Source organism: Chelonia mydas, chromosome 25 (genome assembly GCF_015237465.2).
Source record: "Chelonia mydas isolate rCheMyd1 chromosome 25, rCheMyd1.pri.v2, whole genome shotgun sequence".
In the NCBI taxonomy this organism is placed as follows: Eukaryota; Metazoa; Chordata; order Testudines; family Cheloniidae; genus Chelonia; species Chelonia mydas.
The window spans coordinates 1,179,725-1,468,082 of record NC_057858.1 but is presented as its reverse complement, the minus strand read 5'-3'; the positions used below and the strand labels follow the sequence as shown (position 1 = coordinate 1,468,082).

Below are 288,358 nucleotides of genomic sequence, written 5' to 3'. Positions count from 1 at the left end.
GCAAGTTTGCAGATGACACTAAACTGGGAGGAGATGTAGATATGCTGGAGGGTAGGGACAGGATACAGAGGGACCTAGACAAATTAGAGGATTGGGCCAATAGCAATCTGATGAGGTTCAACAAGGACAAGTGCAGAGTCCTGCACTTAGGATGGAAGAACCCCATGCACCGCTACAGACTAGGGACCGAATGGCTCGGCAGCAGTTCTGCAGAAAAGGACCTTGGGATTACAGTGGACGAGAAGTTGGATATGAGTCAACAGTGTGCCCTTGTTGCCAAGAAGGCCAATGGCATTTTGGGATGTATACGTAGGGGCATTGCCAGCAGATCGAGGGACATGATTGTTCCCCTCTATTCGACATTGGTGAGGCCTAATCTGGACTACTGTGACAAGTTTTGGGCCCCACACTACAAGAAGGATGTGGATAAATTCGAAGACGTCCAGCGGAGGGCAACAAAAATGATTAAGGGACTGGAACACATGACTTATGAGGAGAAGCTGAGGGAACTGGGATTGTTTAGTCTGCAGAAGAGAAGAATGAGGGGGGATTTGATAGCTGCTTTCAACTACTTGAAAGGGGGTTCCAAAGAGGATGGATCTAGACTGTTCTCAGTGGTAGCAGATGACAGAACAAGGAGTAATGGTCTCAAGTTGCAGTGGGGGAGGTTTAGGTTGGATATTAGGAAAAAAAATTTCACAAGGAGGGTGGTGAAATGCTGGAATGCGTTACCTAGGGAGGTGGTGGAATCTCCTCTCTTTGAAGTTTTTAAGGTCAGGCTTGACAAAGCCCTGGCTGGGATGATTTAATTGGGGATTGGTCCTGCTTTGAACAGGGGGTTGGACTAGATGACCTCCTAAGGTCCCTTCCAACCCTGATATTCTATGATTCTATGAATGTTCCTCCTCTGGATTAAATCTGTCCATGGTTACCGGAGGAGATACCAGTCAGTCTTGGAGAGATCTAGGTGCTGGTGGATGGTACCAGTAAGAACTTCTTTAAAAGAGGCCTTAGTCTTTAAAAAGTCCAATTTTGGTACTGATGGGTCCAAAGATTGGGGCTCCTGAACAGCAGACTTCTTGGTACTCAGATTCTCTGTATCTGGTTTCTTGGCTTGCACCTAAGAAGTCTTTTACAGCCATGCTGACACCTTCGTACCATGTTCAGTGAGAGCCGTGGTGGTACCTGCAGAGGGAGGTGGGGTCTCCCTGCTTCCAGATCTAAGTGGAGACTCCTCTCTCCGTTTAGACTCTGTTAGGAGAGTGGGGTCTCTTATGTTTGGTTGCTTTCAGCAAGACCAAAGTTGCCCCCTGATTTCTGTAGGTTGAAGCCGGAGCTGATGACGTCTCTGGAGAACTTTACATAGCTCAGTCTGATTTACCTGCAGGTGGGGCATGGCAACTCAGATCCTGCGGGTCTAAGGGAATGCTCCATGAGGAGCGGTTTCAGGTGGTTTACCCTCCATTTTCAAGATCTGCTCTTAAAGAGACAGCAGATCTTACACTTGGACAGGATGTGAGGACAGCAGAGGCAGCTGGAGTGCCCATCGCTGAGGGGAAAAAGACCTGTGGCAAGTCTAGCAGGGCTTGAAACACGGGCTCTTGGCCAGACTGCTAGGAAAGACAAACAAAAAGGCCTGAGAGAGAAAGGGGTGCCTCAAAGAAGAGGGGGAAAGCAGGAACGGAGAACCCCCCTTTCAAAGCACAAACTGTGCTATAAAAATAAACTAACAACCAAAAAACCTAATTATAAAACAGAGTAAAAGGTGCAGAAGAATAACTGCATCAGCTAGATACTGGATGTTACAGAACTCTTCAAGCTGCAGGTCATTGAGAAGGAACTGGAGTGGCACAGGTCCATTCCTCTTTATGTGCGCTCTCATCAGAGCACAGGGTGCTGTATGGAGCAGGCACAGACCCGAGGGTACTACGAGCAGAAAAATCTCAGAGTGCACGGGCACGCACACATCCTCAAGGGGAGCACCCATAGGGGCGATAACTTGGAAGATATGAAACGTTAGGTGGTTTAACTTGACATTTCCTTACTTTTGTGAGTTCATGTCAGGTATGCAGTGCGTTGCTTCACAACAAAATGTTTTCTGTATTATTCATATAAATCCTTTCAACCTCATCCCAGCCTCTCTTTGGTTTATTCTCAATCCTCACTTTTTACATGATACCTACATTTTTATTGTAAGTTCTTCAGGACAGGGATCTATTTTATTTTGCAAGGTGCCCAATGTATGAGATAATATTAACTACTCCTGGGGGAATACTGCACCACTGCGCATGCGCATAATTCACAGGAAAAGGTACAAAAAAGGGCAACAAAAATTATTAGGGGTATGAAACAGCTTCCATATGAGGAGAGATTAAAAAGACTGGGACTGTTCAGTTTGGGAAAGAGAAAACTAAGCGGTGGGGGGAACATGACATTCGTCTTTAATATCATGAATGGGTGGAGAAAGTGACTACGGAAGTGTTATTTACCCCTTCCTGTAACCAGGATCCACCCAATGAAATTAACAGGCAGCAGTTAAAACATAAGGAAGTACTTCGGCATGCAAGCGACAGTCAGCCTATGGAACTCATTGTCAGGGGATGCTGTGAATGTTGAAACTATAACTGGCTTCGAAAAAAGAATTAGTTCATCAGCCATGATGGTCCGGAATGCAACCCTATGCTCTGGGTGTTCCTAGCCTCTGACTGCCAGAAGCTGGACATGGACAACAGGGTATGGATCAGTTGATAATTGCCCTGTCTTGTTCATTCTCTCTGAAGAACCTGGCATTGGCCACTGTCAGAAGACAGGAAATTTGTCTAGATGGACCATAGGTCTGACACAGTATGGCCGTTTTTATGTTATTTTAAAAGACGGTGGGGGGCTGGAATGGATTCTCCAACACAGAGTCAGTGCCTTCCTGTTCCTCTGCTGCAAGAGGTATTAATTCCTCTGCATCAGTGACTATACAGAAATCACACTCCCAGTGCTTCCAAATTACTCAGCATGGTGCTTTTCATAGAATCATAGAATATCAGGGTTGAAAGGGACCTCAGGAGGTCATCTAGTCCAACCCCCTGCTCAAAGCAGGACCAATCCCCAATTTTTGCCCCAGATCCCTAAATGGCCCCCTCAAGGATTGAGCTCACAATCCTGGGTTTAGCAGGCCAATGCTCAAACTACTGAGCTATCCCTCCCCCACACAGGAATGGAAGCGACACCAGCTGAGCGACTATATGGGTAGTTGTAGGGGTCTTCATGCTGAGGCTAGCGTAGCAAGTGCTGAGGCCTACTTCTGAACTGCACGTACTCTCCTCAGGTCAAATAACACCCTTACTATACCAAGAGGTGAAAGAGCTCTATGCAAGGGCCTCTGCCTACAGCTACCACCCAGGCAATCTCAGCACCACCCAGGGTAGGCAATGCCTCTTGGAAGCAACACCTCATCAGATGAGCCAGAATTCATCACCAACATCTTGCAGTCTATTTTGAGACAGAACTAAGGTTGAAGTAGAGGTAACAGCTGGCAGGATCAAAAGGCACTTGCTATGAGAAGCTTTGTGTCTGGCTGGCTCCAACAAGGAGTTTGGGGTAAGGTTCTGGTAGGGCTATGGTGTGACAACTGCTGGGGCACAACTGACCAGCAAGGTGAGGGTGTCTCACGCTAGCCTTTATTACCTCAGCGAGCCAAAAATAATTTGGGGTAACGTACTTCTGCCTTGCCCATATGGGGAGCACAAGACCCAAAGGTGAGAATCCCTGGTATCTTGAACAGAAGCTACTTACTTGCTTTCCAAAGATATAAACTGCAATAGAATCACATGCATCTTCACTTTTCCCATTAAGTGAGGGATACATGGTGGCAAGGGTCCTTCACTCAAAAAAGAATTAACAGCTGTAGCTCTACTGTCTGCCACTCCCGCTGAGCAGGGATGATGTCCATCACCCGCTGCTCTTAATACTCTATAGCTATGGGAATTGTTGCTGAGTTATGTATTGCAGAAGAATTGCTCCATGAATCTATTACATCATATACCTTAAAAGAACAAGAACTACAGACAAGTCGTTTTCTTTTCCCAAACATCCTGGTGGCTGCCAGAATGAGGATGCTGCTGAACCCATTTCACTAAATGGCCCATAATGGGTGGCAAGACTATTGCAGCCCTTTTAGAAGGCCGAATTCTGATGCAAATATCTATTAATCCCAGTTCCTGCAATCTTCTGGATAAAAAGCAAATTAAGCCAGCTTTAGCAACAGTCCCACAAACTGGAGAAAGACTGGCTTTTCCCTGGTATACTCTTTGTCCTTCTCAGTCAGGGGCCTAAGAAGAATCACCATTCTCTTCCTTGCCTAACACCCTCAACCCAATAACTCCTGATCCAAAGCAGGAGTTGGAGATCAGATGATCAAGAAGGCATTAGAGCTAGTTACATCAAATCCACCATTACAGATAGCGACACTAGTAACTGTCAGGACTGGTGCAATGTATAGTGAGGGTGCTGAAGTCCAGATCAAAGGCTCCTACATCAAAGACGACAGCAGCACAATAGCACTCAAGGCTACAACCTGCCCAGATGGCATTGAGGGTGTGTAAAAACCCAAGACAAAATTGAAGACATATGCTGATGAGATCAGATAGGACAATATCTCCTGCTGTTGCCTTTGAGAAACCCCATGTTGAGGTAACATCAGACATAATTCAAAGCAGAGTAATTGGAGGACTCAATAGGGGAATACAGAAGTGCTGAGGACAGCATTAGCCATGAATAAAGAGATGACTGATGCCCGCTTGGTGTAGACTGAGGTATTTAGTAGATGATGCCACAACGAAGTCCATTTTCTTAAGTCACCTGTGTGGCTGGTGGATGCACTGAGGGTCAACATGACTCAGGGACATCAACGGATGGCGTCATATGACAGCAGTTGTCATGAACACAAACCTTCAGTGTCTTGGCTAAAACCTTAACTCTACCTGGTTGGGACTTGAAACTCTTGAGGCTCATTTGGGCCAGCCATAAGTCAACCTTAGTTAAGCTAATGCAGGCAGCCAGAATGCTCATTCTGGGATTCTTCGAGCACATGGTGCACCCCAGTCAGTTATGTTCTGTGCCACAGCAGATGAAGTCAGTCAGGGTCACCATTACCTTCATGGTACTTCTGGAAGTTGTTGGGTTGTCTTCCTTGATCCATTCCTGCGGTAAGAAAGGATTAAAAAATTAAGACGGTCTAGGCAGCATTGGTAAAAATAGAAAGGGTCAAAGATAGGGAGAAGATGCCCAAAAGAGCCGAAAATAATTACGTTGAAGGCTGCCAACTCCCTGAGGAAACAACAGAACTTTCCTTTATGGGGCAAGGACATGGACAAAAGGGAAGCCCCAAGAAAGTAATGACACTTTCCAGTGAGTCCCTTTAAAGCAAACTCACAGAAAGGTTATTTTTCTGCACCAATTAGTAGTTATTTTAGAGCAAATGCGAGGAGAGGAGGGATTTTAAATATTAATTTTAATTAACATTAATTAATTTTAATTAAAATATTTTTTAAAAATATTTAATTAAAATATTTAATTAATTAATATTATCCCACTGCCAATTCTCATTTGACATGCTCATTAACCAACACTGCTATGGTGTGAGAAAGACTGACTACAATAGCTGAACCTACAGAAATAAAATAGGATTTTTTAAGGATATACAGTATATCTGCGGTATCCTAGACTGAGCCTCCTGAGAGACACCGCACAGAACAAACAGTCTGGGAGAAAAAGTGATAGGGTGAGTAGGGAACACACATTTTCGAATTCAGGGCACCTGCAGACCAGAACTCTCTCTGAAGCTAGAGTAGCCCAAACAGGCTGCTCTAATTTACAGTAGTTTTACCCAGGCTGACCTGCAGCCCACAATCTCTGGAGTAGCGAGTGTTACAAGCACATGCTTTCTTTCCGTGACTCCTGACATCACCCTATACCAGGGCCTCGGAAGGGGGGCAGCCTTGGGCTTCTTTTATTTGCCCTATATTGTTCCTGTGCCAATAGAATTCTCTTCTGCATTCCTGCAGCCCCTTCATGGTCTTTATATGATGCCCAAGGAGCATTCAGATGCTGTAACAGGGGCCACAACTTATTCCAATATGTTTTAAAGGAGGATCAATTGCAATAAATGAAGTTAAAAAAAATTAAACATTAACAGATAGCTACATAAATAGCAACAGATTGAGGAATGCCCCAAATCCTATTTTTTTTATTAGTCAATAACGTCTTCTATAAATTCTAGTTTAGGGTGAAGCAGCACATTCTCTTTATTAAAGTGCTCCAGCTAGAGCTCCTGTAGAAATCCAAAATCTTATCTCAGATTTTATTTTTTTGCCTGCATAGTATATTGTTCTGAATTTACCATTTTAACTGAAACAATCTAATTTTAACTAAAATGTGTCAAGTTTAGTTTGAAGAGTTTTTATTGTAAAGAAAATCTTCTCCAATGAGCTGTTAGTAGAGGAGTGTGGTGAAGAAATGGAATCAGATTTCTGTTACGCTAATTTAACAGCTTCTAAACCAGGCACAGGAAAAAGGTAACTGTAGTGGGAAGTGAAGAGAAAGAACACATCTACTCCTCAAATTAACAACTCACTTGTATTTACAGTAAGAAAATGTGAAAAAGTTATCCTACAACACAACACTTGTTCCCTTTCTGCCTGATTTTGGAAGCAAAATAATAAAAGGAGAAGGTGTTTAAAAGAAAAGAGGTACTTCCTTAAAGTAAAGAAATTGGAGAGGGGAGAAAAATCTCTCTTAAAATAGAAGAAACTTCTCTAAGGCAGACCGTACTGCATGGGATTCCAAGTGAATACTCAGAAAAAAAGACACCAGGAGACTTGAGAAAACAAAAATATTTACCTCCCTTAAAACAAAGAAAATATTTATATATCTATACACACACGCGCGAGCAAGGTGACAAGAGCAATCAGGTGGGCAGGACCAGATGGAAATGTTCCTCAGCTGGTTTCTGAAGTAGCATTGGGTAGGAAATTAGTGGAGCTTCTATTGCTGTTCTCTTAGGGTCCTCTGGGCTAGAATCTAATGGAAGATGACCCCAGCTGATTCTCTGCAGTAGCTCAGATGGCATAGGCTCTGAAGAACCTAGAAAGGAGAAGCATGGCAAGTGTCTCCCTCTTCTGGGAACCCTGTATCAAGAGAAACTCCATTTTGGAGTTAGCCTCTTTATCTAGCCTAGAAGTTGTCTCTTCTTTGAGTCCAGCAGTACGTTGTCATTTGTGTGAGGAGGGGTATATTTGGCTTAACTGTTTTGTGTTAGCAACTAACGAGCAAGTAAGGTAAGTCATCAGCTCTCTGTCCTCCATGAATTTTTCCATTAAAAAAGGGCAGAAAACTCATCAGTTAAAATCAACCTGAGGAAGTGGAGTTTACTGCAACACATTGAACTAAGCTTGTAAAATGAACTGAGGAGGTAAAGAGAAGAAACTTAGCTTAGGTTCTAAGCAGGTAAGAGCTCAGGGAAGATCTAAACCCCATTTAAATATACCACGCCCAATAAATGGGATTTAGATTGGTTTCCAGCGTTGTCTTTGTATAACTTAAGTTGTATTCAGTATCTTGTTACTCTTTGGTTGTCAGTAGTAAATGCTTTCATAAGCATAGTGTGAAAAAGTTAATTTCAGCATGATCTACAGTTTGCCACACTAATCTGATCACCATGATAGGCAGAACAACTCTGAAATCCATCTTCCAAACGGGTCCAAATTATCAAAAGCAACATGCCTGATTCTGTGTGTCCCTGCACGTTGTATAGTCATTAATACAAAGTAAGTATAAAACAGTAAGATTCTGATGCAGCAGTGTTTTACACCCACTTTGCACTGAGATAAATGATTACACAAGATGCAGGCCAATGGAGATTCAGAGTCCATGTCAAATGCACAGGTCTCAGAGAAGAAAACATTATGTCTCAGAAAATCAAAAACAATGATTTCTCTGTCTGAAAAGCAACGTGAACGTAAGATGTATGCCAAATCTCACCAGATGCTGACTTCAAAGGGCAAGGCTTTCTGGCAGTGAAGTAATAAAAAAAATGACTGTTCCAGTTGAACACACAGTATGTTCAGAGAAAAAAATGAAAGCAGGGTGATGTGACTTAACTGAAAAGAACACACACTGGTCTACTCAGTGAACCAAAACTTTCAGGGAAGACTGTATTAAGTGACCCCTTTGGAAAGAAAGGCCATGAGTGTGTAAAACCTAGATGTTACCACTGCCTCAAAGAAAAGGCAACATTTAGAAGTGAGGCAGGGAAAGGGATCAATTGAAGTTCACTTCACCTTCCCATCTGATTTGAAGACGGGGTGGAAGGTTCTCATTTTCAGGTAGAAAGCTCCTCAAATTTTCAAACTTAGATTTGCAATTCAGACTATGATCTGGTTAAAATAAAAATCTTTCAGCCAAGGTAACTGCCATCATTTGGTAGAAAAACAACAACATTTTACCTGAAAAGTAAAAAGTAAACCAGGTGTCTTATTTTAATTCCCACTCTGTTGATAACATTACAAGTACTAAAAATCAAAACTGTAGTAACCCTGATTATCTCATTTCATGAATGAACATAATTCAAATGCTTCTGAAAAATGTCACTATTCCAATAAATTAAATTCATGTACAGTGTACAACAATAACCCAATTCCTGTGGAGAAAACAGGTAAGTATTTGAACAATTCAGTAAATATTACATAAAAGCCTTAATTGTGATTTTATATTTGAAAATACATTAGTTTTCATTCCAGTTCACTTACTAACATAATGAAAACATTTTGAACAAGGGTTTAATAAAAATAGTAATGAACATGTGGTAAAAAAACAAAAAACCCTGTTACAGATTATTTACTTAGTATTTTTAAAAATTCTGAAAATGGAGTAAAACATTTTTGTGTTTTGTTTTTATTAATTTTGAGAATACCATTTAGAAAACAGAATGCTGGTAACTCCACCCCCACGGTTCCAGAAAATTGATTCTTCTTTCATAGGTCCTTTAAAGATTCAATGTTCTTGAATATCAAAACTCAGTTGTTTTGTTGTTTAAAAAACATTGCTAAGAACTTCCAAGAATATGAATCAAAATGCAAACAGAAGTTGGACTTTGCACATTTCTGCAACTACTACTAAAATAATTACATAAACGCTCTCAAAATAACACAATGGGATTCAACTTCATTTTAGACATTTGGAAAGCAGTGTCATACTTTATTTTAAATAAACCCATGTAAAAACAAAGTTAAAATGAAAAATGGTACCTGAAAAATAAATTATTTGATATAAAACAAATCAATAACTTAAAAACATACTAATATACAAAATGATTAACGATATAGCGTACAGTATGGGAAACAATTGATAAAGCCTTCTGTCCCACAAACAGATTACTTTATAAACAAAAGGTTACATAAGTTAAGGGAAATGAAATCAGTAAATAGACTAGAAGTACAATGTTATTCAAACTTACTGGTCAAATAAAGGTTTATCCCAACTTATGATGCTTCAAATGTCTCAAGTCATTTTCTTCTTAATGACCAAGTGAAAAAGTTTAGCTTTATCACTGAAAGGTTGTTTAAAAATGTTTAAAAATAAACAATAGTTAATATGAGAATGAAGTTTCTAAAATGTGAACATAGTAACAATATTTCAAGATTTCAGGTGGCTGTTCCACTATTACTGAATTTCCATCATCAACAAAAGAATTTAGTGTTGAAAATTCCACTCAACAGAAAAATATTTCTAGTTAAAATTGTCCTTGTAAATTGTTTACCACGTGTGATATACAACAGAGAATTGCAGCAAGATTGAACAAAGCAACAACAAGTTTTAAAGGCAAAGCCACTCACTGGATGCTTTGTGTTCTGTTTTAGAGATCATAAAAGCTTTAACATCAATTGTGTTTTTATCATGCACAGGGAAAAATATACACCTAACTTTTTATTAAATATATTTTACTACATATGAATGCTACAAAAAACCGTACAGAAAAAATAATGCTGTACCTGATTAGAACTAAGACAAGAAATTTAGAGAGAAGTTAAACTTCAATTTTCAATTCTATTGGTTATACCTTGGACACACTAAGTTGTGCATTACACAAGTACCTCAACTTAAAAATGGAAGTGGGGTCATTGTGTTTTCTTTGAAATCCATGTATTTTCATAATGTAGCAGAAACCCAGTAGCATATACTATAGATCACAATGCTTAGCCTTTTGATCGATATATTCCTCTATCAATCCTACGGTGCTGGGATTTCCCAGCATTAACAGGAAGTGCAGACATAATGTTCAGGAACCTGCCTTCAGCACAGCAGAAGACTCTTCTGCCAACAAATATAGAGATTAAAGAAAATGTGGTACACACTAAGTGACAAATTCGGTCCTTGACTAAATGAATGCAACTCCACTGACTTAAAAGGAGATGTGCCTGTCCATAGTAGGCGTGAATTTGGTCCCTTCTCCCTAAAACTAATTGTTAGGAGCCCCCTCCCCCCAAAATTGAAATGGTGTAATAAGGTGCTTGTTCAACAACAATACAAACTTCCCATTTTGGAAGTCAAAATTCGGTAACCTTATATCAGAGGTAGTATTATGACAGAAAGCCCTATGTGGAAGGTGCTCTGTGTTTTACTTTTGAGAAGTACAGAAAACCATGACATCATCACCAATATTTCATTAAAAAGTTGTGCATTTTTTAAAAAAAGTTTCCACAAACTAACATTTTACAGGTAATTCTTAGAAGTCCTAATTCCAATAAGCAAATTTTTGTTAGAACTAATCAAGTACATTTGGGGACATCCTTATAAAATTAATTAGAAGTACATATTATGCAATTATAAACTGTACATATTTAACTTTAATCATTCCAGTTTAGCATATACGGAAGCCGAGACCCTTTTCTGAAATTTTTGAAGAACCTCCATTTTATTGCCTAACCAGAACATTAAACATAAAATTATGTAACTGCTTATAAGAAGGCTGGGAAATATTCACATTTGAAATTTAGCATTCACAAAGACTGGATTTCATTTTTAGGAAAAAGTGACATTTTAGTTGAGGCTTAATTCAATTGCTGAAAGCTGTCTCTATAGTAACAGCTACAGTATCTTATTCTAAAACTTTGAATTGCTTTGTAAAAGTAACATTGCTACAACTTTGCATGCTCCTATAAAAACAATGTTAAAAACAGCTGACTTACAAACCTTTAGGAGTAAAGGTATTCAAACCCATTTGGTCACCTGCAATAAAGTAAGTGACCATATACTGACCACCTACAATTAACTGCAGTGAGAAATTCATATCCTATTCCAAGGACTTGAATACCTCAATATTTTCAGTGTGTTTTCTGATACTATCATGATGCGGATGTGCTGAAAAAAAACCAAAAACAACCAAGGGGAAAGAAAAAAGTTTAGACATACACCACTGAGGGGATATTGCCCTGGAGAATGATGCCTTCTACTCTTCCCCTTCCATCCCCAGCATGATCTTGAAATCCTTCACAGTCCCAAACCAAAAGAATTGAAGAGGAGGGGTTGCCATAAGCTCAGGGGCAGGAGGCACCATGACTGTTTTGGCTCAGTACCACCCCCCTCCAGACCTCATAGTGGAGTGGGGGCACAGGATCATAAATGAACCAAAAATCTTACGATGCAACAGCTTCAAGGATAAAGATACCCTCCTGCTTACTTTAGTGCATGGGAATAGTTTGCAAATAGGAGAATCAAGGGGTCAATATATTTGGAACAGACTAAAAACCACTACGAGAAGTTGCTTTACTTCATCTCAGTTCATAGCTTTCATGATTCTCGGTATTATTTTGTTGCTGCCAGCTCATGTGAAAGAGTTGTATTTATTTTTGCATCTTGTACAAAAGCACATAGCAGCATTATAATTTTATGTATTTATTTTTTGCTTTTAAAGTGAAATTCCCTGTGCTACTGACCAACACAAGCCTATAGTGAAGGCTAAAGTGGCACGCGGGCCTTGTTGTTAACCCTTCTACACAAGGGTGAATGCCATCCATAATGGGATCTTGTGAAGCAAACAAAAAGTGAATTGTTGCAGGGTTTAAGAAATATTACTTATATTATATTAATATAAATAAGACGGACTGGGAAAAGCCAGTTTCTGAATACTTTTTCAATTCATTTGAAAACATTGAATTTTACCAGATTAAAATATTTAATCTAATACTTTTAAAAAATGTCTTAACAATAGCTAAAGCCCAGAACATTTTAATGGAGTTTTAGAAGTCATTCCATGGTTATAATTAGGATAGTTTTGCCCTACCTATAAAATTGTCTCATCTTGGAGTGAAACTCCACCAGTCATGCAAGAACTGCCAGGTAGCCATGCCCATACCAAATTCTGGAAGAAGCCCTATGCAGACAATGTGTTTAGTATCCAAACTCTGGCCCTACAAGAGCCTGATTGGAGCAACAGCCCCAAGAAATGCTTGGAAAGATGAACAAATACAAAGAACAGGTAAACAGAAGGAATGATGCCAGACCATCCAACTGAAATTCCAGGATGAAGGACAGAGTGGCATGAAGAGAAGTGTACACATCTATGGAAGAGCATTAATGCAAACAGCAAGATCAGTCATCCAACTCTGAGGGAAGGTCTTCCATGCCCTCTGTACGATTTCTATCAGCTGAGATGAGTACCCAAGGTTCTGAAGGATCATCCTTGTCAGTCTCCAAACAGTCAAAAGAGTGTTACAGGAGCAAAGGCAAACAACTGTGCTTGATCAATAGGAAAAGGAATCCACCTTCCAAAACCCAGGAACCTCTGTGTTTGGGGAAGAATGGAGGTAGCTGAATATTGTTAAATGAAGCAAACAGATCCACTTGTGGGTAGACCCACATAAAAAAAGGTCTGTAGCATCACTGATTTGTTCTATTGATGTTCTCACTTGTCAATCCCTTTGAGTATGCAGGTTGCCTTGAACATAGGTGGATATGAATTAAAAATGGGCTCATTTTTGGAGATTATATAAACTGCAAAGATTCTGTTTTCACATTCAATCAGAATGGCTGGTGAGTAGAGGTAATGAAGAAAACCCTGTGCCCTCCAGACCTATTGTCCTTAGTTCCATGAAATTTAGATTCTTAGCTTCTTTGAACTAGAACCCTTGACACAGTCTGTGACCCAAGTGCACGCTCCATCCTTTGAAACCTTGTAATTCTGGTGACAGAATTATCCTGGAAACAGATTACTCTAATAGCAAATTGCCCTTTAATAGGGATTTCTTATGCAACACCACTGGAGTGATGTCTGGACCTGGAGAGAAAATACATTAAGGATCCCAGGGAGTCTTTCCAACTATCTCAGACAAAACGAAGGCCAGAAGAATTCTTATATGTAGTGCTACTCATTGTAGTTTGCCTGCTATAGAGACTGATCAGGATAAATTGGTTCAGCAGGCACGACCTGACAGTTTCCTTTATCTTACTTGCCTTCTGTGTCTGATGAGAAATGTATCATGCCTCTGGTGTGAAAATAGGCCCCTACATTAACAAGGTTTTGAGAAGGAATAGGGAAGTTCATGAAGCCAGAATCACGGAAAACAGACAAAAGCAAATGGAAACATAGATGTGCCATCTGAAAGGTATCTGCATTACTTGGTCATCCAAATAATGAAATCCTTGAATGCCCTCTGTCTTAGGGATGGGTATGATGATAGTTATGATTTTTGTACACTCCCTGAGGGATAAGAGGCCAAAAAGTACAACTGCAATGCTGGAAGTGGTTGGTCCAGGTAGAAATGGAAGCATGTGGTAGGCTGGATGACTGGGCACACCAAGGCATGCACACTTCTAAGCCACCAAGCAGAAGAAATCATTGATTTATCTTATTAGAATGGAGAGTGTAAAGAGTGCAGGATTCAGGATGGAAACAGAGGGACTGAGAGAAAGCAGGTCTGGTACGGGTCAGAACTAGCCATCCGGTTAGTTATCAAAAAGTAATGTGAACACATGCCTCAATTTCTCTCCACCTGGGGAGTCAGATTGGAGTCGTTACGAACAGTGACAAAAAAGGACTTTGAGAACAGTCTCTCGCCAGATATAAAGTGGCCCCTAGACCTGGAGGACTGAAAGGGAGACTTGTAGCTTTATCTGTCTCGCATTATCCCCGGAGGAATTAAATGAATGTACCTCTTCCTGATTTGCTCCTGCCTAGGTGAATGGTAGTTTGCTCAGGTGAATGGCCTCATTGAGAGATTAAGGGTTCCCCCCAAAATTGCTAAAGGAAACTTGGACCAGATGGGTTCTAGAAACAGTGTCTGCATCCCCAAGTGTGAAACCAGGACGTTGTGCCTCAGTCTTACTGTGCAGAGGTGTATGGGAAGGAAAAAATCGTTAATGTTGTACGAAGCAGCCAACAAAGGAGAGCCATGTCAAAGTATTCGAGGATAGTGCAAAGAGTTGCCATTACTCTGTTTTAAGAGCAAGGTTTGGCAAGCTCACAACAGTGAAGCTTTTGATGTGGCTGCATGGGCCAATGCAGTTTTAATGATTTAATACCACAAAGGCATCAATCTCATTTTAAAGACTGGTCTGTGCAACTATCTACCATGCCCTTTACAGCAGCAGCCCTGCTCCCACTAAAATGTTTCTTAATGAGTCATGAGATGAAGGGAACTACAAGGAAGGTTCTTGGATCTTTAAAAAATGCACTCTCCTGGAGGAGTCTAGGGCTGGTAAAAGAGTTGATGGGACACAGTGAGAGGACTTTATTTAAATAAGAACCTCAGATCTAACATGGAGATATGCGTAAAGTAACCCTGATACAGCTGCTGAACCCCCCAAAACTAGTATCTCGCCACAGGATACAGGAAAAGAAGGACTCACTGGAAGGAAACATGAGTGATGGAGAGGAAACACTGGAAATAGCAGCCTGCCCAAGGAGGAGCTCATAGAGGGCCCACTGTCTACCTTTTACCTGGTGGCAGCTGCTGGTTTTGGAGGACATTATCCTACAACTGTCTGATGCTGACTGTGCTTCTCAAAGGTTTGGGGCATGGAATAAATGGGAATGGCAAAAATGGAAAGATAGCACACATTAGGCAGCAGAAAGCACTTTAATATACTGCACTAGAGCCAAGGCAGCTCACTCAACATTGCTAGAGCTCTTGGAAAAGAGCTCTGCTCTTGCTGGGCTCTCCTGAAGCCAGCAGAGAGAGGCTGTGTACAACCACAAACAGCCAATCATTAGGGCAGTAAATGACCGGCTGCTGACAGCAAATAGTGCATGCTGCAGATTAAAGGAAAGGCCAACAGCTGACGGAAGAATGAGTAAAGAACCAAACAATGAAGTATAGGAAGGGAGAGCACAGAATTCCAGCGCCAGCACAGGATTGAAGGCCCTGATGTTGAAAAAAGAGAAATCATAGTTGTGATGTAAGATAGGATCTTAAACAGCCAATGTTTGGGCACCATACAAACAAAAACAATTCTGCATGGGACTGCCTCCAGAATCTGAAATGACTACTCATTAGCTCTTTGGGATTGGCACAGGTTCACTCAAAAGATAATTGCTGACAAGTTGTCCCAATTTCTGCATTTCCTCTGAACTCTGGTGACAAAACACAGATAATATTCTTGCAATAGTTTGTCAGGTGAAGTCCCTACTCATGCTCACTAACTATGTACCTACATACCTTACATAGCACATTTTTAATAAAAGAAATATTGTTCAGTCTGTCTACAAAGCAACATGTGTGTGTTTAACTCAGTGTCTGGCACATACTTTCTATGCGACACATTTATTGTAATGCTTTTGTTTTCACACAAATATTTTCTCCTACTGATCTGTCAAAAGGACAGATTAATGGATTTTAATTTTAATGAAGACCTGTAGTACTTTAAAGCAATACTCTTAATATTGGACACTTTGTGCAATACTTGGCAAAAAAAATAATATAAAATAAAAAACAAAACAAAATTCGAGCAAAACAAAATCAAATTTAATGATCTTAAATGCAAAAGTAAAAACAAACAAACAAAAAACACAAAAAAGCAAAAGAAAATTAACAAACAGAACAACTCAAAGTTTCAAGGCAGTCTGCAGAAAACTTGGGGGATTAATCTTTAAATCTACAAATCAGTTTTTTGTTAATATCTAACTTGCAAGTAGTAAGTACTTTTCTGCTGAGTGTTCAATAAGTAAAGCTAGTTGTCAAAACAAAATCCTATTAAAATAGAAAAATCTAGCACTCGTTAGAAGGGATGCGAGAAATACAATGCTCAAATGTTTATAACTGTTTTTACAAAATGGAACTACCCTTAGGAATTCAAACTATAATGATCTTTGAAACTGAATAATTATCTTGCTGCATTACAATGTACCAGTAAGTAGTGCATCATGCATTAAATATTTGGACAGAAGAAATTCAGTTTGATAAAGTAAAAAACATATTCACACTGTTTTTGGAGTTTCGTTTTGACTCTGAAATCTTCCGAGTTTCTCTGAAACTCTTTGGTCCATTCCTATGAAAAACTGGGCTTAAAATTTTTTGTAAAACCTTTTGATTTGACAACTTGGCCACTGTTCAGTGCGCAACTTACCTCATCAATGGTGTTAAAAGTTATGCTGGCATGCTACTACTTACAAGACCTGCATGTTATGAAGTCTAATCCTCAACTAGATGTAGCAATGAAAATCACTTTAAAAAGCAATGTACTGCCAACATCAGTATTTCTCAACCTTTTTTACCAGGCTATTGGGGACTGAGGGGAGGACCATACTAACAGCGTCCACTTGATAGTTTAAAATAAAAAAAATAAAAAAAAAAACTTCCAGTTTTTGCAGACAACGTTCAATAGAACAAATGTTAGTCTCATAAGTGAAAGCATGCTCCAATTTTACCACCATCCAGAGGGTCTAGTTAATGTAATCTACTTAAGATTTTATGGTTTTTTTAATATATATTTTTAATGAAATAACTTAAGGAACTTAAAATTGGTCTAACATTGTGGGATTTCAAACATTTGAACATGTCAGTTGCATCCCAGAGTATAAAAACCTTTTTCACTTCTCATTTAGACTAAGACAAACACTTGTGAAAATTGGCGCAAAATGAGTTTTACACTAACAAAAATGTTTTAACTTCTGTCACTCAATTATCTATTCCATACAAAAAGCACGAGCAAGTTATTTGTGGGACTTGTTGGTTTTGAAGGAAACCTGTAAGATTTTGTCCCCCAGGCGGTAGCCATTAAGACTTGCTATGGCCATTGCAGCTTCTTCATAGTTTGTCATGGTCACAAAACCAAAACCTTTGCACTTGTTGGTGTTGAAATCTCGAATAACTTTCACATTGGTAACCGCACCAAAGGGGCCAAACATCTGCCAGAGGATTCCCTCATCAGCATCTTGACCAAGGTTGTAGATGAAGATACACCAGCCAGAAGATGCGTTTCCTGGAACATTTACACCAGAAAGCCCACTCATGTGATCTACACCCATAGGAGAGAACCTAGCAAATAAAAAGCACAATATTTCATGTAAAAGTTCAATACAATCAAGCAAATTAACTTGAAAGGGAAGCAACTGAATATTTTCTATATAAGCATCAAAACTTCTAGTCAGAGTAAAATGTTTCACCTTCCCCATTTATCATAGGACAATCAAACTGGCAGCTGATGAGAGAAGAGTTAAATTCAGCAATGTGTCTACATTAATGGGTAACTGCATAAGAACAGATAGGCAATGAAAGAGTTGCCTGGTGATGTGACAATCAAACAGGATATACAAGGCTGGTTTAGATACTCACATACACTATTAGGGATGACTTAGAGCAGCAATATGGAACTACTCAGTGCTTAAAAATAGGCCAAGAATCCCTCCCATACGCCCCAACCAGCCTTAAATCAACTTATCTTTGTCTACAAGGGGCTTGTGCCCAATTCCCTCCTAGAGCTGATCCTGCCTTTACAGCAGTGTCTTGGGGTCTCGCCAGACAAAGGGGTTTCTGTGGCAGCAGACACAGCTTGAACCCTTCTCCACCATAACGCAGCAGCGAAACACTCCTGCTTCCAACTGGCTGCTAGCCTGACGACAGGCAGACACCTCATAGTCCCTACCACAGTAGGCAGGGAACTACTAGAGTTTCCCTAGAAAGTGCACGTTAGCTGGAATAACCCCCAATTCCTAGGTACACCGTTAATGTCACTTCCAGTGTATTCTGATTTAATTTTGGTAACACATTTGCATAACTGATTATGTTTAATTCCAGTAACAAATCATTTCTAATTTATTAAATAGCCACTTCTGTTTTTAAATATTGATTGTAAAGTTTCTTCTGCCAAATATAAATTATCCATGAATGTATAATTTAAAAATAGTACTTCTTTTTTAAAATGTAAATCCAATGGGGTTGAGTCTACTTTCATTTACACCCATTTTACACGAGTAAAACTCCAGTGACTTCCCTGGAGTGGACTCCTGATTTACACACATATGAGAAGAGAACCAGACCCAATATGCCTGTCCTTCCTCACCCCCAATATACATTTCTCCCCTTCTTTCTCTCCCCCAGAATCCGGTCTTGACTCCTCCTGCACAATGAGCCAGAGGTGTCTCAGAATTTCTGAACCTTTGCTCTTTTCTGTTTTGCTTTTTTCTTATTTTTTTCTTTCCCTCCCCAACCAACGTCCCACACCTGTAGCTATTTCATCCCCCACTTCTATTCTGACGACCTAGGAAATTAAATCAATAAAATTATTTTAATGAAGCATTAGGGTTGCACAGTTAAGCACTCAAAAAATCAGCAAGTGTCAAAGTTAAGGCCAAAGGCACAATTTTAACGGTGATCCCATGCACTTATATATTTAACAATCTAAATTTGTGGTTCCATGTGACTCCAGAACTACTGTGTAGTATTATGCTATAGCTGAGAAAGTTGTTAGCCTACTAAAAGCACACTGAAGCATGCAAGGCTTCTGTACATTGGTAGTCCACACATTAAGTGCTCAAAACAAACTTTCTGATATACAAAAATTGCACTTCTTGTACAATTCTTTACTGAGCAGATCCAAGTGATCTGATGACTAACATCTTATATCCCATCAAGCAGTTCTCACTTTAAAAAAATAAAATAGTTTTTGTTTTCTTGTGTGTGTTACGTTTCTGGTTCTTCGAATGAAAACCTTGAGCTTTCATTTGTTTATCCAAGTCTTACTTGGAAGGAGAAGCCTATTTTCCTATAAATCATTCTTTGAAGATACACAATCTTGGGTTCCTGCAGTCAGTGCTTTATTGCACCTCTTGCTGTCAAACTCAGATGCCTCCAGCCCTCACCCAGCATTCTAACCGTTGGTTATGGTCATGGCAACAAGTGAAAATACTCTAAAGAGGAGAAAAACCAACTTCCAGTGGTGAACAGGGTGGATAGGCTAATGTGTATATACAATAATACCCAGCTCAACAGATTCCTCACTCTTGAGACTAAAAAGCTACAGGGATGTTCCTAAAGGAAACTACCAAGAGAACTGCAACAAGCATTTTCTGTAAACAAACATGGACAACACGTTTAAAATTAAGAAAAAGCAGAGTGGGATACGATGCACCCAAAACCACAAGAGAGTATAAACAGACACATTGCCAAACAAAGGCTATGCAGTGTTGTTGTAGCCGTGTTGGTCCCAGGATATTATAGAAACAACGTAGGGAAGGGAATATCTTTTACTGGAACAACTTCTGCTGGTGAAAGAGAGAAGCTTTCGAGCATACAGTGACCTGCTACGCTCACAGCTTTAATATTCTGTGGCCAAGACTTCCACCAGTGTACAAACAAGTATTTCTTTTTATCAGCGTTAAATTTGCTGGCTTCTAATTTTCCTGGTTGCTCTCTTGTTCTAGTATTATGAGGCAGGATAAATATTAAAGCTTCACTTACCTTCTCTATACCATTCACTATTTTACATACCTCTGTCATGTCCTCTCAGTCTCGTTTCTAAACTAGAGATCTAATCTTTTCAACACCAACATCCTTTCATACTTGCAAACATTTTACTTGTCCTTCCCTAGATCCTCCTATTCTAGTTGCATCCTTTTTGGGATGACATGACCAGAACTGTATATAGCATTCAATGTGAGAGTGTTCCCTCAGTTTACATAATGATGATACGATGGTTTCAAAATCACTCTACTCTTTTATCATAATTTAATGACTAGTTTGTTTTGACCTCATCTGCACACTGAGCAGAGGGTTTTATTGAGATGTCTCCAACGTCCAGATCTTTTCTTCTGAGTAGTTACAATTAGATTCTAGCCATGGATAGGGAGGACAGTCCATCCTTTACCAGATGGGTGTTGACAAAACCTTCATGTTGCAGGCTTTCCAGCCTGAAACAGTGAACAATGGGTCAGAGAGCAGTACCAAGTGAAATAAGAGCATTCAGTAACAATGTGCTATTGCTTTGCCTAGACCAGCAGTTCTCAAACTATGGGGCGGGCCTCCCAAGGGAGGCACGAGCTGTGTGCTTTTTCTGATTTTTGTAGAGCTCTCGGTCGGCCCCAGGGTGGCTGGGGTTTATGCAGAAGGGCTGTATGCTCCTGGGAGGTGGGGAAATGGGACAGCAAAGGGGCTAATGGGGCTCTCCTTTCCCCCGCCCCACTCAGTCCCTCACCAGGAAGTAGCCCAGGCTATGGCTCTCTCCTCCTGCCCCCAATCCCTCACCTGAAGGTGGTGGGGCTCCAGCTGAGAGCCTAGGGTGGCAGCAGCAGCCGCGCAGAAGTAAGGGTGACAATGGGGCACTAAGTCTGCTGTGCAAAGTGATATTGACGAATATCACTTTTCACATTGCCAGCCTTACTTTTGTGCTGATGCTGGCATGGCGCTGCCTTCAGAGCTGGGTGCCCGGCCAGCAGCCGCTGCTCTCCGCTCTGCCTTCAGAGCTGGGTTGCGGTATTTGTACTTGTGGGGGAGGGGAGGGGCCTAAACGACTACAGACAAAGAAGGGGAGGGGAGCTGATCAAGTAAGTTTGAGAACCATTGGCCTAGACAGACCAAGTTCTGTTGAAGTGAAGCTCTTCTCTGTGGGCTCTCCATTCCACGCAAGATGCATCCACAGTAAAAAATAGTTACTAACCTCGCATAACTGTTGTTCTTCGAGATGTGTTGCTCATGTTCATTCCAATGTAGGTGTGCACTCCCCAAGCACTGCTGCCAGAAAGTTTTTCCCTCGGTGATATCTGTTGGGTCAGCTCTAGTGCCCCCTCATAGCACCAGTATATAGGACCCCGCAACCCCTTCAGTTCCTTCTTGCTGGCCAACTCCAACAGAGGGGAAGGTGGGGTGATTTTGGAATGGACATGAGAAACATCTCGAAGAATAACAGTTACAGGAGATTAGTAACTGTTTTTTCTTTGAGTGCTTGCTGACATTCATTCCAATGTAGGTGACTCCCAAGCAGTTGTGCAGGTGGAGGGATCAGAGTTGGTTGGCACGCTGATTGTAGCACCGCTCAGCCAAAGCCTGCACCATCTCTAGGTTGCTAGATGATGATGTAGTGTGATGCAAACGCATGGACTGACCACCACGTCGCTGCTCTACAGATAATCGGAACCTGCATCAAACACAGTAGATGATGCCTGAGTTCTTGAAGAATGGGCTGTCAACTGAGGAGTTGGGACCTTCACCAGGTCATAGCATGTGCGGATACAGGAAGTGATCCACGATGATATTCTCTGGGCCAAGACCGGACGCCCTTTCATTCTGTCCGCGATGGCTACAAACAGCTGTGTGGACTTCCGAAAGGGTTTAGTCCTTTCTATGAAAAACGCTTGTGCACATCTCACATCCAGTGAGTGGAGTCTCTGTTCATCCCTGTTTGCATGTGGGTTAGAATAAAAGACTGGCAGAAAAATATCCTGCTTACTATGAAATTATGAGACAACCTTTTGCAGAAAGGACGGGTATGGCCACAATTGTATCTTGTCCTTGAAGACGATGTAGGGTGGCTCAGAGGTAAGAGCTCGGATCTCTGAAACCCTTCTGGTAGAAGTAATGGAGACTAGGAAGGCCACCTTTCAAGACAGATAAAGCAGAGAACACATTGCCAGCAGTTCAAATGGGGGTCCTGTTAGCCTTGCCAGCACCAAATTGAGGTCCCAATGAGGTAACGGCTGGCATACCTGTGGGTATAGCCATTCCAGCCACTTAAGGAAATGGCCACAGACTGAGTTTGAGAAGACTGACTGCTGTTCACCCATGGGCGAAAGGCTGAGATTGCAGCTAGATGGACCCATATGGATGACACCATTAGGCCATGCAGCTTTAGGTGGAGATGTTCCAGAATGAAGGGCGGTGATGACTTGGTAGGTGAAACACCCTTTTGTGCTGACCAGATAGAGAAATCTCTTCCACTTTGCCAGATAAGTGGCTCTATTAGATGGCTTTCTGCTCCCTAAAAGCACCTAGCAAACAGGCCCGGAGGAAGCCAGTTCTGCTGAGTTCAGCCATGGAGCTTCCATGCCGTGAGGTGAAGAGATTTGAGGTTCAGATACATAGATGTCCATGATCTTGAGAGATCAAATCTGGAAACAGTGACAAGCTGATTGGTGTATCCACCGAGAAATCTAGGAGTGCGCTGAGCTAGTGTTGAAGCAGCTAGGCTATCAGGATCAGATGTGTCTTGTCGCTTCTGGCCTTTAACAGGACCCGGTGTATGAGAGGGATGGAAGGGAATGCGTAAAAGAGCTGATCCAAGGGATGAGAAAGGCATCTGCGAGCAAGCCTGGGCTTAGGCCTAGGAAGGAGCAGAACTGAAGACACTTCCTGTTGTACTTAGTTGTGTACAGGTCTAACTGGGGAGTTCCCCACGTCTGGAAAACAGTGTTCATGACGTCTGGGAGAATTGACCACTCGTGATGGTTGGAAAAGGATCTGCTCAGATGATCCGCTAACTCATTCTGCGACCGTGAGAGGTATGAGGCTTCGAGGTGGATCGAATAGGCTATACAGAATTCCCACAGCCTCCTGGTATAAGGGCGAAGAGTGCACTCCGCCCTGCTTGTTTATATAAAACTTTGCTGTTGTGTTGTCTTTGAGGAACACCACGCAGTTGCCCTACAGGTGGGACTGGAAAGCCTGGCAGGCTAGGCGCGCCACCCCCAGTTCCCTCATATTGATGAGCAACGAGAGTTCTTCTGGTGACCAGAGGCCTTGAGTTCTGAGTGTTCCCAAGTGAGCCCCGCATCCCACTAGGAATACCTTTGTGATGAGACACACTGACAGTGGGGATCTCGAGAATGGAATTCCCGCACATACCATCCCTGGGACCAGTCAGCAAATGAGGGAGGAAATCACTGACAGGGAAAGCGAGAACATCTTGTCCAGATGGTGTCGACCTGGTATGTATACCAATGTTAGCCAAGATTAGATCATAGAATATCATGGTTGGAAGGGACCTCAGAAGGTCATCTAGTCCAACCCCCTGCTCAAAGCAGGACCAATCCCCAGTTTTTGCCCCAGATCCCTAAATGGTCCCCTCAAGGATTGAACTCACAACCCTGGGTTTAGCAGGCCAACGCTCAAACCACTGAGCTATCCCTCCCACCAATAAGAAGAGACCTCCAGATACTTTCCCAACACAACACATGACTGTTTATCACTCACCTTTCTTTTACAGCTTGTTTTCAATCCATGTGACTGAGCTCACATCCAGGCCAACTTGATTCCATTATGTAAGTAAGATTTCATAGAATCACAGAATATCAGGGTTGGAAGGGAGATCTAGTCCAACCCCCTGCTCAAAGCAGGACCAATCCCCAATTTTTGCCCTAGATCCCTAAATGGCCCCCTCAAAGACTGAACTCACAACCCTGGGTTTAGCAGGCCAATGCTCAAAACACTGAGCTGGAGAGGTCTGAGTCGCAGTCTTGCGTGTTGTACTACGTAGGTGCACGATGCCTTATGCCCCAAGAGCTTTAAGCAGTTTCTTACAGTGGTGATGGAGTGACCTCTCAGACTCTGAGTGTCCCTATAGCTCTGAACCTGTTTTCCTGGAGAAAAGCTCTGGCCTGGATCAAGTCGAGGACTGCCCCTATGAATTCTATCCTTGGAACCAGAGAAAAGGTGGATTTTTGCATTTTTAATCAACAGTCCCAGGTCCTGGAAAGTTGACTTTACATTTGCCTGCACCTGGTCCTTCGTCCGACCTCTGATCAGCCAGTCGTCTAGGCAAGGAAAGACCTGAACCCCTTGTCTCCTCAGAAAGGCTGCAACGACTGTCAAGCACTTCGTGAACACACAAGGAGCTGCTGACAGGCCGAAGAGAAGTACTGTAAATTGGTAGTGTTTGTAGTTTACAACAAACCATAGGTACCTTCTGTAGCCCCCAAAAATTGCAATATGGAAATATGTATCCTTCAAAGGGAAAATTCACAAGCTAAAACAAAAGATAACCTAACGTGCCTTGCCTTGTTTACTTACACTTTTTGTAAAATCAGAGACTCGTTTCAGGATTGTTTGGAGGAGATGGATTTCCCTGACCTGGTGTCTCTCTGCCTCCTGAGAGAGCACACAGAAACACAAACAAAAACCTTCCCCCACAGATTTGAAAGTATCTTCTCCGCTTATTGGTCCTTTTGGTCAGGTGCCAACCAGGTTATCTGAGCTTCTTAGCCCTTTACAGGTAAAGGAGAGATTTTATGCTACCCTTAGCTGTATGTGTATGACAGGCGGGTGTATGCAGTCCTAGGGATTTAAGGATGACTATAGAGTCCTTTAAGCTACGCAGTTTCAAGTCTGTTTGCTTTGAAAAGAGCAATTTGCCTTCAAACTGAAGGTCCTCAATTATCTGCTGTACCTCATAGGGCAACCCAAAGACTGAAGCCACGAGCTTTGCCTCTTGATCACTGCAGAAGCCATGGAGCAGGTTGCAGAGTCAGTGCTTCCTAGAGGGATGCCTTGACCGCTAATTTCCCCTCCTCCACTCAAGCTCAGAACTCACCCCTGGAACCCTGCGGCAAGAGCTCCCTGAATTTTGCCATTACACTGCAGGAGTTGCAGTCAGAGCAGCCCAGGAGCGCCTGAGGGCTGGCGATCCTGAGCTGGAGATCTCCTCTGGTGTAGATCATTCTGCCAAAAAGGTCAATTTTTTTGGCATCTTTAACCTTGTGAGTTGGCCCTTGCTGTCCCTGTCTCTCCCTTTCATTCACTGCTGAAACAATCAGTGAGCCCGCTGTGTGTGTGTGGGGGGGGGGGAGGGGGGGGGAAGAGCGGAGAGGTGGGGGGGTGTGGTATGGTATGGTGTGGTCTGACCAAAATTCATACCCCTTGTCTTCATCCTCTTAGCAGTAGGTTGGCGGGATCCAGGAGTCTGCCATAGAGCATTTACAGGCTCCATGATGGCACTGTTCGATGGCAGGGCACCACCCATGACGGCCCTGAGGCTGCTAAAATATCCACTAGGGCGTGGGAGGATTCAAAACTCCTCTGCCTGGATACCCATCTGAGGATGGGTTTGAGCACCCATCCTCAGGAGGCTCCTGGTGCACCCTGTAATCATCTTGGGTGGACGCCATAGCTCCACCTCATCTAGAAAGCAGCAGCAGCCTGCACTGGCCCCTGTACTTCTCCCTCTGCCCCAGATGGGTCCCGTGGGGGAGAGTCCTGTAGTTCAGTACGGGCTCAGCACCAGGGACTGATCCCCGTTCTGATGGGGATGGCGGGGAAGCTCTTGACTCATTCACCAGAGCTACCTTCTGGACTGGGGGCCCTGGATTGGCTGGAAAGCCCAGGGATTCCAGAATGGGCACTGCAGTGGCATTTTCCACTGTACCAGCGGCCAGGCTATTGGCAGCATGCCCTGATTCATGTCAGCGGTAGGGTGCTGCTGTTCGGAGTGGTGTCTGCTCCCGCACAAGGCATAGGACTCCACTTCTGAATTGGATTCCGAGGAGTCATTTCTCAGCGACCGGGATGGAGCAGAACCAACTGGTGCTGAAGAACAGTGCCAGGAGGGAGGGAGGGATATCAGCTCTGCGCTATCATGACTGGCTTGCCCTTCAACAGTCCTTGTTTCTAGTGCTATTACTGAATGGCCGGTGATGGCAGCACCAGGACGGATAGTAAGTCACTTGCTGCCACAAATGCCCCCGGCCTTGATGGTAGTGCCAGGGCTGTTGAACCCCAATGGCCTCCCTTGGCAGGGAATCCAATGGTATCGGATTCAGCGGCTCCCTTCCCGGGGCCAGAGTCAATGGTACCGTTTACCCTGCTAGCGTCTCTGAGGAGCCCAGCACAGGTCGCACTGTCAACATCTCTATGGCCCATAGACCTTGCAGTTCGAGAACACCCCAGTCTCTCTCTGCTTTTTCCTTGGCATCAGCGATATGAAGCAGTGGCAAGAGTCCCGTGCTGGAGTTGACTTCCTCGGCGCCGGTGATGCGTTTGTGCCGGGAGTCCCGGGCCATCCGTGCGGAGTCCTTCCTTGGTGCCAGGGAGGTGGAACAGCACTGTGCTTCCCTCAGAGACACCAGAGTACGTTTCACCGAAGTTTGAATGCTTGATGCTGAGTCCCCATGACTTGGCTCCAAAGGGGGACTGAGCGCTGCCTCCATGAGGAGGAACTTAAGCCCTGTCCTTTTCTGTTCTGGGTCTGAAACTCCTGCACGTGGGTGTCTCCCAGACACACAAGGCAGCTAGCATACGGATCACTAACTGGCACTGGTTTGTGGCACGATGCACATAGTTTGAACCCTTGGGACCAAGGCATATCCCGGTGCTCAGGGAAGGGCTAGCCCTGCTAAGCTGGGTTCGCTGACTACACTACGAAACGAACTGAACTGAACTCTGAAGCGTAACTATTGACAATTTCACAGAACCAGTTCACTCAGAGCCGGTATTAGCAGAAGTTCCAGTGACCATCATGGGCGGGCAGAAGGAACTGAAGCGCTGGTGAGGCCCGATATACTGGCGCGACTCCAGGGGCCAGAGAGCTGACTCGATGGAGATCCCTGAGGAAAAACACTTTCTGGCGCCAGCATTTGGGATGAGCACACACCTACATTGGAATGGACATAAGCAAGCACTCAGATAAGAACTACACATTTGTTTAGACGAATTTGGAAGCTCTGACCAGATTTATATTGTCCCTAGAATGGTATCAAGGACAGATACCCTCCAGGCCTATGTGGCTTCCCACTGAGGTTGCGAAAACCAGTGTGTATGAATACTAATGCAGCCCTCAGTCCCAGCATTTATAACAGTTCCAGCCGATACTTGCTGGCTAAGGAAAACTGTTACACTTACAAGGTCATGCATCCCATGTTGGGACAGGAAAGATCCAACTCTAGAACTCAAGTGAAAGAGAAACAGATTCTTGGATCCCTTTCATAATGTTTTTTGATCAGATAATTGTCAATGCAAAAAACAAACATGCACTCTCATCCTTATAACATTTTGGGCCCAACCAAACACCTACTGAAGTCAATGGAAGTTCTTTTATTGACTTTAACAGACATTGCATCAAGCACCATGAATGTACTCTGCATCAAAGGCAGCTTGTATACTCAGAACTAGTACCATTATTCTCCTAGAATAACTTTGATACAAATCTAGTGGTTGAGATGTAGCCCCTTTGTGCAACTACATATCCCTAAGACTTTTCAACATACTCTATAGCCATTAAATTAACATGTCTACAATTAACCTGAATCAATAACTAAAGCTAATACTTCTGCAATTGAGGAACTACAGAACTTTACTGGCAATGTTGTTGTAGAAAATACTGATATCAGTGGATCTTAAGAGCTTAACAGAAATGCCAGCACCAGCCCCTGTGAAAGCTGCTGCTTATCAGACTGCCAGGATTAAAAATGAAGCAACAGGATGGCCAGCTAGTCAATAATTCTATTAGTTCCTGCTCTCTTTTTCTTTAGGTCCTTTTCCATTTTTGTTCTTCTTCTGTCTCTGTCCTAGAATTCTGGTAATGCTGGAAAGTGCTTTGAATGAAAGAAAATTTACCCTAATTAAACGGAGAATGCAAATACAATTAGAAAAGGAGTACTTGGGGCACCTTAGACTAGACTAACAAATTTATTTGAGCATAAGCTTTTGTGAGCTACAGCTCATTTCATCGGATGCATGTAGTGGAAAATACAGTGGGAAGATTTGAATATACACAGAGAACAAGAAACAATGGGTGTTACCATACAGACTGTAACAAGAGTGATCAGGTAAGGTGAGCTATTACCAGCAGGAGAGCCGGGGGGGGGGGGGGGGGGGGAGAGGAGGGGGAGGGAGGGAACCTTTTGTAGTGATAATCAAATCAGCGGCACCGCTATGGGTACCCACATGGCCCCACAGTATGCCAACATTTTTATGGCTGACTTAGAACAACGCTTCCTCAGCTCTCGTCCCCTACTGCCCCTACTCTACTTGCACTACATTGATGACATCATCATCTGGACCCATGGAAAAGAAGCCATGATTCCACCATGATTTCAACAATTTCCATCCCACCATCAACCTCAGCCTGGACCAGTCCACACAAGAGATCCACTTCCTGGACACTACGATGCTAATAAGCGATGGTCACATAAACACCACCCTATACCAGAAACCTACTGACCGCTATGCTTACCTACATGCCTCCAGCTTTCATCCAGACCACACCACACGATCCATTGTCTACAGCCAAGCTCTAAGATACAACCGCATTTGCTCCAACCCCTCAGACAGAGACAGAGACAAACACCTACAAGATCTCTATCAAGCACTCTTACAACTACAGTACTCACCTGCTGAAGTGAAGAAACAGATTGACAGAGCCAGAAGAGTACCCAGAAGTTACCTACTACGGGACAGGCCCAACAAAGAAAATAACAGAACGCCACTAGCCGTCACCTTCAGCCCCCAACTAAAACCTCTCCAACGCATCATCAAGGATCTACAACCTATCCTGAAGGACGACCCATCATTCTCACAGATATTGGGAGACAGGCCAGTCCTTGCTTACAGACAGCCCCCCAACCTGAAGCAAATACTTACCAGCAATCACACACCACACAACAGAACCACTAACCCAGGAACCTATCCTTGCAACAAAGCCCATTGCCAACTGTGTCCACATATCTATTCAGGGGTCACCATCATAGGGCCTAATCACATCAGCCACACTATCAGAGGCTCGTTCACCTGCACATTTACCAATGTGATATATGCCATCATGTACCAGCAATGCCCCTCTGCCATGTACACTGGCCAAACTGGACAGTCTCTACGTAAAAGAATAAATGGACACAGATCAGACGTCAAGAATTATAACATTCAAAAACCAGTCAGAGAACACTTCAATCTCTTTGGTCACTTGATTACAGACCTAAAAGTGGCAATTCTTCAACAAAAAACTTCAAAAACAGACTCCAACGAGAGACTGCTGAATTGGAATTAATTCGCAAACTGGATACAATTAACTTAGGCTTAAATAAAGACTGGGAGTGGATGTGTCATTACACAAAGTAAAACTATTTCCCCATGTTTATTTCCCTCCACCCCTACTGTTCCTCACACGTTCTTGTCAACTGCTGGAAATGGCCCACCTTGATCATCACTACAGAAGCCCCCCCATCTGCTGGTAATAGCTCACCTTACCTTATCACTCTTGTTATAGTGTGTATGATAACACCCATTGTTTCATGTTCTCTGTGAATATAAAATCTCCCCACTGTATTTTCCACTACATGCATCTGATGAAGTGAGCTGTAGCTCACAAAAGCTTATGCTCAAATAAATTTGTTAGTCTAGTCTAAGGTGCCACAAGTACTCCTTTTCTTTTTGCGGATACAGACTAACATGGCTGCTACTCTGAAACCTGCAAATACAACTGTAAACCTGTTTCTTACCAAATGTTTTAACAAAGCAAGCAGTGTTTGTTTGTTTTTTAATTACTCTATGATCCAAATTTTTATCTATTAAATGCAGACAATTAACACAAGAGTGGCTTGTGTCTCAGATGTCACGTGAATAGAATTTTTTATCTCCAATACATTTCCTCTATAATAATGCTGAATCTCCATCTGACGACATAATGAAAAAGACAGTCATGAACACCTTCAAGCATCACTTATGAAGGCAGATGCTCTTACTGTCATACTGGTGACATCAAAGGACGCTCGTATGTAAGATCCAGCTACTCTTTGCTATAGCCCCTTCCTGCAGCCCTGCTCTTGAGGTGAGGATGGAAAGAACAGTTACTGACATCTAGAGGCAGAGATATGTTCTATGTACCTGCCTTTGACAAAGATGGAGCGCTGGAAGGAAGCGAAAATACCTCCTTTACTTCTGTTCCTAGAAGGAGATATCTTCCACTGTTGTTCACAGTGTTGGCCCCAGAACATTAAAGAGACAAGTTGAGTGAGCTAATATTTTTTTAGTGGACCAATTTCTGTTTGGGAAAGTAAAAAAACTTGCAAAGCTCTTGTTCAGGTCCTGTGTAAGCTCAAAATTGTGTCTTTTACCAACAGAAGTTAGTCCACTAAAGGATATTACCTCACCCACCCTGTCTCTAGAATAAGATAGAATTGTCCAGATACCATATTTGTAATGCGAGCCATCTTTAGGTATCTCAGTTTGAGTCTTAAAAAGCCTCTAACAATAAAGGGGGTGGATTTAACCTCGGATCCTCTTATGGGCTTTGTTACCTCTCTGCTTCACAGTGAAGATACACTGGTCTCAAAAGATTCCTTCACATCCCTTAGCCGAAGTTAGTCCTAATTGTTTTCATCCAATCCTTCAAATAGGTGCCCCATGTTATGATGTCAATTCAAGAGGTGGAAGCACTGAAGCTTCTGGGGCATATGTCCACATTATCATCACCAAAACCATGACATGCCATTAATTATTAAGACCAGTTCCAAGTGCAGTGCAGAGGAGTGCAGGAGCTTTGAGAACATGGATGACTCCAACTACTATTTGCGTCAAGACATTGCTTCATTACACTGGACTGACACAAAAACTTTAGTCCTGGACATAAGAGAAGAGGACTAAACTGAGAACAGCCTAAACACACAAATGTTGTTCAACCTTTAAGTAACACAACCTTTAAATAACACAATTATAATTCAAATTAGAAACTCTTTAGGGCAGGGATCATTCTTTTATTAAGTATTTGTACCGTGCCTAGCACAGTGCTATTCTGGTCCATGACTGGGGCTCATAGGTGCTACCACAATACAACTAACTAATAAAAATTGTTTAATAGTTCTAAGTTCAATGTCCTTGAGGGAAGGATCACACCAAAAACTAGTACAGTAACACTACATTTGAGGAGGGAAAGAAGGGAAATGTACTAAAAAAAAAAGATCCTTAAAGAAACCCGCAAAAAAATTAAGGTTCTTAGACTCAACATAAAGGATACTTAATCACCTCTCAAGCAAAGGTAATAAAATAAAATGATAAAATAGTTTCTTTCCCAGAAGTAACTAAGGAAGATGCTTCTACAATTAAGCATTTTTAAATCAGCAGGTGCAGATAACTTGCATTTAAGAGTTTTAAAAGACTAGACAACCGATGTTAATTTTTAATAAAAATGTTGTAAAACTGGAGAAACTTCAGGACTGTCAATATTTTTAAAACAGAAAACAGGATGACTGATAATTATGGGCCAATTAACCTGACAATGATTCCCAGCAAAATAATGAAATGACTTATTAAGGATTCTAACATTAAAGAATTAGAAGATCTAAGTATAACTAACACCAGTCAATATGGTTTCATGAGAAACTATGTTGTCAGACAGACATGATATAGTTCTTTGACAAGATTACAAGTCTTGTTAAAATATCAGCCTGCCAAGGTGTGATACAATGACAACAGAAGTTGGTCCATTACCCTGGGACCAATACGGCTACAACAACACTTCATACACTTTCTCACTATGTACTACTTTGTGGAACTAGAAACTTTACTTGATTAGTTGCAACACAGTTTTCCATATAGGTTATTACTTTGATCATACTCTACTTGAGCAATTTTTAGATATATACACACACACACACACACACACAGACAGAGAAATACACAGTGCATTATTATTTATTCACACATGCTAGGTCAAAGATATTTATTACTTTACAGTTGAAACAGTGCAACACTTTCCCCAGTGGAAATGCGCGTGACAGAATAGGCCTTAAATGGATTATTCTTCCTAACATACCTGAATCTTTGCGCCTGGTGATGAACTGGCCCTCCAAATCGTCTAGCTGGTGAATGATACAGCTGTGATAACAGTGCCACATTTTTGTTCTGGTTAGGATTGGCTGCAAACTTCACAGTAATGGGTTCAGAGGAACCTGGGGGTTTGTGACCATTGAAACTTGTAATTGCCTCTTCTGCTTCTGACCTTTTGTCAAACCGGATAAAAGCGACCCCTCTGGACAAACCTTTTAATCAAACAAACAAACAAAAATGCATTAAGGATAAGCTCAAAACAATTTTCCAAATGAAAAAACAAAAATTAAGTACTTCTAAGGTCATGGCTTTAAGTTCTACAGTTTTACTGGTGGTTCTTCAACAGGATGAAATCAAAACATTTAAAAATAATTACGAAATTAAACACAAATGAGCACATTTACTTCAAATATATAATGATGATGGTGGAGCAAAACACATTTATAACATGTTAGTTCATAGTCCAAAAAAATCAAAAACTGTACAATGTACAAGTGTTCTAGGAAACCCACTGTCAGCTGACATTAAATGAAAAATATTTCAGATCAACTAAAATGTTTTCAAAGGAGAAATGCAAAGTGACTATTGGCCTAAAATCATTTTTTATTTTTGCTCAGTTTTGTTACTCAAAACATCAAGAGACCTAAAACTGAAACATAATTTCCAAACAGGAAATGAATGCATGCTGATGACACACACCATTTCACAGATTCAAAGGCCAGAAGAGACCATTGTGATTGTCTAGTCTGATCTGCTGAACACATGCCACAGAATTTCACCCAAATCAAGTGCATTAGCTGATGGCCATATTTGGGGTCGGGAAGGAATTTTCCTCCAGGGCAGATTGGCAGAGGCCATGAGGGTTTTTCGCCTTCCTCTGCAGCATGGGGCACAGGTCACTTGCTGGAGGATTCTCTGCACCTTCAAGTCTTTAAATCATGATTTGAAGACCTCAATAGCTCAGAAATAAGTTAGGGGTTTGTTAACAGGAGTTGGTGGGTGAGATTCTCTGGCCTGCATTGTGCAGGTCGTCAGACTAGATTATCCCTATTTGTGGTTAAGCTAGAGCATCTCTTAAGACATCCTATTGTGATTTAAAGACCTCAACTGATGTCAACTCCATCACACCCCCTCAGAAGTTTTTCCAATGGTTAATTACTCTCTCAAAAGTTTGCACTTAATTTCTAATTAGATTTTGTCTACGTTCAACTTTCAGCCACTGGAGTTTGTTAGACCTTTGATAGATAAAAGAGCCCTGTACTATCAGAAATCTTCTCCTAACACAGTAATAAACTGTGATCAAGTCATCTCTTAACCCTCATGTTGGTAAGCTACATTGAATGAGCTTCTTAAGTCTCTCACTTAAGGCAGGTTTGCCAGACTTAGAATCATTCTACTGGCTCTTCTCTGAACCTTCCCCCTAACCCCCCCACTTTTTTTTTTAAATAAATGTGCACAGGTATAGTAACAATAAGAGTCTGAAACATTTATATAGCATTTATTATATGCAGACTGGAAAATGTTTTTAAAAAGGTGGGTATGCATTATCTCCATTTTACAGATGGAGGATACGGAAGCGTAGAATGTTTAAGTGATGTAATCAAGGTCATGAAGCAAGTGAACGTGAGAGCTGGATGGAATCCACATCTCCTGCTTCCTAGTACAGTTATGGTTACATTATTCTACTTGATGCATTCAGAGCCTTTCTATTCAGGAGCTTTTGCCGCATTCATTGATGATTTTAAGTACATGGGACTGAAACAGAGCATGGCCCTTACCTTAGTCCCTGCACTAAGGAAACACTGTGTAGCTCTGAAGTGCCTGAGTTAGGTATATGTTCTTGTTCTTTCCCTAGCGTAAAGACTCCACTTGGGTAGCACCAACAATGACACTAGCCTCTCCAGTCAGCTGTGAAGGAGCAGTGCCCTGAACATGTTATGTTACTCTATGATCTGACATTTGGGGGTTTCCTCGCACCTTCATGCATCTGGTACCAGTTATTGTCAAAAACAGGAGACTTGACCAGATGGACCACTAGTGAGATCTAATTTGGTTATGTTCCCACATACCCCCTGCACAAGCCAGAAAAGATATTCCTATGCTAGAGGAGGAGGAACACACTATATCCTCGCAAAGGGGGTCACAGCAGCTGCATCTCCTAGCTTCCAGCAGGCACTATACCACAGTCTGATGCACACAGTCTCACTTCTCTTCTACTCTGTGCTGTGCTCCTTTAGTCCTCTCTCCTGCCCTACCTAAGTTACCATTTGAAATAGATCACCTATAATTTACTTACTGTATAAAAGCAATTGGATTTTTATTATTTTTAATACATTGTTCAATTTCCCTTTTCCCTTCTCTTGTTTATCTTCATATTACATGCTTGTCTAATTCAGTTTGTAAACACTTCAGGTCAGGGCCTTATCTTTTAATCTCTAAAGACCATGTAAAGTTATGGCACTATATACAGGTTTGCTAAAATTAACATTGTCCATACTGTTCTATGGGACATAGGAGAAGAAACTACACAGGAAAATTAAAGAATTACATCCTAAGGGACAAGGTCTTCTCATGAGAAAGATTAAAAATTGGTTATGTGACAACCAAGTTTAATACACAGCTGTTGCTTAAAGTGCAGAAAAGTTATTAATGGGGCACTATAAGAGCCAGTATTTAAGACCAACACGACAACTGCAACATTTATAACAGCTATAATTGAAAAGGCTGGTCATTTCTATGAGAAGCCCCTGTTTTCAAATACTCAACTTTGAGAAACTTTCACACACTGGAATGAAGTTTTCTAGGACTGGTCTCTATTTCAGGGGATGTCAGATTAAATAGTTTCACTGTCTTTGTTTACAAGGAGAACGAGTGCATGGGGGAACCTCCTCCATTATCAAAATGTGACTATTTTTGGACAGATCTTGCTCCAAAACAACTGGGAGCAGAAAGCTGGAATTTGGCAAGAGAATGAGGAGCATCCGACTACTCTGATGAAAAATTACTTTGACTGGTCCAAGTTGAGGATCAGAAAACTACATTTTTGTACAATTGTTTAGCAAAGGTCTGCACGTGTAATTTTTACCCGTATTTTAAAAGGGAAGGAAGGCTGTGCTGCACATGGCATGGCTAACTTAGCTGTACAATCTGTACAAGATATTTCCTGCGGCAGCTATACAGTTAATGTCATTTAGGGTTCAAACAGTGCACTTGGGTAATCTTTCATGAGTTGCCATCTCCAAAATTCAACCTAGATGGAGCTACTATAAGATGAATGCAAAACTGGTTGGAAAACCATTCTGAGAGAGTAGTTATCAGTGGTTCACAGTCATGCTGGAAGGGCATAATGAGTGGGGTCCCGCAGGGATCAGTTCTGGGTCCAGTTCACCTCAATATCTTCATCAATGATTTAGATAATGGCATAAAGAGTACACTTAAAGTTTGCAGACGATATCAAGCTGAGAGGGGTTGCAAGTGATTTGGAGGATAGGATTAAAATTCAAAATGATCTGGACAAACTGGAGAAATGGTCTGAAGTAAATAAGATTAAATTCAATAAGGACAAATGCAAAGTACTCCACTTAGGAAGGAACAATCTGTTGCACACATACAAAATGGGAAATGACTGCCTAGGAAGGAGTACTGTGGAAAGGGATCTGGTGGCGATAGTGGATTACAAGCTAAATATTAGTCAACAGTGTAACTCTGTTGCAAAAAAAGCAAACATCATTCTGGGATGTATTAGCAGGAGTGTTGTAAGCAAGATATGAGAAGTAATTCTTCTGCTCTACTCCATGCTGATTAGGCCTCAACTGGAGTATTGTGTCCAGTTCTAGGCGCCACATTTCAGGAAAGATGTGGACAAATTGGAGGAAGTCCAGAGAAGAGCAACAAAAATTATTAAAGGTCTAGAAAACATGACCTACGAGGGAAGATTGAAAAAACTGGGTTTGTTTAGTCTGGAGAACAGAAGACTGAGAGGGGACATGATAACAGTTTTCAAGCATGTAAAAGGTTGTTACAAGGAGGAGGAAGAAAAATTGTTTCTTAATCTCTGAGGACAGGACAAGAAGCAAGGGACTTAAATTGCAGCAAGGGAGGTTTAGGTTGGACATTAGGAAAAACTTCTTAACTGTCAGAGTGGCTATGCACTGGAATAAATTGCCTAGGGAGGTTGTGGAATCTCCATCATTGGAGATTTTTAAGTGCAGGTTAGACAAACACCTGTCAGGAATGGTCTAGGTAATACTTAGTCCTGCCATGAGTGCAGGGAACTTAAGGTTGTGTGAGCAACCCTTAACTTTGGCCATTCCTGACCTGAGTGTTGAACTAAGCAACGCTTATCATAGAACATTAGGGTTGGAAGAGACCTCAGGAGGTCATCTAGTCCGGCTCAAAGCAGGACCAACCCCAACTAAATCATCCCAGCCAGGGCTTTGTCAAGCCGGGCCTTAAAAACCTCTAATGATGGAGATTCCACCACCTCCCTAGGGAACCCATTCCAGGGCTTCACCACCCTCCTAGTGAAATAGTGTTTCCTAATATCCAACCTAGACCTCCCCCACTGCAACTTGAGATCATTGCTTCTTGTTGTGTCGTCTGCCATCACTGAGAACAGCCTAGCTCCATCCTCCTTGGAACCCCCCTTTGGGTAGTTAAGTCTGCAATCAAATCTCCCCTCACTCTTCTGCAGACTAAATAACCCCAGTTCCCTCAGCCTCTCCTCGTAAGTCATGTGCCCCAGCCCCCTAATCATTTTCACTGCCCTCCACTGGGACTCTCTCCAATTTGTTCACATCCCTTCCGTTGGGGGGGAGGGGGACCAAAATTGGACACATTTATCGTAACTTTCTCTCTTAAATCTCATTCAGTATATTCAGAAATGACAAAGAAAACAGTTAGCAAGTTTGTGAAGCTTGTTGCTCAAAGCTTTTGGTTAGCAGTAACTGGAAAGGACCTTGAGAAACTCCAGATATACGAAAGTGCAATGAGAAATCATGAAGATCAATTTCAAGTTGATTACATGTGTTTAACGAACAAGTTATCCTCTCACATAAAATGATAGCTATTATTTAGCAGTAAAATCCAGCCTATCTGTGAAAAGTGCTTTCTTGCTTCTCCTTGTCCAGCAGCTGGGGTCGGCAGTGCAGACTCACAGAGTGTGATTGGCACAACTTTTGCAAACCAGATGGCCACATCAGATGTTCTTGGGTTGAAACTGGAGTTTTCATTCTCTTAGGCAGGCTACCTGACACACCTGACAAGCCCCCATTGCCCAACAGAGGTACAGAGGTGAAGCAACATGCCTAAGGTCAGCTGCAGAACTGGGAATAGAACTCAGGGCTCTGGTATCCCAATCCTATACCCTCTCCACTGTACCATGCTGCCTCCCCTGTGAAAAAGTAAAGGTAACAAAATCTGCTTCAGGTTGCAAGCTGATCTTCTACAGTGATGAAATACTGCATAATCAGATAGTTGTATTGTTCTATGTCAAGCACCAGGCATGGACAATTGGTGGGGGCAAGATACTGAATTTGGCAGACCAAAGATCTGATCTGGTATAGCAAATCCTGTGTTTTTAATACCATTCTCAATTTACAGAGAATAATCTACAAAATGGACTAAGTCATGTGTTTCAGAAAAGCCCCCAAAACAGGGATGTTTGCCATTCTAGTTCTATATTTCTGGGACATAGTGATCAATACCAAATTCAACAATTAGTTTCTGAACATATATAAAAATTACCTGGAAAATTAAAAGTTAATTTTAAGCACCAATAATCTTTGAAAGAATGAACATTTCTGTGTATCCTGTATAGTCAAGTTTCTAATATCTAACATCGCTGTGCATACCTGTAGTTTGATCCACAAGTACACGCGAGTTGATGATGCGGCCAAAGCGTGAAAACATGTCTTCTACATCTTTTTGTGTCATTGTCCTTGGTAGTCCACTAATATACAAGTTAGCATCTTTGATAACTTCAGAACTTGGACGAGCGTACGACACCTTCAAGAGAAATTTTTTTATGGTATGTGAAATTACATGAATGATTTGCTGTGTTATAAGACACCCACCTAAAATCCTTCTTTTGTAATATAGGCAATTTTCCTATAGTAGTTTCATAAAAGGAAAAAAAGATTGCCAGCATATAAAAAGCAAGCAACAAAAGTGTTTGTGTTTGATTTAAAAAAAAAAAAAAAGAAGAAGAAGATACACAATCCTCTTCACTATTCGACTCTACTGACAATGAAACCAAGGCCCTGTCTACACTGGGAAGTTTCTGCACAGTAAAGCAGCTTTCTGCACTGTAACTCCCGAAGTGTACACATTGCCAAGCCACTTAGTGCGCAGAAACTGCACAGTTGGAGCGCTTAAAAAAAACAAGCACTCCAACAAGAGGCGCAGATCTTTCTGCACCGGAGACAGCACTGCGGTGCCACTGTAGACACCATGGTTGATTACAATGCTGCGACTGGCCTCCGGGAGGTGTCCCACAATGCCTGTTCTCACCTCTCTCGTCATCAGTTTGAACTCTACTGCCCTCAGGTGACCAACCCTCATCCCCACCCCATAAATTCTTCTGGTCTTAGCGCATCTTTCCAAGTGGCCATGCCTGCTCCATGCACCAGGGGATCCCCCGCTTGGTACAATGCTGAGCTGCTGGACCTCATCAGCATTTGGGGAGAAAAGGCTATCCAGACCCAGCTGTGCTCCACTCGTAGGAATTATGGTACCTATGGACAGATTTCACGATGTATGACAGAAAGAGGACATGACCGGGACACGCTGCAGTGTAGGGTAAAAGTGAAGGAGCTGCAGAATGCCTACCATAAGGCGCAGAAGGCAAACCGCCGCTCCGGTGCTGCCCCCACAAGCTGCCAGTTCTACAAAGAGCTGGACGCGATAATCGGCGGTGACTCCACCTCCACTGTGAAGACCATTGTGGATACTTCAGTGGGTCATGTGCCAGTCGAGAGTGGACCGAGCCAGGAGGAGGAAATCTTGGACAAGGACGTGGAGGGGGACCCAGAGGTAGAGGATGACTAGGAGGCCAGAGATGCATGCAGCCAGGAGCTCTTTTCTACCCTGGAGGAGGCTAGCCAGTCACAACTGTCAGAGACTGGCAAAGCACAAACAGGAGAGGAGGCCCTTGGTAAGTGGATCTGATTATGGGAATCGCTGAAGCGAGTTGTTGGGGGCAGGAGGGTTGCAGTAAGCAGGCTTGTCTCCCACCGCATGCCTAGTCTGAGCTGTGGAACAGCCTGTTGATTGACTCCCTCACTTCATGGGAATCTGCCTCAGATCTTCAGGAAACTCTCGTGGAGATACTGGGCAATCCACTGCCACAGGTTCTTCGGCAAAGCTGCTTTGTTTCTTGCCCCATTAACGGTCACTTTCCCATGCTCTGTGCCGTCACAGGGGGGGCGGGGAAGTGGGGACCACTGCTGCACACAGGCTAGCTGCATAGGCGCCAGGGAGGAAGCTGAATGCTTGGAGAAGACCCTCCCTTGATTCCCTGCTCACCCTCAGCAGCGAGATATCTTCCATAATGATCACATCCTGTGGAAAGTGTGGGGACAGGAATGATTATCAGCCCCCGCCCCCACAGGGCTGGCTCTCCAAGAGCCATATGCCCAGAATACAGCAGGTCCAGGAAGAATGATTTACCCTGCCCCTGCGGCTACTCACCATTCTGGGAGTCTTGTGGCTTGGCTTGTGTGTGCTTGCCTGGGGTCAGCAAGTTAGTGACAGGTGTGTGAGAGTACTGGCTGTGTTTTAAATCACTGAATTAGTGCTGTCTGTGTTGAAAACAATACTGTTTCTGTAAAATGTTCCATTTAAACTTCACAAAGATGACCTTGGGAGCCTAGCCTCCCTCTTTGTTATTGGTGGCTGAACGGCTGCACAGAATTAGAAAGCAGCCAAGAAGAACTAAGGAAAATTTTCTGCGTGATGTTATGATGCACTCCACCGCCGAGAAACAGGAATTGAAGGAGTGGTGAGACAGCGAGAAGAGGGACCAAAAGGAGAACACGGCACGCCAGAATGAAGCCGCGGAGCGGCTCTGAAACATTATGGAGCACCAAGCAGACATGCTCCAGGCAATACTAGCTCTGCAAACCGAGCAACTCTGCACGCACCCGCCCTCCCCTGCAGTTGCTGTCGCAAAACTCTTTCCCATGCACTCCCCAGACATCGCCAACACACTCTTATCAACCTCCTCGCTCAAGTCTATACCCGCAGCATTCCACTCTTTCCCCTCACAGTCCAGCACTGTGGACTCCCACTACGCACAGCACTCAAACACCCTTCCCTCTGCAGTTTGGCCCTGCTGAAGTATAGCACCTACTTCATTGTACTCCAAAGGAGAAGGCTGGATATGATCCCTGGACATACACAAATCTTTAGCTGTCCTGGGATGCCTCTTCCCCCTGGGACCTTCCCTTCCCCCATCCCCCTCACTCCTAATTTTTGTTTGTTTGACTCTTCTTTTAATAAAATAATTGTGATGGTTTTAAAGAAATCTTTATTCTATTAACTGAAAGCAAAAAGAGCACTGCAAAGCAACGTACAATTATGTTAAACCCCCTTATTGCATCATGTGCATTAGTCACCTCCTAGCATTAAAAGCATTACAAGCACTGCAATCCTGAGCATAGCAACAAACAGTGTCTTTCAGCTTCAAATTGCTGCCTCAAGACATCCCTGATCCTTATGGCCCTGCACTGTGCCTCTCTAATAGCCCTAGTCTCTGGTTGTTCAATCTCAGCCTCCAGGTGCTGAGCCTCTGTGGTACAACCCTCAGTGAAGTTTTCACCCTTCCCTTCACAAATATTCTGGAGCTGTGATAAATTAAGAGGTGGGGGGGGGGGGGAGAGGGGGGGAGCTCCCTTTTATGAACACCCAGCCAACCAGTTAGCTATTGAGTTCCTCTTGGTGGCTGTTCTCTGCTTGCTTTACCTGTAAAGGGTTAACAAAGTCCCCCAAGTAAAGGAAAGGGAGTGGGCACCTGACCAAAAGAGCCAATGGGAAGGCTAGAATTTTTTAAAAATGGGAAAAAAGCTTTCCCTTTGTCTCTCTGGTTGTTCTCTCTTGGCTGAAGAGACAGGGACAGCAGGAATGCTGTGTAAAGTTTGAACCATGTATGAAAAATTATCTTCCATACCTACAAGGATTCATTGGGACAGGGAATGTTTAGATAGAGAAATAAACCTGATCGCATCTATTTTGGGTTGTGGATTTCCTCTGTGCTAAGCTCAGATATTTTTGTTTTCTTTTGTAACGTTAAGCTGGCCCCCAGGGAGCCATTCCTGGTGTTTAACCCCTTTCCAGTTGCTTTATAAAAATCAAGCAATAGCCTGATTTTCCAGATGTGTTTCCTTTCTTCTTTTTTAATAAAATTTACCTCTCTTAAAAAACCTGATTGAAAAACATATGCACAGACCTTACCTTTTAAGACACAAAACCAATTAGCTGGTGGCAACAGCTGGATTTCCCTTTTGTTTGTTTTCTCTCTCAGCTTTCCCAAGGGAGGGATGGAAAAGCCAAGGGGCCTTAGGGAAAACTTCAAATGAGTTTTTCCAGGATTTGCAAGAGGCAGTTTTTCACTTGGGTGGTGGCAGCGTTTACTGAGCACAGTGTTTACAGAGCAAAGCTGTAACCTTGGGAGTTTAATACAAGCATGGGGTGACAGGTATTAATTTTTAGAATCCTTGCGGGCCCCTACCTTCTGCGCTCGAAGTGCTAGAATGGGGAATCAGCCTTGACAGAAGCGTACAGCACATGGCTATAAGCATAGGAATATTGTCATTGGTCAGGTACAGCTTCCCATAGAGGCAGCGCCAGCGGGCTTTTAAATGGCCAAAAGCACACTCCACAGTCATTCTGCACTTGCTCAGCCTGTTGTTGAACCGCTCCTTGCTGCTGTCAAGTTGCCCCATGTATGGCTTCATAAGCCACAGCATTAAGGGTAGGTGGGGTCTCCCCGGATCACAATGGGCATTTTGACCTCCCCTACAGTGATTGTCTGGTCTGGGAAGAAAGTCCCTGCTTGCAGCTTCCTGAACAGGCCAGTGTTCCAAAAGATGCGTGCGTGATCCACAAAAGCGCCTGGAGAACCATTGAGAAATACCCCTTGCAATTAAAGTACTCGGTGGCTGGGCAGTCTGGTGCCAGAATTGGAATATGCGTGCCATCTATCGCCCCTCCGCAGTTAGGGAAGTCCATTTGTGCAAAGCCATCCACAATGTCATGCATGTTATCCAGAGTCACCATCTTTCAGAGCAGGATGCGATTAATGACCCTGCACACTTCAGTCAACATGAGTCCAATGGTAGACTTTCCTACTCCAAACTGATTAGCGACCAATCACGAGCAGTCTGGAGTAGTCAGCTGCCACAGTGTGATTGCCACGCACTTCTCCAATGGGAGGGAAGCTCTCATTGTTGTGTCCTTGTGCTGCAGGGCTGGGGCGAGCTCATCACACAGTCCCATGAATGTGGCTTTCCTCATCCGAAAGTTCTCCAGCCACTGCTCATCACCCCAGATGTGCACGATGATGTGATCCTACCATTCAGTGCTGGTTTCCCAAGCATAAAAACGGCATTCCACTGTGGTCAGCACCTCCGCGAATACCACAAGCAATCTCATGTCATAGCTATTATGCGTGGTGAAATCAATGTCGCACTCCTCTTGCCTTTGTAGTTTAAGGAATAACTCCCCTGCCACTCATGATGTGCTGGTCAGAGCAAGAAGCATACTGGTCAGCAGTGCGGGATCCATTCCTGCAGCCCAAATAGGCAGGGCGTGCAGTACACAAACCATTGAAAGATAGTGTCGAATGCAGACGGAAGCACAGGGATTGCTGGGATGCGAAGCAATGCATCACAGGTCACTGGTACAGGACCCAGGATGCCCCACACCCCCCTCTACCTTCCCACAAGTCTTAGTAGCAGAAAAGAAAGAGGTGCTCTGTGGGATAGCTGCCCAGAGTGCACCGCTCCAAATACTGACGCAAGTGTGAACATGCTACTGCGCAGGCAGCTGACAGTGTGAGCACTCTCTGAGCGGCGCTGTAACTGCCGGCGCTGTAACTTTGCCAGTGTAGACGTGCCCCTAAGTGGCATCATTACTCTGATGAGCCAACTACAGGCCCAGCACTGATCCTGCCAATTGACATATAATACACTGAGCAGCCCCGATGTGAGCTTTGCTTCGTGTATCATATCTGTTATTTTGTAATAATTTCAGTGCCTACTAAGAACCAGTAACTATATTCAAGCACAGAACATACCAATTGAAGAACTCATGACATCAATTCAGGCTTTTAGCACCTGAGTTAGGGACAGTTAACCAACAAAAATACACCTTTTATCCTTCTTCAAGCCTTCTAGTAGAGAAAAAGAAAGTTACAAGCAAATATTTCAGCTGATCTGAGAGTCTATCCTTTTCAGGACAATGGTATATATACATTGTGCATGTCTTTCCTTTGTTTTAAGGCAGAGCTCATTGAGTACCTGAGATTCACATGAGTTCAATCCAAAAGCCAGGCAACAATCTGGAATAATCTTACCTACTGTGCACAGACACCACAGTCGTCACCATATGGCATTGAGATAGAACCCATGACCTGCCAGTAATTATGTACACCAGGGGTATGTAAATTGGCACCTAGATACTATAGTGATGGGTGCTCTAAAAATGGAGAGAGAGAGAGAGAAAGAGAGAGAATCTTTGAAAATAAAGCTATTACAAAAGCTGAGGTGTTTGACAGCTCATTCCACTGCACGGTTCCCCTATAAACACCCTGTTCCCAGTTTCTGATGCTCTCTGATGCACAGCATTCACTCAAGAAAAGCAAATGACAAAACAAATATTTATCTGAGCATGGAATCTAAAACGTCTCAGACTTATAAGAACTTCTTCCAATGTAAGTTACCAATATAATTGACAAATAGATTTGCAAAACAAATGGGCATGATTTGAGCTGCCTACTTGGGGTGGCTATTGTGCTTTAGAGTGGTATCATCAAAGAGACAGATACTTTGGGAACTCCGAGAAAAAAGTGCTGAATACTTGGCAATCCACACTTAATTCAGGGGCAGCTGCTGGGTGTCCAGCATTTATGAAAATCAGTCCAAAAGCCCTCAAAGCAGTTTTAAGACAGTAATGAAACAACAAAATGCTAATTAGAAGTTTTCAAAATAATTTATCTCACCAGCTAAGCTTTTCAAACATTTTCTTACATCAAAAGAAGCACTGCTTTAAGTTATGCAAGATGCTAAACCAACATCCATTCTTGAGCTTTTAACCTGGCAAGGCATATAGAAGTCGAAAAGGAATTGGGGAGACAACTTACTAGGAGAATGCATTAAAGTTTTAGAAGACAGAGTTCCAGTTAACTGTTCTTTATGTATAAGTTACACTTTTACAATATTAAGCTTTAAAATCCATGCTTGTTACCTTGATTGTTTTTGACTGAAGTCTCAGGCCATTCAGTGTGTTTATTGCTCTTTCAGCATCTTTAGCACTCACATAGTTCACAAAGCCATAGCCTAAGCTGTGTCCTGCATGAAAGAACATTTTTTTACATTAATCCTGACAAATAAAAAGGTGTCACTGGTGAAATACAAGTAAAAAAGTATTTGGTCTATAGATGACAAAACTTTACCTAAATCATACAAAAACTTAAGAGCTTTTCCAACAACTCCAGGTTAAGTTACTCAGGCCTGTCACATATCATGTGGGGTGTCTGATGTAATGCTCACCCATTTGTCACTTCAGACATGTGTGTTCTTGAGGCTAGTGCATCTCAGATGGCAAATGGAGAGCCTCAACAATACATTCAAGTATGAAACAATGACTCAGGTACCCTGTTTCTGCAATCATAATCAGCAACTATTTTGTCACCTGGAACAGATCCTGACATGCAACATTTTCAGATTTCACTTCTTATCTTCTCCCCTCTACCCTTCAACAGGGTGTTTCAAAATCTGTGAGAGAACAGTTAAACTTCATGCAAAAACAAATGAACCAAGTGCTAAACTAAGTTTATAAATATACAAAGTTTTAAAAAAAAAAAGTAGCAAGTGAGAACGTTTGGCAAATGACCGTGCACCAGAAAAGTCACAAGATTATCCATTTCCCTGCTGCTGCAGCAACTCAATCCTCCATTCCTGGAGGCAAGAGTAGAGAAAGAGGGCTATCTTTCACACCACTCTTATTATTTCGTTAAATTTGTCATACTCTGTACGTAAGGGTGGAGAAAACCTTAGGTCCAAGTTGGTTCATGCCCTGTCTCTTAAAACAAAAACAGCCGTACTTCTCTGCAGGTATATTACTGGATGTTCATGTCCATCCTTTTCTTAAATTATTCTTCACTCCCTCTTAAGTGTTTGAGAATAAAAATTCAATCTTTAAATCATCTCAGACAGTTACTCTGAAGAAATGTTTCAGACTAGCAGCTGTGTTAGTCTGTATTCGCAAAAAGAAAAGGAGTACTTGCCACTGAATGCATCCGATGAAGTGAGCTGTAGCTCACGAAAGTTTATGCTCAAATAAATCTGCTAGTCTCTAAGGTGCCACAAGTCCTCCTTTTCTTTCTGAAGAAATGAATTCTCAGACAAACTTTCTTTCTCCAATTTCCCCAAATGCCAGCTCCCAGCTGAAGTACCAAGTACCAAGCCCACTTTAGGGTGCAACATCCTTGTGGTTAGGGACTGCCACCAGATATATAACACTGTAGTGGGGCATCTGCCCCACTTCTGGAGAACAGGGGTTAAAAGCAGCCAAGCTAACCTGATTGGGGAAGCAGCCACAGCTGTGGCCTGCTCAATTAGGGCCCAGCTGGTCCTGATAAGAGGGCTGTGGGCAAGAAGCTGGAGGAGTCTCACTCTAGCCCTGGAGTGGGATGGGCTAGCTGCCTGAGAGGAAGGTACCTGAAGCAGAGCAGTATTGGGGCAGGGCAAGAGGAGCTAGGGAGCTCCAGCCTGGTAACACCCCAGGCTGCAGGCCTTGTTGAAGGCCTACGAAGAGGTACTGGGGCCTCAGAGGTGCAGCCTGGGAATAGGCAGAGGCAGCTGGTCCTAACTCCTTGCCAATGATGAGTGGCCATTACAGACTGCTGTCTGCCCCAGTGAGCGGGAGCTAGATGACGACTGGCAGTAGCCACTGAGGCAAGGCGGGTTTAGAGGGTTGGGGGTTCCCCTGGGATTGGAGACCCAGAGAGTGGGGGTACTGCTGGGGCAGAACCCTGAGGTAAAGGGGCACCGGGGTCCAGGAGCGGGGACAGCAGAGCAGCTCACAGCAGGAGTTTGCCTGGGACTGGTAAGTATCCGAGTGTGTGTGTTTGCTTGCTGAGGAAGTATCCGAGCGTGTGTTTGCTGGGAGGGCAGGGAGAGAGCCTGAGTGAGTGTCTGATTGGCTGCTAGCCTGCAGGGGGCGGGCATTAGGGTGTCTGTGTGTTTGCGTCAGGGAAGCCTGGCTGTTTAAAAATAGCCAGAGCCTCGCGAACCAGCTGAGCAGCGGGGACAGCAGAGCAGCTCACAGCAGGAGTTTGCCTGGGAGTTCGCCTGGAGTGAGCCCAGTGAGGCTTACATCTTGCCAACGTCTCTGAGGAAGCTCATAGTAGGTAGGTGATATGGAAGGGGGGGGTTCAGCTGTTGTGACCTGCACTGGATGTGCCATGTTTGTCTTTCTTCCACAGGACAGAAGCGACTTTGTCTGTACAAAGTGCAAGCTGGTGTCCATATTGGAAGAGAAGATTGAAGGTCTGGAGCAACAGGTAACGACCCTGCGTTGTATACGAGTTATGGCAAGTCAACAGGGCTGCTCTTTAATGGCTGTGTTACTTTTTGTGGCAAGATCCTGAGGGCTCTTTCATGTGAAGTACCGCAAAGTTCTATGATGTCAATCAATGAGCATGCTAAATGAGTGGCAAAGTAATATGGCCCTAAATATTTCAATATATTGATGATAGATTTTTTGCCATTTCCTACAGCTCAGAGTGTGAAGTTGAGCATCTTCCCTAGCTCTGGACAAGATTGGCTATGGATGAGAGTGAGCTGGATGAGACCTATTACAGATAAAAATGGAATGATTATAGTGAGTTAAGGGAGGCAATTGGAAGGGGTGGCTTACGTCAGATCCTCTGAAGGTGTCTGGACATAATTGGTAGTAAAATTAAAAAATTAAGGGTCTGGTTAAATTTCCAACTGCTGCTAGATGCTCAAACAAGAGCAGTGACCAAGACACCCTTTTCCTACCACTGGCAATGTCTCAGATGAAGTCTTTGCCACTATAATCCATGCCTTTGTCACCTTTAGATTGGACTTCTGCAATGTGCTATATACATAGGTTACATCTTAAATCATTCACAAGCTAAAGCTAGTGCAGAATGTTGCAACTCGTTTGTTAAATGGAATATCTTGCTGCAAGTACATGATGACAGTGCTCTAGGACCTATCCCTTGGCTCCCAGTTGCTGATTTTGAGTTTTAATGCCATAAATGGGTTGGGATCATCCAACATAAAACACACTTCTTTCCTTGTGCAATCCTGCAGTAGTTGTGATCAGCAGAGGCATATGAACTAGAGCTCCCTGGGTACAGAAAAGGGAGCTGTTCACGGACCACCCGCTCTGAGGGGAGCGAATTACAATGTCAGAAACCATCTCCTAGTTCTAAACAGCCCAACTTAACTGACCTTTAGGGCATGCTGGAAAGTATATTTTGAGCAGGCATTTGGGGAGAGCTGAAGTGGTTAGGGAAAGCGTTTATTTAGGGGCAAGGAGAGGGATGGGGGACAATTTATTTAATTTATAATATGTCTGCAGGTTGGTGATAGTGTGTATGATATGGGGGAGGGGAGAATGACTAGAACGGAGAATACACTACTGTATTGATTTTGTAATGGTTTTCATAGTCTATTTGTAGTTGATGGAAAGGATAACAAGACTCTGGATAGACCATCTTGTGTGTATAATTAAATCCAAATACATTAAAATTAAATAAAAAGCAAAAGCAAATATGCCCTTTCTTCAGCTGAATCATTAGCCAAGCAGAGCATGCACAAAAGTTACAATTTTAGATAAAGTATTACACTCACAGACAACACACAGAATATCTTTTTTGTTGTTGTATTCATAACAAACTCTTTCATAAAGTGTCTTTCCTTTTGCTACATACAAGTTCATTCCCTTCTACCCTAGGTATGCTGTCTAGGTACCTGTTTCTCTCCTCCCCCTCTTCACCCCCTGCTCTTCCTTGGATGTACTGCTTGAGTTACTATGTTCCTTCTCCCTTTTATTTTTCTCTCCTGCTGCTGATAGAAACTCCAGTCCCACAGGTGGCTCCAACAGGGGAATGGGGCTTGTGTTAGTTTTTCCTCTTATGTAGCAGAGGTCCCTAATAGAGGCATCTAGCTCAGATCCTTCTCTGCCCTCCTCCTCTCCATTTGCTTTTAAATGTCTCCTGGCTTCTCTCTTCAATGAGCAGCCTAGAAGTAAAGAGACAGTAGGACTTGTGACTAACCAGTTCTTGCCAGAGCATTTGCCCAATAGTTCACGGGCTAGTTTCGGAACAGGTGATACAGAAGTCTGGTAGTGATGCTTCCTTTAAATTAACAAAATGTTAATGTCAGGTTTCACAGTAACAGCCGTGTTAATCTGTATCCGCAAAAAGAAAAGGAGTACTTGTGGCACCCTAGAGACTAACAAATTTATTTGAGCATAAGCTTTCGTGAGCTACAGCTCACTTCATCGGATGCTTATGCTCAAATAAATTTGTTAGTCTCTAAGGTGCCACAAGTACTCCTTTTCTTTTTGCAAATGTTAATGTGTGTGCTACATTAGTCATGAGTCCCTAACCAGAGAGAGCTCAACAGTGATGGATTTGTAGCTACCATTCGCTCTTCACCATGGGCCTCACGGGGTACATCCACACTGCAATAAGAGACTGGGGGCATGGCCGCGACTGGCCCAGGTCAGATGACTCAGGCTGCGGGGCCATAAATTGCAGTGCAGATGTCTGGGCTTGGGCTGGAGTCCGAGCTCCGAGACCCTGTGATGGGGGAGGGTCTCAGGGCCCAGACATCTAGGCTGCATTTTTTAGCTCCACAAGCGCAAGTCCTCTGACCCAGGCTCAGAGACTTAGTGCTGTGGGTTTTTTTACTACAGTGTAGACATACCCCTAGTGGTTACAAGTTCTGCTGGCAAGCATCTAACCAGCAGGAGTACTAAGGGGCAGGACTCACAGCTCGTCCTCCCTGTTATCTGCTCTTCTTGCCTCAAGTGAACCATAAGAAATATGACACTAAAGGCAATATTTGGAGGTTATAATTAATTATAATTAAACCGGTTATAAAAATAGGACTTACAATAGGTGCAGAGGAAGAAAATGTAAAATTTGTTCTATTTGACCAAACCATAAGCCATAGAAAAAAAAACAACACAATTTGCGCAGAAGAGAGTCTGCCCAATGCTTACTCATTGTTTCAACCACTACAGCTTCATGTAGGACACAGGCAAAAATAAATGCTGCCCACACTTGCCAACACACCCTGGTAGAACCAGAACCATAGATACTAAGGTCAGAAGGGACCATTATGATCTAGCTGAAAGCCAGCAACTAGGAGCTATATACTCTTTACTTCCCCCATCAACTGGTATTAATAGTTCACTGCATTTTGTAACCCTTAGCATTGGGAAGGTCTCAGCCCCCTACCTTGGTAAGGAACCGTACTTGTGTCCCAAACAATTGATCAAGAAAGAATACCTGAGGGCCAAAGCAGTTGCACAAGGTCACTTCCGACAGAGCCAGGAATAGAAAGCAGGTCTCTAGGATGATGGGACTAAAGAGACGCAGACACTCTCTGAATAAATATTCCAAATCTGTGCGCTTTGGTATGCTGTATGTAAAAGGGAATTACTCACCTATAACTTTCAAAAAGTGCTTTAACAAAACACAGCATGCAGGAGACCTAACTCTCAGTCTCCAGTTCTAACCATTAAGACCCTCTCCCCTACCAGAATCAAGAATGTGGGCCGAGGAATTCTGATACCTTGTATTCTACTGCTAGCAGACAGATGTACAAGATAAAATATTTGTTGTTTCAGAGTTTTTTTTAAACCTACAAGTTTCCATACCAAGGAACATTAACAGGGTTGCATAGTGAAGCTCTCTAAAAAGTTAAATACTAAAATTAAGTTAACCTATGCAACGTTACTTATGCTTTCTTGAGTATATCCATTACCATATCATATTTAGGTATTTAAGACACTGTTCCCACAAGCAAAATTATTCCATAATTGTCCATTATAGGGATTCTAACTAATTCTCTTGAACCATATGGTATTGGCCACTGTCAGACAGAAAAACAGAATAGACGGACCATTTATTCTGATCCAGTATGGCAATTCCTACATTTCTGAATATCAATTTCAATGAACAAACTCCCCAGAAATGACCATGTGCAAAAGCATTAGCTTCACTGGGGGGGGGGAGGGGAGGGGAGGATACTTAAGAATTTGTTCATCCCTTGGTGGTTCTGGACAGGTGTGAAAAGCCTAAACACTGCCTTTTCAGTCTCTACTGCATTTAGAAACAGCAGCACTGAAGTGCTTCATTCAGAGACTCCTCCAGAAATCAAGATCATCTTTAACTGGCCCAGTCTCCCAGTACCCTCAGGTTAGGCATTAGAGTTCAAGGCTTTTCTAGAAAGCTGTTTCATACAGGTAACTTGAATAAAGTTAACTTGATAGAAACAATAGCTTCTGGACAAACAGGAAACAAAATACGTAATTTATATCAGTTTTTCCTGTCAACTTGGTAAAGAAGTGTTCACATATATGTGGTGGGAAAAGGATGTGGATAGACAAATTAGTCCAGGGAATGGGATTTGACTTGGGGAAAGAATCAGCAATCTTGATTTGTAGCACAATAAAATTAAAATTTAAGTTTTTAACGTATTTTAAGACTAGAGTGGTTATAAAGTTGGGTGGGAACAGGTTTTGAAGAAATTGCAGTCAAAGAGGTGAGAAATATATTATACACTTAGTGAACATATCCAATTATTAGACTATAGGCAATTCATAACAACCAAATATTTCAATATGGTTACATATTTGGCTGAGTGTAAGGCCTTGCTTTGCTCAACTCAATGGCATTTTGCTGTTTGTAACGTGATAACTTTTGAAAACTGCACTGGCTCAATTCCAAAATGTCAGGGAACGTTCCAGGTATCAGTGTGCAGAATCTTACCAATTTTGTCAAAAGTCAGAAAAGCCTGATTTCCACTGATCTAATAGTTAGGATTATTCAGGCTCTCGATACAAGGGTGAGGTGAATGCCCTGAGGGGTTAAGGTGAGATATTTGGGCTCGAGAACTCTCTGCAGCACCAAATGGGCATTCTATGGGCTTAATTTAAGTGAAAATCACACTTGCTGGAAGCCTCTCACATATTCACCCACTGGGCCCCTCACCTCCACTCCAGCCAGGTCTGCCCCCAGCTGTGACATTCACCCTGGGGCAGGAGCTGGCCCTCAGGGGGTTGAGGATCCAGCTGGGTATACAGCTCCACCTACATAAACTTTAAGTATGCAACCCTCTAGATATTACCAAAATGATTCTTTAGGGCTTCCGAGTAAAAAATGAAAAAGTGAACACTGAATCTTATTATAGTAGCCGCTGGACAACTGGCAACTTCTCAATGGAGAGGGAAATTTTTTTTGAAAATCAGTAGGGCTGTCAAATTATTTAAAAATAGTCACAACTAAATGCAATTTTAATTGCACTGTTAAACAATAATAAGATACCGATTTACATTTATTATAAATATTTTGGATGTTTTTGTACATTTTCAAATACACTGATTTCAAATACAACAGAATACAAAGTATACAGTGCTCACTTAATATTTTTGATCTTTTTTTAAGTTTACAAATATTTGTAAACAAAATAGTATTTTTAATTCACATCATTCAAGTACTGGAGTGCAATCTCTATCGGAAAATTGCAACTTACAAATGTAGAATTTTGTACATAACTGCACTCCAAAAAAAAAGTTTACAACTTTAGAGCCTACAAGTGCATGCAGTCCTACTTCTTGTTCAGCTAATCACTAAGACAAACAAGTTTGTTTAAATTTATGGGAGATAATGCTGCCCACTTTTTATTTACATCACCTGGAAGCGAGAACATGCGTTCACATGGCACTACTGTAGCCAGCCTTGCAAGGTATTTACATGCCAAATATGCTAAATATTCGTATGCTTCCATGTTGACGGGTGCTGCCTGATAATACCCAAAGCAGTGCTTAAATAGTGACTTTTTTTTAATCTAGTCAATTTGTTTTACATTAATCCCTTGCATTAACTGCGATTAATTTCACAGCCCTAAAATTATGTGTTGCTGTAACTGAAGGGTTAACTCATCAAGTACATACCTATACAACAATATACACAAAGTAACATACTTAAATTTTTGGTTAGAATTGGATACTCTCGACACTACAATCACCTGCAAATGATTGAGCATTTACAATTGTTTCTGAATATCTTTAAATACATTCACTTGCTTTGATTTGCTAATATAAACAGAAACAGATTAGGAGGTTACTGATCATAGAATCATAGACTATCAGGGTTGGAAGGGACCTCAGGAGGTCATCTAGTCCAACCCCCTGCTCAAAGCAGGACCAATCCCCAACTAAATCATCCCAGCCAGGGCTTTGTCAAGCCTGACCTTAAAAATATCTAAGGAAGGAGATTCCACCACCTCCCTAGGTAACACATTCCAGTGTTTCACCACCCTCCTAGTGAAAAAGTTTTTCCTAATATCCAACCTGAACCTCCCTCACTGCAACTTGAGACCATTACTCCTTGTTCTGTCATCAGCTACCACTGAGAACAGTCTAGATCCATCCTCTTTGGAACCCCCTTTCAGGTAGTTGAAAGCAGCTATCAAATCCCCCCTCATTCTTCTCTTCTGCAGACTAAACAATCCCTGTTCCCTTAGCTTCTCCTCATAAGTCATGTGTTCCAGTCCCTTAATCATTTTTGTTGCCCTCCACTGGACTCTTTCCAATTTTTCTACATCCTTCTTGCAGCATAGGGCCCAAAACTGGACACAGTACTCCAGATGAGGCCTCATCAATGTCGAATAGAGGGAAATAATCACCTCCCTCGATCTGCTGGCAATGCCCCTACATATACATCCCAAAATGCCATTGGCCTTCTTGGCAACAAGGGCACACTGTTGACTCATATCCAGCTTCTCTTCCACTGTAACCCCTTGGTCCTTTTCTGCAGAACTGCTGCCAAGCCGTTCGGTCCCTAGTCTGTAGCGGTGCATGGGATTCTTCCGTCCTAAGTGCAGGACTCTGCACTTGTCCTTGCTGAACCTCATCAGATTTCTTTTGGCCCAATCCTCTAAGTTGTCTAGGTCCCTCTGTATCCTATCCCTACCCTCCAACGTATCTACCTCTCCTCCCAGTTTAGTGTCATCTGCAAACTTGCTGAGGGTGCAAGCCACGCCATCCTCCAGATCATTAATGAAGATATTGAACAAAACAGGCCCCAGGACCGACCCTTGGGGCACTCCACTTGATACCGGCTGCCAACTAGACATGGAGCCATTGATCACTACCCATTGAGCCCGACAATCTAGCCAACTTTCTATCCACCTTATAGTCCATTCATCCAGCCCATACTTCTTTAACTTGCTGGCAAGAATACTGTGGGAGACCGTGTCAAAAACTTTGCTAAAGTTAAGGAACAACATGTCCACCACTTTCTCCTCATCCACAGAGCCAGTTATCTCATCATAGAAGGAAATTAGATTAGTCAGGCATGACTTGCCCTTGGTGAATTCATGCTGACTGTTCCTGATCACTTTCCTCTCCACTAAGTGCTTCAGAATTGATTCCTTGAGGACCTGCTCCATGATTTTTCCAGGGACTGAGGTGAGGCTGACTGGCCTGTAGTTCCCAGGATCCTCCTCCTTCCCTTTTTTAAAGATGGGCACTACAGTAGCCTTTTTCCAGTCGTCCGAGACTTCTCCCAATCGCCAGGAGTTTTCAAAGATAATGGCCAATGGCTCTGCAATCACATCCGCCAATTCCTTTAGCACTCTCGGATGCAGCGCATCCGGCCCCATGGACTTGTGCTCGTCCAGCTTTTCTAAATAGTCCCGAACCACTGCTTTCTTCACAGAGGGCTGGTCACCTCCTCCCCGTGCTGTGCTGCACAGTGCAGCAGTCTGGGAGCTGACCTTGTTCGTGAAGACAGAGGCAAAAAAAAGCATTGAGTACATTAGCTTTTTCCACATCCTCTGTCAGTAGGTTGCCTCCCTCATTCGGTAAGGGGCCCACGCTTTCCTTGACTTTCTTCTTGTTGCTAACATACCTGAAGAAACCCTTCTAGTTACTCTTAACATCTCTTGCTAGTTGCAACTCCAGGTGTGATTTGGCCTTCCTCATTTCACTCCTGCATGCCCGAGCAATATTTTTATACTCTTCCCTGGTCATCTGTCCAATCTTCCACTTCTTGTAAGTGATCTGTAACTAGATATTTTTTGAGACGTGGTACCTGCTTGTATTCCATTGAGGGTTTATGCATGTGCATCATGAGCAGGAGATTTTTTTCCCCCCCAAGAAGTGATGTCTGTTGGGCTACATATGAGCCCTTTGTTCGCCTCACAGTTTCGTCCAAGGTGATTGAGGGTGGGGCAGACTGATCTTGTCTTCAATTCCTTCTCCACCGTGAATTCAAGATATCTGCAGCAAAGGGGAAGGAGGGCAGGAAGTGGAATACAGATAGGGACCACAAATCTTGAGGGCCCTCCAGTTACAGGCAAGTAACCACCTCCTCTTCTTCGAGTGATGGTCCCTATTATATTCTACTGAGAGTGATTAACAAGTAGTACACTTAAGTCGGAGGATGGTGCAAGGATGAAGATGGAATGGTTTAGCAAAGGACAGCCGTGCCAAATGAGGCATCCGTTGCAGAATCCTGCATATATGCATGGCAAAGGTATGTACTGAACTCCACGTGTCCACTCTACATATGTCCCAAAGCAGCACAATGTGGAGGATGGCCGTGGTCGAAACCTGGGCTCTCATGGAATGTGCCCTCACCCCAGGGGATGGAGGCAGTCCTGACAACTGATAGCATAGTGAAATCCACTTGTAGATTGCATGCCACTTAACCCTCCTGGATATTGTTTATCTCAATCTAGAAGATTTCCTGATTGGTCTTGTCCTCTGCAGGTAGAAGGCCAAGGCCTGATGGACGTCAAGGGAGTGAAGTCATCCTCCTTCTGAGGCTTCAGGAAGAGAGTAGGTAAGCAGATGGGTTGGTTGACATTAACTGGGATACGAACTTTGGCAGAAACTTGAGATGTAGGTGCAGGGAGACCTAATCCTTATGGGAAAGTGGAGAAAGTGATAGCCACAAGGAAGGCAACTTTAAATGGAAAGGAGGGACAGAGTAGGAAGCTAGAGGCTTAAAAGAGCTGTTTCATCAGTGCTGATAAAACTAGGTTAAGGTCCCATGGGGGGGGGGGGGGGGAGGAATAGGTGCTATGGTGAGAAGGTTCTAATGAGGCCTTACAAAACCTAGCAGTCAACAGGTGTGTAAATAAGGAGTTTCCTTCCACGGGGCGGGGGGGGGGGGGGGGGTGAAAGGTGCTAAATTGCTGCTACATGGACCTTGAGAGTGTTGAGGACGACACCTGGTGACTTCAAGCACAGGAGGTAATCCAAAAGAAGGGGAATCTTCACCTCTTCTGGGGAAAAGTCCTTTCTGTTGGGCCAAGGTAGCGAAGCGGTTCCACTTGGCCTGGAAGGAACACCTAGTGGACTCCTTCCTGCTGCTCAAGAGGTTGTCTTGCACTTCTGATGAACACACTCATTCCAGAGAAGATGCCCGTCTAAATACCACACTGTGAGGTGAAGTGTCTGCTGATCAGAATCTCTGATCTTCCTATTATGTTGCGTTAACAGCTCAGGGAAAGTGGGGATGGGAAGCGGAGGGCAAGCTGACCTGGTTTCCCAACCTTCTCTGAAGAACTGTCTGGGTCACAGTGGGGCAATCAGGATAACCACTGCTCTCTCCTGCCCGATCTTGTGGAGTACCCATGGCAGGAATGGTGGTGGGGAAGATGTAGTTGATCTAGTCTGACCAGCAGAGAATGAGTGCATTGCAAGTGGAAACCAATACCTCTCCTAGTGCAGTATGTGCCTCGGGGGAGGCAAAGAGATCCCAGGCTGCAGTCTCCCATTTGTTGAAGATGTCGCTTACTATGGTATCGTGGAGTTCCCACTCGTGATCGGTCACGAATGGTCAGCTGAGCGAGTCTGCAATCACTTTCTGAGTCCCTCGAAGATAGGCTGCAGATAAAAGGATCTTGTGGACGATGTACCAACATCATAGACTGACCACTTCACCACAAATAGAGCCGTTAACTTCATGCCCCTTTGTTTGTTGACGTAGTAAACAGTGGCGGTGTTGTCCAGCATGATAAGACCATGATGGGAGCAAATGGATAGGAGAAATGCTTGGCATGCCTTCCTAACAGCTCAGAGTTCTAGAATGTTGACTTGCATCCTGAATTCTTGAGGGGTCAATGTTCCCTGCGTTATACAATCTCCCACCCTATGAGGGATGTGTTGGTAATGACTGTATTGTCCGGGGAGGATGGGAGAAAGGGGACCCTCACACAGACCTGTTGGATATTAGGTAAACCTTTTTCACGAGGAGGGTGGTGAAGCACTGGAATACGTTACCTAGGGAGGTGGTGGAATCTCCTTCCTTTGAGGTTTTTAAGGTCGGGCTTGACAAAGCCCTGGCTGGGATGATTTAGTTGGGGATTGGACTAGATGACCTCCTGAGGTCCCTCCCAACCCTGATATTCTATGACCTGTCGGGGTCTGTCCACCACTGGAGGGAAGAGTGTACTTCAGTAGGAACCATCAGTATCAGATCCATGGGTGAGTAAACTCTCTGGAGCCACATCTAGAGGCAGCAAAGGTGGAGGTGAGCCAAGGCAGTGATGTATGTGCCCAAGGCCATATGGCCAAAGAGAGACAGGCAAGAGAGAAGGACCAGGAGAGAAGGACCACTGACTACTCGGGCTACGAGTTCCTAAGAGAGACTACTCGGGCTACGAAAGACTGGAATACGTTCCTTGGTAGCTATGCTCGTGCTATGACTAAGTTGATGGAGGCCCCTATGAATTCTAGGGACCATGTGGGGTCCAAAGTTGATTTTTCAACATTGATGATGACCCTATGGGTTGAAAGGAGTCTGAGTAATATGGAGGTAGAAATCGGGACTTCATCTCTGGACCACGCTGCTAAGAGCCAGTCATTGAGATAGGCGTTATGGGGTCCTTGTATTCCCCAGAGATAGGCCTCCCTGATGGCGAAAGCTTTTCCACTGAATGCATCCGATGAAGTGAGCTGTAGCTAACAAAAGCTTATGCTCAAATAAATGTGTTAGTCTCTAAGGTGCCACAAGTCCTCCTTTTCTTTTTGCGGATACAGACTAACATGGCTGCTACTCTGAAACCTGGGAGCAGTGGTGAGTCCAAATGGCAGGACCCTGTATTGAAAGTGCTGAAGGACTACCGTAAACATCAGGAACCTTCGGTGGGACAGATGGATTTTTATGTGAAAATAAGCATCCTGCATATGGAGAGCCATAAGCAAATGCCTTCTTCTAATGATGGCTGCTAAGGTGACCATATGAAACTTGGGTTTTGCAGATGAATCAATTGAGATGATAGAGATACAGGATTGGGCTCCACCCATCCTTCTATTGGGGTATCAGGAAGTAAGTTGAATAGAAAAAGTCCAGAGGAACCCACTATCGCCCCTCTTTGTAGTCAAGAGGCCACCGCCAGGGCGAAGTTGCTGTCATGAGTGGTCCCTGAGGAGGGATGGGGAAGGGGGCTGTGGATGAGGTAGCATAAAGAACTCAATCGTATAGCCATAGTGGATGACATTTAGCACCCACTTATACGTTATTGCACTCAAGCTTGTAAAGAGTGCTAGACGACACTCTAATGGGGTGGTGTGGTTGTATGGCAGCAGGCAAGGTGGCTGACAGCTCTCGAGTTCCTCAGAAATACCTCTTCTGTAGGGGTTGCATCTGGGAGGAGGAAGACTGAGGGTGGTCCTGGAGGATGAGATTTTTTTAATCTTCTGGAATCAGGTCTGGTCCTGTTGTGGAAGTTCCTCGGCAAAGTCCTTAAATTTTCTTGCAGGTTTCAGAGTAACAGCTGTGTTAGTCTGTATTCGCAAAAAGAAAAGGAGTACTTGTGGCACCTGAGAGACTAACCAATTTATTTAAGCATGAGCTTTCGTGAGCTACAGCTCACTTCATCGGATGCATACTGTGGAAACTTCTTTCCACAGTATGCATCCGATGAAGTGAACTGTAGCTCACGAAAGCTCATGCTCAAATAAATTGGTTAGTCTCTCAGGTGCCACAAGTACTCCTTTTCTTTTTAAATTTTCTGTAATTCAGGAAATTGTATTTGGCAAATAATGCCTGATCATCTGAAATCCTGTATTGAAGGCTGGCTGAAAAGAAGACTTTGCAGCCTGAAAAGTCCAGTTGCTTGCCCTCCCTGCTGGATGGGGTGGAGCATGGATGCTGTTGCCTAGCCCGTTCTGTCACTGCATGGACCACAAGTGAATTGGAAGGTGGAGGTGAGAACAGAAGCTCAGACCCCTTGACTGGTACACAGTATCCTTTTCTGCCCCCTTTGGGGTAGGTGTACATGTGGCTGGCGTATGCCAAACTGCGTGAGCTGGCTCAAGGATGGCATCATTGTTCGATATTGAGGCCAAGCAGAGTCGACCTAAGAGAAGTATATCCAGCAGCTTATGCTAAGTGTCTTGGATCTCCTCCTGGGGAATGTGAAGCTCTCCAGCCACTCCACGCAGGAGATCCTGGAATTCCTGGTAGTCATCACAAGACGGGCAGGACATTGAAACCACTGCTGCATCAGGAGAGGATGATGGGAATTTCTCCTGTTCCAGCAGTACCTTCTGAGCAGCTCATCTTCCATTACAGGTTCCAAACATCAACTCAAAAGCACCTCAGGTGGTGAAATAGGTGAAGCCTCCCTGACAGAATGGACAGGTTCTGAGGGAAGGTATTAGGGCCATGATCCCCAATAGGGACAGCAGGATGGATCCAAAGGGTGCTGAGGAGGGCCCCACGGAACAAGGAAACCAGTGGCAGCTGGAGTGGAGAATATGGTCACAATATAGAAGGCCACAGTGGGTACTCGTAGTGGCGGGAAGGGATGGATGGTCCCTAACCCTCATCTAAGTCCTCTGAAGACAAAAACTTGGGAGACCAGTTCCATTGGCAGTACCACCGGAGCTAGCAGAAGCATGTGCACTGTTGGAGTGGTGGGCTAGGAGTGCCTCAGATGTGGCATGTCTGATGCTGGAGATAACAACTCCCTAGAAGTAGAGGGCTCCAGAAAGCGTGGGGACCTTGATTCTCCCAGAACAAACACTTCCTGGGGCTCTGGCACTTTTCCCAGCCTCCCTGGCATCAAGAGCGCTTTCTCAGTCCCTGGAACCAGAGCAGTGGTCTTCCTTGGAGGTTATGGCTCTGTGGTTCTGAGCGATGCTGATGTTGACTGTGTGCGTGTGTCCACACTTGGTACAGGCGGATCAGTCTCTTCATGTAGCTGCTTTTCATGTTTGTGCACTTTAGGTTGCACTCCGTCCCCATGATTAACTCATGGAAGGAGTCTCTCCCTTCTTAGGTTTAGAGGAAGACTTACTGCCATGCTTCCTTACCTCCTGACTAGACCCCAGCGCATGGTCCACCATGGTGGTACTGCTGGTGCCAGCCTCGGACTTCATAGTTGCAGGCACACTGCTGGTAGCCTCAGGTTGATGTACAGGGAGGTTGCCTGGCCAGGGTCAAAATGAGGTCTCATGGCAACTTCCATGACGTACTTCCGGAGATGGAGAGTCTGGGTATGGCTTGGGAAGAACTGGCAGATACTGCACCTGGATGAAATGTGGGCTTCTTCCAAGCAGTAGATGCAGCGTTGATGTTCGTAGCTGACCAAGAAGGAACATGGGCAGGAGGCACTGATTTTAAAGCCTTGGGTTCTCTGCATAGTCCAGTACCCACACGGGGGGGGTTGGTGGAGGGGTTTCCACTGGGACTAAAACATCCCAAAAAGGAACCCCGATTCTACTAACAAACTAAACTACTATAAAACCAGCAGAAATGGTAACACTCTGTAAAACTCTGTTCAGTTGTGTTTGTTGTTGCTGTAGTAGTAGTAGTAGTAGTAGTAGTAAGTGCATCACATGCAAGAAGACACTAACAGTTCCGATCCAGACCATGTTGCAGTCAGAAGGAACTGGAGACGTGATCAGTTCTGTCCGCCCTTTATCAACTCAGACAAAACCATGAGGCAAGCCACAGGCGCATGTGCAGATCAACGAACACTACCACCTGAAAAAAATCTCCAGATCCAAACACATGGTGCACATGCATAAGCCCTCACTGAAATACAATAGGGTGCACCACTCGAAGAAGAACAGTCTTTTCAGTTTAAAGCAGAAAAAAAGCCTTTGATGACAAGGAGGTTCACCGATGACTATCTTTGTATAAGTTCTCTAAACAAAATTAATTTTTTGTAATTGTTAATATTATACTTGTGGTAGAGAGATTTGTAAAATTGCAAAACTACTTCCTAAATAAAGAGTTATTTTAAGGGGGAAATCATTTAAACTTGCCATAAAGGCTGCCCCTTCTTCCTTAATTTTGCCCCAATGATATGACCACATGCTATTTTCTTGCCCCACAGAATCTGGGCCTCAATCAATGCCTAGAATACATAGTAAGGCTATATCTACACTATAGCTTATATTGGCATACCTTACGTCACACAGGGGTGTGAATAAACCGCCACCGAGCGACATAAGTTACACTGACGCAAGTGCTCATGTGCACAGTGCTATGTTGGTGGGAGAGCTTGTCCTGCAGATATAGCTTCTGCCGTTCGCTGAGGTAGTTTTATTGACAGAGCGTCTTCACCAGACACGCTGTAGCAGCATCAGTCCAGCTGTGCCGTTGCAGCGCTGAAGGTGTAGCCATGCCCCCAATGAGGCAGTTATCTGAAGCCCTCACCCCACCCCTGCCTCATTCAAAGGTGTGTAACAAATAAAGCAGGGGATTGCAGGAAGAGAAACGATGGGCTTGTGCTTTAGGAAGTGAATTGGGGTTGCTTCTTCAGGAAGTGAGCAAAAGTAAGATCATCCTAGACAGACATTGCCCTTGTCTTCCTCCTCAGTGGATATTTACATAGCTTTTGAGGAATCAGCCCATCACACTCTAAAGAGTCATAATCCTTTTCAGCACTATCCCTTTGCCCCCAGTCAGGTGATAGGCTGAAGCATTGTTAAGGGGGGCTGGGACAGCCTATGAACCTTGGGCAACCATTGACACGAATTATATCAAGACAAGGGTGTTACATATCCACAAACAGCAGCACAAAACAGGCTACAGGTACAGTTTTCTGCATGAAACCAGGAGAAATATCCATGGTGTCCAACCTTCCAACCAAGCCAGCCACCAAGAGCTCCAAGTGTGATGTGACAATCAAACAGCACTTGGAACCTCAACCTCCTTTGAGGAGTTAATCAACCAACAAAGCAATGCAAAGGCTCTCAGGACAAAACCCTCAGTCCAGACACTCCGCACATAAAGTCAGATGATTGCTTTGAAGCAAGCACAGAACCATAACCACTCCATCAGAATACAGAAATTCAAGATGAGTGCTCCATCTAGTTCAGTATCCTGTCTCTAAAACACAAAAGATGGCCACAAGATACAAAAAAACCCTAACAGATATGGGACAACCTGCTCCCAGGGAAGAAGTTTCCTCCTAAACCCCAGAAGTTAGAGGTTCGGCTTATGCCCTGAAGTAGTGGTTTTAGATACTAGTTACTAAAACTTTGGAAAGTAACTCTGGATGTTCCCCTCTAGAAAAGCAGTTTCTTCTCTACTTGGGCACAAGTAGCTTAAAAGCCATTAACCTCCGGGAAAGCGTGGCCATTTTGAAAGAGAAAATTGCTTAAACACTAATTTCTTCAACAGTACATACAAGGATAACTGGCAATGATTTTTAACTATATGGAAAAATGTAACTAAAGACAACCATTTGTTAGTAAAAATGGTTCAAAAAAAGATACTAAACAGATTAGTTATTTATAGAATTTTATTTATTTAAGGGACAAAGATGCATTCTCAGCAAAATAAAGAGTTAGCAGATGCCTTAGCAAAAGTGACCATGATCTATTTGCTGTGTGAAAACAGAATACAGTCCCAGCCAGTAATATAGACTCTTAGGAATTGTAAAAGGGCCAATTTCTCAAAGCTAAAAATAATTATATGCAATACTGACTGAGAGCATAATGCTTCAGTTAGAGGGGCATCTTGGCTGAGAGCATATGAAAGATAAGTCAGCATGCAGCAATCAGCAAATGGAAAAAGGGGAAATGGATTGCAATGAATATAAACTAGAAGTTAAGAACTGCAGTTGACTCAAAGGAAGCTGAAGGTACCAATGGAGTATCAATGGCTAACAGGTTAAAGGACAATATGGAAGAATATTTTTAATGAATCATGGAACAAAAGAAATCCTAACACTTATACAGATCTTCTTTACTAGATTGAGATGGTAAAATAGTCAATGATGCACAGAAGGTAAAAGCATTTGGTTAACGTTTATTCTGTATGAGGAACAAAACTAGATAACATATCCAACTCATAACAGCACCATTCCAGCAGTAACCAAGGAGGGTGTTAAGCAGCTTCTACTAAAGTTAAAAACTTTTAATCAACAGATCTGGAAATGTTGCACCCAAGAGTCTGCAGGTCACTAGTGTTAGTTCAATAAACCTTGGAAAACAAATTCCAGAGACCAAGAAGAAAGTCAAAGAATAAAACAAGGTAAGTAGCTAATTATCAGCTAGTTTGTTTGGCCTCAATGTCAGGCAAAAATAATGGAACAGATGCTGTGGGACTATCAATACAGAGAAGACAGAAAAATAATTAAATGACAATCAACATAGCTTAATGGAAAATAGGCGTTGTCAAGCAAACTTGATTTTTTAAACAACATTACAAATCTGGTGGTTAAAGATATCAAAGTATATTCTATCAAGTTATTTGTAAGGCATAAGATTTAGTACCTCAGATTAATAAATCTGCATTTCATCAAATCAGTATGATACTTGTTCAATAAATTAAAATAGGCTAGCATCTCAAAATGCAATTGTTAACAGAATGATCAAATAGTGGGGATACTTCCAGAGCAGTGATTCTCAAACTTATTTGATCTGTAGTATCTGTAATAGTATCTGTAGTAGTTTATCCCCCTCACCCCAAGTACATATACTGCCACCCAGTTCTGAAAGCAGAGCAGAGAGCAGCAGCTGCTGGCCAGGCACCCAGTCCTGAAGGCAACGCTACACCAGCAGCAGCACAGAAGTAAGGGTGGCAATGTGAAAAGTCATATTCGTCAATATCACTTTTCACAACAGACTAAATAAAACAAAAAACCCCCACACAAACATACACAGAGCTTGCACCTGCCTTGACCCATTCCTGCTCTTCCCTTGGAGACCTGCCTCATAGTTTGAGAAACACTGTTACAGAGGGCTCCTGCCTTGTCTTTCTCAGCCTTATGCCATTTAAAAAAAAAAATTAATCAATGACCTGGAAGAAAATATAAAGTCTTTGCAGATACAGTTTGCAGACGACTGAAAAATTGTAGCAGTAAACAACTCACACAGAGTAATCTAATTGCTTGGTAAATTATGTAGAAGAAGTTGAAACCATGAATTTCAATATAGCCAAATGCAAGGTCATAGATTTAGGAGCAAAAACATAGGCCAGTATTTACAGGATGGGCAACTATTCTTGAAAACAGTGACTCTACAAAGTACTTACGGTCACTGTAGTAAACCACCTGAACATGAGAGGGATGCTATGGCGAAAAAGGCTAACAAGATTCTTGGATGTATAAACAGGGATCTAGTAAGAGTAGGGAGAGAGCATCACTTGCATATACAGTACTGGTGAGACCACTACTGGAATACTGCATCCAGTTCTGATACGCATACTTCAAAAGGAGACTGGAAAAAAATGGAGAGAGTTCATAGAAGAGCTATGAAAGTGATTCAAGGAATGGAATACATGTCATACAATGAGAAACTTAAAAAGTTCAATTTAGCTAGGCAAAAAAGTTAAAGGTCTTGATCATTGTCTATAGACACCTACTGAGGTAGAAAGTATTTGACACTAGGGGACTAATCAAGCAGAGAATGCATAACAAGATCCAATGCCTGTAAATTAAATTTATAAAAATTCAAACTGGAAATAAGACAAATTCTTAAAAGAAAGCGTAATTACCTACAAGGGAAGAAGTAAATTCATTCTCATTTAAAGTCTAAATAGAGAGGTTGCATATCTAACTCAACCACAAGTAACTGGGCCTGAAAGTATTCATTTATATAATAGGGACAACTAATTTCCTTCAGTATAGGAATTACCATATGAATTCTTCAGCCTGTGTTAAGCAGGTTAATTCATACTGAGAGTGATCACTTTAGATAAGCTATTACCAGCAGGAGAGTGGGGTGGGGGGGGAGGTATTTTTTCATGCTTTGTGTGTATAAAAAGATCTTCTACACTTTCCACAGTATGCATCCGATGAAGTGGGCTGTAGCTCACGAAAGCTTATGCTCAAATAAATTGGTTAGTCTCTAAGGTGCCACAAGTACTCCTTTTCTTTTTGCTAATACAGACTAACACGGCTGTTACTCTGAAACCTAACAATAAGTAGTTTTCCCTCATAAAAAGGTCTAGGTCATCATTTCTGCAGAAAACAAGATTAAATAAAAACTACCATCATAAGGAGCAAAGATCATCCTCCAAACGTTAACTGATGCCTAATGTCTTCTCAAATATGCCTGTAGCACCAATGTCTGTGCAGCTGCTGCTCATAGATTCCACCCCGTAGCTGCTTCGGAAAGTAATGAAACACAGTCAAGTATTGGAGCTATTCATAGCAAAGGATGATCCAAAAAACACAAGACAGATTAGGGGAATAGAATAGCAGAAACTCCACACCAGACCCTCCAGAATCGGATGTAGTGGTAGTGGAGAGGGAAGAAGGGAGGGAAAAAGTCTCTAAAGTTGCAAAACCACTTCTGGTGTAGGTTTCAGAGTGGTAGCTGTGTTAGTCTGTATCAGCAAAAAGAATGAGAGTACTTGTGGTACCTTAGAGACTAAAATTTATTTCTGCTGTAGTCACCTGTTCTCACATGCATGCTTTCTAAAATATTCACCTTTTGCACAAAATTTTACATGCTTCGTCTCTAGCAAAACTGACATTCTGTAAAAATATTAATTTTTATTCATGAGGATAACTCAGCCACTTAATTTTGAAGCTTCAGACTTGGTATGTAAATAGGCCTTAATGAACAATATGGGCTTTGCTAATTTTGAAGAAGAGAGTAAGAATCTTTGAACTGCAGGATTCACCAAGTGCTGTAGAAAATTCCACTAGGCTGTTAGCTGCATGCTTAGACATGGGTGTAGGCAAACATGCATCCACAGGCAGTTAGCTGCACAGCTACTTGGTTATAGGAATTTACAACCTCACCTGCTGAAGCAGGAGATTGAAAACTCAAAAGATTCTGAACAAGGATGAGCAGAACTTGTAAATACAGGAAACTGCTTAGCGTGTCAAAAATTACAGTACCTTTATACTCTAACCACCTCATCATTTCCACACCAAGAAGCTGATAAAGGCTCTGCTAGTGAACCTTGTTAGCTAATAAGATGAATAGGTGTATCAAGAAAGCTATGGCTCTGATGACATTATCTGAATTTCAAAGGACCATCAAATTCCACAAGACTAAGCAGCTCTGTGTTTGTTATTTTTTCCTGAGCCCCTTCCTGCCTTCTTCCTTAAAGAACTTGGGAAGTTAAAATGGAATTAGCATTAGAGCAATGTTAAGGTCACAAAATAAAGCACTCAAATAAGAAAATTCCTTAAGGTTTTCTCCTGCAACAATATATAAGGCACGTTGCACATGTAGCATTTTCTTGTTTTGAAGACTCAGATTGTTTGCACAGTCTACGTCTCAATTTATTCAATAAGGCCAAGTTAATATTTCAGAATAATTTACAGGTTGAATGGACCTGTTCACACCAGGGTCTGAATTAAGTTAATGAGTTGCACCTCCTAATCCAAGAGATGAATTTAGCCCCTTCATTTATGAAATGTCTTGGACTTTATAGTACTTTATTTCTTAATCTTAACATTGCATTAAATCTAGTTGTGCTCATTGCTGGTAGCTGCAGACAATATACACAGATATTCAAAATATCTACTTGAACTGCATTTAGTCGAGGGTTTGAGCAAGCAGTCTACCAAAAAGCAAAAATTTGTATAGACTAGATTATACCTGCAACTTTGTCCCGAATAAGTTTAGCAGATTCAACTTCGCCAATACTGCTAAATAGACTCCGTAACTCATCCTGTGTCATGTTTTGAGGGAGGTAGTTCACGATTAAATTTGTTCTACCAATATCATCCCTGCAATCTTCAGCCATGTGATCTTCATAACCATTAGACATTTTATAAAATATCTGCAAAGAGAAAAAAGTCACAAATAAGGTCTAAATCTTCATTTTAAAATAAATTGAACTTTCTCTGCCTGTATTCAATTGAAAGCTTCAAGTAACTATTTCAAAACTATATATTATCTTTAGTTCTTAAAGGAAAACTCCAGTATTTTTCAAAAAATTCCAGACTACTTCATTCTGTCAAGCTAACAAACCTGAACCACTGAAAAGAACCCCAGATGTTCACTTCAATAAATTTGGGGGGGAAAACAGGAGTGAAAATATATTTTAGGTACATTTCAATGTTTTTCCAAATCACATACACAAAACTATGTTAAAAAAGTTATTATAATGCATATGAGCAAGGGGCTGAACACAGACTGCAGGAGTGACAGCTTCACCCAATGTAACAGGAAATCTGTGGCAGAGACTGAAATAGAAGCCAGTTCTCTTGGGTTCCAGTGCAGTGTCTTAACTACAAGTTATTTTCTTACAAACCTCTGCCTTATACACTGTCCAGCCTTTATACAGAATGAAGCATGGGTGTTGTAGAACTGACAGCATGTGATCACATGAAGACTAATAATTCATAATACATACACAAGAGGCAAATTACATAAGATTGCATAAGAACCTTAATTCTGGCATTTGCTAGTTTAGGGCTTGACTTTGAAACTCAAGCATGCTTTTAACAGGAGTGGTTTTTTTATTATAATTTTTTAAGTTTAAAAAAACCTGAAAAAAATGCAGAAGTTTCATGTGAAATCATACTGACCTCCTCACCCAACTTAACACATTAGAAGGACTTGAATCCAGAACTTTTAAATCCACAACAGAGATGTACTTACCTGAGCTAAATGAATAACTGGTCACAATATCAGGCTGTTATCCACTGTGTGGGCTAGCTACCAGAAGAGCAGGGATTTACACAACTATCTGAGAATATTGAGAATCAGGATTGCCAGGTTCTATTCCTGGCTCAGGAGGGAAATGGGGCCTAGGGGTTCTGGAAAGCCCAGACACACACACAGGCCTGGCACATTCATTCTCAGAAACAAAGTAGCTAGATGGCTGAGACTTGGTCTGCAACATTAGAGACAAGAGTCCTTATGGCACCTTAGAAACTAAAATTTATTTGGGCATAAGCGTTCATGGGACATAATCCACTTAGTTGTTTTTACTGATACAGACTAACACAGCTACCCTTCTGAAATTTAGAGACTAGATTATTTTCCCAGCTGTTTGAAATGATCTTGTGCAACTCTCAGAGGGGGGAGATTATACTTCCCTGCCTTCTAAACTAGGTGTTACTGAGTTACAAGGCCACATACACAGGCTGTGAAGTGCACAGAATTAGTGGAAGAATGGGGACTAGAACTCAGAATCCCAGCTCTCAGCCTAGCACTCCTTCCCCTATGCCAAAAGGGCTGCAACAGCTCCTACTGAACAGGGTGATGCCTAAGCGGACGGTTATTTAAAAACAATGGGCATAAGTGATGGAGGTCCCTACTGTACACAGCTAAGAATTGGTGCACTGGCATAACCTTACATCTGGCCAATTACAACATTTTCAAAAGAAAATCTATGTCCATGAGCACACTCATACGGTTATTAAATCTTTGCTGTAGAAATTAAATTCCAACTTCAACTTACCAAATCACTCCCATCACCAGTTATATAAAGCAGAACCAGTCCCTTTTGGTCACTATATATTAGCACTCTTTTTTATAGCATCCTACAAACACATTTTGTAACAAGTTACATTAAAAAAAAGTTCCTGATTACACAAGGAACCCATCAGCATACAAGATTAATTTAACCCAGAGTGCGGTACTATGTTAAACTGGAGTTCTAGATGGAAATATGTACCACCACCACCAATTTGCAGGACCCTACACTTTGGACAGTATACAGATGCAAAATTTTCCACCCCTGTAGTCCTGCCAGGCTCCATATAAACTTATGAAACTACTGTACCTACAGACCTTCAACATTAAAAATTTGTGTTACGCTTGTCACCATGGAATCAGAGTACCTTGATTCAATACATTGATGTATAAATAAGATATGCAAACACCCACCCCGCAAGTGATATCATGCACTTCACACTAGATTTTTCTAATACCATCCTTCCTTCGCAGTATAACACCCTCATGCCAGCCACTGGAAGTGTTGAAGCCATTTTAACCTTTTAGCCACAGTGATCTTATTCCTTTTAACTTCAGAAATACTAAACTCCATACACTCTCCTAGTTTCGCTACCCATAGGCTTTGCATTCTTCAGTCTGAAGAGAAAGGTATACCACGATCGAATGGCTAGAAGTTGAAGCTAGACAAATTCAGACTGCAAATAAAAAGTGCACATTTTTACCAGACCAAATAAACATTGGAATAATTTACGAAAGGTCATGGTGGATTCTCTATCAGTGATCATTTTTATATCAAAATTAGATGTTCATCTACAAGATCTCTTCTAGGAATTATTTTGGGAAGTTCTATGGCCTCTGTTATACAGGTCAGACTAGATACAATGGTGCCTTCTGGCCTTGGAATCATAGACTATCAGGGTTGGAAGGGACCTCAGGAGGTCATCTAGTCCAACCCCCTGCTCAAAGCAGGACCAATCCCCAATCAAATCATCCCAGCCAAGGCTTTGTCAAGCCTGACCTTAAAAACTTCCAAGGAAGGAGATTCTACCACCTCCCTAGGTAACGCATTCCAGTGTTTCACCACCCTCTTAGTGAAAAAGTTTTTCCTAATATCCAACCTAAACCTCCCCCACTGCAACTTGAGACCATTACTCCTTGTCCTGTCCTCTTCTACCACTGAGAATAGTCTAGAACCATCCTCTCTGGAACCACCTCTCAGGTAGTTGAAAGCAGCTATCAAATCTCCCCTCATTCTTTTCTTCCGCAGACTAAACAATCCCAGTTCCCTCAGCCTCTCCTCATGTGTTCCAGACCCCTAATCATTTTTGTTGCCCTTCGCTGGACTCTCTCCAATTTATCCACGTCCTTCTTGTAGTGTGGGGCCCAAAACTGGACACACTACTCCAGATGAGGCCTCACCAATGTCGAATAGAGGGGAATGATCACGTCCCTCGATCTGCTCGCTATGCCCCTACTTATACATCCCAAAATGCCATTGGCCTTCTTGGCAACAAGGGCACACTGCTGACTCATATCCAGCTTCTCGTCCACTGTAACCCCTAGGTCCTTTTCCGCAGAACTGCTGCCTAGCCATTCGGTCCCTAGTCCGTAGCTGTGCATTGGGTTCTTCCATCCTAAGTGCAGAACCCTGCACTTATCCTTATTGAACCGCATCAGGTTTCTTTTGGCCCAATCCTCCAATTTGTCTAGGTCTCTCTGTATCCTATCCCTGCCCTCCAGCGTATCTACCACTCCTCCCAGTTTAGTATCATCAGCAAATTTGCTGAGAGTGCAATCCACACCATCCTCCAGATCATTTATGAAGATATTGAACAAAACCGGCCCCAGCACCGACCCCTGGGGCACTCCACTTGACACTGGCTGCCAACTAGACATGGAGCCATTGATCACTACCCGTTGAGCCCGACAATCTAGCCAACTTTCTACCCAACTTTCTACCCACCTTATAGTGCATTCATCCAGCCCATACTTCTTTAACTTGCTGACAAGAATACTGTGGGAGACCGTGTCAAAAACTTTGGTAAAGTCAAGAAACAATACATCCACTGCTTTCCCTTCATCCACAGAATCAGTAATCTCATCATAGAAGGCTATTAGATTAGTCAGGCATGACCTACCCTTGGTGAATCCATGCTGACTGTTCCTGATCACCTTTCCTCTCGTCTAAGTGCTTCAGGAATTGATTCCTTGAGGACCTGCTCCATGATTTTTCCGGGGACTGAGGTGAGGCTGACTGGCCTGTAGTTCCCAGGATCCTCCTTCTTCCCTTTTTTAAAGATTGGCACTACATTAGCCTTTTTCCAGTCATCTGGGACTTCCCCCGTTCGCCACGAGTTTTCAAAGATAATGGCCAATGGCTCTGCAATCACATCCGCCAATTCCTTTAGCACTCTCGGATGCAACTCGTCCGGCCCCATAGACTTGTGCACGTCCAGCTTTTCTAAATAGTCCCTAACCACCTCTTTCTCCACAGAGGGCTGGCCATCTACTCCCCATGTTGTGATGCCCAGCGCAGCAGTCTGGGAGCTGTCCTTGTTAGTGAAGACAGAGGCAAAAAAAGCATTGAGCACATTAGCTTTTTCCACATCCTCTGTCACTAGGTTGCCTCCCTCATTCAGTAAGGGGCCCACACTTTCCTTGGCTTTCTTCTTGTTGCCAACATACCTGAAGAAACCCTTCTTGTTACTCTTGACATCTCTTGCTAGCTGCAGCTCCAGGTGCGATTTGGCCCTCCTGATTTCATTCCTACATGCCCGAGCAATATTTTTATACTCTTCCTTGGTCATATGTCCAACCTTCCACTTCTTGTAAGCTTCTTTTTTATGTTTAAGATCCGCTAGGATTTCACCGTTAAGCCAAGCTGGTCGCCTGCCATATTTACTATTCTTTCGACTCATCGGGATGGTTTGTCCCTGTAACCTCAACAGGGATTCCTTGAAATACAGCCAGCTCTCCTGGACTCCTTTCCCCTTCATGTTAGTCCCCCAGGGGATCCTACCCATCCGCTCCCTGAGGGAGTCGAAGTCTGCTTTCCTGAAGTCCAGGGTCCGTATCCTGCTGCTTACCTTTCTTCCCTGCGTCAGGATCCTGAACTCAACCAACTCATGGTCACTGCCTCCCAGATTCCCGTCCACTTTTGCTTCCCCCACTAATTCTTCCCTGTTTGTGAGCAGCAGGTCAAGAAAAGCGCCCCCCCCAGTTGGCTCTTCTAGCACTTGCACCAGGAAATTGTCCCCTACGCTTTCCAAAAACTTCCTGGATTGTCTATGCACCGCTGTATTGCTCTCCCAGCAAATATCAGGAAAATTGAAGTCACCCATGAGAACCAGGGCATGCGATCTAGTAGCTTCTGCGAGTTGCCGGAAGAAAGCCTCATCCACCTCATCCCCCTGGTCCGGTGGTCTATAGCAGACTCCCACCACTACATCACTCTTGTTGCTCACACTTCTAAACTTAATCCAGAGACACTCAGGTTTTTCTGCAGTTTCATACCGGAGCTCTGAGCAGTCATACTGCTCCCTTACATACAGTGCTACTCCCCCACCTTTTCTGCCCTGCCTGTCCTTCCTGAACAGTTTATAACCATCCATGACAGTACTCCAGTCATGTGAGTTATCCCACCAAGTCTCTGTTATTCCAATGACATCATAATTCCTTGACATCACCAGGACCTCCAGTTCTCCACTGAAAGAATTCCACAACAAGCCTATGTTTCACTTACCCTTGTAGTTCGGATTCAAATCTGTGTTACCAGAACACTGAAGGTCAATTCTCAGGATGAATGAAAATTTTCACTCACTTTTTAAAAAGTTCAAGTACTATGGTTAAAATAATTTTTTTAAATATACATATAAATAAATAAATCAGTGAGATATCACATTTTGTCTAAAATTTCTATAAGACACAATGTGGGTGAGGTAGAATCTTTTATTGGACCAACTTCTGTTGGTGAGAGAGACAAGCTTTCGAGCTTACACAGAGTTCTTCCTCAGGTCTGGGAAACGTACAGAGTGTCACAGCTAAATACAAGATGCAAAGATTGTTTAGCATAAGTAGTTGCATTTTGATCCATTGAAATACATGCAACAAAAATGATTAGGGGTATTAACAGCTGCCATATGAGGAGAGATTAATCAGACTGGGACTTTTCAGCTTGGAAAAGAGATGACTGAAGGGGGATATGATTGAGGTCTATAAAATCATGACCAGCGTGGAGAAAGTAAATAAGGAAGTATTATTTACTCTGTCTCATAACACAGGAACTAGGGGTCACCAAACAAAATTCAAAAGCAGCAGGTTTAAAACATACAAAAAGGAAGTATTTTTTCACACAATGCACAGTCTTGCCAGAGGATGCTATGAAGGCCAAGACTATAATAGGGTTCAAAAAAGAACTAGGTAAATTCATGGAGGATAGGTCCATCAATGGCTATTAGCCAGGATGGATAGGGATGGTGTCCATAGCCTCTGTTTGCCCGAAGCTGGGAATGGGCAACAGAGCTTGGATCACTTGATGACTACCTGTTCTGTTCATTCCCTCTGGTGCACCTGACATTGGCCACTGTCGGAAGACAGGATACTGGGCTAGATGGACCTTTGGTCTGACCTGGTATGGCCATTCTTATGTTCTTATGATCACTCAAGGGGAAGTGGCCTGTGAACACTCCTCCAGTCACAGGAGGGAAAGGAAGGGTGGGGCGGGGGGGAAGAAGGCAGCTAGGAAGGGTGGTTAGCAGGTTACAGATTCTTGTAATAAGCCATAAAACCAGTGTCTCTATGCAGCCTAAAGAAAAGGAGTACTTGTGGCAACTTAGAGACTAACCAATTTATTTGAGCATAAGCTTTCGTGAGCTACAGCTCTGAGCTGTAGCTCACGAAAGCTTATGCTCAAATAAATTGGTTAGTCTCTAAGGTGCCACAAGTACTCCTTTTCTTTTTGCAAATACAGACTAACACGGCTGCTACTCTGAAACCTGTCACTTAGGTACAGTCTCTACATCTGTATTCCAGATGTAGCTACCTATCGCCATGGTTCTTTAATAATAAATAATAATAATAATAAATAATAATAATAATAAAAAACCTCCTTGAATTCAAACAATGGAGGATCACACACACACACCGTACGTACGAAGTCACGCTGTGCAGATGATGCAATTTTGTAGAAAAAATGGCATCATTCATGCTGTCTGGGATCCTGGGAGAAAAATTAAATAAAATGGGGCTGTGCTGTCAAAGAGTTTGGGAACCCCTGAAGTCCGGGAAATTTTGAAGACTTACAATCCTGTTAACTTCTCTAAAAAGAAAAGGAGTATTTGTGGCACCTTAGAGACTAACAAATGTATTTGAGCATAAGCTTTCATGAGCTTATGCTCAAATACATTTGTTAGTCTAAGGTGCCACAAGTACTCCTTTTCTTTTTGCGAATACAGACTAACACGGTTGCTACTCTGAAATCTTTTCAGCCTGTGATTTTTGGTGCCTAGAAGAGTTATCGATTCAATTAAATTCTTTCACAGTGAGGACACCACTCATATTACCACATCCCCATTGACACTCATAAGGAAAAAGAATTGATTTGACACCACAGAGCAGACAAAACCACACCTCTGATCATTACATTGATTACATCATGAAAGAAATTGACTGTGAAATCCTTAAAAAGCATCACATACACCAGGATCTCGCCACCTTTGAGAGGACAGCTATACAGTCCCTGAAGTCTAATCTGGTGATTAGATTATCTAACCACATAGTGATCAAACAATCTGACAAAAGGAATGCCATCATAGTCCTCAACTATGGGGACTACGTTAACAAGCTCTCCAAAACCCACATACTATAAAGCAGGGCTTTGGAGCGGAGCCCACGGAGCAGCTCCGGAGCCATGGAGCTGCAGGTTTTTGCCTGGAGCTGGAGCGGAACACAGCTCCAAAGCCCTGCTATAAAGAACTCAAAGCAGAGTCCATGCTGCAATTCACCCAGGAATTTAAGGACCTCAAATCCTTCCTGAACAACTCCAAGACAAACTCTATAAACTCATCCTCCCAAGAGCCTACCCCAGGGACCTTGTACATGCTTCCCAAGATACATAAACAAGGGAACCCAGGCAGACCCATCATACCTGTCCACAGCACTCTTATTGAAGGAAAAATCAAGACTCATAGAAACCATCCTGAAACCACTCATCACAAAAAGGACCAGCTTCCTCCAGGACACAAGTGATTTCCTCCACAAACTCCACAACATTAACAACTTCCCTCAGAACACCATCCTTGCCACCAAGGATGTCACTTTTCTGTACACCAACATCCTTCACAATGACAGGATACCTGCCTGCCTCAAATATTTCCAAGACAATAGACAACATGCAGCTATCCACCCCAAACACAATCGCCAAACTCATCTATTTCATCCTCATTGTTGTTGAATGTAAAATTGTTATCAAACACTTTGTCCAAACCATGGGAACAGTTCTCAATACTAGGATGACTCCACAATATACCAGCCTCTTCATGGCCAACCTTGAAGAACAATTTCTGGACAAATGCACTACAAAACCAATGATATACCTGAGATACATAAATATTTTCATCCATCATCCATCTATCAGTCTCTCTCTAGGACACTTCCACAGGATTATCAACTTCCTGACCACCACAATCGCCTTCAATAATGGAATCCTACAGACAACTATGTATTACAAACTTGTGGATCACCACGCCTACCTTCATAGATCCAGTAACTACCCCAAACACACCAAGAAATCTGTTCTGTACAGCAAGGCACTCAGATACCACAGAATATGCTCAGAGGATGAAGTCCTGGACGTGACAGGTTCGGTCACAGAGACCCCCTTGAGGCTGTCACCTGACGTGCTGGAATTACCTCTAAGCCCATTAAGCTTGGGACTCCAGAACCCTGCTTTGTTGAGCCAGACATGCCAACCTGCTGCAACACAGACCCAGGTCTGAACCACACAACCAAAGCTGCAGGCTTTAACTGAAAGCCACTCAGCAGGTTACCTAACAAACCCCCAAGTAAATCCACTTTACTCTGTTTAAAGTTTATACAGGGTAAACTCATGAATTGTCCATCCTCTGTAACACTGATAGAGAGATATGCACAGCTGTTTGCTCCCCCAGATATTAATCACTTACTCTGAGCTTGTTAATAAGCAAAAGTGATTTTATTAAGTATAAAAAGTAGGATTTAAGTGGCTTCACATAATAGACAGAACAAAGTAAGTTACCAAGCAAAATAAAACAAAAACACACAAAAGTCTAAGCCTAATACATTTAAGAAACTGAATACAGGTAAATCTCACCCTCAGAGATGTTCCAATAAGTTTCTTTCACAGACTAGACTCCTCCTTAGTCTGGGCCCAATCCTTTCTCCCCAGTGCAGTCCTTGTTAGCTCCAGCTCAGGTGGTAACTAGGGGATCTCTCTTGTTCTGTTCCACCCCCTTTTAGATCTTTGGCACAAGGCGGAAATCCTTTGTCTCTCTCTGGATTCTCACCCTTCCTTCTAAATGGAAAAGCACCGGGTTTAAGATGAATTCTAGTATCATGTGACATGTTCACATGTGAGACTTCGTTACCCACTGGCTGGCACACAGGTATATAGGAAGGCTTACAAGTAAACAGAGCCATTTACAACCAACTGTCCTAGTTAATAGGAGCCATCAAGATGCCAGGCCACCATTAATGGCCCATACTTTGCATAGTTACAATAGGAATTCAGAGTAATACTTCAAATTTCTAGCTTCGGATACAAGAACGATACATTCATAAAAATGGGATGAACACCCTAAATAGATAAGCTTTGTAATGATACCTTACAAGAGACCTTTTGCATAAAGCATATTCCAGTTACATTATATTTACACTCATAAGCATATATTTCCATAAAATCATACGGATTGCAACATCACACTGGATACATACCTTAAAAACACACTTAAAACTGCCTTCACCACACAAAGGACACTCCACCAGAGAGTAGACTGAATCATAGAACAGGCCACCCAAATACCCCAACAGAACCTGCATTCAGATGGAAATAAAACCCGCTCCAACTGCACACCCCTAGTTGTCACCTACCACCCCACACTGAAACCTATATGGGGTAACAAACAACTATACTTAATGGGGACCTCATCCCTCCGCCCCCCCCGCCAATCTGTCCTGAACTCCATCTTCTCGCCTTCAACCAACCCTCAAACCTCTCCAAGCTCATCATCAGAAGTAAGCTCCCCACAGACCAGGATAGACCGACTCAAAGGAGCACCAGACGCTGCCAGAACAATACATGCAACCTGCAGACATATCTTTATTGCTACAATGATTAACAAATCTGTAAGGTGCTCAGGCACCAGAACAACATGTACAGTATACCTACGCTGATTTAGTAAGTTATAGGGACAACAAAATTGGAGGATTCAAATGATTAAACAGGAAAAATTAGCACATTTGATATTAATGTTCAAGTGTCCACCACCAAAGCACAAAGAGAACTTTCATCCATCAGCAGAAAAAGCCAATAAGGAAAAGTCTTGTCAACCCTTTTGACAGGAAAACGCTTTGTAGTAAGTGGCAAAAATCTTTGTTAAAACAGTTAGAGTTGTCTGGTGATGCCTCATGCCCTTGCAGAATGTTGAGTTCAAAAAAACTCAAACTTCTGAAAATCAGGAAGTACAGAAAAAAGCCCACACATTTTAGTTTTCCCCCTGAAGCTGGCAATAATAGCTACTGGGAATTATCTAGATGCACTCCAAATGCATTCATTGTGCCAGGTGTAGCTTCACTGAATGGGGGGAAAAGTAAGTTGGAGCAGCTTGGAAGAGCTGTGATTGTGATAGGAGATCTGGGGCTGAGCCCCCATTGTGTGTGATCGAAGGAAAGAAGTGCATGTGTACCTTGAGGTTTCAGTCTCCATTATGTCAGTATAGGATTGTGTAGGTTGTGTCAATAGCAGGGCACCCTTACTAAGGGTACTGTCAGTAGTGAGGTGGGATATGAGAACAGGCTGTGGATTTATTGATGGGCTGGAGAAAGTATAGGGTTAGGCTCTATCTTATGTACAAGTGTAAAGAGGCGATGAAAGGATAGTATTCTGTTGAGGGAGTAGACTCGGTGTTTGAGCATACAGCAAGCACAGGTAGCTACTCTCCATTACAGTGAAAAGGCAGCATGGGAGCGTGCATGTTGTGGGTGTATTGGGGCATCACCCAAAGGGCAGAATTCAGGTTATGTGGGCATTTACCTTAACGCTGCTTCCTGGCTTTCAGAGCTTTGAATTTTACAACTTTAATAATACGAAGAAATTAAATGGGAAAAGCCTTTATTAATGCAGAGTTAAACAGAAAAAAAGTGTGTTGGTAGGAGCTAGTGGTCATTTCTAGACAGTCGGAGTTCTCACCTTTGGTTTGCAGTTGATATGCTACTGGTCTATGTCCCAAAACCTTAGATGACTTAGTAACTTTAAGCATGTGTGAGAAGACTGGTGTGTCTCTCCTTCACCCCCTGCCTCACCATTCCCCCCAGTATGTAGCCCCCCTATTGCCACACTTTCAGCTCCCCATCAAGCCAGTAGTTGGCAATACAATGCATTCATATGTAAGAAGTTGCTTCTTACTGACCCCCGCCCTAAGCGGCTGCATACACATATCACAAGGCAGCGGCTTACTGGAAGGCTGCATGCTACTTTGTTAGGTAGCATAAGCTGCACCTCTCACTTCCACTTCTTACCTTCAGCTGAGACTCCTGACCCTGCTGCAGTCAGTCAGGCTTCCCCAGCCATACCCCAGATCCACCCAGTCCGCCACTCCTCCAAAAAGAGCCTCCCCCACACACTCTGGCGGCCCCCCACCCCCCAGCATTACCTCCAGCCCCGGTAGCACCACACCTCCCACCCCAGATCCTCGTCGCATGGAGGGGCACAAAAAGAAGCTCAGACACCCCAAGAGGAGCAAGGTCCTCCAGGTCCCAGAACACACAAGCAGGCAGGGAGAGGGGCTCAGTCCCTCACAGAAATGTAGGGCTCCCCCAAATTCCAGCATACACACAAAAGGGCTCTCAGCCTTGTGAACCTAAGCACCCTGGATTCACCCCCTACATGCTACTGCAATGATATCTGTACAAACTATGCCTTGTAAGGTATCATTTGAAAACTAACAACATTGGTGATTAATATAATTAAAAATGTACGTATTGACACTATGAGTAATTATGAATACTCAATTATATTATGCTTTGAAGTCTGCATTTGGACAAAGTAGTAACAGGTCTGTCCAGGTCTTGAATCCAAATGAACCAGGGAGACCAGTGACAATGGAATTGCAATTTACATATACAGTAAACAAAACCATCAAAGCTCACAAGGTGGTTGGGGAGTTAGCATGTCTGGATCATAAAGAATTATGTATTCACTTGTCTAACCAGCCTAGTCCTCAGGAAGACAATGAAGGTATGTTTACATAAAAGGTAAACAAAGCCATCTAGCTAACAACAGGAAGAGATGACAAATCAACTAGCTATGGCAGTTGTTCTCAACTGGGGGTACATCAAGTCATCTAGATATTTACAACAGGCCACATAAAAAGCACTCGTGAAGTCTGTACAAACTAAAATTTCATACACACAATGACTTGTTTATACTGCTCTATATCCTATCCACTGAAATTAAAGTACAATATTTATATTCCAATTGATTTATTTTATAATTATATGGTCAAAACGAGAAAGCAAGCAATTTTTCAGTAAATCGTGTGCTGTGACACTTTTGTATTTTTAGAACTGATTTTGTAAGCAAATAGTTTAAGTTAGGTGAAATGGGGTATGCAAGAGAAACCAGACTCCTGAAAAGGTACAGTAGTCGGAAAAAGTTGAGAGCCATTGACCTATGGGGGATGGAGACTGCAAGCCCAGGAAGCCTCCCTGCTTCTTGAAGCATGGTCAATGAACTTTAAGAGATATGCTTTTCAACGATTTACCGCACTATAAAAAAGAGATGCAGTCAACCCCTAAGTTACCTTTCATCTTAAGATGCCAAGGGAAATCCTTTCCTACCATCCTTTTTCCTCCTACTCCTACCTCATCCCTCACAGCAGAGCCAAACCCCTTTCCCCTATTACCACCTACTCTTGCACCCCTAATCACCTCTGCCCTCTCAAAGAACATTCACATGTGCAAGTTACTTTCTTTTCAAAAATAGTTTCAGCGCCTTCTGAATATTTTGCTGTACTCAGATTACATTTCTCTGAAACAAGAAAAATTAAAAGAAAACTTTACAGATGAACTTTAGCAATATGCCTCCCAACCTTTTCCAGATTTCTGCCCCAGGTGAAACTTGAACTGAATGACTCTGACTCAGTGGGTAGGTTAAGAGGACTATTGCAGCAGTTCCCAAACTGGAGGCCGGTCACGTTTTGCTCCAAACGCAGTGATCTCGTGGTCACAATGGAGGATCACACACACCCACACACCGTAAGTACGAAGTCACGCTGTGCAGATGATGCAATTTTGTAGAAAAAATGGCATCATTCATGCTGTCTGGGATCCTGGGAGAAAAATTAAATAAAATGGGGCTGTGCTGGCAAAGAGTTTGGGAACCCCTGAAGTCTGGGAAATTTTGAACACTTACAATCCTGTTAACTTCTCTAAAAAGAAAAGGAATACTTGTAGCACCTTAGAGACTAACAAATGCTTATGCTCAAATACATTTGTTAGTCTAAGGTGCCACAAGTCCTCCTTTTCTTTTTGCGAATACAGACTAACACGGCTGCTACTCTGAAATCTGTTAACGTCTCTGTGCATGTTCAGTGCAATCTATTAGGAGTGAGACTAAGTACATGAGACAGACGACAAGCTTAACAGGAGAAGAAAAATCTTTTCCAAACATTTTAATTTGATTTTCCCTAGAGGGCTGGTGGGTGCCATGCACTCTGTTGGGGTAACCTTTGAGCAGTAGAAGCTCTGGTGTGATAATGTGGTTTCATCTCTATCCAAGAGCAACAAGGGTGCTAGAATCTCTCAACTTGGAAAAAAAAAAAGGGGGGGGGGGGAGGAGAGGAGGAAGGAGGGCTGTATCTCAGAAACCCCTTGGTCAAATAGCTCCAAACTGGCTCACTAACTGAACCCTCACTGCCATGAGGCACACCAAATTCAAGGCAATTGGAGTAACCATGTAGATTTTAAAGCACTCAGAAGAGCTGAGCTTTAAACAGAAACGTGGTCTTAACCTTAACAGTTCGACCCAAGAAATGCTGCGTGCCAAAGAAGATTGGAAAAGGGAACCCTTCGGAGCGTACGTTGCTATCCACTGAATTCTACCTCCTGTGTATTGTTATACACATCTGTTGGCACTGAAGGAGTTGTCTGTAAAGAACACCACACAGAAACTGGAGAATTGGTGCCCTCATTGCGCAAAAACCATAAAGAAAGACTTGATCCCTTCCTTTAAGGGTTTAAAGCTAGATTAAGACAAGAAACAAGTGAAAGTAAAAAAACAATAGGAGGGAATGGGAGAAAATCAGATTACACAGTCACAATGGTCAATGTACACAATTGGATTCTATAAGCTTTTTGCTAAACCTCTATTTTTTTTTCGAAGATGAGGTTAAGAATTTAATTGCATATGAATATCAGACACTAATATTTTCACTTTTAAGTTCTTACACAAAACTGTTTTGTATTCCACAGTTAAACATACCTAAGATATTTACATAATTTGACACTTGGGAGTTAAGTTGCTTCAAATTTTTGAACTTTTTATAACTTGAAAAGTAACGTATTTGTTGAAAGCTATGTTTTGCGGATCAGAGTTAAATTTTAATTGGATGTCTAATGTGAAATTTCACGTGACTATTTTTTTTTCAATGCTGAGTGGAGAGGAGAGTCAGGAAGCAGAATGACTCGAAGATGCTGCAGGTTACTTCTCCTTTGGAGGGGTGTACATGTGCAGGCAATGGGATAAATGGACAGACTGAAGACATTTAAGAGATAACTAGAAAGTAGGGAACTGAGTAAAAGAGAAAAATAGATAAAGTAAAGAATAATAAGGAAAGAAAGATAGAAGTACTGGTGGACAGAGGTAAAGTACCACTAAAAATAAAACAGTGCAGGAAGAAATACACCACGTAATGAAATGTGGAATGAAGAAGTTATAAAGCAGCAGATATGCAGTATGCTACACTTTATAAAATGTATTAATTAGAAAGCTAATCAACAATCTATGACTAAAATCCGTGCACAAATAGTACACCACCAATTACATTCCTTAAAACACTGAGCACAAATACTTTTCACTTTTGGTAGTGGGCTTGTGTGTATGCAGGTTACAGTCTTTAGATCAATGATATTCAGACCGAGGTTCGCAAGTGACTCTTTAATGCGTCTCCTGTGGCTCTTTGAAGCAAATGGTATCAAAACACTGATTTCATTATTAACCAATCCAAGTTATTAACTAATCAGTATGCTTTTACTATGTTATTAACCAATTGTAGTTGATAAAATAATAATACTTGGGTAGTCATTTTGCTGTGAGTATATATATAACTAAATATTTCCCCTCTCATACTGTTTAAATATAAATATATAGTACTATAGTCAATGAAACAATGAAGTCACACGGCTGTGGCTCGTTGGGTAATGTCGATCACTAATTTGGCTCTTCAACCACTGAGATCTGAGTATCACTGCTTTAGATCATATTCCCCACATCCCAGAACCCCAGCCTCATTTCAGTGCACAGAACGGACAAGACTCAAAAGCTCAACATTCAATATTTCTTTATCATCTTTTCAGTCTGTGGTCTCACACATTCTTTACTACAGACAGACCAAACTCTGCTCTGAATATGGAACTTAATTTCTTCACAGGCTTTTCAGTGACCTTCATCAGTGTAGTACCAGCACCTCACAGACATGAATTTGTCTTTACAACACCCTTACAAGGAAGGGAAGTCATCCCCTTTTCACAGATGGGAAACTGAGGCACAGACTTTGAGGTCAACGTTTGCATAAGTGTCCACTAATTCTGGATGCATTGCTAACCAAACATTCAACTTGAGACATTTGGGGCCTGATTTTTCCAAAGCACTGAACACCTGCAGCTTCCTTTGACTTCAACCAGAATAGAAAGCGCACCATACTGAAAATCAGACCTTAAGTGTTTCAGACACCCAAAACACAAGGAACACTTTGGGTACATCTGCAAGAGATACAAGCCCTGCAGCAAAGCTGTGGCTCACTCAGGTCAGCTGACTTGAACTCCCAGTGCTGAGGCTGCAGGGGTAAAAATTGCTGTGTAGACATTTGGGCTCGGGCTGGAGCCCAAGCTCTGGGACTCTCCACCCTCGCAGAGTCCCAGAGCTTGGGCTCCGACCCAACACCAAAATGTCTACATAGCAATTTTTTAGTCCCAAAGGCCAAGCCCCATAAGCCTGAGTCAGCTGACCTGAGCCAACTGTGGGGGTGTTTTTTTTGTTTTTTTAAATCTCTATGTTGATCAGCAGTTCTCAAACTTTTGTACTGGTGACCCCTTTCACATAGCACGCCTCTGAGTGCCACCCCCGCTTATAAATTAAAAACACTTTTTATATATTTAACACCATTATAAATTCTGGAGGCAAAGAGGCGTTTGGGGTGGAGGTTGAAGGCTCACGACCACCCATGTAATAACCTTGTGACCAGCTGAGGGCTCTTGATCCCGTTTGACAACCCCTGATGTAGATATACCCAGAGTTTCCAACTCTAACATTCTGATTTGATGTTGAATATGAAGTATATAGCAAAGCCAGGGACAAAGCCCAGTTCTGCTGGGTTTAAATCTAGTGCCTTACTGACAAGATCATCATTCCTCATTCACGATATACCTGCCAAGTTCTGCTGTGAATGAGGCAGGGGTCCTATGACCTAATTACACAAAATTTAATTCAGTCAACTGCGTGATCTGAATGAGTAAGAGTAATTCTGAGGGGAAAAGTAGTATGTGAAAATGTAATTAAAGTTGATTATGCACAGGCCCAAGGAGTTGAATTACAGCCACAGAGGCAACCTTAATTCTGGCATTTTCTAACTTTTGGGTGCTTGACTTTGCCATCTTAATGTTATTTCAGTCTAGAATTTTTGTACAAAATATCATTATTTTCAACTGAGGGCTTGTTTACACTTAAAACACTGCAGGTGCGCTGCTGTAGCGCCTCAGCGAAGATTCGGCCTATGCCGACGGAAGATCTACCTGGGGATTAGAAAGTACCAGAATTAAAACCTTGGTTCTGGGGTTCAGAGGTATTTGTTCTATAATCCCTGTGCTAACAATTGGCTGTACTTCCTCTGTTAATAGTCTCTCATGAGAAGAGATCCCACAAGGGAGGAGATGGTGGTGCTGCATAGTGATTGGATAAAGGAAGGGCTTTAAATTAGACATTATAGCCTTCCTTTACTCTTTCTAAAACATCTGTCCATAACTGTTTGGTTGGTAACTATGTGCATGTTTAAGGACGCAAAAGAAAACTATTCTCTGCCCAGGGAATCTAAGTTTCCCCCACCCCTTTATCCATGGGGGTGGAAGATTGAAAACCTGGCCTAGAGACTTTTGCAGTGCTGCTACTATAACCAAAGAGCTTGGAAGAGTGTGCACATTAAAACAAGAAAATTACTCCTGTGGGATTTGATATAAAATTTGTCCACCTTCTACAGACTGGTTGACACAAATGAAATACTACAAATGTGTGACATTAGAAGAGAACTTGAGACAAGAACAGCACTAAGGGAGCTGATAAATACAGAGCGATTAGCAAAAAGAACAAGAAAGGAATGAAGGTGGCTAAGGAGATATGGATTAAAAAACAATGCTCTAAAATTGAAGAGAATATTGATCATAAAAATAGCAAACGAGCCTTCCAGGTTGTAAAAGATTTGACGAAGGACAGATGGACCAAAGCTAACGCAATTCAACACAAAGAAGGGAACAGTCTTACAGAAGAAAGGGACATCATCAATAGGTGGACAAACTACTGCTCTGATCTATATAACCACCAGAAAAATGGAGATCCTAGTGCCTTAGACAGCCCAGATTCAACAGAGGAGGATGACTGTCCAATACTACATGAAGAAGTGGAGACAGCTGTGAAATGACTCAAGAACAGAAAGACGTCCCAGTCGAACTGATGAAATTTGGAGGAGAAAAATAGTAATAGATGTACTCACCAAGATCTGCAACAAGATCTGGCAGAACGGTGAGTGGCCCTCCAAGTGGACACAGTCACTAATCATCACTCTGCCAAAGAAAGGCAACCTGCAATTGTGTCAAAATTACCGGATCATAAGCTTAATTAGCCATCCCAGCAAAGTGATGTTGAAAGTCATATTGAACAGATTGAAGCCGCAAGCGGAGAATATCATCGCTAAAGAACAGGCTGGCTTTTTGTGCTGGAAGAAGTACCACAGAACAGATTTTCAACCTTCGTGTTCTATGTGAGAACACTTACAAACACCAACAGGACATCTACCATGTCTTTGTTGACTTCAAGAAGGCGTTTGACAGAGTACAGCACGAAGCTCTCCGGGCAACCATGAAGTACAGTGTTGGTTGTAAGCTTATTCTTACCATTAAAGAACTGTATGCCAAGGCCAGCAGTGATGTTCTTGTCAGTGGCACAATAGGAGAGTGGTTTCGCACCATTGTTGGAATCCGACAAGGCTGCCTTCTTTCACCCACACTCTTCAACATCTACTTGGAGCGCATAACGACTGATGCCCTAGAAGATCACATACACAGAATCAGCATGGGGGGTAGGGGGGGCAAGCGAACAATCTTAAATCTTCGGTTCGCTGATGACATTGACAGCCTGGCAGGCAGTGAAGATGAACTTAACCTTGTGGTTAACGATTGGATGAAACCAACTGGATGAAACCTCTGCAAAATACGGCATGGAAATCAGTGCAGAGAAAACCAAGCTGATGACAAACAAATGTGACGGGATCAGCTGATGTATCACTGTCAGTGGACAAGAGCTGGAGACAGTGAAACAGTTCAAGTATTTGAGGGCAATCACTGATGAAGGATCCAAGGCAGAAATTCAGGCAAGAACTGCGCAAACAGCAGCAGTGGCAAAGCTAAAGCCAATTTGGAGGAATAAGAACATCTCCCTGGAATCCAAACTGAAACTGCTGCACGCATTGTCATCTCCATTTTTCTATGCGTGAGAGACATGGACTCTTACAGCAGAACTTGAACAGAAAATACAGGTAGTAGAGATGAGATACTTCTATAAAATCCTGGGCACCTCCTACTTGGACCATGTCACTAATGAAGAGGTCCAATACGCTGGGTCATATGAACACCTCCTGATGACCATGAAGAAGCGCAAGCTGAAGTGCTACAGCCATGTAACAAGATCTGGCCTATCTGGCCTATCCAAGATCAGCCTCCAAGGGTCAGTACAGGGGAAAAGAAGAAGAGGTAGACAGAAGAAGAGATGGATTGACAACATAAAAGAGTGGACAGGAATGGACTTCGGAGACTCAAGCACTAAACACACAATCATCGGGGTGGAGACAATTGGTTGATTGCTCATCGATGATGGTGCCCAATGACCAGTGCGATGATGGGAGTTACGACGACGACACCACCACCATCACCAAGATGGTTTGGACCAAAGGAATTTTGCCAGTTGCTGCAGCCCTTCTAATATAGGCAAGGAGACTTTAGTTTTTGATATTATGGGATCGACCACCAAGGCTAGACATGAGGTCTCCTCCAAAACTGCCATATCAAACAATTCAATTTCATCAATTGGATCCTCAGATGGAGATGGTGTTGCTATGCTGATGCTGTAATTGGGATATGAGCCTCTCTGCAACATCACGTTGAAAGTCATCCTGTGGAGGTCCCTCTGGGTAATCCTCTTCTGAGAATATCTCCTGTTCTAATGGGGGGATGGGGAAGGAGAGGAGACTGTGCAATTCTTGGATCTGAATCTTTTCCAACACAGTTTACACATGAGATCTACCAGCACTGGAGAGTTTAACCTTCTAGTCTCGTAAGAGTAGAGAGAAGGAGTTAGACAGTATGGCCAGGACATCCAAGGCAGCATAGGCCAGTCCTGCCAACAAGTGGAATATGCAGAAAACACTCAAAGAAGAACCTTCAGATTTACACCTACAGGCCTCTACCACCTGCGCTAAGGAACTCCGTTAGAGAGTAGCAGTTGTAAGACACTATCTCTGTGGACTATCCACTAGCAGAAAGCTGAGACATTTTGCTAGACAGAAGTAGAATCCTGAGAATCAGGATTTCTAGGCTCTACTCCTAGCTCTGGGAAAGGAATGTAGTCTATTGGTTATGAGCCAAAGTTTCAGTCCATTCACTAGCTGCTATTTGTTAATGATGCGTTGCATTTATGCTTTCCTCTGTGGGCAAAGCATTTTGTGAAGGTGAGTATACTGGTGTAGCCCCATTTTACAAAAAGCATAGCCTAGGACAGGGATCGGCAACCTTTGGCACACTGCCCATCACGGACATCCGCTGATGGGCCGGGCCGGTTTGTTTACCTGCAGCATCTGCAGGTTCGGCCGATCACAGCTCCCACTGGCCGCAGTTCGCCGTTTGAGGCCAATAGGGGCTGCGGGAAGCAGCGTGGGCCAAGGGATGTGCTGGCTACCACTTCCCGCAGCCCCCATTGGCCTGGAATGGTGAACCACAGCCAGTGGGAGCTCAAATCGGCTGAACCTGCAGACACAACAGGTTAACAAACCAGCCCAGCCCGCCAGTGGATTTCCCTGACAGGCCGTGTTCCAAAGGTTGCCAATTCCTGGCCTACAACACAGATTTGGCATATTCATTTTGAGTTAATGTGGCAAAATTGATTAAATTTAGCTTTGCTAAATTAAAGATGTGGGTTCTCTACCAGAGCTGTCCCTGTGTAACCTTGATCTCAGTTACCTTTTCTGTAAAACGTCACACTCACTAATACTTGCCTCCCTTGCTATCAACATCAGCTAGTGGAAGGGGAAAGATGAACGCATAGCCTACCAGTTCCCACCCAAGCATATTTTGATGCAAGCAACCCATCTTGCTGTATCTTGTCTCAAACTTCAACTTGGTGCATATCATATGCAGGAGGCTTAACAGCCGTGGCAGCATGTGCAGTGCAGGTGGAATGTTCAGTAAATTAAGGAATGAGTTATGACAAAGATCTCTGTGCCTTTAAAAATGGTATGTTTAACAGTCAAATCTGGGTGAAATTTGAGGGTACAATGGAAGGAAGTTAGACTTGGACTTTGCCCAAGCCAAACACAGAGTTCCTAGTCTAGACTAGGAAGTTGGCTCATGATGTTAAAAATGTTTGGAAATTTAATATTGACCAAACTATTTTTCCTTAACCCCATTCTCAAACTGCTGAACCATTTTTATATAAAAAAAAAAAATTTTAAGTTTGACTTGTGGTACACGTCAAGAATGGAAAATTTCCAACCAAATGGTTAGTTTGACAAAGTCATAAGCAACCAATGAGGATTCTATCAAGTTTTAAAAGAGCATTTTGCAAATTGGCTAGGAACCCTAGAGACTGTGGTAGACTACATATGGTTTAAATATAAACTAGCTGCAATGCTTGTCTCCCTTGGATGAATGAGAGCAGCAAGTGTTCAGAATTCAGAGGCAGATAAAATAGTTATAGGAACTTCAATCTGCTCGTGTTTTTAAAGACTTGGACTGTCTAAGGTTCTGCCTGCTCCCCTTATGTCACGGAGATACATTTATAACCTTATTGCAATCATGGGGTTTGTCCAGGAGTTGCCTAATTTCAAAGAGGCTAACAAGTATTAAAAAGGTCACTTATTCCATCATTTGGAGCTATTTATTCCACAACAAATGAAGAAAATTAATTATCTCACACAGTACACAGTTGTGTTAACATCTTAGTGTGCTCCTTGCTAGAGCTTCAACATTTCCTAAATCAGTACATGAAAACTTTCAATCCAGTGCATTCAGCTCCAGGCTTTATCATCCTTTTAGAGTTCTAAACCTTTCAGCCCATTTCATTCAAGTCTGCAACTTAAATCCAAACATTTCAGTACCAGTGAAGTAAAGCCTGCAGTCCAGCAAGATCATCAAGAACAGTTCCAAGAATGCTCCCCACAGTTTCCTCACTGTGAAATGGGCTAGGCTCCCCCCCCAGCTCCATCCACAATCCTTGTCAAGTAGCCATTCATAGTTTCACAGAGTTTAAGGCCTGAAAGAACCATTAGATCATCTAGTCCGACCTCCTGTATATCACACAGCATTAAATTTCACTCAGTTTCCCCTATATAGGGTCCAAAGCATTTCAGTCAGGGTGGATAAATCAATTTTTTATTAACAACCCATTTTTATAGGTTTTTCTTTTTAAAAAACTGTTAAAAAGAAATCTGAATTGAACATAAAATATTAAGGCCTAAATTATAAATCTCTTAAAACATGTAAATAAAAAAAATAAATATGCTGAATCCATGGGCCTCAATCAAAAGACTGCTTTTCTATATAAAGAAAAAAATCAGGGAAAAAACATCTTATTTTTGAGGTCAAGCTTTATCAATATGGCACGATAGGTTACGTACTAAGGGCTTGGATCCTGTGAGGAACCTGGGGTAAGAGACTGTCAAAGTCATCACAGGCACTGGGACACAGCCTCTGACTCCAGGAGACACCATCATGTATCTCATCAGTTTCAGAGAGCAGCTGTGTTAGTCTGTATCTGTAAAAAGAAAAGGTGTACTTGTTGCACTTTAAAGACTAAAATTTATTAGAGCATAAGCTTTCGTGAGCTACAGCTCACTTCATCGGATGCATTCAGTGGAAAAATCTCCCCACTGTATTTTCCACTGAATGTATCCGATGAAGTGAGCTGTAGCTCACGAAAGCTTATGCTCTAATAAATTTGTTAGTCTCTAAGGTGCCACAAGTACTCCTTTTCTTTTTATCTCATCAATATCATTCACTGAGCCACCGGAGGGGTGCGGGGGTCTCATACTTCTATTTTATAGCGTCTCCCTACCTGAGGTCTGATTAGTTAGTTCTCAAATTATGAATATTACTTCACCCACCATGGAAACTTGCTCTTCAGCTTATGGGAAAAAACCCTCTGTTACCCAGTAACTACCTGCCCTCGCTTCTGGGCACTTCCAAGTAAATGGCCATGCTCGGTCACCTTGTAGCGTATACAGATATAGATACAAACAGAAAGCCATTCATTTCTCAACTGCCTCCCTCTCTGTCTGCAAATATACATAACACTGCAGCGCAAAAGGCATGTGGGTTACACAAGCAGAAGTCCTTGACTGTTAGTGCTTTTGTTTTTCTGTGGGTAGGGGAGTTATGTAATGAAGCAGAAGGACCAGAGTGTGCAAAAAGAAAAAGCAACAACATTGATGTCAAAGCAGGACACTGGGATGAAGGGACAAGACTCTTCAGAGTGCAGACTATAGTGTCGATTCCAACACTGGGAATTGGGGTGGTGGAAAAAAAACCTGTCATGGTTGCAGTTCTTAAAATGAGAATATTTCCAAGGAATTCCTGTACCTTTGGACAGAAGAGAAGCATACCAAATGTAAACAGTACAACAAAGATTTTGTCAGAATCAAATCACGTTATGAAAAATGCTCTTCAGAAGGCAATGACTTTGCTGACAATGTCCACATTGTCTTCACAATCTGGATCAGATGGTTACTAAACTTGTTTTTGCACTGCTCTTATGGACTGCTTACCATGCTAGTAAATGGTAACTTAGATCATCATAAATTTGTGTTTTGGGTTGGTAAATGCATTTTGAAATGCATTCATCTATAACTAGTATGTTAGTTTGTTGTGGGAGTATCAATTACATGTTTACCTACACTGTTGGACTGCTGAAATTATTTTTTATTGCTCAATATAATCAAACATCCTAGGTAGAAATTTCCTGTTTAAAAGTAAAGTTTTATTAGGATTTATGAATTGTAACATTTAAAAATAAATTTCCAAGCTATGTGGTAAGTGCAAGAGATAAGGGTTTAAACAGATTTAGATAATCCTTATGAGTTGTTAATTAATATCCCTATAAAACCGGGCTTAAAGTTCTCATTTAAACAGTGGTACAAAGAGCTGGAGTAGGAAGACTCTTTCATTTACAAGCTCATTTTCTTAAAGCAGGACACTGAGTAATAACTCAACGAGAGAGTGACTTTTTTAAAAAACACCATTTTGTTTCAGAGTCCAGCTAGGCATAACAAGTTATGAATGTCCATCACCGGCAAGCTCCACAACTTCAGAGCCATCTTCTGATACCACCAGTAGCGCTGCAACTAAAAACACACATCCAACAGTAAACTACCTGTATCAAAAAAGAGAGACTTAATCATCCAGTAAAACAGATGATTTCATAATCAGGACCAGCAAATTCCAGCCAGACCCCATAAAGGAAAAGATTGCTCAGTTCATTTATACAACAATTTCTCCCTTTTATCTTGTTGAGAACAAACATTTCGCAGGCATGGTTCAATCACTACAACTAGGGTACACTCTACCCAACAAAGCAAATGTTGCAGGATACAGCCTATGAGAAGAAAATCAAAAAATGTGCAAAAAACATTGACAGAAAGTTCATTAATCTGAGATGGGTGGAGCAATGTACACAATGATCCAGTAATATGTGACTGACAACAGAATATGGGGTTGTCTGTCTTACAGAACCTATTTATATATCTGGAATGCCTATACAGCAGAATACCTAAAAGAAGTAGCAGTAAAAACTATAACAGACTGAACAAAAACTCAAAGTGTCAAGTGAGTAGCTTTGTCAGACAATGCTCCAAATGTAGCAAAAATAAGAAGAAACCTAGAAGACAATTAAAGGAACCCGAAACTTGTAGCATATGGGTGTAATTATCATTTGATATATCTTTTAGCCAAAGACTTAAGTACAACCCCAGGAATAAAAGAAAATGTTGAAATTGCAAAATACTTCCATAACGACAACTTCACTTCAGCTTCACTGAAGGGAGCAGAAGGATCCAACTAATTTTCCCCCCTAAGATGTACAATGGAATTTACTGGTTGACTGTTTTGAGCTATTTTAAAAACTGGTCTATTCTGATGACAATTTATGAAGAAAATTGTGACAAAATAGATGGAACTACCATAGCCAAAGTAGCCAACATCAGGCTAAAGAGAAATGTAGAAGATAACTGAATATACTGAAACCTATTTTCCTAGCCTGGAACAAACTGAAGACAGATTGCTGCTCTATTGCTGATGCTGTCGAAATCTGGAAAGAACATCAAGAGACACTGAAGAAGCAAATACCCAACAACAAAGTTAAATTGCATACAGTAAAGAAACAGACAGATTAAGCACTTATTCCACCTCATTTTCTTGCCAATATTCTCAATCCAAAGGATAGATAACTAAGTGATGGAGAAGAAGATGCCGCTGCTATGGTTCTAATCACCACCCATCAATCACACCAACCATAATAAATTTCAGGGATAGAGGTGAACCATTCAAGCAGTACATGTTTGAAAGAAAATCACACCACTGAACTGGCAGAAGTCACTAGCTAAGTGTAATAGGCTGTACTCCCCACACCAGCCTGAAAGATTTGAATTGATAATTGGGCCCAACTGGCCTAATTATCCAATTAAGCTGCCAACTGATATAGGCAGAGAGCAGGGGAGAGGGGGCACTAATTAGAAGGAAGCTCACCTGTGAGGGAACAGGTGGGGCTTCTATAAAAATAGTAGGCTGGCAAAAGAGGGGAGCAGGGAGGAAGCTTGCAGTCTCTCTCCCTGAGGTAAGGGAGAAGAGGAGGAGAGAGGAACCCATGAGGAAAGGTTTGTCTAGTTGGCCTTTACAGAGGGGTTTGGCTAGGAAGGCTGATGAAGGAGAAGCTTAAAGAAGCATGACAGGAGGTAGTCCAGGGAAGAGAACAGTATGGCTGGTGAAGTCACAGACCTGAACAGCTCACTACAGGGCCTTGGACTGGAACTCAAAAGTAGAGGGTGAGCCTGGGTTCCCCTACCATCCACTGCAGAGTAGTATTGCTTGGAACAGTGAACAAGACGACTGCCTGGGTCACTGCTTGACTGACAATCAGGACAGTGAGCATGAGGACTGCCTAACACTGTTTGTGCAAAGGGACTTGGAAGGACTCCCACTCCCCACCCACCCCCAAGGGGAAAAAAAAAAAATCACAGTGGCTAGAGGGCCAAGTCACAAAGCAGCCATACTGCAACTCCGTGAGTAGGAGAAGGAGCAGCTGCAGCAGTGGAAGAAATAGGGTGCTGAACTGGGCAGAGCTAGTCTCCGAATTGCCAGAAGGAGGCGCCACCTAGCAGTGTGCAGAGCACCCCATGACACTAAGGACCTGGAGCCAGAGTTTGTTGAAATGCTAAACCAACTTTTCACAGCAGGAGCATCTTCTGCAGGCACAGAATGAATATTTTCCTCAGTTGAAGTAATACACTCAAAGTTGAGAAATCAATTTGGAGTTGAAAAAGCCAGAAAACGTGTCTCTTCCAGTCTCTGAATGAATAAAAATTAGGAGGGAGGAGAGGTGATATTTTAAAAATCTGAAGGACAGCTTAAGTAATTTAGGAGACTGTTGTCTCACTTTCAAGAGAGACTTATGCTCCAGTCACTTTCACTTGGGCATATTTGAAAATTTACCCAAGCTGATCTGAAATATCAGTTTAAATCACTGACTACAGTTAATCTGTTCCTTTAATAAATCATTTAGGTGCAAATGTGAACAGATTATGTATACAAAACATTTAATGTTATATGCTGCTGTGTTTAATTAAATTCCAGTTACCATCCTAATGCAGTTTGATATAAACTAGGACCAAAAAGTTAATTATCTAATAAATAAGCAATATCATTCACCAATTTCTAAACAAACTAAAAATGTACAATTAATAAGAATCTGAATATATTAAGTTAAAAAATGTCTTAAATAAAAAGGTACAGTTATAGCGTACACTCCTAGGTAGCAAAAGGATGTACCAAATCTAGTGTAAATGCTCTAGTATAAATCAACATGTTTTAATGGTTGTATCAGCCAATGAGAACACACCTCTCTCTACAAAATAAAAGTAGTACAAATGAAAAGTTGATTAAAATTGAGGCTTTCTGCTTGATGACTTAAAATTTAAGTCACCTTGGTTTAAATCAATCCATCCTGATTTCAGTCCTCACAGAACTAAACTGTTTTGTGCCCCAGGCAGAAATCAGGAGAGAATGAGGTACTACCAATGCCTAAGACACCAACAATCACAGGGAACTGATCAGATGAGGTATACCCAGATTATTCTGGCAGGCAAACCACACTCCATGCTGCAGAAGAAGGCAAAAATCCCCACCAATCTGAACTGGGGGAAAATTCCTTCCTGATCCCAAGTCTGGCAATGAGTAGGACCCTGGGCATGTGAACAAGACATACCAGCCAGGCAGTGAGAGCCACATCTGAGCTATGGCTCTCCTCATCTTGTGCTTACCTCCAGCTGTGAAGAGTCTGATGCTTCTGAAGACAAAGAAAAACCTAAAACATCTGGCCAATAGTGTATCGGGGGGGAGGGGGGGAGTCCTTCCTAAACCTACAAGTGTTATGATCAATACAGGTGATCCCATACTCCCTGGTCTATGGGTTTTTTTGGTCTTCCTCTGCAGCAGAGGTCACTTGCAGGTTTAAACTAGTGTAAATGGTGGATTCCCTGTAACTTGAAGTCTTTAAATCATGATTTGAGGACTTCAGTAACTCAACCAGATGTTAGGGGTCTCTTACAGGACTCGGTGGGTGAGGTTCTGTAGCCTGCAATGTACAGGAAGTCAGACTAGATGATCATGATGGTCCCTTCTGACCTTAAAGTCTATGAACACAGATTCCAGCGCTTACCCCACTCAAGATTATTCACCCATTTGACCTGGGATACAGGTATGGGAGAGAGAATTGGCCACCTCTCCAACTTGGGAGGGTGGGAAGGAGAACATTTTTGCCTCAGTACTTCAAGTAACGGGATGAAAAAAAAAATAGATCAAGGAATCCCTTCACCTTGATTTGGTAAGAGTAGAAAAATCTACAACCCTTCTCACCAGTTAAGGTGAGGGAGAGAAGAGAGACTGTTGCAGGAGGCCATTGTTCCAAAACAGAAGGGGGTGGGGGAGTGCGCGTGCATAGGCATGGCAGGTATTTCTGTGGGAGGACACTGAAACTGAGAGGAAGTGACATCAGGGTAGAAAAAACTAGAGGAGCGGGGTGGCAGAACGAGTGGAGTAGTGCAGAAGGGAGAAGAGGGGACACTAAATGATCAGAGGGAACATAGTGCAAGTCTAGCTGTTAAAAGTTTTTTTTTTATTCTCAGCAGCAGTGGGAAAGTAGAACAGCAGGTCCTCTACTATCTGTCACACATAACCTCCTGTAGAAAATAAAAGCTGCCCCTCAAAACGTTTCAACCAGTTCCTTTGACTGCACAGGATGCAAAACTTTATAAAGAAATGCCAATACAAGATTAACATAAAAATATGACAGATGGAAGAAAATAAAGATAAGACACCTTAAAAAAGTAGCCTTCAGAAAACTACACAGAAGGCAAGTGAGAATCCTGGAGGGCATCTTGTAAAAGGTTCTCTTTAGAGAAGCAGAATTACAGGCATGTAGTTCTCCCCTCGCTAAAATTATTATCCATGAGTCACACTCCTGCAAAGTAGTTTGTGGGATGTCCCAAAAGGAGCATAAGGGAAAAAAGAGTGTACCAAAAGACTGTTGAAGTTCTTTGTTAACATTGAAAGCATTGTTCACGACTCCATAGCTAGGGATAAGTCAAGTTTTACACTTCAATAGGACTAAACTCCTGGTTCACAGTTCAAAGAATTGTCTCCAAATATGACATAATTAATCTTCAGAGAACACGTGAATTTTTTAGGTCATCTTCTGCCTAAAGTTTTTCCAGAACAAATACTTAGGTTTGGTTTTGTTTTTTTAAAATTCAAACACTTGTTCCCTCTCATTACTTCTGGCCTGAAAGTATGTATACATAAATATTGAAAAAATTAAATTAAAGCACTCAATTATAACTGTTCCTATTGTTATGTGCTGAGGCAAATAAATGGGGCATCTCCACTTGATCTCATTCATTCTGGTAAGAGTTTGGGGTAGCTCACCAAAGTCGATGGAGTTAGACCAGTAAAACCGAAATCGATCTTGATACTTAAACTCCCACCCATAACAGTTTCAACTCAGTGATCATAAACACGAGCAAAGCTTCACGTAATTGCAGAGATACAGAAAAAAATTGCCATGTTTACATTCATTGAAAGGCAGATGTCAAAATTCCTACTTAGATAAATATTCTAAAGGCCATTACTCTTTTGAAGATTTTACTCCTAAAGTTTTGTTCAACAAAGGAGGCACATTTTTGGCATCCTGTTTTGATATAATATTTTAAACGGGTACACAAAGTGTGCATACCAGTTAGTTATGTCAAAAGAATGTTTAATCAATCTTTTAAAATCGAGCAGTACACCCATATAAATAGTTCCCCATCTTTTAGGCATGACCTGGCAGATTCTAGGGCTATGCTTGAATACTAGCCACTGAGTTTTGCTCTTCCATTAGATCACTGGCTTCCTCTTCTACTATGCCACCTGAAAGGCATGAATTTGTATTTGTTAACTCTGCTGTTTAAAAAAAACTACTTTGCCTAAGTTTGCTTACCAGAATTTACATAATGGCTAAGGAGGTAGCAAGCTAGGAACAGTGGTGCAAGTAAAATCCATTTCTTACGGGTAAGGGCAGAGGAGAGGGGCACCAGCTAAAAGGGGGCATGTGACCCTCCATGTGACTCCTCCCAGCCCAGAGCCCCCAACGCACTCCCTGTCCCATGTAACCGGGGGGGGTGGGAGGGGGGGAGAAGCGGTAGAGGATGACTGTGTCCTCCTCCTGCTGCGCCACAGACTTTGGAACGGCAGCGAGAAAAGGAGCAGAACTTGGGGTCGCTGGGCAGCCCCACGCCAGCAGCTCCTCCTGCGCAGTTCTACCACCCGCAGCCCCGCCCTTCCACGTTGTCTGCACAGCAAAAGCCCCGCCGGAATCATAGAATATCAGGGTTGCACGGGACCTCAGGAGGTCATCTAGTCCAACCCCCTGTTCAAAGCAGAACCCATCCCCAACTAAATCATCCCAGCCAGGGCTTTGTCAAGCCTGATCTTAAAAACCACTAAGGAAGGAGATTCCACCACCTCCCTAGGTAACGCATTGCAGTGTTTCACCACCCTCCTAGTGAAAAAGTTTTTCCTAATATCCAACCTAAACCTCCCCCACTGCAACTTGAGACCATTACTCCTTGTTCTGTCATCAGCTACCACTGAGAACAGTCTAGATCCATCCTCTTTGGAACCCCCTTTCAGGTAGTTGAAAGCAGCTATCAAATCCCCCCTCATTCTTCTCTTCCAAAGACTAAACAATCCCAGTTCCCTCAGCCTCTCCTCATAACTCATGTGTTCCAGTCCCCTAATCATTTTTGTTGCCCTCCGCTGGACTCTTTCCAATTTTTCCATATCCTTCTTGTAGTGTGGGGCCCAAAACTGAACACACTACTCCAGATGAGGCCTCACCAATGTCGAATAGAGGGGAACGATCACGTCCCTCGATCTGCTGGCAATGCCCCTACATATACATCCCAAAATGCCATTGGCCTTCTTGGCAACAAGGCCACACTGTTGACTCATATCCAGCTTCTCGTCCACTGTAACCCCTAGGTCCTTTTCTGCAGAACTGCTGCCAAGCCATTCGGTCCCTAGTCTGTAGTGGTGCATGGGATTCTTCTGTCCTAATTGCAGGACTCTGCACTTATCCTTGTTGAACCTCATCAGATTTCTTTTGGCCCAATCCTCCAATTTATCTAGGTCGCTCTGTATCCTATCCCTACCCTCCAGCGTATCTACCACTCCTCCCAGTTTAGCGTCATCCGCAAACTTGCTGAGGGTGCAGTCTATGCCATCCTCCAAATCATTAATGAAGATACTGAACAAAACTGGCTCCAGGACCAACCCTTGGGACACTCCGCTTGATACCAGCTGCCAACTAGACATGGAGCCATTGATCACTGCTCGTTGAGCCCGACAATCTAGCCAGCATTCTAATCACCTTATCGTCCATTCATCCAGCCCATACTTCTTTAACTTGCTGGCAAGAATACTGTGGGAGACCGTGTCAAAAGCTTTGCTAAAGTCAAGGATCAACACGTCCACTGCTTTTCCTTCATCCACAGAGCCAGTTATCTCGTCATAGAAGGCAATTAGATTAGTCAGGCATGACTTGCCCTTGGTGAATCCATGCTGACTGTTCCTGATCACTGTCCTCTCCTCTAAGTGCTTCAGAATTGATTCCTTGAGGACCTGCTACATGATTTTTCCAAGGACTGACATGAGGCTGACTGGCCTGTTGTTCCCAGGATCCTCCTTCTTCCCTTTTTTAAAGATGGGCACTACATTAGCCTTTTTCCAGTCGTCCGGGACCTCCCCCGATTGCCATGAGTTTTCAAAGATAATGGCCAATGGCTCTGCAATCACATCCGCCAATTCCTTTAGCACTCTCGGATGCAGCGCATCCGGCCCCATGGACTTGTGCTCGTCCAGCTTTTCTAAATAGTCCCGAACCACTTCTTTCTCCACAGAGGGCTGGTCACCTCCTCCCCATGCTGTGCTATGCTGCCCAGTACAGTAGTCTGGGAGCTGACCTTGTTCATGAAGACAGAGGCAAGAAAAGCATTGAGTACATTGGCTTTTTCCACATCCTCTGTCACTAGGTTGCCTCCCTCATTCAGTAAGGCGCCCACACTTTCCCTGACTTCCTTCTTGTTGCTAACATACCTGAAGAAACCCTTCTTGTCTTAGTATCTCTTGCTAGCTGCAACTCCAAGTGTTGTTGGATCATATTAAAGAAGTTCTGTATTAAAATCACAAATGAGTTTGATTCCCCATAGTTTAAATTTCAGGGTATTACTAATTAAGAGGTCTCTTGGTTTTTGGTACTGTTTCTCTCCCTCTGTGTGTGAAACTTGCAAGCTGCTAATTATGTTAGTACATTCTAAGAGAGAGTCTGTTCTCAAAGCAATTCTTTGTAACTACTACTCACACAGAGAGAGTCTCAAAGCAATACTCTAACAACAGAAACAGCACCCAGAGACTCCCCGCCCTTTTGTTGTATTCGTCTCACTTTGTTAACAATTGTGATTAAAATAGAGATAGAGGATGTACGTGGATGGATGCTTGATGTGGATAATAACTGAATGATCAGGGAGGTGCCAGCCTAAGAATCCAGTGTCCATCGGCTGAAGAAGGAGTCAAGTGGAAATAACCAGAGGACCCCCGGAGGGCAGACTGGAATCCACACAACAGCCTCAAGAATGGGAGAACCAAAGAACAAGATAACATCTGGCAGCACGGAGCCGTTAGGAATGTGCCATCTGCTGATAGATTCAGCAACAGCATGATGAAGCAATTCCCATAGACTGGCATAGGAAGAAATTCCTATTAAAAATGGACTCTAGAAAGTGAGAACTTTGGGGTCTGATTCTGCAAACCAACTTCCAGGGGCATCAGATGAGCATCTGACAAGGCCCTGCTCCCTCCTCATGTCCAGGCCACCTGGCCAGTGGCTTGGCATGAGCAACTCTAAGGCTAGTAACTATGATAACCTTACAGAACGTGTGTGTGTGTGTGAATAAATAGGAAATTGAATGGAATGTTATAGCTATAACTGATTATGATTCTTTCTGTATTCACAATAAATGTGGCATTTTGCCTTTTCCCCTTTAATAAGATCCTGCTGGTTTTTATTTTATTGGTATAACAGTGTGATTTGGCCTTCCTGATTTCACTTCTGCATGCCTGAGCAATATTTTTATACTCCTCCCTGGTCATTTGTCCAATCTTCCACTTCCTGTAAGCTTCTTTTTTGTATTTAAGATCAGCAAGGATTTCACTGTTAAGCCAAGCTGGTCGCCTGCCATGTTTACTATTCTTTCTACACATCGGGATGGTTTGTCCCTGTAACCTCAGTAAGGATTCTTTAAAATACAGCCAGCTCTCCTGGACTCCTTTCCCACTCACGTTATTCTCCCAGGGGATCCTGCCCATCAGTTCCCTGAGGAAGTCAAAGTCTGCCTTTCTGAAGTCCAGGATCCGTATTCTGCTGCTCTCCTTTCTTCCTTATGTCAGGATCCTGAACTTGACCATCTCATGGTCACTGCCTCTCAGGTTCCCATCCACTTTTGCTTCCCCGGAGTGCAGGGCTGGGGGCAGTACAGCCACTTGTGTCAGTAACGGGTGTGGAAAAAAAAACAAAAACGCCCCTGACCGACAAAAGTTTTAACAACAAAAAGTGCAAGCGTGGACAGTGCTTTGTCAGCAGGAGACACTCTCCCCCAAAAACAAAGCTACCACCCTTGGTTGGTGGTGGTTTTATTTTGTCGGCTGGAGAGCTCTCCTGCTGACAAAGAGCAACTACACTGCGTGCCTTATAGCGGCCAGGCTTTAGTGGCGCAGCTGTGCCGCTGCAAGCTGCAGAGTGTAGACATAGCCTTATACTGGTTAATAATTGAAGCGTTTTAATATCATGTGCTGCAAAGAGCTGCAGTAGACACATTAAAGAGCCACTTGCGGCTCACGAGCCTCAGTCTGAGTATCACTGTTCTAGAGCATAGAGAATGAAACAGGATCCCTCCTGGAGGCAAAAAATCCAAGAAATAAGGTTTTTAATGTGTGGCCAGAGCATCTTTTTAGTCGCTTTGCAAGCATCAGTGATGGAAACATCTGAGACAGACCATGACTGCAGCCCTGCCTTGAATTGTGGAAGTCACATGACAACCATTTCATTTCAAAAGAGACAGGAATACAAAAAACATTCTAACATCCACTTAGTCAAGATCCTCTTGGGAACAGCATTGGATAACAGACTAAAGCCCTTCGAGAATTTAAAAATAGAACCAAAGTACAGGAGAACACCAGAATGGCCACAGGAACTCTAACGAAGAGAGAAACTCAGCTAAGTCTTCAATACCTCTTTAGCTTCAGCCCCAGGTTTTTTTTTGTTTTGTTTTGTTTTGTTTTTTTTAAGGATAAAGCCTGAGCAATGTAGCTTCACAGGAGTCCCTGTGGCATGGGGTCCCAGGTAATTGCCCTGCTTGCTATCCCTTAATGCCGGCCCTGGCTTTTACATGCAGAAAACCAGTTATTGTGGCACAGGTGGATCATGGAGTTTTTATAGCATGGGGGGGGAGCGGAGGGGTGTTCAGAAAAAGGAAAGGTTGAGAACCCTTTCCTAGATCTGAGACCAAACTCTGCCAAAGCCAAATCTCATCAGGCTACCTACAAAAGATATGACGAAGGAGTTACCGACCAGTTACTAGAATTCTACGTTAGAGTCCTCTGACTTTGCCTATTCACACACTTGTGAAATACATGTCCCCAACCTCATTTCCTTCCAGCTGCACTTGTTTATGGACATAGGAACCCCAGTGTCGGGTTCTGATTCAAAACACCTACATTCTGTTTCTCCCAGTAAGATGGGGCATATTTACTGTTTGCCAGGAAGGATTAAATTTCCTCCAGGATCTTTCTTGTTAATGAGGAGCTCAAGAGCACTCATGTTTGGGGGAGTTAACCTTCAGTCTGTCCCTGTTTTCTAAAAATCTAATTTTGTAGTCTTATCAAACAGTGCTCAGGATTCTTGAGCAGAGGTGACCGGTTCACTTGAAGGGGGAGAAGGGGGATCTCTGCCTCAGGCAACAGTGTTCTGGCAGGCTGTTAATGATCCTATTGGGATCCACTGCTAAAGGATCAACCCCTCAGCCTAAGAGGGGGGTCCACAGGACCTGGAAACCAAGTAATTCCGGGGGACAACTAATGAAATAACAGGGATAGGAGTGCAGTCAAAGGATCAAACGAAGGGAACCAGATGGGAACACAGAGCAGAGAACCATGGACAGCGCCCACTGCTCCTCAAAGGCATCAAGGGAGTCAGTGGACGCTGCCCAGAGGAACTCTGCTCAGATACGCGAATGGACGGAGGATCGGAAATAGACCCCACAGTCACAGGAAACTCCATCGGCCAACCTCCTCACTCTGGTTTTATAGATGGCCATTTTAGCAAGGGCCAGGAGAAGGTTGACCAGGAGGTCCCGTGACTTTGTGGGGCCACGGATAGCAAGTGCATAAATAAAAAGGTGAGGGGAAAAGTGCAACCAAACTCTTAACAAGACATCTAAGAGGAGCCGGAATAGGGGCTGCAGCCTAGCTCACTCCAAGTAAGTGCGCCAGGTTTCCCGCACACCGCAAAAGGGGCAGGTGTCCGGGATGGGGTGAACCATGCCAAGTACACACCCATGCTCATGGCCCCGTGAAGGAGTTGCCAACTTATATCCCTGGCAGGCCTCGGGACCAAGGTGGAGTAAAGGCTGACCCACCGGGGCTCCTCACCCTCTAGAGGTGGCAGGAGGTCCTGCCACTTTGTGTCTGGGAGGGACGCGAGGGTGAGGAGATGAAGGGTATGGAGCACGAGCGTGTACAGATGTTTCCTTGGCGCAGTCTGGAAGCGGACTGGCTGCAGATCATGCAGCCAGCTCATAGTGAAGGGGTGGGGGGGGCGCCGGTTGGGTCCACAGGTCAGGGGCCAGATGAAAAGGTCTGGAGGGCCTGGGGTGGAGGGTGGATGGTGCATGCCCTCTCTCAGGACCCTGTTGAGGTAAACCCGAGCAGCAGGCGACAAAGTGGCCCTTACCTCCTGAAGTACGTGCCAGGGGTACGAGGCCAGGAGAGCCCCATGCGCTGAGCGAACGTCAGGGGATCCAGCCAGTCTCCCCCGATCGTAGCCCAGGAGATCTCCAGCTCTGGTGACTTCTGCCAGGACCAGCCTCTGGTGCGCGGAGTGGGACTCCGCCACCTGCACACAGAGCTGAGGGTTGTGTACCAGGGGCTCCTTGAGAAGATCTGCCCCCATGGACCTGGTCACTGAACAGTTTCCAGGTCGGAGGAGGTCCTGGTAGAAGACCGGCAGCCCGGAGAGGTCTCGCAGAAGACCTCTCGGATGGAGAAAAAGGAGCTGCCGGTCATACTGGAGCCCTCGGAAGCTGCGCAGGAAGTCGTACGCCAAGCTGCTAGTGATAGAAGGCAGACTAAATACTTCAGAACCCTTAGAAAAATCCTGTGTTATTTTCTGCCTGCAGAAATTTTTCTATCTTTGAACCCTTTGGCTTCTGCTGTTGAGTCAGAGTGCCCAGTGCAGGGGATACTGGGCTTCTTCCTTTTGAAACCAGCCATCAACATGAACAATTTCCAAAGGAAGCCTTTTCTTTTTCCCCCTTATATGAATGTTTGCCAACTGCTTGGTGCTAGGATGGTGAGTGCAAACCCAATAGTCACAACTTCTAGAATGTTTGAGTCATGCAGCACTTCGATGCCTGCAGACATTCACTCATGAGGCAGCACCTCTTGCCACTATATCACCTGCACCAAAAGTAGACTGGGTCTGCATCCTCATGAACTAGCTTCATAATGAATTAGCTTCATAAGCTCCTGGTATTCCTCTATTATGCTCTAATAAATTTGTTAGTCTCTAAGGTGCCACAAGTACTGCTGTTCTTTTTTCTTGGAGAAAAGAGGCTCAAAGAGGGTTGAGGCCTTCTTACCAAGATCCACCTGATCTCTGGCCAGGAAGATTTAGTAGACTGTGGCACACAGGTTTACTGGTCTGACTGAAACCACTTCTGATTATATCTCAGTGCCACCATTTAGGATTCTGAGGCACAATATGTTGAACAAAAGTTATTGTAATGGCCACCTCCATCACCAAGAGCTTGGAGGGAGGGAGGAGGGGGAAATCAGAGACTTAACCAGTGGCATTCTCATGGAGGATGAACTTTGTACAGCTACCTCATCTTGAAGGTAGTCAAAGGATTCATCACACCCTCTCCAGCTAGTCTAAATTAAGGTACCTCACATTTGAGGGACTGAGACACTGCAGAACCCTGGAGAGATTATAAATCACAATTTGGCTGTCTTAGACAACTGCTATAAGAATTGGAAGTAGGTAGGGTTCTTTCCTGAAGAGAGTCACAGTCTTGTACAGGCAGAGTCCTCTAGCTCATCACTATTCAAAATGCAGCTCCCATCACTCTGACAGTTAATTTACCTTCACTCAAACAGCTGGATTTGTTTAGACAACTGAGGGCAGGAGGGCCTTGTAGCACTCCAAGTGCTCTGCTAAGCACTAACACTAGCTGTCCTAGAGCCCTCAATGCAATTGTGCCAGCATCAAGGCCAGAGTTTCCTCTCTTTGGCTTTGGTGCAAAAAGCACTCTGACTACACTCAGATCTGACATCTGGTAACAGAGGGCAAGATTAATGCCTTAAAACTGGTACTGGCTTCATCGCAGGCTCACAGAACACCCAGAAGTGTTTGGGCAAGATTGAGGAGCACAGAATGGTTCCCCAAATGCAGAAGGGGCAATCCAAAAAGCTTAAAACAGGAGCTGCCTAGAATACAGGGTTTCAACTGAAACATGCTGGGGAGCTGTTGACTCTTTGCACCTTCACCTCTTATGTGAAGCTTCATCTTATCCAGCAAAGTGAAGCTCAGGATCACATATGACATATAACAAAGCCATTTGAGTGATGAATATTGGTGGGGGGAAGGGACTCCTAGATTGATACAGGTGGCGCTGGAACCAAGTTCTGATGGGTGAGCTATCATGGCCAACTTGAGTTTCAGCTCCAAGGGTTTACCCTTTTAAGTACACTGGCTGACCTCAGGAGTCTTCCTGGGCTGCCGAAAGGAGAGCTTCAGTCCTCTGCAAAGAGCTCCTCCTGTTTCTTCAGTGCCATGGTGACACTTGCTGACATGTCACCCATGCAAATCACAGAGGTAAACACAACCAACTTGGCCATCTGTACTAGACACTGTTCTATCACACAAATTTTGAACCTACTGAGCAGTCTTCCTTGGAGGCCACACCTGAAATAAAACAAGATAGACACTACTGCAAGACGGGAAGTGCCAGACCAATGAATAATCACCAGAGAGAGACTGATACTGAATCAGTGAGGTGCCTAGACTCCAACACTAGTGTGCCAAGAACAACGTTACAATCAAGCATGGCTAAAGGAATAAAAACCTCACACTGGAGTAGCTGTGAAAGTCTAAAACACTAAGGCACTTGAGTGCTGACAAATCAGGAAAAGCACTCACAGCAAACCCCTCACATATAAAAACAGGTCTAAGTGAGGCACAGGTGGTTCTGTGGAAAAAATAACGTAATCATAATTAAATATTTTATCAGAACATATACTCAGGGGGAGAATTAAGGTTACAACCATAATTCTGGCATTTACTAACAATTCAGTGCTTGACTTTAACTTTAGTGGTTCCTTTAACAGTTTACTTTTCATATGAATTCCCAATTAACATTGCAGCTATAACAGTTGTTCTACCAAGTTGCAGTTATGTCCCCTATGCATTCTCCAACATACATTGAGATTTCATTTTTCTGTATTTTATTTTTCATCTTATTCCAAAACAACCACCCTATCTACCACCTTTGTATGTTGGAAGTACCTGGATACGCCAGATTGATTGACTTCAGCTAAAGCTCATCTTTCCTTTCACAAATTATTCAAAGCCTACAAAAGTTCTCCCAGCTATTTTTAAAACTACTGAAAGAAGTTTGTAGTACAGTTTAAAAAGGGATACCACCTTACGTAAGTAAAACAACCACAATTGCTTTTGCAGCCTATCACCCAAAAAGAGACAGAACTAACACCAGGCCCAAATTGAAGACTTATTTAATGATCACAACAATCCCATCTCCACTGCCTCCAACCCTGATAGTATTTTCCTGGGACGCAATGTGCATATTCTCCACCAGTTGTGATTTTTCCTTCATCCCATTTCTCCCCCCTGTGCGCTGGCCTGAATCCCCCTCATGCAAGTCCTCCTCTTCAGGCCCTCCCATCACCAAACACATATCATATGCCTCTCATTCTCTTCCTGGCATGGATTCCTTTCCTTCTCTCTTCCCCTATCCTCCAGAGCCTAGACACACTCAACTCTTCCCCATCCTTTTCACAAATGTCCACATAAACTACAGATCAGTGAACAAAGAGACAGCAGCAGACGTATATATTTTAACTATCATATTTGACAAAATGCATCTCACAATCTTACTCATCATTCATTCAACTGGCCTGAAAACCATCACACATTGAAAGCTGACTGAAGAAATGGAAACAAAACATTCTAATAAGTGGTAAAGCTCTGAGTTGAAGAGGTGGATCTAGGATCACCGGATTTAACATTAACAAAAAAGAATCTATAAAGATTAGAAACATAGGAAGAAAACAAACATGGCTTGGAAAAATGCAAATAAATCTAAAATACATCCAATAGGGAAGAGAAACCTGGAAGTCAGCAATGCTGATCAAGACCTACGGGTAAGTGGACAGCAAATCAGATATTAGAACTCATCTACAGTATCATTAATTCTCAAGCCCTTTTATAACGTAAGCCCTGGTCTACACTAGGACAAATTTAGCACTGTTAAATCGATGTAAACCTGCACCCGTCCACACGATGAAGCCCTTTATTTCGACTTAAAGGGCTCTTATAATCGATTTCCTTACTCCACCTCTGACAAGTGGATTAGCGCTTAAATCGGCCTTGCCGGGTCGAATTTGGGGTACTGTGGACACAATTCGACGGTATTGGCCTCCGGGAGCTATCCCAGAGTGCTCCATTGTGACCGCTCTGGACAGCACTCTCAACTCAGATGCACTGGTCAGGTAGACAGGAAAAGAACTGCGAACTTTTGAATCTCATTTCCTGTTTGGCCAGCGTGGCAAGCTGCAGGTGACCATGCAGAGCTCACCATGATGGAGTCCCAGAATCGCAAAAGAGCTCCAGCATGGACTGAACGGGAGGTACGGGATCCGATCGCTGTATGGGGAGAGGAATCCGTGCTATCAGAACTCCATTTCAGTTTTCGAAATGCCAAAACCTTTGTCAAAATCTCCCAGGGCATGACGGACAGAGGCCATAACAGGGACCCGAACCAGTGCCGCGTGAAACTTAAGGAGCTGAGGCAAGCCTACCAGAAAACCAGAGAGGCGAACGGCCGCTCCGGGTCAGAGCCCCAAACATGCCGCTTCTATGATGAGCTGCATGCCATTTTAGGGGGTTCAGCCACCACTACCCCAGCTGTGTTGCTTGACTCCTTCAACGGAGATGGAGGCAACACGGAAGCAGGTTTTGGGGACGAAGAAGAAGAAGAAGATGAGGAGGTTATAGATAGCTCACAGCAAGCAAGCAGAGAAACTGGTTTTCCCGACAGCCAAGAACTGTTTCTCACCCTGGACCTGGAGCCAGTACCCCCCGAACCCACCCAAGGCTGCCTCCTGGACCCGGCAGGAGGAGAAGGGATCTCCGGTGAGTGTACCTTTTAAAATACTATACATGGTTTAAAAGCAAGCATGTGAAAGGATTACTTTGCCCTGGCATTCGCGGCTCTCCTGGATGTACTCCCAAAGCCTTTGCAAAAGGTTTCTGGGGAGGGCAGCCTTATAGCGTCCTTCATGGTAGGACACTTTACCTCTCCAGGCCAGTAACACGTACTCGGGAATCATTGTACAACAAAGCATTGCAGTGTATGTTTGCTGGCGTTCAAACAACATCCGTTCTTTATCTCTCTGTGTTATCCTCAGGAGAGTGAGATATCATTCATGGTCACCTGGTTGAAATAGGGTGCTTTTCTTCAGGGGACACTCAGAGGAGCCCGTTCCTGCTGGGCTGTTTGCCTGTGGCTGAACAGAAATGTTCCCCGCTGTTAGCCACGGGGAGGGGGGAGGGTTGAGAGGGGCAGCCACGCGGTGGAGGGAGGCAAAATGCGACCTTGTAACGAAAGCACATGTGCTATGTATGTAATGTTAACAGCAAGGTTTACCCTGAAGGAGTGTAGCCACTGTTTTATAAAATGTGTCTTTTTAAATACCGCTGTCCCTTTTTTTTTTTTCCTCCACCAGCTGCATGTGTTTCAATGATCACAGGATCTTCTCCTTCCCAGAGGCTAGTGAAGATTAGAAAGAAAAAAAAACGCACTCATGATGAAATGTTCTCTGAGCTCATGCTGTCCTCCCACACTGACAGAGCACAGACGAATGCCTGGAGGCAAATAATGTCAGAGTGCAAGAAAGCACAAAATGACCGGGAGGAGAGGTGGCGGGCTGAAGAGAGTAAGTGGCGGGCTGAAGACAGGGCTGAAGCTCAAATGTGGCGGCAGCGTGACGAGAGGAGGCAGGATTCAATGCTGAGGCTGCTGGAGGACCAAACCAGTATGCTCCAGTGTATGGTTGAGCTGCAGCAAAGTCAGCTGGAGCACAGACTGCCACTACAGCCCCTGTGTAACCAACCGCCCTCCTCCCCAAGTTCCATAGCCTCCACACCCAGACGCCCAAGAATGCGGTGGGGGGGGGCCACCGGCCAACCAGCCACTCCGCCACAAAGGATTGCCCAAAAAAAAAAAAGAAGGCTGGCATTTAATAAATTTTAAAGTTGTAAACTTTTAAAGTGCTGTGTGGCATTTTCCTTCCCTCCTCCACCACCCCTCCTGGGCTACCTTGGTAGTCATCCCCCTATTTGTGTGATGAATTAATAAAGAGGGCATGAATGTGAAGCAACAATGACTTTATTGCCTCTGCAAGCAATGATCGAAGGGAGGAGGGGAGGGTGGTTAGCTTACAGGGAAGTAGAGTGAACCAAGGGGTGGGGGGTTTCATCAAGGAGAAACAAAGAGAACTTTCACATCGTAGCCTGGCCAGTCATGAAACTGGTTTTCAAAGCTTCTCTGATGCGTGCCGCGCCCTCCTGGTCTCTTCTAACCGCTCTGGTGTCTGGCTGCGCGTAACCAGCAGCCAGGCGACTTGCCTCAACCTCCCACCCCGCCATAAATGTATCCCCCTTGTGCTCCACAATATCTGTGAGAGTAAAGCAAGCAGTAATAACAGTGGGAATATTGGTTTCGCTGAGGTCTAAGCGAGTCAGTAAACTGCGCCAGCGCTCCTTTAAACGTCCAAATGCACATTCTACCACCATTCTGCACTTGCTCAGCCTGTAGTTGAACAGCTCCTGACTACTGTCCAGGCTGCCTGTGTACGGCTTCATGAGTCATGGCATTAAGGGGTAGGCTGGGTCCCCAAGGATACATACAGGCATTTCAACGTCCCCAACAGTTATTTTCTGGACTGGGAATAAAGTCCCTTCCTGCAGCTTTTGAAACAGACCAGAGTTCCTGAAGATGCGAGCGTCATGTACCTTGCCCAGCCATCCCACGTTAATGTTGGTGAAACGTCCCTTGTGATCCACCAGAGCTTGCAGCACTATTGAAAAGTACCCCTTGCTGTTTATGTACTCGCCGGCTTGGTGCTCCGGTGCCAAGATAGGGATATGGGTTCCGTCTATGGCCTCACCACAGTTAGGGAATCCCATTGCAGCAAAGCCATCCACTATGACCTGCACATTTCCCAGGGTCACTACCCTTGATATCAGCAGATCTTTGATTGCGTGGGCTACTTGCATCACAGCAGCCCCCACAGTAGATTTGCCCACTCCAAATTGATTCCCAACTGACCGGTGGCTGTCTTGCGTTGCAAGCTTCCACAGGGTTATCGCCACTTGCTTCTCAACTGTGAGGGCTGCTCTCATCTTGGTATTCATGCGCTTCAGGGCAGGGGAAAGCAAGTCACAAAGTTCCATGAAAGTGCCCTTACGCATGCGAAAGTTTCGCAGCCACTGGGAATCGTCCCAGACCTGCAACACTATGCGGTCCCACCAGTCTGTGCTTGTTTCCCGAGCCCAGAATCGGCGTTCCACAGCATGAACCTGCCCCATTAGCACCATGATGCATGCATTGGCAGGGCCCATGCTTTCAGAGAAATCTGCGTCCATGTCCTGATCACTCACGTGACCGCGCTGACGTCGCCTCCTCGCCCGGTATCGCTCTGCCAGGTTCTGGTGCTGCATATACTGCTGGATAATGCGTGTGGTGTTTAATGTGCTCCTAATTGCCAAAGTGAGCTGAGCGGCCTCCATGCTTGCCTTGGTATGGCGTCCGCACAGAAAAAAGGGGCGGAACGATTGTCTGCCATTGCTCTGACGCAGGGAGGGGCGACTGACGACACGGCTTACAGGGTTGGCTTCAGGGAGCTAAAATCAACAAAGGGGGTGGCTTTACATCAAGGAGTATTTCAGGCAGGACTTCACGGAGGGTTCCAATAAGAAATGGTGCACCTAAGTTATTGTCCTTATTGGAACAAGGAGATTAGTATGGCCTCTGATTGATACATGGCTAGATTTACCTCGCTGCACCTTCCCTGTGAGTGACTACAGTGTGACCTAGAAGAATGAGTCCCCTAGACAGGGGAGGGGAGGAAGCAAATGAGTACAAAACAAATCTGGTCTACTTCTTGTTTTGATCCACTCCATCTATCTTTTACATCTTTGGCTGGCAGCAGACGGTGCAGAAGGACTGCATGCCATCCACATCTCATGGCTGCCCGGCAGAAGATGATGCAATACGACTGCTAGCAATCCGTATCGCCTGCCTGCTCACCATAAGACGATTCAATAGGACTGACTGCAGGACTAAAGAGAATGACCTGGTCAAGTCACTCCAAATTTAGTCCCTGCGCCCATGTCTGTCCAGGCTCTCCCGGCCGACGTGGCCAGGAGTACCTCGGACATGACGATGACAGCTACCAGTCGTATTGCACCGTCTGCTGCCACAAGGCAATGGGTTGCTGCTACTGTGTAGCAATGCAGTACCGCGTCTGCCAGCACCCAGGAGACATACGGTGACGGTTACCTGAGCGGGCTCCATGCTTGCCGTGGTATGGCGTCTGCACAGGTAACTCAGGAAAAAAGGCGCGAAACGATTGTCTGCCCTTGCTTTCATGGAGGGAGGGAGGGAACGGGGGCCTGACAATATGAACCCAGAACCACCTGCAACAATGTTTTAGCCCCATCAGACATTGGGATCTCAACCCAGAATTCCAATGGGCAGCGGAGACTGCGGGAACTGTGGGATAGCCACCCACAGTGCAACGCTCCGGAAGTCGACTCTAGCCTCGGTACTGTGGAAGCACTCCGCCAAGTTAATGCACTTAATGCACTTAGAGCATTTTCTGTGGGGACACACACACTCAAATATATAAAACCGATTTCTAAAAAACGACTTCTATAAATTCGACCTAATTCCGTAGTGTAGACATATCCTTAGATTACACGCAAAGAATCTTTAGCCTTTGTATCGACTCTCACTAACCATTAGAAAGCAAGGAAATATCCAATTAAGGGGTCATTCTTTAACATATCACCCTCATTCACACTTCACAACTCAGTATCATGCACCTCTAACATGTATACACAATATATAACACTACAAACCCACTGGACCTCAAAACCTGAACTCCAACTACATAACATATGCCTGTAGACATCTCTTTACTAAATTATTCTATTGCGTGTTATGTGCACATGAGGGAAATATGAGGTTGGAATCAAGCTTGTACATTCCATGCAAGTGTTATTTACAGAGAACTTGGTGTGGATATTGTGTGCCTGCACATTTTAGAGATGCACGGTACTTTGTGATTGATAGGAAATGTCAGAGCAAGTAAACATGAACCATGGGTGTTAAGGAAGGGTGGATCAGTAAGTGTTACATTTAATAAGTTTAGATTGCTTAAGGGGTTTTTTTGAGTGATAATTTCCATAGGTTTTATGAAGTGTGGATGTTTGACGGGGTATCAAGAAAAGGGAAAAACAAACAGTGGGGGAGAGGAAATGTGCACATCCCCTATAGACACCATGCAGTTGTTTCCCTCCCTTCTCCCATGCTAAGTAGGTGCAGGGTTCTCTCCTGGATTACTGCCCCACAGAGGAGCTCTTCTCTTCCATTATTTTCGTACCACATAATGCTCATTCTGCACACTGGTTCCTGGCACTATTAGTTTCCTTAGCAGGCATTCTAAGGAAAAGAAAAAGTGAGAGCATCAGAATAAAGACAGTGGACTTCAACAAAGCAGACTTTACCAAACAGAGAACTGGTAAGTTACCTCCCATGGAAAGAAAATCTCAAGGAAAAAAAAAGAGCTCAGCAGTTTCTCAAACAGACGATATTAAAGGCACATCAGCAAACTATACCAATGCAAAGGAATGAAAGGAAGAGGCAAATATGGCACCCTCAAGAGCTCTTTAATGACTTTAAAAAAAAAAAAAAGGAATCCTGCAAAAAGTGGAAACGCAGAAAATTGCTAAGGATGAGTACAAAAATTGGCACCACAGAGACTTGGTGGGATAATACGTGTGACTGGATTATTTGTATAGAATAGTACAGCTTGCTCAGGAAGGACAGGCAGGGGAAAAAGAGAGGAGGTGTAGCCTTGTATATTAAAAATGTATACACTTGATAGAAATAGGAGACAGACTTGTTGAAAGTCTCTGGGTAAGGACAACAGGGATAAAAACCAAGGGTGATGTCATGGTAGGGTGTACTACAGACCATCTAACCAGGAAGAAGAGGTGGACAAGGCTTTTTTTAAAAAAACTCCAAAGCACAGCACTTGGTGGTGATGGAGGATTTCAACTACCCAGACATCTGTTGGGAAAATGACACAGAAGGGCACAGATTATCCAACAAGTTCTTGGAATGAATTAGAGACAATTTTTTATTTCAGAAGGTGGAGAAAGCTACTAGGGGAGAGGCTGTTAAAGAGACTTTATTAATAGAACAAGAGAAAACTATCCCACTGCACTGGAAAGATAGGAAGTATGGTAAGAGACCACCCTGGCTTAAAAACAAGCTCTTCAATGATCTGAAACTCAAAAAAAAAAAAAAAAAAAAAAAAAGTCTTACAAAAAGTGGAAACTAAGTCAAATTACAAAGGATGAATATATATATAAAAAAAGTACGTAGGGACAAAATTAGAAAGGCCAAGGCACAAAATGAGATTAAACTAGCTAGGAACATAGAAGAGTAACAAAAAAACATTTTACAAATACACCAAAAGCAAAAGGAAGATCAAGGACAGGGAAGCCCGTTTTTCAATGAGGGGGGGACGGGGGGCAGAAAATCTGCCATTTCCATAAGTGCTAAATGACTATTTTGCTTCAGTTTTCACCAAAAGGTTTTCACCAAAAAGACTGAACATCTATCATAGTGAATGCCAGTGAAAATGAGGTAGGATCAAAAACTAAAATAGGGAAAGAACAAGTTAAAAAAAGTCTTCAAGTCACCAGGGCCTGATGAAATACATCGTAGAATACCCAAGGAGCTGACTGAGGAGATATCTGGAGCCATTAACGATTATCTTCAAAAAAGTCACAGAAGACGGGCAAGATTCCAGAGGACTGTAAAAGGCAAATATAGTGTCAATCAATAAAAAGGGAAATAAGGACAACCTGGGGAAATAGAGTCCAGTCATCTTAACTCCAGTACCTAGAAAAATAATGAAACAAATAATTAAGCAATCTATTTGCGGACATCTAGAAGCTAATGTGGTAAGTAACAGTCAACATGGATTTGTCAAGAATAAATCACATCAAACCAACCTAACAGCTTTCTTGGACAGGGTAACAAGCCTTGTGGATGAGGGGGGGGGGGGGGGGCAGTAGATGTGGTATATCTTGACTTTAGCAAGGCTTTTGATACTGTCTCACGTTACCTTCTCATAAACAAACTAGGAAAATATGACCGAGATGGAGTTACTATAAGGTGGGTGCATAACGGGTTGGAAAACCGTTCCCAGAGAGTAGTTATCAGGAGTTCAAAGAGAAGCTGGAAGGGCAAATCGAGTGTGATCCAGCAGGGATCAGTTCTGGGTCCGGTTCTGTTCAATATTTTCATCAAGGAATTAGATAATGGCATAGAGTACACTTAAAGTTTATGGATGATACCAAGCTGGGAGAGGCTGCAAGTGCTTTGAAGGGTAGGATTAAAATTCAAAATGATCTGGACAAACTAGAGAAACTGTCTGAAGTAACGAGGGAGAAATTCAATAAGGACAAATGCAAAGTACTCCACTTAGGAAGGAAGCACCAGTTGGCACACATACAAAATGGAAAATGATTGCCTAGGAAGGAGTACTGCGGAAAGGGATCTGGGGGTCATAATGGACCACAAGCTAAATATGAGTCAACAGTGTAACACTGTTGCAAAAAAAGCAAAACATCATTCAGGGATGTATTAGCAGCAGTATTGTAAGCAAGACACAAGAAGTAATTCTTCCGCTCTACTCCGTGCTGATTAGGCCTCAACTGGAGTAGTGTGTCCGGGTCTGGATGCCACATTTCAGGAAAGATGTGGACAAATTGGAGAAAGTCCAGAGAAGAGCAACCAAAATGATTAAAGGTCTAGAAAACATGACCCATGACAGAAGATTAAACAAACCCAATTTTTTCAGTCTGGAAAAAAGAAGACAGAGGGGATGTGAAAACAGTTTTCAAGTACATAAAAGGTTGTTACAAGAAGAAGGGAGAAAAATTGTTCTCATTAAACTTTGAGAACAGGACAAGAATCAATGGACTTAAATTGCAGCAAGGGCAATTTAGGTTGGACATTCTGAAAAACTTCCTGTCAGGACAGTTAGGCACTGGAATAAATTGCCTAGAAAAGTTGTGGAATCTCCATCACAGGAGATTTTTAAGAGCAAGTTAGACAAACACCTGTCAGGGATGGTCTAGATAATACTTAGCCCTGCCATGAATGCAGAGCACTGGACTAGATGGCCTCTCGAGGTCCCTTCCAGTCCTACGATTCTATAAATAGAATAATACAAGCATGTAGGGACAAAATCAGAAAGATTAAGGCACAAAAGAAGTTATACCTAGCAAGGGACATAAAAGGCAGTAAGAACTAAGAAGAGGTTTTTTAAATACATTAGGAACAAGAGAAAGGAAGGAAAGTGTAGGTTCTCTACTGAACAGGAAAGGGGAGCTAATAATAGAAGACGTCCCACAGAAGGCTGAGGTGCTTAATAACTATTTTGCTTCAGTCTTCACTAAAAAAGCAAACTGTGACCAGATACTTAACAAAATTAATATTAACAAGGGGGAAGGAAGGAACACAAGCCAAAATAGGGAAAGAACAGGTTAAAGAATATTTAGGTAAGTTAGATGTATTCAGATCAGCAGGGTTGGATGAAATGGACCCTAGGGTACTTAAGAAAGTAGCTGAAACAACCTTGGAATCATTCCTAATTATCTTTAAGAACTCACAGAGGACGGGGAGGTCCCAGAGGACTGGAGAAGAGTAAATGTAGTACTTATCTTTAAAAAGAGGGGGTGAAGGAAGAGGACCTGGGGAATTATAGACCAGTCAGCCTAGCTTTGATACCTGAAAAGATACTGGGACAAAATATTAAGCAATCAATCTGTAAGCACCTAAAGATAACAGGGTTGTAAGTAAAAGCCAACATGGATTTTGTCAAGAATACAACAAGCCAAACCAACCTAATTTCTTTCTCTGATAGTATTACTGCCCTGGTTGTTGGTAGGGGACGGGAAGGGAAGAAAAAAAAAGATGTAGACATGATATATTTGGATTTTAGAAAGGATTCTGACAGACCCACAGGACATTCTCCTAATGAAACTAGGGAAACATGGTCTAGAAGAAGCTCTACAAGGTGGATGCAAAACTGGTTGAAGGATCATACCCAAAGAGCAGTTATCAATGATTTGCTGACAGACTGGGATGGCACATCTAGTGGCGTGACGCAGGAGTCTGTCTTGGGTCCAGTACTATTCAGTATTTTCATTAATTACTTCCATAACAGAGAGGAGAGTATGCCTATATATAATCTGTGGGTGACACCAAGCTGGAATCTGTTGCTAGAACTTTGGAGGACAGAATTAGAATTCAAAACAACCTTGACAAATGGAGAACTGGTCTGAAATCAACAAGACAAAATTCAGGACAAACAAGTACTACACTTAGGAAGAAAAAAAAAATTAAATTCACAACTATAAAATGGGAAATAACTGCCTAGGTAGAAGTACTTCTGAAAAGGATCTGGGGGTTATAGTGGATCACTGCATATGAGTCAACAAGCCGCAAAAAAGGTGAGTATGATTCTGGAGTGTATTAACAAGAGTGTTGTAAAACACGGGAGGCAACTGTCCCACTTACTCAGCACTGGTGAGATGTCAAATGGGAGTACTGTTGTCCAGTTTTGGGTACCACACATTAGGAAAGATGTGGATAAATTGGAGACGGTCCAGAGGAGAACAATTAAAATGATAAAAGGTGTAGAATAGCTGACCTCTGAAGACACGTTTAGTCTAGAAAAAGTGGTAACCTGAGTTTTCCAATATGTTAAAGGCAGTTATAAAGAGAACAGTGATCAACTGTTTTCCAGATCCACTGAAGGTACGATCAGAAGTATTGGGCTTGATCTACAGAGAGAGATATTTAGGCTAGATACTAGGAAAAGCTTTCTAACTAATATTTAACTATCCCTATAGAATAGGCTTCCAAGGGAGATCATGGAATCCCCAACTTTGGAGTGTTTAAAAGCAGGTTAGTCAAACACGTATCAGGAATGGTCCAGGTATATTTGGTCCTGCCTCAGTGCAGGGGAGCTGAACTAGCTGATTTCTCAAGGTTCATTCCAGAACTACATTTCTATGATTCCAGACTGACAAAGAAGCTGTAGTTTGGCAAACCAGACTCCTCTCCTGGAAAGCTTCCTTATTTTGCCATCTGTGGACCTGGGTGTGACATAAGAATGGCCACATACATCAGAACAGTGGTTCTCAACCAAGGGTACGTGTATCCCTGGGGGTACTCAACTCATCTAGATCAGAGTTTCTCAACTGGAGGGTTGCAGCCCCCAGGAAAGGTGGGGAGGTCACAGGACAGGTTTAGGAGGATTGCAAATGCAGAGCTGGCATTAGGGGATGGCAAGCAGGGCAAATGCCCAGGGCCCCACACCACAGTGAGACCTTCAAAGCAAAGTTACGTGTTTCAGCCCTGCCACTTGGAGCTCAGGCTTCAGATTCGGCTCAAGTATCACACTGAAATGGAAGTACAATATCAATATTCCAATGGATTTATTTTATAAATACGGTAAAAATGAGAAAGTAAGCAATTTTTCAGTAACAGTATGCAGGGACACTTGTGCATTCTTATGTCTGATTCTGTAAGCAAGTAGTTGGGGTACGCATGACAAATCAGACTCCTGAAAGAGGTATAGTAGTCTGGAAAGGTTGAGAACCACTGTGTTAGACCAATGATCAATCTAGCCCAGTGTCCTGTCTTCTTACAGGTTTCAGAGTAGCAGCCCTGTTAGTCTGTATTCGCAAAAAGAAAAGGAGTACTTGTGGCACCTTAGAGACTAAAAAATTTATTTGAGCATAAGCTCACGAAAGCTTATGCTCAAATAAATTTTTTAGTCTCTAAGGTGCCACAAGTACTCCTTTTCTTTTTTGTCTTCTGACAGTGGCCAATGCCACTTGCTTCAGAAAGAATGAACAGAATAGGGCAACTATTGAGTAATCCATCGCATCATCCATTCCCAAATTCTAGCAGTCATAGGCTAGGGTAACCTAGAGGATAGGATTGCATCTCTGACCATCTTGGGTAATAGCCATCCAGGAACTTATCAAATTCTTTTTTAAACTTACAAGATCCTTCACAACATCCCCTATACAGATTGACTGTGCACTGAGTGACGTAGTACTTCCTCAGGTTTGTTTTAAACCTGCTACTTATTAATTTCACTGGGTGAGCCCTGGTTCTTGTGTTATGTGAAGGAGTAAATACCACTTCCTTATAAACTTTCTCTGCACCATTCATGTTTTTATAGACCTCTAACATATTTCCCCTCAGTCATCTCTTTTCCAAGATGAAAAGTCCCAGTCTTTTTAACCTCTCCTCATATGGAAGTTGTTCCATTCCCCCTAATCCTTTTTGCTGCCGTTCTCTGTACCTTTTCCAGTTCTATATTTATTTATTGGAGCCAGGGTAACCAGAACTGCACAGAGTATTCAAGCGGTGAGTGTACCATGGATTTATATAGTGGCATTATGATTTTTCTGTCTTATTTTCTATCCCTTTCCTAATGGTTCATAACACGGTTAACTTTTTTGACTACCACTACACATTGAGCGGATGTTTTCACAGAACTACCTATGATGATTCCAGGATCTTTCTTGAGTGGTAACAGCTAATTTAGACCCCATCATTTTATATATATACACACTTGGGATTATGTTTTCCTACATGCATTACTTGCATTTATCAATACTGAATTTCATCTGCCATTTTGTTCCCCAGTCACCCAGTTTTGTGAGATCTTTTTGTAACTCTTCGCAGTCAGCTTTGGACTTAACTACCTTGAGTAGTTTTGTATTATCTGCAAATTTTGCCACCTCATTGTTCACCCCCTTTTTCCATATTGTTTATGAATACACTGAACAGTACTGGTCCCAATACAGATCCCTGGGGACACCACTATTTACCTCTCCCCATTCTGAAAACTGACCATTTATTTCTATCCTTTGCTTTCTGTCTTTTAATCAGTTACTGATTCATGAGCGGATCCCTCCTATCCTATGACTGCTTACTGTGCTTAAGAGCCTTTGGTGAAGGACCTTGTCAAAGGCTTTCTGAAAGTCCAAGTACACTATATCCACTGGATCACCCTTGTCCACGTGTTTGTTGACCCCTTCAAACAATTTGAATAGATTGGTGAGGCATGATTTCCCTTTACAAAAACCACGTTGACTCTTCCCCAACATGTTGCGTTCGTCTGGGTGTCTAGTAATTCTGTTCTTTACTATAGTTTCAACCAATCTGCCTGGTACTGGTTAGGCTTATCAGTCTGTAATTGCCAGGATCACTTCTGGAGTCTTTTTTAAAAATTGGTATCACATTAGCTATCCTCCAGTCATCTGCTACAGAAGCTGATTGAAGTGACCGATTGCATACCACGGTTAGCAGTTTTGCAATTTCATATTTTAGTTTCTTCAGAATCCTTGGGTGACTACCATCTTGTCCTAGTGACTTATTACTGTTTATCAATTTGTTCCAACACCTCTATTGACACATCCATTTGGGACAGTTCCTCAGATATGTTACCTAAAAAGAACGGCTACGGTGTGAGAAACTCTCTCATATCCTCTGCAGTGAAGACCAATACAAATGATGTATTTAGTTTCTCCACAATGGTCTTACCTTCCTCGATCATCCAGTGGCCCCACTTCTGATGTACTTAAAACAAAAATTACTGTTAATTTTTGTGTCTTTTGCTAGTTGCTCTTCAAATTCTTTTTTGGCCTGCCCAATTATACTTTTATACTTAACTTGCTAGAATTTATGCTCCTTTCTATTTTCCTCAGTAGGATTTGACTTCCAATTTTTAAAGGATGTCTTTTTGCCTTTAACCGCTTCTTTTACTTTGTTGTTTAGCCACGGTGACAGTTTTTTGCTCCTCTTAATATGTTTTTTTTAATTTGGGGTATACATTTAATTTGAGAAATTACACCCAGTTCATAAAACCAGACTGCACGGTAGGAAGGCTGATGATAGGGTCCAGAAGACAAGACAGCAGGATGGAAGAGGCCACAGTCACCATCCTGATCTTCCCAATGCTGAAGAAATATGATGTGGAGGGTCAGGAACATCCCTCTCCTGCCCCCCCACCTAATAACTCCTCTAAGTGATTTCTAGGATTAAGAGGCCAACTTGGAATTCTGCAGCAGTTAGCACCAATTAGCACTGCTGCCATCTCCAAGGCTTCCCCCCAAAGAGTAGCATAGTCAGCAGAAAGAAGCAGGTTGTAGAGCTGGGTTCATATCTCCCCTTCAGTGCCTTCTATAGCACAGCTCTGCCACTGTGTCAAAGATGGTGATGCTTGACATAAGAGAAACCTTCAAGCACAGATGTCTCCTACAGGAGCTGTAGACAACTGTTGCCAGGCAAGACTCCCACTCTCAATATGGGACATTAAAATAAAGGGTTCATTGGGGAGAAGGCATATCCCGATCCATCCTATATCCTCCACTACTACTTCCCCCCGCATCCCTAATCAGCGCCTTTCTTGCCTCCAGCTCCACCCCGCGTCAGCGTAGGATAGATCGGGGACTATCTCTGCCTGCCAGATTCCAAAATTGCTCCCTGGACGTGCTCCCTCCTCAGCACAAATCTCAGTTGAAGAAACCTGAAAATCCAGTCCCTCTGCCCATGTGGTGCTCACAGCAAGGAAGAAAAGGAAGCAGGGATATGAGGGGTAGTGAGCAGCGTCTTTCCCAGCTGCACTTCTCTGAGTTCAGACTCAGACACCAACCTATCTTTGGATCAGTAGCCACTACTGTCAGACTGATAAATCATAGATGGTTCATCAAACTTAATTATGCAGGGGAAGGTGAGAGTAAGTAAAGGAAAGCAGGGGTATTGATGGAAGTGAGGGATGATAAACTGGTAATGCCAGTGCATCAAACATCCTGAGGATGAACAACTACAGGGACTGCCTGGGGAGTAGGGCTCCCTGACTGTCTCCTACAAAGAGCGGGAGGAGTTTAAGTTTTCCTCTCTTGTTAGAAACCAGAAGAGGTCAGCATAGTTAGTAAGTAAGTTTAAAAACAGTTATATATCACCAACATTGAATGATACAAGAACCCGTATGTATGTGAACATATGGGATCAGCAGTCTGGGGGGCAGCAGTCTGGGGTATCTAGGTGCCAACATCATGTAGCTGCAAAGATTAAAAAAACTGGAGACACCCTGATGTATTTCTGAAAAAGAGGATTTTAAAATTTATATTGTATCCAGCAGCACATACTAATGCTCCTAAGCCCCTCAAAATTAAAGAGGCCCTCAGAGTGTTCTGTATTTTTAGGGCTTGTTTACACTTGGAAGTTTACCAAAATAGCTATTCTGAAATGGTTGTTTCAGTGTAAGCCCCTGTGTGGATACTTATTCCAAAGTAAGACTGCTCACACAGGGCTTGTGCCAGTGTAACTATTACGGAGTAATTATTCCAGAATAGCTACTTCCATAAACTTTCAGGATTTCAGATAGTAAGGGCCCGTGAAAATCAGATATCTGATACAACCTTAACCATGATACCACTAACAAGTTTCCATAATACATCTCTCCCCTGAAGTTCTTACAATCAACATAGGAATCAAAGACAAGGGGCGGAAAATCACTTCAGGAAACAGAGGGTGAAGGTTCCTGGGTCTGCTTAGAAAGGTGAGTTTTAAAGGAAAGAGGGTGAGCTTCTGGCAGATGAAGACAAGATGTTCCAGCTATAGAAGATAAAAATGATAGAAGGCACAAAACTAGGAATGGGGAAAGGAGACACAGGTTTGAAGAAGGCAAAAGGATGAGGAAGCAGAGAGTGAATAAAAAGAAGACAGAGATGGTAGGGGTTAAAGGCAATGTAGGGCCTTCTATGAGGATTATGCTCCTTTTATGTATTCAGACACAGGAAGCGAAGGAAGGATCACAGTAACATTAAGTCACAGGAAAGGAAGATGACTTTGGCAGCAGCATTTCAAACAGACTGGAAGGAGAAGAAACAAGAGAAAGAGAGGCCAGACAAGAGATTATAGCAATAAAGGCAAGAAGTGACCAGGATACAGACAAGGATTTTAGCAGTCAATACAGGACAAATTTTAAAGAAAGAAGCAACAGGTGTTAGCAAGAAAGACAATATGGGGCAGAGTAGAATAAATCATCATAGCAAGATTACAGGCTGAATCACAAGAAAGACAATATGGGGCAGAGTAGAATAAAACATCATAGCAAGATTACAGGCTGAATCACAAGAAAGAGTGGAGTTATCAATGGAGACAGAAAAGAGAAATTAGGAGAAAAGATGAGAAGGTCTACTTACCAGTAACTAGTTTTGAGTAGACTGTCAGTACACATCTTCATTACTGGAATGCAGAGTGCATGGGCCAGCAAGAAGTTGAGATAGTGGCTGGACACCCAAGATGTCAGCATCAGCTAAGTATGCTAGAGTGGATAGGGGGTGTGGAAGTGTCATGAGTATATAGGGCTACAGGGGTGATAATGAATGTATAAGTGGTGATGAAGTCAAAAAGAGGAAAGTATACAGAAGAAGCGAAAACGGAGAACTGAAGGACAATGGCAGACAGAAAGAGGTGAGTATGAAAAACTGTTCAAAGGAACCTGAGTTGTCAGCAACTCTAACGAATTGTATGGCACTCCAAATATTCAATACAGCATCCAAGGGCAAGACAGGGAAGAAAAAGAAAAAAAAAAAAAATCACAAAAATCAGGTGGATTAAGTCATCAACCATGTCAAAGGCAGCAAAAATAAATCATAAGAGAACACTCTATATGACCCAGCCCCTTCCCCCTTATTCTCCACAATATCAACATATCCAAGGCCCCATGACCCAAAACATTCCCCCCATCTGCTTCTACCAGGGCACAAAACACACACTCCCCACATACACTTCATCATCCATCACCCTGCATCAGGAGGAGACACAACACTCCCTCTCGCCATGGGGCAGCTCCAGGTACACACTCTCTCCACACACACATTCTTCCCATCACCCAGCTCACTGCACATACAGGTTTTCAGTACGCTTAGCTTTACTCGAAAGATCTCTCACCAGAGCAACCTCACTGACGGTAACACGGGGGGGGGGGGGGGGGGGGGGGGCGCTAATATAGCCAAGGTTTCCCACAGTCTCTGGAATTTAACAGGATGTGGGTAACCTTACCCAGAGCAGGTCTAACTTACAATGCTGATGTTAGTGCACATGGGATCCCTGTCCACACTCGTACTCCCACCAGCCAGAGGAGCTGCTCTAATCTTGCCAATAGTGAGAATTTAAAAAAGAAAAGAACACGATGTAGACAAGCCCACACCCGCTGCCCATGGCCTGCATCCTGCACACACAATACCACTGCAACCGGCTCCACTTCCCCGTCATGATGGGCCGCCGCAGGCCAGGGTCTCCCCCGACCCCAGGCCCCGGCCCGCCCCTCCCCCCACAGGCCCCGGCCCGCCCCTCCCCCCACAGGCCCCAGGTCTCCCCCGCAGGGCCAGGCCGCAGCCTCGCTCTCGAGCCCAGCCTGGCCCGCTCCTTCCACCGCCAGGAGGCAAGTCCGACCTGGCCCCAGCCTCCCCGCACGCCTCGCCCAGCCCGGCCTCACCTGGCGGCGGCTCCGGCAGGGCCTGGGCAGCGGGAGGGGAACAGCTCCGCAGCGCGCAAGACAAGCCGCTCGCTGCGCCGCCTGCACACGCCCCCGCTCCGCCCACCGAGCCCCATTGGTTACTTTGCACACGTGGCCGGCGCCCCATTGGAGCAACAGCGAGTCCGTCAATCGTACCCCCGGGGCGGGCGCTCCTGGCGGGCGGGAGCGGGGCGGCCGAGGCCGGAGGCGGGAGGCCGGGCCTGGCGCGAGGAGAGGCGGAGCGGGCGGAGCTGGGCAGGGCGCGGAATCACCTGGGCTGCCGCCGCGGTGGCCCACGGGCTCCGTTTCTCGGCGCGGGAGCTGGGGGAAGGCCCCGTTCCCCGTCCAGGCCCCCTGCTCGGTTCGTCCGTGTAGCCAAAAGCTGCTTCCAGCCCTTGGGGAGCGTGTCCGGGGGCGCGCGAGCCGCGGCAGGCACAGCCCGGCTGTCTGCGGCGCGCTGGGGAGCAGAGGGTGGTACGTGGGTGCTCGGAGAGAGGCGCTCCGGTCACTGGTTTGATTCTGAGGGGAAGGAAACTCTGTCTGCTGAGTGAAGAGCGGGGTGTCTGCTCGCAAAGCGGGTGTCCGTGCAGTCACAGGCGGCAAAGGTACGATTGTCAGCCGAAAGGTTAATTTTCCTTCGGAATCTGTAGGTTAAAGAAATGGGGAAACGGAGGAACGAATGAAAGGAGAAAAGAAAAGTCAGGCTCCAAATACAGGAGTAAAAGGCTCAGGGGGCAGAAGGCTTCAAAATGACCGTTTGGGCAGGTCTCAGAGTAGCAGCCGTGTGAGTTTGTATCCACGAAAAGAAAAGGAGGACTTGTGGCACCTTAGAGTCCACTGCATGCAGCTGATGAAGGGAGCTGTAGCTCACGAAAGCTGATGCTCAAATAAATTTGTTAGTCTCTAAGGTGCCACAAGTCCTCCTGTTCTTTTTTTAGTGTGGACAGTGGATACTGATGTTCACCCTTCCTCTGCTCCCAAGCAGTTTTGGCAAAGCAAAATCATGGGCACCCTAAGCACTCTTTCATAGAACCTGGCAAGTAGGAGTCTTTCTGCCTTTCAGGCCCCTGTTTGGCCTGGCCCCAATTCTACTTGCAGAGATGGAACAAGACTCTTAACGCTTCCTGGCTACAAATGTTCAAAGCAATAGGGTCGTAAGGGTGAAAAGCAAGAAGCTGGAATCATTGAAAAACTCTGGCTGCATTCCCTGATATCAAAGGACATGACTGGGTGAAATGATCCCTTTGTGTGTGGGGCCAATATCAAAACACAGGACACAAAGATAAACAGATTGTTACAATAAAAGTCAATGTTTTTGCCCTGGTATGTCTACGGTGAACATGAGACTTGCTATAACCCAGAAACTCAGCTGGCCTGCTCTCCCATGTGGGCTCAGAGCACTTTCTGCAGCGAGCTTAAAGGGCATAACCATTCAGGATTTTTATTCTCCTGAATCCCTCCATCCTCCGTAATACAATTTGGAGAAAACAGTTATCTGGGATACCTGCACATTTCATAGAGTTAGAGGCAGTTGGCGCTTTGAATTTGTGGTTAGCCCCAGTGCACAGAATCTGTGAGGAGTCCTGGTGTCTTAAAATGTCGCCGATGCTACAGGAAAGAAATGTATTTTTTTAATCAACCCAGTGTCATTCAATGGTATACCTCCTACAAGAAAGGAAATTCCATGCATGACAAATGTAATTTTAAGTCTTCAGGACTGTAGATAATCTAATATACTTGGCAAGGTTCAATCTGGCACACATTGGTCAGACTCTAAACAAAAGATGCCAGAAAATGACTAGTATTTCACATAATATGAATTTTTTTCTCTTTCAGACATAAGACATCAAATTCATGATTCTGTATTACTGATGTAAATAATTTACAACTGTAAATATGAGTTAATGCAAAATTTGTGCTGAATGAAGGTAAACTTTGATCTAAAGAGAAGGATGTAAATTAAGATATACTGACATAATCACATATATAGGCATATGTGTGACATATTGGTATATACATATGTGGAATTACTTTATGCACTTAGATGATTATTATTTACCCTATTATTCTGGAACATCTGAACAATCAGATGCGGAAAGTGCACAGATAATTTATTCAAGCTGTCTTGAATTTTAAGAAATTCAAGGTTTTTTTTGTGTCAAATGCTTTGTGTAATACATTCCCAATATTTTTTGAGTAATGATACCCCGCTTTACAGTCTAGGTGCCCACTGAATCCCATTCAGCTGTTCAAACTGTAATGGGCCACTCTTTAATCTCCATGCTCAGCACTATAAGAAACTGATGTGTGGGGCAGCCCAATCTCTGTAACAGGATGGAGAACACACTATCAAAGAGAAAGTGAGGGGAAATAACATCATGTCAGAGTTTGGCAAAGAGACTACTTATTGATGGAGGGGAGAGAGAGCACCGCCTGTCCTTTTTTTCTCCTCTATGATTGCCATGTGTACATTGAGCCAATGAGACTCAACATTCTGTAAATTCCAACCTGTTAGGTCCTGAAATACCTTCCAAAGCTCTGTAAAAAATGCTAAAGATGTTGGGACATCTGTCATTGCCTTGTTTCATTATGTGCCAACTACAGTGTCACAATTTTGTCACTCACAAGCATGACAATCTTCTGGTATTCTTGGATTTTCTGGAATTATCCTGATTTTAATGGAGCAAACCCCATGACTGAGAGCAGAAGGTTCACAGGTCTCTATAATCCTTTCGGGCCACTAAACTTTATCACATGGCAATGCTACTTTGAGTCTTGATGATGATTTTCATGTCATAATGGCACTTCATATCACAATTATGTTATAACATGCTATTTCAGTGCAAAAAGCATTGTGTTGTGTAAAGGCGTGACAATGATTTGAAGCAACGCCACCATTTTACTGCACTGTGTTATGTTTTTTAAGAAAGTGTGATGCTGTTTTGAGGGAATGTCTTCATTTTCTGTTGTGAAGTTCTGATGCCATATGATGACACATCTGTGCAATGCCTTCGTGTTGCATTAGGTTATGGCATTTTTTAAAATGTGATGCTAGTTTGTCACAATGCAATTACAGATTCCTAGTCTTTAAGGCCAAAGGGACCCTCATGATCAACTAATCTGACATGCACATCACAGACCACAGAACCTCACCTCCTGAAATAGGCAATTAACCTCTGGCTGAGTTACTGAAGTCCTCAAATCTTGATTTAAAGACTTCAAATTACAGAGAATCCACCACGTACTGTAGTTCAAACCAGCAAGTGACCCATGCCCCATGCTGCAGAGGAAGGCAAAAAAACCCAGAGTCTCTGACAGTCTGACCCAGGGGAAAATTCCTTCATGATCCCAAATATGGCAATCAGTTAGACCTTGAACATGTGGGCGAGACCCACCAGCCAGACACCTGGGAAAGAATTCTCTGTAGTAACTCAGAGCCTTCCCCATTTAGTGTCCCATCTCCAGCCATTGGAGATAATAGCTAATAGCAGATGCAGATGGGCCATATGCCATTGTAGGCAACTTCATCAGACCATTCCCTCCATAAACTTACCAAGCTAAGTCTTGAAACAAATGAGGGTTTTGCCCACACTATTCCCCTTGGAAGACGATTCCAGAACTTTGCTCCTCTGATGGTTAGAAACCTTTGTCTAATTTCAAGCCTAAACTTGTTGATAGTCAGTTTATATCCATTTGTTATTGTGCCAGCATTGGCCCTTAATTTAAATAACTCCTCTCTTTTCCTTGTGTTTCTCCATCTGATGTATTTATAGAGAGCAATCATATATCCCCTCAGCGTTCCTATTGTTAGGCTAAACAAGGCCAAGCTCTTTTAATATTTTTTCATAAGGCAGGTTCTCCATTCTTCTGATTATCCTAGTAGTCCTTCTCTGCACCTGTTCTGGTCTGAATTCATATTTCTTAAATATGGGATTCCAGAATTGCACGCAATATTCCAGAATAAGTCTCACTAGTGCTTTGTACAATGGTAATACACTTCCCTATCGCTACTGAAAATACCTGGCCTAATGTGCATTTTTTGGATTGCATAAGCCTTTTTCACAGCCATATCAGCCTCACCCCGTCTTGTGATTATGCAATGTGGTGACATTTGGCACAACTCAAACATGTTGAATGATGTTATGTTGCTATACGATGCAACATTAATACATTCCAATGCAATTAAATGCTGGTGTGACGACATTTTAAGAAACTTGGTGACAATTCAGCAAAACGTCCTCAACTTGTGATTCTGAACACAGTACAAAGGTGTAGTGATGTTACATTTACATGATATCACTACATATTGAGATATTGTTTGTTACAGAAGGATAGTGTTCTGAGATATTACTATGACATTTCAGCTCCATGCCATGATGTAACACAATGTAGTGATGACATTTGACAAACAGTGAAGCTCTGCAGTATCATAAAATATCATGGAGCAAGTCTTCAAGGAAGCCATTTTGAACCACTTGGAAGAGAGGAAGGTGATCAGGAACAGTCAACATGGATTCACTAAGGGCAAGTCATGCCTGACCAAACTGATTGCCTTCTATGATGAGATAACTGGCTCTGTGGATATGGGGAAAGCAGTGGACATGATATACCTTGACTTTAGCAAAGCTTTTGATACAGTCTCCCACAGTATTCTTGCCAGCAAGTTCAAGAAGTATAGTTTGGATTAATGGACGATAAGGTGGATAGAGAGCTGCCCAGATCGTCGGGCTCAATAGGTAGTGTGCCAAAGTTCCTGCGCTACCTTGGTGGGTCTTGTGCTTATTGGTGGATTTGCTCACCTTGGAGCTTCACGGCAGCCCTCAGCTTGGCCATTTTTTTGAACCCACAGTCCAGGTCGACTCCTCCTGTGTCTGACAAGGAGTTGGGAGGATTTGGGGGGAACCCGGGCCCACCCTCTACTCTGGGTTCCAGCCCAGGGCCCTGTGAAATGCAGCTGTCTAGACTGCCTCCTGGAACAGCTGTGCGACACCTACAACTCCCTGGGCTACTTCCCCATGGCCTCCTCCCAACACCTTTATCCTCACCATAGGACCTTCCTCCTGGTGTCTGATAATGCTTGTACACCTCAGTTCTCCAACAGTCCGCATTCTCACTCTCAGCTGCTAGTGCCTCTTGCTCCCAGCTCCTCACACGCACACCACAAACTGAAGAGAGCTCCTTTTTAAAACCAGGTGCCCTGGTTAGCCTTCCTTAATTGATTCTAGCAGCTTCTTGATTGGCTGCAGGTGTTCTAATCAGGCTGTCTTAATTGTCTCCAGAAGGTTCTTGATTGTTCTGGAACCTTCCCTGTTACCTTACCCAGGGAAAAGGGACCTACTTAGCCTGCTCTCCTGCTGCTGCCCTCTGGCCTGGGCTTTCCTTGCTTTTTGCCCCTGCTTTCGGCTTCCCCCCTGACCGGGCCAGTCGCTCTCCCCCCTTTCTTTTCTTTTTGTTGGTTTTTTTTCTTTCTCCGCTGTTGCTAGAGTGCTGGCCGGTTGCCGGCCGGCTGTTAGCCCCCCCGCCCCGCCTGCCCTCGGACGCTGCTGCCACTCCAGCTGAACCCCCCCCCCCGAGAGAGGGGGGCCTACCGGCCCGCTTCCCCAGAGAGGGGGAGTGGAAGGACCCAGACCCAGCCACTTGCTGTTTGTCTGCGGACCCGTCTCCGGCTGAGAGAATTTCTTATCATCCGCTCCGGCATCCCTGGAATGCGAAAAAGAAAGCCTGGAACAGACAGAGAAACAGCCGTCTACCGGAGGAACACCGCACAGGGAATCTACAAATCACCGTGGAGGGGGCCCAAGACTGAGTAACTTTCGAACTGTGCTCTCGTGTGGGGGGAGGCCTTGACTGTGTCGTGACTGTGTCTGAAGGGACACAGGGGGTGTGGCACGGAGCTGCCCCCCAATCCATCTGTGTCCTCCCAACCCCCACACCACAATTTTCATCACTGCCCCCTCCATCGTCATTGCTGGCTGTTTAACATCTGCCTCTGGACTTAGCTGCTTGCCCTGATTCCACCGTGTGGGCCAGAAGCACCAGCCAACCAAACAGGACTCTCTGGACAAGTGTACGGTGGTTCATGTGCCCCCCGCCCTGAACTGCCCATCCCACAGCCTGTCCCTTTTTACCTGACCCCAACTCCTGTTAACCACCTGCCACCGCCCCCGCTGGGGCATCGGCAATGGAGGGCACCGGGGTGACCGCCGCCGCTGCCATGCCCACCGCCTCTCCAGACTCTAGGGGAGCCCCCCCAGCAGGCGGGAAAGGCCAGGGCAAGAAGAAGGGGAAGGGCCCCGCTAAAACCACCAGGCCCTCCGTGGCAGGGGCCACCCCCACTGCTGCGGCCCCGCCACCGACCACGGCGTCCCTCCCCGCTGCCTGCTCCACCAGCTCTACGGGTGTCCCTCCCTCACCCCCCAGGACGTATGCCCGGGCGGCAGCAGCCCCCCCACCTGCCTCCTTGTCATCTCTCCCACCCACTGCCTCCGCCACCATCAACAGCAGCCGGGGCCCCTTCCCCACCATGACAAGGAAGCACGGTGTCCGATGCCTCCTAGTGCCCGCCTCGCCCCATGTGGAGACCTATGTGCGGGCGTTGGCGAGGCTGTTGGGGCCCTCGGCCATTGTGGCGGCCTCCAAAATGTATGGGAAGGTCGTCTTCTTCTTAGCATCGGAGGCTGCCGCCCAGGAGGCGGTGGAGAGGGGCCTGGCGGTGGGGGGGGTGTTTGTCCCCCTAGAGCCGCTAGAGGACCTGGGCGTCCGCCTGATCCTGACCTCTGTCCCTCCTTTTCTCCCCAATGCTGCCCTGTTACCCGCCCTTTCCACCCTGGGGAAACCTGTTTCTGTCATCAGCCCTCTCCCATTGGGCTGCAAGGACCCCACCCTCCGTCACATCTTTTCCTTCCGCCGGCAAGTGCAGCTTCTACTGCCGTCGGTGGCGCGTGACGGAGAGGCGCTCGAGGGGTCCTTCCTAGTCCCCCACCAGGGTCCCGTTACCAGGTGTATTTCTCCACGGGGGAAGCCTGGTGCTACCTCTGCCAGGTGTCAGGGCATGTCTGGAGGGACTGCCCCTTAGCCCGGCAAGGAGGGGCATCTGGGATCCCCGAGACCCGGCAGGACATCGGCCCTGTCATTGCCGACGCCCCTGGCCGCCCGATACCCGAACCTGCCCCCCCCCCCCCTTTGGACCACCACTTCTCCCGCTCAGGCTCGTCTACAATGCCCAGACGAGAGGTAGAGCCCCTCCCTTGCTGCTGACAATCTGGCGGGGCCTATGGAGGAGGGTGTGGCAGAGATACCACCAGGCATGGGAGAGAGCCTGCCCCAGGGAGAATCCTCCCTCCCTTATGCCACCCCACCGTCCCTCCCCCAAGTCCCTGAGCCATCGCCTTTACCTCCTGATACGACCCCTGCTAACCAGCCCCCAGATGATGCCATGGAGGGCTGGGCCCTAGTCCAGGGGAAGCCAGGCAAGCGGAAGGCTCGAGCTCTGCCTCATCTACCCGAGGCGGAGGCCCCCCAGAAGACCACGAAGGGGGGCACCGATGCCGAACCTTCCGTTTTGCCCACGAGTGTGTCCCGTCCACCGGTGTCAGCCGGGAAAGATGTGGTGGCACCGGAAAGTAGTGTCTCCCCTCCCCTCTGAGACCCTCGAGGAATCCCCTTCTGTCCTGACACTAAGCCCCCGTGAACCCCGAGGCAACCATCTTGGCGGGTGCCAGCGGGGAGAACCCCAGGGCAACGGAAAGTGTCCTCTCCTCCATGTTCGAGGAGATCAAGGCCTTAGATCTGACCCCAGTCGCCCAGGGGGAGGACGACCTTTTACCAGCAAATCTCGATTTGGGCGACCTCACTCCACCCCTCTTTTCCCCATGCTCCCTCCCCCTAACTGTTGCTTCTGCTCCCACCTCCGAGGAGCCCCTGGACTCCTCCACTGACCCGGCCACTGATGGCACCCCGCTTACGACCACCGAGCCTGCTCAGGTGACAGCCGGTGCCACGCGGCCGGGACACAAGCTGCCAGGGGCACCCCCCGTTGGTGCAGAGCAATCGATTTCCTTCCCGGGCGGGGGCCCAACAGAAGATAATCCACCTCCTGATGCTGTGGCCGCTAAATCCACCATAGAGCCCGTGCCCGGTATCACTGAGAGCTCCCTCCCCACCCCCTTAACCCTCGAGCCTGATCAGGAGGCGCCACCATCCTGCTGCTTGCCTCCCGAAACCCAGAACCTCGCCTCTGCCCATGACCCAGCCCCTACCCCTATCCAGTCTACATCCTGCGATGTTATCGCCGCCCCCGGGGCTGTCTCCTTCCCTTTCCCAACCAATGACCCCCGGGGAGCGGCCTTTGCGTTCTGCCCCGACCCATTAGGGGCTGCTCTTTTCCCTCCACCGCCCCCTATCGCCCCAGGGCTTGAGGCGGGCCTAGAAGCTCCAGCCCATCAGGCACCCCGTCGGGGGTCCGCACCCTGCTTGTCCGTTTTAGTGGGCCACGGGGCTGCACCAAGGGCCCCGCCAGGGAACAACCAGGAAACCGTAACCCCACCCCCCCATGAGTGCGAGGAGAGCTGCGGAAGTTTTTAGAGGATGTCCGTGGCTCCTGCCGCAAGGTACAGCTTGCTCTCCAGCGATGGGGGGGATTTTTTTCAAATCCTCCGGGCCACAAGGGCCCTCATGGGGGAAGGTAAAGGGATGGGGAAGCAGGATGCCGCGGCCTACTGGCAGGTCCGCGTCTTCCGTGACCAATTACTCACCTACAGGATGGGTCAAGGACTGTTGCACGGCCCGCTGGGGGATGCGTGCGTCCCTGCCAATGAGGACCCCCCCGGCCCTCCCCATGACACCTCTCACCATCGCAACGTTGAACACCCGGGGTTGTAGGATGGCTCTCCGCAGGTCCCAGGTGCTCTCCTTCCTTCGGGAGGGACGGTACTCTGTGATTTTCCTGCAGGAGACCCATACGGATCTGAAGATAGTTGGCGGCTGGAGTGGGGGAACAGGGTCTACTTTAGCCATTCCACGATTCGGCAGGCTGGAGTGGTGACCCCGTTCTCCCCCGACCTATGGCCCGAGGTGCTAGGGGTCGCTGAGGCCGTGCAGGGTTGCCTGCTGCATCTCCGGGTCTGTATATAGGGGCTCGTGGTTAACCTTGTTAATGTCTATGCCCCGACATCGGGCCCGGAGCGGCTGCAATTCTATCAGCAGGAGTCCGCCTTCCTCAGCACTTTAGATTCTCACAAGTGCCTGGTCCTGGGAGGGGATTTTAATACCACCCTCAAGGAGCGAGACCGCTCGGGGTCCGAGCAGTGCCCGGCTGCCGCGGACATCCTCCGGGAGATAGTTGAACACCACTCCCTAGCGGACATCTGGCGTGACAACCACCCAATGACACTTCCACGTTCACCTTTGTCCGGGTGGAAGCCCATCGGTCGAGCCACTCCTGGTTGGACCGCATTTATTTATCACGCTTGCATCTCTCACGAGCCCACTCCTCCAGCATTCAGCTGGCCCCATTTTCTGACCATCACCTAGCCACCGTGACAGCCTCCCTCTGTGCGGAGAAGCCAGGGCCAGCCTATTGGCATTTTAACAACAGCCTGTTGGAGGATGAGGGCTTCGTGACGTCCTTCCGGGAATTCTGGCTGGCCTGGCGAGGGCAGCGGCGTGCCTTTCCCTCGGCGCGGCGATGGTGGGACCTGGGGAAGGTGCTTGCCCGGCTTTTCTGCCACGACTACACCTGGGGCACCAGCCGACGGAGAAATGCAGCAATAGAGCAGTTGGAACGGGAGGTCTTAGAGCTGGAGAGGCGTCTGGCCGCCAGCCCCGAAGACCCGCTCCTCTGCGGAGCGTGCCGGGAGAAGCAGGAGGAGCTCCGGGCCCTCGAGGACCATCAGGCCCGGGGCGCCTTTCTTCGATCCCGCATCTGCCTCCTTTGGGAGATGGATCGCGGCTCCTGCTTCTTCTATGCCCTGGAGAAGAGGAGGGGAGCCAAGAAACACCTCACCTGCCTCCTGGCAGAAGACGGCACCCCCCTCATGGAACCAGCGGAGATGTGCGGGAGGTCCCGAGCCTTCTACACAAGTCTTTTCTGCCCGGATCCAACCGACCCTAGCGCTTGCAGAGTGCTTTGGGAGGAGCTCCCTACGGTCAGTGCGAGCAACTGAGACCGGCTAGAGTTGCCTCTCACTCTGGCTGAGTTCTCGGAAGCCCTCCATCGTATGCCCACTAATAAGTCTCCAGGCATGGATGGGCTGACCATGGAGTTCTACCGCGTGTTTTGGGACGTCCTTGGCCCAGACCTAGTCACCTAGTCACAACATGGGGAGTAGATGGCCAGCCCTCTGTGGAGATAGAGGTCGTTAGGGACTATTTAGAAAAGCTGGACGTGCACAAGTCCATGGGGCCGGACGAGTTGCATCCGAGAGTGCTAAAGGAATTGGCGGCTGTGATTGCAGAGCCCTTGGCCATTATCTTTGAAAACTCGTGGCGAACGGGGGAAGTCCCGGATGACTGGAAAAAGGCTAATGTGGTGCCAATCTTTAAAAAAGGGAAGAAGGAGGATCCTGGGAACTACAGGCCAGTCAGCCTCACCTCAGTCCCCGGAAAAATCATGGAGCAGGTCCTCAAAGAATCAATCCTGAAGCACTTACACGAGAGGAAAGTGATCAGGAACAGTCAGCATGGATTCACCAAGGGAAGGTCATGCCTGACTAATCTAATCGCCTTTTATGATGAGATTACTGGTTCTGTGGATGAAGGGAAAGCAGTGGATGTATTGTTTCTTGACTTTAGCAAAGCTTTTGACACGGTCTCCCACAGTATTCTTGTCAGCAAGTTAAGGAAGTATGGGCTGGATGAATGCACTATAAGGTGGATAGAAAGCTGGCTAGATTGTCGGGCTCAACGGGTAGTGATCAATGGCTCCATGTCTAGTTGGCAGCCGGTGTCAAGTGGAGTGCCCCAAGGGTCGGTGCTGGGGCCGGTTTTGTTCAATATCTTCATAAATGATCTGGAGGATGGTGTGGATTGCACTCTCAGCAAATTTGCGGATGATACTAAACTGGGAGGAGTGGTAGATACGCTGGAGGGGAGGGATACGATACAGAAGGACCTAGACAAATTGGAGGATTGGGCCAAAAGAAATCTGATGAGGTTCAATAAGGATAAGTGCAGGGTCCTGCACTTAGGATGGAAGAATCCAATGCACCGCTACAGACTAGGGACCGAATGGCTAGGCAGCAGTTCTGCGGAAAAGGACCTAGGGGTGACGGTGGACGAGAAGCTGGATATGAGTCAGCAGTGTGCCCTTGTTGCCAAGAAGGCCAATGGCATTTTGGGATGTATAAGTAGGGGCATAGCGAGCAGATCGAGGGACGTGATCGTTCCCCTCTATTCGACACTGGTGAGGCCTCATCTGGAGTAGTGTGTTCAGTTTTGGGCCCCACACTACAAGAAGGATGTGGATAAATTGGAGAGAGTCCAGCGAAGGGCAACAAAAATGATTAGGGGTCTAGAGCACATGACTTATGAGGAGAGGCTGAGGGAGCTGGGATTGTTTAGTCTGCAGAAGAGAAGAATGAGGGGGGATTTGATAGCTGCTTTCAACTACCTGAAAGGGGGTTCCAAAGAGGATGGCTCTAGACTGTTCTCAATGGTAGCAGATGACAGAACGAGGAGTAATGGTCTCAAGTTGCAATGGGGGAGGTTTAGATTGGATATTAGGAAAAACTTTTTCACTAAGAGGGTGGTGAAACACTGGAATGCGTTACCTAGGGAGGTGGTAGAATCTCCTTCCTTAGAGGTTTTTAAGTTCAGGCTTGACAAAGCCCTGGCTGGGATGATTTAACTGGGAATTGGTCCTGCTTCGAGCAGGGGGTTGGACTAGATGACCTTCTGGGGTCCCTTCCAACCCTGATATTCTATGATTCTATGATTCTACCACCTGGGCCGAGTCTCTGCAGAGCGGGGTCCTCCCTCTTTTGTGCAGGCGAGCTGTGCTAGCCTTATTGCCGAAGAAGGGGGACCTCCGCAATTTACGAAATTGGCATCCCGTCTCGCTCCTCAGCACGGACTACAAAATCGTAGCGAAAGCAATCTCGCTGCAGCTAGGGTCTTTGCTGGCGGACGTGATCCACCCAGATCAGACCTACACCGTCCCGGACCGCAGTATCTTTGATAACCTATTTCTGGTTCGGGACCTTTTGGAACTCGGGCATAGAGACGGTCTGTCGTTCGCCCTCCTGTCCCTAAATCAGGAGAAGGCGTTCGATAGGGTGGACCACGGGTACCTCCTAAGCACTCTGCAGGCGTTTGGCTTCGGACCCCAGTTTGTGGGTTTTCTCCGGACGCTGTACGCTTCCGCAGAGTGTCTGGTTAAGCTCAACTGGACCCTGACCGAACCGGTCAGCTTCGGGCAAGGAGTACGGCAGGGGTGCCCCCTCTCGGGCCAGCTGTTCACTCTGGCGATCGAGCCCTTCCTCTGTCTCCTCCGCAGGAGGTTGACAGGGTTGGTGCTGCGGGAGCTGGAGCTGCGGCTGGTCCTGTTGGCATACGCTGATGACGTGCTCCTCGTGATCCAGGACCCCGGCGACTTGGCGCTGGTGAAGGCTTGCCAGGCCATCTATTCGGCAGCCTCCTCCGCCCGGGTCAACTGGGTTTAGAGCTCTGGCTTGGTGGTAGGAGACTGGCGGCAGGCGAGCTCCCTCCCACTTGCGCTTCAGACCATCCGGTGGAGCATGGGTCCGCTGCTCTACCTCGGCGTTTACCTTTCTGCCACGCATTCCTCTCTGCTGGAGAACTGGCAAAATTTAGAGGATGGGGTGATAGAGCGGCTCCGGAAATGGACGGGACTACTCCGATGTCTCTCCCTCCGAGGGAGAGCGCTTGTGCTTAATCAACTAGTCCTGTCCATGGTCTGGTACCGGCTCAACGTCCTGGTCCTGGTCCCGGCCCCGGCCCCGGCCCCGGGTTTCCTGACCAACCTCTGGACATCGATTCTGGGGTTCTTTTGGTCAGGAACGCACTGGGCCCCTGTAGGGGTTCTTTATCTACCCCTGAAGGAAGGAGGACAAGGCCTGAAGTGTCTGCACACTCAGGTCCGTGTCTTCCTCCTCCAGGCCCTACAGAGGCTCCTCTATGGTGCAGGCAGTTCAGCGTGGAGCACACTGGCGCCGCATCCAAGGGCTCCGATATGACCGGCAGCTCTTTTATCTCCGTCCGGGAGGTCTTCCACGAGACCTCTCGGGGCTGCCGGTCTTCTACCAGGACCTCCTCCGGACTTGGAAACTGTTTTTAATGACCAGGTCCGTGGCGGCCACTGAGGGGATAGATCTCCTTGCGGAGCCCCTGCTACACAACCCCCAGCTCCATGTGCAGGTGGTGGAGTCCCGCTTGGTGTGCCAGAGCTTGATCCTGGCAGAAGTCACGAGAGTCGGAGACCTCCTGGACTACGACCGGGGAGATTGGCTGGATCCCCTGATGCTCGCCCGGCGCATGGGGCTCTCCAGACCTCATACCCCCTGGAGCATACTTCAGGAGATGAAGGCCGCTTTGCCGCCCGCTGCTCGAGCTTACCTCGACCGGGTCCTGCTCGAGGGCACGCCCCGCCCACCCTCTACCCCAGGCCCACCGGACTTTTTAATTGGACCCCTGCCCTGCAGATCCAATCGACCCCCTCACCTCTTCACTGCAAGCTGGCTGCATGAACTGCAGCCAGTACGCTTCCAAACCGCGCCAAGGAATCATCTATACACTCTCGCGCTCCACACCCTTCATGCCCTCACCCTAGTGTCCCGCCCCGACACAAAGTGGCGAGACCTTCTGCCATCTTTGGAGGGTGAGCAGCCCCGGCGGGCCAGCCTATATTCCACCTTGGTTCCGAGGCCCGTCGGAGACATCAATTGGCGGCTCCTTCACGGAGCTGTGAGCACAGGCACGTACTTGGCATGTTTCACCCCCATCCCAGATACTTCTCCCTTTTCTGGTGTGAGGGAAACCCTGGCGCACGTATATTTGGAGTGCGCCAGGCTGCAGCCCTGTTCCAGCTCCTCACAAATCTCCTATTACGTTTTTGGTTGCATTTTTCCCCTCACCTTTTTATTTATACACTCCCCATCCGTGGCCTCACAAAGTCGCGGGATCTCCTAATTAACCTCCTCCTGGCCCTGGCTAAAACGGCCATCTATAAAACTAGAGAGAGGAGGTTGGCCGATGGAGTTTCCTGTGACTGTGGGGCCGTTTTCCAGTCCTCGGTCCGTTCACGTATCCGGGCGGAGTTCCTCTGGGCAGCGTCCAACAACTCCCTTGATGCTTTTGAGGAGCGGTGGGCGCTGTCTGAGGTTCTCTGCTCGGTGTCCCCGTCCGGGTCCCTTTGTCTGACCCTTTGATTGGCGGAGAGAGTAAGAGACCCCAGCCCCAGCCATTGCTGCTGCGGACACCACCACCTTAGAGGGGTCCTTTCACACGTGGGTGCACGTGCCCCCCCCCCGCATTGTCCACCCCACAGCCTGCCCCTCTTGTTGGGTGCTTTCAGAGGAGGGAATTGTTGGTGACACTCGGGCGTGGCGCCAGGTAACTCGAGGGGGTGGAAGACTACGAGAGTCGAGGAAGACCCCCACTCTGGGCCCAGGCAAGCTTGAACACTTCCCTCCCCTGAAACTAATAAGAAAACAATTGTGATTGGTTGCTGTGTTACACATTGCATATGCTGCTGTTTTTACTTTGTAAGTGTGTTATGCAAATAAAAACATCTTTTGCTTCAAAAAAAAATTACTCTCCTGTAGACCTCTGGCCTGGAAGAAGAAGGCGGGAGAGGGCTGTTGCTCCTTCTGCTGCTCGTACTGCTGCTGCTAGGCCCTGGGCTCTCTCTGCTGCCGTTCCTGCTCCAGCTGCTCCCCTGGCTAGGCCAGACACCATCCCCTTTCTCTGCTGCTACCTAGTTGCTGGCTGGCTGCTGGACCCCCCCCACCCCACCCCACCCCACCCTCGGGTGCTGCTACTGCTCCAACTGCAGCCCCTTGTGGGGGGACCTGCTGGCCTGCTCCCCAGAAGGGGGGAGTGAGGGACCCCAGCCGTTGCTGTTGTGGACACCACCACCACCACTTGAGAGGGGTCCTTTCTGCCTCCCTGGACCACCACCTGGAGTTCCTGGAGCTGCTGCTGCAGAGGTTACTGCCTGGAGCTGCTGAAGCCCCAAGGAGGAGAAGAAGAGGACCATCTACCGGTGGGGGAGCACCTAGAGACTCTGCAGACCACTGTGGAGGGGGCCTTTGGAACTGAGTATCTTTCAAACTGTGCTCTTGTGGTGGGGGTCTTGACTGTGTTTGTAGGGACACAGGGGGTGTGGCGTGGAGCTGCCCCCCGATCCATCTGTGTCCCCCCGCCAACCCCCACCACTGCCACCACTGCCACCCCCTCCACTTCCCACACTGGCTGTTTACCATCAGCCTCAGCTCCAGCCTCTGGACTCAGCTGCTTGCTTAGCTTGCCAGGCAGTGATTCCACCATTTGGGCCAGAAGCAGCAGCCAGCCCAAATTGACTTTGTGCAAGTGCACGTGGGCGCACGTGCCCCCCCCCCCCCGCCGGACTGCCCACCTCATAGCTTTGCCCCTTGTTACCTGCCCCCTTTGCAGCTTTTGCCTCCCCATTTTTGCCCCAGCCCCCCCTTACTAGCTTCAGTTTGTTTGCCTGCCCCACCCATTTCCCTCTACAGCCTTTGTTTGTTTACCCTGCCCCAGCCTCTGAAGCTAGCCCCTTGGTTTCCCTGCCGTAACTCCAGCCTGCTCAGCCCCTTGCTCTGTGCGCCCATGCCCCCTCCCACGCGCTTGTGCAACTCCCCATTTTAGTTTCAAACCTCTTCGCTGCACCTCCAATGCTGTTGTATCCCCCACTCCCCTAGTGCAGCTAGAGGAGCCGGAATTCCACCCCGTGTCGGCGACTGACCCCTAACCCCTGTTTTGTCCCCCCATCCAGCCCATCCTTCTTGGCGCCCTCCTCCCCTGCCTGCAGCCTAGAGGGGAGGAGTGGTCGACCTGCTTCCCCCTTCCCCCCCTACTCACGATGGCGGGGGACGAGACGAGTGGGGCCCCTCCATCAGCCCCAGCTACCCCTCCCCCACCTGCCCCTCTGTCACCCCCCCAAGCCTCTACCTCTGCTGCCACTGCTGAACCACCTGCCACCGCCCCCGCTGGGGCACCAGCAACGGCGGGCACCGGGATGACCTCCACTGCTGCCACGTCCCTCCCCCCCTCAGATTCTGGGGGAGCCCCCCCAGCCGGCAGGAAAGGCCAGGGTAAGAAGAAGGGGAAGGGCCCCACTAAAAAGACCAGGCCCTCCATGGCAGGGGCTGCCCCCATTGCCGCAGCCCCGCCACCGGCCACGGCGTCCCTCCCCGCTGTTCCTTCCACCAGCTCTGCGGGTGTCCCTCCCCCGGCCCCCAGGGGCGTACGCCCAGGTGGCGACAGCCCCCCCACCTGCCGCTGCATCATTTCTCCCACCCACCACCTCTGCTACCAGCTATAGTGGCCGGGGCACCTTTCCCACCATGACAAGGAAGCACGGCATCCGTTGCCTCTTGGTGCCCGCCTCGCCCCACGTGGAGACCTACGTACGGGCGTTGGCGAGGGTGGTGTGGCCCACGGCCATTGTGGCGGCCTCCAAAATGTATGGCAAGGTCGTCTTCTTCTTAGCATCGGCAGCCACTGCCCAGGAGGTGGTGGAGAAGGGCCTGGCGGTGGGGGGCGGGTGTTCGTCCCCCTGGAGCTACTAGAGGACCTGGGCGTCCACCTGGTCCTGACCTCCGTCCCTCCCTTTCTTCCCAATGCCGCCCTGTTACCTGTCCTCTCCACGATGGGGAAACCCATCTCTGTCATCAGCCCTATCCCGTTGGGCTGCAAAGACCCCGCGCTCCGTCACGTCCTCTCGTTCCGCCGGCAAGTGCAGCTTCAACTGCCGCTGGCGGCGCATGACGGAGAGGCGCTCGAGGGGTCCTTCCTGGTCCCCTACCAGGGGCCTATTACCGGGTACACTACTCCACGGGGGAGGCCCGGTACTACCTCTGCCAGGCAATGGGGCATGTCCGGAGGGACTGTCCCTTGGCCCAGCAAGGAGAGGCATCCGGGACCCCCGAGCCCCGGCAGGGCACCGGCCCCGTCATCACCGGCGCCCATCGCTGCCTGGCCCCCGAAGCCACCCCTCCTCCTTCCCAGTCTACCACTGCTCCCGCTTGGGCCCAAGGGGCAGCTCCCCCACTATGCCCAGACGAGTGGGAGAGCCCCGCCCCCGCTGCTTGCAATATGGTGGGGCCTGTGGAGGAGGGTGCAGCAGGGACACCGCCGGGCATGGGAGAGGGCCCGCCCCGGGGGAATCCTCCCTCCCGCCTGCTGCCCCACCGTAACCCCCCCGAGTCCCCGAGCCATCGCCTCTGCCCCCTGACACGACAGCTGCTAGCCAGCCCCCGGATGATGCCATGGAGGGCTGGGCCCTGGTCCAGGGGAAGTGGGGCAAGCGGAAGGCTTGAGCTCCACTCCTCCCAACCAATGCGGAGGCCCCCCGGAAGACCAGGAAGGGGGGCACCAATGACGAGCCTTCTGCTTTGCCCACAGGTGTATTCCATCCACCGGTGCCGGCTGGGGAAGACGTGGCAGCACTGGAAGGCAGTATCTCCCCTCCACGGGAGTCCCTCCCCCCCCAAGACCCCCGAGGGAGCCCCTTCTGCCCTGGTACCATCTGAAGCCTCTGTGAGCCCCGAGGCGACCGTCGCATCGGGTGCCAGGGGGGAGAACCCCGGGGTGAAAGAAGCGATCTCCCCTCCATATACGAGGAGATCGAGGCCCTGGGTCTGACCCCGGTCATCCAGGGGGAGGACGACCCTATGCCAGCGGGCCTCGATCTGGCCGAACTCACTCCAGCCCCCCTTTTCCCATGCTCCCTCCCCCTAACCGTTGTTTCCGCTCCCACCTCCGAGGAGCCCCTGGACTCCTCCATCAACCCGGCCGCAGAAGGCACCCCACTGACGGCCACCGAGCCTGTTGAGGCAATGGCCAGTGCCACGCGGCCGGGACCCGAGCCACCAGGGGCACCCCTCGTTGGTGTGGAGCAATTGACTTCCTTCCCGGGCGGGGGCCCTACAGAAGATAGTCCACCTCCTGATGCCGTGGCTGCCAAATCCACCATAGAGCCTACACCTGGCTTCGCTGAGAGCCCCCTCCCCTCCCTCTCAACCCTTGAGCCTGATTGGGAGGTGCTACCATCTAGTTCCTTGGCTTTTGAAGCCCAGAATCTCACCTATGCTCCTGACCCTGACCCTGTCCCTATCCCTTCCACCTCCCGTGATATTATTGCCACCCCTGGGGCTGTCTTCTTCCTTTTCCAATAGATGACCCCCAGGAAGTGGCCTTTGCGTTTCCCTGTCCCGACCCACCAGGGGCTGCTATCTTCCCTCCGCCGCCCCCTATTGCCCCAGGATTCGAGGCAGGCCTAGTGATGCCAGCCCATCAGGCGCCCCGTCGGGGGTCCGCACCCTGTCTGCCTGTCTCGGTGGGCCACGGGCTGTACCAAGGGCCCCGTCGGAGAATAACCAGGAGACCGTAACCCCACCCCCCCATGCGCTGCAAGAGGAGTTGCGGGAGTTTTTAGAAGACGTCCGTGGCTCCCGCAACAAGGTACAGCTTGCTCTCCAGCGATGCGGGGGACTTTCATCAAATCCTCCAGGCCGCGAGGGCCCTCATGGGGGACGGTAAAAGGACCAGGAAGCAGGCTGCTGCGGCCTACCAGCGGGTCCGCCTCTTCCGTGATTCTTTACTCACCTACGGGGTAGGTCACGGACTGTTGTGCGGCCCGTCGGGAGCAGCGAGCGTCCCTGCCGGCGAGGATCCCCCCCAGCCCTCCTCATGGCACCTCTTACCATCGCAACATTGAACACCCGGGGCTGTAGGATGGGTCTCCGCAGGTCCCAGGTGCTCTCCTTCCTTCGGGAGGGGGAGTACTCTGTGGTTTTCCTGCAGGAGACCCATATGAACCCGACCGCCGAAGACAGCTGGCAGCTGGATTGGGGGGACAGGGTCTACTTTAGCCATCTCACAGTTCGTACGGCTGGAGTGGCGACCCTGTTCTCCCCCGACCTACGGCCCGAGGTGCTGGGGGTTGCTGAGGCTGTGCCGGACTGCCTCCTACACCTCCAGGTCAGTATGGAGGGGCTCGTGGTCAACCTCGTTAACATCTATGCCCTGACATCGGGCCCTGAGCGGCTGCAATTCTATCAGCTGGAGTCCGCCTTCCTCGGCACCTTGGATCCTCATGAGTGCCTGGTCCTGGGTGAAGACTTTAACACCACCCTTGAGGAGCGGGACCGCTTGGGGACCCAGCAGTGCCCAGCTGCAGCGGACGTCCTCCGGGAGATAGTCGAACACCACTCCCTGGTGGACGTCTGGCGCGATCACCACCCGGATGACATTTCCACGTTCACCTTTGTCCGGGTGGAGGCACATCAGTCGCGCCACTCCTAGTTGGACCTCATTTATTTATCACGCTTCTACCTTTCACGAGCCCACTCCTCCAGCATCCGGCCGGCCTCATTTTCTGACCATCATTTAGCCACTGTGACAGCCTCCCTCTGCGCGGAGAGGCCGGGGCTGGCCTATTGGCATTTCAACAACAGCTTGTTGGAGGATGTGGGCTTCGTGACGTCCTTCCGGGATTTCTGGCTGGCCTGGCGAGGGCAGTGGCGTGCCTTTCCCTCGACACGGCAGTGGTGGGACCTGGGGAAGGTGCTTGCCTGGCTCTTCTGCCGCGACTACACCTGGGGCACCAGCTGACGGAGAAATGCGGCGATAGAGCAGTTGGAACGGGAGGTCTTAGAGCTGGAGAGGCATCTGGTCGCCAGCCCCGAGGATCCACCCCTCTGCGGAGCGTGCCGGGAGAAGCGGGAGGAGCTCTGGTCCCTCGAGGACCATCAGGCCCAGGGTGCCTTTGTTCGATCCCGCATCCGCCTCCTTTGGGAGATGGATCGCAGCTCCCACTTCTATGCCCTGGAGAAAAGGAGGGGGGCCAAGAAACACATCACCTGCCTTCTGGCAGAAGACGGCACCCCCCTCACGGAGTCGGTGGAGATGTGCAGGAGGGCGAGAGCCTTCTACGCAAGCCTTTTCTCCCCGGATCCGACCGACCCTAGCGCTTGCAGAGTGCTCTGGGAGGAGCTCCCTACGGTCAGTGCGGGAGACCGAGACCGGCTCGAGCTGCCTCTCACTCTGGCCGAGTTCTCGGAAGCCCTCCGTTGCATGCCCACCAATAAATCTCCAGGCATGGACGGGCTGACCATGGAGTTCTACCACGTGTTCTGGGACGTCCTCGGCCCAGACCTAGTCACCGTCTGGGCCGACTCTTTGCAGAGCGGGGTCCTCCCTCTTTTGTGCAGGTGAGCCATGCTCGCCATATTGCCAAGGAAGGGGAACTCCGCGATTTACGAAATTGGCGTCCCGTCTCGCTCCTCAGCACGGACTACAAAGTCATGGCAAAGCAATCTTGCTGCGGCTAGGGTCCGTGCTGGCAGACGTGGTCCACCCAGACCAGACCTACACCGTCCTGGACCGCAGAATATTTGACAACCTATATCTGGTCCAGGACCTTTTGGAACTCGGGTGTAGGGATGGTCTGTCGTTCGCCCTCCTGTCCTTGGATCAGGAGAAGGCATTCGACAGGGTGGATCACAGGTATCTCCTGAACACTCTGCAAGCGTTTGGGTTCGGACCCGTTTGTGGATTTTCTCCGGGCGCTGTACATCTCCTCAGAGTGTCTGGTCAGGCTCAACTGGACCCTGACCAAACTAGTCAGCTTCGGGCGAGGAGTACGGCAGGGGTGCCCCCTCTCGGGCCAGCTGTACGCTCTGGCAATCGAGCCCTTCTTCTGTCTCCTCTGAAGGAGGTTGACAGGGTTGGTGCTGCGGAAGCCGGAGCTGCGGCTGGTCCTGTTGGCATAAGCTGATGACGTGCTCCTCGTGGTTCAAGACCCGGGCAACTTGGCACGGGTGGAGGCTTGCCAGGCCATCTGTTTGGCAGCTTCCTCCGCCCGGATCAACTGGGTCAAGAGCTCTGTCCTGGTGGTCGGGGACGGCTGGCAGGCGAGCTCCCTCCCACCCGCGCTTCTGGCCATCCGGTGGAGTGCGGATCCGCTGCTCTATCTCGGCGTTTACCTTTCTGCCATGCATCCCTCTCCGCCGGAGAACTGGCAAAATTTAGAGGGCGGGGTAATAGAGCGGCTCCGGAAATGGACAGGACTACTCCGGTGCCTCTCCCTTCGAGGGAGAGAGCTGGTGCTTAATCAACTCGTCCTGTCCATGCTCTGGTACTGGCTCAACACCCTGGTCCCGGCCCCAGGTTTCCTGGCCAACCTTCGGACATCGATTCTGGGGTTCTTTTGGTCAGGACTGCACTGGGTCCCTGCAGGGGTTCTCCATCTACCCCTGGAGGAGGGAGGGCAGGGCCTGAAATGTCTGCACACCCAGGTCCATGTCTTCCACCTCCAGGCCCTGCAGAGCCTCCTTTACGGTGCAGGTAGTCTGGCGTGGAGCATACTGGCGCACGCCTTCCTGCGCCGCTTCCGAGGCCTCCGATACGACTGGCAGCTCCTTTATCTCCATCTGGGAGGTCTTCCACCACACCTCTCCGGGCTGCTGGTCTTCTACCAAGACCTCCTCTGGACCTGGAAACTGTTTTCAATGACCAGGTCCATGGCGGCCACCGAGGGGGCAGATCTCCTTGCGGAGCCCCTGCTACACAACCCCCAGCTCCGCGTGCAGGTGGCAGAGTCCCGCTTGGTGCGCCAGAGGTTGGTCCTGGCAGAAGTCACAAGAGTCGGAGACCTCCTGGACTATGACCGGGGAGACTGGCTTGATCCCCTGACGCTCGCTCAGCGCTTGGGCTTCTCCAGACCTCGTACTCCCCAGCGCGTACTTCAGGAGATGAAGGCCGCTTTGCCGCCCGCTGCTTCGGTTCATCTCGACCGGGTCCTGCACGAGGGTATGCCTCGCCCACCCTCCACCCCAGGCCCGCCGGACCTTTTAATTGGGCCCCTGCCCCGTGGACCCAACCGACCCCCCCACCCCTTCACTGTGAGCCGCTGCACGAGCTGCAGCCGGTCTGCTTCCAGACCGCGCCAAGGAAACATCTGTACACGCTCATGCTCCACACCCTTCACGCCGTCACCCTTGTGTCCCACCCCGATACAAAATGGCGGGACCTCCTGCCACCTTTGGAGGGTGAGGAGCCCCGGTGGGCCAGCCTCTATTCCACCTTGGTCCCAAGGCCGACCAGGGATATCAGTTGGCAGCTCCTTCACGGAGCCATGAACACGGGCGTGTTCTTGGCGCGGTTCACCTCTATCCCAGACACCTCCCCCTTTTGCGGCGTGAGGGAAACCCTGGCACACATATATCTGGAGTGTGCCAGGCTGCGGCCCCTTTTCCGGCTCCTCACCAATATTTTATTCTGTTTTTGGCTGCACTTTTCCACTCACCTTCTTATTTATGCACTCCCTATCCATGGCCCCACAAGGTCACGGGATCTTCTGGTGAACCTCCTCCTGGCCTTAGCTAAAATGGCCATCTATAAAACCAGAGTGAGGAGGTTGGCCAGTAGAGTCTCCTGTGACTGTGGGGCCTATTTCCGATCCTTGGTCCGTTCATGTATCTGGGCAGAGTTCCTCTGGGCGGCATCCACTGACTCCCTTGACGCCTTTGAGGAGCAGTGGGCGCTGTTTGGGGTTCTCTGCTTGGTGTCCCCGTCCGGTTCCCTTCGTTTGACCCTTTGACCACACTCCTGTCCCTGTTATTTCATTAGTTGTCCCCCGGATTTATTTGGTGGCCAGGTCCTGTGGATCCCCCTCTTAGGCTGGGGGGGATCCTTTAGCAGTGGACGGGCTTCACCCGCCCTCTTCCTGGATCCCAATAGGATTACTCTCCTATAGCCATCTGGCCCAACCCTGTCACAGTAGCGATCAACGGCTTGATGTCTTGTTGGCAGCCGGGAGCAAGCGGAGTACCCCAGGGGGCGGTCCTGGGACTGGTTTTGTTCAACATCTTCATTAATGATCTGGATGATGGAATGGATTACACCCTTGGTAAGTAAGTAAGCTGGAGGAAGAGGTAGATACGTTGGAGGGTAGGGATAGGGTCCAGAGTGACGTAGACAAATTGGAGGATTGGGCCAAAAGAAATCTGATGAGGTTCAACAAGGACAAGTGCAGAGTCCTGCACTTAGGACAGAAGAATCCCATGCACTGCTACAGGTTTGGGACCGATTGGCTAAGCGGCAGTTCTGCAGAAAAGGACCTGGGAATTACAGTGGACGAGAAGCTGGATAGGAGTCAACAGTGTGCCCTTGTTGCCAAGAAAGCTAACAGCGTATTGGGCTGCACTGGTAGGAACATTGCCAGCAGATCGAGGGAAGTGATTATTCCCCTCTATTCGGCACTGGTGAGGCCACATCTGGAGTATTGTGTCCAGTTTTGGGCTCCCCACTACAGAAAGAATGTGGACAAATTGGAGGGAGTCTAGCGGAGGGCAATGAAAATGATTAGAGGGCTGGAGCACATGACTTATGAGGAGAGGCTGATGGACCTGGGATTGTTTAGTCTGCGGAAGAGAAGAATGAGGGGGGATTTGATAACTGCTTTCAACTACCTGAAAGGGGGTTCCAAAGAGGATGGCTCTAGACTGTTCTCAGTGGTAGAAGAGGACAGGACAAGGAGTAATGGTCTCAAGTTGCAGTGGGAAGGTCGAGGTTGGATATTAGGAAAAACTATTTCACTAGGAGGGTGGTGAAGCACTGAAATGGGTTCCCTACGGAGGTGGCGGAATCTGCATCCTTACAGGTTTTGAAGGTCAGGCTTGACAAAGCCCAGGCTGGGATGATTTAGTTGGTGTTGGTCCCGCTTTGAGCAGGGGATTGGACTTGATGACCTTCTGAGGTCCCTTCCAACCCTAATCTTCTGATTCTATGATGGTGACATTTCAACGACATGCGGCAATGATGGCTTCAGAGACAGCGCGGCAGCATTTGTACATGTCATCATGACGTTTCAGCGTGGTGCTGTGATGTCACACATGCAGTGATGGTAGCTGACAGAGTGGCACCCTAAGGCCTTTCCGGTGAGGGTATCTGACGTGGTGCAGGGTATTGTCTGAGGCATTTGACCACGCACGGTGACATCACACCCTGCGGTGCCGTTGGGAGGCGCTGCCCTGGTATCTCAGCATGGCCCTGTCAGGAAGCCTGCGGCGATGGATGCGAGGTGGCATGGCGGGGCTGTGAGCTGCCCCGTCACCAGCACCCTCTCCTGGCAGCACCACCCTGAAAGGTCACCCCGGGGCGCCCTGCTCTGCTAGCCCCCCACCTGGCAGCAGCCGGGCTGGGCAGCCCACAGTGCCCTGCTGCACCAACTCCCGGCCAGGCAGCCGGGCTCCAGCGGCCCCCCGCCCAGTAACGGTCGCTCTGTGCTCGCGCCCCCCAGAGGTGGCACGAGCCACCCCGCGAAAGAGCGACGGGGTTTCACGTGAGCGCGCCCGCGCGAGGGGGCGAAGGGAGCGCGCGCGGCCGTCACGTGTCCCCGTGCTCCCTGCCGCCCCCCCGCCGGCCGGTCGCCTCCTGTGCCGCCGCCGCGGCCGCCGCTTTGTGCAGACGGCAAGATGGCGGCCAGTAACTACTACGGCTTCGCGCACGGGGCGGCCGCCGCCGCCGGGCCCCAGTACAGGTACGGGGCGCTCCCGCCGCGCGCCGCGAGCGGGCTGGGTGGGGCCCCGCGCCTCTCGGCCCCGAGCCGCGCTCAGGCAGCGCCTCTGCTCGGGGGTGGGCGGCAGGTGCGGGGCGAAGCAGGGAACCGGCACGGGAAGGCTCGGGGCGCTGCCGGATGCTCCGGCCCCCTTCCTCCACTTCAGGCGGCTAAAATGGCGGCGTGGGGAGTCAGGGGGTCTGCCCCCTCCATCGCCACCCTCCTGCTCTCCCCGCCCCCCACCCGGGGGTCTGCCCCCCCCCATCGCCACCCTCCTGCTCTCCCCGCCCCCCACCCGGGGGTCTGCCCCCCTTCTCCATCGCCACCCTCCTGCTCTCCCCGCCCCCCACCCGGGGGTCTGCCCCCCTTCTCCATCGCCACCCTCCTGCTCTCCCCGCCCCCCACCCGGGGGTCTGCCCCCCTTCTCCATCGCTACCCTCCTGCTCTCCCCGCCCCCCCCCGGGGGTCTGCCCCCCTCCTCCATCGCCACCGTCCTGCTCTCCCCGCCCCCCCCGGGGTCTGCCCCCCCCTCCATCGCCACCCTCCTGCTCTCTCTGCCCCCCCTCCATCGCCACCCTCCTGCTCTCCCCGCCCCCCACCCGGGGGTCTGCCCCCCTCCTGCTCTCCCCGCCCCCCACCCGGGGGTCTGCCCCCCTTCTCCATCGCTACCCTCCTGCTCTCCCCGCCCCCCCCCCGGGGGTCTGCCCCCCTCCTCCATCGCCACCGTCCTGCTCTCCCCGCCCCCCCCGGGGTCTGCCCCCCCCTCCATCGCCACCCTCCTGCTCTCCCCGCCCCCCCCGGGGTCTGCCCCCCCCTCCATCGCCACCCTCCTGCTCTCCCCGCCCCCATCCCACAGCGGTCTGCCTCCCTCCTCCATCGTGACCCTCCTCTTCCCCCCGCCCCCGCACAGGGGTTTGCCCCCATCCTCCATTGCCACCCTCCTCTTCCCCCTGCCCCCCCCAAGGGGGTCTGCCCCCCTGCTCCATCGCCACCCTCCTCGTCCCCCTGTCCCCCCCATTCCTCCGTCGCCCCCTTCCTCGTCCTCCTGACCCCCCTTCTCTATTGCCACCCTTCTCATCCTGCTGCCTCCCCCTCCTCCATTGCCACCCTTCTCATCCCCCTGTCTCCACATGGGCGTCTGCCCCCCGTTCCTCCGTCGCCACCCTCCTGCTCTCCTGGCCCCCTCCATTGCCACCCTCCTCATTCCCCTGCTTCCCCTTCCTCCATCGCTGCCGTGCTGGTCTCTCCGCCCTTTCTCCCTCGCCACTCTCCTCATCTCCCTCCTCCATCGCCACCCTTCTGGTCCCCCCCCCCCCCCACAGGGGTCTACCCTCCTGCTCTTCCCGCCCCCCACAGGGGTCTGCCCCCCTCCTCCATTGCTACCCTCCTGCTCTCCCCACCCCCCCATGGGGGTCTGCACCCCCTACATTGCTACTGTCCTCTTCCCCCTGCCCCCTCAACCCCTCTCCTGCTCTCCCCACCCCCCCACGGGGGTCTGCCCCCGTCCTCCATTGCTACCCTCCTGCTCTCCCCACCCCCCCACGGGGGTCTGCCCCCTCCTCCATCACCACCCTGCTGCTCTCCCTGCACCCCCCTCCATCGCTACCCTCGTGCTCTCCCTGCCCCCCCACGGGGTTCTGCCCCCCTCCTCCATTGCCCCCCTCCTGCTCTCTTCGCCCCCCCACAGGGGTCTGTCCTCCCCTCCATCGCTACCCTCCTGCTCTCCCTGCCCCCCCACGGGGTTCTGCCCCCCTCCTCCATCGCCCCCCTTCTGCTCTCTTCGCCCCCCCACAGGGGTCTGTCCTCCCCTCCATCGCTACCCTCCTGCTCTCCCTGCCCCCCCCCCACTGGGGTCTGCCCCCCTCCTCCATCGCCCCCCTTCTGCTCTCCCCGTCCCCCCACAGGGGTCTGCCTCCCTCCTTCATCGCCACTACCCTCTTCCTCCTGCCCCCCACACAGGGGTCTGCCTCCCTCCTGCTCTCCCCACACCCCCACGGGGGTCTGCCCCCCTCCTCCATCGCCACCCTCCTTGTCCCCCTGCCCCCCCACTGGGGTCTACCACCCTCCTCGTCCCCCTGCCCCCCCATGGGGGTCTGCTCTCCTCCTCCGTCGCCCCCCTCTTCGTCCACCTGGCCCCCCATTCCTCCGTCGCCCCCCTGCCTCGTCCCCCTGACCCCCCTCCTCCATTGCCACCCTTCTCATCCTGCTGCCTCCCCCTCCTCCATTGCCACCCTCCTCATCCCCCTGTCCCCACATGAGCATCTGCCCCCCGTTCCTCCGTCACTACCCTCTTGCTCTCCTGGCCTCCTCCATTGCCACTCTCCTCATCCCGCTACCCCTCAGTTCCTCCATTGCCACCCTCCTCATTCCCCTGCTTCCCCTTCCTCCATCGCTGCCCTGCTGGTCTCCCCGCCCTTCCTCCCTTGCCACTCTCCTCATCCCTCTCCTCCATCGCCACCCTTCTGGTCTCCCCGCCCCCCTCCATCATCACCCTCCTCGTCCCTTTACCCTCCCCATTCCTCCATTGCCACCCCCCTGCTCTGCCTGTCCCCCACATGGGGGTCCGCTCCCCTTTCTCCATTGCCACCCTCCTAATCCCCCACCCTGCACATTATGGGGGTCTGCCCTCCGCATCGTGCCTCATCCTCTGCCCCACACAGATGGAGTTTTGCCACTGGATCTGCCCTCACCTCTCTCCCCTTTTCTTCATTGTTATCTTCCTCATCTTCTGACCCCACATGCAGGGGTCTGCTCCCCTTCCTCAATCCTTACCCTCCTCCTCCCTCACCCCCCCATCCTTGTTTCCTACTTGACTGGGAACTGTACCCCTATCCCCTATAATTACCCTGGCTGCTCCACCCCCATCTGTCATCTGTCTCAGTGCTTTCACACACTGGACGCTCATTCCCTAGCTCCTCTCTTCAGACACACTGTGGTGGCTCCATGCCCTCAACCCTTCCTTTGCTTCCCTTTCCCTGCCTTCAGAGGATCCCACCGTTTGCGCGCACATAAGTGGCTTTGCCCTTTCTTCAGATCCGCTTTCCTTGCTCTCTTCCCACATCTACTACCAGTGGGGCTCTCCCACGTGATCAGCCTTGTCCTCTCATTAATCCCTACCACAGTATTCATCCCTCTGTTCTCACATCCACTGGGGCATGTCTGCTGATCTTTGTCTGCTCTTCATTCTTCACATGGTGACAGGTTTCAGAGTGGTACCCATGTTAGTCTGTATCAGCAAAAACAATGAGGAGTCCTTGTGGCACCTTAGAGACTAACACATTTATTTGGACATACACTTTCGTGGGCTAAAACCCACTTCATCAGATGCATGGAGTGGAAAATACAGTAGCAGGTATATATACACAGTACATGAAAAGATGGGAGTTGGCTTACCAAGTGGGGGGAGGGGGGGCTCAGTGCTAATGAGACAGTTCAATTAAAGTGGAAGTAGTCTATTCTCAACAGTAGAATACCAAGGAAGGAAAAATCACTTTTGTAGTGGCAATGAGGGTGGCCCATTTCAAACAGTTGACAAAAAGGTGTGCGTAACAGTAGGGGGAAATTAAGTTTTGTAATGACCCATCCGCTCCCAGTCTTTATTCAGGCCTAATTTGATGGTGTCCAGTTTGCAAATTAATTCCAGTTCTGCAGTTTCTTGGGGTTTGTTTTTGACTTTTTTTTCTTGAAAAATTGCCACTTTTAAATCTGTTATTGAGTGACCAGGGAGATTGAAGTGTTCTACTGGTTTTTGAATGTTATAATTCCTGATGTCAGATTTGTGTCCATTTATTCTTTTGTGTCGAGACTGTCCAGTTTGGCAAATATACATGGTAGAGGGACATGATGGCATATATCACATTGGTAGATGTGCAGGTGAACGAGCCTCTGATGGTGTGGCTGATGTAGTTAAGTCCTATGATGGTGTCCCTTGAATAGATATGCGGACAGAGTTGTCACCGGGGTTTGTTGCAGGGTTTGGTTCCTGGGTTAGTGTTTTTGTTGTGTGGTGTGTAGTTGCTGGTGAGTATTTTGTTTCAGGTTGGTGGGCTGTCTGTAAGCAAGGACTGGCCTGTCCCAAGGTCTGTGAGAGCGAGGGATCGTCTTTCAGGATAGGTTGTAAATCCTTGATGATGCGTTGGAGAGGTTTTAGTTGGGGACTGTAGGTGACAGCTAGTGGCATTCTGTTACTTTCTTTGTTGGGCTTGTCTTATAGTAGGTGACTTCTGGGTACCTTTCTGACTCTGTCAATCTGTTTCTTCACTTCACCAGGTGGGTATTGTAGGTTTAAAAACACTTGATAGAGATCCTGTAGGTGTTTGTCTCTCTCTGAGGAATTGGAGCAAATGTGATTGTATCTTGGAGGTTGGCTGTAGACAATGGATTATGTGGTGTGGTCTGGATGAAAGCTGGAGACATGTAGGTAAATATAACGATCAGTAGGTTTCCGGTATAGGGTGGTGTTTATGTGACCATCGCTTGTTGGCACTATAGTGTCTAGGAAGTGGATCTCTTGTGTGGACTGGTCCAGGCTGAGGTTGATGGTGGGGTGGAAATTGTTGAAATCCTGGTGGAATTCCTCAAGGGCCTCTTTCCCATGGGTCCAGATGATGAAGATGTTATCAATGTAGTGCAAGTAGAGGAGGGGCGTTAGGGGACGAGAGCTGAGGAAGTGTTGTTCTAAGTCAACCATAAAAATGTTGGCATACTGTGGGGCCATAGAATATCAGGGTTGGAAGGGACCTCAGGAGGTCATCTAGTCCAACCCCCTGCTCAAAGCAGGACTGATCCCCAATTAAATCATCCCAGTCAGGGCTTTGTCAAGCCTGACCTTAAAAACTTCTAAGGAAGGAGATTCCACCACCTCCCTAGGTAACGCATTCCAGTGTTTCACCACCCTCCTAGTGAAAAAGTTTTTCCCAATGTCCAACCTAAATCTCCCCCACTGCAACTTGAGACCATTACTCGTTGTTCTGTCATCAGCTCCCACTGAGAACAGTCTAGATCCATCCTCCTTGGAACCCGCTTTCAGGTAGTTGAAAGCAGCTATCAAATCCCCCCTCATTCTTCTCTTCTGAAGACTAAACATCCCCAGTTCCCTCAGCCTCTCCTCATAAGTCGTGTGTTCCAGTCCCCTAATCATTTTTGTTGCCCTCCGCTGGACTCTTTCCAATTTTTCCACATCCTTCTTGTAGTGTGGGCCCAAAACTGGACACAGTACTCCAGATGAGGCCTCACCAATGTCGAATAGAGGGGAACGATCACCTCCCTCGATCTGCTGGCAGTGCCCCTACCTATACACCCCAAAATACCATTGGCCTTCTTGGCAACAAGGGCACACTGTTGACTCATATCCAGCTTCTCGTCCACTGTAACCCCTAGGTCCTTTTCTGCAGAACTGCTGCCGAGCCATTCGGTCCCTAGTCTGTAGCGGTGCATGGGATTCTTCCGTCCTAAGTGCAGGACTCTGCACCTGTCCTTGTTGAATCTCATCAGATTTGTTTTGATCCAATCCTCCAATTTGTCTAGTCCCTCTGTATCCTATCCCTGCCCTCCAGCGTATCTACCACTCCTCCCAGTTTAGTTTAGTGTCATCTGCATAGATGCATAGCATGGGTATCGTCACAGGACCTAACCTCATCAGCCATACCATCAGGGGCTCATTCACCTGCACATCTACCAATGTGATATGTGCCTGCAATGCCCCTCTGCCATGTACATTGGCCAAACAGGACAGTCTCAACGCAAAAGAATAAATGGACACAAATCTGACATCAGGAATTATAATGTTCAAAAACCAGTAGAACACTTCAATCTCCCTGGTCACTCAATAACAGACTTAAAAGTGGCAATTGTTCAACAAAAAAAGTCAAAAACAGACTCCAACGAGAAACTGCAGAACTGGAATTAATTTGCAAACTGGACACCATCAAATTAGGCCTGAATAAAGACTGGGAGTGGATGGGTCATTACAAAACTTAATTTCCCCATGCTAATTTCCCCCTACTATTACGCACACCTTCTTGTCAACTGTTTGAAATGGGCCACCCTCATTGCCACTACAACAGTAATTGTTTTCCCTCCCTTGGTGTTCTACTGTTGAGAATAGCCTACTTCCACTTTAATTGACTTGTCTCGTTAGCACTGACACCCCACTTGGTAAGGCAACTCCCATCTTTTCATGTACTGTGTATATATACCTGCTACTGTATTTTCCATTCCATGCATCTGATGAAGTGGGTTTTAGCCCACGAAAGCTTATGCCCAAATAAATGTGTTAGTCTGTAAAGTGCCACAAGGACTCCTCTTTATTCTTGAAATGGGGGCTCTAACTCCACAGGAGTCCTGCTATTCCCTGTTATCTCCAGAGGACACTGCCTTTTCCAGGGATTTCCTTACTAATCCATCATGCCCCAGGGTGTTCAGTCTGTTGCTTCCCAAGGGCTTTGCTTGCTTTGCTCCTGTATCTTCCCCCAAGTGCTTAGTCCTTCCTCGGGATCCCCTTATCTTAGCTGATGCTTCCAAGAATCCTTTCTGTTCTCCCATCAATCCTTAGGATGCGTTCTATCACCTCTCTTCTTATCTTTAGGGGGTGCTCTGCCTTCAGGGATTCCCTCTATTCCCACGTCGCAGGGTGCTGTACCTCCTCCAGAAATCTCCATTCTCCATGTTTTTGTCCTCCCTTTGTTCAGTATACTACCTTCCCAAAAATGTCCCTTCTTCCCTGTCTTTCTCTCTTCTCCAGGGCTCCTTTCCTCTTTCTCCTCCCGGGAATGCTCTGCCTCACCCCATAGCCACCTCACTCCCTTGTGGTGCTAACCCTCTTTCAGCTTGGGCACTCAGTCTTCTCAGAGGGTTCCCTTTATTTTCCCCTCACTCCCACCCTCATAGGTTTCTCTGCCTCCTCAAAGGCTCCATCTGCCCACCCACCTTTACATTCTTTCCTGCCGGTTCCCCCGGCATGCTCCAAGACTCCACCTGCCTAATTTCGCAACTTCTCTCCTTGGGGCTTGCTGCCTCCAATAACCCTCTGTAGCTATTCTCCCCTGTCCAATGATGTCCTTGCCTGTTTCTCCTAAGCCCCACCCCATGCTCTTGTCCAACAATTCTTCTTTCCTTCATATTCTCTGTATCCTATGGGTCCCCTTCTATCGTTTCATCCCCCTCCTGGAGGGCTCTTCCCTCTCCAGAGATCTATTCTGACCATCTCCCTTTCCTCAGGGTGCTTTGTCTCATGGCTGGGGTGGGGTTGCATTGCCTCAGAGTTCCTTGTCCATAGGGTATGTCTTCGCTGCAGAGTTAACTCAAGTTACTTTTAGCCTACCTCAGTTGAGAATTGGCACACTGCTGAATAATACTCAAGCTGCTTGTGTCCACACTGAAGCTGTGCTCATTTGTGTGTGGGACTAAGACCTCTCGGGGCATATCATGTTTCTTTGCATGCTTAAGCTGAGCTGCGTCAGTAATTCTTTCCCAGTGAAGTGTGGGAGAGTTTGTCAGTTCTGTCTGAGCACATTTGGGGAATTGTGAGAAGGCGTTGGAGTACTAGTGGCACTCAAGTAGAGCTAGCCTGCATTCACAGTGCAGAGGGATTGTGTTAGCACAACTTGTCATCTGGCAACTCTGCCAGCCAGCTCTAAAGCAGTACCCCGTGAAGGTAAGGGTTTTGTGTGTGGATGATCTCAAGTTAAGGGCAACACTTGAGGTAACTTTGCAGTAAAGACAAACCTTAGTGATTGCTGCTTTCTCCAAGGATTTCCTTGTTTTCCATCTTTCCAGGATTCCCCCTCCCAGTTGCTGTGCAACTATTGCTGTTTATTGTCCTTGAGTTTTGAAAACATTTTGCCCTGACTTTAGCAGTCCTTTCTTCTCTCTCCCTGCCAAAACAGTTCCCAACTGGAGCTGTAGGGAGGAAGCAAACCATACAGTTGGAAACTCCTCTCCACCCCAATATTTCCAAGGAGGTTTGCATTTGTCCTTTTCCCAGTCCAGCTTACCGTCTATGAAATGTCTGGCTAAATGTTGGTTTCTAATGCATTTTTGACAGGTGTTCATGCAGTTATAGCACTTAGTATAAGACTGCAGTGTAGCTTTTAACCTGTCCAGTGAGTTGGAAATGATTCGCCAGGGCAACTAAAATCCTGTAAATTTGTCAACTTCTCCAGCAGAGTTGGTGACCACTTTCTTGGTCATGGAATTTTAAGATGATTTAGTTGGGGATTGGTCCTGCTTTGAGCCGGGGTCTGGACTCGATGACCTCCTGAGGTCCCTTCCAACCCTGATATTCTATGATTCTAAGATATGTCCCAGAGTTGGTATAAAAAGGGGGTGGCTGTTTGTTAAGCATGGGGGATTGTGAGAAACACCAGTCAACTTGACAGTTTCAGTCCTTTGGATGCCTTCCTGAAGAGTAATATTTTGCTACTACTGCTAGCAGCACATTTTCAGTAATGGAAAATGCACATGCCACTGGTGTGTTTGGAGCAGCGTGTTTGACTATTTCAATTGTATTTGCATTCTCAATACCATTCTTGGCATGTTGCTTGCCAGTTCTAGCTTGTATACACAAAGAGGCCTCGTTGCATACTGTTAACCTGGCATAGTCTGCTCTTAAACATATTTAAGGACTGCATCTGTGTTTTCAACCTGATGTGGAAAATACTGTGAATCTGCCAATTTGTCAGTGAGAAAATTCAAACTATTTCTTGTCACTTCTCCACTGATAGAAACTAAGTTACTGAAAGCATTTGAAGATACTATACTGAGCAGTAATAAACATGAAAACCAAACATTTGTCTGAATTAATTCACTTGTAAAAACTTGAATGCAGCTGCATTCTCAGTATTCTGGTTTGGTTGGTAAAATGTACCACAGCTGCATGTGTGTGACACCACCGTTAGTATGCAGTTCTGAACATCTTTATTAGCTGCTTTAAGAGCAGTTTGAGATAGTAGCTTGTCAGTCTTGGAAGGATTGAATATTAATAAATTCTTGTGTATCACAGCAACACAACCTCAAGTAGAATCCTATAGAAAATGGATGTTGTGTGACATTTAAATAATTCAAGTGTTTCCATATTATGTATTTCTGCTTGGTTGATGATGGTTGACGCTCTCACAATTAGCCCATTAAATTAGTTTACATAAGTACTGGACTTCCAAGTATGTATTTCTCGTTATCTTAAGTATAAGGAATGTGGCGGTATGAACATCATGAAGATAACTTATTAGATGACTTAACTTTTATGGCACCTATTTACCATCTAACAAATCTCTGACAATACCATGAAAGATAAACTCTCACAATTAAAATTGCTGCATTCTAATACTTTGAAATAACAGGGTTTCACACTTGCAACAAACTGTGGCTCTTAACTCTAAAGTGAGGATACTGCACAGATCTCATATCTTTACCTCTAAAGCCTTGGCTGTAACTATTTCTACTAGTGTAAGTCTGTAGAAGTTCAAAGCCCTGTTGAATCCAGTTTTGGAGTGAAATGAAATAGAGGGTATGAGAAACTTTGCAGGATGCTTGGCCATCCAGTCTTATTAGGGCCTTAAAAACTGAAATGGAAACCTTAAGTGCTGTATACCTACCAACAGGCAGCCAGTGTGTAGTTAACCATCAGGTAGACTTGCTCCACTCTTATCACAACCAGTTGCTCTGTTGCAGTCCATAGCTGACAGATCAGCTTCTTAGATAGCCCTATAAAAGTAGCACATTACACTAAGTCTATTGTGAGGTTAAAAGGACTGTCCCACAGTTACCAGGTCAGAATGCAAGCAGAAGAGTTGCTTTCTAGCAATATTATTGAGATGGGAAATTCCCACACACAGATGCTTGACATCTGATCGTCTACTGTTAACCCATGTCAAGGCTAGATCCATCATCCTACTGAAGCACCTCCTTGTGTGAAAGTGGAAGGCATAGGGAAATACTATTCTGTACACATCACCTACTTGAACCAATCTGCATAATTTAAATCTTGCAAGGGTTCAGTCTTGGCCAGTTTGTCATTCAGTCCCAAACATGTCAGACACCACCATAGTCAAGAGATAAGAGAAATATACAGTGGGATATCATCAGCATAGTAACGATAACCCAAGCCCTATCTTTCAAAAATCTCTCCCAAAGGCAATATATAGACATTGAAAAGCACCGGAGTCAAAACCGACCCATGGGGAACTTCACATGCAATCCCAGTACAGGCAGACGGAAGATCACCCATCGCCACCGACTGGGAGCACTCTGTCAGGTATGACTAAAACCAGTTCAAAACGGTCCTGGTCATACCCAGCCTGGCCTTCAGGTGATGCAGTAACATAGTGTTCCACAGTAGCAAATGCTTCAGATCCCATATCACCAGTAATGAAAGGCCTCTCCTGGTGAGATCCCTTACAACCTATGTTGACCAGGGCTAGCTTGGTGTGTATTTTAGGAAAAGTTATTTCTTTATCTAATTGCTGTGTCTGCTGCACCAAACAATACATACTACAGAAGACAGTATTGCATCTGTGATTTAAAATGTTTTAATTAAGAACTTCAGACGGATGTTACCTCATCCGACTATAAGATCCTAGGACACTATCCATTATAATTTGACCTGAATGCAGAACACGGTTTCTAGAAAGAAGTGTTCCTTATTTGGAGTTTTTAGGATATCTCAAATTACATTAGTAAATGGTCACCAGGTGTGTTTCTCCCACTTTTACAGGATATTTTAAAGGGAATTGAATGAGCAATCTTGAATAATGAAGGCACAAATAGTTTATTATAAGAGAATATTGTAAAGTGACTGTTACAATCAAATTTCAAGGTAGTTGGGTAATTTATTCTTGATAAAAGTTACTGAATATAGTAGGTTAATTTTTTTTAAAGAACTGGTAATATTTTTAATTCTTTAAAATGTTTACATGTAACTCAGAATCTTTTTTTTCTTTAATCTAAGATGCCTGTTTTGAAGTCTCTTCACAAACAGTGGCTCTTGGTATTTGTTCTCAAGATTCTTGCTTCTCTTTGAACTCCAAATCATTTGTTGATTAGTGTATTTTGGGGCTAATTCTTGTCATCAGCGTATAGAAACAAAATTAAGATGGAGTATAAGAACATCTCCAAATTAACATCTTTGATTATTATGTAGTGTGGTTTTTATTTTTTACTGGTTTCTGATGTTCCAAATATCTCATTATGGGATAAAGTTAGGATAGTGCAGTGTCACATCTGAACCTGAAAAAGTTGATTTGAAGCCATAGATTATTCAATGACTCTCTAATTTTGATGTTTTAAAAACAGATTACTTGTCCATTGGTTTTGATGATAAAAACCTGTGGCTTCAAACCTACATGCATAAATATCACAGGTGCATCCAAGAGGATTGTCACAACAGTTTTTATCTTTCTCCCTAAACTCTTGAGTGGGAGTAGAAAGATGCATGATCTTGCAATAGAAAATGTGTTTTTTGAAAAATGCATTTGCCCATGGTAAGTTAATCATGTTCTTTTTTTAAAAAAAAAGAAAAGAAAGCTTAACTTCTACAGAAATGTATTCTGTTAAGGTACCCTCAAGTTTCAGAAACTGTCCTGGCGTTAATGTGGGAATTGATTTTTCAAGGGGTGTTCATAGCTACAGCAGAGTGAAATTAACAAGATTACATGGGTGTTAATGCAAAAACCTGTCAACAGCAATGAAACTGATGTTCATACTCCTGCTTGGAAAGATATTACTAGCAGACACTTGAGTTACTCATAGGAGAAAAGGGCTCAAAAAATGGGAGTCTTGTGTAAGAGGTGGAGTAATGGAAACCCCTGGTATTTTGAGTTAACTCTTTGCAGCAGCCAGGAGAGGAGAGAGAACTCCCTCTTCCTTACATTAGAAACAGGATTTAGATCGAGAATTCGGAATGCCTGAAAACTGTCTCCAACTGGTCCATGAGCTTTATGAAGGTTGCACCACCACCATCCGCTCCATGGAAGGAGAGACGCCTGAAATTCCTATCTGTAGCAGTGTGAAGCAAGGCTGTCCGCTCAGCCCCATCGTTTTCAACTTAGCAATGGAGCTGCTCATTTGAGCCATCTCCAGCAGTTTAGATTGCTTTGATCTGTACAGCAGTAGAGTGAATATCCTGGCCTACGCAGATCTGGTCCTGATTGCAGACAACCCTGACAGTCTCCAACAAATGCTCGATGTCACCAGCCAGGCTGCCAACTGGATGGGACTCCGCTTCAATGCTAGGAAGTGTGCATCCCTGCATATCGATGGCAGTAGAAGGGACCCGGTCCCGGCGACACCCTTTCAGATCCAGGGAGAACAATGATGTTCCTCGAGGACGGGCAAGCTTACCAACATCTTGGCACACCCTCGGGTTTCCTTGTCCAGCAGACACCTAAGGACACCATCATGGAGATCCTATAAGACGCGGCCAGGATCGACTCCTCTCTACTAGCACCATGGCAGAAGATCAACGCCTTGAACACCTTCCTGATCCCCTGTATCTCATTTGTCCTGAGGGGTTCTGCCATGGCGAAGGTACCTCTTAATGCAGACAACACCATCAGGCAGCTAGTGAAGAAGTGGATGTTTCTTCCCCAGAGGGCCAGCAATGAACTGGTGTATATGTTGCACAGACAGGGCGATGCTAATGTCCCTCAAATGGGTGATCTGTGCGACGTTGTGGTGATCACTCACGCCTTCTGACGTGCCCGGGTGCCATGGTAAGGAACATAGCAGAAAGTGCTATGCAGGATGTCATCAAGAAGCGAATTGCCAGGACCCTCTCCCATCAAGACGTTGCAACCTACCTGAGCGGCTCCCTGGAAGGTGAATTTGGAAGGGCGGGAGAGACTTGTGCCCGCAGTGCTATGCAATGACTGGAGAAGCATATCAGCTGCTGGTGGATGTGCTGCGAGGAATGTCAGGAGCTGGTAGTCCTGGTGCCACAGGTGAAGAATGCAGCGCACACAATCATAGATTAGGGTTGGAAGAGACCTCAGGAGGTCATCAGTCCCAACCCCCTGCTTAAAGCAAGACCAGCCCCAACTAAATCATCCCAGCCAGGGTTTTGTCAAGCCGGGCCTTAAAAACCTCTAAGGATGCAGATTCCACCACCTCCCTAAGGAACCCATTCCAGTGCTTTACCATCCTCCTAGTGAAATAGTTTTTCCTAATATCCAACCTAGACCATTGCTCCTTGTTCTGTCATCTGCCACCACTGAGAACAGCCAAGCTCCATCCTCTTTGAAACCCTTCTTCAGGTAGTTGAAAGCTTCTATCAAATCCCCCCTCACTCTTCTTTTCTGCAGACTAAACAAGCCCAGTTCCTTCAGCCTCTCCTCAAAAGTCATGTTCCCCAACCCCCTAATCATTTTTGTTGCCCTCCGCAGGACACTCTCCAATTTGTCCACATCCTTTCTGTAGTGGGGGGGCCCAAAACTGGACGCAATACTCCAGATGTGGCCTCACCAGTGCCGAATAGAGGGGAATAATCACTTCCCTCGATCTGCTGGCAATGCTCCTACTAATACAGCCCAATATGCCATTAGCCTTCTTGGCAACAAGGGCACACTGTTGACACATATCCAGCTTTTTGTCCACTGTAATTCCCAGGTCCTTTTCTGCAGAACTGCTGCTTAGCCAGTCGGTCCCAAGCCTGTAGCAGTGCATGGGATTCTTCCATTCTAAGTGCAGGACTCTGCACTTGTCCTTGTTGATCTCATCAGATTTATTTTGGCCCGTTCCTCTCATTTGTCTAGGTCTCTCTGGACCCTATCCCTACGCTCCAGCCTATATGCCTCTCCCCCAAGCTTCATGTCATCCATGAACTTGCTGAGGGTGCGATCCATCCCATCATCCTCATCATTAATGAAGATGTTGAACAAAACCAGTCCCACTCCGCTTGCTACCGGCTGGCAAGTAGACATCGAGCCGTTGATCACTACCCATTGAGCCTGACAATCTAGCAAGCTTTCAATCCACCTTATAGTCCATTCATCCAATCCATACTTCTTTAACTTGGTGGCAAGAATACCATGGGAGACCATATCAAAAGCTTTGCTAAAGTCAAGATATATCATGTCCACCGCTTTCCCCATATCCACAGAGCCAGTTATCTCATCATAGAAGGCAATCAGGTTGGTCAGGCATGACTGCCCTTGGTGAATCCATGTTGACTTTTCCTGATCACCTTCCATTCCTCCCAGTGCTTCAAAATGGATTCCCTGAGGACCTTCTACATGATATTTCCAGGTTTCAGAGTAGCAGCCGTGTTAGTCTGTATCCGCAAAAAGAAAAGGAGTACTTGTGGCACCTTAGAGACTAACAAATTTATTTGAGCATAAGCTTTCGTGAGCTACAGCTCGCTTCATCGGATGCATGCAGTGGAAAATACAGTGGGGAGATTTTTTTATACACAGAAAACATGAAACAGTGGGTGTTACCATACGCACTATAACGAGAGTGATCAGTTAAGGTGAGCTATTACCAGCAGGAGAGGGGAAAAAAACCTTTTGTAGTGATAATCAAGATGGGCCATTTCCAGCAGTTGACAAGAACATGTGAGGAACAGTGGGGGGGGGAGGGAAATAAACATGGGGAAATAGTTTTACTTTGTGTAATGACACATCCACTCCCAGTCTTTATTCAAGCCTAATGTAATGGTGTCCAGTTTGCAAATTTATTTCAATTCAGCAGTTTCTCATTGGAGTCATGATTTTTCCAGGGACTGAGGTGTGGTTGACCGGTTTGTAGTTCCCTGCATTCGCCTTCTTCCCTTTTTTAAAGATGGGCACTATATTTGCCTTTTTCCAGTCGTCCAGGATCTCCCCCAGTCGCCACGAGTTTTCAAAGATAATAGCCAATGGCGCTGCAATCACGTCACCCAACTCCCTCAGCACCCTCAGATGCATTGCATCCGGCCCCATGGACTTGTGCATGTCCAGCTTTTCTAAATAGTCCTTAACCTTTGAGGGTTGCCCCACCACTGAGGGCTGCTCATCTCCTCCCCGTACTGTGCTGCCCAGTGCAGCAGTCTGGGAGCTGACCTTGTCTGTGAAGACAGAGGCAAAAAAGCATAGAGTATTTCAGCTTTTTCCAGTCATCCCAGTAGATTGCCTCCTCCATTCAGTAAGGGTCCCACACTTTCCCTGACCACCTCCTTGTTGGTAACATACCTGTAGAAACCCTTCTCGTTACCCTTCACATCCCTAGCTAGCTGTAATTCAAATTGTGCCTTGCATGCTCGACTAATATTTTTATACTCCTCCAAAGTCATCTGTCTATGTTTCCACTTCTTGTAAGCTTCCTTTTGGTGTTTAAGCTCACCAAAGATTTCTCTGTTAAGCCAAGCTGGTCGCCTGCCATATTTGCTATTCTTTCTGCACATCAGTATGGTTTGTTCCTGCGCCCTCAATAAGGCTTCTTTAAAATACAGCTAGCTGTCCTGGACTCCTTTCCCCCTTATATTAGCCTCCCAGGGAATCCTGCCCATCAGTTCCCTGAGGGAGTCAAAGTCTGCTTTTCTGAAGTCCAGGGTCTGTATTCTGCTGCTCTCCTTTCTTCCTTTTGTCAGGGTCCTGAACTCAACCATCTCATGGTCACTGCTGCACAGGTTGCCACCCACTTCTACTTCCCTTACCAATTCTTCCCGGTTTGCGAGCAGCAGGTCAAGAGGAGCATGACCCCTAGTTGGTTCCCCCAATAGTTGCACCAGGAAGTTTGTGCACTGCTGTATTGCTATCCCAGCAGATGTCAGGGTGATTGAAGTCCCCCTTGAGAACCAGGGCCTGTGATCTGGAAACTTCTGTTAGTTGTCCGAAGAAAGCCTCACCTACCTCATCCTACTAGTCTGGTGGTCTATAGCAGATGCCCACCATGACATCACCCTTGTTGCTCTCGCCTATAAACTTAACCTTGGACTGGAGCTCTGCGCAGTCATACTGCTCTCTGACATACAGTGCAACTCCTCCACCTTTTCTCCTCCGCCTGTCCTTCCTGAACAGTTTATACCCATCCATGAGAGTGCTCCAATCTTGTGAGTTGCTCCAACAAGTCTCTGTTGTTTGTCATATCATAGTTCCTTGACTGTGACAAGACTTCCAGTTCTTCCTGCTTGTTTCCCAGGCTTCTTGCGTGCATCAGTCCGAGAGCTAGAACCATGCTGGAGAGGACCTTGAAGGATGCCATCCTCTGCCAATATCTGGAAAACCTGAAACGGAAGCCGGACCAGGGCAAGGTGTTTGAGGAGACATGCAAGTGGGACGCCAGCAACCACTTCCTCCCCAGGAGTAGCTTTACCCAATTTGCCAACTGGAGGTTCATCCACAGGACCCAGTTCAACTGTGTTCCACCGAACGGAACAGACTGCTGTGGAAACTGGGACAAGTGATGTAGGAAGTGTGGCTGTGCCAATGAGACGCTACCCCACGTCCTGTGTAGTTGCAAGCCTCATTCCAGAGCCTAGCAGCTGCGATATAACACCATCCAAGATCGCCTAGTCAGAGCCATACTGCCATCTGTGTGGAAGGTGGCCGTGAACTCCGCAATCCCTGGAACCGACAGTCAACTGCGACTGGACATAGTCATCACCAGCGAAGACCAGGAGACTATCATGATGGTGGACCTCCACAGTGCCCTTCGAGAACAGGACCCTGGCCTTCCGCAACTCCTGAGCTCAAAAGGTGGAGAAATACACCCGTCTGGCTGAAACCTTAAGAGCTAAGGGTTACCAGGTTCAGACACACACACTGATGGTCAGAGTAACGAGTGAGTGTTTCGGGAATGTGGAATCAATGCTATGCTCAGCTGATGCAGCAGCTCATGGTGTTGGATGCCATCGGGTGATAGAGGGACATCTACCTTGAACACATCACCAGACATTGACAATACCAGGAGAGATGAGCTGGAGTGATGAGAAGCAAAATCGGAAAGTCACTGAAATACTTCTCTGATGGATTCTATCTACTAAGGTTGAACCCATCCTAAATGCTCAAATACTGAGAGACAATGTACACTCATTCATATATTTGTTTTCCGCAACCAACTCTTTGTATAAATTTTCATGAGTGATGTACCCGAGTATTCGGATTCTGATATCTAAACTCTATCATTAAATTTCTCTAAATTTGGGTTATTGCAGATATGTACCATATGTATCTTATGAGTTTTTAAACAAACTTTGTGTTTGTATGTAATCCTAGCATTATACCCAGATGTACAGGCACTCTTTTCTTAACCTGTGTATTATATAATTTTTTTAACATTAGCTTAAATAAGTTTTATATCCGAACTCCAAATCTGTGACCCCCCTACTAGCCAGAGGGTGACAGAAAGATATGGAATCACTAAACAGGGCTAGGGGTGACATCCTGGCAGCAATTCAGCACCCTCTCCTATCCCCAAAGCTAAGTCTAACTCATGATATTGTATATGAATAAATTTGTAGTCTAACTAGTTGTAATCGAGTTTGAAAGTCTGAAAGCCTTTGGCCTAAAAACAGATGGTTTTAATCTATCAGTGTATGGCACTCCATAATGTTGAGTTACACATACATTAACTAAAAATTAAGATTTGGAGTAGCATATAAATAACGAATGCCATGGCATCCTGATCATAAACTCTGTGGGATACTGTTGGTACATGGTAGCACATAATATCCAAAACATCCTAGAGAACCTAAGGTGCTCTGTGCCATACCTGAAACCTAATTAGTTAATTAAAAATCATAGGAGGTGCACTGTTACAACTTCTTTAATGTAAATCAGTGAGTAATGAGAGAGAGACTCTCTTACAGGCACATGAACATATTTTTCATATTTTAAAAATCTCAAGTGTAACCAAATATTGCAAACTAAAAACTGAAAGCTTTTTTTCAGGTGTATGTTTTTTGAAGGCATGCATTCACTTATTATTTTAGGTTTCAGAGTAGCAGCCATGTTAGTCTGTATTCGCAAAAAGAAAAGGAGTACTTGTGGCACCTTAGAGACTAACAAATTTATTTGAGCATAAGCTTTCGTGAGCTACAGCTTACTTCATCGGATGCATTCAGTGGAAAATACAGTGGGGAGATTTATATACATAGAGAACATGAAACAGTGGGTGTTACCATACACACTGTAACATGAGTGATCACTTAAGGTGAGCTATTACCAGCAGGAGAGCCGGGTTGTGGGGGGAACCTTTTGTAGTGATAATCAAGGTGGGCCATTTCCAGCAGTTGACAAGAACGTCTGAGGAACAGTGGGCGGGGGGAGGAGGGCGGGAATAAACATGGGGAAATAGTTTTACTTTGTGTAATGACCCATCCACTCCCAGTCTCTATTCAAGCCTAAGTTAATTGTATCCAGTTTGCAAATTAATTCCAATTCAGCAGTCTCTCGTTGGAGTCTGTTTTTGAAGTTTTTTGTTGAAGAATTGCCACTTTTAGGTCTGTAATTGAGTGACCAAAGAGATTGAAGTGTTCTCCAACTGGTTTTTGAATGTTATAATTCTTGACGTCTGATTTGTGTCCATTTATTCTTTTACGTAGAGACTGTCCAGTTTGGCCAATGTACATGGCAGGGGGCATTGCTGGCACATGATGGCATATATCACATTGGTAGGTGTGCAGGTGAACGAGCCTCTGATGGTGTGGCTGATGTGATTAGGCCCTATGATGGTGTCCCCTGAATAGATATGTGGACACAGTTGGCAACGGGCTTGTCTCTACGTAAAAGAATAAATGGACACAAATCAGACGTCAAGAAGTATAACATTCAAAAACCAGTCGGAGATTACTTCAATCTCTCTGGTCACTCGATTACAGACCTAAAAGTGGCAATACTTCAACAAAAAAAACTTCAAAAACAGACTCCAAGAGACTGCTGAATTGGAATTAATTTGCAAACTGGATACAATTAACTTAGGCTCGAATAGAGACTGGGAGTGGATGGGTCATTACACAAAGTAAAACTATTTCCCCACGTTTATCCCCCCCGACACACACACACTCTTCGTCAGACGTTCTTGTCAACTGCTGGAAATGGCCCACCTTGATTATCACTACAAAAGGTCGTCCCGTCCCGTCCCCCCCCCCTTCCACTCTCCTGCTGGTAATAGCTCACCTTAAGTGATCACTCAGGTTAAAGTGTGCGTGGTAACACCCATTGTTTCATGTTCTCTATGTATATAAATCTCCCCACTGTATTTTCCACTGAATGCATCCGATGAAGTGAGCTGTAGCTCACGAAAGCTTATACTCAAATAAATTTGCTAGTCTCTAAGGTGCCACAATTACTCATTTTCTTTTATTATTTTAGGGTGGCTCATAAGGATTGGGTTACTGCCATAGTTGTATATGCAGGTAGAGCATCATCTTTGGTGGTGGTAAAGGAGAGCACCACAAAAAATTATATTGTCTTTGCAAGAAAATAGTCCTCTATATAATATTCAAAAGACAGTTGTGGGGTCTGCCATTCTTGATAGTGTATTTTTAGCAATATTGCAAATTATTATTTAATCATTAGGGAGTTGACAGCCACAATTCCTCAACATATAGTAGCCTTATTTCACTAAATATTCTGTTTGGCAGTTACTAAAAGGTTGGAAGTATCTTGGTTGGCTGGTGAGCTTAGTTTTTACTCCAGTTTGTTTCCTGCTGCTAACATTCACAGCAGAGAGGCAGGAAATAGAACAGGTGCTTTGGGGCGGGGGGAAGCACCTTTGGAGACCTATAGCAATGCACTTGCAATAATATATGTTTAAAGATATTCATACACCAAAGAGTCTACATAAAAACAGATTTCAGAGTAGCAGCCGTGTTAGTCTGTATTCGCAAAAAGAAAAGGAGGACTTGTGGCACCTTAGAGACTAACATTTATTTGAGCATAAGCTTTCGTGAGCTACAGCTCACTTCATTGGATGCATTCAGATGAAGTTCACAATGCACTGCATCTGCTACCTGTCATTTAGAAACAAGCACCATATGCAAGCATTACTATTTGTGTAAGTACTACATAACAGAAGTGCAGGACTCACCCAGTAGGCAAAAAGTTTCAAACTTCGAAAATACGTTATGTTAACATCAAAATAACTTGTAGCATACTTCTGCATGCTGAATTCCCATAGCTCAGTAGCCTAATAGAAGAGTCTCATCTCCAAAATATAGCTCACAATTAACCTGCTTCAGTGTACAACCTTATCTTACACAGCTTTCTCATCTTAAACTGTTCTGGGATAAATACACAAATGTATATTTTAAAAATATTAATTTGTCTAATATTCCAAACAAATGAACAAATTTGTTGTAACTGGTAAAAGTACCTAAAGAGGATTAATATCGGATTCAAAACCACAAATAGTGGGAAATAAATCCTACAAGAACACTGGCATCAAACAAAGGGCAGAACTAAGGTTATCAGAGTGTGACCTTGGTGACTGACTGAATAGGTTGATATGCTGAAGAAATGGACGGTGTATTAGAGAAGCTGATACATGTAGGTATATTGCTCTATATCACATTTCTTGGGCTTTCTTGTGTTTGTATTGTTATCCCTTAGCACACTAAAGTGGTTTTCACTAAGTGTTCTTTCTTGTTTACAACTGAAGGGATGATCTAATCCTCAATTCTGATCTTGATTGGAACCCTGAGAATCCTCTCATGAGAAGCATGAATGACGACCCTTTTACAATGTCTAATTCAGGAAAAATATATAATCACATGCACACTGATGATTTGCCAAAAGAGATAATTAAAATGGGAAGTTAAACAAACAAGTTAAATAAACATGTTCATTAAAAAAGAGGCAAGGCTCAGTTTTGTAAACCCCAAACATTCAAAAATCAAAGTGAGGTCCCACAAAATTGTGAGTTTAAAAAATATACTTGGGTGCCTTTTTATTTGGAGTCTGATTTTTGAGCCTTTAGGGTTCACGTTTTCAAGATTTTCTCTGTAAGAATGAGGGCTAAATTTTTGTTTTTAATGATAGCTAATATTCGAATGTGTTCACCTGATTCCAGGAGCTGGAGTTTTAAGCAAAATACCAAGATACGATAAAATTGCAAGAGCTGGCAATACCGATTGGTTGTGACGATATATGAAATGGAAAGAACCTAGCTTGCCTCACACATTCTGTTTTGAGTTTGAAGTTAGAAAAATTCATTGTACTTGCAACCTAAATATTTTACATAAAAATCATTGAGACAACAAATATGATGGAACCCTATGGTGCCTTTTTCATTCTGTCTTCAGAGTATCTGCTTCTTGAAAACCAAAGAAGGCAAGAATTAGAAACTAGAAATAGTAAAAATGATAGTTGGATGTAGGGTTAGGATAAAGTGAAAAGAGGGAGTTGGGCATGGGATTTTATTTATTTTATTTCTCTTTCCTCCTCTCATTTTCTGTTACCCGTCTTTATTTAGGCCCTGTGCTCAAGATGTCAGTGAGGTGGCATCTGGCCACTCAGAACAGGTCTAGGCCCTCAAATGTTAGGTCTTCAGGGCATGGACCATATCTTTTTGCATATGTATGAATTAGCTAGAAAAAGGATAGATGCTGTAAGATAACAGAACTATTTTTTACAAAATTAATGCAGGGAATAACTTTGAAACAAAGGGGAAATTATAATTTCTTCAGGATTGCCACTTCCTGCTAGCAGTTTTAGAAACTATTAATCATGTTTCCTTCAGTACCTTGGGATACTGGCTTGGAGAATAAACTTACAAGGGCTGTGATTTAATATAATAAGGTGAAGGCTTCATTACAAAGCATTGAACTAATCTGAATGTTGATTGCGGGTTACCTTTCTCACTTTACATCAACTAACTAATTTAGACAGGAGAGTATTTGATTGAGTTGGCGCAGCTTTAGCAAAAGTTGTTTTTGTTTTTTTTCTGTGATGTAACAATAAAAGATGAGGCAGAGAAACTGTTTTCATGCTTGAATTCTGATTATCTATCCAGTGGTCTACCAGACCTTGTGTAGAGCCCAGTCCTTGCCTCTGGTGCTATCACATAGGAAACTTACACTCTGCTGTATTTGTTGGAAGGAAGAACTTTGTCAAAGCACGCGATTGAAACTAGCAAAATATAGTTTTGCCACTCGTTCTGATCTAGCAAGGACCAGAATGTACTGTTTGAAACAAGTATAATGTTTGTTATGATTCTTCATATATTTTAAACTTTAACATTGATTAAAAAGTCCCAGCCCCTTTATCAGTAATACAATATATAAAAACTTGAAAGCTATTAAATTCTGTTTTGTAATGTTAAAGCTAAATTTTAAAATGCACTCCAATGAGTAATGCAAAAGATAAAAGGGCACCATGAATTTAAAAACAACACTTCTCAAATTATTTTATCTACTATTGTGATTTGACATAGGAACAGCCATACTGGGTGAGACCAAAGGTCCATCTAGCCCAGTATCCTGTCTTCCAACAGTGGCCAATGCCAGTTACCCCAGAGGGAATGAACAGAACAGGTAATCATCAAGTGATCCATTCGCTATCGCTCATTCCCAGCTTCTGGCAAACAGAGGCTATGGACACCATCCCTGCCCATCCTGGCTAATAGCCATTGATGAACCTATTCTCCGTGAATTTACCTAGTTCTTTTTTGAGCCCTGTTATAATCTTGGCCTTCACAAAATCCTCTGGCAAAGAGTTCCACAGGTTGACTCTGCGTTGTCTGAAGAAATACTTCCTTTGGTTTGTTTTAAACCTGCTGCCTATTAATTTCATATGGTGACTTCTTGTTCTTGTGTTATGAGAAGGAGTAAATAAGACTTCCTTATTTACTTTCTCCACACCGGTCATGATTTTATAGACCTCAATCATATCCCCCTTTAGTCATCTCTTTTCCAAGCTGAAAAGTCCCAGTCTTATTAATCTCTCCTCATACGGAAGCTGTTTGTAATAATTTTTGTTGCCCTTTTCTGAACCTTTTCCAATTTCAGTACATCTTTTTTGAGATGGGATGACCACATCTGCACCCAGTATTCAAGATGTGTATTTATACCTAAGTATACTGAATGGTTTTTAGTTCTTGTGCATTTGACAGTGTTGTGTATTGTCAGTTTCCTCTGTTAGGTTTTTTGAGTAACTGTGGGGAAGAGAGAGAGATTTTTAAAATAGAGAAGTGAATGAACATCCACAAACTGGTTGGAGGTATTTTGGGTTTGGGATAGTACATGAAACTATTTGTAACTTTTTTAAATTGACCAGATTTCCAGTTGTCTGTAATTCACAAAAAACCCCTCTGTTTTACCCCTGGATACGTCCTTGTAACTCTCACAAAAAATGTTTGATTTTAGGTGTGCGTATCTGAGGGTGCCAATTGAATATTAGGGCATAGATTTTTATTTTCACAAGTCTTTGTATTTAATTTTCTTGGCTTTTAACAAGAATGAAAACACTAATCTCAGACTTCACTAAGTACTTGTGCAATTGAATAATTAGAAACTAGTGCAACTTTGGAATTCTATATGGAAAAAGTAGTTGAAAACCACGTGGATGTCATTAACATTGCTATATTTGTATAATCCTGTAACTCTGAATTTTAATGGAAACTTCATACTGTTCATGGGCAAAACCTATTTTTTCCTCACTTATGCTACAGTTATTTTTTTGAAAATTGTACTGGAGATCAGCCCTCAGAGAGGTGAGCATTGAGTTGTTTACAGCAGCAAAAAGATTTTCTTAGTTAAAAAATGGAAGTATTTTAATCAAAGGGGTGGAGGATTGATTGCAAATGACTAAACTGTAAAATGAATCTCATGAAGTACAGCTTGTAATATGATTTTCTCACATCACTGATGTAGAGTTAGTTGACAATTCCTCTTTGCTCCTTTAGATCACATTCTTACCCACCCACTCTGGTAATTTTAAAATTACCTATGGGTGGTGTAATAGTTTGGAGTTCTGTAGTAGTACCTTTCATTTGAGAATTCTGAGTGGCTTTTTAAGCAATGAATTAAGCTTTACAAGACTCTTGTCAAATAGGTGAGCAATACTAACTTCAGTTTGTAGATTGAGGGGAAGGGAAACCGATATGAAGTGACGTGGATAGGGTTGTGTGTCAATATTGGAGCTATGATTTAGAACCTAGAGCTCCTTACTCCAGTTCTGTGCATTGACTATTTGATACTCAGGAAGTAGAATACATATAAACCTATTCTTGGTGAAATAGTTGGAGACTTAGTTACTGGTCTGTGATTGGAAATCAGTCTTTCACCTGTGCGACTTCTATGTCCACAAAAACAAAACAAAACAAAAAATACTCCACCCCTTAAGAGCTGAAGACCTGTTCTAATCCTAGAGGGATGTTTCCCCTCTGCAATTTGTATCCTTTTGGGAGAAAAATTCAGTGTACTTAATACAGTCTTTCATAGAGCAAACCTCTTTCGTGCAAAGAGGTTTACAAAACCTGTATCCCAGGTTATGATAGCCAGGCTCTGAAGTTCCTGCTTCAGGGCCCACTGTGACAAAACCTTTATTCATAAAAGCAGTCCCACTGACTTCAGTGGGACTGAATATAGTTGCAGAATTATACCTTTGGGCTTAATATCCCAGAATGCCAAAAGGATTGCCTCTGGTGGTAGTTCATTGTAAGAAAATCCCTATTTATAAAGTGTAAACTTTCCTGGCAAAGAGCTTATATTGTTTTAAAAAGGGGGCAGAATGCTTGCACACACCCACACCTCCTTCCTTCTTGTGTTAATTGTGAATGGATAATTAAGCTTACTGTAAGACTTTCCTAATTTTTATTAGTTGAATATTACACAATCGTCATGTGATTTAGTGCAACCAGTCATGCTAGCTTCATTTCTTTGTTTAATGTTAGTTAACACATTTTAAAATATACATATAACCAAGTGACCACTTAGCATTTTGACAAATAATCATAGGTCATATTCATGATACTTTCCCATGCAGGAGACCGATATTAAGGAAAAACAGCAATCCCTGTTGATGTTGTCCCGTCAAGGAAGGTTAGAGAATGAGTTTGAGATACCTTCTCCCACCAAAGTTTCTGGTAGAAACCCTTGTCCAGCCTTTCTCCCTTTTTCTCCTCTCTCCCTGATCAGTCCCCAGTTCACTAGTCTCCCATTCTCTCACTTCCAGAAAGGACATATTCAGTTTGAGGAAGAATTTCTTCTTCTGTTCTTGGACTGGTGATAAAAATTCCTTGAGTTTTTCATCACAGTTGACCAGTCTGGTGATAGGAATGAAGGTCTTAATATGCTTGCATGTATGTTGTCATAAATCAGTTATAGTGTAGCTGGTTGCAGAAGTCCATTTTGAATTCTTGATGTGTGTCAATAACTTGCGTTTATACAATGTGGAACTTTTCATCCAGAAGGATCCCAAGGCACTTTGCCAAATGATTATACAGTCCATTTCCAGGAAAAAGTGCACCAACATCTTGGGTTGAGTGCCTGGATGTGGCAACACTGCCTGAAGAAAACTATTTAACTGAAATTGCAAGGAGAATTTTGCTAAGTTGAATATAATGAGCTGAGTTGAAATTGGGATAGGAAAACTGTGTATTTTAAGGGACTAATTTGTGTAGTAGATTATGCAAAAATTGTTTTAGGAGCTGGCAGGAATTCAGAAACCTGGGTAATCCACGTATTAACAATATATTGTTGGACTGATGGTATTGCTGCCAGTTTCATAGCTGGTGCAGATATATTTTTGCTTATCGGGAAAAATTCTGGAAACTGGGAAAACAACTTTTATTTTTCTACAGTTCTGTTCTGATTTTATGTAATTTACACTGCCTTTCTGAGTTCTTGTGTTGAAGATGCTTTTAAAATAACTCTTTTAGTGTTCAGGTTGTTTCTAGTACATCCCTTCAGAGTTTATTGGTGAGTGGAAGGAATCTGCTTGTTTGTATAGCGATAGATGTTACTACTGTGGAATAAATACTAACCCTGCTTTGCAAAGCCCCGATCCATTCAGGCTTTTGATCCAAAATAAAAAAAATTGAAATCTCAGGTATTTACGCTATAATATATATTCTCCTTCACTGTTGACTTCCAGGATATTTGTGTGTTACTAGAACCTGTTTTTCTTCATGGTCTTCCTCCTAGTCATACCTAGTTTCATCAGAAATGTCCCGCTCTAATGTTTGTGATTGGTCAACATACTCTTTGGGAGATCCTACTTCTCTGATGTGCTAATGTGGAAAATGAGATTGCCCCACATCATTGCTCCAATGGATTGTACACCACTACTAATAGAAGTTGCAAATAAACTATGTCTCTGCTTATTTGTTTTTACCAAGGGGCTTTACAGCGAAGAAATACGTACTTACAAAAACTATATTATGTAGTGCTCTCCTATTTTAATAAACATTTTAAACTTCATCACAAAGATGGATTCTACAATGACCAATCTTGGTTGCATATTGATGACCTTTCCTTGTTTGTACTGGAACAATTCATTTGCATTGGCTGTTTGAATTTTGGGAGGATGGCTTTTAATTATATTTTAATTTGCTCTCCTTATGTTGAATAAACACCCTTTATTTATGTGTGTGTCTATGGATGCTTGATAAATAACCAACCATTGAGAAGGTGTTTGGTCACAAGCATGCTTTATCTTGGTTTCCATTTACATTATCTCTTTCTTTCACATACCCACACAAATATAAATGTTAAAATTAGCTATCACCAGTGATACAATTTTTGCCTTAATTGGTACTTTTAGTGAAGAAGGATGAATGTAACTGCAAAATACATAATCTTTTTTCTCAACCTATATAACTCTTTCAAATGTACCAAACAGACAACAGTATAGTATGCATAGTTTGGAGTGTGTCTGGGGGAGAAAGTGGCCATCTAGGCTATTTAAAATAAAACAGTAATATTGAATTCTAAATTCAATGTGAAGAATATTCTGAATATACATATGTAGCTCCCATTAATTTTAGTTTTAATGGACAAGTGTGATCTTGAGACATTATGGTACCCAGAATTCCTTGGACTGGAAGTGCAGTGAGAGGAAAGATGGGTCAATGGCTGAAGTGCTAGCCTGTGCTATGGAATAACCAGTTTCAATTCCTTCACCACAGACATCCTGTGTGACCCTGGGCAAATCACTTGGCCCTGGTCTACACTACGAGTTTAGGTTGAATTGAGCAGCGTTAGATCAATTTAACCCTGCACCAGTCCACATGACGAAGCCATTTTTGTCGACTTAAAGGGCTCTTAAAATCAATTTCTGTACTCCTCCCTGCTGAGGGGATTAGTGCTGAAATGGACATCGCCGGGTCGAATTTGGGGTAATGTGGACGCAATTCGATGGTATTGGCCTCCGGGAGCTATCCCAGAGTGCTCCATTGTGACCACTCTGGACAGCACTTTCAACTCAAATGAACTAGCCAGGTACACAGGAAAAGCCCCTGGAACTTTTGAATTTCATTTCCTGTTTGGCCAGCATGGCAAGCTCATCAACACAGGTGACCATGCAGTCCCAGAATCGCAAAAGAGTTCCAGCATGGACCAAACGGGAGGTACTAGATCTGATTGCTGTATGGGGAGACGAATCTGTGCTATCAGAACTCCATTCTAAAAGACGAAATGCCAAAATATTTGCAAAAATCTCCAAGGGCATGATGGACAGAGGCTACAACAGGGACCCGCAGCAGCGCCGCCTGAAAATTAAGGAGCTCAGGCAAGCCTTCCAAAAAACCAGAAGGAAACGGTCGCTCTGGGTCAGAGCCCCAGACATGCTGCTTCTGTGATGAGCTCATGCACTTCTAGGGAGGCCCCACTCCTGTCCATGGACTCCTGCAATGGCGGAGTCTCGTGCAACAGGAATGAGGATTTTGGCGATGAGGAGGAAGAGGATGATAGTACACAGCAGACAAGTGGAGAAACTGTTCTCCCCGACAGCCAGGAACTGTTTATCACCTTGAAGCCAATACCCTCCCAAGGCGGGCTTCCGGACCATGAAGCTGGAGAAGGCACCTCTGGTGAGTGTACCTTTGTAAATATAATACATGGTTTAAAAGCAAGCGTGTTTAATGATTAATTTGCCCTGAAGACTTGGGATGCATTTGCGGCCAGTACAGCTACTGGAAAAGTCTGTTAACGTGTCTGGGGATGGAGCGGAAATCCTCCAGGGACATCTGCATGAAGCGCTCCTGGAGGTACTCCCAAAGCCTTTGCAAAAGGTTTCTGGGGAGGGCAGCCTTATTCCGTCCTCCATGGTAGGACATTTTACCATGCCAGGCCAGTAGCACGCAGTCTGGAATCATTGCATAACAAAGCATGGCAGCGTATGGTCCCGGTGTTTGCTGGCATTTAAGCAACATCCTTTCTTTATCTCTCTGTGTTATCCTTGGGAGAGTGATCATCCCAGAGAATTGGGTGGGTGTGGAGCAGGGGGTGTGGTTAGTTGGGTTTGTGCTGCAGGTTAACCGGAAAACCACAGCCCTCCTTTTAAATGGCTAACCCAATGGGTGCTTGGTATGGGAAAGGAGGGCGCTGCTGTGTGAAACCATTCCCACATGTTTTGAAGGTTGAAGAAGCCGAAACACTGTGGCTTACCATGGCTGCCTGCAAGCCGAATTCTGTTGCCCAGCCCTGCGTGTGTGATGTCTCACACCAAACCGGCAGGCGCTCAATATAAGAGGCAAAATGCGACCTTGTACCAAAAGCACATGTGCTATGTAATAATAACAGCTTGGTTCACTGTGAAAGAGTCTACCCCTTGTTCTCTAAAATGTGTGTTTTAAAATACTACTCTCCCTTTTTTTCCTCCCACAGCTGCAGATGTTTCAATGCTCCCCCGATCATCTCCGTCCCAGAGGCTAGCGCAGATAAGAAAGCGGGAAAAAACGCACTCGCGATGAAATGTTTTCTGAGCTCATGCAATCCTCCCGCACTGAAAGAGCTCAGCAGAATGCTTGGAGGCAAATAGTGTCAGAGTCCAGGAAAGCACAAAATGAACGCGAGGACAGGAGGGACGAGCAGTATGAGAGGTTGCGGGAGCAAGAGGAGAGGTGGGGGAGGCGTGATGAGAGGAGGCAGGATGCAATGCTGAGGCTACTGGGGGATCAAACTGATATGCTCCAGCATCTGGTGGAGCTGCAGGAAAGGCAGCAGGAGCACAGACCGCCACTGCAGCCCCTGTGTAACCACCCGCCCTCCTCCACAAGTTCCATAGCCTCCTCACTCAGACACCCAAGAACGCGGGGGCGGGGGGAGAGGGGCTCCAGGCACCCAACAACTCCAACCCAGAGGACTGCCCAAGCAACAGAAGGCTGGCATTCAGTAAGTTTTGAAGTGCAGTGTAGCGTTGTCCTTCCCTCATCCACCACCTCACCCAGTGCTTTCCTCCTCCCCCACCCCTCTCGGGCTACCTTGGCAGTTATCCCCCTATTTGTGTGATGAATTAATAAAGAATGCATGATTCTGAAACAACAATAACTTTATTACATCTGCAAGCGGTGATCGAAGGGGGAGGGCGGTTGGCTTACCGGGAAGTAGAGTGAACCAAGGGGACAGGTTTTCATCAAGGAGAAACAAACAGAACTGTCACACCGTAGCCTGGCCAGTCTGGTTTTCAAAGCTTCTTTGATGCGCGGAGCACCCTGCTGTGCTCTTCTAATCACCCTAGTGTCTGGCTGTGTGTAATCAGTGGCCAGGCGATTTGCCTCAACCTTCCACACCACCATAAACATCTCCCCCTTACTCTCACAGATATTGTGGAGCAAGCAGCAATAACAATGGGATTATTGGTTTTGCTGAGGTCTAACTGAGTCAGTCAACTGCGCCAGCACACTTTTCAACATCCAGATGCACATTCTACCACCGTTATGCACTTGCTCAGCCTATAGCGAACAGCTCCTGACTACTGTCCAGGGTGCCTTCATGAGCCATGTCATTAAGGGGTAGGCTGGGTCCCCAAGGATAACTGTAGGCATTTCAACATCCCCAGCGGTTATTTTCTGGTCTGGGAAGTAAGGCCCTTCCTGCAGCTGTTGAAACAGACCAGAGTTCCTGAAGATGAAAGTGTCATGTACTTTTCCCGGCCATCTCATGTTGATGTCAGTGAAATGTCCCTTGTGATCCACCAGTGCTTGCAGCACCATTGAAAAGTACCCCTTTCAGTTTATATACTGGCTGCCTTGGTGGTCCGGTCCCAAGATAGGGATATGCGTTCTGTCTATCGTCCCACCACAGTTAGGGAATCCCATTGCAGCAAAGCCATCCATTATGATGTACACATTTCCCAGAATCACTACCCTTGATAGCAGCAGCTCAGTGATTGTGTTGGCTACTTGGATCACAGCAGCCCCCACAGTAGATTTGCCCACTCCAAATTGATTCCTGACTGACCGGTAGCTGTCTGGCGTTGCAAGCTTCCAGAGGGCTATTGCCACTCGCTTGTGAACTGTGAGGGCTGCTCTCATCTTGGTATTCTTGCACTTCAGAGTAGGGGAAAGCAAGTCATAAAGTTCCATGAAAGTGCCCTTACGCATGCGAAAGTTTCGCAACCGCTGGGAATCATCCCAGACCTGCAATACTATGCGGTCCCACCAGTCTGTGCTTGTTTCCCGGGCCCAGAATCGGTATTCCAGGGCATGAGCCTGCCCCGCTGCCACCAGGTTGTCCAATTTGCTGGGGCCCGTGCTTTGAGAGAAGTCTGTGTCCATGTCCTCATCACTCTCGTCACTGTGCTGCCATTGCCTCCTCACCTGCTTTTGCAGGTTCTGGTTCTGCACATACTGCAGGATAATGCGCGAGGTGTTTACAATGCTCATAACTGCCGTGGTGATCTGAGGGGGCTCCATGCTTGCCATGGTATGGCGTCTGCAGGAGAGCAGAGTTGCAGCGGAAGCGGTGGAGGACGACGGTTAGCACCGCGCACATTTCCAGAGAAAGAACACGTACCCTGGAGCCCATGACAGACAACATGGAGAAATTCGCTATTGAGACAATAGCAGCAGAGCAGAGTTGCAGGGGAAGTGGTGTATGATGACAGTTAGCACTCCTACTGCACCATCTGCTGCCAGCAGCACCCAGGACACAACAGTGGCGGTGTCGCTGAGCTGAGCGGGCTGCATGTATGCCGTGGTATGGCGTCTGCGCGGAAAAAAGGCACGAAACGATTGTCTGCCGTTGTTTTCACAGAAGGAGAGGCGACTGACAACATGTACCCAAAACCACCTGCAACAATGTTTTTGCCCCATCAGGCATTGTAAGCTTAACCCAGAATTCCAATGGGCGGCAGAGACTGCGGGAACTGTGGGATAGCTACCCACAGTGCACCGCTCCGTAAGTTGATGCTAGCCACAGTAGTGAGGACACACTCCGCTGACCTAGTGAGCTTAGTGTGGACATATGGAATCGACTGTATAAAATCGATTTCTAAAAATCCACTTCTATATCGATCAGATTTCATAGTGTAGACATACCCTTGATCTTCCTGTGCCTCAATTCCCTATCTGTAAAATGGATTTAATAGTACTTCCGTGCCTTCAAGGGTGTTGTGAGGATAAATGTGTGTTAAAGATTGTGAGGTGATGGAGGACATATAAGTACTTAAGATAGCATATTGCATCTATGGTATTTCTCTTGAGCACCTTTCTCTGGCAGAAGCTTGGAGTGGCTTCTTCAGAAAGAGCCATGTCTAGTTCACTTTTGTCAGAGAGAGAGAGAGAGAGAGAGAGAGATGTGGTGATGTTGCAAATGGAGAATCTTTCTCCAAAAACAGAGAGCGAGTGTCGTGGAAAATAATGTTGCCTGAATATGCGGTTTATCAATGACTAGATTAGGAACAAGTAGTACTGCTTAAAATTAAGTGGGGAATTTTAAATAAATTACACTTGGAATTGAGTGCTTCAGAGAATTGCTGGTTCTGTTATTGTCTGTCTTAATGGACACTAAACTTAAATTACTGGGGTCTCCTGGCTTAAATGCTGTTGGCTGCAATGTCTTGGTCTTTAGAGATTGGTTAGTATTATCTGTTCTAAACCTGCGTGGTGTGGTGTTAACATGTTGATGAGAGCATGTATATTTTAAAAAATGCTCTATAAATATAAAATGACAGTATTTAATATGTGCAGAAAAATGAGATTCATTGGAGAAATAACCAGCGATGAAAGGTAAACTGAAGAAACCCAGATCCTGTCATCCTTGGGCCAGATGCTCACTGGTTTACATTAATTAAGGATATAGAATCATAGAATATCAGGGTTGGAAGGGACCTCAGGAGGTCATGTAGTCCAAGCCCCTACTCAAAGCAGGACCAATCCCCAACTAAATCATCCCAGCCAGGGCTTTGTCAAGCCTGACCTTAAAAACCTCAAAGGAAGGAGATTCCACCACCTCCCTAGGTAAAGCATCCCTGTGTTTCACCACCCTCCTAGTGAAAAAGTTTTCCCTAGTATCCAACCTAAACCTCCCCCACTGCAACTTGAGACCATTACTCCTCGTTCTGTCATCTGCTACCACTGAGGACAGTCTAGAGCCATCCTCTTTGGAACCCCCTTTCGGGTAGTTGAAAGCAGCTATCAAATCCCCCCTCATTCTTCTCTTCCGCAGACTAAACAATCCCAGTTCCCTCAGCCTCTCCTCATAAGTCATGTGTTCCAGTCCCCTAATCATTTTTGTTGCCCTTCGGTGGACTCTCTCCAATTTATCCACATCCTTTCTGTAGTGGGGCGCCCAAAACTGGACGCAATACTCCAGATGTGGCCTCACCAGGGCTGAATAGAGGGGAGTAATCACTTCCCTCGATCTGCTGGCAATGCCCCTACTTCTCCAGCCCAAAATGCTGTTAGCCTTCTTCTCAACAAGGGCACACTGTTGACTCATATCCAGCTTCTCGTCCACTGTAACCCCTAGATCCTTTTCTGCAGAACTGCTGCCTAGCCATTCGGTCCCTAGTCTGTAGCGGTGCATGGGATTCTTCCGTCCTAAGTGCAGGACTCTGCACTTGTCCTTGTTGAACCGCATCAGATTTCTTTTGGCCCAGTCCTCCAATTTGTCTAGGTCACGCTGGACCCTATCCCTACCCTCCAGCGTATCTACCACTTCTCCCAGTTTAGTGTCATTTGCAAACTTGCTGAGGGTGCAGTCCACGCCATCCTCCAGATCATTTAATGAAGATATTGAACAAAGCTGGCCCCAGGACCGACCCTTGGGGCACTCCACTAGATACCGGCTGCCAACTAGACGTGGAGCCATTGATCACGACTCATTGAGTCCGACCATCTAGCCAGCATTCTATCCACCTTATCGTCCATTCATCCAGCCCATACTTCTTTAACTTGCTGGCAAGAATACTGTGGGAGACCATGTCAAAAGCTTTGCTAAAGTCAAGGAATAACATGTCCACTGCTTTCCCCTCATCCACAGAGCCAGTTATCTCATCATAGAAGGCAATTAGATTAGTCAGGCATGACTAATGATATGACCTTTTGTTCTTAGCCCTTCTGTTTGCTCTGTGTACACTCTTAAGTGTGTTAGAAGCGAGACATTTTTCCGCAATGTTATTTACACTTGTACTCTAGTACGACGGTTGTGGTATGGAAATGTAATTGGCCACAGAGCAAGATATATGTTGAATTGGAGGAAAGGGTTCAAAATGGCTTGTTCCTGGATCAGACCATGGAAATTAATATTCTAAAATCAGGGAAGTTAAAAGTCTCCCCTTTACCCCAATAAAGCTGCTAGTTGATAATTGATAGTGTCAGATTGTACACAAATATATTGTTAGTACCCTACCTCTTCACATCCTTCCTTTCTTCATATGAATTCCAGTTTTGATCATAGTATTAAGTTTCAGCATTGACTTTACGTATGTATCCTTTGATTAATACTGAAATAATGTGTACTAGCTTGACTGATGAGATGAAAATGTAATGTCAGATTTTGTGTATGAAACCTATGCCCAGTTTAAAAACCTTGTGCTGCTGTAGACTTTAAATTGTTCATCTTGTCTTTCAGCACTCAACCTGCTACAGCTTATTCCCATCCAACCACTGCGGCAAGCTACACTGTCCAGCAAACTCCTGTGACTCCATCTTATGCACCCCCAGTGCAGGCTGCCAGGCCAGTTGCAACTGCTGCCTATGGAGCATACCAATCACATTCAGGACAGGACTATGGTTATGGAACTCGGCAGCAGGAACCTACCCCCCAGCTTACCACAACACCAAACTACCAGGTATCTATCCACAAAACCTTTTGGTGACACTTTAATTGGTAACTTATCTGAGCAGCATTTGTCCACATTAATTGCATGGTATAAATTTTTGCCTGGGAAGCAGAATAAGGCTGATAATATATATGATTTTTTTGTTTTGTTTTGTTTTTTCACTCCATATATTTCCAATCTTTAATTGAAAAGGGGACAAGGACTGTCTTTTGTGCTACATTTGTACAGGCTCAATGGATTCCAATCCTTAATTGGGGTTTCCAGGCACCGAGATAATATAGCTATTAATTATAAAATTAATATATTGGTATTAAAGGATTTTTCTGATAAATTCTTCAAGATATTGGACTTGCGGGCTCTAGTATATTTGCTACCTTTTTGAATATACGTAAAAGCGCTACATTTATATATATATATATATCAGCAAATGCTGAGGGATCAGACCAAATTACTAGAGAGCCAAAACAGGTGCAAATCTAAGAACATGCATAGTTTTAATTTCCTAAAGTCTAAGGACTATAAACTTTGAATCAAGAGCTGTAGAATGAAATCTGGGAGGCTTTTTGATTTTTTCCTACTATAAACTAACTTGTTTTTCCCAGTTGACATGAACGAATGCATAAAAAAAGCTTTTAGCCATTTTGGTAGAGTCCAACAAATTGCAATCAATTTGCTAAAGAATGCTTAATTTATCTATTTATTTTTGTAGCATTGGGCTGTGTGTTCATAATTTGGCTTCTTTTTTGTTCTGTTGGAATTTCATATACAGGATGGTTATAGTTATGGACGATCTACATCTGCAAGCAGCTATGAGAGCAAACAGTACTACCAGCCAGTTGCTACCCAGCCTCAACACACTGCCACAGACTCTTACTACCAGTCAAGTGAGTGCTACAGGAACCCAGTGTTCACAGCTTTAGTGTGTTATTTCAAAATATGTACGCTACTGGGAGGTTCAAAATGTAAAGGTTTATTGGCAGCAGAGAATCAATTGCAGGTAAAGTGTCAAAAGTAGCTTAATTAGACTTTTTAGCAACTTTGGAAAATGCCTTAAATCTTCTCTTAAGGGTGTGAAAATGTTTGTGATATTGTGGTGGTGTTTCAGTTTTTTCCAGTTCATTAAATGTCATAACTTGAACACAAATGTTACTTCATACTAATGTTTCAGAAAAAGATTTGTAAGAATCTGAATGCACAAATATTTATCCTCATACATGTAAGAGAAAGAGAGCTTTCTACATATGACATGAACTGATAGAGTATAAATACAAATCACAGTGGTGACTTGAAACGAAGCTGGACATACTGTTGCTTATAGAGGATTGGATTTTATAAGAATGTGAAAAGTAACTTATAACTTTGGAAGATCATTCCTTTTATGGGTTAATGTACATTACTTAAATTTCAGGTGAAAAATAATTTACTATGTGCCCATGAGTAGTTAGAAAAAATCAAGCCCATTCCTCAAGCCTCTGGGTGTATTTACATATTGAAATATAATTAAATATAAAAAAATATACAGCATGCCCTATTTGTAGAGAAAATTATAGTAAAAAATATAGGGACAGTGAGTGTCACATTTTTGTTGAGGACGCAAAAAGCACAAAACTGACTCCCATGCATCTTTGCTTGCACAGACTTCGCTATAAACATAAGAACGGCCATACTGGGTCAGACCAGTGGTCCATCTAGCCCAGTATCCTGTCTTCTGACAGTGACCAATGCCAGGTGCTTCAGAGGGAATGAACAGAACAGGTAATCATCAAGTGATCATTCCCTGTTGCCCATTCCCAGCATCTGACAAACAGAGGCTAGGGACACTTCAGAGCATGGTTTTGCATCCCTGCCCATCCTGACTAATAGCCATTGATGGACTTATCCTCCATGAACTTATCAAGTTCTTTTTTAAACCCTGTTACAGTCTTGGCCTTCACAACATACTCTGGCAAAGAGTTCCACAGGTTGACTTTACGTTGTGTCAAGAAATACTTCCTTTTGTTTGTTTTAAACCTGCTGCCTATTAATTTCATTTGGTGACTCTTCGTTCTTGTGATTTGAGAAAGAGTAAATAACACTTCCTTATTTACTTTCTCCACATTGGTCATAATTTTATAGACCTCAATCATATCCCCCCTTAGTCATCTCTTTTTCATGCTGAAAAGTCCCACTCTTATTAATCTCTCCTCATATGGAAGCTGTTCCATACCCCTAATCACTTTTGTTACCCTTTTCTTTATCTTTTCCAATTCAAATTTATCTTTTTTGAGATGGGGCGACCACATCTGCACACAGTATTCAAGATGTGGATGTACCATGGATTTATATAGAGGCAATGTATTATATTCTGTCTTCTTATCTATCCCTTTCCTAATGGTTTCTAACATTTTTAGCTTTTTTGACTGCTGCTGCACGTTGGGTTAATGTTTTCAGAGAACTAGCCACAATGACGCCAAGATCTTTCTTGAGTGGTAACAGCTAATTTAGACCCCATCATTTTATATGTATAGTTGGGATGATGTTTTCCAATGGGCATTACTTTGCATTTATCAATATTGAATTTCATCTGCCATTTTGTTGCCCAGTCACCCAGTTTTGTGAGATCCTTTTGTAACTATTCGCAGTCAGCTTTGGATTTACCTACGTTGAATAGTTTTGTATCATCTGCAAATTTTGCCACCTCACTCTTTATCTCTTTTTCCGGATAATTTATGAATATGTTGAACAGTACTGGTCCCAGTACAGACCCTTGGGGGATATCACTGTTTACCTCTCCCTATTCTGAAAACTGACCTTTTATTCCTACCCTTTATTTCCTATCAGTTAAGCAGTTACTGATCCATGAGAGGACCTTCCCTCTTATCCCATGACAATTTACTTCGCTTAAGAGCCTTTGGAGAGGGACCTTGTCAAAGGCTATCTGAAAATCTGAGTACACTATATCCATTGGATCAGCCTTGTCCACATGTTTTTTGACCCCTGCAAAGAATTCTGTGGATTGGTGACGTATGATTTCCGTTTACAAAAGCCATGTTGACTCTTCCCCAACAAATTGTGTTCATCTGTGTGTCTGATAATTCTGTTCTTTACTATAGTTTCAACCAGTTTGCCTGGTACTGAAGTTAGGCTTACCGGCCTACAATTGATGGGTTCGCCTCTAGAATCTTTTTAAAAAATTGGCATCACATTCGTTATCCTTCAGTCATCTTACTCCAGGCCGAATTCTGTACCACTGCGCATGCACAGAATTTATGTCCCCTGCAGATTTCTTTGCTTCCCCGCAGAAAAATGACTTTGACGGGGAACCAAAAGGAAGCCACAAGAGCGGTCATGAGACCCTCCCCAGCAGCATGTTTCGGGTGCCCAGGGCAGCCAGCAAAGAGGTAAATCACTGTGGGGCAGGGGGCGGGACTGGGGAAGACCCAGCTGGTGGCTCCTAGGCTGCGCTGGGCTCAGCTTCTAGTCAGCTGGGCTGGGGAGGATGGGACTTCCTCTTCCCCTGTACGGCATCCGGGGCCATAGCAGACCCACCCCAGATTTCTCCCCTGTCTGTAGGAAGCTCTGGAAACTCTCCCTTCCATGCTTCCTGCACCCATCAGCTGCAGGGGGAGGGATCACTTTACAAAGTGCTGCTCCTCCATGTGCCCACCCCCATGCATCCAGACCCCCTCACGCCCAGACTCTCCCAGCGAGCCTCAACCTCCCTGCCCCCTGGACCAATCCGCGGAATCACCTGCACCTGGATCCGCACTCTACCAAGGCCCAACCAGCTGCACCTGGATCCCCACCCCACTGAGCCACATTCCCCAAGCATCTGGACCCCGCCAAGCTCTATCCCTCCCATACCCAGACCCCCCGCTGCTGAGCCCCAACCACCTTCACCTGGATCCCCATGCAGAGTCCCATTACCATTGCACCCAGAACTCCCCAACAACCCCCGTCCATGCAGATCCCACTGCACCCAGATTGCCTCACACAGCACCCTCTCAACTGACACCTGTATCCCCCTGCACTAACCCCCCCACACACACACACACTTGGATCCTGCCTTCTTGAGCCTGCCTGCTCACACCTGGTGCATCTGGCATGGAGGGGCAGGGCCCTGGGGTGTTTCTGGGGCAGGCCCAGTCCTTGCGCTATGTCAGGGTTGGATGCAGCCTCACCACTGAATCCGTGTCCCGGGGGCGGAGCAGCACAGTGATCTCCCACCCTGTGCAGCCAGTGGCCTGTGTTTCCCAGTGCCATCTGGAGCCTCCACATTTATTTGACAAATAAAAATTGCAGAATTTTGCAGAATTTTTTTTTTTTGCACAGAATGCCTTCAGGAGTAGTCATCTGGTACAGAAGCTGATTTAAATGATAGGTTACATACCACAGTTAGTAGTTCTGCAATTTCATATTTGAGTTTCTTCAGAACTCTTAAGTGAATATCATCTGGTCCTGGTAACGTATTAGGATTCACTTTAAAACCTGTGAATTCTAAATGTTTGTTTCATTTTTGTGACTGTATAGGTTCCCTCTAGTGGCCAAAATAATAGCTTTAAATTCCCATGGATAACTGACGAAAGCTTATGTTCTAATAAATTTGTTAGTCTCTAAGGTGCCACAAGTACTCCTTTTCTTTTCGCAAAGTCTCTTTAGCCCACTGGAATAAATCTGTCTGATTCTGTTCATTTTTTGTTATTATAGTTCAAAGGTATTGAGTTCATCTCATGTTGAGGGTATATTTAATATTAAAAATTCTTCATGTTTTCTTGCTGCTTTTCCCTTCAGGATCAAATTGGGTCACTATATTTTCAGCTAGATTATCTTTCTGATTCAGAATTTTTTCATATTTAACTAAGCTAGTTAAATAATTCTATTTAAAAAGCAAATCAAACATACAATAATAAGCATTTTGTCATGAAGTTTTGCTCAAGGGTACTTTTTGACTAGAGGCTTTTCAAGGGCTCTACAAATCCATAACTCACTTAAGGTTTTAGAACCAGTTGCTACAGGTAAATGGACATAGGAAACTATTCACTTTAAGTCCTGAAGTCCTTTCTCAGACAAAATTTCTTTTGAAGTTGTTGAGAATTTTGCCTCATTATTCTGGAATCCTTAAGGTCCCGAAGTAGAGTGAAAATGAATACATGTAGGATGATGGTTAAATCAGGCATTTTAAGAACATAGGATTAGCCATAATGTATGAGAACATTTGTCCTTCAAGTCTGGTATCCTGCTTGTAGCAATGATTATTTGAAGCTTTAGAAGAAGGCAAAAAAAATCATAAAACACCAGCCAATTGCTTGTATTCATGGTCGCGGAGGGAGGATTTATTCTAGGCCTCTGCAGTGATCATTGAAGGATGAAATTTGACAGTCCACATCTTAACATATGTAACTACAAATTATTATTGGTCATAAATTTATCCAGATCCTGTTTAAATCCAGCTGCAATATTCAGTTCTCTGGCTTCTTGGGGTAATGAATTTTACAGGTTAACTACATGCTCTGTGAAGAAGTGTTTCTCATATGCGGGTCCGTCGGTCAATCCAGAAGACTCACTGCTGGGTAGGTCTCTCCCACTCGTCCACAGAGGCAGCTGGCTCGACTTTTTGGTGGCAAGAGGAGATTCTGATAACCAAATGCAATTGAGCTGCCAGTGTGCTCAGTGTTAGCTGTATTCTGAAGCACTTTGCTCTTCTTACCTTCTTGGCTGGCTCGTCCAGATTTACTCCCGCTGCTGGGAAGCCATCCCCATCTCTTGAACACTTCTGTCTCCTGCATTCTGTTTTTCCTCTGCTTTGCCGAAGTGGTGGTTGGGCCTCTGACGTGGTGCTTCAAAGGAGCGTCTTGGCTGAGCTGGCCCTGCTTCTGCACCAAAGAAACAGTTTGGCCACAGCAATAGCTCTTCACTGACTGTTTTTCTCCTCTACCCTGCTTCAGGGAAGATTCCCAGCAATGGTCTTCCTCTACCTTTGCATCAGCACCACTGGGCAAGTTCTCCATTTTGTGATTTCTTTTCCCTCAACTTCAAGGTTAGGAGAAGAGCAGATCCAGTAGAGAAAATGCCATTTCCACCTTCCTGGGAGTGAGTATGTGGGGCTGTGATGACAAGGGCCTCGCCAAATGATAGCAAACTATCTGTTAAAAGTATTGCTGCCAAAGAGCATAAATATGCCTGCAAGTCAACTCAGCAGTGTCTGGCCATCTACTTCCATCCTTCTGCCATCTTAGTACACTAAAGTTTTCCCTTCAAGGCCAAATTTTAATTCCATCAAAAACGACTTGTTAAATGAAGTTGAAAAGTTGAGAGCTCTTAATCCCTTTCATCCAAAAGGAATAGCCATCTTTCCTCTTTTCCACCATTGCTAAAGAGGAAAGATGGAATGAAGGCAAAATCCAGAAAATCTTAGTAGTATAGAATTCCTTCCTTTTTAAGCAAACGTGAACTCCTTGACTTGGATGCCAGATGACTTTTGAACGGGATGATTTAGACAGCTTCTAAAGTGCAATTCTGCTCTGAAACTGAGTCTCTGTGTTATGTACACTTTGTTGGATTCCATGTTCGTCTCTCATTGATTATCATATTTGCTCAGTTTACAAAGGAAAAAAAATACTGTGTGACTGTCCGCTCTGCAAACTCAGCCTGGGCTCTTGGGAGTCTAGCTGGGTTATTTTTTCCCTTTGTGCATCACTGACAGTAATATATACATATACTAGGCCATATTCTGCCCTCAGACCTGTGCAACTTTAATAGCCTGTGTGAAATTTGCTGGAAGGACTGTTACGAAATATTTCTAACCTGCATAAATTTGATATGGAGACACAATAAACATGGAACTGCATGATGACATTTTTTAGCCGCTTTTCAGAATAGAACTGCATTTAAGAAGACAACTTGCACTGTGCAGATAATGCTGACGAAGCATTCTTGTCTCTCAAAAATACACTCAGGATGAGGAAATCCAAGGGTAATGCAGTATTCACTAGTGTCTTCAGAAAATCATGATTCAGGACTTCACCTGCCAAAAGGTTCCTCTGTAAGGCTTATTTTAAACTCTACAAGCTCTAGGAAGACATATACAGATACATTTTCAAATTACAGCTTCAGAAAGAGTGTCTGTCCATACTGCTGGTATTAAGGCCTCTAAATTTTAAAAAATGCTAAAGTGAGGAGTAAGAGTTGCCTCAAGCTTCAATGACTTGGCATAGTATTGTTCAAGAATTCTCTGTCATGGATAAAAAGCTACCTTCGCTTTGAGAGCTCTGTCCAAAATAACGAAGAGCTTTCATTGAGTTATAATGCTTGCTGTGACATAAGTTTTATTTTTCTGACAGATCACTTTTCTGCAGTGCTATAGCAAGAAGAAATTTGTAGTTTAGAACGTTGGCCATTGATTTGACTGCTAGCTCAAATCTCACCCAGCTTCATTTGATCTTTATTTGGAGGTTCCCAAGAAAAAGCTTTAATAACTCTTCAACATTGAGCAGTCTCTTCATAACAGCAAGATCATTGGGAGTCATTTTTTTTAAAATACTGATGTCAATCCTGATATCAACGTTTGTATTTGTTAGGGCCTGGTCTCGAGTCCTGGTCTTGAAGCCAGGCCCACTGGGTTCTTGGAAAACAACCGTGGCCAACGCACCACACCAACTCATCCAGTTAACAGGGAATTCACAGACTTGGGTGGGCCAGCTTCCAGCGTTCTGCTTCCTGTTTGGCCACACGATCTTGACTCTGGTTGGTGACTATATATATGTGTGTGTGTGTGTATATATATATATATATATATATAAAAACTTCCTGCTTACTTTCAGGGCTTGTCTGAGCATTAAGCCATTGCCCATTAGTTGCTACTTGGACCCGTTTGATTCTGTCTTGTTGCCCCCATCTCATCCTGTCTTGTTGTCTTGTCTGACTCCACCAGCTACTACACTGTACATTTCCCTTGGATTGGATCTCCTGGCTATTGGACCTCTTGCATGAACTGTGACCACTGACTTGGATGGACATTACAGTATTTATAACCAGCTCTTAATTTTCTTCATGCCTTCATACATGGGAAATATATACGCAGTCTCTCAATGAGGATGTCCCGGGATCCTTTCAGGAACAGGGCTTCTCAGAGTCTCTTTAATCTGTGCCAGCTCATGGCCTCTCGCTGTTTTGGAGGATTCCTAAAGATGTTTTGGTGCCTGGGTTGATACAACTCAAGACAAATAGGGACTAGAGGTGATAAGTGAAGGATATCTGATAGAGTTTCAGCAAATTCCTCCTTTTTTCCCCTCCTTTTCTTCCCCTCAAATTGAACTAAAAAATTAGCAGTGCAACAATCCATTCAGAACTTAGAAAAACTAAAAGCAGTAGCTCCAGTCCCTCTCCAAGAACAACGTTCAGGAAACTGTTCCAGAGTTGTGATGTCAAAACAAACTAGAGGCTTTTGCTGGATCTCTCTCTCCTCTGAACTAGGAAAACAAGACTGAACGGAACTTTTTTAAATTCAGAAACAAGATGCCAATCGTTGCCTATCTCCATTTTCCCATCCAAACAATTTTCTCAGACGTCATAGTATTTGGAATGTCCAAATTATGAGATACAAATTTATCATTATCTTGACACACTCAATAAAAAAAACAGTTCAAAATGCAGAAAGGCTTGTAAGAATCACCACGTTCAATTTAACTTCTATAGCAACATGGTTTTACTATCTATCCCAAAAGCTCATGGAATTCCCTCACAGAATGACTTCCATCTCAGGACAAAGTATCTCTCATCCTTCAGCACTGTAGTCTTATCCATGGACAAATTTGAGTAGTAGTATTGTCTAATTCAGCTTTATCACAGATCATCAAAAATGATGGTATGGACTATAACTGACTAGAATCTTAGTCGTTTTGTAGAAACTGTTTAACGGGAAATTATTTACCTCTGACCTCTGTAAACTCTCCTCTGGCAGACCTGGAACTTCCAGCTACATAACTGGATCATGTGTTGGCACTCCCATGAAAATGGTAGTTCTGGTGTTGGGAAAGCTCCTGGCAGGCAAACCTCATTCAGAACCACACCAGCTCAAGATGATGAAAATGCTTGTCAAGCTGGGGTGCCCAAGAGAGATGTGAACCCTCGTACTGCAAATGTTCAAAAAGAGAGACTACCCTAAACATAACTGTCTAAAATTCAAAGCAGTTTCAGTTATTTGAAAATAATGCCCAGTTTTAGTAGAGTGATGATGATAATAGGAAGGGAGTACTTCTGGCACCTTAGAGACTAACACATTTATTAGAGCATAAGCTGTAGCTCACGAAAGCTTATGCTCTAATAAATTTGTTAGTCTCTAAGGTGCCACAAGTCCTCCTTTTCTTTTTACAGATACAGACTAACACAGCTGGTACTCTGAAACCGATGATAATAGGGAGAGCCATGGTTATGTGCACCAACAGGGAGGTGCCAAAAGTTGTTGTTAAAGGACACAAACAATGAAACTTATTGTAGCTAGCAATCAAAGCAACTTCCATCAAAAAAGTTAAACCATCAAGCCATCTGGCTAACCCATCGACTGTCCCTAGAGTACTGAGAGCTAGATCAGACTGTGTTCTGAAATGTATATCAGCCTGGGATGCCCCACACTTGGATCTCTCTGTCTCTCAGACAAACAGGACCATTAAGATCTTCTCAAAGCACCAGAGAGGCTCTTGCCACATGGACACCACCTTCATCTCATGGACTGGCTAACTCCTATATACCTTCTAACCAAAGGTGCCAGGAAAAGTCAATTAGACAAAGCAAGAATGGTTCTTAGTCATTTTTTGGCCCTGATGGTTTTGGTTTTTTTACTGGATGCAGAGAAGCACCCCAGCTTTCCAACCTCTCTCCTCCGTCCAGATCTTTTGAGGCTGGAATGCTTGGAATCTGAGGTTAGTTATCTAGGAAGAACTTTACCTTCTGGTCTTATTGAACATATTTTCTCCTTTAGTGTAGACTGTACGCTATAGATGTAACACCACTCTCCTGTGTGGGTTATTGGAAGCAGGGGTCGAACCTGGACTTCTGGGTCTTGTTGCACCAGACTTTACTGCTGGAGCTAAAAAGACTCTGCTAATGTCCAAGGCTGTATTAAGCTTATCCACCTCTATGTAACTTAGCCACCACTAGAGGGGGACAGAGCACCATGCCAAGTGGGTATGGGTTACACAGACCGCCTCTGGCACCTTCCAGTTCAGCCATATCACTGTTCCTTCTGGCCAGATTCAAGTAAGGCTTAAGTCCTATTTTCCTGTCTATTCCACTTTCAGCGCTAAGATGTCTGATTTCAGGAAGGAAGTTAACAGTAATGCTCCCCATTGTTATGTGACATATTCCTTAAAAGCTGTATCTATTCCCAAGAATATTTCATATATTTTAAATTTGGAATATAATCTTAGTTCTACAAGCTACAACAAAGCCATCTGTAAACCCTTATCCAAATATTCTTTTATATACATTTCCTCAAAACAGCCTTATTTGTGTCTCAGCAGATCAAATTTTACTGTTTGGGAGCATTATCTATCTGAGCAGTATCTGCATATTTTTCCAAACAAAATGGTCCTCAGACCTGCTACAAATGTTGTGCCCATAGGTAATTTATCTTTCTGTCTCAGAGATTGCCTTTCTTTCTTTTTTGTCCCAGACCAACTGAAATTCCTGCATATACCCTACATGTTTGGAGCACTCTAAAATGCTACTTGGGTAGAGCCAAATCATAGAAGTCAGATGCATTGTTTGCCATACAAGGCAGCTACAAGATAGGCAAGAAAACCTCAAAGGCTACAATTTCCATATGGATCAGACTGGCAATGAAGCCAAGGGTACCTCACACCTAATAAAGATTTTTTCAAAGGATTTATGATGCACACAACAAGGCTGAGCTCTTCCTGGACAGAAAGCAATGGTGCTTTGAAGGCAACTACATGGCAAGGCAACTACATGGTCTCTGTGTGTTCTTTCATCCAACACTGATACAGCCTTCAGCAATAGGGTTCAACAAGCTGCGTCTGATATTTAATAGCTTAATTAAAAAATTCTAGTGCATGTAATGTTCCCTGCCTTCCTTTTGGCCAATATCTTGTTTCTGACAACATTCATTTCCTTACTGCCTGCTAGATCCCAGCAGTGAGTCTTCTGGATAGCTGGATGGTCCTTGTGAATGAGAGAAGAAAATTTTTGGTTTCTCATAGTGGGGACATCCATCAATCCAGAGGAACCCTTCCTAGGTCTAGTTTTTAAAGTATGAATTCTTTTTATAATCATCTATTGTTTTAAGAAGAGAGTGTGTCTTATTTGGTGCATTAAAAATATCTCTTTCCAGTTTTAACCAATTTGTATGAAAGCTTGAGAATAGATCTTCAGGGGTGTCTCCTGTCCTGCAACTGGTTATTGGAGTCTCCCTTTTACACCTGAAATCAGAGCATCTACCTCCAGGGATGAGTGGGTGGAACCTACCCAGCTGTGAGTTCCACTATGAGAAACCAAACTTACAGGTAAGGAAAAAAAAAATCTCCCCTCGTTTACTGTAGTTTTTAAACTTGCCTGCTATTAATCTGAGTGACCTCATGCTTTTTTATTATGAAAGAATGGAAAAGGGAAGGACTGATCAAATTATTCATCCGTATCTTTCACTTCTTTTCAGCCTAATATGTTTTGCAGTCTCTCATCATGTAAATTGTACCCAATTGCTAAACATCTCCAGTGTCTTGTTTAGCAATTATATACTATTATTGAAGAGAGGTGACTGTAATAGTTTAGAAGCACATGTATCTGTCTTCAGTTTTGCAAGAGGATGAGCTTGTGTGTTTGCTTTCTAGGCTCCAAAGGTGGCTACAGTCAATCTAGTGGTATTTATAGTCAGAGCCAGCCCCAGAGACAGGTGACTACAATTAAGCCAGTTCAAACAGTGAGCGCCACATCCTCAAGCTACAGTGCCTACCCAACAGTAACAACTGTTCAGCAGAATGCATCTGCCTCCTCCATCTCCTCGTACACCCCCTCTTCTTCATACAACTCCACTTCTGCATCATACTCTGGTAAGGAGATAGCTGTCATGCAGGTGTTGCACTGTAATTCTCTTTGTTTAGACTGTAACCCTCATAAAATTGCTCCCTTTTCTTTCTGCCTGCTAGGGTCAAATTACTCCAGTTATGATGCCACAGCGTACACAGCAGCTAGCACTTACTATCAACCACCTCAGCAGCCCCAGGCCCAGCATCAGCAGCCGCCACCCCTCCCACAGCAACCGAAATCCACGAGCTCTTCTTCATGGAGCAGCACAGGGAACAGCACCACCACCAACTCTAGCAACAGCTTCAGCAAAAAACCACCTTTTCAAAACAAACAGCTGAAACCCAAAGGGCCCCCTAAACAGCCTCAGCTTCATTACTGTGACATCTGCAAGATCAGCTGTGCTGGTCCACAGGTTAGCAATCCCCTTTACCCATGTGTCCACTCTATATAACCTGCACTTCCTCCCCAGTCATATAGTTTAGCAGATGATGTTCTATTGATCTGCAGTACGTCCTCTTCAGTGACTTAACGGTGAAACATCTCAGAAAATAGATGTAACAAATCCCCCACTATTGCAAGATCTAGTGTTGTGGTATGCAAGCTTTATCTAAGGGTCTGGTTATTTGCTGGATGTACTGTGAGCTTGGAGGCAAACGCTGTAGGCTCTCCAGGCACTAGACTGTACAGACTCTACCTTTCTGTGGATTTTCATTAGCGCTCAGATTTTAAGTAGTTAATGCAGGATTATTTTGCTACAACTGCCAGAAATAAAGAGTGAAAATATCCTAGGCCCAACTACTATTGACAGTTCCAATAAAGATCAAAACATTCCCTAACCCTGTGCCCTAGGCTGCCTGGCCACCTTTCCACAGCCATTTCCCAGGCTGCTGCCTCCAGCCTGCTGCATCTCTGCTCATAGGCAACCTATATGTCTCTTTCATCAGCCTAGTCTCCCTGACCTTAGTTTGTACTTTTCCAGTTTGTTTGGCATTATGGAGCTTTCTAGTGGCTGAATTCTGGACTGGATAACATATTGCCCTCCGTTGGTTAGCTCCTTTCCCCGCAACTCAGTCAAGGTGTGAGGAAAGATACTTAATGAGCCAGCAGGTTCTCTAAGACTTAAACCTATATAGTGGAAAGAAAATTTGGAACAAGCTATTGACCAAGACACTGTTTTAAGTTTTTATAAATACTGATTTTATTGGACATGTGTTTATTAGATATGCCTGTGTAAATGCCTGACCTTTTTTAAAGCCGTAACTTCCCTCTGCTCTGTTTGTTGTTCTCACTCATTGTGGCTTGTCTCAAATTTAGATTTAGCTACTTGAGGCAGGGGTCTTATTTTTGTGTTTTTACTGTCAGACACTAGTGCATTCTTAGGGTGCTATTTAAAAAAGAAGAAGAATAGGCTTGAATATAAATGTGAAGTGGTGTTTGTCTGCCTTTGTTCTTGGAATTCTCTGCTTAGCTAGAGCATATAGCATTTAACTGAAGAAGCAGACAGGGTCCTTTGGGAGAGAAATTATTGTCTCTTATAAACTGTCCTACAAGGTTTTAACAAGAGCAATCCTAAGAAATACCATATAGACTTCTGTGGTGGGATCCTTCTCTCATGGTGACAGTAAAATGTAGCATATAAACAATCAGACTGTCCAGCTCTGAAAGCGTGGAAAATTCTTACACTGCTTAGAGACTCTGCAGTGTAGTAGTAATATTCTGTCCACTGCTTCTAACTGAATAAAACTGAAGCTAATTATTAAATATTTCTGTCTAACATTGCCTAAATCAGGATTGAGCCCCAATGTTTCAGGTGCTGTATAAATACAAAGGAAGTGGTCCCTGCTCCAAAATGTTTAGCCTGAAAGCTTATTAAATCCAGTAAAGGGAGCTGCCATTTTAACATGATTATAATAATTATTATTATAAATAATTATCAATTATAATCAAGCCATGGGAAATGCATCTTGCTATTGGAATGAATGAGAAAATCTGAGCTTTTTAGAGTTTTGTTTCGGAAACTAATTCTTTTAGATTGGCTAATATAGCATTTAATACTACTTTAAAGCTAGCATTGCAAAATTCTGTTTGTCCATTCACCAGGGTCAAACTGTAATTCTTTTTTTAGTGGGTAAGTAAAATACTGGGGTTCCACTTCCCTACCTCCCAGTATCATGATGATGATAAAGGGCAGGTGAGTAGATTTGTTCCTGGCCTGGTAACATTTCTTGACCATCTTGTAGGAATGCTTTAAATCATTGTTAAACTCATAATTTTTTTAAAAAAATAATATTAGTTACCTTTATAATAATTATAATAAGCTCAGTTGTCCCTTAATTCTGATGGTGACATGTATTCTCTGTCTGCTTCCTACCAAGAAGACCAATCAAATATCAGTAAAATAATGCCCTCTGAGAGAGACCAGTTTACCCATTGTATAATGATAATGAAATGTGCTAGACACTTCTAAAAACTAGTATTAAAAATACTTAAACCATTCTTCCTATTGTCCTGTAAATATTGTGGTTATCTAAGCCTAAGTGGGTTTTGTAGTTGGACATTGTCTTCTGGAGGAAGTAAAGCACTATATATAAAAGAATTTGTTTGCTTCACCTGCCTGGGAATGCCTCTAGATGCTGCTGCTGTGAGTGGTGTTAATGAATGGGACACTCCACAAAAAGGCTTTGAGTTGCACACATTTGTACCCTTAAAACTAGACAGATTATGACCTGTCTTTGCAGATGAATGGTTCCAAGGAAATGCTGGGATGATATCAGTGTTTCACATAGCTGCTTAGAATGTATTTCCCTGTTTGACTGCAGACTTACCGGGAGCACTTGGAAGGACAAAAGCACAAAAAGAAAGAGGCAGCTCAGAAGACAGGTAACCTGGCAAACTGTGGCCCTCGTGGGGTGCAGACTCAGCTTCGATGCGAGCTCTGTGATGTCTCCTGCACAGGAGCAGATGCATATGCAGCACATATCCGGGGAGCAAAGCATCAGAAGGTATGAGAGCACAACAGGACCATGGACATTTCATGCAGAAATATAGTGTGGAATATCTGATTTACAGAGGATGCTGGTTTTCTAAAAATGTTCACAGTAGCTCACGGATATCAAGGGAACATTTCTGATTAAAAAAAAGTTGAAGTAGAAATATATCCTACACGTCAATATTTGATTGCAGTAGATGACTGGCTATCCAGAAATGGCTGGAGCACAAAAGACTACAGCACCAGGTTGCTTCAACACTAAGCAGTGTACTTGGGTACCGTAATAACAGAAACTCAGCTATCATAGAACCATGGGACTGGAAAGGATCTTGCGAGGTCATCTAGTCCAGTCCCCTGCACTCATGGCAGGACTAAGTTTTATCTAGACCATCCCTGAGAGATGTTTGGAGGTTTTTAAGAGCAGGTTAGACAATGATGGAGATTTCACAGCCTTTCTTGGCAATTTTTTTGATTAACCACCCCGACAGGAAGTTTTTCCTAATGTCCAGCCTAAACAGGGGGTTGGACTAAATGACCTCCTGAGGTCCATTCCAACCCTAATCTTCTATGATTCTAAACCACCCTTGCTGCATGCAGTTTAAGTTGATTGCTTCTTGGCCTATCCTGAGAGGTTAAGGAGAATAATTTTTCTCCCTCTTCCTTGTAACAACATTTTATGTACTTGAAAACTGTTATGATGTCCCCTCTGTCTTCTCTTCCCCAGCCTAAACATACCCAATTTTTTCAATCTTCCCTCACAGGTGATGTTTTCTAGGCCTTTAATCATTTTGGTTGCTCTTCTCTGAACTTTCTCCAGTTTGCCCACATCTTTCCTGAAATGTGGTGCCCAGAACTGGACACGCTACTCCAGTTAAGACCTAATCAGCGCAGAGTAGAGCGAAAGAATTACTTCTCAAGTCTTGCTTACAACACTCCTGCTAATACATCCCAGAATGATGTTAGCTTTTTTTGAAACAGTGTTACACTGTTGACTCATAGTTAGCTTGTGGTCCACTATGACCACCAGATCTTTTTCTGCAGTACTCCTTCCTAGGCAGTCATTTCCTATTTTGTATGTGTGCAACGGATTGTTCCTTCCTGAGTGGAGTACTTTGCATTTGTCCTTATTGAATTTCATCCTCTTTTCTTCAGACCATTTCTCTAGTTTGTCCAGATCGTTTTGAATTTTAATCCTATCCTAAAAAACACGTGCAACCCCTTCCAGATTTGTATTGTTCAAAACTTTATAAGTGTAGTCTCCATCCCATTATCTAAATCATTGATGAAGATATTGAACAGAACCAGACCACAACTGATCACTGCAGGATCCCACTTGATATGCCCTTCCAGCTTGCCTGCGAACCACTGATAACTACTCTCTGGGAACGGTTATCCAACCAGTTATGCACCCACCTTATTGTAGGTCTATCTAGGTCCTATTTCCCTAGTTTGTTTGAGAGAAACTCATGCAAGACATTATCAAAAGGCTTACTAAAGTCAAGATATTACCACATCTACTGCTTGCCACCCATCCACAAGGCTAGTTACCTTGTCAAAGAAAGCTGTTAGGTTGGTTTGGCACGCTTTGTTCTTGGCAAATCCATGTTGAATGTAGTTTATTACCTTATTTTCTAGGTGTTTTCAAATTGTTTGCTTAATTATTTACTCCATTATCTTTCCTGGGTATCTTTCCTGCATCCGATAAAGTGAGCTGTAGCTCACAAAATCTTACATTCTAATAAATTTGTTAGTCTCTAAGGTGCCACAAGTAATCCTTTTCTTTTTACGGATACAGACTAACACAGTTGCTACTCTGAAACCATTCCTGGGTATTGAAGTTAAACTAACTGGTTTGTAATTCCCTGTGTTGTCCTTAAGAACGGCCATACTGTGTCAGACCAAAGGTCCATCTAGCCCAGTATCTTATCTTCAGACAGTGGCCAATGCCAGGTGCCCCAGAGGGAATGAACAGAATAAATGATCAAGTGATCCATTCCCTGTCGCTCATTCCCTACCTCTGCCAAACAGAGGCTAGGGACACCATCTCTGTCCATTCTGGCTAATAGCCATTGATGGACCTATCCTCCATGAATTGATCTAGTTCTTTTTTGAGCCCTGTTATAGTCTTGACCTTCATAACATCCTCTGGCAAAGAGTTCCATGGGTTGACTGTGCGTTGTGTGAAGAAATACTTCCTTTTGTTTGTTGTAAACCTGCTACCTATTAATTTCATTTGGTGGCCCCTAGTTCCTGTGTTATGAGACGGAGTAAATGACACTTCCTTATTTACTTTCTCCACACCAGTCATGATTTTATAGCTCTCTATCATATCCCCTGTGACAGGTCAGGCCAGATGGCTATAGGAGAGTAATAGAAGGCAGATAGATTAGCCCCAGGCTAAGTAGGTCCCTTTTCCCTGGGTAAGGTAACAGGGAAGGTTCCAGAACAATCAGGAACCTTCTGGAGACAATTAAGACAGGCTGATTAGAAATCTGCAGGCAATCAAGAAGCTGCTAGAATCAATTAAGGAAGGCTAATCAGGGCACCTGGGTTTTAAAAAGGAGCTCACTTCAGTTTATGGTGTGCGTGTGAGGAGCAAGAGGCAAGAGGAGCTGAGAGTGAGAACGCGGACTGTTGGAGGACTGAGGTGTACAAGCATTATCAGACACGAGGAGGAAGGTCCTATGGTGAGGATAAAGAAGTTGTTGGGAGGAGGCCATGGGGAAGTAGCCCAGGGAGTTGTAGGTGTCGCACAGCTGTTACAGGAGGCAGTCTAGACAGCTGTATTCCACAGGGCCCTGGGCTGGAACCCGGAGTAGAGGGCGGGCCCTGGTTCCCCCCAAATCCTCCCAACTCCTGGTCAGACACAAGAGGAGTCGACCTGGACTGTGGGTTCAGAAAAATGGCCAAGCTGAGGGCTGCCGTGAAGCTCCAAGGCGAGCAAATCCGCCAATAAGCGCACGACCCACCAACGTAGAGCAGGAACTTTGTCACGCCCCCCTTAGTCAGCTCTTTTCCAAGTTGAAAAGTCCCAGTCTTATTAATCTCTCCTCATATGGTAGCTGTTCCATACATCCCAATAATTTTTGTTGCCCCGTTCTGAACCTTTTCCAATTCCAATATATCTTTTTTGAGATGGGGCGACCACATCAGCACACAGTATTCAAGATGTGAGCGTACCATGGGTTTATATAGAGGCAATATGATATTTTTTACCTTATTATCTATCCCTTTCTTAATGATTCCCAACATTCTGTTTGCTTTTTTGACTGCTGCTACACATTGAGTGGATGTTTTCAGAGAACTATCCACAGTGACGCCATGATCTTTCTTGAGTGGTAACAGCTAATTTAGACCCCACCATTTTGTATGTATAGTTGGGATTGTTTTCCAATGGGCATTACTTTGTATTTATCAACATTGAATTTCATCTGCCATTTTGTTGCCTAGTCACCCAGTTTTGAGAGATCCTTTTGTAGCTCTTCACAGTCTGCCTGGGACTTAACTATCTTGAGTAGTTTTGTATCATCTGCAAATATTCCCACCTCACTGTTTACCTTATTTTCCCTTTTTATAGGTTGGCTCTGTATTTGCTCTTTTCCAGTCCTCTGGACTCTCCACAGCCTCCTTGGCTGGGTATGGGGGACAAAGTAGCGCCCCCTCCCTTTTGCTTCTGGATGCCCCACCTTGGTGTTGATCATTTCAGCTGCCAGCAGGGGTTGGGCCCTGCCCCACTCTGGAGACACTTGGGCACAACACTGGAAGATCAGGCACCCAGTGAGTTCCCCACCTTCCCAGCGGTGGTGGGGCTCAGGCTTTGGGCCTCAGCCCTGGGGTGGTGGGGTGGTTTTGGGCTCCAGCTGCGTGGCAGCAGGCCGCAGGCTCCGGCAGCAGGGCTTCAAGCTGTAGCCCCCCACTGCCTCCCCTGGCCTCCATCCAGGGCTTAATTTGTCCCCAGGTTTGAGTAAGTCTGCTGTGAAAAGTGATACTTGTATGTTTGTTAATATCCCTTTTCACAATGGACTTACTAGCTAGCAATAAATAAATTACAATGATTTGGAAGTGTCTATGTGCATATTTATTTTTTTTCCTAAAGCTTAAGTAAGTATTTTAGGAAAAAATGAGAGAGGCCACCAGCAAGAGTTGGTGGCCACACTCTGAGGCCACCAACATTTTTGTTCTGAGAACCCAGATGTATTTCATCCTATCTCTTCTTTCTCTCCCCTCCCTATGAATGGTGACAGGCTTTTTCGTGCAACTCATGCTTAATGCAATTTATTTTTCCTCTCGGTGAAATGATCTCTTTTGAAGATATCTGTTTTCTAGTTCTAATTCAGGTGGGAAGAGGGGGAGAGATTGTTTTTCATTCTTTGAAAGTTTCTTGTTAAAGTCTCTACATTGAGACATTTCCCAGCAGCAGTTCTCCCTGATCAATTGCAAGTTCTGTAATCTGTTCAGAAAAGACCTGGCAGTTGAGGCACTAATGTCTGTTATGCTCTGCCATTCTATGGGCGTGCATGCCACCTGGTGGGAAAATAGTTGAATACTTTTTAAATATTTTGCTACAGAGTACTGCTCTGTCTTTCAGGACTGCATACAAAACTGTAGATCTGTTATAAATATAATATTACAGTGAAGCAATTCATCTTATGTGTGTTTGCATCCGATGAAGTGAGCTGTAGCTCACGAAAGCTTATGCTCAAATAAATTGGTTAGTCTCTAAGGTGCCACAAGTACTCCTTTTCTTTTTGTGTGTTTGTAGTATCACTTAGTTTTATTATATGTTTTTATTGGATGTGGAGATTACCCCGGTCTTTCGGTGAATGTATACACTTTCCAAGGGAAAGTTTTATAGTATTGCTGTTAACTTCTGTCCCTTTTTAGTCCTGCCCTTTCATATGACCACTGCATGTATTTCAGGTTGTTAAATTGCATACTAAATTGGGGAAGCCCATCCCTTCAGTAGAGCCTGTAGTAGTGAACTCTGGTTCAGGTCCTACCATCACTGGAGCAAGTAAGCCAGCTGCCCATGCCCCTACAGCCACATCTGTTACACCAACAAAACCAGCAGTTGTAGCAACTAACAGTGCAAGCAACATAAGCAAGCCAGTGCCAGTGAAGAAACCAGTTGCATCCAAGATAACATTTTCAGGTATGTCTCATTAAAATCCATTTTTAACTGTCTTGTTTTTGATGTATTGTCTAAAATCCGTCACCTCATATAGAAATGACAATTTGTTTAAAATGTATGATTCTTCCAAATGCTTGCAGGTGGGGCCTTTTCATGTTCCCATCATTATCCAGGAAAACCGACCAAGGAAAAGTAATTGTACATCAAGCTCCTTAAATGACTGAAAATTTTTTTTTATTATTTTTAACCATTTGGCTTCTAAAATCTAAAACTGTAGCTTTCATCTTCCCCCTCTGCCTCCAAAAGTGTTCCAGAAACAGAACAGGGATTTTTGTGTGTTTCTTTACAAATCTGATGTCTTCCATATTTGCTTATTTTTTTCTTTTGAAACCTGCTGTGAGGAAATAGAGGGAGGGCTTCTGTCTGAAAGTTGCATCGCTTGGCTGTAGTATTTTAGCAGAATATCAAACACTGGGAATTATATGTTGTTGAAATCTGTAGAAATCCTTCTTACTCTTGATATTAAACTGATTTTTTTAAATCTCTCACCATTGAGCCTTTGCTTCTTTAAATTGTTTTGTATTTAAGTTAATCTTTAAGAACTGTAGTTATTGAAGTTCAGGTTTGTCACTTGTTCTCTTTCAAAAGAATTGCTACTATTAAAAGAACTTCCTTATCTTTATAGTAGTCTAGTCTGCTCATTCATAGTAGATGTTGTTTGTTTTAAACTTAACTATTGGTCATAAAATAGTGAAGACTTGTAGTCTGAATGGAAGGCTGATAAGAAAAACTTCCACTTGACTATCAATGTGTAACTTTTAATTATTACTATAGATATGTGGTTTCTTGGTGTCATAGAAATTGTATAGTGGAGCCATACATCTTATCTAGTTATATTTTTGGCAGCTGCCATAATGACAAAAAAGCCCTACAGGACTAGCCATGGGATATTGTCATTTGGCATTATAAAGAGAAATTAACAATGACATGGTGGATTTGTAATACAGGTTCTGATAAGGGTACTTTCACAGATTGTAAGAAATCAGGTTGGTTATTAATCCACCTCTTTATACAGGGAATAATAAGCTTCAGGCAACAAGCATCAAATTGGAGGAAGTGAAGGTGACGCAACCAAAATTAGAGCTACAAAATGAACAGCCCACGCATGATGGCTCTGGGGATGGCCCAGGGGGTTTACTTGATGTACAACCTGTGGGACATGACTATGTGGAAGAGGTAATGCTTAACCGTTTTTTTTCACAAATCACTCACATTTACAGCTGTATAATGTCAGGCTTTGAAGTTCAAATATACTTAAAGCATGTACATGGCCCTACCAAATTCATGGCCATGAAAAATGCGTCACGGACCATGAAATCTGGTCTTTTGTGTGCTTTTACCCTATACCAGCAGTTCTCAAACTTTAGCGACCCAAAGACCCTCATTTTGATTTTAAATTTTTCATGGACCCCCAAGCTTACTGCTCAGCCCCAGGCTCCTGCCTCCACTCCACCCCTTCCTCCAAGGCCTCACCTCTGCCCCTCCTCTTCCCACCGCCGCTCCACCCCTCCCCCGCCTCTTTCCACCCCTCCCCCAGGTGTGCCCATCCCTGCTCCTTCCTCTCCCTCCCAGCGCCTCCTGCACGTCGGGGAACGACTGTTCTGTGACATGCAGGAGGCGCTGGGAGTGGGAGGAGTTGATCAGCAGGGCCCACGGACCCGCTGGAGTGCCCATGTGGATGCTATGGGGTCCGCGGACCCCAGTTTGAGAAATGCTGCCCTATACTGTACAGATTTCAGGGGGGAGACCTGCATTTTTTAAAGTGGGAGTCCTGACCCAAAAGGGAGTTGCAGGGTGATCCTAAGGTTATTTTAGGGGGGTTGCAGTATTGCCACCTTTACTTGTAAGCTGACTTCAGAGCTGGGCAGCCAGAGAGCAGTGGCTGCAGGCCAGGAGCCAGCTCTGAAGGCAGAGTCGCCACCAGCAGCAGCGCAGAAGTCAGGATCGCACGGTATGGTATTGCCACTCTTATTTCTATGCTGCTGCCTGCAGAGCTGGGCGGTCGGACAGTGGCGGCTGAGGCCCAGATCTGCAGGGAGCAGCTGTGCAACGGTAAGTGTACCAGTACCACAACCCCCTTCTACAATAGCCTTACTGTGCCCTGCCCCCTCCCACCCCCCCCAGCACACACAACCCCTTTTGGGGTCAGGACCCCCTACAATTACAACACTGTGAAATTTCAGATTTAAATAGCTGAAATCATGACATTTCTGATTTTTAAAACCCTATGACTGAAATTTACCAAAATGGGCCATGAATTTGGTAGGCCCATATTTATTTTCACTAACAAGGTCAGCTCCCAGACTGCTGTGCTGGGCATCACAAAATGGGGAAGAGATGGCCAGCCCTCTGTAGAGATAGAGGTGGTTAGGGACTATTTAGAAAAGCTGGACGTGCACAAGTCCATGGGGCCGGACGAATTGCATCCGAGAGTGCTGAAGGAATTGGCGGCTGTGATTGCAGAGCCCTTGGCCATTATCTTTGAAAACTCGTGGCGAACGGGGGAAGTCCCGGATGACTGGAAAAAGGCTAATGTAGTGCCCATCTTTAAAAAAGGGAAGAAGGAGGATCCTGGGAACTACAGGCCAGTCAGCCTCACCTCAGTCCCTGGAAAAATCATGGAGCAGGTCCTCAAAGAATCAATCCTGAAGCACTTAGAGGAGAGGAAAGTGATCAGGAACAGTCAGCATGGATTCACCAAGGGAAGGTCATGCCTGACTAATCTAATCGCCTTTTATGATGAGATTACTGGTTCTGTGGATGAAGGGAAAGCAGTGGATGTATTGTTTCTTGACTTTAGCAAAGCTTTTGACACGGTCTCCCACAGCATTCTTGTCAGCAAGTTAAGGACGTATGGGCTGGATGAATGCACTATAAGGTGGGTAGAAAGCTGGCTAGATTGTCGGGCACAACGGGTAGTGATCAATGGCTCCATGTCTAGTTGGCAGCCGGTGTCAAGTGGAGTGCCCCAGGGGTCGGTCCTGGGGCCCGTTTTGTTCAATATCTTCATAAATGATCTGGAGGATGGTGTGGATTGCACTCTGAGCAAATTTGCGGATGATACTAAACTGGGAGGAGTGGTAGATACGCTGGAGGGGAGGGATAGGATACAGAAGGACCTAGACAAATTGGAGGATTGGGCCAAAAGAAATCTGATGAGGTTCAATAAGGATAAGTGCAGGGTCCTGCACTTAGGATGGAAGAATCCAATGCACCGCTACAGACTAGGGACCGAATGGCTAGGCAGCAGTTCTGCGGAAAAGGACCTAGGGGTGACAGTGGACGAGAAGCTGGATATGAGTCAGCAGTGTGCCCTTGTTGCCAAGAAGGCCAATGGCATTTTGGGATGTATAAGTAGGGGCATAGCGAGCAGATCGAGGGACGTGATCGTTCCCCTCTATTCGACACTGGTGAGGCCTCATCTGGAGTACTGTGTCCAGTTTTGGGCCCCACACTACAAGAAGGATGTGGATAAATTGGAAAGAGTCCAGCGAAGGGCAACAAAAATGATTAGGGGTCTAGAGCACATGACTTATGAGGAGAGGCTGAGGGAGCTGGGATTGTTTAGTCTGCAGAAGAGAAGAATGAGGGGGGATTTGATAGCTGCTTTCAACTACCTGAAAGGGGGTTCCAAAGAGGATGGCTCTAGACTGTTCTCAATGGTAGCAGATGACAGAACGAGGAGTAATGGTCTCAAGTTGCAATGGGGGAGGTTTAGATTGGATATTAGGAAAAACTTTTTCACTAAGAGGGTGGTGAAACACTGGAATGCGTTACCTAGGGAGGTGGTAGAATCTCCTTCCTTAGAGGTTTTTAAGGTCAGGCTTGACAAAGCCCTGGCTGGGATGATTTAACTGGGACTTGGTCCTGCTTTGAGCAGGGGGTTGGACTAGATGACCTTCTGGGGTCCCTTCCAACCCTGATATTCTATGATTCTATGATTCTATGTATTTTCAACATTGAGCACCCTGAGAAAAATCATCTAGCTCAGTGGTCAGCAACCTTCAGCACGTGGCCTATCAGAATAATCTGCTGGTGGGCCACGAGACATTTTGTTTATGTTGACCATCCGCAGGCATGGCCCCCGTCCCGCAGCTCCCAGTGGCCACAATTCGCTGTTCCCTGCGGCTGTTCCTTGTTGGGCAGCATGCCAGAGGCTGCCGACCCCTGATCTAGCTGCTGGCTTCATTCTGTGCCCTCCATCATTTGCTGTTGAATTACTGTGGCCCAATTTTCACATCTACATTTGGGCACCCAAATGCAGCGTTTAGACAGCCTATTAAGGAGCCCTTGTTTGAGAACTTTGTCTCTGCTCTGCCTGCATACAGTTCATGAGGATGTGCCAAGTATCAAAATTATTTGGTTACATTAAACTGTTAATGTTTTAATTAGTCTTTAAAAAGTTCCCTTGCTCTTGAATCCCCAGTTCTGTAGAATTAGATTGGAAATCAGGATTAAATGTCGTCTGTATGACTTCCAGTGAAATTTTATTTATTTCAGTGTTGTCCTGTTTCCCATCCTTGGTAAGATTATAAACAAATAGTGGATGAACAGCAAACAGTTTTTAAAGTTTAAGAATCATTTATGGCTTGGAGGTGTTATGTGGTTGAGAATCACGAGCTAAGAAAGGTTGGGAACATGTTGGGGCTGCAAGAAGCAGTGCTGGTAGTCATGATTCAGTAGATGATGCTCTTTACTTGAGTCATGACTGTACTAGAACCCTAACATGGTGCTGAGGTCTGTTGTGCGGCTGGAGAGCCCACATTGCAGATGAGCCATAAAACTGAGGTCCAGACCATATGTGTTCATGAAAGTTGTCATGGTGCTTTTCAGAAGTATTAATCCTAATGTTCAGGTTACATTTCTTCATACATGTGCTTATTCTGGGCCTCCCTAAATTTCTCCTACAGTTTAAATTGAATGTTGTATCTTCTCTTCCGGTCCTAAACAGCTCTGCAGTGTCACTGTGAGCTATTAAATAGATGCTGTGTCTCACCCAAGAGTTGACTGAATTTTAGTAATGGATAAATGCACATACTTTTACGTTTGTAAAGTGCCTTAGGCTCCACTGGGATGTAAGGCTCTTCTTAAATGCAAGAGAATTTCGTTGTTGCCACCAACAGTGCCTATAAATATTAAATTACATATTTTGTCTCAGGTACACAATGATGAAGGAAGAATGATCCGGTTTCACTGTAAGCTCTGCGAATGCAGTTTCAACGATCCTAATGCCAAGGACATGCACCTAAAGGGGCGTAGGCATCGGCTCCAGTACAAGGTGTGAATGGGGACATCCTGTTATGGTGCTGAACAAAGGGACTTGCATGGTGGTAGCTTCACTCAATCAACTGCTGAGCGCTCTCCCGTCGACTCCAGTACTCTACCAGAACAAGAAGCGCAAGCGGAGTCGACGGGAGAGCGCTCAGCAGTTGATTTATCGAGTCTATACTAGATATGATAAATCGACCCCCGCTGGATCGATCGCTGCCCACCGATTCAGCAGGTAGTGTAGACAAGCTGAATTGGAATAAATTTGCAAACTGGATACGATTAATTTAGGCTTGAAGAGAGACTGGGAGTGGATGGGTCATTACACAAAATAAAACTATTTCCCCATGTTTATCCCCCCCACCCCCCACTGTTCCAGTTTGCAAACTGGATACAATTAACTTAGGCTTGAATAGAGACTGGGAGTGGATGGGTCATTACACAAAGTAAAACTATTTCCCCATGTTTATCCCCACACACACACACACACTGTTTGTCAGACGTTCTTGTCAACTGCTGGAAATGGCCCACCTTGATTATCACTACAAAAGGTGTCCCCACCCCACCCCACCCCTGGCTCTCCTGCTGGTAATAGCTCACCTTAAGTGATCACTCTGGTTACAGTGTGTATGGTAACACCCATTGTTTCATGTTCTCTGTATATAAATCTCCCCACTGTATTTTCCACTGAATGCATCCGTAGCTGTAGTTCACAAAAGCTTATGCTCAAATAAATTTGTCAGTGTCTAAGGTGCCACAAGTACTCTTTTTCTTTTTGCGATTACAGACTAATACGGCTGCTACTCTGAAACCTTAATGAAGGTGGTAATTGATTTGAGTAGATTTTGTTGTAGGAAATAAGTGTTTTCCAGCATCTTGTTAGAATTTAACAAATAGTAAGTCTAAGTTTCAAAACTAGTGTAAAATGAAACCAGATCTTGCATGTCTGAATGGAGATTTTCAAAACACAACTTTGACCATTTGTTTTGTATTTCATCTGGGTGAAATTCTTGCTCCCTAAAAGAATAAAATAATATTGTATGAAGTGAGGTTAAATTACCAATTCAGCCTGTTCTCAGACATCCTGCTGGAATATGTTAACTCTAGAAAAGACAATTCCCAATGATTTTTTTTTTCAATTAGTAAATAGGTGTACAAAAATTTCTGAGAATTATCCAATAGAGCTAATTCCTGATCTCTCTCCCTTCCCCTTTGCTAATAGTTTCTTGAAGAGAGTAGCTATACCATCTCTCTCCCCCAGAGCAATTGTCCGGAATGACTGTCTTCTCTTTCTGCCTTTAAGTGGAGCAGTAGACCAATTAGACATCCTCTTACAAGGAGTATTGCAGTTCAGGCACCTGAAATAGTGTGGCCAACAGTTTGCAACTTCCCAGCACTAATTCAGAATGCACTGGTCAATAGCAAAATGAGTCTTGCATAGCTATTTGGACATATATGAAGGTGCTTAGTGATACTTTCTTCCAGGGAGGAGAGGGAAAGATCTTGTGATCACTGGAGGCAACTTTAAGATCAGTAGTTAAAGATACTTATTCCGAGACTAAATGCTGAATTTCCATATCCACCATTTACTCCCATGATATTAAATGACAACAAGGATACTTACATTCTCTATGCCCAGCAGGAGGTATTGCAAATGGCCTGTTGCTCCCAACTGTTTCCTCCTCCTTTAGCGAAATGGCAGTCAGTTTGCAAGCTTGATGTTACTGCCCAGTCGCCCATTATTCTGATTCATTAAAACAAACCCAACAGAATCTGGTTTCCATGGAAGGAGCAAATTTTATTCAGAAACAGCCATTTAATGTCAAAAGGAATGTATCAAAAATGTACCAAAAACAAAAAAACATTGCATTTAAGCACTGATGGGCAAAGCTCCGTTTTAGGAGTATTTTTAGTGAACACAAAGCATTTTACAAGCTTTGCAAGTGCTATATGTTACAATATGTTGGGGATGGCAAACACCATTTAAATCGAGCACAGAGGGACCTAAAAAGCATATTTTAAAATTCTTAGGTTAAAACCTCTTTATGCCATCTTCAGTTGGTCTCTTTGGATGGTCTCTTTGAGTGTGGTGGGGTTTTTTTTTGTCCCATTCTGAATATTATGGCATTGAGTCAAGTTTCCACATGCTCAGTCCATTGTTGGTAGCAACTCTGCCCAAACTTGTTGTCACAAAAGAATTAGCCTTTGGTAAGGCTGACTTCCTAACAATTGAAGACGACAGTGGATTGCTATACTAAAGTTCTTGAAGTTGTAAGTAAGTGGCCAGTAGATGGTGACCTTGATTGGTATTTCATGAAATGAAGTAACTGTAGACGACTATCCCACCTGTACTTAACCATTCTGCACTGTAATCCAGGGAGTGATGTTATAATACAAATTAACCACTAACCAGTGGACATGCGTGGGATGGATTTATTCTGTTCAATGATAATACAATTATTGGAATTATTAATGTGAAGCCAAAGTTGTTGCACATACCACAAAAAATTGAATCCATCAAACTCAATTTGACTTTGGCGATTCAAGTGTAAGTGAATACAGTCACTGTTTGTAGGCTTAAGTCATTTGGTGGGTCTGAGTTCCTTATATCAGAAGGATTCATCTTCACCATTTTAACTTCTTTCTTGCATTGGTTGACCTTAACATTGCATTTAAGCACTGATGGGCAACGCTCCATTTTAGGAATATTTTTAGTGAACACACAGCATTTTACAAGCTTTGCGAGTGCTATATGTTACAATATGTTGGGGGTGGCAAACACCATTTAAATCGAGCACAGAGGGACCTAAAAAGCATATTTTAAAATTCTTAGGTTAAAACCTCTTTAGGCCATCTTCAGTTGGTCTCTTTGGATGGCAAAGCATATTTGGCTATTGACCGAGTGGTACATGGAGTATATTTTGTCATCTGGGCCTGTTCCAACTCCTGTTGAAGTAACATTTCTTGGAAGCAAGTTTAGGCTCTTTAGATCATTATTACCCCCAAATTGTCCATTCGATCAAACACATTGTTTTGAAGTCATGCCATTGTCAAGTCCAGAACTGGCCAATCCTTATCTTACTAATATTTTGAAGCCTACACAGAGTAAAAATATTCTGCCTTTTCGTTCAGAAGTAACGAGCAGATTTCTCATTTACACTGACTATTAGCAAGACTGATGGACTTTAAAAAGCTCTGAGATGAAAAAACGTTCTGGTTGCCTGTCCACATTTTTTTTTTCTATTTTCAGTTGCTCGTGCTTTAATCAGTCACAGCCCTTTACATGAGAACATGAGCTCTGTTTGCTATGTGTTCGTCTGGTCCAGCTGCTTGTTCTTTGACTGAAATTACCACTCTTGTTTGTAGCATCTCTTCCACTGCCAGCAAATGCAACATCACAAACATTTGGTTGCTGTGGAAATGTTGCAAACAACATTGATTTAAGGTGAAAAAGAAGCAGCAGAAAATAAAGAACTTTTAAGAACTCATGTCCCATATTCAAGCAGATATTTCTCACTTAAATGAGGCTGCATTAATATAAAGTCAGATTAGAAGAATTATTCCCAGAACATTGAAATGTACTTAATATTATTCCTGGGTTAGGCCTTTGAATATTGCTTTTGAAACATGTCAGGTTCAAAGCTTGGGTTTATGTGAAGCTGGAGACTTGGTCCCAGATTTTCAAACCTGGGTATTTCCATTTTGGGCTCCCTATTTAAGACACCTTGGGCCTCATTTCAGAGGTGCTGAGTATCCATAAACTCCAGTTTACTTCATTGGGAGTTGCGGATGCTCATCTCTGAAAATCAGGCCACTTTTATTTAGGTGTTTAATTTTAGGCATTTAAGTTTTACCCTTGGGTTTTACCCTTTGTCCTAAATCTGTTTTGGATAGGTCTTTTTGGCAATTGATGCTGGGAACTGGAATAGTTTACAAAGGCTTCCTTGTTCTGGGGGTAGGGGTTTAACTACGTGTTACAGCTGCCCATGGCTGTTTCTCTTAATTAAGAGATGGTACAAATTATCGTTATACAACATGTCATCAAACAGTATCTAAAAACCCAAGTGTAATGTCAGGTTTATTAATTAACACTTGAATCATGGAACTACAGTAGTAGACTTTTTTTTAATATTGATACTCTACTAGCTTTGTGATAGTGTTTTTAAGATTTTCTAAAATGTGTTGTAACTTCCTTGTAGAAGAAAGTAAACCCAGATCTACCAGTTGAGATCAAGCCCAGTAACCGAGCTCGGAAAATGCATGAGGAGAAGATGAAAAAGCAGAAACAGAAGGATATGGTAAAGAGACGCAGAGAGGAAGAGCAGCGTTGGCACATGGAAATGAGGCGAGTCCTCCCTTGGAGATCACTTTCACAGAAATGTGGATTTTATGGGATATTGCAAGATTCATACTTTTGTGTTAATTCACACCGTCCATTGAGTTTTGCTAGTGCAAGGGCTCTCAATCTGTGGGTCAGGCTCTTGAAGGTGGTCACAGATCTGTTCTTCTTCCCTGTCTGTGCAAATGCTTTCTTGTTAAGCTTCTTGCACATTTTCTTCTTGAGATGCCAGAAAAACCCATGTCTTGACTTCTGTAGTGACAAAAGAACTGATGCAAAGGATTCGGGGCATATTTGAGGAAAACTGGTTGTGAAAGCCTTAATGGATGGGAGATAGGCAAAGTAGTCAAATTGTTTATGGAGTTGTAGGAAGTAAAAGGTTGAAAAGCCCTGCCATAATAGAAAAGCTTATGACCTGACAGGAGTCTAAAGATGCTTTAGAGCTGTATCATCCAAGACCATTGCCTCTACATAGGGAAAGTGAAAGCAGATGTGTTGTCTTGTTCTCGCTGGCTGGTACTTTATCCTTGCTGTAACTGAACAGCATTTGTAGGCCTGTTTTTGCAGTAAAGTGTGAAAGCAATGTAAGTTGAATGAATTAGACTGTGGCTCGTATTTTGCCCTCACTTCTCTAGAGCAGGGGTTCCCAAACTTTTTTCCCTGAGGCCCACCTGTGCAGCTGCAATAGGCACTACAGCCCGCTATTAACATGCGTCTGTCAGGGAGAGAGGGGTCCTGTGAGGCGTGCGTGGCCCCCTCACCTCAGCAGGGACCAGGGCCAGCAAGAGGGTGGAGGGGCCAGGCAGTGCCACAGCCAGCTCTCCCCGACTCCCTCCACCTCAGCAGCCCGCTGAGTGCCTTGAGCTCGTCAGCTGGCAGTCCTTCCCCAGTCATCCACCCAGCAACCTAGCATGCCTCACAGGCACCCAGGGCTGGCCTTAGGGAAAATGGTGCCCTGGGCGAACTTGTATTTTGGCACCTTTGGCCTCCGCTGCCTCCCTGGGCTTCCCCCCCGTTACCCCCACTGTTTCTCTCTCCTTCTCTGCCCCCGCCCCCGTTGCCCTAAGCTCCCTTCCATGTCCTTGCATACTAGGTCTGCTCCAGTCCTTACCTCTTGACCACGGCAGCTGGAAAATGGCAGCTGCTGGCTGGGTGGCCCCCAACTCCGCCGAGGGCAGACCACCTTTGGGCTGTGGCCCACAGTTTGAGAACCCCTGCAGTAGAGCACCAAGTGGAGTGAGACGACGGATAGCTTTTGTAATGCCTCAGAGTACATGCTGTATAGTGCTCCGTGCCATCTTTTTCTCCCCACCGTACCCAGGCCCCATTAAGTATTGGCAGATAGTAGGCATATGGCACTGACAGTGCCACTCCCAGCTGGAGGGTGCCACTAGATATTAGTTCCTGTGTAATGCATTTTGCGGGGAATGGGTAGAAAAGGCTCCTTAAGCTTTTCTCTATCATCCATTCTTTGCAGAATCTTGACCTGTTAATAATTCATTTAACTCACTGATATGCAGTCATCTCTGGTGTGAAATACAGCAGCTGTTTAAACAATACACAGCAGAGCTAGGGCAGGAAATGAGAAGATCAGCAATCTCCGATTCTGATTCTGGCTGCTTACACAGTTCAATCCAATGTGTTAATTTTCTTCATATTCTCCTGATGCACTCTTGCTAACCTGATTACAAATAATCATTATTAGTTATTTGTTAACTTAAATACAGCATCATAGGCTTTTCCTGATCAGATGGTCAGAGGACAGTGACTGTATTGAGCCCAGAAGTACTTTAATGCAGTTCATCTTTGCTTGATGTAACTGTACCACTTTTTTTTTTTTTTAATCTCTTTCCATTCAGGCGCTATGAAGAGGAACTGTACTGGCGGCGGGTAGAGGAAGAGCAGTTATACTGGGAAGAGCAGCGGCGGCGGATGGCCGCAGACTGGCATCCACCCCCACTTATGGGCAGACCTGGCATGCCAGTTCCTCCTCTCTTGGTGGGTAACCCTAGATTCAATTCCTGGAAGGAGAAATGTGAAGAATTCTGGCATCTTTAAACTGTGTTTCAAGGCTAGAATGTGTGTTCCCTTGTGTATTCTTTGAATATTGCAGGATTAATTTTTTGTGTCTCCTAAAAACCCATCACCAGAATTTGGAATTGGTAATGGACGCAGATTAACTCTTTTAGTTGGTTGCAGCATTTTCGACAAATGCATGTTTGAAATGTTGGACTGCTTGGCAGGGTAAACATATAAACTTCAGATCACTAATTTGTTGTTTATACTGTGCAACTTAAAGGGTACAATTTGCCTTCCCTGTCCTTATGTTCAGCAACAAAATGCCACTTGAAAACAGTTGTCTATGTCCTCTTAATCCCCTATGCCTAAACTCATAAGCCTCTTCAATTTTTATCACACCTATATTCTGCATATCTTCCCCTCCACTCCTTTGTGCCCTGCACCCAGACACTCACCCTTTCTTTTAAAAACCTCCTTTTACATTGGGGCAAGAGATCACCACATGATTGCACGTGCATGCGCACACACCTACTTGAGATCTGCTGCAAGGATTCCATATGGCCGTGCCATACCTGCACTTGAGTGGGTGGTGCATTACAGTAGTAGGAGATAAAATATGTACTCATGAAAATTCACTTTTTAAATTGGAAAAATTACTAGCTAGCTTTGCTAAATACTTTGTAATGTAATCTGTACATTTAAACATGTTCCATTTATGTGCAGGTTACTAAAGTGATGGTTGTCACATACAAAACCCCTGCACAGTGAGCTGCATTTTCTTATTATACTTTCCCAGTCCTTTTCAAACCATTTAACAAGCGTTTTTCAGGCAGTCTGACCTGGAGGTCAGATTCCTTTTTGTTTGATTCTCTGAGGCAGGCTTTAGTAAATGGGGTTTTTGTTGTAATCATAAGCATATAGCTCTAGACTTGCCTTTCACCACAATAGATGCTCTTTTTCCTGCCCTCAGTGACCACTTCCATTTAACCATACTATTCCTTCACTTTTTAAGGCTGCGTCTATATTAGTGCACCTCTCATGGAACCTTATTTATCTTAATCACTGGAAACTGGGAGGCTTATTTACAGCTCTCACTGAATCTCCTTAGACTAATCTGTCTATACTGACTGGGCCAAACCTCTAGGTATGAGGTATGGTGTCACTCTGTGCCAAGCCACCTGATACATTTTTAAAAAAAGAGGCCACATGTGGGGATCTGATTAGTGATTAGTTCTGTGATCACTGCTGGGATTAGGAGGTCTTTATAGTCAATGTGAATACACCATGACTTGAGAGAGCTGGCTAGGAAAACTCATGAGATTGCTCGTTAACCGCTGCAGCTGAAGAACTTGGAAAATCACTTGTTAGTATAAATTTGAAGCTCCCTCTACTAATGTCTTGGTCCTGCTACTGTGCCATATACTAATCATCCTGCAGCTACATCGAACCTTTCATTCCAGTGAATCCTCAAATACCCTACTTTTACAAATTCACTGACGTAGCACTCATATTAATTATCTTGCGCAGCATTCCATCCTCTAGGTTGGAACATGACAACTGTTTAGTGCGTAATAACACTGCACAACACTTCAGTATAGGAAGTGAAAAATATCTTATCCTGTTGAAATTACAGAGGAAATTGAGGGAGGGAGAATGTAACTACCTAAATTGGAATTTTATCTGGCCACAGGGCACAAATGCTGCTGTGGATTCATTACATGTGGTCAGGACATTAGGTTTTAAAATCTGATTTACAAAACTTCACCTCCTGGAATCCAGCGCCCCCTAATGCTGTGACAGAGCATTAGTGCAGTGCTAATTCAGAGGGAAGAACACCTCCTACTGAGCCTCACTTTCTGCAGCAGCGAAGTTTTTCCCTACTGCTTTTCTAGCCTGACCCTTTGAGACTTGACAAAATTCCAGTTGCTTGCTGGAATTTCTTTGCTTTAATTGTTTTCACATAGTCTTCTGCATCTGTTCATGTAGTTATGAATGTGTATACGATGTCTACTAGTGATGGCATCACTAAGCATTTTTTTCATTCTTCTTCGAGTGCTTGCTCATGTGGATTCCATTCTAGGTGTGGGCATGTCCACGTGCGCAGCCATTGGAGATTTTTGCCTTAGCAGTAGCCATAGGGTCGGCTGTGGCGCCCCCTGGAGTGCTGCGCTCATGCCAAGGTATATCAGGTGTCGCTGGCCCTCCGCCCTCCCAGTTCTTTCGTACTGCCCATGGTGGTCAGTCAGAGTGCCTCTGTCCCTTGCTTTGCAAGTGGCCAGCAGTTCCTTTCCTGTTTTAGCCTTGTTGTAAATAGTTCTATTGTTTCTTAGTTAGTAGTTAAGTAGCTAAGTGTTCAGTTAATGTGGGTCCCATCGGGGACCCTGCCCCCGGGCAGGGCATGCCCCGTTCTCCGGGTTTTAAGCCCTGCTCCATGTGTAACAGGCCTATGCCTGTTAGTGACCCTCACAGTAGTTGTCTACAGTGCCTCGGGGAGTCCCATGTGAAGGAGCATTGTCACATCTGCAAGAACTTTTGTCCTCGGACACAGAGGGAACACAACATATGTCTCAGGGCCTTCCTGATGCAGGCAGCCCTGCACCCAGTTTCGGAGCCAGCTCGGCCCAAAATGGCACCAGCACTTTGGCCTCGATGTGTAACACACCTCCAGCACTGGACTCCTCCCAGCAACAGGCAAGCCTGATAAAAGCGCGCTGGGCACAGGACTCTGTTCGGGCCTTATGCCCACTCTGGACCTGCACAAGGGCTCCACCTTAGGGAGTTCCTCTCTTCAAAAAGACCCGACTCTGGGGAGGAGTATAGGGTCCACGCTGATGGTGCAGTCGACGCCCGCTCAGCTCTTGGCGCCTGCAGAGACAAGAGAGCTCCCACCACAGCTGGCACCATGTTCAGTGATGGAACTGGCTAAGGCTCCCTGGAACGGCAAGCCTGCCGGTAAGGCCTCGCACAAGTCGAGTGAGTGCCACTGGTCTCCAGAGCCAAGGCAGAGCCCTAAGTTGCCACACTCTTGGTCTCTGCAGCCCAGGTCTCTGGCCCATCATTACCAGGCATCGGTACCATGTACCCGGTCCCCATCTTCGCACTGGAGCTCTCCCAGGCATAGACAATCTCCCTGGTACCGGTCCGCATCACGTCGTTGGTCGCTGACGCTGAGACCTCAACGCCACTCCCCGACACGAGGCCACTCTCCCTACTCCTGGCACCAGTCGTCAGTAGCCGCCGGACCCGGGCCTCGATGGCCCCGCCCTGGTCACCAGAGGGCGACAACTTCTCCGGATCAGAGGCACATTTCAGCCCCTCACCCAGGCAACAACGGGAAGGGGCTCCAGGGGGTGTGTCTATGGCATCAGGGCCGGCCTGGCAGCAAGGCCAGTGGCATTATTGGAATGCCTGCGGGTTCCCATTATGCCATTGCCCCACTCTCGCCAACCCTCAGTTGCCATGTTGGACAGGCTGAAGTTGGCACCCGTGGCACTGTCAGCACCGGGTTCGGTGCAGGATGCTCCAGTGACTGCCATGGATGTGGAGCTGGTGCCCACCCCAAGGCCACACTCCCCTTTGGGGGAAGATGCCGGCGGGCCTCCCCTGGTGGTCCCATCATCATCTTCCTCCCCGGGTGAAGCGGTGGTGGGCCCTCCAGAGCTAGCCCACCAGGCGATTTTAAGGAGCATCAGGCGCAGCTCCGTAAGGTGGCTTTGAACTTGGGCCTCAAGGCAGAGGAGATGGAGGAGCAGACGAACACATTGTTCAATGTGCTCTCGGCAGCCACCCCAGCCCGGGTCACACTCCAGGTACATGAGGGGCTCCTGGACATTGCCAAGTCCATCTGGCAAACCTCGTCCTCTCTTCCGCCCCACGTCTAAAAGAGTGGAGAAGAAGTACTTCATCCCTGCGAAAGGGTTTGAGTACTTATACAACCACCTGCCACCAGAATCGTTGGTCATGTCAGCGGCCAACTAGAAAGATAAGCAGGACCCCACCAGTTCCGCCCCTAAAAATAAAGACGCTAAAAGGTTGGACTTGTTTGGTCACAAGATTTATTCTATGGCCAGCCTCCGGTTTCGGGTGGTGGACCACCAGGCCCGGCTGTTACAATTTTAACTTATGGGAATCCCACCTCAAGTTCAAAGACTCCATGCCCCAGGATGTGACCCAGGAGTTTGCAGCTCTGGTGGAGAAAGGCACAACGCAGCTCCTTGCTCCCTCCAAATGACCTGGAATGTGGCCGATTCGGCTGCCTGGATTGTCACCTCAGCGGTGGTTATGAGGCACAGTTCCTGGCTCCACACTGTGGGCCAGTCCCAGGAAATGCAGGCCTCTTTTCAGGACCTCCCATTTGATGGTGTCGGCCTGTTCTCTGACCAGGCGTAGGCACAGCTGTATGGCCTTAAGGACACGCGGGTGACTCTCCACTCCCTGGGGATGCATACTCCTCAGGTGTTAAGACAACTGTTCCGACCTCCACCACGTCCACAACAGTGGCAGCCTTGTCATGGGCCTACAAGGAAGCGGGACACCGGGTTTAGCCGCTGCCGCTGCTTGTCATCCCACTCCCCTGTGCAGCCTGGCCCAGCGAAGCACCAAGGGGGCCAGAAGCGGTCATTTTGAGGGTGCGCCAGAGAGCAATGCACCAGCCATCTGTCCAGATCCTTCCCACCCTTTTCTTGACTGCCTCTCCCCTTATTGTTTCGCATGGTCCAGGGTTACATTGGACCGCTGGGTCCTGGACGTAATTGCTTGGGGCTATACTCTGCAATTCTTGGTCATAGAATCATAGAATATCAGGGTTGGAAGGGACCTCAGGAGGTCATATAGTCCAACCCCCTGCTCAAAGCGGGACCAGTCCCCAACTAAATCATCCCAGCCAGGGCTTTGTCAAGCCTGACCTTAAAAATATCTAAAGAAGGAGATTCCACCACCTCCCTAGGTAACGCATTCCAGCGTTTCACCACCCTCCTAGTGAAAAAGTTTTTCCTAATATCCAACCTAAACCTCCCCCACTGCAACTTGAGACCATTACTCCTTGTTCTGTCATCAGCTCCCACTGAGAACAGTCTAGATTCATCCTCTTTGGAACCCCCTTTCAGGTAGTTGAAAGCAGCTATCAAATCCCCCCTCATTCTTCTCTTCCGCAGACTAAACAATCCCAGTTCCCTCAGCCTCTCCTCATAAGTCATGTGTTCCAGTCCCCTAATCATTTTTGTTGCCCTCCGCTGGACATTTTCCAATTTTTCCACATCCTTCTTGTAGTGTGGGGCCCAAAACTGGACACAGTACTCCAGATGAGGCCTCACCAATGTCGAATAGAGGGGAACGATCACGTCCCTCGATCTGCTGGCAATGCCCCTACGTATACATCCCAAAATGCCATTGGCCTTCTTGGCAACAAGGGCACACTGTTGACTCATATCCAGCTTCTCGTCCACTGTCACCCCTAGGTCCTTTTGTGCAGAACTCCTGTTGAGCCATTCTGTCTCTAGTCTGTAGCGGTGCATGGGATTCTTCCGTCCTAAGTGCAGGACTCTGCACTTGTCCTTGTTGAACCTCATCAGATTTCTTTTGGCCCAATCCTCTTAGTTGTCTAGGGCCCTCTGTATCCTATCCCTGCCCTTCAGCGTATCTACCTCTCCTCCTAGTTTAGTGTCGTCTGCAAACTTGCTGAGGGTGCATCCACACCATCCTCCAGATCATTTATGAAGATATTGAACAAAACCAGCCCCAGGACCGACCCTTGGGGCAGTCCACTTGATACCGGCTGCCAACTAGACATGGAGCCATTGATCACTACCCATTGAGCTCGACAGTCTAGCCAACTTTCTGTCCACCTTATAGTCCATTCATCCAGCCCATACTTCTTTAACTTGCTGGCAAGAATACTGTGTGAGACCGTGTCAAAGGCTTTGCTAAAGTCAAGGAACAACATGTCCACCGCTTTCCCCTCATCCACAGAGCCAGTTATCTCATCATAGAAGGCAATTAGATTAGTCAGGCATGACTTGCCCTTGGTGAATCCATGCTGACTGTTCCTGATCACTTTCCTCTCCTCTAAGTGCTTCAGAATTGATTCCTTGAGGACCTGCTCCATGATTTTTCCAGGGACTGAGGTGAGGCTGACTGGTCTGTAGTTCCCAGGATCCTCCTCCTTCCCTTTTTTAAAGATGGGCACTACATTAGCCTTTTTCCAGTCGTCCGGGACTTCCCCCTATCGCCATGAGTTTTCAAAGATAATGGCCAATGGCTCTGCAATCACATCTGCCAACTCCTTTAGCACTCTCGGATGCAACACATCCGGCACCATGGACTTGTGCTCGTCCAGCTTTTCTAAATAGTCCCGAACCACTTCTTTCTCCACAGAGGGCTGGTCACCTCCTCCCCATGCTGTGCTGCCCAGTGCAGCAGTCTGGGAGCTGACCTTGTTCGTGAAGACAGAGGCAAAAAAAGCATTGAGTACATTAGCTTTTTCCACATCCTCTGTCACTAGGTTGCCTCCCTCATTCAGTAAGGGGCCCACACTTTCCTTGGCTTTCTTCTTGTTGCTAGCATACCTGAAGAAACCCTTCTTATTACTCTTAACATCTCTTGCTAGCTGCACCTCCAGGTGTGATTTGGCCTTCCTGATTTCACTCCTGCATGCCCAAGCAATATTTTTATACTCTTCCCTTGTCATTTGTCCAATCTTCCACTTCTTGTAAGCTTCTTTTTTGTGTTTAAGATCAGCAAGGATTTCACTGTTAAGCCAAGCTGGTCGCCTGCCATATTTACTATTCTTTCTACACATCGGGATGGTTTGTCCCTGTAACCTCAATAAGGATTCTTTAAAATACAGCCAGCTCTCCTGGACTCCTTTCCCCCTCATGTTATTCTCCCAGGGGATCCTGCCCATCAGCTCCCTGAGGGAGTCAAAGTCTGCTTTTCTGAAGTCCAGGGTCCGTATTCTGCTGGTCTCCTTTCTTCCCTGTGTCAGGATCCTGAACTTGACCATCTCATGGTCACTGCCTCCCAGGTTCCCATCCACTTTAGCTTCCCCTACTAATTCTTCCCGGTTTGTGAGTAGCAGGTCAAGAAGAGCTCTGCCCCTAGTTGGTTCCTCCAGCACTTGCACCAGGAAATTGTCCCCTACACTTTCCAAAAACTTCCTGGATTGTCTGTGCACCGCTGTATTGCTCTCCCAGCAGATATCAGGATGATTGAAGTCTCCCATGAGAACCAGGGTCTGCGATCTAGTAACTTCCGTGAGTTGCCGGAAGAAAGCCTCGTTCACCTCATCCCCCTGGTCCGGTGGTCTATAGCAGACTCCCACCACAACATCACCCTTGTTGCTCACGCTTCTAAACTTAATCCAGAGACACTCAGGTTTTTCTACAGTTTCATACTGGAGCTCTGAGCAGTCATACTGCTCCCTTACATACAATGCAACTCCCCCATCTTTTCTGCTGTGCCTGTCCTTCCTGAACAGTTTATATCCATCCATGACAGTACTCCAGTCATGTGAGTTATCCCACCAAGTCTCTGTTATTCCAATCACATCATAATTCCTTGACCGTGCCAGGACTTCCAGTTCTCCCTGCTTGTTTCCCAGGCTTCTTGCATTTGTGTGTAGGCACTTGAGATCACTTGCTGATGGTCCCTCTTTCTCAGTATGAGGCAGGAGCCCTGCCTTCTCGCGCGCTCCTGCTCGTGCTTCCTCCCGGTATCCCACTTCTCGCCCTCCCCCCCCATCCCCCCTCTTCCCCATCCCTCTTCAGGGACCCTTCTCACGAGCATCTCCTTGTTCAGGAGGTCGAGAAGCTCCTGGGTTTGGGGGCTGTGAAGGAGGTTCCTCAGGACATGGAAGGAAGAGGATTCTGTTCCCGCTACTTCCTAATCCCAAAGGCCAGAGTGGGCTTCAGACCTATCCTGGACCTGCATGGTCTCAACAAGTCTCTCAAGAAGTTCCGCATGGTCTTCCTGGCCTCCATCATTCCTTCCCTGCATCCAAGGGACTGATACGCACACTTGACTTAAAGGATGCGTACTTAAAGGCCAAAAGTCTGACAGCTGCGCACGTAGGGGCATGCACACCTAGAATGGAATGGACATGAGCAACACATCTCGAAGAACAACAGTTATGAAAGGTAGGTAACCGTTTTTTCTTCTTCTCAGCTCCCAGATTGTAGTAAAGTTTGTTCTTTTCTGTCTCTCAGCCTACTAGACGTCCAGACTCTTCTGATGACCGTCACATCATGACAAAGCACTCCAGCATCTACCCAACAGAGGAGGAGCTGCAGGCCATCCAGAAGGTCGTCTCCCATTCTGAACGTGCTCTTAAGCTCGTCTCTGATTCATTGACAGAGCAAGAATCTGAAAGAGGAGAAGATGATGAAGAGAGGGGGTAACAAACTTTTATAAACTCTTTCCATAAGTAGTTACTGCAGTATTGTGGCAAGATGAGGTTGACACTTTTGGTGTGCTGGGAAAGCCATCATCCCAGAATAGCTGTAGAGCCTTTGAAGGGGATGGGTAAAGAGACCACATCAGCAAAATGAGAGTTTAAAAATGGCAAAAAGGAATCTTCTCCTCGCTCTCATTTGTGCATCTGTATTTTGTTTGCCTAAACATTAGTTAGGGTAGAGATCAGAGCTTGCGATACATACAGAATTGGCTTCCTTATTTAGTGGCTTTAATTTGGGTTTTCTGTCCCATAGCACTGGTTGAAGCTAGATTAAAAAGGGTTACAGTAATGTCCCATTCCTGCAGAAAATGTTCCAGCTGTCCATAGCTGACGCACCACTTGGCAATTAATAGTCACTTCAAAAGTAGTAAAACAAAAATAGTCTCCCCTCTGAACAGTTATACATGGGGTGGTAGTTAAATCTTTATGCTATTTCAATGTAATATTTTAAATAAGAGTTCTGGAGAGTTCTTGTATTTAGGTTTACATTAAAGGTTTCAAAATTACAATCAAAAGGCAAATGTGTTGCGAAGTAACTTATAGTGGACCTACCACTAAAGTTGCTTCAATGAATTTGCGCTGCAGCAGAACCAAAGAATTTCATGAAGATTTCAGTGTCTTTCTGTTTTAACAAATACAGTGCAGCAATTTACTTCAGTAGCCTTAATGATATTGTTAATTGCCTTTTAGTTCTGCTTTTTAGATATTTTGGGGCTTCCTGTGATAGATTTTTAAGGCTCAGATTCAGTGTAGATAGCTCTGTTTGATGTTTTCCCATGACTTCTCTCCTCAACAGGAAAGCAGAAACTGCACCCCGAATTCTGAAAGGTGTAATGCGAGTTGGCATTCTGGCAAAAGGGCTTCTGCTCCAAGGAGACAGGAATGTTCGTCTTATCCTACTCTCTGCCCAGAAACCTACACACACCCTCTTAAAGAATATCATAGAGCAGCTGCCCAAGCAGCTTTCAGTAAGAGTGGATCCTCCTTCTTTGTTTCTGATTTCTAATGACTGTTTCTCCTTTGCTTGTTTTCAGGAAAAAGGATACCTAGAGCATAGAATAATCCAGTACTGCTTATTGAAGATTAACAATATCCTAGGCTATGTACAAAACAAAATGGAAAATACCGTTCCTGCCCTTAGAAATAGGCATTGTAAAAGGGAACATGTGCTGGGTTTTTTCTGCATTCCATCTCAAAATGTTAATTTCCATTATAGTAGTAGGTAGCTTAGTGGCTTGCTGCACTTGTTTGTTTGGTTTTTTTTTTGTTTTTTTTCTTCTCTCCCCCCCACCCCCCCTTTGCACACAAGAAATGATTGTTGGGTGTCTTAGTTCAGTCCTTTTAGGCTCTTATATCACAAAGCTAATACAGTTTGGCATAATTTGCATGATGGGACAGTCTGCTCAGGAAAGTCTCAAGACTAGAATGACAGAGTTGCATGTCAAGCTTGAGTTACACTGGTAGGGCTGTGAGAAAGCATGGCCAGTACGGGCCTACTGCACAAAAATCCAGTGTGCTGCTTATTCTATATGTTTGTAGTGGTGTTGTAGCTGGGGTGCTGGTCCCAGGATATGAGAGAGACAAGGTAGGTGATTTTTTTTTTTTATTGGACTGACTTCTGTTGGTGGAAGGGGCTAGATTTCAAGCTACACACAGCTCTTCCTCAGGTCTGGAGAAGGTGGACAGTGTGTCTGAACTAAATACAAGGTGAGAGAGATTATTAAGTGTAAGAGGTTCACATATGCTGTAGGAGACAGCAATTTAAGGAATTGGGCAATTAAAGGTTAGCAGGCAGCAGAGTGTATTACAAATTACTATAATAAACCATAAAACCAGTGTCTTTGTTAATATCATGGTTTTTAGTGTCCAGCAGAGTTATGAATTTAAGCTCCCGGGCTTGTCGCTTGAAGGCGTTATGTGGGATTCCTTTGAGGACAAGGACTGAGAGGTCAGACATGGAATGATCACTTTGTGAAAAGTGCTCGCCAATGGATGATGTGGTGTTCTGTCGCTATCATTTTTCTGCATGGTTTCATTTAAGAGCGTAGTGATTGGTTTCACCCACATAGTTGTTGTTGGAGCATTTGATGCACTGGATGAGGTACACCACATGTTGTGATAGGCATGTGTAGGATCCATAGATCTTGAAAGTTGTATGTGGGAGGTACTGATCATTAAATTAGTGGAGATAGATCTGCATGTTTTGCACCTGTTCTGGCTTGAGTTGGTGTGTCCTGGTCTGGTTGGAGCTTGCTTCTGAAGACACACGTGGTGAGGTTGGGGTGTTGTTTGAAAGCCAGAAGAGAGAGTTTGGGAAAGATTTCTTTCAGGATACAGATGTCTCCATGTCTGACCTCTCAGTCCTCATCCTCAAAGGAAACCTGCATAATACCTTCAAAAGACAAGCCTGGGAACTTAAATTCATAACTCTACTGGACACAAAAAATTATAGACTTAACACACACACTGGTTTTATGGTGTATTACAACAATTTGTAGCACACCCTACTGCCTCCTAACCTTGAATTGCCCACTTCATTTAAAGTGGTCTTATACTGCATGTGTGAACTTCTTATGCTTAACAACCTGTCCCACCTTGTATTTAGCTCAGACACTCTGTCTACCTTCTCCAGACCGGAGGAAGAGCTCTGTATAGCTCAAAAGCTTGTCCCTTTCTTCACCAGGAGTTGGTCCAATAAAAGATGTTAATTCACCCATTTTTTCTACTAATGTACTTGAAACTGATGCTACATCATTCCTAGCTTTTAAACTATATTAGTCAATTTCTTTCTTGAACAAAAAATTCACCAAATAAGTTTTTTTTTTTATAGTGGGGTGTAGAGGTAATGCTGGCACATGAACTTGAAGGTGAAACAAGTGGAGTTTTTGTTCTTTTAACTTTCTAGACGTTAACTGAAGATGAGTATGAAGTTTCATCCGATGCTGAGGAAGCAAATATACTCATCTGTTCATGCAAGGAACCAAAAATGCAGGTCACGATTTCAGTCACATCTCCTCTCATGAGAGAGGATGGTTCCACTGACGAAGGTGAGTAAATCATTGATGGTTTAAAATTACTTCGTGTGTGAAAGGTTTGATGTACTAAATACGTAATAATTTCCAAATGAAATAACCATGGTGACTGAGCAGACATGTTGATACCTCTTGTTGATTTGGTTACTACTGTCGGAATACTTCCAAAGTGAAAAAATCAGGAGGCTGAAATCCTCCTCAAACTCCTGTGCTGCTTTTTCCCTTCACCCTCCGGAATGGGCGGGAACAGAAGATGGATGGAGGTAGCTGTGTTTGAGACTTAACTTTTATAAATCTGCAGACTTAATTGTTGTAATCTGCTAATGGAGATTTTTGTGCTGCTCTCAATGCTTTCAGAAACACATTCTCATTTGAAAAAGCCTGCTTGCTTTTCATGGAGGAGACGATCTCTAATTGCAGTGCAGTCAGGCTTCCATCTGTGGATATGATTTAGAAACTACAGTATTATAGTTTGATAGCTATTAGTAACAAAAAGTTATGCTTCTGTTGTGGTCTTTCACAGCAACTCTTGGTCGCGAAAGCTTTGTAACTAAGTGGTGCAAAGAGAAATTCATATATTTCTTTCCTCTTAGAAGCAGCAGCAGAATCTCAGCCTGACCCCTGTGATATTTTGAGTCAACAGAAATGCCTAGAGTCATTGGCTGCCCTTCGTCATGCTAAATGGTTCCAGGTAAAGAGCTTTTCCAAGCACTGAGATGTGTTGTGCCATTTCCCATTGATTTGCTAACCTGGTACAAGGAAGGAGGCGCAGTTTTGTGCTGCAGAGCTGACCATGTTTATTCAAAGTGTAACTGATGCTATTGGGGGCATCTTCTGTATAGTGACCCCAACATTCTCGTGTACGCATTCCAACTCATCCTCTCCACAGCACAGTAACTTAAAATAGGAATATTTCTAGAATATAAATGAGCGCGTTATGTTTTTCGTAGGGTTTTAGTGAAAATAAATCCTGCTGAAGCAAAATATTTTATCTTTATTCTGGCAGGCTAAAGAAGTCTGCGTATGTCAGCTCCTGTCAGTAAATGGATCTGAGAGGATCCTTTTATATGTCACCTTCACCACCTAGCTTAGAAATGCCCTTTTAGAGCCTAAACTTTCAAGTACAACTGACGATTGTATAAGAGCCACTGACCTCCCTTTGTCCTTTGACTGCAGAGGTGTTAACTTTCCAATCCATCTTGAGTGGTTTCTTACAACATATTAATTCCTTATGCTAAACAAACCTTGTTTTTAGCTGTGACACTCTTGTCTACCTTTCCCAGATCTGAAGAAGAGCTGTGTGTCAGCTTTCAAGCTTGTCTCTTTCATCAGTGGAAGTTGGTCCAATAAAAGATATTACCCCACCATGTCTCTCTAGTTGTTTAAGAAATACTTATAAAATCCACCACCATAATTAGCACTGTGCAGCAACCCCAACAGAAAATCAGGAGCTGAATAGCTCCTTAGAGATAACATCCCCATTGATCTCTCCAGGACACTTGCGATCCATTGGCTAGTGGAGAAGTGAAACCTGCCCTGTCCTGATCATTCTTTACCTGCTTTGTGGATAAGTAGAGGATTTGAGTATTCAGAGCTGCCAATCTAACGTCTTTTGCTAGCCCTGAATCCACAAATAATGTTGCTTACCCTGAGAGTGCTCAAAATGTTGAACACTATTGGTGTACCCTTCTTTTAACTAGATAGGTTAGTTTCTTTATCTCTTTTGGTTTTGTTCTACCTCACCTGTTTTTTGGATGCCAGTGCCCCATTGCATTTTTACATGGAGTATTACACAGTGCACACTTTGCTCCATGTGAAGTCAAATGGTTTAATATTCAGATAAGGAGAATATTTTCCTCAGACTCTAAGATACTTTTAATGAGTTTTGTTTTGTTGCTTGTATGACCTTAGGTTTTTATTGTCTTAGGTATTTTCTGTTAGCAGTCTTGTTTCTTTCCATAAAGGCTAGAGCTAACGGTCTGCAGTCATGTGTGATTATCATCAGGGTTCTGCGAGATCTTTGCCAACGTGTACCAACATGGGCGGCACTTCCAGATTGGGTAAGAAGACCGAAGCCTTTTCTGTGACATCCTTCCTTTGATTGCTATCATGTAAGACGCTTCTTTTTAGCAACAGTGATGATTATCAGGGATATTGAAATGATGTAAAAGATAAGCTAAGCACACAAGTACAGTGGATACATAGGGCTGAATCTGTTGACGTCAGTGGCAAAGCCTGCTGACCTCAGTAGGTCTCAGAATATGGTCTACATTTACCCTCCCTTTTCTATAGACTAACAAGACTGCTGCTGCTCAGCAATAGGGAATCCATCCTCCATAGCCTCTTCACCAAAGCAAATTTATGTAGTTATTCAATTCCAGATCCTCTTACGGGGGTGGAGACTGTGATAGTTTAAAATAATTTGTGCGTATCTGCAGTCATCTCAGATTTTCAACTTCATACTTGGCTATAACAAGTATGGTGCCACAGCCCATGTCTGCAGGCCACATAAGCAGTATGATTTAGCTAGAGCTCTGTGAGAAGAGGTCCCTTTCCTCAGAATGTGAACAGCAACACCAGCATGATTTAGACACTCTATACAGAGTCAGATATGTGTATAACATACAAACTCCTGACACAGCTGAGCTCTAAATCCACTATGCTGTTACGTGGGTTTACATGCTCCATGCAGACCTGGAACTCTCTTCTCTCACAAGGCTTCCAGGAGTCCTATTCATATTACGCATATCAAGACTCTGCAGAGAGTATGTCTATTTCAGAAAGTCTTAAACAACTGGGGAAGCTAGTTGGATTTTATTTATTGTAAACCATACAGTTCTACTTAGGAAACCTTCTGCCATACTAGCTACTGCATTAGTCTAACTTGTGGATTGCCTCAATAAATACTAAAAATATAATGTAGGAACACATTTTATCCCTCCGGTGTAATTGAACCCTGGTGTCAGTTATGGTTTTGGTCTTGTTCATCTGTCTTTGTTGCCTTTGTGCTGCTGGTTTAGGAGCAGTTGAGGGACTTGCTCTCATTATATTTGGCTGAAGAAATGAACCTAACCTTTGGAGAGAGACCCCACTGGTACTTACTTGTACAATAGTCCCCTCTTTCTACCCCCTCCTCTTTCTGCACATGTTCTGTTAACCTGTGGTAGGGGGATGAATTGGCTTCTTGAGAGGGAAGCACATTTGCTTTCTTCACATTGCTACCCCTTCTTTTCCAGCTCTTACTGCGGCTGGAGGACTGTAAGTACCATGGGCCCAGAACTGTCTTACTGTGTGTGTATACAATGTCTAGTACAATGGGATCTTGATTGGGAACTTCTAGTGCAACTGTAATGCCACTGATGGTGATTGGACAAAACTTTCTAATATAATAGTAATAGAATCATATAAACATCATAGGAAAGCTGGATAAAAGGTCACCAGGGTTTCCCTGGTAGATGCCTGTAGGTTTACAAAATAATTTAATAAACAAGTGATGATAAACTTGAACATTTTTAGAAAAGAGCCAATAAATAACAGGGCTGTTATCAACTAATAAATGCCCAAAGAAACCATAGAGGAGCCGGTCTAAATGGTCCCATGTAGCATACAGTGGTCCAAATCCTTTGGTCAGTCCTAATTTTGCTAAGAAAGTGACCAGACTTCCGTAAGTCCTGTAGGTGCAGAATTCTATCATGTGACTTGCTAAAGAGAGTTTTTGTAGAAAGAAGTTAGTAGCCAACTCTGAACTGAGTTGTGAATTCTCTTAAGCTCAGCCTTGCAAAGTTCTATTTGTCCATTCTCTCACCCAAGTAATTTTTGTTGACAAGCAAGTAAAATGTTTTCATTATTATTGTCATAGCACAAGTAGACAAGAAGGGTTTTTTGCAGGAGCTTAGATGTTTGTGATGGTTTTACAAGGCTTCCTTAGCAGTATCTTGAGTCTCGTTTCAAAGAACTAAAAAGCAAGACACAGCCCTAAGGAAAGGATTCTTTCCTTCGCAGAAGCTGCCAGCCTTTTGTGGAGGACACACCATTGCTTATATTTTTAAGAAATTGTATTGTAGCTTCATTTCCTCATTTAAAAAGTCAACCCTGATTTTGTCCTTCCTGCAGGCAATGGAACTTCTTGTAGAAAAGGCTTTAAGTAGTGCAACAAGTCCGCTAAGTCCTGGAGATGCCATGCGCCGAGTTCTTGAATGTGTAGCCACGGGAACACTCTTGATGGGTCAGTTCTAAACTTATATCTGTAATGTCACTCCACAAAATCTTTGAAACAGTGGATTGGGCCATCTGTATTGTCGTCCCGCAGTACATGCTACATTTTGTGATCGTTTCCCACTGAACAGATGATAAAGTATGACTGTTGGAATAAACTGTCCACAGCACTGATTCTGGGACTCAGTTGTACGTGCCTTTTTGATTGATGGGAAGGAGTTGATTATTTTTTATTTTGAAGTGCTTAAAGAGATTCGGATAGTTTAGGCCGAACACTTGTGTGTGCATTAATAATATTGCTCTCATTAAAACTTTTAAGCAAGATTTTAAAAAAATATAAACCCCAAGCACTTTAGCATTCTGTGCCAGTCCCTGAGAATGTAGAAATGAAACTGACTAGTGAGGTTTCCTTGTTCAAGGTGAGTGAAGTGCAAAAAAAGTAACCCATCATCATAACTAGTGAAAAGCAATGTCAGTGATACTGTAACTATGATGAAGTGATGCTGTAGCTCATGAAAGCTTATGCTCAAATAAATTTGTTAGTCTCTAAGGTACCACAAGAACTCCTTTTCTTTTTGTAGCTAACACTGTACGTTTGGAAATTATTTACATGTGATTTTTTTAAAAACGTCTTTTTCTTAAACCCTGATCATAGTGAGTTTTAGAGTTGTGGTTCCTTCTTCCCCTTGCATTCAGATGGACCTGGGCTACAAGATCCCTGTGAGAAAGATGAAATGGATGCTCTAGAGACTATGACCAGTCAGGAACGAGAGGATATTACAGCCAGTGCACAGGTAGATAAGACAGTTATTTCTAATAGCACTGAGAAGGAAACTTCAGTAGAAGCATTCTGTAAAGTGAAGCATCTGGTATACATTGGTATTTGAGGTTACTATATCCTTTCCAGTTAAGGTTTTGAAAACAGCTACAGCTCCCATGGTAAGGGACAACCTCTGGTTTGCAATTTTATGTGTTTGTGACCCCAAAAGCCATGTTAATAACTCTGTGACCCTGAAAGCTGCACCTAATTTACACACTTCTTTAAAAATAAAGAAATACATCAATGTGAAAAATACTTCATATTGAAGAGTAAACTTGCCTTTAAAGAGAGTTAAGTCAGTTTCGGTATTGCATTTGCCTCCAAGTCTCCCTACCCATTTTTTAGTTGTATTTTCCTATTTTCAAAACGGTTTTCTCTCCTGTGTGGCTTGGAGGGATTAAGGGGTAAATACATAAAAACAAGGGGAAACTGACTATAGGGAAAACCAGTGAAATGGACTAGAAAATACAGAATTGTCAAAAAGTAAACGTAATGAAAAAATTGCAATTTTTCTCTAATCTTGTTAGCCATCTTTATGGTTAGTGTAATGGTAACAGGTGAAGTAAAAAAACATCAAATGTAAGTCCATGTGTTCCTTAAGTTAATGCTTTAAAAAATGTGCACAACCATATTTCTTTATAATACTATTAATTTTCTTAATGAACAGTGTGGTGATAGTTCTTTACATCCACCAGCCTCAAAAGTTGCCAGTTTAATCAGATTTTATGTGAAGAGGCAAGCTGTGGGCTGCATTTTCTGCTCTCAATATCTAAAATCTGCTCCTGTTGGCCACGTCAGCAATGGTATTAGTATCAGTCAAAAATTCTTAGGATGTTGGCAGGCAATGTAATGCAATTTTAAAATAAAAAAAATCATCTTGCAAGCCAGCCACTACATGGTAGAAAAAATTAAAAATGCTTTTAGTGTATGTAATCTTGCCTGACATCTCCAGAGCAGTAGGCTGAAGTCAAATATTTGGTTTAGGAATTCACACTGATCTCTGCTTCTGAGCTAAGTATTTCCTGTGTGTAGAACAACCCTGGTAGGCTTACCAGTTAAATATTGAATTTTCACCTTTCTGGCTTGTATTAAACTCAAGACTTTAGATTAGATATTCCTATGTGGACTCTGTATAGCATTTTCTACTTAGACCCCAGTGAATAATGAGAGTACCTAACAGAGATGTCTAGGACTAAAGGGTCGAGGGAGTTAGAATCACTTCTGTTGGTATAGCAGGCAGGAGATCATTCTAGGATGGATCAATGTGGGATGTGAGAAGACTGCTACTATTTGTACTCTGTTTCTTCTACCAAACAAAGAACAGTGGTTTCTAGCTCTTTGTGGGGCTTTGGGAACAGTCTTTCTAAGAGCTAGAAACTATTGTAAAGATTTCCATTGACTTCAGCAGGTTTTGGATCAGGACAAAAAATGTGAGGCCAGATTTTTCAGAGGAACTGACTAGCTCAGCTTTCCCGGATTTTAATTGAACGTACGAGCTCTCAGCAGCTGTGCAGTAAGGTCCTTAGTACTTTGTATCTGTACTTGGTATTTAGAACATGTTGTTGTTGTTAGCTTTAAACTCCAGCCTGCAGTGTGTGACTATAAAGGCTGCTGTACGCAGAAGATACCATAGGCTATGTGGTATCAGCTGTGTCATGCCTACTACTGTCCTGTCAATGGTACCATCCTAATGTTTCTTCTGCTTCCTCCTCTAGCATGCTTTAAGGATGCTAGCTTTCAGGCAGATACACAAAGTACTTGGAATGGACCCTTTGCCACCTCCTAAAAATAGACTTAATGCACGCAACAGAAAAAGGAGACGAGACACCAGTGAGACAGCTGAGGGCGAGGGCGACGGGAAGAAGCACAAAAAAGAGGAAGATGATGATGCCTAACCACTGTTGTAGCATTTGCTGAGATAATGTTCACATGACTTTAATTTTTTATATATAAATATGAGTTGCTGTTTAGTCTGACATTTGGCAATTTTAGTGTTTTTCCCCTTGAAATAACGTACTGTAGATTTGTTTTAAATTGTGCTTAAATCATTACATAAATTGCATCATTCCGTAAGAGTAAAGTTGATTATGGCAACAGTCCCTCTCCCTCTATTACGTCCCCTTCCTGTGCGCCCATCCCCCCGTCCTCCCCCCAGAAGAAACCCTCCCCACAGCAACATAGATAGATTGAGGCAGGCACTTTTTTTAAACTCTGGTATTTCTCTTAAGCTTTAAATATGTCCCATGACATGTAAAGGAAAACACACATTTATTGGGTTTGTATCTTTAAAAAGTGTGTCTGTGTTCACTTTAGCTGTCCAGCCTGAAATGGGAGGCAGTTTCTAGCTGGATCTGGAGTGTCTGTCTGAAATTGACCAGTTTGATTTTTTTTTTTTTTTTTGGAAGGGGATCTTGCACTTTGTGCGCTCCCACTTTGGGGCAGTGAAGTGGGTGCTGCATTGTAAAGAGGTACATAAGCTGCTTGCTCAGAGCCATTTTTGGCAAATCAGCCAACTTATAAATGACAGTTGACAGTAGAAATGACAGAGTCTGCAATGTTTAATTCCCTTGGATTTATAGTTCTCCATTAGACACCTCACAGTGTACTTAAAAACACCCCTGTAAAACATGCTGTCTAGAAAGAGGGGGAAAAACTGGAACGGTTTCTCCTGTTTGGTATTGTAGTTTGCAACTTTGCATAGTTTTTCTCTTCCGGGAAAGCAAAAAATATGTGCCCGTCGAGGTGACACTATGAGTAGGGGTAAGTGCTACTCTGAACAGTCTGAAGTGGTGGTGCTAAGAATAGGGCCAGCGTGCTAACTTTCTAATACCTGTTACATGACAGTATACTCACTAACCACAGAGATTCTCTGCATACCAATGAGTGCCTTCCAAAGAGAGGTGGCCAGGACTCACACAGGGAAAAGCTGCTGCCTTTTTTTTTTTTTTTTTTTTTTTTAATCTGCACAGTTTAACATTTAGTCCATTTTTAAAGCCAGGCATTTCTCAGCAGCACCTCTCGGAAATAGAAAATTTCAGGCTTTGATAGCTCTGCTTGTTTGGGTTACCATTCCGTAAAATCTACTGATGCTGAGCAAAGGAAGGGTGTCCTAGCTGCACTGACAGAAACGGGGGTGAAGGGCTTGGTCTCAGCACTTAGTGTATAGCCAGCAAGCCCATCTGGGAAAGCTGATAGCCTAGCATTGGGCAGCCAGTAGTGATTGGATCAACCTGTTTCTATGTGGAGGGTTTCTCAATTGGTTGCCCAATGGCATTTTTTTTCTTTTAAAGAACTTTTATTTTGACAACGTTGTGTTCTAGGGTCACTTGACACAGTTCATTTGGTTATTTTATGTGTGTTTAAAGGACGGCCTGTAACGTGGCTTTAATATTTGAATGTCTTTGTAGTGCTACCTGGAAAAAAGGAGAAAAATGAAAAAAATAAAATAAAGGAGTTATGCTTCCATTTACTATCTAATGTCTAGTATTTAACCAATGAATCCCACTAGCACAGTGATCCCCAAACTTTTCAGGGTCGCACCCCCCTTACCCCATCAACCTTCCACAGCTCCCAGCGTGGGGGTGGGAAGGACGGGTAAAGGGGCCCCAGGTAGGGGTGTATCTAGGCAGGGAGTGGGGCCAGGAACAGAGCCATGGCGAGGGGCCGAGGCTGAGGGCAGGGGTGGAGCCACAGCCTAGGCCATGGTGGGGGCCTGCAGCTGAGCCCACGGCCCCATGCAGTTCCACTCTTGTCCCCAAACTTGGCCCTGGGTCGGGAGCGGAGCTGCGGTGGGGGCCAGCAACTGGGGGTGGGGTTCAGCGGGGTGGCACTCCTTCCCTAGGGAGGCTGGCCCAGGCCCCGCTGCAGCCTCCCAAAATGTTCCGGCGTCCCCCACAATTTGGGGAACTCTGGACTAGCAAGTGACCACAAGTCAGGTAGCTGATTGGCTGGATGGTGATTATCCCAAACTCTCAGCACTTCAACTTCACACCCAGATCCTCATTTAAACCTTTTTTTTATAAACTCCATTAATACTTTGGTTTGGGTTTTCTAACGTTATTCAGCATTTTTAATCTCGACAGCAAATTCTTGGATTATCTTTTTAACGAAAAATACTTGTTCTATTCACCATTAAATAGAACTCAGCCGTGCTTCCCGTTACAAGCACATTAAATTGCTTTTCTCCTTGAACCCCTGGGGAGAAGACCAAAACCCTTTTGTATCTGTATCTCAAATTGGAGTGAATTTCTTCCCAAGAAAAGGGGTCAATTGGAACTGTGAACAAAGGTTTAGGTTTATATTTGTGAAAATGGATGGATTGGCTGCAGTTGAGGATGAATTCCTTAGGACAGCAATTCTCAGCTCAGATCCTGAGCACCAAGAAATCACAAACAAGACAGTATGGTGAGCTGAGAGTCTTGTGAGGACTAGAATTATTGCATTGCATGCCAAGGTGCTACAGAAATGCTCTATGGAGGTTATAAGGCAGTTCAGGGAACAGTAACGAATATAGAAAAATTTCTCTCTGTGCATAGACGTTCTGTGGCCTGGTTGGAGCTCTTTGAGTTACATTTGCATTCTCCTCTTTAGGCAGTTGTGACCCATCATCGTTGTTTTGCTAGCGGATTGGCATATCCTATGAAAGCTGAAGGTTTCCTTTGGTAACCTCCTAGCTCAGGGCATGGTGTTAGTGAGGAAATGATTTTGCAAATTAGTTCATGTTTATATGCTGGCTTAAGATAAGAGTGTAGGGAGAAGCAGGAGAAGAGCTTCAAATTCTAAACACTGAAAGCAGATCAATGTGATACAAGATGGTCAGCAGGTATGACACATCATCTGAGACAGCACCACACCCAAAAACTAGTGTGTCCTGAGAAACTAGCCCTTGCTACTTTAGAGCTTATATATGCCATTTTTAGCTTATATTTGATTCAAGGCCTTCTCAGTTTACGGAAAAAGATTTCACTGGCACTGTTGAAATCCACATTAGGTTATTATTTAGATTGCATTAAATGAACTTCTTTGCGTTCTATGTACAATCTTGAGAGTTGTGCCAGGTAACAGAATATTCCAGAATGATTAATGTACAATAATGTGGGTTTTGTTTTTAAGTTATTCCTTGTTTCCCATAAATTGGCTGTTGTTCTTTCCATAGATGGTGCTGATCCTGTGTTCTGAAGATTCTCCCGTGCACCCCCGCCTTGGAAAATGGAAAAATAAAAGCTTGAAACTCTCCAACGTTTCAAATAAGAATGTAATGCTGTTCTGTAAATGGGTGCTGCACAGAACCATTTTTGGGTACAGTGATACGTCCTTTTCTGAGTTTTATCTTTTTGATCTTTTCAAAATAAATATATTTAAAAGGACAGATAAGAACGTTTTGTGCAGGTTGCTAAATAAATGCATTGTTTGTTTAACCAAAGCCTTGCTGCTTGCCTCAGATTTGCGGTATGGGTAGCAACTAATGTGCACTCGCTCATTTGTACTGCAGAATCTCCGTAACTTGTCAGTAAAACCCTGATTCTGCCGTGTGTTGTCTTCCATCATGTTGTGAGCACTGTCTGTTCCTACTGCCATCAGTGGGAGTTGAGGGTGTGCATGACGCCTTGTCTGGATCAGCCCCTAAAAGAGGACATGACAGTTTATCATCCAGTTTGAAATAATAATAAAAGAGAATAGGAAGTAAAAGCCACGAGTGTGGATACAGCGATCCCAAACTTGAAAATCAAGTTGCCAGAGCCATAAAGCAGAAAGAAGCATAACTGCAGTGATCCCATCACAATTTGAGGTAGTGAGCTCACATGGCGACAAGTAAGGTGGGGAACAAGTACGGAGCTAGCAGCACAACCTGAAAAGGCAAATGCCAGTTCCAGCACATCCTCGTGAAAGTGCTTTTGGCTTCGGGGGGTAAGGTGAAGCGATCACAACACATGCAAACTCAGTATTATGGTGGTGAAGGCCACATATGTACCTAAAGCTAACAGCTGCCAAACAAACTGCTCTTGGAGATGATAAACTGGCTGGCAGCCTTCCAAACCTCTCTCGCAGTTGTCACTTGAGTGTGGGGAGGTTTCCTCGATCCCATGCAAACCTCACTTTTTCATTGGAGTATAAATTCACCTGAAAATATGTGCTTTAAGACATCTACAATAGGCTTATTTCTCTCAAAAATTTCCTTCCGTTGCGATGATATTTCACTTCTCCAGTGCTAACGCACGTGGGAACACTCAAATAGCACAGATGCACACCAGCATTTTAAGCCCCGTGTCTCTCAGATCTGCTTCAGTTGAGGAGTTCAGTGAAGAGTTGAGGGAGTGAGGTCCATAAAACTCCAGCCGCTGCCTGGAGACTTGTCCATGCTCATATTTGTGTAGCTACAAACATCACTGAAGCCGAATTGGTGGCAACACTGGTAGGAAATCTTTCGTTTAAAAAACAAAACAAACACCCCCCCTCAAGTTTAGATACCTTATTTTAAGTTTCCTTTGCTTTTTTTTCATTGTGTCCCTCAATTTGATTTTTGTCCAACGTTTGGGTCTAGTTAGTTGCAAAAGAGAAATTATTACAGCTTGTGAAACAACGAATCTGCTTCTCTAGAGTGGATAGGGGAAATAGTAGTCACCTGCCTAACTAACCTGGCCCCGTTGCTACTCGAGAACACAAACTTGCAGAGTCTCCTAAGGAAGTGCCCCATGTTTAAAGTCTTTATGACTGTTGTCAAGTTGTGGGCTTGGATTCCTATCTGGTTTCAGGAGTTCTGACGTTCTGAGTACAGTTTAAGTCAGGTGCGTGGGCAGAGGGACTGTGTGGACTTGGCTGATGTTGATCAAAAGTCAAATGGCTGAGAGCCAAGTCACCGTTTTGGAACGAGAGCATCTCCTTGGTACAGAAACCTTATGGGTATTTAACAATATAATCAGGTTGAGACATCCTTTGGGCATGTCCTGCCGCACTCCACCCATCATCAGATTTTCCTTCCACAGTTCCTTGCAGGGCTCTGAGTCTTTGCTTCCCATTGTAGCTCTCCTTAGAATCATAGAATCTCAGGGTTGGAAGGGACCTCAGGAGATCATCTTGTCCAACCCCCTGCTCAAAGCAGGACCAACCCTCAATTTTTGTCCCAGATCCTTAAATGGCCCCCTCAAGGATTGAACTCACAACCCTGGGTTTAGCAGGCCAATGCTCAAACCACTGAGCTATCCCTCCCCCCCCACTGAGAATTCCTTATTCATGAATGCTCTGCTGCTGCCGGAGTCTCCTCTTCTGCTCTAAGGGCTTGTCTACACTACGAGTTAAGTAGACATAAGGCAGCTTACGTCGACCTACCAGTAGAGGTGTACACACTGCAATGTTCCTCCCGCCAGTTTAACTCTCCTGCCACACCGACATATGAAAACCACCTCAATGAGAGGCATAGCTGTTAGGGTGACATAGAGTGATGCAGTGTCGGTGTAAACATGGCATTGCTTATGTTGTCCTAAGTGGTCTCCAGGAGGTGTCCCACAATGCCCAGCATGACTGCTCTGGTCACCGGTTTGAACTCTGCTGCCCTGCAGCCACGTACACAGGCATGTGCCCCTTCCCTTTTAAAGCCCTGGAAGTTTTTGAAATTGATCTTCCAGTTTGCTCGGCATGGAGAGCTCACATAGAACCTGCCAAACTGACCATGCTGGCTTCCCGCAGCAAACACTCCCCTGCCTGGCGTACACAGGACAGGGTGGATCTGCTGGTCTGTGGGGAGAGCAGGCTGTGCAGTGTCAGCTCCGCTCTAGCCGCAGGAACTTGGATGCCTATGGGGAAATTTGATAGTGGCATGGAGGAGAAGGGATGAAATAGGGACACGCAGTAGTGCTGGGCAAAAATCAAGGAGCTGAGGCAGGCATCCCAGCAGGCAAGGGAGGCCAATAGTTGCTCTGATGCAGCACCAAATGTATGCAGTTTCTACAAGGAGATGCGTGACATCTGTGGGGGCAGCCCCACTTCCGCTGCCAAGAGCCCTGTGGATACTTCGGAGGGCTGGAGACAGTGGCCGGTGCCGTGAACCTCAAGGACAGCATAGTGCATGAGGAAGTGGAGTTAGAAAAATCATGGAGCAGGTCCTCAAGGAATCAATCCTGAAGCACCTACATGAGAGGAAAGTGATCAGGAACAGTCAGCATGGATTCACCAAGGGTAGGTCATGCCTGACTAATCTAATAGCCTTCTATGATGAGATTACTGGTTCTGTGGATGAAGGGAAAGCAGTGGATGTATTGTTTCTTGACTTTAGCAAAGCTTTTGAAACGGTCTCCCACAGTATTCTTGTCAGCAAGTTAAAGAAGTATGGGCTGGATGAATGCACTATAAGGTGGGTAGAAAGTTGGCTAGATTGTCGGGCTCAATGGGTAGTGATCAATGGCTCCATGTCTAGTTGGCAGCCGGTGTCAAGTGGAGTGCCCCAGGGGTCGGTCCTGGGGCCGGTTTTGTTCAATATCTTCATAAATGATCTGGAGGATGGTGTGGATTGCACCCTCAGCAAATTTGCAGATGATACTAAACTGGGAGGAGTGGTAGATACCCTGGAGGGCAGGGATAGGATACAGAGGGACCTAGACAAATTGGAGGATTGGGCCAAAAGAAACCTGATGCGGTTCAATAAGGATAAGTGCAGGGTCCTGCACTTAGGATGGAAGAATCCAATGCACAGCTACAGACTAGGGACCGAATGGCTAGGCAGCAGTTCTGCGGAAAAGGACCTAGGGGTTACAGTGGACGAGAAGCTGGATATGAGTCAGCAGTGTGCCCTTGTTGCCAAGAAGGCCAATGGCATTTTGGGATGTATAAGTAGGGGCATAGCGAGCAGATCGAGGGACGTGATCGTTCCCCTCTATTCGACATTGGTGAGGCCTCATCTGGAGTATTGTGTCCAGTTTTGGGCCCCACACTACAAGAAGGACGTGGATAAATTGGAGAGAGTCCAGCGAAGGGCAACAAAAATGATTAGGGGTCTGGAACACATGAGTTATGAGGCGAGGCTGAGGGAACTGGGATTGTTTAGTCTGCGGAAGAGAAGAATGAGGGGGGATTTGATAGCTGCTTTCAACTACCTGAGAGGTGGTTCCAGAGAGGATGGTTCTAGACTATTCTCAGTGGTAGAAGAGGACAGGACAAGGAGTAATGGTCTCAAGTTGCTTGCCATGCCAAGAGGACATGGAAAAGTAGCCCTTTCTGCTGATGTACTCCTTCACAGGACGGTCTAGGGCCAAAATGGGGATATGTGTGCAATCTATCGCCCTGCTGCAGCTAGGGAATCCCACTGCCACAAAACCATCCACTATTTCAAGCACATTGCCTGCCGTCACAGGCCTTCCTCGATTAATGCCCCTGCACACTTGCATAACTGCAACCCTCATGGTGGACATCCCCACTCCAAACTGATTCGCGACTGATCGGTAGCAGGCTGGCATTGTCCACTTCTACCCAGTGATCACCACTCGCTTCTCCACAATTAGGGCAGCTCTTATTTTAGAGTCCTTGCACCAGAGGGCGGGGCGAGCTCCACACACAGTTCAGGGAAGGTGGCTTTGCAGATCCGAAAGTTCTGCAGTCACTGCTCGTCATCCCAGACCTGCATAACGATGTGATCCCACCACTCAATACCGGAAACCTACTGACCGCTATTCCTACCTACATGCCTCCAGCTTTCACCCAGACCACACCACACGATCCATCATCTACAGCCAAGCTCTGCGATACAACCGCATTTGCTCCAACCCCTCAGACAGAGACAAACACCTACAAGGTCTCTATCAAGCATTCTTACAACTACAATACCCACCTGCTGAAGTGAAGAAACAGATTGACAGAGCCAGAAGAGTTCCCAGAAGTCACCTACTACAGGACAGGCCCAACAAAGAAAATAACAGAACGCCACTAGCCGTCACCTTCAGCCCCCAACTAAAACCTCTCCAACGCATCATCAAGGATCTACAACCTATCCTGAAGGACGACCCATCACTCTCACAAATCTTGGGAGACAGGCCAGTCCTTGCCTACAGACAGCCCTCCAGCCTGAAGCGAATACTCACCAGCAACCACACACCACACAACAGAACCACTAACCCAGGAACCTATCCTTGCAACAAAACCCGTTGCCAACTGTGCCCACATATCTATTCAGGGGACACCATCATAGGGCCTAATCACATCAGCCACACTATCAGGGGCTCGTTCATCTCCAGATCTACCAATGTGATATATGCCATCATGTGCCAGCAATGCCCCTCTGCCGTGTACATTGGGCAAACTGGACAGTCTCTATGTAAAAGAATAAATAGACACAAATCAGATGTCAAGAATTATAACATTCATAAACCAGTCAGAGAACACTTCAATCTCTCTGGTCACTCGATTTCTGATCTCAAAGTGAGTATCCTTCAACAAAAAAACTTCGAAAACAGACACCAACGAGAGACTGCTGAATTGGAATTAATTTGCAAATTGGATACAATTAACTTAGGCTTGAATAGAGACTGGGAGTGGTTGAGTCATTATACTAAGTAAAACTATTTCCCCTTGTTTATTCCTCCCCCCCCCCCCCCCCCCAGACGTTCTTGTTAACTCCTGGAAATGTGCTGGAAATGGCCCACCTTGATTATCACTTCAAAAGGTTTTCTCTCCCCCCACCCCACTCTCCTGCTGGTAATAGTGATCTTAAGTGATCACTCTCCTTACAATGTATATTTTTTCCATGGTCTGTGTGTACATATAAAATCTCACCACTGTACTTTCCACTTTATGCATCCGATGAAGTGAGCTGTAGCTCACGAAAGCTTATGCTCAAATAAATTGGTTAGTCTCTAAGGTGCCACAAATACTCCTTTTCTTTTTGTGAATACAGACTAACATGGCTGCTACTCTGAAACCTGTCATCACTCAATGCTAGTTTCTCGCACCCAGAACCAATAGTCCTGGTGCAGTTGCTCTGTGAATGCAAAAATCAACCTTGAATTGTTTCTGTCCATGGCACACAGCAGGGCAGACACCACTGGGTCATCGTCAGATTCCCAACTCATGAAATACTGCGTATTGTGTTCAGAGCGCTCATCAGAGGACTGGAGAGCAGGCAGATCCATGCTTTCTGATAGAGAGGGCAGGTGCACAGTTTACAGGGTCCATTGAAAAGCAGCACGAAATGTACTAGGAAGCCCATGGAATGATAGGACAGAGAAAACTGCATCATGGGATGCTCAGCCTGCCCATAGGAGGCATTGCGAATCCTTCCCAGAACACCCAGTGGCAGATGGTCATGAGTTGCACATTGGGATTGCTACCCACAGTTCACTGGTCTCTCTGTTGATGCAAGAACACCTACTGTGGACATGCTCTGCTGACACAAGGTTTAATTGCAGCGGTGGATGAAGGTCAATTTAACTTTGTAGTGTAGACATAACTGTTCCCACTTCTACCACTGAACCACACCTTCATCAGTGCATTGCAGAGTGCTTAATACAGACATCCACTCCTTGTGGCCTCATGTTGACTCTGTGGGTATCTATCTTTAGTGTCTGTTTAAATTGCTTATCACCTTTGAAAGTGGATTAAAATAATTCAGAATGAGGCACTCTTATTCCAGAATAAGTGTGACCACATATGCAGTTAATCAGGCATAGCTAATCCACTTTAAATTCACAGCCTATCTTATTCCAGATTAATTTTTGTGTGCAAATAAATCCTTAGGGCCAGCTTTTTAAAGATAGTTAGACATTGCGGTGCTCACCCTCACTGATTTAGGAGATTAAATTTCATTTGCAAATGTAATTTAGTCACTCAGGAGCCAAAATCTCATTGAAGCCAATGGGAGGCTTTTCATTGGCTGTAGTGGGAGATAGGTAAGGTCACAGAGTAGGGCTGCACAGCTCTTTCCCTGATACCTCCTTTTCATTGGCTCCTTTGGGCCATAACTGCATGTACAGACTGGCTTGGGCATGTCAACATTTTCAAGCTTTCTCCATTCTGTGAGGCTTGGAGAATTTTTAAAAATTCACTCCCACAAAATACGCACTGGGGAATGCTCTCTTCTCTTCTCCATGCCCTTGCCCACCTTTCTCGTAAATCCCCTCCCGCACAGACTTTGAAGCAGCTGTTCACCTAGTGATGAGGGCATACCAGGCAAAGCTCGTGGTTCAGATGCTGGACAGGAGCTCTGGGTTCCATTCCCAGCACCTCGACTGACTTTCTGGGCAGCATTGGGCAAGTTGCTTAGTCTTTCTCTGCCTCAGTTTCCCACCTGTGAAAGGAGGATAATAGCTCTGCCTTTCTCCCCCACCTTTTGTCTACTTAAAGCAAGGACTATCTCTTGCTGCCTCAACACAATGCCCGGTGCAGTGGAGCCCTGAGCTCAATTGCAGCTTCCTGATGCTATTGCAACCACAGATAAGTAATAATGTCATTAAAGTTCCCGTGCAATGAATCCCGTGATTAACGGGAGCGGGGATGGCAGGGATCTGAAGAGCATTGGCATGGTGGTGTCTAAGCCCTAACTAAATTCGATGGTTTAGATTTATGTGGCATTGTCCTATTAATTGTAGTGTTTTGCTTCTTCTGAGATCGGGGAAACTGCTTCCTTACCCCTTTTCTTCACTGCAACTTTCTTGTAATGAAAAGGCTGCTAAAAACCTGCCCTACACTCTCTCACGCAGTGGTAGCATGAATGTCGTATGTCAAACCAAACGCAAGCGCCTCTTTATGTTGCATTTGGTCTGTAAGTTACTTTAAAAGCTATTTCCAGTTATTTTCACAGGGGCATGTCTTGAGCCAGAGTGGGGAATATTCAGCTGATGCGTTTCATTGCAACCCATGCAAGGGTCTTTCTTTCTGCGGGATTTTGCCATCTCACAGGTCACTGCTCTGTGATAGGGAAGCAGCAGGGGCTAGCGGCTCAGCTGGTGAGGATTGGGACAACTCTGCTGACTTCAGTGGAGTTCTGACAATATACAGGATCTGCTCCAAGGGATTGACACGGGAGCATCTGCATTCCAGTGACAACAGAAAGGGGAAGAGAGTTCGGGACCTGGCCCAGAGGGGGTTGCAAGTGCTGTAGGGTTATGGATAATACATCGCCCTTCCACAGCTGGCTTCATCTAAGGGTCTGTCTGCACTTTGCAGAGTCTTTAATTGTGCCTGGTGCTGTGCCTAAGAGGTAGGTCACTATTTCACCCCATTTACAGATGGTGACACTGAGGCACAAAGAATGGAAGTGGTCACCCAGGGCCGGGGCCGGGGCTGGAACGGGTCACCTAGCGCTGGGGCTGGGGCTGGGGCTGGAACGGGTCACCCAGCGCTGGGGCTGGGGCTGGAACGGGTCACCTAGCGCTGGGGCTGGGGCTGGAACGGGTCACCCAGCGCTGGGGCTGGGGCTGGGGCTGGAACGGGTCACCCAGGGCCGGGGCTGGGGCTGGAACGGGTCACCCAGCGCCGGGGCTGGGGCTGGAACGGGTCACCCAGCGCTGGGGCTGGGGCTGGAACGGGTCACCCAGCGCTGGAGCTGGGGCTGGGGCTGGGGCTGGAACGGGTCACCCAGCGCTGGAGCTGGGGCTGGAACGGGTCACCCAGCGCTGCGGCTGGGGCTGGAACGGGTCACCCAGCGCTGGGGCTGGAACGGGTCACCCAGGGCTGGGGCTGGGGCTGGAACGGGTCACCCAGGGCCGGGGCTGGGGCTGGGGCTGGGGCTGGAACGGGTCACCCAGCGCTGGGGCTGGGGCTCGAACGGGTCACCCAGCGCTGGGGCTGGGGCTGGGGCTGGGGCTGGAACGGGTCACCCAGCGCTGGAGCTGGGGCTGGAACGGGTCACCCAGCGCTGCGGCTGGGGCTGGAACGGGTCACCCAGCGCTGGGGCTGGAACGGGTCACCCAGGGCTGGGGCTGGGGCTGGAACGGGTCACCCAGGGCCGGGGCCGGGGCTGGAACGGGTCACCCAGGGCCGGGGCTGGGGCTGGAACGGGTCACCCAGCGCTGGGGCTGGAACGGGACACCCAGGGCTGGGGCTGGGGCTGGAACGGGTCACCTAGCGCTGGGGCTGGAACGGGTCACCCGGCGCTGGGGCTGGGGCTGGAACGGGTCACCCGGCGCTGGGGCTGGGGCTGGGGCTGGGGCTGGAACGGGTCACCCAGCGCTGGGGCTGGGGCTGGAACGGGTCACCCAGGGCCGGGGCCGGGGCTGGAACGGGTCACCCAGGGCTGGGGCTGGAACGGGTCACCCAGCGCTGGGGCTGGGGCTGGAACGGGTCACCCAGCGCTGGGGCTGGGGCTGGAACGGGTCACCCAGGGCCGGGGCCGGGGCTGGAACGGGTCACCCAGCGCTGGGGCTGGGGCTGGAACGGGTCAACCAGCGCTGGGGCTGGGGCTGGAACGGGTCACCCAGGGCCGGGGCCGGGGCTGGAACGGGTCACCCAGGGCTGGGGCTGGAACGGGTCACCCAGCGCTGGGGCTGGAACGGGTCACCCAGCGCTGGGGCTGGGGCTGGAACGGGTCACCCAGGGCTGGGGCTGGGGCTGGAACGGGTCACCCAGGGCTGGGGCTGGGGCTGGAACGGGTCACCCAGTGCCGGGGCTGGGGCAGGGGCTGGGGCTGGAACGGGTCACCTAGCGCTGGGGCTGGGGCTGGAACGGGTCACCCAGGGCTGGGGCTGGAACGGGTCACCCAGCGCTGGGGCTGGAACGGGTCACCCAGCGCTGGGGCTGGGGCTGGAACGGGTCACCCAGCGCTGGGGCTGGGGCTGGAACGGGTCACCCAGGGCCGGGGCCGGGGCTGGAACGGGTCACACAGGGCTGGGGCTGGAACGGGTCACCCAGCGCTGGGGCTGGGGCTGGAACGGGTCACCCAGCGCTGGGGCTGGGGCTGGAACGGGTCACCCAGCGCCGGGTCTGGGGCTGGGGCTGGAACGGGACACCCAGCGCTGGGGCTGGAACGGGTCACCCAGCGCTGGGGCTGGGGCTGGAACGGGTCACCCAGCGCTGGGGCTGGAACGGGTCACCCAGCGCTGGGGCTGGGGCTGGAACGGGTCACCCAGGGCTGGGGCTGGGGCTGGGGCTGGAACGGGTCACCCGGCGCTGGGGCTGGGGCTGGGGCTGGAACGGGTCACCCGGCGCTGGGGCTGGGGCTGGGGCTGGAACGGGTCACCCAGGGCTGGGGCTGGGGCTGGAACGGGTCACCCAGCGCTGGGGCTGGAACGGGTCACCCAGCGCTGGGGCTGGGGCTGGAACGGGTCACCTAGCGCTGGGGCTGGAACGGGTCACCCGGCGCTGGGGCTGGGGCTGGAACGGGTCACCCGGCGTTGGGGCTGGGGCTGGGGCTGGAACGGGTCACCCAGCGCTGGGGCTGGGGCTGGAACGGGTCACCCAGGGCCGGGGCCGGGGCTGGAACGGGTCACCCAGGGCTGGGGCTGGAACGGGTCACCCAGCGCTGGGGCTGGGGCTGGAACGGGTCACCCAGCGCTGGGGCTGGGGCTGGAACGGGTCACCCAGGGCCGGGGCTGGGGCTGGAACGGGTCACCCAGGGCTGGGGCTCGAACGGGTCACCCAGCGCTGGGGCTGGGGCTGGAACGGGTCACCCAGCGCTGGGGCTGGGGCTGGAACGGGTCACCCAGGGCCGGGGCCGGGGCTGGAACGGGTCACCCAGGGCTGGGGCTGGAACGGGTCACCCAGCGCTGGGGCTGGAACGGGTCACCCAGCGCTGGGGCTGGGGCTGGAACGGGTCACCCAGGGCTGGGGCTGGGGCTGGAACGGGTCACCCAGGGCTGGGGCTGGGGCTGGAACGGGTCACCCAGCGCCGGGTCTGGGGCTGGGGCTGGGGCTGGAACGGGTCACCTAGCGCTGGGGCTGGGGCTGGAACGGGTCACCCAGGGCTGGGGCTGGAACGGGTCACCCAGCGCTGGGGCTGGGGCTGGAACGGGTCACCCAGCGCTGGGGCTGGGGCTGAAACGGGTCACCCAGGGCCGGGGCCGGGGCTGGAACGGGTCACACAGGGCTGGGGCTGGAACGGGTCACCCAGCGCTGGGGCTGGGGCTGGAACGGGTCACCCAGCGCTGGGGCTGGGGCTGGAACGGGTCACCCAGGGCCGGGGCCGGGGCTGGAACGGGTCACCCAGGGCTGGGGCTGGAACGGGTCACCCAGGGCTGGGGCTGGGGCTGGAACGGGTCACCCAGCGCCGGGTCTGGGGCTGGGGCTGGGGCTGGAACGGGTCACCTAGCGCTGGGGCTGGGGCTGGAACGGGTCACCCAGCGCTGGGGCTGGGGCTGGGGCTGGAACGGGTCACCCAGGGCCGGGGCTGGGGCTGGAACGGGTCACCCAGGGCCGGGGCTGGGGCTGGAACGGGTCACCCAGCGCTGGGGCTGGAACGGGTCACCCAGCGCTGGGGCCGGGGCTGGAACGGGTCACCCAGCGCTGGGGCCGGGGCTGGAACGGGTCACCCAGGGCTGGGGCTGGGGCTGGAACGGGTCACCCAGCGCTGGGGCCGGGGCTGGAACGGGTCACCCAGGGCTGGGGCCGGGGCTGGAACGGGTCACCCAGCGCTGGAGCTGGGGCTGGAACGGGTCACCCAGCGCTGGGGCCGGGGCTGGAACGGGTCACCCAGCGCTGGGGCCGGGGCTGGAACGGGTCACCCAGCGCTGGGGCCGGGGCTGGAACGGGTCACCCAGGGCTGGGGCCGGGGCTGGAACGGGTCACCCAGCGCTGGAGCCGGGGCTGGAACGGGTCACCCAGCGCTGGGGCCGGGGCTGGAACGGGACACCCAGCGCTGGAGCCGGGGCTGGAACGGGTCACCCAGCGCTGGGGCCGGGGCTGGAACGGGTCACCCAGCGCTGGGGCCGGGGCTGGAACGGGTCACCCAGCGTTGGAGCCGGGGCTGGAACGGGTCACCCAGCGCTGGGGCCGGGGCTGGAACGGGTCACCCAGCGCTGGGGCCGGGGCTGGAACGGGTCACCCAGGGCTGGGGCTGGAACGGGTCACCCAGCGCTGGGGCCGGGGCTGGAACGGGTCACCCAGCGCTGGGGCTGGAACGGGTCACCCAGCGCTGGGGCTGGGGCTGGAACGGGTCACCCAGCGCTGGGGCTGGAACGGGTCACCCAGCGCTGGGGCTGGGGCTGGAACGGGTCACCCAGCGCTGGGGCTGGGGCTGGAACGGGTCACCCAGCGCTGGGGCTGGAACGGGTCACCCAGCGCTGGGGCTGGGGCTGGAACGGGTCACCCAGCGCTGGGGCTGGGGCTGGAACGGGTCACCCAGCGCTGGGGCTGGAACGGGTCACCCACGGCTGGGGCTGGGGCTGGGGCTGGAACGGGTCACCCAGCCCTGGGGCTGGGGCTGGAACGGGTCACCCAGCGCTGGGGCTGGGGCTGGAACGGGTCACCCAGCGCTGGGGCTGGAACGGGTCACCCAGGGCTGGGGCTGGGGCTGGGGCTGGAACGGGTCACCCAGGGCTGGGGCTGGGGCTGGAACGGGTCACCCAGCGCTGGGGCCGGGGCTGGAACGGGTCACCCAGGGCTGGGGCTGGGGCTGGAACGGGTCACCCAGCGCTGGAGCTGGGGCTGGAACGGGTCACCCAGCGCTGGGGCCGGGGCTGGAACGGGTCACCCAGGGCTGGGGCTGGGGCTGGAACGGGTCACCCAGCGCTGGGGCTGGAACGGGTCACCCAGCGCTGGGGCTGGGGCTGGAACGGGTCACCCAGCGCTGGGGCTGGGGCTGGAACGGGTCACCCAGCGCTGGGGCTGGAACGGGTCACCCAGGGCTGGGGCTGGGGCTGGGGCTGGAACGGGTCACCCAGGGCTGGGGCTGGGGCTGGAACGGGTCACCCAGGGCTGGGGCTGGGGCTGGAACGGGTCACCCAGCGCCGGGTCTGGGGCTGGGGCTGGGGCTGGAACGGGTCACCTAGCGCTGGGGCTGGGGCTGGAACGGGTCACCCAGCGCTGGGGCTGGGGATGGGGCTGGAACGGGTCACCCAGGGCCGGGGCTGGGGCTGGAACGGGTCACCCAGGGCCGGGGCTGGGGCTGGAACGGGTCACCCAGCGCTGGGGCTGGAACGGGTCACCCAGCGCTGGGGCTGGAACGGGTCACCCAGCGCTGGGGCCGGGGCTGGAACGGGTCACCCAGCGCTGGGGCCGGGGCTGGAACGGGTCACCCAGTGCTGGAGCTGGGGCTGGAACGGGTCACCCAGCGCTGGGGCCGGGGCTGGAACGGGTCACCCAGCGCTGGGGCCGGGGCTGGAACGGGTCACCCAGCGCTGGGGCCGGGGCTGGAACGGGTCACCCAGGGCTGGGGCTGGGGCTGGAACGGGTCACCCAGCGCTGGGGCCGGGGCTGGAACGGGTCACCCAGCGCTGGGGCCGGGGCTGGAACGGGTCACCCAGCGCTGGGGCCGGGGCTGGAACGGGTCACCCAGCGTTGGAGCCGGGGCTGGAACGGGTCACCCAGCGCTGGGGCCGGGGCTGGAACGGGTCACCCTGCGCTGGGGCCGGGGCTGGAACGGGTCACCCTGGGCTGGGGCTGGAACGGGTCACCCAGCGCTGGGGCCGGGGCTGGAACGGGTCACCCAGCGCTGGGGCTGGAACGGGTCACCCAGCGCTGGGGCTGGGGCTGGAACGGGTCACCCAGCGCTGGGGCTGGAACGGGTCACCCAGCGCTGGGGCTGGGGCTGGAACGGGTCACCCAGCGCTGGGGCTGGAACGGGTCACCCAGCGCTGGGGCTGGGGCTGGAACGGGTCACCCAGCGCTGGGGCTGGGGCTGGAACGGGTCACCCAGCGCTGGGGCTGGAACGGGTCACCCACGGCTGGGGCTGGGGCTGGGGCTGGAACGGGTCACCCAGCCCTGGGGCTGGGGCTGGAACGGGTCACCCAGCGCGGGGGCTGGGGCTGGAACGGGTCACCCAGCGCTGGGGCTGGAACGGGTCACCCAGGGCTGGGGCTGGGGCTGGGGCTGGAACGGGTCACCCAGCGCTGGGGCCGGGGCTGGAACGGGTCACCCAGGGCTGGGGCTGGGGCTGGAACGGGTCACCCAGCGCTGGAGCTGGGGCTGGAACGGGTCACCCAGCGCTGGGGCCGGGGCTGGAACGGGTCACCCAGCGCTGGGGCTGGGGCTGGAACGGGTCACCCAGCGCTGGGGCTGGAACGGGTCACCCAGCGCTGGGGCTGGGGCTGGAACGGGTCACCCAGCGCTGGGGCTGGAACGGGTCACCCAGGGCTGGGGCTGGGGCTGGGGCTGGAACGGGTCACCCAGGGCTGGGGCTGGGGCTGGAACGGGTCACCCAGGGCTGGGGCTGGGGCTGGAACGGGTCACCCAGCGCCGGGTCTGGGGCTGGGGCTGGGGCTGGAACGGGTCACCTAGCGCTGGGGCTGGGGCTGGAACGGGTCACCCAGCGCTGGGGCTGGGGCTGGGGCTGGAACGGGTCACCCAGGGCCGGGGCTGGGGCTGGAACGGGTCACCCAGGGCCGGGGCTGGGGCTGGAACGGGTCACCCAGCGCTGGGGCTGGAACGGGTCACCCAGCGCTGGGGCCGGGGCTGGAACGGGTCACCCAGCGCTGGGGCCGGGGCTGGAACGGGTCACCCAGGGCTGGGGCTGGGGCTGGAACGGGTCAACCAGCGCTGGAGCTGGGGCTGGAACGGGTCACCCAGCGCTGGGGCCGGGGCTGGAACGGGTCACCCAGCGCTGGGGCCGGGGCTGGAACGGGTCACCCAGCGCTGGGGCCGGGGCTGGAACGGGTCACCCAGCCCTGGGGCTGGGGCTGGAACGGGTCACCCAGCGCTGGAGCCGGGGCTGGAACGGGTCACCCAGCGCTGGGGCCGGGGCTGGAACGGGTCACCCAGCGCTGGAGCCGGGGCTGGAACGGGTCACCCAGCGCTGGGGCCGGGGCTGGAACGGGTCACCCAGCGCTGGGGCCGGGGCTGGAACGGGTCACCCAGCGTTGGAGCCGGGGCTGGAACGGGTCACCCAGCGCTGGGGCCGGGGCTGGAACGGGTCACCCAGCGCTGGGGCCGGGGCTGGAACGGGTCACCCAGGGCTGGGGCTGGAACGGGTCACCCAGCGCTGGGGCCGGGGCTGGAACGGGTCACCCAGCGCTGGGGCTGGGGCTGGAACGGGTCACCCAGCGCTGGGGCCGGAGCTGGAACGGGTCACCCAGCGCTGGAGCCGGGGCTGGAACGGGTCACCCAGCGCTGGGGCCGGGGCTGGAACGGGTCACCCAGCGCTGGGGCCGGGGCTGGAACGGGTCACCCAGCGTTGGAGCCGGGGCTGGAACGGGTCACCCAGCGCTGGGGCCGGGGCTGGAACGGGTCACCCAGCGCTGGGGCCGGGGCTGGAACGGGTCACCCAGGGCTGGGGCTGGAACGGGTCACCCAGCGCTGGGGCTGGGGCTGGAACGGGTCACCCAGCGCTGGGGCTGGGGCTGGAACGGGTCACCCAGCGCTGGGGCTGGAACGGGTCACCCAGGGCTGGGGCTGGGGCTGGGGCTGGAACGGGTCACCCAGCGCTGGGGCTGGGGCTGGAACGGGTCACCCAGGGCTGGGGCTGGGGCTGGAACGGGTCACCCAGCGCCGGGTCTGGGGCTGGGGCTGGGGCTGGAACGGGTCACCCAGCGCTGGGGCTGGGGCTGGAACGGGTCACCCAGGGCCGGGGCTGGGGCTGGAACGGGTCACCCAGGGCCGGGGCTGGGGCTGGAACGGGTCACCCAGGGCCGGGGCCGGGGCTGGAACGGGTCACCCAGCGCTGGAGCCGGGGCTGGAACGGGTCACCCAGCGCTGGGGCCGGGGCTGGAACGGGTCACCCAGCGCTGGGGCCGGGGCTGGAACGGGTCACCCAGCGCTGGGGCCGGGGCTGGAACGGGTCACCCAGGGCTGGGGCCGGGGCTGGAACGGGTCACCCAGGGCTGGGGCTGGGGCTGGAACGGGTCACCCAGCGCTGGGGCTGGAACGGGTCACCCAGGGCTGGGGCTGGGGCTGGAACGGGTCACCCAGCGCTGGGGCTGGGGCTGGAACGGGTCACCCAGCGCCGGGGCTGGAACGGGTCACCCAGGGCTGGGGCTGGGGCTGGAACGGGTCACCCAGCTCCGGGGCTGGAACGGGTCACCCAGGGCTGGGGCTGGGGCTGGAACGGGTCACCCAGCGCTGGGGCTGGAACGGGTCACCCAGCGCTGGAGCTGGGGCTGGAACGGGTCACCCAGCGCTGGGGCCGGGGCTGGAACGGGTCACCCAGCGCTGGAGCTGGGGCTGGAACGGGTCACCCAGCGCTGGGGCTGGGGCTGGAACGGGTCACCCAGCGCTGGGGCCGGGGCTGGAACGGGTCACCCAGGGCTGGGGCCGGGGCTGGAACGGGTCACCCAGGGCTGGGGCTGGGGCTGGAACGGGTCACCCAGCGCTGGGGCTGGAACGGGTCACCCAGGGCTGGGGCTGGGGCTGGAACGGGTCACCCAGAGCTGGGGCTGGGGCTGGAACGGGTCACCCAGCGCCGGGGCTGGAACGGGTCACCCAGGGCTGGGGCTGGGGCTGGAACGGGTCACCCAGGGCCGGGGCTGGAACGGGTCACCCAGGGCCGGGGCTGGGGCTGGAACGGGTCACCCAGCGCTGGAGCCGGGGCTGGAACGGGTCACCCAGCGCTGGGGCCGGGGCTGGAACGGGTCACCCAGCGCTGGGGCCGGGGCTGGAACGGGTCACCCAGCGCTGGGGCCGGGGCTGGAACGGGTTACCCAGCGCTGGGGCCGGGGCTGGAACGGGTCACCCAGGGCTGGGGCCGGGGCTGGAACGGGTCACCCAGGGCTGGGGCTGGGGCTGGAACGGGTCACCCAGCGCTGGGGCTGGAACGGGTCACCCAGGGCTGGGGCTGGGGCTGGAACGGGTCACCCAGCGCTGGGGCTGGGGCTGGAACGGGTCACCCAGCGCCGGGGCTGGAACGGGTCACCCAGGGCTGGGGCTGGGGCTGGAACGGGTCACCCAGCGCCGGGGCTGGAACGGGTCACCCAGGGCTGGGGCTGGGGCTGGAACGGGTCACCCAGCGCTGGGGCTGGAACGGGTCACCCAGCGCTGGAGCTGGGGCTGGAACGGGTCACCCAGCGCTGGGGCCGGGGCTGGAACGGGTCACCCAGCGCTGGAGCTGGGGCTGGAACGGGTCACCCAGCGCTGGGGCTGGGGCTGGAACGGGTCACCCAGCGCTGGGGCCGGGGCTGGAACGGGTCACCCAGGGCTGGGGCCGGGGCTGGAACGGGTCACCCAGGGCTGGGGCTGGGGCTGGAACGAGTCACCCAGCGCTGGGGCTGGAACGGGTCACCCAGGGCTGGGGCTGGGGCTGGAACGGGTCACCCAGAGCTGGGGCTGGGGCTGGAACGGGTCACCCAGCGCCGGGGCTGGAACGGGTCACCCAGGGCTGGGGCTGGGGCTGGAACGGGTCACCCAGCGCCGGGGCTGGAACGGGTCACCCAGGGCCGGGGCTGGGGCTGGAACGGGTCACCTAGCGCTGGGGCTGGAACGGGTCACCCAGCGTTGGGGCTGCGGCTGGGGCTGGAACGGGTCACCCAGCGCCGGGGCTGGGGCTGGAACGGGTCACCCAGGGCTAGGGCTGGGGCTGGGGCTGGAACGGGTCACCCAGGGCTAGGGCTGGGGCTGGGGCTGGAACGGGTCACCCAGGGCCGGGGCTGGGGCTGGAACGGGTCACCCAGGGCTGGGGCTGGGGCTGGAACGGGTCACCTAGCGCTGGGGCTGGAACGGGTCACCCAGCGCTGGGGCTGGAACGGGTCACCCAGGGCTGGGGCTGGGGCTGGGGCGGGGGCTGGAACGGGTCACCCAGGGCTGGGGCTGGGGCTGGAACGGGTCACCCAGCGCCGGGTCTGGGGCTGGGGCTGGGGCTGGAACGGGTCACCCAGCGCTGGGGCTGAGGCTGGAACGGGTCACCCAGCGCCGGGTCTGGGGCTGGGGCTGGGGCTGGAACGGGTCACCCAGCGCTGGGGCTGGGGCTGGGGCTGGGGCTGGAACGGGTCACCCAGCGCCGGGTCTGGGGCTGGGGCTGGAACGGGTCACCCAGCGCTGGGGCTGGGGCTGGGGCTGGAACGGGTCACCCAGCGCTGGGGCTGGGGCTGGAACGGGTCACCCAGCGCTGGGGCCGGGGCTGGAACGGGTCACCCAGGGCTGGGGCTGGGGCTGGAACGGGTCACCCAGGGCTGGGGCTGGGGCTGGAACGGGTCACCCAGCGCCGGGTCTGGGGCTGGGGCTGGGGCTGGAACGGGTCACCTAGCGCTGGGGCTGGGGCTGGAACGGGTCACCCAGCGCTGGGGCTGGGGCTGGGGCTGGAAAGGGTCACCCAGGGCCGGGGCTGGGGCTGGAACGGGTCACCCAGGGCCAGGGCTGGGGCTGGAACGGGTCACCCAGCGCTGGGGCTGGAACGGGTCACCCAGCGCTGGGGCCGGGGCTGGAACGGGTCACCCAGCGCTGGGGCCGGGGCTGGAACGGGTCACCCAGGGCTGGGGCTGGGGCTGGAACGGGTCACCCAGCGCTGGGGCCGGGGCTGGAACGGGTCACCCAGGGCTGGGGCCGGGGCTGGAACGGGTCACCCAGCGCTGGAGCTGGGGCTGGAACGGGTCACCCAGCGCTGGGGCCGGGGCTGGAACGGGTCACCCAGCGCTGGGGCCGGGGCTGGAACGGGTCACCCAGCCCTGGGGCCGGGGCTGGAACGGGTCACCCAGGGCTGGGGCTGGGGCTGGAACGGGTCACCCAGCGCTGGAGCCAGGGCTGGAACGGGTCACCCAGCGCTGGGGCCGGGGCTGGAACGGGTCACCCAGCGCTGGAGCCGGGGCTGGAACGGGTCACCCAGCGCTGGGGCCGGGGCTGGAACGGGTCACCCAGCGCTGGGGCCGGGGCTGGAACGGGTCACCCAGCGTTGGAGCCGGGGCTGGAACGGGTCACCCAGGGCTAGGGCTGGGGCTGGGGCTGGAACGGGTCACCCAGGGCTAGGGCTGGGGCTGGGGCTGGAACGGGTCACCCAGGGCCGGGGCTGGGGCTGGAACGGGTCACCCAGGGCTGGGGCTGGGGCTGGAACGGGTCACCTAGCGCTGGGGCTGGAACGGGTCACCCAGCGCTGGGGCTGGAACGGGTCACCCAGGGCTGGGGCTGGGGCTGGGGCTGGGGCTGGAACGGGTCACCCAGGGCTGGGGCTGGGGCTGGGGCTGGAACGGGTCACCCAGCGCCGGGTCTGGGGCTGGGGCTGGGGCTGGAACGGGTCACCTAGCGCTGGGGCTGGAACGGGTCACCCAGCGCTGGGGCTGAGGCTGGAACGGGTCACCCAGCGCCGGGTCTGGGGCTGGGGCTGGGGCTGGAACGGGTCACCCAGCGCTGGGGCTGGGGCTGGGGCTGGGGCTGGAACGGGTCACCCAGCGCCGGGTCTGGGGCTGGGGCTGGAACGGGTCACCCAGCGCTGGGGCTGGGGCTGGGGCTGGAACGGGTCACCCAGCGCTGGGGCTGGGGCTGGAACGGGTCACCCAGCGCTGGGGCCGGGGCTGGAACGGGTCACCCAGGGCTGGGGCTGGGGCTGGAACGGGTCACCGAGCGCTGGAGCTGGGGCTGGAACGGGTCACCCAGCGCTGGGGCCGGGGCTGGAACGGGTCACCCAGCGCTGGGGCCGGGGCTGGAACGGGTCACCCAGCGCTGGGCCGGGGCTGGAACGGGTCACCCAGCGCTGGGGCCGGGGCTGGAACGGGTCACCCAGCGCTGGGGCCGGGGCTGGAACGGGTCACCCAGCGCTGGGGCCGGGGCTGGAACGGGTCACCCAGCGCTGGGGCCGGGGCTGGAACGGGTCACCCAGCGCTGGGGCTGGGGCTGGAACGGGTCACCCAGCGCTGGGGCTGGAACGGGTCACCCAGCGCTGGGGCTGGGGCTGGAACGGGTCACCCAGCGCTGGGGCTGGGGCTGGAACGGGTCACCCAGCGCTGGGGCTGGAACGGGTCACCCAGGGCTGGGGCTGGGGCTGGGGCTGGAACGGGTCACCCGGCGCTGGGGCTGGGGCTGGGGCTGGGGCTGGAACGGGTCACCCAGCGCTGGGGCTGGGGCTGGGGCTGGAACGGGTCACCCAGCGCTGGGGCTGGGGCTGGAACGGGTCACCCAGGGCCGGGGCTGGGGCTGGAACGGGTCACCCAGCGCTGGGGCTGGGGCTGGAACGGGTCACCCAGCGCCGTGGCTGGAACGGGTCTCCCAGGGCTGGGGCTGGAACGGGTCACCCAGGGCTGGGGCTGGGGCTGGGGCTGGAACGGGTCACCCAGGGCTGGGGCTGGGGCTGGGGCTGGAACGGGTCACCCAGCGCTGGGGCTGGGGCTGGAACGGGTCACCCGGCGCTGGGGCTGGGGCTGGAACGGGTCACCCAGCGCTGGGGCTGGGGCTGGAACGGGTCACCCGGCGCTGGGGCTGGGGCTGGAACGGGTCACCCAGCGCTGGGGCTGGGGCTGGGGCTGGAACGGGTCACCCAGGGCTGGGGCTGGGGCTGGGGCTGGAACGGGTCACCCAGGGCTGGGGCTGGGGCTGGAACGGGTCACCCAGCGCTGGGGCTGGAACGGGTCACCCAGGGCTGGGGCTGGGGCTGGGGCTGGAACGGGTCACCCAGCGCCGGGGCTGGAACGGGTCACCCAGCGCCGGGTCTGGGGCTGGGGCTGGGGCTGGAACGGGTCACCCAGCGCTGGGGCTGGAACGGGTCACCCAGGGCTGGGGCTGGGGCTGGGGCTGGAACGGGTCACCCAGCGCCGGGTCTGGGGCTGGGGCTGGGGCTGGAACGGGTCACCCGGCGCTGGGGTTGGGGCTGGAACGGGTCACCCAGGGCTGGGGCTGGGGCTGGAACGGGTCACCCAGCGCCGGGTCTGGGGCTGGGGCTGGAACGGGTCACCCAGCGCCGGGGCTGGGGCTGGAACTCAAGAATCCCGTGGTCTAACCACACTTCCTTCCACAACGTTGGAAATCTCCCCTGCCACTCACTAATTCTCGCCTTGTCACCCGCGAAGCACAAAGGCCGGGCAGTTTGTGTGGGCGACAACTCACCCTCCTTGCATCGGCCGGTCGCTCGCTGGCCCCGGGCGCCCGAAGGGCTGCGTGGTCCCGCACCCGCCCGCCGCCCGTGTTCCTCTCCCCGGCGGGATGGGGACTTGTGCTGCCAGGGGTCAAGGCAGCCCGGCGTGAAGCGCCGCCGAGGAGAGACTCCCCTGGGGCTCGAACTGGCCGAGGCGAGCCGGCACTAGGACCTCCGGGGCGCTGCCCCCGCCGCCCGGCCCAGAAGGGAAAGGAGGAAATAAAGCGGAGGCGAGTTTCGCGGAGGGCAGCGCTCGGTGGATGCTGCTGCGCGGGGGGTAAAGCCCCGCTCCGCCCTTTGAAGTGGGAATTCAGGCTCCAGAATCTTGGGGCTCGAGCCTGGGCGCAAACCTGGGGCTTCGCCTGGGGGCTGCAGGGAGGTGAGTACAAAGCTCTGGCTGAAGCAACAGCTGCGGCTGGGTAACGTGTTTCCCTTCTCCCCTCCAGGAAGGGGAAGACAGGCGGGCCTGCAGCATTCAAGGGGCTGCGCTCCGGGGGATAAATAGCACGTCCCAGTGGCTGGCAGGTGTAAGTGAGGGGCACGCGGTCGGGGCATGTGGCCAGCTGGATGTTTGATGCCGAGCTGCACAGATGCCAGCTCTTCGGCCGGCGTGTGCGTGACTCCTGGGCTCCTCTGCAGGAGGAGCTGCTCTTTGGCTGATGCTTGCGGCAGTACAAACCAGCCTGACTTCTGGATCCGCGGCAGTTTTCCAAAGCGCTTGTGACAGTGGGAAGGGAGGGTGGGATCATGAGGCTTGGCCCAATCTCATGGAGTATGTCAGAGACTTTCAATTCCACAGGCTACAGCAATCAAACCCGGTTAAAATGGGCTGGACCAGCTCAGGAGCTGGCGAAGGATTTCCCCATTACCCCTAGGTCAGACTGGGAGTGACTGCAGGTTGTGAGGAGCATCTGACAGGGTTAGAATCTGGATGGTTCTCCTTCAAACATTTGTCCATGTGGATTCCACTTCTGGGATGCATGAGTCCAGCTGTGGGATCCACCTGAACAAAACATCTCAAAGAACCACACTTGCTGTCAGGCCTTTCCCACTGCTCAGGAAAGGCAGGGAAACAAAATGACCAACTTTAACCCTCCCAATAAGCTGGGCACTGACTTCTGTGAATGAGCTTGATAGACCAGGCATTTGCATCATCAAAACTGCCACAGTTTGGCAGTGCGCCCTTCTCTCAGCCTAGCAGTGGCTGCATCAAGCCCAGCTCACAAGATGCATTGGCTGGGTTGGGTGGGGAAACTTGCCCTCCAGTTTGTTCTTCAGTACTTTGGATTCCCAGGGCTGATCAGCAGCCAGCTTTCTCCAGCAGGGTAGTCGCTTGCAAGCGTGTGCTCCACAAGGACCTCTGATATGGAGAAAACAGCTGCTGCTCGGCATCTGTTGTACCTATGTCATGGAGCCTTCGAAGTAGGGAATGGAGAAGACCTGTAAGGCCAGCTACTCTACCCCCTGCCAGTGCAGGACTGATCCCTAAGACAAAGCTCCTCTCCTGTGGTATCTAGGAGCCAGTGCAAAGCATCATTGTCAGCTCCCCATGTGCAACGCTTCAGCACTTTCTAAATGCTGTAGCAAGAGCTGCTGTTTGGCTTCTCTGCCTGCTGCCTCTGGTTCAGCAGAGCAACATTCAGCACTCAGCTCTCCGCGTACCTGCTCCAGGAAAGCATCTGAACAGAAGAGGGGAAGGGATAGTGGGATCCAATAGGCAGGTCCCATGAGACAGACTGTTTTGGTAGATGTGATGAGCCTCATGGATGGTTTGTGCGCCTCATTCAGTAGGCTTTGTTCCCGCCACGTCTTCATTCATCAGTTGGGACCGGAGTGAAAGTAACTTAAAGGACTTCCTAGTATGCAAGGTGGCCGGGGTCCTGGGCAAGGTGTGCTTGGGGAGCAGCTCTGGGCTCCTGGAAGGGGCGGGGCCTTGGGCAGAAGGGGCGGGGCTGGGGAGGGGCTCCCGCAGCCAGCCCTTCAGTGCTGCCCGGCCTGCGCCGCCTGGTGCTCTGGCGGCTATTTAAAGGGCCTGGAGTTCTGGCCGCTGTCATGGTCGTGGTAGCGGCTGGGAGCCCCAGGCCCTTTGAAATCACCAGGCCCCTGGGCAGCTGCCCCTTTTGCGCCCCACCCCCTCAGTGGCCCTGCTGGTACGATTGGCTGCATACCGGCGGTCCCTTTCTTACCGGTACGCCGTGTGTCCCGTACTGGCTTACTTTCACCTCTGCTTGTGACTGTGGTAACTGGCTCCCGTCCTTTACCCTGACTCTGGTTTAGTTTGGTTTTAGTGGGGCGGGTGAATGGAAAAAACAATTGACTTGCTCGCTCCTGAAGGCCTGTGAATGTAAGAACATCAGAAGAACATACGAACGGCCATATTGGGTCAGATCAATGGTCCATCTAGCCCAATATCCTGTCTTCTGCTAGTGGCTGGTGCCAGATGCTTCAGAGGAAATGAATTGTGAGGATCTGGGCATAAGTGACATGCCCAAGTCACCCAGAGTGTCTGTAGCAGAACCAGACATTGAACCCAGATCTCCTGGGTCCCACTCTGTGCTTTAATCACACAACCATCCTTCCCTCCTAGGGAGCATATGGCTTGGGAGGGGGGGCAGACTGTGGATGGGAAAACCCACAAGGAAGCCAGGCAGAGGTGGGGTGAGTGATTGGGGAGCAGCCCTGAAGTGGCATATGTCACAGACTCCAACTTTCTTGTGTCCAGGTGGGTGCTCCACCCCCACTCTGCCCCTTCCCCCAGGGCTCTGCCCTCACCTGGCCTCTTCCTGCCCCCGCTCCCCCCACCCCCCCGAACCTCCTGCCCACCAAACAGCTGATCGGCGGGTGGCTGGCGGGTGCTGAGCACCCACTAGTTTTTTTCTGTAGGTGCTTCGGCCCCGAGCACCCACAGAGTTGACGCCTCTGGCATATGTACTAAGCTCTGCTGTGGGTGCAAGTGGCTGTGTTTTGTTCACTCTTTGCCTCCCTGCACTGGATGGATTGGTCTCTGCTCCCCTGCCTTTGACTGGGTCCGGGGATGCTTTGGAAACAGCCACTGACTGTTACCTCATCTGCCTGCTCCTCTTTGCAGCAGTGCTGATGGGTGTTTCCAGCTTGGCAGGCTCCGCTGCCTTCTCCCTGGGTACAGCTGTTGGAGCAGTGGGAAGCTTGTAGGCCAGAGAGCCACGGGGGCTCCAATGAAGCCGTGGCATTTGGCAAGCACAGTTGTCCATGAAGATATCAGAGACCCTGTCTCAAGTGAAGCTCTCTGCTACATACCAAGCAACCTTCCATTTCCTCTCCTTCCCATTAGCCCACCAGGCTGCAGTTCTCCGACCTTACGGCAGATGCTGCTGGAGGGAAGGAGGGAAGGTTGATCCCCTGAGAATGGTGGGTTACTGAGCTTTTCCCCTCTCCCTCTCTCTGCCCCAGCCAGAGGCTATTAGCAGCCACCTGCTGGCTCAGTGGCAGAGGCAACACAAGTTTGGAGCTATCCCAAGGGGCCACATTCCCAAATCCTCCCCTGCCCATGGCACTGCTATTAGCAGCCTCCGCAGAAGAGCCAACGGAGAACTTTCTGTCTCTGCTCCCCACCCTTCTGTTTCTGGGGCTCATCCAGTCTAGGGAATGCTTCATGCAGGAGCAGGTGTTCATTAATGGGGTGTAAAACAGGACTTGGCTCAGTGTCGACTGGCACTGTCATAGCTGCAGTGGTTAATTTGTGCCAGGGCTTGCCACGTCAGTTATGAATATAAAAAAATTGCTTGACACCTGGCACCTAATTGCTTAAGCCCTGGCACCTCTTTCCTTACAAATTAAGCCCTGCGTAGTTGGCACTGCGGCTGCTGGTCAGTTACAGGCCTGCTCTGGACTCGGGGAAATGGTGTATTTTAACACTTGTTAAAATGCTAGTAAGAACAAGGCAGATGATGGTTTCAGGCTGTGTGAGCTGATCAAGATAAAACCTGGGCTCCTGTCTCAGATTTACCTTGACCAGCTAGCGTGTTTCAATTACAGCTGCCTAGTCTTCACTCGTACTTTAGCACCCGGGAGCTAACATGGGTTAAAGATGCACTTTTGTCCTGGCACGAGTGTGACCCATGTGTCTCAGGTCGTGTTAGTTAATGTGGTTGAACACAAGGCGCTGCTTTCCCACTGCTCCTGGTCCCTCTCCCAGGCTCAGGTAGATTGGTGGAGCAGGGAGAAGCTGGCCCTGCTGTTGTTCATGCTGTCCTGGTTCTGGGGAGGAACAGGGATTCCCTCTCCACCTCCACCCACCTGGCGCTTTTCACAGGAACTTAAAGGCACTAAAATTACTAAGGAACAGACGGTAGCACCAAAGACAACCACACTGTTTCTAGGTCAAATGTTGTCTCTGAAATGAACAAATCGCCACCTGGTGCTTATTTTTAGCCTTGAAACATCTGCAGTTATCTCTTCCTGTTGCTTTTCATTTTATAGTGGGCAGCAAGGAAGTGCTAGTAGGGTCTGGTGCAATAAAGATTCCGATACTTGAGATTACAAAGAAAACCCACTCTGTTCTGCCCCTTGTGATGCCCAGAAACGACTGTGACTCACCCCCCAGAAGAGGAAGAGGATGGGCTGCTATCACCTCTTCTGCAGGAACATGTCTTTAAACAAACTAAAAAAGACCTCCAGCTTGCTCAGCTGATGAAATGCTGCTATTTTTATTCCCTACCCCCATGCAGCTCAGATGCGGGGAGGGTCACTGCAGGAGACCCATAGCCTGGCCTGGCCTGGAACCGAGAAAGGGTGGGTTTGTCACCTTAAGGTGCCAGTGTATTAATCCAATGGGGGAAAGCAGGACCTCATTGCTGTGTCCTGCGCAGAATTGATGCTGCAGCTGCTGCCCCCCCTTCCAGCTGTGCAGTGCTGGTTTGGGTTTGTACACGCCCAGGGGCTTTTCATAGGTGACCCGCAAAGGGAGATGACATTAGGATTGTGTTCCCCACCCTGCCCTTTTTGCTTCTTTATATAGCAGATCCAAAAGAGAGAGAGAGAGAGAGAGAGAGAGAGAGAGAGTTTAGCAATATCAGAACTGTCTGGAGGTCTGTGCTGGAGGTCTCTTTGGAGAACTCCAGGAGGAAATGGAGCACATTCTCAGTCCATCATTAGAATGGTCGTGGGAAGCACTGAATCTCAGGCATTCGAGTTCAATCAGCGCTAACAGAAACAAAAAGGGTGAACAAAAATCACTTTCCCCCTCAGTCCGTCAGGCCATTTTGCTTCTTTGGGGTCTGTCAGTTCTCTAGTCATCCATCGAGTCTTCTTGAAAAAAAATGGCTGTGAATTTCTAACTTGAAAAGCTTTCAGCCCTTCTTTACAGGGCAGACAGAGATAAGCAGGGCACAAACCCAGTGTTCCTGGCACCCATGACTAACTCAAGTCTCACAATAGTTGGTGTTATTCTTAAAGCCCCAGATGCTGGAGTCATGTGAATATATGGGAATCTCAGCTTTCTTTTTTCAAAAAAAGTAAGTTCCTAGCTCTTATGGCTGTGCAGAAAAGCTTGAAAACATGAAGCGAGTGCAAGTAAAAGGCTCAGAAACCAGAAGGTGAAGGGCAAGAACTTCCAATATATTATTTTTTAAAATTTCATGATTGTGGATATTTCTCTGCTTTGGTGGGGGGCTGGGCCCATTGCATTCCTGTCCTGCTGCTGCAGATGGTCCACTGCCAGGGTGGGGTTGGCAGTGCTCTCCAGAGCCAGGGGGTGCTGGAGTTAACAGCCCATTGAAACGCATGAGGCAGTTCCTCCCTCTTGGAGTGATGGTCTCAGGCTCTCAGCAGACATCCCTACATCATGGCCTGAGTGTAAACCTTTTAAATCTTTTCTTCACTGCTCTGAGGGCTAGAAACTTACTTGTTTAAAGCGGACATTGTGATTTAATCACATGACTCCTGGAGCTGGAGCCATAGGTGCTGGCCTAGTACCTTAATCCAGTCCCGCTTATGGTAGAATAAATCAGGAATAACTCCATGAAAGTCAAGGGAGTTACTCTGGGTTTACAAACAGGATATTTCTGTAGGCAGATACAGTGGCTGGAAGATGAAGCTAGACAAATTCAGGTTAGAAATAAGGTGCAAACTTTTAACAGTGAGGCTGATTAACCATTGGAACAACTTGCCAGGGTATGTGGTGGAGTCTTAAAATCAAAACTGGGTGTGTTTTTCTAAAAGATACAGTCCAGCTCAACTACGAGATATGGGCTGGATACTGGACGCACCAGGGGCCATTCTCTGGTCTGTGTTATACAGGAGGTCATGGGATCATAATGGTCACATCTAGATTTTCCAGGCTGAGAGGAACAGCCTGTGGGGTCAGACTGACCTCAGACGAAGCAGAAGGAGGGTGCCAGCACCGCCCACGCTGACTTCCCCCCACTGCCTGGGTTCAGAGAAACAGCTGGCGTCAAGTCCTGACTCATTTTCTCCATATTGCAGTTCTGTGGCAGGGTGACGCCTCTTGCCCAGTGGCGATTTCCTCTTCTTTGGGCAGCAGGATCTTAGCTCATCTTGTGCCTCACGCTGAGCCTGGATGATCCCATTTAAAAAGAAATGACCTGCCAAAACCATTGTATGGGTGTGTGAGTGTTCAGACAAATGGTGCATCCAGCTGCCTGGGACATGGGCCCAGCAAGGGCAGCTGGTTACAGCAGCTTCAGTCACAGCTCTGCCTGACCAGCTCTCAGACCCAGGGCTCTCCACTGGCCCAATCGGCCATGAGTCTGGCTTGCACCCAAGCAAAAATCCCAGGAGTTTTTCTCTCTCTTGTGAGAGAGGCTCTGGTGTTGCTTGCCCCCTAAAAGCCGGGAGAGGCCACCTACCAGAACCCTCCAAGGCACAAGAACAAGACCAGCAAACCCCAGCTGGGTCCTCGCTTTCAAGTCCAGGTGCCTGAAGCTTCCAGTGTTTAAACTCCACCCCCACTCAACCTCCCCAGCTGCTTTTCTCTGTTTCTAGGCTGCTCTGATTGGCCCCAGACTATCTCCTTTAATCAGCCTCATCTGGCCTGCCGGGATTAAATCAGGGCAATTATTGCATTTCTCTGCTGCTCTCTTGGTCATTACGGTAACTTTGCACAGCAGCAGACCAGGTGATGCTCCAGCCTTCCCTGCTGGCACTGCCAAGTGCCCCCGATGGTGCGTCTGTGTGCTGCCAACAGATGACGAGCTAGAAGTTGGTCCATAGTGTTTCGCTCCATTAAAATGACTAGGAGAGCTTTGGAAAGGGACCGAGGGAAACTGCAATAGAGACTCAGCCTCCAAATTAGTGCCCCAAAGTATTATTTATATTTCTGCAGCATTCAGATGCCCCAGCCAAGATCAATGTGGCATTGTTAGACATCACATATTTGCTTATTAAGAGACAGCCCCAGCCCCCCTGAAATTACAGTCTAAATAGACAATTATCTCCATTGCATAGATGAGAAATCAGGGGGTAAGTGACTTTCCCAAGGCCAAAGAGGGCATCTTTGGCAGAGCCAGGATTTGACCCCAGAGCTCCTGAGTCCCACTTAATACCTTAGCCACAAAGCTGTCTTGCCTTTAAAAGAGGGAAAGCTGCTGTGGAGGAAATACGAGACTCAAGAGCACTGGACTCATGGCACTGCTGTACTCTCTAAGGCAGGATTTAACTGTGGCCTACAGTGGTGAAAGGCCAGTGGCCTCAGCCCAGTGCACTGCGGCGCCCTCTCTCCTGCTGACTGGAGAGTGTGACAGAACGGCGAGGGGCAGAAAGAAGAGTTATTTACCCCTGCCCGTCCCACAAGAACCAGGGGCCCCCCAGTGAAATGAACGGGCCGCAGGTTTAAGACACATCTGGGAGGGTGCTGGGTTACTCAGTGCACAGTCAACCGGTAGAACTTGTTGCCAGGGGATGTTGTGAAGGCCAAAGGTGTAACTCGGTTTAAAAAAGAATTAGAAAGCTCCCGGAGATAAGTCCATCGATGGCTATTAGCCACGTTGGTCAGGGACGCAACCCCTTGTTCTGGGCGTCCGTAGCCTCTGGCTGGATGATGGGATGGGTCACTTGAAATTGCCTGTCCCATTCACTCCCCCAGAAGCACCTGGCACTGGCTGCTGCGAGAGCCCGGGGACGGGGTGGCCCATTGGTCTGGCCCGTCATGGCCGTTCTTATGACATCTCAGAACTGGGAGTCAGGAGTCCTGGGTTCTGTTCCCATCTCTGCTCCTGCCTGGCCACAGGACACTGCCAGACAGGGGTTATGCGTGCTGCCCTCCTTCCGGAAGGTGCCTTCAGATTTTCCCTACAGAAGGGGCGATAGTGACACAAAGTATTCTGAGTGCAATGGTGTCTTGCCAGTGCAGAGTGAGGTGAGTGCATGGGGCCCTGCTGTGAGGGGAAGACGGGGCCCAGCTGGAGTGGTCAGCAGTCTGAGCACAGCTTCTCCTCAGTTCTGTCCCAGCTCAGCCAGTGACAGCGCCTCCAACATTAGACAAGTCATTCCCCTGCCCCACTGTGCCTCAACTTTCCCATCTGCAAAATGGAAACAATACTTACTTGTTCCCCTAAAGCAGATGGCAGAGTCTACCATAATCCCCTTGCTGGTTCGAAGGTGCATTCCCAGTGGGGGAGTTTGTATCTGGCTGGTGTTGATCACACAGATTCCTGACAAGCACTCTGTACCGACGGCCCCGATCCCACGGCCATCACCTTCGGAGCTGGGTTGCCAGCTGGGTTTGCAGCATTCTGTGGGTTCAGATCTGGCTCTCTTTAGACTTCACTTGTTGGCAGCCAGGCAGCGAAGGAGGATTTACAATGAAACACACAGTGCCCTGGCATGGGGCTCCAGGGTCGGGCAGCCCAGCACCGTCCAGTACCCCCTGCGAGGGCAGAAGCTGTGGGGGAGAGAAGGGAGGGAGCCATTTAAGAGCCGTGCTAGAGGCACGCCGTGCGGTACGCTCTCCCAGATGGTAAACTGGGCTCCTGCTGGCTCCTGGGGCTCCTGCTGCAGGCAGCCAGGGGGGCAGGCAGGTGAAGGGCCAGCTGGGGGCACGCTCCCATGGTGGGGCGTCCGTCCACACCTGCCTGCTGCCCTGCTCCTCTGGATGCCGGGCAGTGCAGGTGCAGTCTCTGGCGTGCCCTGCTGCCGGCGGCCCCTGGAGAAAAGCCAGGGGAAGGGAGCCGCAGGCCAGGGGTTCTCAGCTCTCAAACGCGGCTGCCGCCATAGCTCCCTCTGGCCATGATCAGGAGCAGTGGCGGGGCAGGGACGCATCAGCCAGCCAGGTAAGGTAACCCCGCGGCCGTGACTGGGACTGCCCCAGCCCCGAGCTCCCTCCCCGCCCCGCCCCGCCCCCTATACACACCCCCCAGCCGCCTGCCCTGAGCTGTTCAGGGCAGGGGGCTGGGGTGACCCCCACATACCTGGCCCACCTCCCCACCCCCCTAACCCCCTGCCCTCACTCCTGCACCCCCGACAGCCCCAGCCCTGAACTGCAGCCCCTTCACGCACCCTCAGCCCCCTGACTTACCTGACTCCTGCACCCCCGCACTCACCCAGCCCCCCCACACCCCTGCCCTGACTCCTGCACCCCCCCATCCCCATCCCCGCCCTGAGCACCAAACAGAAGTTGCCCCAGATAAGCGCTCTGCAACCCAACCCTCTGTCCCAGCCCTAAGCCTCCTCCCACACTCTAACTCCTGGCCAAACCCCGAACCCAACCTCCAGTCTGCTCCTGGCCCCTAACTCCCTCCCAGACCCCACACCCCAACCCTGAGCCTCCTTCCACATCCTAACTCCTGGCCAGACCGAACACCCCAATGTTTTTTTTACGTTTGTTTTTATAAAGTGCTCTTATCCAAAGCACTTTACAATAGTTGGCTAATGGTATAAACAATGTTTGGAAAGTTCATTAAGTGATCTGCAAAGACCCTTCACGATTTTCAAGTGGTCTGTGGAAAAAAAAGTTCGACGACAAAACCAATCCAGGTACCTCACTTTATTTTCATTTACTTCCTATTACTTATAATATAGGAGGAGGAGGAAGAAAAAAAGAATGAAAAACAGGGATGGGGAGATAAGAGAGAATGTCTTTTTCTTGGCTTGGTCCCGAGGGAGGGCCCCAAAAATGAAGCCGAACACAGGGCCCCACTAACTCTAAATCTGCCACTGCCAGGCAGCCTAAGTGCTTGTGCCCCTGGCTCTGGAGCGAGGCGACCAGTATGTGTAGAGAAGGTGTATTTGTAGCTTCAGGGGTGTGAAGCAGAAAGTTAGAATCATAGACTATCAGGGTTGGAAGGGACCTCAGGAGGTCATCTCGTCCAACCCCCTGCCCAGAGCAGGACCAATCCCCAACTAAATCATCCCAGCCAGGGCTCTGTCAAGCCTGACCTTAAAAAAGTTGCTGTGAAACCACATTTCCGCTCTGGGGCTTCCCATCTCTCAGGGTCCTAGAGCCTGGGCTCCAGGCTGAGCCCAGAGCAGTGAAACGGCCCCTCAGCCCAAGCCCCGCAAGCCTGAGCTGGCTGGCACGAGCCAGCCGCGGGTGCCTAATTGCTGTGTAGACAGACCCGTAGGTCCCTCTGTGGCTGCACTGCTGACAGCTCTCCGCAAAGCCCAGGGTGCCTGCGGCCAGTTACAGAAGGAAAGGGTTTCTTGAAAGGAAAAAATATTGCTCATTCTGTTTCTAGGGAAAAGTTCCTTGGCATGGTCTGACCTGGGAAGAGGAAGCGTAAGAGATGTGCAGGGGGCTCCACACCCTCCTCCCATGCCCAGAACTGACCTGCCCAGAAAGGAGAAAAGGGAAAAAGAGTGTGTGAGCCCAGCTGGGGCCAGGGCCAACAGCTGTGGGGCCACTTTTGTTTTTCTTCTTAAGTTCCTAAAAGTCCATGCGTCAGGGTTTCAGCCAGCCACCTGCAGTGATCCCCACCCCCGCATACACCCTCATACAGTGCATGCTGGGCTGTCAGTGGGACTTTTTATCTCCTTCCTCTGAAGCCTCAGGGAGGGCCAGGGCTCTGAGGTGGCACTGGACGGGGAGGGCCAGGGCTCTGAGATGGCACTGGATGGGGAGGGCCAGGGCTGGGCTGGGTCACTGGATGGGGTGGACCAGGGCTCTGAGGTGGCACTGGATGGGGAGGGCCAGGGCTGGGCTGGGTCACTGGACGGGGAGGGCCAGGGCTCTGAGATGGCACTGGATGGGGAGGGCCAGCGCTGGGCTGGGTCACTGGATGGGGTGGACCAGGGCTCTGAGGTGGCACTGGACAGGGAGGGCCAGGGCTCTGAGGTGGCACTGGACGGGGAGGGCCAGGGCTCTGAGATGGCACTGGATGGGGAGGGCGAGGGCTGGGCTGGGTCACTGGATGGGGTGGACCAGGGCTCTGAGGTGGCACTGGACGGGGAGGGCCAGGGCTCTGAGATGGCACTGGATGGGGAGGGCCAGGGCTGGGCTGGGTCACTGGATGGGGTGGACCAGGGCTCTGAGGTGGCACTGGATGGGGAGGGCCAGGGCTGGGCTGGGTCACTGGACGGGGAGGGCCAGGGCTCTGAGATGGCACTGGATGGGGAGGGCCAGGGCTGGGCTGGGTCACTGGATGGGGTGGACCAGGGCTCTGAGGTGGCACTGGACAGGGAGGGCCAGGGCTCTGAGGTGGCACTGGACGGGGAGGGCCAGGGCTCTGAGATGGCACTGGAAGGGGAGGGCCAGGGCTGGGCTGGGTCACTGGATGGGGTGGACCAGGGCTCTGAGGTGGCACTGGACGGGGAGGGCCAGGGCTCTGAGATGGCACTGGATGGGGAGGGCCAGGGCTGGGCTGGGTCACTGGACGAGGAGGGCCAGGGCTCTGAGGTGACACTGGATGTTCTCTCTAGCTAGGTGCTTGGCTGGCTGGCCCTTGCTCCCATGCCCAGGGACTGACGCATCGCCCACTGTGGGTCAGGGAGGAATTTTGCCCCAGGTCAGGCTGGCGGTGACCCAGGGTGGCGGGGGGGGTTCGCCTGCCTCTGCAGTGTGGGGGCGCGGGTCACTTGCCAGGGTTCTCTGGGTACCTCTCACTTACTCATTTCCCTGCCATTGCAGGGCCTCGGGCACTGGGGCCCCTTGGCCCGTCCTGTTCTCTGCCTGTGGCACGGAGCGGTTTAGTCTCCTGGGAGCCGTAATACCGTGGTGTCATGTCGGTTGTTGGGTCAGTATGCGGGGGCTGGGTGGGAGTGGGGGCTTGTGATCTCCAGGAAGTCAGGCTGGATGGTCTGGGGATCCCTTCTGCCCTTAAACTCTAGGACCTAGTGGTTAGAGCAGGGCAGGGGAGTCCTGGCTCGTCACTTCTAGTCCAGGCTGTAGGAAAGCATGTGATTTAGTGGGGACAGTAGAGGGACCAGGGCGTCAGGACTTCTGGGTCCTAGTCCTGGTTCTGCCACTGACTTGCTGGGTGGCCTTGGGCAAGACAGCTCGGGGGGTGGGGGGGCTTCTCCAAAGTGCTCCCAGCTGGCCTCAGGGAGTACCCGCCCACCCAGTGCCTTCAGTGGGAGCAGAGATGGGCCAGAGCCCAGCACCTGAGAATCCCGCCCTTCTATTGTTTCTATGTGCAAAGCCGGGCTGCCGTCTTGGGGAGGCTGGACAGTTCACCAGGCTCGTGTTAGACCATGTGACCATTTGTGACAATATCAGCTTCTTGCTACAACTTTGCCTAGATCACCTGGCGTTGGGTCAGACGCTGGCTCACGGCTGTCACCATAAACACCTTCCGCTCAGACCCGCCAGGTGTGAACACGCCCATTCTGACTTATATTCACAGGCAGTTGTGGTGCTGAGAGGGGAAAATGCCTTTCTAATAATGAGTGATATGTAATCGCTCACGTCGACACCTCGAAAGATCCCAAAGCTCTTCACAACTGCACAACATATAGTGGGAATCACTTTACCCCAGATTAAAGGCAGCTGCTTCTGGGGTGGAGTGCAGCAACTGTTCTAATGTTTGCTTGACAGTTTCTCTTTAAACAAGAAAACCCCAACAGAGGGGAGGCAGTGTTGGCCCTGCGGTTCTTCCTTCTCTGCAGCCCAGAGACCAATGGCCGTTTCCTTCTCCCAGGTGATTGCTGCATTTCCTCAGAGACAGGATTCCCCAGAGCAGCTGTGGATGTGCTGATGAGCCAGGCAGCATGTCAACAGTAAGTGGTGCAGGCTGCTCCAGCCCTCGCAGGGCCCCTGGCAGCACAAAAACCCAGAGCGTGGCTGACTTTCACTTTCCTGGAGGGCTGATTTTCGGAGCCGGGTGCCTGTAGGGTGCATGAGCCCATGCAAATGGGCAGCGTGAGGGTACCGCAGCCTGGGGAACACAGCCTCAGAGGGGGGCAGATTGTGCAGACCCCAATGGTCAAGAAGGGGTCACTGAATGTGACACTCTAAAGTGAAATCCCACTAACTCCCTCCCCCCAGGCACTCGCAGGTCTCCCCTCCTCTCCTTCACCCACTCACTGCCCTTGGGCTGGGCTGTATCCTGGGACCATCTCCAAATGCATGGGGGGCTAACACCTCCACCCCTCCTTTATGGAACTCCCAGTGCCAGGATCTGATTTATTCCCTCGAGCTCCCAGGCATAAACCAGCCGCTATCTGCCTGGCGCCAGCAAGGAAGAACCTTCCGCCATGGGCAGATAATTGGCCCCTTGTCCCTTAATGGGCTACGCACCCCTTCTGCAGCAGCTGGCACTGGGGGAGATGATTCCATCTGGCATGACACTGCTTGTCTTCCTAGCTAACCTACAGCACCCGCACGCCCCTCTGCCATTGCCTAGTTGGCACCTGTTTGCCTGGCAATGCCTGGCATTGTGTCATACCCGCTTGGCCATTGATCAGCTGTGGAGCATCCCATACCCCTTGCAGCTCAGGTGGGGAGTACCCCAAATTCACAGCATGGCGGTGACCGTCTCACCCTTGCAGTCCTGCAGGGGTTCAGCCAGTCCTTAGCGCGTGTCCCTTACACAGACCTGGAGGGGTGACAGTTTCGTGTCTAGCTGCTGGGGGAGGAAGGGGGAGCCCTGGCTTGTTGCCGGCTGCCCTCATGCCACCCCCTGTTGCCACAGAAACGCTGGTTGCCGGGGACGCAGTGCATCGCCAAGCACGACCACACCAAGCCCAAAGCCCGCGAGCTCGCCTTCCGCAAGGGCGACATCCTCACCATCGTCGAGGTCTGTGAGGTGAGCCGGGCGGCACAGAGGCATGTGAGGAACGCTGTGCACGGGGCGCCAGAGCCGGGACACCAGCCCAGAGGGCCAGGCCGCAGGGCACGAGCACTTGGGGAGGGGCTGCTCCCGAGGGCAAACTGCTGGGAAGGGGACCCGCAGAAGGGGCAGCGGCTGCTTGCCCACATTCTCCTGGCAATGGGGCAAAGCCCCCAGGCTCCCTCTAGGGGGGTCTGTGGGGCAGGGACCCCCTTTCCTTAGCCGTGTGTGCAGAGCCTGGCGCAAGCAGGCCCCCAGCCGCATGGGCCCCGAGGAGCTGCTGTAACATACGCCATGGAGCGTGGGCCATATAGCCAGGAGGGTCAGACTCTGATTTACCCTAGGATGGCAGGATCCCACCTTGTCTCTCCCCACCGTCCCACCCCCACCTGACCTCGCCCCTCCCCCCCCGCTCCCTTCCCACCTTGTCCCCCCCACCCCATCACAGCAGCAATGAGAACCTGCCAGTGGAGGGAGTTGTGGGGCAAGGAGAGCTGGGGTGGGCTCGTGGAGTTGGCCCCTTCCCCCGAGAAGTAAGACTCCTCCCCACAAAGTGCCAATGGCATCGAGATCCCACCATGTTCCCCTTCAGCAGAAAGGCTGGTACCAAGCGAAACACAACGACTCCGGCGAGGAGGGGCTGCTCTCGGCCAGCTCGGTGCGGGAGCGCGAAGCCATCCGTGTTGACCCCAAGCTCAGCCTGATGCCGTGAGTACAGCCGAGCCCTGGAAGGCGCCAGCATTGTGGCATGGGGTGCGCTTGCGTTATGAAGGAGACCGATTTCAGCTGGTTCTACTGGTGCTGGCACCCACAGCCACCCAGAGCACCTGGGAGTTAACGTCATGCCCGGGCCGCGGGCCTTGCCATGGCTCAGGTCACGTCTAGGAAGGGGGGAGACCGGGTCATTTTACATCTCTACTGGCTGACGCAGGGGTAGCTCGAATCTCAGGCTTCAGGCCACGTGCTGGTCACTGCAGGGGTCAGGAAGGGGATATTCCCTGCTTTATAGTCAGCTGTAAGGGGTTGGCCAGGTGCATTGTGGGTGCTTTTTGCCCTTCCCCTAAAGTATCAAGGATCGGATCTAGCCACAGGCTGGATGTCTGGCTATGTGGCCCTCCCCTGTAGTGCCCCCCAACCAGACTGGAGTGAGCAGGGGTTGGCCCTGCTCTGGCTAGGAGAGGGGCCAGCTGGGCAGTGAACTTCTCCCGGGGCTGTTGGTCTCCAGTGTGGCACTCGGGGCGGCGGGGCGGGGAGGTTGGCTGGATGTAGTGCAGGAGCAGCTCACCCCACGCCCCCTCCCCACACTCCCTGGGATGGGAGGGAACTCAGGAGGGGCGGGGGATCTCCGCCATACTGCTCGTGTGGGGAGAGCTGTGTGGAGCAGGGGCCCGTTCCCTAGCATGTGCAGCGTGGTTCCTCTCCTCCTTGCCCCCCAGCTGGTTCCACGGGAAGATCTCTGGTGTGGAGGCCGTGCAGGCACTCCAGCCCCCTGAGGACGGGCTCTTCCTGGTGCGGGAGTCCATCCGGCACCCCGGGGACTACGTGCTGTGCGTCAGCTTCGGCAAGGAGGTCATCCACTACCGCGTCATCTACCAGGAGAACTGTCTGAGCATCGACGCCTCTGTCTGCTTCTACAACCTCATTGACATGATTGAGGTCAGCAGGATGCCTACCCAGGGTCCCAGCCCCCCGTGGCAACTGGGGCAGGCACAGCTCCCTGGAGTCAATAGGGGGCTCCACTAGGCAAAAAAACGAACCAGAGCAAAAGCATCAGGCCCAACAGCACCCGGGCTCCTGGGCTGCATAAGAACCTAGACAGGCAGCTGGCTGGATAGACAGGCGGCTGCCCCTCCCCATCTTCTCTCTTCCCGAGCAGCACGGCTCTGTCAGCCCTGAGTGATCCACTCGCATAAAGCAGCGGCTAAAACCGCATGATCTAAATATAGAGCCGCTGCTGAAACCCTGCAGAAGGAAGTGGAGTCTGCTATTTCTAATAGTCATCCTCTGGCCTTCTGCATCGCCTCCCAGCCCAGCGCCGCTGACTCCCAAATTTGGGGAATAAACCCTGCCCTGGGAAGCAGGGACGTATTTTTATCCCCACCTAACAGGCAGAGAAACTGAGGCACAGAGACAGGGAACTGCCCTACTTCTGGTTGCACAGTGACTCAGCCACAGAGCTGGAAATATCCCTCAGGAGTCCCTTGTGCCAATCCTGAGCCCTCCCAGGAGATGGACCTCAGAGGGGGAGCGGTTCCCATTGCCTATGCCCAGTCCCACCAGGTGGCAGGGAGCATATCTCCATTGATAGATGGGCACAGGGCAGATTCAGTGACTTGCCCAAGCGCACCAGTGGCTGAGCCAGGAATCAAACCCAGGTCTCCTGCACCCCTGGCCAAGGCCCTGTTGGCCAGGCCATTCTTCCTGCTCTGGGTTCGAGGACTTGGTAGGGACTTGGCAATTGCTTCTGGGGCTGAGAGGGTGGCAGCGCATTCCCAGGGGGTGGGGGTGGGGGGCTAGGAGAGGAGCTGTCCTGGCTGTTAGAGAACCCCGTAATGGTCACTTTGTGATGAGCTTGTCCCTGCTCCCTTTCACCATCACTGGGGTCTGCTGCGTGTGCACACACGCACACAGAGTCTCAACAACGCCCCCTGCAGGAAATGGGAGGGAGCAGCCCAGACACCCTCTCCTCCGACTCCGGCACAATAAGCCCTCCAGCTTCATTGCAGAGTGGGGAGGGTGGCATAATGCTAGGGTGGTGTGGGACCCGCTGGGCTGCCAGTCCTGCTCAATCTGGCGGGTCTCATCAGCTGCTCCCAGTGGCAGAAGCACCCTGGGTAGAGCTGACATGACCCTATGATGTAGGGTGCAGCGGGCTTACTGGGCAGCAGCTGTGAGCCTGAGTAACTCTGTCTGTCTGTCTGCAGCACTATATGAAGGACCAGGGAGCCATCTGTACCAAGCTGGTAAAACCAAAACCAAAGCCCGGGATGAAGTCTGCTGAGGAGGAGCTGGCCAAGGGTATGAAGAATCTGTCTGCAAACTGCAGGGGTGGGGGATGAAGGGGGATGGGGACACTAGGGCAAGTGGCCGGGACTTTGGGGGGGAAGGTAAAATCCCCAGGGTCCAACGTTCTCGAGCGACAGAGCTGGGAGCTCGGGCCAAGGAATCCTATTGCCAGGGCTGAGCTGAGTGGAGCTTATGGGGTATGAAACTCGCACTCAACTCACGGAGGGGCCTCGGCAGCCCAATGGGGGTCAGGCTCGACACTTGGGGGGAAGACCCAGCCCTGCCACTTGTAACCAGCCAGTCTCCTCTCGCCTGCAGCCGGCTGGTTACTGAAACTGCAGCACCTCAAACTGGGAGACAAGATTGGGGAAGGAGAATTTGGAGGTGAGCGCTCGGATCGGTCCAGGGAGTGGGTGGATCCTGAGGTGGCATGATGCCCTGCCCACCCAGTGCACGGATTGAGCTCTGGGGAGCAGGTTGGAGGCTGAGTCCAGAGAGGGGCCAGCTGGGCAGTGCCAGGCACACCCCCTTGCTCCCATCAGCATGCCCTGTGGGAGCCATGGGGGGCAAAGCAGGGAGGGTCTGCTCGGCCTTGGCCTCGCGGCTGGGATGGACTGGGGCAGATAGTTGTCATGGGGACGTGCAAACCAAGCCCCTAGGAGCCACCCCATGATGCCCCTTGGAGTCACACCCCAACCCCTTTCCCTTCACCTCTTCCAGATGTGGATGGGCCCTCCCTGCCCCAGACCCTGCTTCTGTTTCCCCCTTGCCGGGGTGGGGCCGCCCTCTTGGCACCTGACCACGCTCTCTCCCCACCCCACAGCCGTCCTGCAGGCAGAGTACCTGGGGCAGAAAGTGGCCGTGAAGAACATCAGGTGTGACGTCACCGCCCAGGCCTTTCTCGCTGAGACCGCTGCCATGACGTAAGTGAGCCAGGAGGCTGGGCAGGCGCTCCCTACCCTGCCCCCAGAGGTCTGCAGGATTCCCCTGTGGGCAGGGAGCAGGGGCACGGGCAGCCTGCAGGGGATGACTGAGCATGCAGGGATTCTGCTGGAGCGTGTGCGTGGGAGATGGAGAACAGGCCGACAGGACAGACTTGTGCTGGTAAAGCCGTGTTGCTCAGGGTGTGATCTCTGAGCCCCTGGCATAAGCCGCTGGACCAGGAGAGCTTATCTAACCAGGGACTGGAATAAGCTACGCTGGTGAAAGCGCGGTTTGGCCAGCGTGAGTGGCATCTGCACTAGGCACGCTTTGCTGGTCTAGCACCATGGCTCTCAACCTTCCCAGACTACTGTACCCCTTTCCGGAGCCTGAGGCCCGAGCCCCCCACCTCCCAGGACTGAAGCATGTAACTTAGCTTCATAGGGCCCCCTGTGATGTGAGGCCCCAGGCAACTGCCCTGTTGGCCAAGCCCTAACGCTTGCCTTCACTTGCAACCCCCCTAAAGCTGTCCCGTGACCCGCTGTGGGTCCTGATGCTCAGGTTGAGAAACACTGATCTAGATGAGTTGACACTGTCTCCTGGAAGACCTCTGCGTACCCCCAGGGGTACATGTACCCCTGGTTGAGAACCACTGGGCTAGCACAAGGGTGTAGCTAGACCAGCAAACATGCCTAGTGAAGAGCTGGTGTTCCTCTGTGAGACTGGGAGCTGTGTGTGTTATTGAGAGAGATTGTGTGTTTTCATAATGAACCTCAGTAATAATTACTAATCATAGAATATCAGGGTTAGAAGGGACCTCAGGAGGTCATCTAGTCCAACCCCCTGCTCAAAGCAGGACCAATCCCCAACTAAATCATCCCAGCCAGGGCTTTGTCAAGCCTGACCTTAAAAATATCTAAGGAAGGAGATTCCACCACCTCCCTAGGTAACACATTGCAGTGTTTCACCACCCTCCTAGTGAAAAAGTTTTTCCTAATATCCAACCTAAACCTCCCCCACTGCAACTTGAGACCATTACTCCCTGTTCTGTCATCAGCTACCACTGAGAACAGTCTAGATGCATCCTCTTTGGAACCCCCTTTCAGGTAGTTGAAAGCAGCTGTCAAATCCCCCCTCATTCTTCTCTTCTGCAGACTAAACAATCCCAGTTCCCTCAGCGTCTCCTCATAAGTCATGTGTTCCAGTCCCCTAAACATTTTTGTTGTCTTCCGCTGGACATTTTCCAATTTTTCCACATCCTTCTTGTAGTGTGGGGCCCAAAACTGGACACAGTACTCCAGATGAGGCCTCACCAATGTCGAGTAGAGGGGAACGATCACGTCCCTCGATCTGCTGGCAATGCCCCTACGTATACATCCCAAAATGCCATTGGCCTTCTTGGCAACAAGGGCACACTGTTGACTCATATCCAGCTTCTCGTCCACTGTAACCCCTAGGTCCTTTTCTGCAGAACTGCTGCCCAGCCATTCGGTCCCTAGTCTGTAGCGGTGCATGGGATTCTTCCGTCCTAAGTGCAGGACTCTGCACTTGTCCTTGTTGAACTTCATAAATTTACAGTGACCATGATTTCAATATTAATCATTTATTATTCAGACTCCTTTTTAGCATTATACTGTGGTGGCCTCCAGCCAGCCAGAGCCCCCTGGTGATGGTACTGGACAAACACATAGTGAGGGACAGGCCCTGCCCTGAAGAGAAAGCTTGCTAGACAAATTCAGACTAGCAATAAGGCATGCCCTTAGCACAGTGGGGTTAGCGAAGCATTGGAATAACTTGCCAAGGATGCGGCAGACTCTCCACCTCCTGCAGTCTTTAAATCAAGACTGGATGTGTCTTTCTAGACGACCCACTCTAGCTCAACCACAAGTTGTGGGCTGGATGCAGGACTCACTGGGTGAGGCTCTCAGGCCTGTGCTCTACGGTCCCTTCTGGCCGTAAGATCTGTGACTGTAGGATTAGGGTTCCCAGGTGTCTGGTTTTCGACCAGAACGCCGGGTCGAAAAGGGACCCTGGCAGCTCCAGTCGGCACCACCGACTGGGCTGTTAAAAGTCCGGTCAGCAGCGCAGCGGGGGCCCAGGGCTAAGGCAGGCTTCCTACCTGCCCTGGCTCCACGCTGCTCTCGCAAGCAGCCACCAGGTTCTTGTAGCCCCTATGTGCTGGGGTAATCAGGGAGGCTCTGTGCTGCGCGCTGCCCCCACCCCGAGTACCGGCTCCACAGCTCTCATTGGCTGGGAAGGCAAAGCGCACTGTGCAGCGCCGCCTGACTGCCCATGCACCTAAAGGCTGCAGGGACCTGACGGCTGCTTCCTCGGAGCCGTGGTAAGTGCCTCCGGGACACCGCACCACCATCCCTGGACCCCAACTCCCTGGCCCAGCCCAGAGACACTTCCTGCACCCCAAACCCCTCATCCCCAGTCCCAGCCCAGAGCCCGTATCCCCTCCCACAGCCCAACCCCCTGCCCTAGCCTGGTGAAAGTGAGTGAGGGTGAGGAAAAGTGAGCGACGGAGGGAGGGGGAATGGAGCGAGTGGGGGGCGGGCCCCCAGAGTAGGGGCGGGGCATGGGCAGGGCTTCAGAGAAGGGGCAGGGCAGGGTGTTTGGTTTTGTGTGATTAGAAAGTTGGCAGTCCTATTGTAGGAAGAGCTCTGGGTGTAAGAGACAAGCCCTAGCAGGGGGATGAGAGCAGCAGGGAGCTGTGGTGGGACCTGCCGACAAGGTCTCCATGTGGGGGTGGGGGCTGGGGGGTAATAGAACAAACAGGGTCTTTCCCTACAGATTAGCTATGTGCCCACTGCCAAGCTGGTAGGAGCAGCAGAGCAGTGGGGGGGGGGGGGGGGGCGGTGGCCTGCAGGGGCCACAGCAGAGTGGGCTGGAGGAGGGGAAGTGGTGGATTAGCAGGTTTCAGCTGGCAGCTTGTCCTCCTGTGAGAGGGGAGGCCCGGGGTGTGCGCTGGGGAGCTGGGCGATGGAGCCTGTGTCCCCCTCCCAATGCTGGCAGAGCAGACAGGTGAGCTTGCACGACAACAATGGGGGTGGGGTAAATTGGGGAGGGCTCTGATGGCTAGGACAAGGGGTTCAGGTATCCCCAGTGCCAGGCAGCTTCGCCCAAGTGGGGCCCCCCCACAAGCATTAGCAGCTTGTGTGGCTTCCCCTGCAGGGTGCACCGCTTGGCAGAATGTCTGGGCCCTTTAAGAACCCAGAGCTGGCCCGGTGTTGAGAGTCCAGCAGTTAGTCAGGGGAATGCCACGTCGCCTTTCCTACCTTTGTGTGCAGGACAGTGGCGGGGTTATCCCTAACTAGGAAGAGACATCTGGGAGGTTTGCTGGGCCTGGTGTCTTCTGACTTAACAACTGCCTGTGGGTTCCCTTTAACGACACCTTGAGCCTGAAAAATACTCACCCCACAAAGAACAAGGGCTGCAGCCAGGGCCCTGTGAGCTGCCAAGTTCGCCCGTAGTGCGGAATAAGGCTCCAGCAGCTCAGCTTTTGATTTGTGTGTGTAACGCTGACAGCCCCGGTCGGCAGAATCCAACCGGGGACCTCTGGAGCTTAGTATATGAGCCTCGACTGCACGAGCAGACAGCCACCCGGCTGTTAGCTAATGCTGTATAGCAGCCTCATTTTATCTCTCTCTCTAAGTGGTCCCTGTGCCACTGGATGGGACAGACCCCACACTCAGGGAGTGTGTGGGTTACAATGTGTTCCTGTGTCCCCCTCCCTCGCAGGCCAGGGGCTGGGTGTGTGTTTGTGTGTGTACACATGTGCGTTCCCTGTGTCCACCTCCCTCGCAGGAGGCGCTCTGTGTGTGTGTGTATTCCCCAGGCCCCCCTCCCTTGCAGGCCAGGGGCTGTGTGTGTGTGTGTGGGGGGGGTATTTCCCTGTGTCCCTCTCCCTCACAGGACAGGGGCTGGGTGTGTGTTTGTGTGTGTACACATGTCTTCCCCATGCCCCTCTCCCTTGCAGGCCAGGGGCTGTGTGTGTGGGGGGAAGGGGGGGTTTCCCTGTGTCCCTCTCCCTCACAGGCCAGAGGCTGTGTGTGTGTGTGTGTGTGTGTGTGTTTACACGTGCATTCCCTGTGTCCACCTCCCTCGCAGGAGGGGCTCTGTGTGTGTATGTGTGTGTGTATTCCCCAGGTCCCCCTCCCTTGCAGACCAGGGGCTGTGTGTGTGTGTGTGTGGGGGGGGGTGTTTCCCTGTGTCCCTCTCCCTCACAGGCCAGGGGCTCTCTCAGTGTGGGTGCCACATGTAGTTAGAGCCCACCCCTCTGGCCCGGCCCTTGATGTGGCCATTCCCTCCTCCAGGAAGGTCCGTCACAAAAACCTGGTGCTGCTGCTGGGCGTGATCCTGCACAACGGCCTCTACATCGTCATGGAATTCATGAGCAAGGTGAGAGCATCGCAGGCCCTGCTGCATCAGAGCAAACCAGGGCCCCCGACCAGCCCTTTGCACCAGAGACGCCCTCCCCCGGGCACTCGGGCTGGGGCCTGGTCTGTTGAGCCATTCACGGCTAGGCCGCAGGGTCAGATCTGGCCTGGTTCAGCAGTGACTGGAAACCCTCCCGCTCTGGGAAGATGGCGGGTCCCAGGACGGCTTGCAGGGAATAGGCTCCGTTGCAAACCCAACCCCTGCTGAGAGGCCAGGGACCGACTGGGCCATGGAGACCGTTCTTCCAGCTTGTCCTGCAGGTGGGATCAGGGAGGAGGCATGGGTGGCGGGCGGCGCTAGCCTGGCTGGCGGGCCAGAGGGCTCCTGTCACTGGGTCTGGCCGTGCATTCCTTGGGGCTAATGCAAGAGGTGACAGCTCCAGCCGCCCTTGGGTTCTGATAAGTGTTTCTCTCTCCTCTGGCAGGGGAACCTGGTCAACTTCCTGAGGACACGGGGTAGATCAGTCCTCCAGCCCAAGCAGCTCATCCAGTTTTCCCTGTGAGTCCTGCACTTTTCCCGCACTGTGATCTGGATGCTTCCAGCAGGGGATAATTCTGTCCTTGCAGTCAGGACAAGTCTTGTCTAAGGCCACCCTCATCACAGGTGGCCTCTTTCCATCCCCTCTGTCCCCTAAAGGATCTAAAGCGCTTCACATTTTGCTCCCCTTGGGAGGCAGGCCCCAGCCATTGTCGCCACGTCACAAAGGAAAAGTGATTTGCCCAGGGCCACGCAGTGAGTCAGTGGTGGAGCTGGGACCAGGATCCAGGAATCCTGAGTCCCAGTCCCCTGCCCTGCAGAGGTCAGAGGCTGGGGTTAGGTTATGCTCTGATTCGGGCTGTGCACAGATGGCATGCCCCAGGCAGGCTGCAGCAAACAGTTGTCCTCTTTAGTGAGGGGCTAAGTGCACGTCTGTGGCTGAGAGGTGGCGGTGAGGTGTGGAGATGGGCACTGAATATGGATGATCTCCTCTCCCCCCATGCACCTTGGTTTTGGCTGCCCATGCCGTGCAGGGATGTCGCCCAGGGGATGGACTACCTGGAGTCCAAGAAGTTGGTGCACAGGGACCTTGCCGCCCGCAACATCCTGATCTCAGAGGAGAACGTGGCCAAAGTGAGTGACTTCGGCTTGGCCAAGGTGGACCCGAAAGGCACAGACGCCACCAAGCTGCCTATCAAGTGGACGGCTCCGGAGGCCCTGAAACACAATGTGAGTGAGGGGGAGGGGACTGGCAGGGCCACCCAGCCCAGCCCAGCCTTCCGCAGGGCTCCCGCCCTTCACATCATCTTGGCCAAGTGAGATTTGTCACAGGCCGTGACGCCTGCATCTGACCCTGGTACAGCAACATGCTTGGGTGGTGCCCGCGCAGCCGCCTGTCTCCCAACCCAGCCACGCATCTCCCCGTGTCTGAGCGTCCCCGACGCTGCCTCGCTGGGTTCGTCTCAGTGCATTCTGGGAGAATCCGGCATTCCAGGCCGCTGTCCCATTGTGCCTCAGCAGGGGGCGAAGTGCCCAGGGACACATGTGTAGAGTGGCACCAGCGTGGCAATGCATCCTGGGATTGCTAGTGCACAGAGAACAGGGAGCAAGGCGGAGCTGCCAAACCAGTTACAAACCTCTGGCAGAGCGACCCCCGCTGGGGTGCCGTGGGGATGAGCCCTGCATCAGCAACGTGCATGGGCACAGCCCTGTGTGGAGCCAGCTGTGTCACATCTGGTTACAGATCCAGATCCAGTTACACTAGAGACAGGGCTGAGGGGATTCATAGAATCCTAGAATATCAGGGTTGGAAGGGACCTCAGGAGGTCATCTAGTCCAACCCCCTGCTCAAAGCAGGACCAATCCCCAATTTTTGCCCCAGATTCCTAAATGGTCCCCTCAAGGATTGTACTCACAACCCTGGGTTTAGCAGGCCAATGCTCAATTCTCTGCAAAGGGCCCATCCCCCAGTGCGTAGCCCTGCCACTCTCCCAGGAGCACCCAGAAATGGGGCTAGGCCGTTCACCGGGTGGGATACAGCTCCTGCCCCATCCCTGGCCTGTGTCACCAGCCCTGCGTGGCTTTGTGACTGCCTGCTGCAGCGTCACCTTCCTCACATTCCCTGCAGAAATTCTCGGCCAAGTCGGACGTCTGGAGCTATGGGATCCTCCTGTGGGAAGTGTTCTCCTACGGCCGGGCGCCCTACTCCAAGATGGTGAGTGGGAGCATGGGAGCACCAGCGCCCTGGAGAGCAGCTGTTCTGTGGGGCATGGAGATCATGGGGAGCAGCGGTGCAGCAGGAGTGGCTGTGTCAGAGGGGGAGATGGGGGCTCGAGGGTGAGTGAGAGCACACAGACAGAGGTGGGCAGGATTTAGCACTGCCCTGGGTGGTGATGGGGTGGATCATGGCGTTACTCTGCAGAAAGGCCCCAGGATGCATGCAGAAAGGGAGCCAGGGATCTCACAGCAGGTCTCTCTCTCTCTCCCCACAAGACTCTGAAGGAAGTGACGGAGATGGTGGAGAAGGGGTACCGGATGGAGGCCCCTGAGGAATGCCCACCCTCCCTCTACACTCTGATGAAGACCTGCTGGGAGATAGAGCCGGGGAAGCGGCCTTCCTTCAAGAAGCTCACCGAGAAGCTGCAGAAGGAGCTGAAGCACATAGGGGACAGTTAGCCCTGGGGGCTCCTGCTCCCAGGGCCGAAACAGCGCAGGGGCTGGCAGGCTCCATGCAGCCTCTTCTGGGGGTTCTTGGCCTGGGTCACCCCTGCCTGACACACCAGGGCACCACACCTGGGACCAGAAGCACGCCGCAGCACAGAGCAGCGTGTGATGCACCAGCTGCCGGCGCTGGTCCTGCTGCTGCACTGGGTCTGTGCTGCTTTGCCAGGCAGTAAAGATGGGGATGGGACCTGACCTTCTCCTCCTCCGACTCTGTGTGCCTGCACCAGGCTGAGAGACTGGTTCCAAGGGGCCATATTTACCCTGGCAGCCTTAGCATGTCCCTGCCACAAGCACAGTTCTCCGAGAGCGTGTACTGGCTGGGACTAGACTGGCATTGGGTGCCTCGTGGGTACATGTACGCTGGTGCTCGTTCTGAACCATACCTGGCAGGTTTCTGATTTGTTCAGGATGAGTCTGGTCAGACGGCCCTATGGATCACAGTCTGGTGACCACATGCCCCCGTCCACTCGCCACAAACCACAGCTCAGGGACGGCTGGGAGGAGTGCGTCTCATTGCGCGGGGCCAGCAGCAGCCTCCTGGGTGCTCGAGCACATGAGCCCTGGACACTCCTGGGTGTCTCCATCCCACGCTAACCTCTTCAATCAGTGCAAGCAGCCCATTGCCTGTCTGAGAAAGGTTCAGTGTTTCTTCAGCGTAGCCCGGCCATCTCCAGGGCTGGGGCTGGGGCTGGGGCTGGGGCGAGGGAAGGGTGGGGGAGAGGAAGTGCTGCTCCCTAGCTCTTGGCCCCTGGACTCAGCTCTCTGGAGGCTCCTACTGATGTTTATTTCCAAGTGTTTCCCTCGTGTTTTAGTGATTGGAAATGTGGCTGCAGCACAAAATGAAGAGAGTTCCACCGCCTTCAGCCTGGCATGTGCGTTATTCACCAGGACCAGCTGGGATCTGGCAAAATTCACCAACATGGCTTCAGCCAAAATAGCTCAGCAGCTTCGTGGCTAAAGGCATCGCTGTAACAAGGGGTGCCCGATTGGGTGTCAGGCCCGGCCTTTGCCCCAGTTTCCCTTTGTGGAGGTCTCCAGCCAGACTCTTGTAAATCAAGTGTCTCAGCCCTTGCTGCCTGGTGTTCCCTCCAGCCTGTTCCTCTTTAGGCTTCTGCCCCTCGCTGCAGGCAGCTCCAGCTAGGCATGGCTCGCCCTCACCGAGCTGCCAGTTGGCCTGTAGGGTGTCACCTGATCCCAGACCCGACACCTGGATGGCAGCCAAGTAGTTGCAGGCGGGGCAAAGACCAGCCCACGCTGCAACAGTCATTTGGATGAGCCCGTGAGGAACGTGGATTCTTTGCTTGAGATGCTGTCGCAACCGCCCCCCCCCCCACACACACACACACACAAGTGCAGGCAGTGGGCACATATCCACACCTAACGTACATACACAGCAGCACACAACCAGCCACATGGATACATCCTCGCACATAGAATCATAGAAGATTGGGGTTGGAAGAGACCTCAGGAGGTCATCTAGTCTAACCCCCTGCTCAAAGCCTTCCTCTGCAGCGTGGGGCACGGGTCACTTGCTGGAGGAGTCTCTGCACCTTGAAGTCTTTAAACCATGAGTTGAGGACTTCAATAGCTCAGACATAAGTTAGGGGGTTGTTACAGGAGTTGGTGGGTGAGATTCCGTGACCTGCGTTGTGCAGGAGGTCAGACTAGATGATCATAATGGTCCCTTCTGACCTTAAAGTCTATGATTCTACGAAAGCAGGACCAACTAAATCATCCCAGCCAGGGCATTGTCAAGCCTGACCTTAAAAACTTCTAAGGAAGGAGATTCTACCACCTCCCTAGGTAACCCATTCCAGTGCTTCACCACCCTCCTAGTGAAATAGTTTTTCCTAATATCCAACCTAAACTTCCCCCACTGTAACGTGAGACCACTGCTCCTTGTTCTGTCATCTGCCACCACTGAGAACAGCCGAGCTCCATCCTCTTCGGAACCCCCCTTCAGGTAATTGAAGGCTGCCATCAAATCCTCCCCCCCCACATGCTTCTCTTCTGCAAACTAAACAATCCCAGTTCCCTCAGCCTCTCCTTGTAAGTCATGTGCCCCAGTCCCCTAATCATTTTCGTTGCCCTCTGCTGGACTCTCTCCAATTTGTCCACATCCCTTCTGTAGTGGGGAGACTAAAACTGGACGCAGTACTCCAGGTGTGGCCTCACCAGTGCCGAACAGAGGGGAATGATCACGTCCCTCGGTCTGCTGGCAATGCTCCCATTATTGCAGCCCAATATGCATGCAAACATACAGGAACAGGCACATACACCCATATATGCACGCACCACGTGGACACGTGGACACTTGCAAAGATGGACCTTTGGTCTGACCCAGTATGGCCATTCTTATGTTCTTAAAAATGCATGGTATGTACATATACATGCTCACACATGCATGTTCCTACACACATGTGCCCAGGCAAACACGCGTGTGTGCACACATTGGAAACATGGCCATGTTCACAGTGCCGGTCTCCTGAGCCATGTGAGCTGGGAAAGAAAGAAATCCCGGGGAGGAGCCCCCACCCCCACCGGAGCAGCCCTAGAAGCTGGTTCTGCAGCAGGGCGCCTCCCACAAACGGGGTGTGACCAGGCATCAGGTGGCTTTGGCTGGCCATTCTTGCCCCTTTGCTTACTGGCCGCTGGCTCTGACCCCTCTCGCCCAGGCTCACCCCCCCCCCGCCCCCTGCATGCTCCCTGCCTACCTTCCCTCCCTCCTCTCCCCACCCCAATCTCCTTCTGTGGCCCTGCTCCCTCCCCTGGTCTCCCCAGTTAGCCAATCCCAGCCCTCCCCACAGCACTAAACCCCACCCAAAGGGTTAAACTAAGAGGTTTGCACCCCTCACTTTGCTGCCTGTGCATTGGTTACACCCTTCCCCCAGGTTGGGCTGGGCTATCTACTATCTATTACTCTGTCTGCGTCCCACTTGGCACAGTGGGGCCCCATCCTTGGCTGGCCAGTGGGTGCTACTGTAATACAAATAATAATAATGTACATACCCATACACCTGCTGACACTAGTGTGTGCACACACTAACACATGTGTGCAAACATACACCTGTTGATGCTAGCATGGACACACCTGCTGACACTAGTGTGCACTCACACACCTGCTGGTACTAGTGCACTCACACACAACACACACATCCACTCTCACTAACGCATTCCCTCTGACACTAACATGCACAGCTGCTGATGCTCGTGCACACACCCACCTGCTCTCACTAGCATGCATTCCCTCTGACACTATCATTCACTAGCACACGCTCAGTCTATAGCTAGTTAAACTTCCCCTGGCTGGAAACTTCACTTAAGATTTGACCCTCCCAGGATGGGATTTTCCCTCACGGGACCCCAAACCCTCTCCAAAATGTTTCCACCTCCGTACCTGAAGTGGGGGGTGATAGTGCCACAAAGCACCCCCAAGGCTGGTGGGGGTAGGGCGTGTGCTCTGGGTTTCCCGCCCCTCCCAGCACAAACCCTTCCCCCGACACCTGATGATGCTTAGCTCATTCCCGAGCCCTGCAGGGCCCTGCGCTGAGCCGCCCTGGGTGCCACCTGGAGTGCAAGGTGCACTGAAAATGCAGCTACCTCTGCCGTCCCCCACCCCTGGCGTTTAGAGCTGATTTGACAGTTGGGTAATATTTTGGTGGGGAGAATTGTGAATTCCCTCCCCTCCCCTCCCCCCCTTTTGTTAAATCAGGATTTTGAGGCCCCTCTCCCAGCGGCACTGATTGCAGGCTCTGTGCTGGTGAGTTCGTGTTGCTCTGTCCCGGCTGCTCCTGAGCCACAGCGGAGAGGAGTCTATTGCACCCCATGTAGGGCGTGCCGACAGCGCACGCTTTTAGCTCTGCTGGTGCCCAGTTCAGCCCTGGGTGTTGGCCCAGACGATGGCCGTCACACCCACTCGAGTGACCGGTGCTCACTGGCATGTGCAGCGTTCACAGCTGCTCCCGTGGGATTTCCATGGGGCACAGGCCTTGTGCGCTCTCTCTGCGCAGGAGAAGACAGTTTATTACGTGCTCCAGTGGGTACAGGCAGCAAACAGGCCAATGTGTCTGCCTGGATGCACGAAATCTCCCCGTGGTGAAGAACATGGTGGAAATCCATCCGTGTGTGGCACTTACCTGGCCTCAGTCACCACAGTATCCGAACCCCTCACAGCCTTTGATGGATTCACCTCCCACCCCCCTTTGATGTGCTCTGATCCTGGTACCAATGGGGAACTGAGGCACAGAGAAACCAGGAGCACGGTTTAGACATTGAAGGGCTAGATCCACAAAGGGATGCAGGTGTAGGCACCACTGGTTCAGGAAATCCCGCTCTCTGAGCCCTGCAGGTGGCTGGATCCCTCTCTCCCCTCCCCCAGCTGCCAGAGAGCTCCACGCAGGGGGGAAGACAGGTGGTGAAGAGCCTGTTTTACCTGCGGGGCCTGAACCGTTGGCCATACAGAGGGGCCACCACGCTGCACACAAACCAAGAGGCGGTGGAGGAGGAACTGCCTTTAGCCCAGTAAAGGAACTTGCTTGGGGGGTGGGAGCAGCCTTTATCCCTAAGTTAAGTGCTCGCTGTGATGTTCCCCTCTGGTGTTATCGGGCCGGTGATCTGCTAGCTCCAATCCTTGACTCTGGGAGCCAGCCTGACCCTGCTCTGCTGTGAGGACCCCCACTCCTGGGCTGTTCGCACACAGCCTCTGCCATGTCAGCTGCTCCCTGGATTGTGCAACTGAATGACACTAGCCAATATCTCCGGTCCCAGACACAACCCAAGAAACCTCCGTCTTGCAGTGTCCAGTTATGCCTGCTAGATGCTGCAAGCTTATATGAGTTCATCAATTTAACAAAGAAATTGGTATGTACCAGGCTTGTTATCCCAAGGGGTGTCTCTGACACACTTCAAACCAAACACATTGCTTCAGGCAGAATAAACAAACAGATTTATCAATTACAAAAATAAATTTTAAGTGATTATAAGTCAAAGCACAACAAGTCAGATTTGGTGAAATGAAATAAAAGCAAAACACATTCTAAGCTGATCTTACCACTTTCAATGTCCTTACAAACTTAGATGCTTCTCACCACAGGCTGGCTCTCTAACCAGGCTCTCCCCTTTGATCAGTGGTTCAGTCCCTTGGTGGTGATGGTCATAGGCACCAACTTTCCCCGGCGCCGGTGGGTGCTTGTGCCCGCCTGCCCCTGGCCCCGCCTCTACCTTTTCCCTGCCTTGGCCCCACCCCCATTACATCCCCTTCCCCCCAAAGTCCTCGCCTCAACTCCACCCCCTCCCTGCCCCTGTTGGACCCCTCCTCAAATCCTTGCCCCAGCCCCACCTTTTCATAGAATCATAGAACATCAGGGTTGGAAGGAACCCCAGGAGGTCATCTAGTCCAACCCTCTGCTCAAAGCAGGACCAATCCCCCATTTTTGCCCCAGATCCCTAAATGGCCCCCTCAAGGATTGAACTCACAACCCTGGGTTTAGCTGGCCAATGCTCAAACCACTGAGCTATTCCTCTGTCTCTTCCCCGAGTGCGCCGCGTTCCCCCTCCTCCCTGCCACATGAAACAGCTGTTTCATGGTGCAAGCTCTCTGGGAGCTGGGGGGAAAGCAGGCACATGGCGCGCTCGCGGAGGAGGTGGCGGCGGAGTGGAGGTGAGCTGGAGCTGGGGGTGGGGCGGGGTGGGGTGGGACGGGACAGGGAGCTGTCATTGGGTGCAGAGCACCCACCAATTTTTCTCCGCGGGTGCTCCAGCCCCGATGCACCCATGGAGTCAGCGCCTATGGTGGTGGTGTCTGTAGGTGGAAGAGAGAGAGCAGGGCAAAATGTCTCTCCCTTTTATCATGTCCTTTCTTCCTGTCAGAAACATACAGCTAAGGGTAGCATAAAATCCCTCCTTTATCTGTAAGGGGTTAAGAAGCTCAAATAATCTGGCTGGCCCCTGACCAAAAGGACCAAAAACGGAAGAAAATCCTTTCAAATCTTAGGCGGGAAGTTTTGTTTGTGGGGTCTTTTGTTGTTCTCTCCAGAACAAACAGAGACCAAGGCAGGAAAAACACATCTCCTCAAACCCTACCTGAAATAAGCATCTAAGATTACAAATTGTAAGTGATAACAAGGAAAGGCGTTAGATTATCTTTTGTTTTAGCCTGTGAATTTTCCCTATGCTAAGAGGGAGGTTTATTCCTGTTTTTTTATAACTTTAAAGTTTTGCCTAGACGGGAATCCTCTGTGTTTTAAATCTTATTACCCTGTAAAATTACCTTCCATCCTGATTTTACAGAGGTGCTTCTTTAACGTTTTTCTTTATAATAAAGTTTTGTTTTTAAGAATCTGATTGGTTTTTAGTGTCCTAAAAACCCAAGGGTCTGGTCTGTGCTAACCTATTTGGTTGGTATATTATTCTTAAGCCTCCCCAGGAAAGGGGGTGAAGGGGCTTGGGGGGGGATATTTTTGGGAAACAGGAACTCCAAGTTGTCCTTTTCCTGAATCTTTGTCTAACTCACTTGGTGGTGGCAGCAATACCATCCAAGGACAAGGAAAGGAATTGTACCCTGAGGAAGTTTTAACCTAAGCTGGTAGAATTAAGCTTAGGGGGTCTTTCATGCGGGTCCCCACATCTGTACCCCAGAGTTCAGAGTGGGGAGGGAACGCTGACACTTCCCTTTTGGCTTTGCCCCGGCCCCAACTTCCGAGTCAGGGGAGCATTACCTCATTGCAGTCCCAAACTGCCCACAGGAAGGGGGGTCTTTTGTTGCTACCTGAGCCAGTGTCCTTTGTTCCTGTGAGGCTGGGCTGGGTTTGTTCCATCCATGCCCTGGTGAGGTGTGAACAGCCTCCCTGTTCTTGGAGAGTTTTTGCATGGGCTTGCTTTAAGCCATGAGGATACATTCTCAGCCTCATAACTAGATACATGAAATTATAACCTATAACCTCA

At 47.6% G+C, this 288,358-nt stretch overlaps 3 protein-coding genes and 2 long non-coding RNA genes across 13 annotated transcripts; 2 read left to right on the top strand and 3 right to left on the bottom strand.

Annotated features, from left to right (window-relative positions):
* Positions 1 to 15,988: 15,988 nt before the first annotated feature.
* Positions 15,989 to 123,299, bottom strand: ELAVL1 (ELAV like RNA binding protein 1). 2 transcript variants are annotated; one of them, XM_043535855.1, is made up of 7 exons: positions 122,835 to 122,929; positions 85,188 to 85,338; positions 66,747 to 66,930; positions 44,688 to 44,791; positions 38,078 to 38,231; positions 32,212 to 32,437; positions 15,989 to 17,522 (listed from the first exon to the last, which is right to left on the bottom strand). In XM_043535855.1, the coding sequence occupies exons 2-7, from the start codon at positions 85,308 to 85,310 to the stop codon at positions 17,198 to 17,200; spliced, it is 1,116 nt and encodes a 371-aa protein (XP_043391790.1). In that variant the 5' UTR covers positions 85,311 to 85,338; positions 122,835 to 122,929; the 3' UTR covers positions 15,989 to 17,197. The 2 variants fall into 2 exon arrangements, with proteins under 2 accessions (XP_043391790.1, XP_037741410.1); XM_037885482.2 differs by lacking the exon at positions 85,188 to 85,338 and having other exon boundaries at positions 122,835 to 123,299.
* A 23,765-nt stretch (positions 123,300 to 147,064) lies between these two features.
* On the top strand, positions 147,065 to 233,559 carry LOC102938687 (zinc finger RNA-binding protein). 4 transcript variants are annotated; one of them, XM_037885455.2, is made up of 19 exons: positions 147,065 to 147,597; positions 181,544 to 181,763; positions 182,524 to 182,638; positions 193,577 to 193,795; positions 193,892 to 194,184; positions 196,592 to 196,774; positions 201,682 to 201,913; positions 202,968 to 203,128; positions 207,111 to 207,230; positions 211,420 to 211,565; positions 213,419 to 213,557; positions 221,780 to 221,967; positions 222,824 to 222,995; positions 224,933 to 225,074; positions 225,653 to 225,750; positions 227,024 to 227,119; positions 229,173 to 229,284; positions 229,971 to 230,068; positions 231,810 to 233,559. In XM_037885455.2, the coding sequence occupies exons 1-19, from the start codon at positions 147,533 to 147,535 to the stop codon at positions 231,987 to 231,989; spliced, it is 2,979 nt and encodes a 992-aa protein (XP_037741383.1). In that variant the 5' UTR covers positions 147,065 to 147,532; the 3' UTR covers positions 231,990 to 233,559. The 4 variants fall into 4 exon arrangements, 3 of the variants coding, with proteins under 3 accessions (XP_037741383.1, XP_037741384.1, XP_037741382.1); XR_005223320.2 differs by lacking the exon at positions 231,810 to 233,559 and adding an exon at positions 228,296 to 228,317 and having other exon boundaries at positions 147,436 to 147,597; positions 182,509 to 182,638; XM_037885454.2 differs by having other exon boundaries at positions 147,441 to 147,597; positions 182,509 to 182,638.
* Positions 153,899 to 177,750, bottom strand: LOC122463820. The gene is made up of 4 exons (XR_006287443.1): positions 177,578 to 177,750; positions 173,837 to 173,841; positions 164,988 to 164,993; positions 153,899 to 153,918 (listed from the first exon to the last, which is right to left on the bottom strand). It is a non-coding gene; the product is annotated as an uncharacterized LOC122463820 (long non-coding RNA).
* LOC119564450 lies at positions 233,368 to 256,244 on the bottom strand. Its single transcript, XR_005223321.2, has 2 exons — positions 256,121 to 256,244; positions 233,368 to 235,716 (listed from the first exon to the last, which is right to left on the bottom strand). It is a non-coding gene; the product is annotated as an uncharacterized LOC119564450 (long non-coding RNA).
* A 95-nt stretch (positions 256,245 to 256,339) lies between these two features.
* Positions 256,340 to 282,279, top strand: MATK (megakaryocyte-associated tyrosine kinase). 5 transcript variants are annotated; one of them, XM_043535851.1, is made up of 13 exons: positions 256,340 to 256,527; positions 269,216 to 269,294; positions 270,209 to 270,313; positions 270,939 to 271,054; positions 271,783 to 272,002; positions 273,271 to 273,364; positions 273,671 to 273,736; positions 274,176 to 274,275; positions 278,593 to 278,677; positions 279,141 to 279,214; positions 279,727 to 279,922; positions 280,821 to 280,907; positions 281,186 to 282,279. In XM_043535851.1, exons 2-13 carry the CDS (start codon positions 269,286 to 269,288, stop codon positions 281,366 to 281,368), a joined length of 1,335 nt encoding a protein of 444 aa, XP_043391786.1. In that variant the 5' UTR covers positions 256,340 to 256,527; positions 269,216 to 269,285; the 3' UTR covers positions 281,369 to 282,279. The 5 variants fall into 5 exon arrangements, with proteins under 5 accessions (XP_043391786.1, XP_043391787.1, XP_007059694.2 ...); XM_043535852.1 differs by having other exon boundaries at positions 256,341 to 256,527; positions 270,942 to 271,054; XM_007059632.4 differs by having other exon boundaries at positions 256,344 to 256,527; positions 270,209 to 270,322.
* Positions 282,280 to 288,358: the final 6,079 nt, after the last annotated feature.

What these genes read in the sequence shown, in the direction of transcription:
- ELAVL1 (XM_043535855.1), bottom strand. Translation starts at nt 85,310, where the DNA reads ATGTTGAAGAGTGTGGGTGAAAGAAGGCAGCCTTGTCGGATTCCAACA. An exon ending in TGGCATACAGTTCTTTAATG is followed by an intron (nt 66,931 to 85,187) that starts GTAAGAATAAGC and finishes TTCTCTTTGCAG; the next exon opens with ATATTTTATAAAATGTCTAA. An exon ending in CACCAGGCGCAAAGATTCAG is followed by an intron (nt 17,523 to 32,211) that starts GTATGTTAGGAA and finishes TTTATTTGCTAG; the next exon opens with GTTCTCTCCTATGGGTGTAG.
- LOC102938687 (XM_037885454.2), top strand. Translation starts at nt 147,533, where the DNA reads ATGGCGGCCAGTAACTACTACGGCTTCGCGCACGGGGCGGCCGCCGCC. An exon ending in AGCTGCCCAAGCAGCTTTCA is followed by an intron (nt 222,996 to 224,932) that starts GTAAGAGTGGAT and finishes TTAACTTTCTAG; the next exon opens with ACGTTAACTGAAGATGAGTA. An exon ending in GGGCGGCACTTCCAGATTGG is followed by an intron (nt 227,120 to 229,172) that starts GTAAGAAGACCG and finishes TCCTTCCTGCAG; the next exon opens with GCAATGGAACTTCTTGTAGA.
- MATK (XM_007059632.4), top strand. An exon ending in CCATCGTCGAGGTCTGTGAG is followed by an intron (nt 270,323 to 270,938) that starts GTGAGCCGGGCG and finishes GTTCCCCTTCAG; the next exon opens with CAGAAAGGCTGGTACCAAGC. An exon ending in CGGAGGCCCTGAAACACAAT is followed by an intron (nt 279,923 to 280,820) that starts GTGAGTGAGGGG and finishes CATTCCCTGCAG; the next exon opens with AAATTCTCGGCCAAGTCGGA.